Source organism: Ovis aries, chromosome 15 (assembly GCF_016772045.2).
Source record: "Ovis aries strain OAR_USU_Benz2616 breed Rambouillet chromosome 15, ARS-UI_Ramb_v3.0, whole genome shotgun sequence".
Taxonomy (NCBI): Eukaryota; Metazoa; Chordata; class Mammalia; order Artiodactyla; family Bovidae; genus Ovis; species Ovis aries.
In genome coordinates, this window is record NC_056068.1 from 74,875,893 (window position 1) to 75,109,941 (window position 234,049).

The window sequence follows — 234,049 nt, forward strand, 5'->3', positions numbered from 1 at the left end:
TGGGCCTCGGGTTTCCCCATCTGTAAAATGGTTAGAGGGCAGACGGGCTCTTTGAACTCGGGATCAATTTCACAGCGCTTTTTGGCCCTCCGGTGCATCTTCCAGCTCTCAGCTGCTTCCCAAGAAATGAGAACTTCTCCAGGGAATCTCTTCCCAAACAGGGTAGCCTCCCTGGAAGGAAGTGGCGGCGGGAGAGGAGCGGCCAGAGGTGGAGGGAACGGATGCGCGGAAGAGGCGGCCGCCGATTGGCTGTGGGCAAAGGGGCGGGGCAAGGCTGGGGCCCACGGGGCTGCGCTGTTGGGGACCAGGGCAGCAGGTTTATGGTACTCTGAGAATAGTACAGAATGGGAAAGACTAGAGATCTCTTCAAGGAAATTAGAGATACCAAGGGAACATTTCATGCAAAGATGGGCTCAATAAAGGACAGAAATCGTATGGAGCTAACAGAAGCAGAAGATATTAAGAAGAGGTGGCAAGAATACACAGAACTGTACAAAAAAGATCTTCACGACCCGGATAATCACGATGGTGTGATCACTCACCTAGAGCCAGACATCCTGGAATGTAAAGTCAAGTGGGCCTTAGAAAGCATCACTACGAACAAAGCTAGTGGAGGTGATGGAATTCCAGTTGAGCTCTTTCAAATCCTGAAAGATGATGCTGTGAAAGTGCTACACTCAATATGCCAGCAAATTTGGAAAACTCAGCAGTGGCCACAGGACTGGAAAAGGTCAGTCTTCATTCCAAGAAAGAAAAGGCAATGCCAAAGAATGCTCCAACTACCGCACAGTTGCACTCATCTCACATGCTCGTAAAGTAATGCTCAAAATTCTCCAAGCCAGGCTTCAGCAATACGTGAACTGTGAACTTCCTGATGTTCAAGCTGGTTTTAGAAAAGGCAGAGGAACCAGAGATCAAATTGCCAGCATCTGGTGGATTATGAAAAAGCAAGAGAATTCCAAAAAAACATCTCTTTCTGCTTTATTGACTATGCCAAAGCCTGTGATTGTGTGGATCACAATAAACTGTGGAAAATTCTGACAGAGATGGGAATACCAGACCACCTGACCTGCCTCTTGAGAAATGTGTATGAAGCAACAGTCAGAACTGGACATGGAACAACAGACTGGTTCCAAATAGGAAAAGGAGTATGTCAAGGCTGTATATTGTCAACGTGCTTATTTGACTTATATGCAGAGTACATCATGAGAAACGCTGGACTGGAACAAACACAAGCTGGAATCAAGATTGCTGGGAGAAGTATCAATCACCTCAGATATGCAGATGACACCACCCTTATGGCAGAGAGTGAAGAGGAACTAAAAAGCCTCTTGATGAAAGTGAAAGAGGAGAGTGAAAAGTTGACTTAAAGCTCAACATTCAGAAAACGAAGATCATGGCATCTGGTCCCATCACTTCATGGGAAATAGATGGGGAAACAGTGGAAACAGTGTCAGATTTTATTTTGGGGGGCTCCAAAATCACTGCAGATGGTGACTGCAGCCATGAAATTAAAAGACGCTTACTCCTTGGAAGAAAAGTTATGACCAACCTAGATAGCATATTCAAAAGCAGAGACATTACTTTGCAAACTAAGGTCCATCTAGTCAAGGCTATGGTTTTTCCAGTAGTCGTGTATGGATGTGAGAGTTGGACTGTGAAGAAAGCTGAGCGTTGAAGAACTGATGCTTTTGAACTGTGGTGTTGGAGAAGACTCTTGAGAGTCCCTTGGACTGCAAGGAGATCCAACCAGTCCATTCTGAAGGAGATCAGCCCTGGGATTTCTTTGGAAGGACTGATGCTAAAGCTGAAACTGCAGTACTTTGGCCACCTCATGGGAAGAGTTGACTCATTTGAAAAGACTGTGATGCTGGGAGGGATTGGGGGCAGGAGGAGAAGGGGATGACAGAGGATGAGATGTCTGGATGGCATCACTGACTCGATGGACGTGAATCTAAGTGAACTCCGGGAGTTGGTGATGGACAGGGAGGCCTGGCGTGCTGCGATTCATGGGGTCACAAAGAGTCAGACACGACTGAGCGACTGAACTGAACTGAACTGAGAATAGTACAGTATTTTACTTAATCCTCTCCACCAGATATTATCTCCACAAGAGCAAAGGATCCGCTTAAGAACGCCTCATCAAGATTGGAATCCTGGTCTAGTCTGACCACAGAATCAGGCATTGTAACACACCTCACCAAGAAACCACAACCCATCTTTGAGCTGCCTCCCTAAGTCTCCCCCCAGCTTAGTTTCCTTCTTTTTCAGACGGGGGATCTAACTTCCCGCTCTGCCCCTGCCAGGGAATGAAGACTCAGGGAGATGTGTCCAGGGCCTCAAGAGTGGCAAACCTCCTGGGGAACAGAGAGGTGGCCATGGGTATCATCTACATTATTTTTCACCACTTCCTGGGTGCCAGGCTCACTCATACTTAACTCCTCCTAGTAACTTGGCCAGATTGGTATGAATTCCATTTCACAGATGGGGAACAAGAGGCCCAAGGAGGAGAATGGACTTGTCTTAGGTCACACAGCATGGCACTGGTCAAAGAGACCACAGTGAGGGTCTCCTGTGACAGGGTCCTCTCTTCTTCTGCTCACAGCTCAGCCAGAGCAGTGACTGTTGAGGCCGCTTGGTCATGAATCAAGTTAGCAACTGGGATTAAGACTAGGGCTCAGGGCATTTGGCTGGGGCTCTTCCTTCCTTCCTTCCTACATCCCCTGCCATCTTAAAGAACTTGTTTGCCAAACCACATCAGCAGTACTCTCACCCCTGTATCTGAGGCTAGAGACGCAGAGTGAGGAAGGGGAAGTGTGGAAGGCAGAGTGAGAGAGTGAGGAAGGGGGCTGTGCAGGGTTTCTTTGGCATTCCCAGGGCTGGTGGTTCCAGTGCTTCTGGGGAGGGAGAGGGGCATGGGAGACAGAGGATCGCGCCTGCCACCCCCACCCTTGGACAGACTGTAAGGGACACTGGGGCTGGAGGCTGTTTCTCTTCCCTCCCTCAGGCCAGGGAAGGGATCAGGAGCTCAGCCAGGTTGGCAGCAGCACAGGGGCCTGAATTTCCTCTCCAGATCTTGTGCCTCATTAGGTCCCAGAGACAAAGAGGGTCGTGTGTACAGAAGGCACCCAGGGCAGCCCCGCCCTCCTGGGCCCCTGCCTGAATTTGGTCACCTGGGCTGGGCTTTGAAGGGCCTTTGGGCAAGTTGGACCTGATCCTGTCTCCTTCACTCTGGCCCGAACCACAGGGGAAGACAGCTAGACCAGTCCAACAGGTATACCGAGGTGGACACCGAGGCCCAGAGAAGGGGCCTGGGTGGTCTAAGGTCACGTAGAAAAGTCCTGGTAGAGCTAGGTCAAACGAGGCCTCTGGCCTAGAAGACCAGCATCCTTCACATGCCCATGCCTACCTCCCTTTCCCCGCTCCACACCCCAGAAGAACTTCTTGGAGGCCCAGCAAGGATCTCAGCACCTCAATATCCCCCTGAATGATAGTGAGGGGTAGGGCCAGTACCGTGAGTGACTACCGACATTCTGCAGACCCAGCTCCCTGCACAGACTCCCCGATCAGGCCCTCACAGGGTACCCTATCCACTCCCCCGCAGTCTCTGCTGAGGGGACTGGGGAGGGATTCACTCACACTCATCCCAGCTCTAGGCTAAAAATGAGGCTCAGGGGACTGAGGTTCGAAGCTCCAGACACATCAGCAGACTCTACCTCCCTTCATCGCTCAATTCCCAGATGTATGAGGAGCCACATCAGTCTCCATAGTAACCACTGCCCCTGGCCTCCAAAGGCCCAAAGCCAGCCCTTCTTTGCAGACCCCCATTTCCCAGAGAAAGGCATCCTGGCCTCACAGAGGGGGGAACTTGAGGCGAGGGGGGTGGTCTCAGGCTGGGCTGCTCTGCCACGACTTCTTCCCGGGCTGCGGCCTCTCAGACCCTCACTTGTTACAGCTGGAAGTTGGGCTGAAGGACACTGCCCGGAACCCTCCCTTTCCAGGTCACACTGCGGCCCATCCGTGTTCAGCACATACTCACAGGCCCTGGTTGGGTGCTAGAGGCCCAGTCCGATGAGCAGCTACCTTGTAGGGGAGACACAAACTATAAACAAGTCAGTGAGGTTTCCTTTCGAGAAAAACTAGGAAAACAACAAACCAAGGAATGTGGAAGGAGAGGCCCACCTTGTGAGAATCTGATAGAATCCAGGAGGAGGAACCTCAAGGGCAGGTGCTGGGACAGGAAGCCCTTAGGGAGGAGCAGTGCTCTGCAGGGTAGGGCCTCAGGAGGGTGTTCTAACTGGTCACTTCAGCTCTGCGTGGAGAACCCCGCCGGTGTCACAGGACTGACATGGTTGATCGCTGTGAGGCAGAGGAACCTCAGCACAGGGCCTAGGGCAGAGGACAGGCTTTCCAGCTCCATCAACTGTGATGGGTTGTTGGCGGCCCGGAGCGCCCCCCAATCCCTCCAGGGCAGGAGAAGACAGAGATCCAGGCTGGGGGGGGTGAGGGCCTGGCACAACGACCGTCTAGGCAAGGGCTGGGGATTCTCGGCGCTGCTCAGGAGGCTCCTGGCCAGCTCCTGGGCGGGAGGGGACCTTCACAAGGCGGGTTTCTGCCGCCAGGCCACCTGCACTGAGTGGGGGTGGAGCAGACCCGGAGGAAAGCTGGGACTCCAGGTGCTCCGCGGCTCCTGGGCGGGTCTTGGCCGCCGGCCCCGCCTCCGCCCCCAGAGCAGGTGTCCGGAGCCCCCCTCCACCAACCCCCACCCCGCCAGGCCCTTCCTTCCATCCCAGTCCCCTTTCCCTTATTCTGGCTATTCCTTTGATCCTGGGCCTGGGGACCCTGCCCCTCCCGCAGGGGAAGGTTCACGGGGCAGGGAAGAGGGGGATGGGCTCAAAGCAGGTAGTTTTGGACTGGTCCTTCACGGGTGGCTGCCCCAGAGCCCTCCGGCCACCCCGAGGGTTCCCGCATTTCCTTCCCCGGTGTAGGGGCTCCTGGTAGCGGGGGCAGGGCAGCCCTCCCCTCCTCCTCCCCTTGGTGGGGGGGTCTCCCCGCCCCTTCGGACTCAGCCAAGCGGAGGTGAAACCTGAACCCAGGTTGGGGGCGGGGCTGGCTCCTGCTCGGACGGGGCTGGCCTACCCTCCACCTCCCGTTTCCCTGCACCCCAGCCAGCTTCTGAGAGAGTAAGGTTGGGGACCCTACGCCCCTGGAGCAGGTGAGGTGGCGACTCAACGGCGGGAGAGAAGACCGGGTGGCCGTCGGGCCCCGCCGCCCAGGGCTGACCTCTCCTCTCCCTCCCTGGTCCACAGGGCCCGCGATGGAGCCCACAGCCCGGGGTCGCGCCCCGCCGTGAGGACCCCTGCCCGCAGTCATGCTACTCCGAGGGCGCCCCCGGGCGCTGGGGGCCGCAGCGTTGCTGCTGCTGCTGCTGATCGGCTTCTTCCTGTTCGGCGGGGACCCGGACTGTGAGCTCGGCGGCGAGCGGGAGGCGAGGCGGGGCGGGGGTGACCCGGGATCCATACCCGGCTCGCCAACGCCACGTGTACCTCCAGACGGGCGGCCGCGGTCACGGGGGACCGCTGCCTTCGGTGGAGACCCGCCGGCAGACCCCGGGGGCCACAACAGCTCGGACTGCCTCCCGCCGCCGCCGCCGCCGCCGCCGCCCAAGTGCGAGGTAGGTAGGTGCGCACGGCCCCTGGCGGCGGGAATGCCAGGGTCCCCCGCGCCCCCAAGCAGGGACCTGGACACCTGTGGGAATCCCAACACCTGGTGTCGGCTCTGACACTGACCAGCCAGCCGGGGGCGCCTCGGGTTCACACCTGCCCTTCTCCTGGCCCTGGCCTCCCTGTTTGGGAAATGAGGGGGGTGTACCCCGGCTCCGTGGAGCCCCTCTCCACACTCCGGCCTAGCTCCGATGCCAGGTGGGGCTCCACTGCCCTAGGCCGGGTGAACCCAACCCCAGGTCCTTCCCGTCTGGAGCCCGCTTACCTGCTGTCTCTTCCCCAGCTCTTGCAGGTGGCCATCGTCTGTGCGGGACATAACTCCAGCAGAGATGTCATCACCCTGGTGAAGTCCCTGCTGTTCTACAGGTATAGCCAGGAGTGTCCCTTTCCTCCCTGGAAGGAGGCTGTAAGAATACCCTGAGCTGGGCAGGGAGAAGCTCGTGATAGCAATCAGTGCTTCCACTTCTGAGCCCCTCAGGGCGGGGCTCTCCCTTGTAGTTCCTTCTGGGGCCCATCAGCTTTCCTCCCTTGTCCTTCCTGAAGGAAAAATCCACTGCACCTTCACCTGGTGACCGATGCTGTGGCCAGGAACATCCTGGAGACGCTCTTTCACACGTGGATGGTGCCTGCTGTCCAGATCAGCTTCTACGACGCTGACGAGCTCAAGGCAGGAGCCCCAGCCTTTCTGCCCCCTCGTTCCTCCCAGGGTTGTGGGTATCAGTGGGAGGGCAGGCTAGAGCTGCATGGGACCCCCAGTCCCATCACATCTACTGAAGCGCCAATCCTTCACCCTCCTGGGCACATCACCCCGAGTATGTCCCGACACTGGTAAGCCCTTCTCTTGCGGGCTCATGCCCTGTGCTTCCACCCACAGCCCCTGGTCTCCTGGATCCCCAACAAGCACTACTCTGGCCTCTATGGGCTAATGAAGCTAGTGCTGCCCAGTGCCCTGCCCCCCGACCTGGCCCGTGTCATTGTCCTGGACACAGATGTCACCTTTGCCTCCAACATTGCAGAACTCTGGGCACTCTTTGCTCACTTTTCTGGTGAGAGGTCTGGAACCCCACCCCAGTCAGCCCCCTTCCCTGGCCCATCCAGGCCTCCCTGTGGCCTAGCCCTGAGCTGAGGTCCAGTGGCAGCCTCAGACAGCTCTCTCGTGCCCTCCCTCCCAGACAAGCAAGCAATTGGTCTCGTGGAGAACCAGAGCGATTGGTACCTCGGCAACCTCTGGAAGAACCACAGGCCCTGGCCTGCCTTGGGCCGGGGATTTAACACAGGTGGGGACAGTGTTGGGGGTGGTGCAGGAGGGCAGCCACTGGTCCTTGGGCCCCTGGGGCTGGTTAGAGCATAGAATGCATGGGAGGCCCCCAATAACTGTTCTGTAGAAAGAACACTAGGAGAAGAGCCAGAAATCACAGTTCCAACCTGGGATGATGATGCTGGATGACTTTGGCCAAGTCACTTGATTCCGCTGAGCCTGTTTTCTCATCCATTAAATGGGGGTGATCTTCCCAGCCCTGGGACCACTGAATCTGAGAAGATGGTTGTGGGGGTGCTTTGTAAACTGTGCTTTGCCTCCCCTTCACCCCGAAGAGGGTTAGTTGTGGACCCAGCGAGTCCACCTCATGTCTGAGCAGTCAGAAAATATTAACACGGCACAAAAACAAGCATTCAGAAGACACCTTCAGGAGCCTCGGCCCCAGGAGCTGGTCATCCCAGGTGGGCATGACGGCCTCTCCCCCCGAGCAGGCGTGATACTCCTACGGCTGGACCGGCTTCGGCAGGCTGGCTGGGAGCAGATGTGGAAGCTGACGGCCAAGCGGGAGCTCCTCACCCTGCCTGCTACCTCACTGGCCGACCAGGTCTGGGGGCGCTGGAGGGCGGTGGGGGCGGGCTCTGGGCCGAGGTGTGACGGCGACGGTCTCTGCCCAGGACATCTTCAACGCCATCATCAAGGAGCACCCGTGGCTGGTGCAGCCCCTGCCCTGCATGTGGAACGTGCAGCTGTCAGACCACACACTGGCTGAGCGCTGCTACTCGGAGGCGTCTGACCTGAAGGTAAGCCGGGCGGGGGCGCTGAGCGGTGGCGATGGGCTCCCGTCCCCTCTCGCCACCCCCCGGCCCCTTTCCATGCCCTCCCTGATCCCAGGTGATCCACTGGAACTCACCAAAGAAGCTTCACGTGAAGAACAAGCACGTGGAATCCTTCCGCAACCTCTACCTGACCTTCCTGGAGTACAATGGCAACCTGCTGCGGAGAGAGCTCTTTGGGTGCCCCTGCCCGCCCCCTCCTGGGGCCGAGCAGGTGAGAGGGAGCCACCTTCCCTTCCCTCCCCTCGGGGAGGCTCTGCCCCACCCACCCCCTGCTCCCGTGGGACCTGGCCTTGTCCAGGGCTTGTCCGCCTGCCCCACCCAGCCCGCCTTCCTCTCCCTGACGACCTCCCAGCTGCAGCAGGCCCTGGCACAACTGGAGGAGCAGGACGCCTGCTTGGAGTTCCGGCAGCAGCAGCTCGCCGTGCACCGCGTGCATATCACCTTCCTGCCCCACAAGCCGCCACCCCCCCAGCCCCATGACGTCACCCTGGTGGCCCAGCTCTCCATGGAGCGGTGAGGAGCCGAGGGCAGCCACAGGGGGCACGGTGCGCGGTCTGGGAGTTTCAAGAGGAGGGTTCCACTTGGTGGAAGGGAGAGCTCTTACTGCCTGATGCTTGAGGAGTTCCAGGAGCTGGAGACACTGGAGAGACAGTAGAAGGAGCTCAGGCTGTGGGGATCACCCAGATGTCGGGAAACTGCCCTCTGTAGCTGTGGAACCATGAGCAAGGCTTAGTATCTCTGGCCCTCAGTTTTCTCATCTGTCAAATGAGAAAGTACCCACCTTGTGGGGTAGCTGCGAAGATGAAATAAGAACAGTTCAAAAAGTGCTTGGAAGGGGCTCAGCAAGCCACTGGAGGGGGCTGTCCGTGGCCGCAAGCACGGGAGGCAGCCTGGTCCTCCCCTGGGCTGACCAATCCCCTTACCCCAGGCTGCAGATGCTGGAAGCCCTGTGCAGGCACTGGCCGGGCCCCATGAGCCTGGCCTTGTACCTGACAGACGCAGAGGCCCAGCAGTTCCTGCGTTTTGTGGAGACCTCGGCGGTGCTCTCTGCCCGGCAGGACGTGGCCTACCACGTGGTGTACCGGGAAGGCTCCCTCTACCCCATCAACCAGCTCCGCAACGTGGCCCTGGCCCAGGCCCTCACGCCCTATGTCTTCCTCAGCGACATCGACTTCCTGCCCGCCTACTCCCTCTACAGCTACCTCAGGTGGGCCGGGCTGAGGGAGAGCCATGGCACATGGGTGGGTGTGGACAGGGTTGGGGGCACCCATGGGCCCTGGCAGGGGCGGCTCTGCTCCTTCCTGAACCCCAGTCCGCGCTTCAGGGTGCGCTGGCCCCAGAAGCTGGGTCCTACATCTAACAAAAAGAGAACCCCTGGGCCCAGCGCTGGAGGCAGAGCCCCGTCCGGTTCTCTCCGGTTCACGGGTGCTCCCTCCTCAGGGCCTCCATCGAGCAGCTGGAGCTGGGCGGCAAGCGGAAGGCGGCCCTGGTGGTGCCTGCGTTCGAGACCCTGCACTACCGCTTCAGCTTCCCCAGTTCTAAAGCCGAACTGCTGACCTTGCTGGACGCTGGCTCTCTCTATACTTTCAGGTGGGAGAGGCCACTGGCCTGCCCCTCCCTCCCAGCACTGCGGTTCCCCACTGACCCCCATCAGCCTCCAACTGGCTCCCCGTCCTACGCTGCCCCCACAGGTACCACGAGTGGCCCCAGGGCCATGCACCCACAGACTATGCCCGTTGGCGGGAGGCTCAGGCCCCGTACCGTGTGCAGTGGGCAGCTGACTATGAGCCCTACGTGGTGGTGCCGCGTGACTGTCCGCGCTACGATCCCCGCTTCGTGGGCTTTGGCTGGAACAAGGTGGCCCACATCATAGAGCTGGATGCACAGGTAAGGGGCACCCTGCTGTCTCCAGCCTTGCTCTGAGAATACCTCTAGGCCCAGAGAGGGCTGCCCCGTTCCCGGGTGGCTCAGGGGTAAAGAAACCCACCTGCCAATGCAGGAGACACAGGCTCGATCCCTGAGTTGGGAAGATTCCCCGAGACCTGGAGAGGGCAGCCCACTCCAGTGTTCTTGCCTGGGAAATCCTATGGACAGAAGAGCCCAGCGGGCTCATCTGTGGGTTCACAAAGAGTCAGACGTGACTTAGCGACTAAACAGCAGGCCCAAGGGGCTCACTAAACAGTGGCACACTATACCATGAAGGGCCCTCTGCAGAACTCAAGTCTCTGACTTTGGATGAATCTGCTCTCCCTGCCCCAGAGCTGCCACCCTCCCCCAGCCTACACAGTGACTGTCCCCCTGCTCTCCCCCGCGCCCCCAGGAATACGAGCTCCTGGTGCTGCCTGAGGCCTTCACCATCCACCTGCCGCACGCCCCAAGCCTTGACATCATCCGCTTCCGCTCCAACCCCACCTATCGTGACTGCGTCCAGGCCCTCAAGGACGACTTCCACCAGGACTTGTCCCGCCACTATGGGGCTGCTGCCCTCAAATACCTCACTGCCCTGCAGCAGCCCCGGGGCCCCGTCTGACCTCGCAGCTGCCCGCTGGTCTCCGTGGCTCTCACACACACTCCCTGCCGACCTCAGGAGCAACCCTGCCGCCACCCCGCCCTCCTGCTATTTAAATTATTTAAGGTCTCTGGGGAGGGGCTGTGGGGGGGGCATCTGTGGGGAGGCCTGGGGCCTCCGTCTGCTGCTGCTATTCAGGTGGGTCTAGCGTTCCTCGGCCCCAGCTGGTCTGGGGCTAGTTCCTACATCCTCTCAACCGTAACATCCCTTTTTCGTTAAGTTTTAACAGTTCCTTTTCTCGTTCCTCTTGGTTTGGGGCGTGAGGCAGTCAGTAAGCCTGGGGAGGCGCTGGATCTGGCGGGAGCCCAGCAACGGGGCCCCCCCTGGAGGCTGGGGCTGGAGTCTGTGTGTCCTGTCCACCCTCCCCTGCCGCAAACCCAACACCATGAGTCTGAGAGACTTTATTTGGCTTTATTTAGTAAAATGTTAAAATAAATAAATACAAATTGATCAGCTGCTCTGTATCCCCCCCACCCCCTCAAAACAAAACTCAAACAAACAAAAACAAAAACTTTGAAGCACGAAACTCCAAATACAAGTTCTACCAAGACTGAAATCACAAAGGGCTTGGACAAGAGACAGGTTGGGAGCTGGCTGGCACTTTTCTGCTCAGAGCTCACTGACCTCCGGCGGTCCTGCCTGACTGCAGCTTACCCTGGGCTGAGGACCCAGCAACCCCGGAGAGAGGGGCAGGGGTCAGAGGCTGCTGTGGGGCTGGTGGAGTCCTCAGGGGACAACAGCCTTTGCGAGCGGAGAATGCAGAGAAGTTGTGAGCCCTGCTCTTCAGGGGCTATTTTCAGGAGCTCCACTGGGGCTCTCTAAACAGGGAAACTCTCAGCTTCTTCCCCTGTACTCTGGTGGGAGGGTCACCCTTTGCCTCCTGGAAAGGAGCTGACACTGGGGACGGCTCTAAATCGGAGAAAGTGGGTCTCCTGTTTCCTGCCAAGGGTGCCCAGCTGAGAGGTGGGGGTGAGGTCCACGGTCTTCCTTTCTACATAGAGCAAGGTCACCTCCATCCAACAAAAGCCACCGAATCTGGAGAACCCAGGGACTGGAAGACGTACCCGGGCCCCCATTCTTCCTCCTACCAAAAAGCTTTCTTCTCCTGGGGTAAAAGTCTCCTAAATTAAGCCCTTTGGATAAATGAGAAAGACTAAGCCCTAAAAGGGAATGTAGAGAGGAAACTGCTATGAGTGTGCTGTGTGGGTCTTCGTGGTTCGGGATGAGAGCCCAAGAAGGCTCTGCTGGCCCCAGGAGTAGCTGGCAGAGATGGCTAGAGAGGCGACTCCACACGCAGAGACTGCCATGAGCTGGAAATGTGGCCGCCCTCACAGGAGAGGCGTGGGGCGAGGAGCTGCGGCCCACTCACACGCCCTGTTGAGCCTGAGCCAAGAAGCCACAGGGACACAGCAGGCCTGCAGGGACACTGGGCGCTGGGTGCGAGCCAGAGGCCGCCATGGCCAGGGTACAGGCCCCACAGGCCAAGGCCCGTGAGGGGCTGTCTTGAGGGGGGCCTCCCTGTCAGGCATGACCGACAGGCTTGCCCCAAAAGGGCCCAGTAAGGAAGGAAGCAAGCAGAACTCTGGATGAGCTCAGCAGAGGTGAGACAAGACCCAGCAGGCTCTCGAAGAAAAAGGGAGCTGCAGGCCGCACTGGCAAGAAGACGAGCAGGGAAGATGACAGCAACATGACCTCACTGCCTCCAGGGCACGTCACCTTGGCCCGGGACTGACAAGAGGCCCCTTGATCCAGCCCAAGCCGGCAGCTGGATCAGTCCCAGCCCCGACCAGTCACACCCCTGCCCTCAGAAGTTGTCAGTAGAGGGAAAGCAGCGGAGAGGAAGAGGGAGGTGGGGCAGTCATGAAGGTATGTCTCAGGTGGTCACAGGGACCCTCGGGTCTGGAGGGACAGGGAGGCTCTTCTCTTGGCAGACCATGAGGAGGAGGACACTGGTGACCAGGGCCTTTTCTCTGCAGTGAGGGGTGTCTGGGAATTTGAATCCAGAATGCAGGTTTGGGGGCAGGGCTGCAGTTGTTCACTCCGTCATCCTAGATGACTAGCGCAACAGCTTACATCTTAACTTGAGAAGAATCCGTACCCCCAACCCTCGGCAAGGTCAGAGTGTGACTGCTCACAGCAGCCTGCAAAACCCTGGTCAGTTAGTTCCTAGCCCGGCCACCCACCCCTGAGAATCCGCGGTGGCTCCTTCCTGAGCAAAAGCCTCTTCTTTCAAGAAGACAGGTATTAAGCGGCCACCTCCTGTTTCTGGGCCCAGACAAGTCTGATGGGAGGGCTCCAAGACAGGGCACACAGCCCACCTCTGGGCTCTGAAGCTCCGCCAACCATTCCTCCAACTAGTCCAGGCATCTCCCAAAGCTCCCTGACTAGACATAGCACCTTGGTTTTTGCATGAGCAACGGGAGCGCCTTTCTTTCCCACTCAGGCAACCTTGCAGCCAGGCCCTGACTCTCAAGAGGCCGGTGCAGCCCCCTTGTCATCCCCTCTTCTAACAAACATCCCAGGAAGAGGAACGGAAACTGTTGGTAGAGAAGAGACACGTTTTTACATGAAAAGGACTGCTCTGTGGCAGTCGCCTTCAGGGTCCATCTCTGTCTCTCTGGGCCTCACTAGGTGAGGGAGGGACGAATGGTCCCTTTCTGCCCCCTCCTAGACTCTGGCCCTTACTGGACACCGGGAAGGCTTGGGGGAGATGCTCTGGGAGTGTCCAGGCAGAGTCTCTGTTTCTCTCCTGGGGCCAGATGTGTGCCATGGGCAAAGGTCTCCAGCAGGAGGACACACGTGACAAAAATTATTTTCCCCACAAGGCAAAAATGATAGAAATGGTCCAAGCCTTTCAGAACCCTGGTTTTCTCAAGAAGGCGACAGGCCAAGCAAAGGCAAGCACAACGTTCTAGCCAAAGGTCACCCAGGAAGCTTGTGGGTGGGCAAAGTGGGGTAAGACTCCCATCTCCAGTGACCGGAGCCAGCAGGCAGAGAAAGCAGCTGGCGATGCAGCTCTCCAAAGGTGTGACGATACGAAGGCCGCCCAGGGATTCCCTCATCTCAGAGACACCCTGTCCCCTCAAGACATCTCACTCTCTCGTCCTCTCTAAGCACCAAGGGCTGATGCAGCCAGCCTGCTCCCTGCACCTGTCAAAGCCGGGGTGTGTGGGCACCAAAGGGCTTCACTGGCCATTTCCTTCAAAGCTGTCCCCCAGGCACTAGAAATGCTGGTGGCTGAAAGACCAAGAGCAGCACCAAAGGAAGGGATCTTATTTAGGCACCAGCCTTTTGCTCCAGCAAAACCCGAGGAGACAAGAAGCAGGGCCCTGACACCATCCGTGCTCCAAGTGGGCTCCAGAAACAGGAGCCCCGCTCCTTGCACCCAGCAGGGAGGACAGTCTTTTCCAAGGAGGGGAGGATGGTGGGAGAGCTCAGCCCCTGCCTATCAGGGCTGCAGCCATCTGGAGGACAGAAATCACGGAGACTAGCCCACCAGTCTTGAGACACAAACACAGCAAAATGTCATCATGATCAGCAGGTTCTGTGCTAAAAAATTATAACTACACAGCATTTTCTCCAGTTCTGACACCTTTTTAATAGAAATCACTGTTTTTAGGAAACAAATAGCACTTTTGTAATTTTTTTTTTTACAATGTTTCTTACCTTGATCTTAATTTAAGTAACACTAGGAAGACCTCAATATCTTTTATTTTCCTTTTTAATTAAAAAAAAAAAGTTGTTGTTGTTGTTTTTTTCCCCAGATACAAAGATTTTTGCCCTTGCATAAAAAAACAGTGCCCCGAACGATGACACAAGGACTCACACAGACTCACTGGACCTCACTGACACTATGATTCCTATTCTACCATGCAAGGTCTCGACTACCCTTAATTGGACTGTCAGCCTGAAAAACAGCTTTTCTATTCCTTATTTTAGTTTTTGTTACCAAAAATGTAAAATAAACAACAAAATAAAACTTTTTTTTTTAAAGAAAAGAGGAACAAAAACAAAAATAAAAAAAAAAAAAAGAGAGAAAAGAAACATCTCCATTCGATTCACACACACCTGGGTCGCGTGCTGCTTCACTCAGGATCTTCTCTTCTTATAAATATAGAAAAGGGATGGAGCTTGTTTTCAAGTAAAATCACTGATCCACCGTTTTTCCTTCCTCGACACACACACACACCCTTCTTCCCTGCCCCGGGCAAGGGCCACCTGAGGCCTGGTTCTGCTTGTTCTTGGAGAGGGAAGGTAACCGGCTCACCCATGGGGATGGCACCAATTTGCCAAAGCAGGGAAGGAACCTGGGGAGTATGGGGGCGCCCAAGGTTGGGAGCAGGGTGCTCGGGAGAAGAACCGGGCGGCTGGTTCTTGGTGTCCGTCTCTCCAGGCACGGTGCCCTCTCCAGACACTATGAAATACTGCTTATTCGGTACACTGTTCCCACCCCGGCTCCCTCCCCTCCCCTCCCCCACCCCTCCTCTGGGCACTGGGGTTGGTGAAATCTCCCTTTCCTCTTTTTGGTTTTATAGTAGTGAGAGTTTAGAAACAGAAAGCCCACGCACTCTTTGGACTTGTCTCTCCACCCAGACAGACGGCTCGGCAAACAAGGGTCTGAAACCTGCTCTCCCTCCGCCCGGCCCTGCTTCCCCACCCCGACCAAACAAAAACAAACCCATCGTGGCTGTGGAGGCTGCTGCAGGCACACACTGGTGTATAATAGAGAGAGTAAATATATTATTTCACTTGGCATGGTGCTGGCAAAGAACCTCCAGCTGGCACTATTTCATGTAACATGGTCCAATCTTTGCATGTACACACAGAATAAGAAGGATCAATTGGCAAACTCTGGTGCCACCTGGCACAAGCATCTTCTCTCTCTCTGGAACCAAAGAACCAAAAGAATTCTGTACTTTCCAGAAGAACTCCGGCTCGGCTCTGCTAGAGTCTTCAGTGTTTTGCTCTCCTTGCCGCCGGGATCTCGTGGCTTATCCTAGTGGGGCTCTGTTATTTAGTCTCTTCCCCCGGGTTACAGTTCGCTGTGCAGCTCTGGGAGGAGGAGGAGGGCGGGGAGGGGGCCGGCGTGGAGGTGCTGGCGTTGGCAGGGGGCGTGCAGTCCGGGCCGTTGGAGAGGGCCCCCACAGTGGCCTCAGAGTCTACAGGTTTGGAGAGGTCGATGCCGTGGATGAGGCGGATCAGCTGTTTCACCTTCTCCAGGGAGCTGTGCATCTCCTTCTGCCGGGCCAGGATGGTGTTCTTCATTTCCATGCATTTCTGCAGCCAATGAGAAGGGCAGCGGCACTGAGCCTCCGGCTGTCCTGACAGGCCCAGCAGCCCTCTCCCTGTGGGCTAGGGTGCAGCCCTACACCTCGCTTTGCTCCACCTCGAGCGGACAAGTGGGCGCTGCTACCCAAGGGAAGGAGGAGACCCGAGAAGCGAGAGAGAGGGAGCGAGTGAGTGGTTTCAAAGCCCACTACTTGACACTAGGACTTACAGCCAAACATGAATCACTGCTATAATACTGTAAAATGAAAGGCATTTTAAAAAAAAGGGCTCTCACAGCTGAGCCGAAGCTGCTTTGAGCAGGCCTGGGTACGCTTCTACCTTGCTGATATGCTCTGGACTGGGCTGAGCTTTCCAGGATAGACACAAGCCAGTGGTATCCGGATTCAGTTTAAGGGCCTACTGAAGACCACTGGGACAGTAGGAGTTCAGAGGCAGGGCCCTAAGGCGGGATATTCACTGATATTTAGGAGAGTCAGAGACTCCAGCCAAGAGAAGGCCTTCTGCTCGGTCATGGACAGGTAGCTGTTTGCTGTGTTGTGTGAGGGCAGGAGGAGAAGGGGACGACAGAAGATGAGATGGCTGGATGGCATCACCGACTCAGTGGACATGAGTTTGGGTAGACTCCGGTAGTTGGTGATGGACAGGGAGGCCTGGCGTGCTGTCATTCATGGGGTCAGAAAGAGTTGGACACGACTGAGTGACTGAACTGAGCTGAGCTGAACTGAACTGATGAGGCCTCCCACACCTGCTGGCTTCTGTTCTAGGCAGGGAAAGCGATGTGAAACCTGCCAGCCACAATGGGCAGTACAATGAAGAAGGACAGCAAGACTGCCACCTGGCATCCATGAGGGCTGGGGCCACATCACTGCAACAAGAGGACCTACTCAGTGGAAAAGGGACCTACTCAGTGAAAAAGAAAGCCTGCTCTGGTCAGGAGGAGCCTCTGAATCTCTGCGGCAAACACAGCTCTCCTTCCCACCTGGTCAGCCAGGCTGGGCGGTGTTTACTTCCAGTACTCATCTCCAGAAAGCACTCCTTCTCGAGCTGTGCAGGGGACCCTAGAGAGGCGATCAGCAGGGCGTGGGAGAGGGGACAGGAGGGAAGGCCCTGCGGATGGGCCCGCTAGCTAGCTAGAGCAACTGGGAAGAGTTACACATGCGGACCTGGTCTGCTCAGGTGGCTCCACACTCCTCCCAACACGCTCAGGAGCTCACTGGGGTGCTGGCTATGCTCCTATAGCTGCTACTTGACCTCTTCAAGTAACAGAGAAAATCTGGAGACTAAAAACCTCTTCAGATCAAAGCCAAGAGGATGTTCCAGAGCTTGGCTAAGGCACCATGTACCAACTGGCCCCCTGTACCTGAGGACCAACCTCTAACTGGAGGCAAACTGCAACCGCCTAAGGTAGCAGTGTCAGTAAGCTTGAGGAATGCATCAACCCTTGAGAGCCACACATCCTCTGACACACATGCAAAGTTCTGCATCTCTGTACCTGTCACTGAAGGCATGAGGTTGACTTACACTTATAGAACTGCTGAGCTGTTTCACCTTCTGCTCTAATTGTTCTCGTTCTTGTTTTAAATCTGAACTCCATTTAAGTAATTTCTGTTTCTCTTCTTCTTTTGCTGGGAAGGAAAAAAAAAAAACAAAAGGAACTTAGTCCCATGTGCCATCAGTACACAGAACCTGCTCACCTGGACTTTCTGTTCTACATGTAAAAGGACGCTAAGAAAACTGTCAGTGGCTTGGGCCTGGCATTATATATAAGATCTCACTTCAGTTTTCCTCCCCCAAAAGTACTATAACCAACTTTTTATTTCATTCAATAGAGCTTTTCATGTGTAATTTTAAAGTTCCCTTTGAAAACATAACAAATACTGTCACTACTTTTAAACAAAGGCAGGCTCACTCAGAAGGCAGTATGGATAATTCTTTACCTGCTTTGTAGGCGATATAGGAATGAACAATTGCTAAAGTTCCAGGCCATGGAATTGCTTCTTCCTTCTTCAGCATCTGAAAAGATTTTCAACTTTTATCCTCGAGAAAGAAGTATAAGCACACATCCCCTGGGTAGCAACTAGCAACAGCGTCTGTCGCTACTGGCAGACAAAATCCAGAAGGATTTATGGTGGCAGCATGGCAAGACCCATGGCGCCGTTTCTGGCCTACGAAGCTCCAGTTCACCAGCATGAGATAATAAAGTTCACCGGCAGGGAGAGCCAAGCCACCTGAGCCCCAGCATAGGCACAGGCGGGGACTCGGCTGGGCGTTCCCAACTTTTCAGACCTGCTGCATGACCCTCAGCTACGGCCTATGGCCAGAACCATCAGCACACAAGCTGCACATCTGCGTGATGGCAGCACCACAGGTAGGATCATCCCTGACCTGACACGGGCTGCCTATCTCAGTTTTAGCTTATATATCCCTCAAAGACAGCCTGATCGAGGAAATTAAATATCAACCCCAAACACTGACGTATAATCTAGAGCCTATGAAGAAAATTATCAGAGGGTCACAAAGCAGCATCAGTATGAGGACTGTCTCTACTACATCATGGAGACAGGAAGGACGAAGACTAGAGATTTAAAGGGGGAGACCAGAAGTCTCTCGAATCAGGATTCCAAAAAATCAAGCGGGGCTCCTAAAGCTTGCTGAGTACTGGGCTTATTTATTTACTATTTATATGCCTGCCTACTTTCAAAAAGGTCTCAGGACAGCTTATCATAAAAACATAAAGACATACATGAATCATTGAGAAAAAAAAAATCAGAAACTAAACAGAAAGGGGGGGAAGGAGCACTGTTTCTCTTCTTTCAAGTGCATTAAATATTAAGACAGTACTGTATAGTTAGTGCTCTGATCCTGATGAGAACACGGGTTAAAAGTAAAACTGTTCTTATTTGAACTAAATGATCAATTGCATATTCTCCTTTAAGGATTTTATTTCCAGAGTTTCAACCATGTGCTAAGTTTGGACCATTTTTAGAGAATGAGGCAGACAGTACTGTGGAGTTTTAAGGGTAACGGTAATAAAGAGATACATCATTTCAAATAGAGAGAAGCAGTTAGGGCTTCTCCGCCTTACATGAGTCACTGCCTCATGAACTGAGGACCTCGGAGAGGAGAAGCTATGCAGGTGAGGGCTTGTCCTGTAGGTATGGCAGACGTGGCCTGGAGAGCTACCGGAGCGGGAAGAGACTGTGCTGTTCCCCCAGATGACAGGGGAGGGGGGTCTTTCTCCTCCTCTGTCTCTCGTCCTCTCTGACCCACCCCACAGTACCTGGTCCTGACATCTGGGACAGATCCACATGCCCTTGGGAATCGTTTTCAGAGGAGGGTCTAAGCAGTCCAGATGATATACACGGGAACACGTGTCGCACATCAGCAACTGGCCACTTTTTCTGCAAACACTGCAAAAATCTTCATGGATATCACCCTATGACATTGTGAGGAAAGGTAAAGAAAGGACAAAAAGGTAAAAGCTGAATGTTAACATGCACGTCCTGAATACACATAATAAATGTTTTAGGACAATCAGCCGTGTCCCTCCAACTCATTACAAGAGTGCTCAGGAAAAGCAGGAATTACCAATGGTGCAAGCCCCCGACCTGGTCCATACAGTTGGGGCTCTCCAGGTGGGGCCGGTATTCTTAAGAGTTTACAGGAGACTGTAACTCTGTAGTCACCCAGGCCAAAATGAGCTTTAGAGGCAACAGCTCAGCATTTATGTTTTAGTACAGTCCAACCCACAAATCATAAAGTTGAAAGACCTTGAAATCCGTTCATCAAAGTGTTCCACAATACGATAGCAAAAATTCCAATTACCTATCGTTTTTCAGGGGAGTTTAGAAAAATTGGAAAAGACAGACAGACAAGAAATGGAGGCTTTTGTTAAATACTTTGGTTGTTCTGGGAGGAAAACTACAGTCAAAATTCACACGGGAAAGGATTAAGTCGGGAGCATGTTAAACTCCTATGAGCATTCTAACACGAAGAATTAAAAACGCCAAACACCTGACGGTGCTCTCTTAAAACCAGCACTTGGCATCTGCTGTGCAATGGCCCATTCTATTCCGGGAGACCTTTTTCCTCCCTGTAAGATGCTTCACCAGATGGAAGAAGAGGAGCAGCCTCAGTGCGCTCTGCTAGTCCCCCCTCCCCCCACCAGCGACAGTTCTGGTACTCAGGTGAGTCTGCGGGAGCCCTCACGACCAAAGGCACCATCAGGAAAAAGCAGATCTATTTAAAATCCGGAGAGAACACATTTTTTAAAAATGAGGTATTAAAGAAGTGGTCTCCAGCGAGTTAATCCCTGGCCCGTTCTCTGAACAGGATTAATGCTGCTGCTAAGGACACCAGGGAAGTGAAAACCGAGGGGTCATGCCAGAGGTTAGCTAAGAAGGCAGTGCCACAACTTGGGGCAGACTCCTTTTCACTTCCAGTGTGTTGTTTTTAGAATTCCAGGCTATTCTGCCAGAAGGCCTAATACAGAAACTTTGCACAGGAAGCAAAGACAGAGCAATGCTCAGTTCTTCCTTTCTATGATATAACCTTTCAGCCACCACTGCAGAAAGTGAAAGTGAAAGTCGCTCAGTCGTGTCCGACTCTTTGTGACCCCACGCACTACAGACTCTGTGGAACTCTCCAGGCCAGAATATTGGAGTGAGTCATCTTTCCCTTCTCCAGGGTATCTTCAGGAATGTTATCTTCTCAGACCTACGATTTCTCTCCAAAGGAAAGGAAAGGAGACTGGCAGTATCTACATATCTAGGGTGTCTCATGAAATAGAAAACTGGCTGCAAAAAGTTGCAAGATACATCAAAGTGTGGATGGATGCTAATCTTTTTTAGTAAAACAATGTTACCTTTGGACAATTAAAAAAAAGATACTTGGTACATGTGCAAAAATACTGCAGGAGAAGGCAGCCTAACAGTTTAATTTCAAAGGCACTGAAAGACATGAAGGTTTCTCTCCTAGATTAACTGTGACTTTCTTCTTTTGTTCTTAAGATCAGGCTGAGGGGAGTGCTCCTCTAGACAGCTCATCTTTCTTAAACCACAGCCACATGCTTTAAGTCTGTGACTTTAAGGAGTTTAGACAAATTTTAAGGTTTCTGAAACTCTTTTACATGAACCACAGGTAAAATTATCAGTGATGTAGTAAATGAGGCAAACTGGACATCTTATCCCAAATACCTATCTTATTTTTGGGGTAGAGTTCTTGTTCACTTCCCTTTGCTACTGAGTAAGGAGACCATCAGGAAGTGGAAGGTGGAGAGTACATAAAATAAAGGTTAAGTAATTTCTTTCCAGTTCCTAAAGCAAAGAAAACTCTTATCTTATTTACTGCTATCTTATCCTATAGCAGCAGTCCATAATCTTTTTAGTGTGAGGACCCCTTAGTAATTTTAAGAATTAATAAGCACTTCTATCTACCTCAAACTGCTTTTGTTTACTTCAAAGTGCTTTTTTTATGTGAGTTCTACCTATTGCTGTTTATTGTACTAAAACTTTTAAAGCTTTTTTATTTTGAAATAATAACAGAATCACAGAAAGTTACGAAAATCATGTACTGAAAAACGTTAAAACCCAAGAACACACAGGTACACCTTTGGTTAGCCCTCAGTGATGACGTTATTACTGATCAGGTCAGATGTGGAAAACGTCACTGTCCTACGCTTGAGAGAATGAGAATGAAGACGGCAAAGAACACTTTAGTGCTATCATGAGAACACTTCTGATTTTATATTTTGATTGATACTATATTTGAAAATACATATTCTGAACCCCTGAAAGAGTCTCAGGGACATGCAGACCACACATTGAGAACTACTGCCCATCAAAATGGAATATAAAATGCTAAAATATGTATTTCAGCCACACAAAATTGATTCTTTGCTTAAAGAAAGCAGAGGAAGTCCCACAGAGGTGCTGCCCCAGGCCCAAAAGCTTATTAGGCTTCGGTGACTGACCAAATTACTACCATAAACCAAACAGCAAGCTGAATGATGGCTGATCCAAGAGTCTGCTAGGAGCTAAGGGGTGTATGTTTTTGGGAAACACCCTGGCTATATCAATCACAACTTCATCATTTGCTAAAAGAATTTTCAACCATGTCAACGTATCTTTTCTTCTCACAAAAACGATGACAGTGGCAACAAGTATATTCTAAATATTAGTGACCGGCTGGGTCTTATATCACTAGCTCCTTCTGGATGATTATTGATCCCCAGGAAAGGCTTGCCTCTCGACCGTGATTGTTTAATTAACGTTGTTGGGGTTTACACTACCTGGAGGCAAACACAGATAGAGCCCTGTGTGCTGATTTTAATCACTGCCACTGTTGGGACACTGAAAAAGTGGAAGTCAATTATCTTTAAAGAAAACTCATTCCACTAGGGTTTTTATTTATTTGGTTTCTTTGGGTCTTAGTTGATGCATGTAGGATCTAGTTCCCTGACCAGGGCTTGAACCCGGGCTCCCTGCAATGGGAGCATGGAGTCTTAGCCACTGCACCACCAGGGAAGTCCCATCCATTCCACTAGGTGTAACCTAGAAGGTTCTCAAAATATTTAGTGGTTTTAGAAAAGCTTTATTTCACCTTTAGTTTCCTGGAAAGAACAAAGTTTGCATTTTAAGATGCAACTTGGCAGAAGCTTTTCAGTTTGTGATTTGATCTGAACGGATCCTTTGGGTTCAGTCAAATAAAATCATAAACGCTCTAAGTCAAAAGTCATAAACATAGCATTCTTTAGCAATGGTAACTCAACTGCAGATCCACAGTCGCCTGTTCACCACCATTTGTGCACCACCTCGCAAAGGATCCCTACCACGAAACTGTGAGCTGGCAACACCTTGGCAATGCTTCAACTGAGGAAAATGGAGACCATCCTTGGGGCCAACAAACAGGGCTTCTGCCAGTGTCCTGGTACTCGTTAACAGGACAGGCAGAAAATCTGTGTCAACCCCGTAATGCCAAAAGCCAATGCTGAATCTTGAGAGCAAGTCTAGGCCTGTAGCCTTGGTTTTGTCCAAGGAAGGAAACCTGCTCGAGAAGACGACTCCTCCATGACCCTGGTCCTCCAAAGACAACACTTACTTTGCTGCTTCTGAAACTGTAACTCATGCTCTGCATACGGTATTCTTTTGCTCTTTGGAGAGGAGCAGACCACTAATAGAGTAGGGCATGGCAACCCACTCCAGTATTCTTGCCTGGAGAATCCCATGGACAGAGGAGTCTGGTAGGCTACAGTCCACGGGGTCGTAAAGAGTCAGACGTGACTGAAATGACAGCATGCACGCGTGCAGGTCATTAATAAGTACAAAGAGAGACTTCAAGCTGAAAGGACATTTTACCTGAAGATGTAGCTTCAGGTAAAGACAAGCTCTGTAATCCACAAAAGAAACGGGTCATGTACAAGATTAACTCCTTGGTCTCTCTTCTCAAACCTGCTCTTGTCATTCCAGTAAACGGCAGCGTCATCCTTTCAGTTGTTTAGGCTAAAATCTTCGGCTATTCTCTTTTCTCTTACATCCCCTTATCTAATTCTGCTCATTCTTCAAAACAGACATCGACCCTATCAGTTTTCTCCACCTCTGCTTCTGACACTCTACTGGGCCAAGCCATCGTCAGCTCCTGCCAGGACGCCTACAGTGGCCTCCTACCTGGTCTCTCTGTGCTTCCACCCTGCCCTCCTCAGTCTCCTATAAAATCCAAGTAAATTCTGCAAATGCCTTAAAAATAATAAATGCAGGCAAGCACCATCAAAAGATGCTAAAATCACTGAGTAAGACTGCTGTCAAGGCTATGGTTTTTCCAGTGGTCATGCATGGATGTGAGAGTTGGACTGTGAAGGAAGCTGAGTGCCGAAGAATTAATGCTTTTGAACTGTGGTGTTGGAGAAGACTCTTGAGAGTCCCTTGGACTGCAAGGAGATCCAACCATCCATCCTAAAGAGATCAGTCCTGGGTGTTCATTGGAAGGACTGATGCTGAAGCTGAAACTCCAATACTTTGGCCACCTGATATGAAGAGCTGACTCATTTGAAAAAACCCTGATGCTGGGAAAGATTGAAGGCAGGAGGAGAAGGGGATGACAGAAGATGAGATGGTTGGATGGCGTCACTGACTTAATGGACATGGGTTTGGGTGAACTCCGGGAGTTGGTGATGGACAGGGAGGCCTGGTGAGCTGCAGTTCATGGGGTTGCAAAGAGTCAGACACGACTGAATGCCTGAACCGAACTGAAGACTGCTGGGGTATTTTTACAGACTCAAAGCTATCTGCACCTAAGGTAACAGGCACCTTTATGAGTAAAGACATCTGATGGAGTCTACCTTAGAGATGAAAGCTAACATCAACAATGAGATAGATGGACAACACATGCCTCTTGAGATGCACTGAGAAGGGCTCATCAGCATGTATTTAGTGCTCCTACAAAAATGCACACCTGGAATCTATTCTTGAGGAAACAATCAGATCATCCAAATGGAGGGACACTATACAGCACGTGGCTTATCTTTTAAAAAATGGTCATGTCATGAAAGACAAAGGCGGGCTGAAAAATGGTTCCAGAGTAAGGAGACTAAAGACAAAGCACCACCATAAAAATTAATGTCAAAAGTGATCTTGGATTGGATCCTGGAACAGAAAAAAACAAAGCGCCACTAAGGCATTTACTGAGACAACTGGAGAAATCTAAAGATGGGCTGTATATCATCATAATAATGTTTTATCATATTAAAGTTCCTCACTTTGATAAGTTTATTGTGGCTATGTCAGAGAATATCTTTGTTTTTAGGAGATATACACTGAAGTATTTCGGGTAAAGCTTCATGATGTTTGCAACTTCTTAACTAGGTCGGCAAAACAAGTGTGTGTGGAGGGGTGGGGAACAGCAAACGTGGCAAAATTGTACCAGTTGGTGAATCTAGGTGAAGGGTACACATTTGTTCTCTGTATTGTTATTGAAGCTTTTAGGTAGGTTTGACATTTTTTCAATATAAAAACTGGAAAGTAATGCCACTTTTCTACTTAAAACCCTCCAGCATCTCCCGTCTCATTCAGAGTTAAAGCTGCAAGGCCCTGCACGGCGGGCCCGGCCCTCTGAAGTCTCTTCTCCCACAAGCTCTCTTGCGTGCTCGCCAAGAGCCTCTCTATGCCACGCGCACGTCCTCCTGTGAGCAGGGCTTCTGCTCTGCTGTCCCCTGGCGTGGAATGCCTCCCCAAAGATGTTCCCACCTACCCCATTCCCATCAGAGACTCTCTCACTGCTCTCCATAAAACAGGACCTCCTGCCGTAACTCTGACTCTGTGCTTTTCTTCACTGCACGTTTCATTACCTGGCATTTAAATGTCCATCTGCTTAGCCGCTGCCTCTGGCCTTGCAATGTGGAGTTCCCTGAGGGCAGGGATTGGTTGTGTTCCCTGTTCTGTCCCCAGCCTCAAGAGCAGCACCTGCTCAGCAGAGGGTGTGCAGTATCTGTTAGGTGAGGGGTGGGGAGCATGCAATTTACACGCCTGCAGCCTCAGGGGCAGGCTGATGCTTTCTCAGAAACCTGTTTCTGATCAATTCTGCTGAATAAAGTTGCTCGAAGGGAAAGTTTTCCATGCCTTAAATTCTACTTGAAGCAAGAAACAAGGACTGCTGGGGGAAATGTGCACCTTTGTCCATTACCCCCACTCCCCCAAACTGATGACAAGACGCCTGCACACCTCTCAGTTACAGGAGCTGACTTCCCCACCCCATCCCTCTTCCTGAGAACTCCTTCACTGTGGATAAAATCCAGACTAGAGCCCTGACCAAGCTTCCTGACGTGTTATTTAACATGATTCTCAAGTTCATGGCAGGACCTGGGGCCCTAACAGAAAGCTGCCTCACATGGCACGTAGTGTCCTGGAGGGATGACTGCTATTCCAGGATTAGTCAAGGAGATGCAGCTGGTAAGGAGACAACATATGATAACGGTTTCCCCAATTTCACATCTGAGAAAGAGAGTGAGCTTTCCCCAAGTTACTTACGTCTGTGGAGGTGGGGCTGGGCAGGGACACAGGCTGAACAGATGCAGGGAAAGTGAATGTGGTCTCTGTCTTTTCATTTTCAGGGGAGTCAGGATGACTGGATGGGGGGGATGTTGGGGTAAGGGCTCCAAACCCCAGCACTGCATTGTATTTTGGAGGACGACCTATATACCGAGAGAAGGGAACAAAAGGGGAAAAAGGGGGGAGGGAAAGAAAGGGGGAAAAATGGTCTTACATACCTTTGGCCAGTGTTCCTCATTGGCTAGCATGGAAAAGGAAGTGAGGTAGCAGACAGAAAGTTAATACAAAGTCCCAAAGAGAGGAAGAGAAGCAAAGATTTAAATGTCATTAGAAACAAATGCATGAGTCTCAAAGGGAGGATAAGAGAGCCTCAGAGAATGGCAGGAGATTCTGGGTCATATGTTAAAGGTCTTCATCTTGGGCAGATTATAGAGACACTCCTCAACTATTACAATCTGAGATTTCTAATGGGAAAACAAGATATCAAAGCTCAATGGGAGTCAAGGCCAGGGATAAATATTTATTTTCCTGTGTCTTTTGCACGTTGTTCCCTAAGGTTTTTCTGCAATTGCTATCCATATAATAATATTAATGATTCTCAGTTCCCAGAGATATTCTTGAGGACTTCTGATTGTCCTTTTCTCTCCTATACACATTTTGGTCACTTCACTTTACGAGGATGGAGAAAGGCGAAGGGAAGAGGCAAAATTTAAGTTAACTACTCTGCCCCTTGCTGGCAGAGCTAGTAAGAGATATGTTCTGGGAGCAGCTGAAACCTAACACCTAAAAAGATGTTGTGGGCCTAACAACGACTTTAAGTATGCCTGGACTCAGACACCCTTCCCAGTTGATCAAGGAGTGCTCCCTGCTTCCATCACAAACATTCTGGTGAACTACCTGTCCTAGCGTCTCAGGTAAGGCCCTGTCATCAGTAACACTGCTCACTGAGAGAGCTGGTCTGAGCAGGAGCATGTTGCATCAAACTTCATGGCTACAGAGAATCTACAAATGAGTCCTAATGGGTGTCAGAAGTCCAGGCCAACCCCTCTTGCCTTATGATATATCAAGTCAGGGTCTTTGTCTTCCAGAGGCCAAGGTCATAGCTTCTAAGATGTCAAGTGATCAAAAGTGTACACTCAGCGTACCACAGGCAAAAAAAAAAAAAAAAAAAAAAAAAAATCAGGTACACAGCTGCCTACGAGTACTGGTGACTGGTACATGGCATCATGACTTTGCCAACAGTTATTATTTATATTAGAATTATGTACAGGAGTCATGATTCTGTCAGATGTCACACGAACATTACCTGTCTGTTAAACCAGCACTGTCTGCAGTACAGAGACAGATCACACTGGTTTGTCTTTTCTAAGGTATTTAGTGCTGCTAGAAGAGAAAGTGGAAGATGAATGCTCTTTGTTTACCCACAGAAGGCATGTCCTAGGCATTGCGAATGCAGGCTTTCATCCTCTGACCTTGGCAAGAGATGCCAAGGTCTTTCTGGCTCATTTAACCCCTATCCTCTTAGCAGATACTGCCCACTGGCAGGCCAATTAACTGTAGCTTCTGGCTGGGGGCTCCTCTCTGAGAATTATGTCAGAGGTCACTAAAAATTGCCAAAAACAAAACAAAACTACAGAAAATAACCCATGACACTGTGGCCTAGGGATTAATACGAAGCAATCCCAGTGACTCCGGACTCCCATCTAAGTGTGTTTTGGCTTCCAGAGGAGGGACTGATGAAACACTGGAATGGGTCACTAAGGCGGGTGTGCTATCTCTCTGAGGGGAAGAGGTGGGCATGGTATAGTTGGAGCCCTGCCTAAGGCAGACAAAGGGTCGGGGTGACCGCCTCAGCTTCCAGCAGCCCTGAGACAGCGTGTGCACGCACACAAATCAGCACGCTACTCCACCCGCTCTGCAACCTTTCTGGCCTAGAAGTGTATTCAGGGCCACATTAGCATGTGGAGAAAGGGACCTTGGGCTCTATTACTGCCATCAAAGAACAATTTCAGAGCCCTGTTTATGAGCTCAAACTCTGAGTCATTAAGACCTATTCAGGCCTACTTGTGCTGAGAGTGGAGACTGCCCTGAGGGTGAGGGGGGGAGGACAACTGGGGGATGGAGCTCTTCAGGAGTTTCTGCTTTGGGGAGCCTGTTTTGACAATGATCTTTTCTTCCTTAGTTGGAGATGCTCTCTTCTCTCATACATTCTAAATTCTCAGTGTGGCTACCCCTCTCCTTCCTAGGAAGCCTGCAGCTCACAGACGCTTAAGAGTGATGCTCGGTCCTCACTGTGTCAGGACCATTCAGACACTACTAAGAACACCTTGGCAACAGCAGCGTTCTGTTTGGCTCAATGATGCTAAAACGCTTCCTCTTACAGGGTGTTCTGTTCACTGTGCTATTCATCAACAGCCTGGTGGGCCTGGGGCAGAAATGCTGCATTAAGCCATTCCCCTGAGCCAGCTCTGCCAGAACTCCAGGAAGGCAGCTTTGATCCAGTCTACAGACCTCTAATAAGAAATCTCACTCTCTCTTCCCCCCATTCTCAGAGAACAGCAACAAGACTATTTTCAAGGGGTACAGGAATTAAGACAGGACAATGGGAGGAGGGAGGGGAAGGAAACACATACAGAAAGCAAAAGCAGCAGCCGGGGGAGACACAAAAAGGCACTCACCTCTCTTCCGGGTCCCGGGATGCATTGTACTGTTCAGGTACGTGACTGCACTCTTCTTGCGCTTTGGGGAATGAAGATGGAGAGGTGACTGGCTGGAGAGCATGGTTATTACTAAACTGGCACAAGCTAAAGACCAAGCACTGCAGGCCCACCAACTTGCCAGCCAGTTAGTGCTGGTCACCCTAAGATGCGGGGTTATTACATGTGCTTGGCTCTGAGAGAATACTCCAGAGAAGCCTGTCTCTGCTTCAGGAGACAGTCATACTCAGATGACAGGATGAGTTAAATTTTTAAGGTAGGTTTGTAGCTACTTGAACTTCGGGAAGAAATTAAGGGGGAAAACAGTGAGAAAAATGATATAATGGGATCGGCCAGAGAAAAATCCACCATTTTACAAAGCTGGCCAAGCACAATCTGGGTCCTGCTCTTAAGCAGGTTTTCAGAGGGGACGCACTGCACGAGTTGTGAATAAAACTGAACATGTGAAGGAAGGGCCGAGCGTTGACGAGAGTACCTCCGGCTCAAAGACCGCACCACTGTACACCGGATTCGCTGTTGTTCTTCTTTTCCGTTCTTGCCTCTTGCTTTGGATTTCTTGGGAAAGCAAAAGGTTTGGATTAGAAGAGAGGCACGGAGAACCCCACCAAGCTTGACTTCCCTGTCTACCTACTGGTCTTCCCATGACAAGTTAACAAATGAGAGCAAGTCTCTTGGTTCCCCTGCAGCCTCAGCCAAGGCCAGCACGCGGGTGGGAGCAAACACGTGGGACCGTTTCCTCTTGCCTCTTGGAGGGCAAGGCTGTGCTGTGCTGTCCTACAGGGTGGTTCTCTGTGGACTGAGAGCTTAACAGTAGACCACACTTGTCAACAGCTGTCCTGGTCTATTTTTAGGTCACTATAATACAGGTGTGGATGAACTTTATCCACAGACCTAGACTGAGTAATCATAGTTTACCATTCTTGAATTAAATAACTAAGAGAGGTACAGCTCTGCAACTATTCCTAAGATTCTGATAATCAAAAGGGACAGAAACTCCAAGACTTGTCAGAGGGCCATTTGCTACTTTGTGCTGCCAGGAGAAAAAAAAAAGTAGTTTCTCTAAGTGAACAGCAGTCCCCTTAATCCAGGCAAGTAGGGAATTTCCCCAGGACAATAGTGTGGATAAATAAAGACAGGAGAGAAGCTGAACATTAGCTAGAAGGAAGGTAAGTTTACTCCAAAAAAAAAAAGTCCACACTGGTTGAATCACACTGTGTTCCAATTTTCAAGTCTAACAATAAATTGAACACTGTTTTTGATAACAAAGCTCTAGGCCAGAAGCAAGGCAGCACCATGAATGTCTTCTCTTACCTTCTAGATGGTCATGTGTTACCAACCCTAGAGACACCATGAAGGCAAGTTTCTGTGCCAGAGAAACAAAAGAAGAATATACTTCAGTTTGGGTTCTCACAAAGCCAACTGCATGTTCCCAGTTAGACTCCTAGGGAAAGCCACCCAATGGCTGGTGGCAGGAAGAAAGCCAAGTTCAGGTGAGCAAGGAGCAGGCACCCTCTGCTCTGAGAAGCTATGAAGCTGCCTGGGAAGCTTTCTGATCTTACAGGAATCAAAAGAGAAGGACTGGGGCCTATATCTTCTACTTTCTCAATGGCAGAAATCACAATCTTGAAAGACCTAAGTTTTCTCAGAAAAATTCTCTAAGAGAAAAGAGGACTCCACACTGAAAAAAACAAACAAAAAAACACATGGAGAGTGTTCCACAGAGCTTCCCATACAACAAGCTCCAAACTCTAAGAACTTCATTTTTGATACCGGGTCAAGAGTTCTTGTATTTTTATTACCACTGACTGGACAATGAAAGTTCAGTTCAGTTTTCAGGACAATGAAAACTCAAAGCTAAGAGTTTTAGGAATGCTAGCAGGTGGTTGTGCTTAATACTGTGACTTTCCAATCAACCATGGACCTGTAAATTACAGAGTGATGATTTCTCTCTGACCACCACTCTCAATTCTCCATTGGAAGCTAGGCTGATGAGAACACTGGACTCCAAGTCTGGAACGTTCATTGCTTAAACATGGAGTGAGCAACAGATTGATTACTACTTTGGTGTTTGGTTGGATTTGAGTCTGGAAAGTATGCCTTCATTTTCTGCTATAGCACTGCATGCAGCTGCTAAATATGCCAAATGATAAATCATCAATTTCCCTAACTGATGAATAAGGAAACATCATTAGTTGACACTCCTGCAGAATTATTAATACCACAATTTGGCCTTTGAAAATCCAGACATTTCACTCTCAACATTAAACATCATGATATTCTGGCCTGAACTGACAGGTTCAGGCTACTCAAGTTACTGAGTATTTTATAAAGATAATCTTGAACAAGCCACTTGAGAACACAGAAATGTCCTTTACTGGTATTCTCAGCATCCTGAAGAAATGTTATTATTTTATTTCTTATTTCAAAAGCAGGTGGGCGCTTGTCCTCTCAACAGCCTGAGTGCTTCAGTTTAAGGAAAAGCCTTGGACTTGGTGCCCATTCTATACACTGCATACACTTTGCAGCTGCCAATTAGCTACATTCCTAATTTTCACTTATTCCTTCAAAACTTAAGATCAGAAGACTGTCTCCCAACTGTTCTGTTAATAAAGCAGTGTGTGAACTAACATTCTGATGCACCTTCTTTTAATCAAGTAACAGCACCCTTCTTGGCCACTCACATCCAACTCCTCTTTGCCAGTCTAGATCAAGCTCATAAAAGAATTACTACATGGGGAAAAAAATCTCCTCCATAGAGCTGATTTTTAGTGATAAATAGAATAAAAAGTCAAGAACTCTGGCCTTACCTATGTATCACATGTGTACCAATAACTAACTTATCCTCTTTATGAAAGTGATTCTGTCCAATTAGAAATACCTGTTATTATACAAGGGTACTTGTGTGTCTCCATGGTGCTACTGACATAAGATATCCTTCAGTTTCTTCTGATAAGGGAATTTTGCTAATAATCTGCTCTCTTTTTCACCCTTCAAGCCTAATACTTGACGCTAATTTTGCAGATGATTTTGTAAGTTTCTCAGCAACGTGCATGACTAGTACTTCTTTTTGGTTCAAGTTCTGGTCTCTTCTTTAAAAAGCAGATTAAAAATTAATTCATTTCATATCATAAAGAATTATAATTTTTACTTGTAGAAAAACCTGAACTAGCTTGATAAATCATTGCTCTAAAAAATGACATGAAGCTTTGATGGCTTCATGCCACTATCTGACATGGTTTCATTACAAAGAATGCACTGAGGACAGAAGGGAATGGACTGCTGGTCTAGTAACATCCAGCTATCAGACATTCGTCATCATATTACCTGTCCACATTTCTCTTTTAGAGCTGCTTGTACAAAAGCATCCACTATAATATTCTATTGTCCAAGGACACACAAATTCACAATCTGTGTTTGTACCAGAATTCTGTTTGCTATCTAAGTTTATAAGTCTATATTCAGTTGCAGCACAGATGTTACTGTTTTCATCCCTACTTTTGTGCTTCAATGATCTACTTTCGAGCTGCTGATTCATCTGGGATTTGGGGATCTAACAATGCAACAGTAATAACAAAAATGCACACGTAACAAGTGTAATCAACAACACAGACAGACGTTAACTGTGAATGGGACAGCTTATAGACGCTGGCTGAGACAAACGGAACAGAATGATCATTAGGAATGCAGGGGGTACCTGGGGAAATGGTCACGAGCCACACAATTCAAATCTGTGACACAGCTATGGAATCTCTGTCTGTCAGCTCGTGAACCCTACAGGCCACACTCTTAATCTGTCCCAGGCCGACCTGATTGGCAATAACATCACTGAAGAGTGAGAAAGCACAAGAAGAGGAAACCAAGTGATTCAGAAAGCAAGGGTCCCCCCTGATGTATGAGAGTAAGTCACATCTCAGAGCCTGAGCCACGCCCTGGAGGGCTGGGCCTACCTGAGGGTTCTCCTCCCGTTTTGGTTTGGGTGCAGCAGGCGGAGTGACGGTGCGGCTCTCCGTTTGTTTTTCATCTGTTTCTGTGTGGGATTTAACCGTCTAGAAGAGGAAAATTAAATGAAACTTCAGAATTCACTTTTTATTAGGAGAATAAAAGCAAACATACTTTGTTGCCAACAAGAAAGAAAAGAACATACTCAAACTGGAAACATTAATAAAGGAGGTAATATGGACTTTAGGTTAGAAGGAGGAGGGACTTCCCTGGTGGTCCAGAGGTTAAGACTCTGTGCTCCCAATGGAGGGGGTCTGGGTTCGATCCCTGGTAGGGAACTAGATCCCACATGCTGCAACTAAGACCCGGAGCAGCCAAAAAAAAAAGATTATAATAGTCTATTTCTATGTACTTTAGGATGCAGGAGTAGTTTTCCAGAAATAAGTCCATTCTTGTTACATATAGGTCAAGCTCTGGTTCACAGTGTGCTTAAGATCTGAATGATGTTAAAAAAAAAAAAAAAAGTCTTACATACACACTTTTCTATTTCAGAAGAATTCCAATCACAGCCTTAAGAGAGGCTGCAGAATTCCCCTTACTCGGGACACTTAAAATCTGCCTGTATCATCCATTAGAGGAGAGATACAATCACCGAGGAAAGACTATACTGTAAAAGGCTGACATCCTGATTGCAGCCAACCTCACCTTCCAGGTGCATTCATTCAAACAAAACACCACCAGTAGTATTACCATCTTCAGACACAAGAGGAAGCTAGCAAATTGGTAGACTGGGGGCTGGGTTGGCCTTTCTATTCTTATCATGACCCAGTGGCTAATTCATGTTATGAAACCCTCTGTAAATACTGAAATGATATTAGAACAGTGGATACAAAACTATAAACACAAACCTAATTTACTTTTTCAGAATTGAAAACAATGCAGATGCAAGTGGTCTTTTTGTATGGCGACAAGTAATTAAGGAAAAGTGAAACTCTCTGATTACTGATGAGAAGGAGCCAAACAAAAGCCCACTGTAGAAAAAGGTTCTACAAGCAGAGTATCAGAAGATCTCAGAAATCATTATGTTGTGAAATATTTTACTAGATCTGAAAAACAAACATCATAACAAAGACTTTTCACTTTACTTCCTGGCCACATCCATTATTTTCCTCTGCTCCTCACATTATTCCTTTAGGAAAGTTTAAGTATCTGCCTTATCAGAACTGTGGCAACCACTAGGGGCATAAATGCTACTTTGTTTTTTTTTTTTTTTAAATCACTGTAATATTTCCACCTCTGGACTATACAGAGGCCACTTGAGAGCAGGATTGTTCTACACACTTCAGCATCCCTCTGCACCCAATACAGGACCTCACCATAGACCAGGTATGCTGTAAAGAGGTGCTGATCTTCTGAGTGGGGAGTAGAACCTACCGGAAGAATCACTTGCTCTCCTCTCTCACACATTTTGTTTTAACCAAAAAGGACACATTTCCCCCATAAAACAAACCACCAAACACACCTACAAAGGAACACAATGGGAGAGTAGTTTCTAGCAGTAGTTTTAAGGTCCTGCATGCCCAGGAAGCTTATTTCATAGCTCTGTGGATCGGAACAACAGGAGTCTGATCGGGGAGGGAGAAGGGGTCAATTACAAGGGTTTGCTGCTCTACTCCAAGGCTGTGTGAAGTCTCTTGGGGTTTCTTATTTCCATCTCTAGGGCTGAATAAAGCAGGTAGTGGTAATGCCTCCAGGGAAGATCAAACCAATTCCTCTTCGCTAAGGAATTATCCAAGGTTCAAATTTTCTCTTGTGTAAGAAGAGTGCGGCTATCTCAAGGTTACATAAAGAATACCAAAATCATCCAAGAAAATAAAGATAAAGTAAACGAAACAACAGGAAGGGGGACTTTCCTGGTGGCTCAGTGGTAGAGAATCCGCCTGCCAATGTAGGACACACAGGTTCAATCCTTGGTCCAGGAAGATTCCACATGCCACAGGGCAACTTGAGCCTTGACATGACTGCAGTTCTGGCCAACTAATCTGAATGCAAATTTGTCAGGGATCTTGAGCCAGGACCACCAAGCTGAGAGGCAAACTGATTTCTGACCTCAAGAACCATGTGGGATAATAAATTTTTGTTGTTTAAAACTGCTTACAAGAAAAAAAAAAAAAACATTAGGGGAGGGGAGTGACATCACAGAAATGGCCGGACAGGGAGTTTTATAATCATTCCTTTCACTGAAACAAACATTAAGCTGGCAGAAACAGACAGAATCAACTTTTTAAAATGTTGGGATCTAACAAAAAACTGAGAACAACCAGTGAGACACATACTGAACAGAGAAGCTGCTAGATTTTGTTAATAAACGATTTTTCCCTCCGTGCCTACAAAGCCATCCGCTAGCTCAGCAGAGGCTCTGGAGATGGCAGCCTGTGCTCCTGGTCTGTTTTGCTGGACCTTGTTTTCAACGGGTGGCTCTGTATTCTGACCTGTCTGGTAATCCCCTGAGGACTGGTACAGAGGTTGACCTTTGTTTGCCCGCCTAAGGCTGGAATGGCTTTCCAAGTGCCATCTGATGAAAGCATCTAAAGACATAAGCTACTCGTAGTTATGTGTGCAAGGATGCTGGATGGAGTATGCAGCAGACAGACTCAACGGCCTAGGAAGAAGGAAGCTGAGGAGGAAGATTCTTAGAGGAGTAAAGGCTTTAAATGGCTATCCCATACACTGAGGAATCCAGAGTGCATAGAGCATTACCGGGACTAGATGCATCCTTAGAAAAGAGCTGAGAGAACCCTAAGCTTGCACCTCTGCTGATGTTCGAGCTCTATCCAAGAAGGAGGTGAAGTCTAAGACAGTTACAGGTGGCCTGTTTAGCACTGAAGGAATGCTCCTGCTCAAAGCCAATCAGCAAAGGCCAAGAGAGGATTTTCTGTTTTTGTTTTAATTTACTTATTATTACCTTTTTCTTCTTTTTGGCTCCAGTTGTTTAAGTAAATCTAATAGGACCAGAGATTTCAATAACCACAGATGACAAGAAATAGTATCTGTAAAAATAGTCTGGAAAAGGCACTACACAGAAAAACAACAGAGGCTCTCAACAATCAATAACAATAAACCCTGGGGTAGGAGGAGAATCTAATTTCCAGAGTTATCACGTTGTAATTTAAAAGTGAACGTTCTTCACAATTAGGAGGCACACAAATAAACAGGAAAGTATAGCTGTTTCACTGGGGAAACACAATAATAAGACACTGGCCTTCAGGAAGTCCAGACATCAGACTCCCACTGTCTTAAATATGCTCAAAGAGCTAAAGCAAACCATAGCAAAGAACGAAAAAATAACCCGGGAGAACAACAGCTTACCAAAAACAAAATATTAATACAGAGACAGAAATTATTTAAAAGCAGCAAATAGAAATCTGTGACTAAAAAATAGTTGAAATGAAATATTCACTAAAGGAGTTTAGGCAAAAGAAATAATCAGTGAACCTGAAGACAGGACAACTGAAATTAACCAGTCTCAGGAGCAGACACAAAAGCGAATGCAGAAAAATGTACCGAGCCTAAGAAGCCTGTGAGACACTACGAGCATACCAACACATGTGTCAGAATTCCCAGGGGAAAGGAGAGACAAAGACACAGGAACGGTCTTTATAGAAGCACCAGCTGCAAACTTCCCAAATTTCATGAAATACAGGATCTACAGGCAAACCTTGCTTTATTTGCTGCACTTCACGTTATGGGATTTTGCAGATGTTGCATTCTTTACAAACTGAAGGTCTGTGGCAATCCTGCCTCTATGTCACATCTTGGTAATTCTCACAATTTTTCAAACGTTTTTGTTATTATTATATCAATAATATAAATAAAGTGTTTTGCGATCAGTGATCTCTGATGCTACTACTATAGAAGATTATAACTTGCTAAAGGCTCAGATGATGGTCAACATTTTTACCAATAAAGCATTTTTAAATTAAGGTATATGCATTTTTTTTGGACATAATGCTACTGCACACTCAGTAGACCACAGTATAAACATAACTTTGATATGCATTGAAAAACCAAAAAATTCCCGTGACTACCTTTATCTGCTTTATTGTGGTGGTGTGGAACTGAACCCACGGTATCTCCGAGGTTCGCCTGTATACATCTAAGAAGCTCAATGACCTCCAAGGAGGATAAACTCAAAGAGGACTTATACTGAAACTGAAACACAACACAATCACACTGTCAAAAGCCAAAGAGAATCTTGAAAGCAGCAAGAGCAGAACGATGCATCACCCCTTAGTAAGGGGTCCTCACTAAGATTAACAGTCAGTTTCTCGTCAGAAACCAGAGACCAGAAGGCAATGGGATGACATGTCTAAAGTGCTGAAAGGACCTCCTTGGTGGTCAAGTGGTTAGACTCCACACTTCCACTGCAGGGCCATGGGTTCAATCTCTGGTCAGGGAATTAAGATCCCACAGGCCATGTGGCGTGGCCAATAATAAATGAATGAAGTGCTGAAAGAAAAAAGACTATCAACCAAGAACTCCATTTCCTGCAAAAGCCAATGGAGTTCATTGCGAGCAGGCCTATCCTAAAAGAACTCCCTTTAGATTATTCAGGATGAAATAAAAAAAAACCCTAGACAGTAAATTAAACCCCCTCCCCCAAAACAAAAACTTCAGTAAAGGTAACTATATAGATTAATGTAAAATCTAGTATTACTGTAGCTTTGGTTTGTAGCTTTCCTTTTTGCTTCCTATACGATTTAAAAGAGAAATGCATAAACAGAAATTCTAAATATGTATTCATGGCTACACAACACATAAAGATGTAATGTGAGACAATAACAACGTAACGGCTGTGGGGGGCAGTAAGCAGAGCTTTTGTGCACTACTGAAGCTAAGCCGAGATCAAATCAAATTAAATCACATTGGTCCAAAAAGATGTAAGACATGTAGGTAACACAAAGACACAAAAAGGTATCCATCAAAGAATGGAAAAAGACACTGCATGGAAACAGCAGTCAAAGAGTATAGGGACGGATATCCTAATATCAGACACTTGAACTCACTTTAAGTCCAAGATTGTTATAAGAGACAAAAAGGTCATTATATATTGACAAGAGTCAATTCATCAAGAAGATATGGCAATTTCAAATACATAGGCACCAAACAACAGAGTCTCAAAATATATGATGCATATACTGACAGAACAGAAGGGGAGAAATAAACAGTTGTATAATAATAACTGAAGACTTTAATACCTCACTTTAAATAAAGGAAAGACCATGTACAAAGAAGATCAGTAAGGAAATTGAGGACTTAACACTGTAAACCAGCTAGACCTAAGAGACATACAAACAACAACCTACTCAACAACAACAGAATACACATTCTTCTTAAGTACACATGAAACACTCTTCAGGACAGACCATATTTCAGGACACAAAACAAATCCTAATAAATTTTAAAAGACTGAAATCATATGAAGTATTTTTTCTGATAATAGAAGCCAGAACTTGATACAAAGCAATACTGAAAATTTTTAAGTAGGTAGAAATTAAACAACATACTCTTAAACAACCAGTGGAACAAATAAGAAATCACTGCGGAAATTTTCTATCTCCCTGAAGAATGAAAATGATAATCGTACACACCCAAATTGATGAAACACAGTGAAAGCACTGCTTAGAGGGAAATTCATGGCTGTAATGGTCTACATTAAAAAATAAAAAACATTCCAAATCAATAACCTAAATTTATAGCTTAAGGAACTAAAGAAGAACTAAACCCAAAGCTAGTGGAAGGAAGGAAATAGTAAAAATTATCTCCACATTAGAGTGGAGATAAATGAATTGGAGAATAGAAAAATAACAGAATTAATGAAACCAAAAGTCGATTCTTTGAAAACATCAACAAAATGACAAGTCTTTAGTTAAACAGGATAAGACAAAAAAAGACACAAATAATGAAAATTAGAAATAAAAACGGCGCCATTACTATGAATCTTATAGAAATAAAAAGGATTATAAGAGAATACACTGAACAACTGTACACCAATAGGCTGCCAAAGGGGAGGGCCTTGCAGAGGGGATGGTGAGAGGCTGGGGTAGCAGATATATATCCATCCTATATGTAGGATGGATAAACAACAAGTTCTTACGGTACAGCACAGAGAACTACATTCAATATCCTACGACGAACCATAATGGAAAAGAATATAAAGATGAATGGCCACTGAATCACTACACTGTAAATCAACTATACTTGAACTTAGAAAATTTTTAAAATTGTACGCCAAAAACAGATAATATAGATGAAATGGATAAATTCTTATGAAGATACAAATTACCAAAATGGACTCAAACAGATAATCTCGACAGAATATACAACTAAAGAGATTGAAACAGTAATCAAAATACTCTCAACAAAGTAAGTTCAGGACAGACAGTTTCTCTGGTGAATTCTACCAAACATTTAGAGAACTAACACCAATCTTCCTCAAACTTTCCCCCAAAATGGTTATCTATTATGAATATAGATGCAGAAATCCTCAATAAAACACTAGCACACCAAGTCCAGCAGTATATTAAAAGGATGATACACAATGATAAAGTAGAACTTATCTTAGGAATGGAAGTTATTTTTAAAAATCATTGTACTATACAATGTTAATAAACAAAGGCAAAGAAAAACAATATGATCATCTCAGTTAATGCAGAAAAAGCATCTGTGAAAACTCTATACCCATTCATGATATAAACACTCAGAAAACCAGGAAGAGATGGGAATTTTCTCAGCTTTATAAAGGACACTTATGTGAAACCACAGCTAGCACCATACTCACTGGTGAAATACTGAAAGCTTTCCCTCTGAGATGAGGAACAAGAGAAGTATGCCCACCTTCACCACTGCTATTGAATAATGTAGTGGAAACTCTAGCCAGAGCAATAAGGCAAGGAAAAGAAATGCAAGGCATCCAAACTGGAGAGGAAGATGTAAAACTCTATTTGCAGAAGACCTGATCTTACATACATAAAGTCCTGAAGATCCACAAAGCAACTACTGTAGTTAATAAATGAATTCAACAAAATTGCAAGATCCAAAATCATCGCAAAAATCAGCTGTATTTCTAACACACTGTAACTCATAATAGCAGCGAACAATCCTAAAAGGTAAGAAAGGAAACAACTCAATTTACAATATCATCCAAAAGAATAAAATATCTAGGAATAAATTTAACCTAGGAGGTAAAAGACTTGTATATGAAAACTAGACAATACTGCTAAGAAATAAAGAAAACCTAAATAAATGGAAAGACACCCATGTTCAAGTATAGGAAGACTGAATATTGTTATTAAGATAGCAATACTATACAATCTATAGATTTAACCCAATTCCTATCAAAAGTCCAACAGACCCTCCCTCTTTTTTTTTTTTTTTTTTTGCAGAAAGATTGGAAAAGATAAATTCTCAAATTCATGTACAAGGACTCCTGAAGAGCCAGAACAATACTGAAAACGAAAAATGTTGGACTCATCCTTCCCAATTTCAAAACTACAGCAATTAAGACAGTGTGGTTGATAACAGCAAAAGGACAGACATATAAGCCAACAGAAGAGGACTGATAGTCCAGAAATAAACCCATACATCCATGGCCAACAGATTTCCAATAATGATGTGATGATCATTCAAATAGGGAGAGAACAGTTTCTTCAAAAAATAGTGCTGGGAAAACTGGGTATCCACATGGACCCTTGTTTCACATTATATATGGAAAATTTAAGTCAAAATGGATTACTGACCTACGTATAAGAGCTGCTGCTGCTGCTGCTAAGTCGCTTCAGTCGTGTCCAACTCTTTGCGACCCCATGGACTGCAGCCTACCAGGGTCCTCCATCCATGGGGTTTTCCAGACAAGAGTACTGGAGTGGGTTGCCATTGCCTTCTCCGACATATAAGAGCTAAAACCATGTAACTCTTAGAAGAAAAATTAGGGTTAAATCTTTGTGACCTTAGATGTGACAATGGTTTCTTACCTATGACACCAAAAAGCACAAGGAACAAAAGTATATCTCAAAATCTCTCCAACTATCTGGATTTCTGGTTTTTATTTCTGGCTGCATTAAGTCTTCGTTGCTGCACAGGCTTCCCTCTGGCTGTGGCGAGCAGAGGCTCCTTTCTAATTGCAGTGTGCAGGCTTCTCACTGCAGTGGCTTTTCCTGTGCAGAGAACAGGCTCTAGAGCGCACCAACTTCTCCTGTGGCTCCCAGGCTCTACAGCGCAGGCCCCACAGTCGTGGCACATGGGCCTAGATGCTCGGCAGCGTGTGGGATCTTCCTAGATCAGGGAGCAAACCCATGTCTCCTGCACTGGCAGGCAGATTCTTTACCACTGAGCCACCAGAAAAGCCCTCTGGCTTTTCTTAGAGAAGTTTTCCATATGATAAAAATTGGCTACCGTCAAAAAGTAGCTGCCTCCTTGAGACGGAGTATATTACTCTGCAGTTTACCGCAGTCTTTTCTATTTTCTATTCTTGACACCAAGGCCAAAATGTCAATTTTGTCACACTGGTCCTACTAAGATAAATTAAGAATACAACTGGGATACCTCTTGTATTCATGTTCCCATTGAAAGTGGGGAGAAAAATCCATTTGTTTACTCCCAATCTGTGTTATTTATTTTTATTTCCTACTTGAACCTGTACGAATTTGCAAATCTTGTTCTTTTTTGGTTTTAAAAGATAGAAACCAAGAACTCTGAAAAATACTAGAACTAAATTAGCCACATATACCTCTTAATTACAAATTCACCTTCTGAGGCCATGATGCATGAATAATCAAAGTCAGACACCTGCAAAGGTTTTAAATGTCCAAACCGTTACACCAATCAAGGTTAAAATTCTGATTGAGAGCAAAGCAAAATCCATCTTTTGGTCACTTGGCTCTGTTTTCCCCACTGGAGGGCAAAGAGTCACTACCTCAAATTTCCTTAAAGGGAAGACTGGGATTTGAAGATAATGTATAGGATAATATTCTCAACTTGGAAGTACTTTTTTTTTTTTTTAAAGAGGATACTGTGTAGGTTTCTTTATAAAATAATAAATGGAAGTAGGGGAATGGGTAGCAATCTGACAAATTTTCCCATAGAACCTGGGATTTTTTTCAGCAGTCTAGCCTTGGGAAATACACAGAAGGCTTTGTTGCAGAGGATGGGATGGGATGGCATGGATAAAAAATGAACATTAATTCCTGGGAACTAACTGTGCCAGGCACAGTCTAACAGACTTTAAGTGCTTTATGACTTTCTAGCATCCACAGGCGTTTAGCCCCACTTCACAGAATGCTGGAGAGGACACAGACACGAAAGGAAGCAGAGTGGGGGCTCCAACTGGCCTTACCTACTTTTCTGCCTTAAATATGTTTCTGCCTCAAAGCTCTTCAAACTTTACCACTCAGTCTCTCACAGCCACAGAGTAATATGCTTCCAATAAGGGGTAAGACAGGGGCTCTTTCATCTGGGGTGGATAAGAAGTTGCAGATGCCTAATGGGGGCGGGGGGAGGAGAAGTGAGACAACTGCTGTTACAGCTGATGTCACCTCTTTCCTTTCCTACCCTACAGGGAAGCCTTTGCAACTACCCGACCTGCCCTGCTTCCTCCTATGAAGGCAGAGTTACAGCACCTCCCCAAATGCTCTAGAGACTGAGTTTTGCGATGGCACAGGCTTTAACTTACCAACTCTCATGTCCGTACACGTAACGTAACAGCTGGCATGGAATCAACACATTTTTATTAAGTGATTGCTATCATCCTAAACAAAAGAGCAGAAAGCAGAAAGGAACCTATCTAGCCTGGTCACATACAGAATGTTAGGATACAGGTTTGGGTATCTCTCTGAGTAGGCTGTAAGTGGTACTTCCGTGGCTACATATTGCCTATCTACGAGATCTCTTAAACAGCTCTAAATGAGATACTGGAAATGAAATATGAAGAGAAAGGGGGAGACTAGAAAGATCTGAAGATAATCCTGAGGATGGAGTCTAAAGAGAATCCTCGCTGACCGAGCTTGATAACCTCTAAGACTGCTATGCCAAGTGGTCTGCTAAACTAGAACAGCAATGACGGCCTTTGTTTATTAGATCAACAAGAAGGGAGCCCATGGAACTCACTGCTGGAAAAGTTTTTTTAATTTATGGAATTATAATTAACATGAAGAGCTCTATCAATATGTATGGCTGAGGAAAAGATATTCAAGATATTCAAGATCTAATACGGAAAAAACAAGTTACAAAGTAATATATAATCTGATTTTGCCTTTTGCTTTAAAAAGAAAATATGGAGGAATATGATGCGAAACTGCTAGTAACAACTTAGAAGGAAAAAATTATGGGAGAAGTTTACTCTCTTCACAGATCATAAGAAAATGCACTTTCTACCATACGTATCTCTGTAAATGTCTGGATTTTCTTTTACAATGAATATGTATCATCGTTGTAATCAGAAAAAAATAAGAAATGCAAACATGAAATGAAATGGAAAAGATTTTTGTCTCCTAAAAATATCTTGACCAAATAAGAGGTCAAAGAGAAATAACATTCTAAAATAATGTTTTGAAACCACATTCTTCTTAACTCTAAGGCTCCTCAGAGGTCTGAGAGCCAGCACAGGATATGACGGCAGATGGTCTACAAACATGACTCCACTCAAACTCCTAAGCTTGGGCATCTTACTTTCCTTATTTCATACTGAAGTTCGCTGATAATAAATTTGAAAACTTCTGATCTAAAATGCATGTTAAATCATTTATCTCTAAATGTTCCTCAAAGCATTTCCTAGGGTTTGAGTAGGCCCCCCAGGAATAGATACACGTTTTCACTTGTATTTCCTAATATAAGATTGTGGTACCCAGATTCTTAGTGCCAGATTAGCAGCACTTGTGAGCTGCCTGGGGAGAAAGCCGGTATTCCATGCATAAGGCTCCTCTGTTCAAGGCAGCCAAGGCAGCAGGAAGCCTTCTCATTTCCCACCATCTGGCCAGCCTCTCTGAATCATGGTCAGCCACCCAGAAGCAGAAGATTCAGGATCACCAGAGACTATTTTCAGATGAATGAGAACTCAAGCCTGAGCAATTAGAAATAGGTCAATGACTTTTTAAAGCAACCTTCTTAAAAGAGCTTTTCTTTGCAAAATTCTCTCTTGTCATTGGTTTTTCTTTAAATGGAGTATGGTGACTGCCTATAAATCCTTCTTCTTGGTTTCAGAAGTCTTTCTGTCATAGAACCCTTATGTATTCTTGGAGGTTTAGTTCTACAGACTTGCATTTCTAACAGAAAATCTGATTTTAGAAATATAAATGAAAGGCTTCACTATTTGAGCTAAAATGTCTGTAACCTCTAGAGTTAAAAGAACACATTTTAGAAATCTTAATTTTCCATTGGTTCCTCATTGTCTGTAAGAGACAGGGAAAATCTTTGTAATGAAATTCTTTTCCTTGCTTTGTTTATTCTTCCTGACTTTTATAGTGATATCCTCATCTGGATTCTCACTGGGCTGAAAGAAACACGGCATTTTCTGTTTACTCCTTATCTGTGCTTCCTGACTGAGGGCAGCAGAACTCATCTGTGAATTTCTGCTTCTGAACCAGCAGGGGGAGCTCACTCACACAAGAATAGAATCCACCCACAAGGAGATGGTGGGTAAAGCAACCCCAACTTTCTTCAGTAAGAATGGCCCTTTTGTACTGTGGATAAATTATCTCCTGATAAGCAACTAACAATGGTGCTGAGATAAAGAGCCTTTGAGAAGATCAAGACCCCTTACAGGCTGCCCAGCCTCAATGGCAAAGCTACTGCCCAAAGCAGGTGCATACTGTGCCTGTACCTGTTTTTCAAGGCTTGGCTTGCTAAGCTGTACAGTCTGAGGTCCAGCGAGTCTGGTCCCTGGAGTAGCTATCACAATGCTGGTGAGCTGGGCCATGGGGAACGTTTTGGCTATGGTTGCAGTCTGCCCATTGACGACACGGACGGGGTGGATAGAATTCTGGGAGGTAGGGAGGGTCGTGGGGGTGAACTTGGTCAACATGACGGGCCTCTGGATAAGCTGAGGAGCTGCAAGCATGGGAGGAGGTGCTGGGGCAATAGGAATGTTATTCTGGGCCACAGGCTTGGGTCGAACCTATGGAGAAAGAAAGAACAATTATCGTATTACTTAAACTTCTCAAGTCCTATAACCTTTAGACACTGCCAGACCTTCTACACTATATATGTGAAACGGTATTCAGTACAAATATTTATTGATAGCCACTTTAGAATTATCAATTCTATAGATCTCAGGATATGTAATATTACAGAGATGCATCAGCTCTTAAGAAGATCCAGATGCTATCCTAGAACGTAGATTTTCTGATTCCAAACCATAGCTCCCTCTCCTATACCATGCTACCTCTTCAGGCTAAGGTCAGATGCCTAATTCAGAGACTGGTCCCACCCAGAACTTGTGCCTAGCGATGGCAATCACACTGCCAGCGCCCTGAACTCGCATCCTAACCTTCTTCACGCCCACAGCTTCATCTCTGGTCCTCTAACTCCCCGTTCTCAGCCAGTCCTTCTCTAGGTCTCCCTTGGGGCTTCCTCTGCCTCTGCTCAATCCAAAATATAACTATTTATCAGGGTTTTGTCCTGGAACCCCTTTACTTCCCAATGTCCTCACTCCTGGGAATTCTCACGCATCCTATGGCTATAATTACTATCTACATACTGAAGACTTCCACACTTGGATCTTAGGACCAGGCATTTCCTGAACTTCAGAATCATTTGTTCATCTCTCTGTTATACATCTCTACTTGGAAATTTCACAAGAAGTTCAAAATCAACATGTCTAAAACTTTTCAACTTCTTCCAATCCTTTTTTCTTATAATCATTACCTCAGTAAATGTCCCTTTCTTACTAGGAAAAAAAAAAAAAAAAACCACTTCAGAATCATTCCTAATGCTTCCACTCTGCCTCTGCTTCCTAAATCCCTTCTCAAACATGTCCACTTTCCTATCCTCACTGCCACTACTCTAGCTGTGTCATTTTACTGAAACAGTGGCAGAAAACTGTGATTAAAAACATGGGATTATCCTTGCCTGGTTCTACCACTTACTAGTTAGCTGTGTAACCTAAGTAACATACCTGATCTCTCTAAGCCAGTATTTTTTAAACTTTCTAAATTGTGACCTGGAGGCAAAATCCTTTCTCCTTATACATAAGAATTTGACCTTCAGTTAACTCTAGCTGTATACCCTTGGAAGCCTGATAACAGAAGAATGCCAACTATGTTAGCTGGAACACTGCTTATGGTAAAAATGACCTCTTGTTGCTAAATCTAATCTACTATTTCCATTACTTGCAAAAAGCAAAGATAGAAATTTGCTATAAACACTTTTGAAAAAAAAGATCAGACACCATGCTTTGGGTTTCCTAAAATGGGGTGACTCTTGTAACTGGGCATGTCCACTGCGGGGACCTTGAAAGCCACACCTATGAATTGTTGCTGTTCAAGATACACTGGGCTCTTGAAAGGCATAAGGCTTCTGTGCCAGGCTCTCCCACTGTCCTGATGAAGACCTCATCTGCCTGTACCTGAGCAGTCCCTGGACAGCCAGAGACTGTTGTACGGACGCCTGTAGGGACTCCTACTGAAGAAAAATGTCTGATGCTATCTTGCTGGCAAGCGCTAGTTTCGGTCCTATATCATTTCAAGTGGACTGGTGCAGAGAGTGGCCTTTAATAGTCTTGTGAGTCTGAATACTTAGCTGCATTTAAGACAACCCTATAGCGTGTGCTGCAGATACATAACAGGAAATATGTTTTTCACTGTAAACATGGACATTTATCTATACCTAGACATTTACCTATACATCTATGTTTAAAAAAACCTCATGAAACAATACTTAGGTGCAACATACTCTTAACATTTCCTTTCTGTTTTCTTCATTTACTTAAAAACTCTGGTTACAGTCCACCAAATTGATTTCACAGTCTACTAAAAGGTCATGACCCACCCTTTGAAAAACAGACTAAACCTTAGATTCTTATCTAAAAAAAAAAAAAAACCACCACCTACTTTCACAGAGTTGTTGTGAGAATTAAAACAGATAACCCATGTAAAATGCCTACTACAATAAGTGGCATACAGTAAGATTCTCTAAATATTAGCTATTGTCATTGTTGACACTGTCCTAATGGTTTTTCCTGCCCCAGTCTAGACAATCACCAATCTATTCTCTACACAGTGTTAAGGGGGAATTTTCTAAAACAAAAATATAATCATGCCAAGCACTTGTTTGAGAATAATTTAATGGATCCTCACTGTTCCTGGGTAAGGCCCAATTCCTATACAGCATCCAAGGTTCCAAAGGCACTGGCCCATGGGCTTCTCCATCCCCACCTCTTACTCTAGCCTGAGTCAGCTGTGTGGGCCACACGCTCAGCCACATCAAATTTCCTTTGGTTCCTTAAGCCTACGAGTCTCTCGCCACTGTGAACTTGCATACATGTTCCTCTTTCTGCCCTTTTATTACTCCTCTATAACTATGTCAAATTAACATCATTAGGACTTTAGGTCTAAGATTGAATGTCAACTCTTCAAGAAAACTTCCTGGAATACTCCAAGGATGAGCTGGGTGTCCTTCTCATGTGTTCTCAGACTATATGGTACTTCCAACAATTGTACAGTAGCTAAGTTGTATCCAATTCTTTGCAACCCCATGGACTGCAGCACACCAGGCTTCCCATCTCCTGAAGCTTGCTCAGACTCATGTCCACTGAGTCAGTGATGCCATCCAACCATCTCATCTTCTGTCACCCTCTTCTCCTCCTGCCCTCAATATTTCCCAGCATCAGGGTCTTTTCCAGTAAGCTGGCTCTTCGTATCAGGTGACCAAAGTATGGGAGCTTCAGCTGTAGCATCAGTCCTTTCAATGAATATTCAGGGTTGATTTCCTTTAGGATTGGCTAACTTGATCTCCTTGCTGTCCAAGGGTCTCTCAGAAGTCTTCTCCAGCACCACAGTTTGAAAGCATCAGTGGACACAGTGACGGCCGTACATGTGTCGGAAGCTGCATGAGGCTGAGAACTATCTTGAAACCCTCATATCCATAGTTCTTAGGGCCCTTTTGATACCTATAGCATTAAGGATTTACCTGATAAATTACTGATTTATCTCATGTGAGCACTGCCCATCCCCCTCCCCAAGGCAATTCAGAAATCACTAATGGCTACTGACCACACACTTCCTTCCCCTTCTCTCTTTGTCTGAAAGCTGAGGCCTCAGATAAGAATACCCAGTCTTTCTACCACACAAGGCAACTCCCCGTCAAAACCCACACTGGGACAACCCTGGTAGTCTGTCATGAGAATGGTGAGCTCAGCCCAGTTGCTGAAAGAGTGCTCTCATGAGAATATGGGCAGAGCTGCTTGGGTCTGGGGTCCCTAGTAGCTCCCTAGTCTAAGTCTTGATTAGCGAGACTTTGGGTTTCAGTGTAATGCTCAGTGCCATCTCTTCCCAGGGAACAGAATGCTTTCTCCTAGTTGGGTTGCTACGGTCGCCTCCCTACTCTCCTCAGCATATGGGGTTCAGCAGCGGGGGAGAGAAGTGACAACTGCATTCCTTCCCCACTGACAGGCAGTTCTGGCTAAGTTCTTCCAGTAAGTCAATGTCATAAGGTTGAAAATGGTGCTATCTTATTTTAAACTTAGACTTAGGACAATTTCCCTTTCCATACATCCCTCTGCTACAGTCTTCTGTCATTGCTAAAAAAAAAAAAAAACGCCCTGATGACAACATAAGCTTCTTCTGAGGGACTTCCCTGGTGGTCCAGTGGTTAAGACTCCGAACTTCCACTGCAGTGGGCATGGGTTCGAATCCTGGTCAGGGAACTAAGATCCCACATGCCGTGCAGCCAAAAAGAGAGAGAGAGAGAGAAAAAAAAAAGGCTTCTTCATGGTATAGGGATCTGCAGCTAGAATCTCTTGCTAAGTGGGATCTGAATACAGTTGAATTGACAAGTACATTATAGGCTGCTTCGAAAGGGTCCACAAGGATTCTTGTCTCACCTAACCCATCACTGGGCTTGTCACTGATTTACTCACCTGCGGAAGAAAGTTTGGACGTGGAGTGAGTCTAGGAGGGGGGATAAACTGTGGTACTTTGATGGGCTGAGGAGGTGTTGCCTGAACCTGCTAAAAAACATGAGAAAGACAAATCAGAGAAGAAAATAATTATTTAATATAAAATAAAAGCTAGGCATCCTTTTCTTTTTTAAAGAGTATAATTGCTTTACAATGTGTGTTAGTTTCTGCTATACAACAAATTGAATCAGCTATAGATACACACATCCCCTCCCGAGTACCCCTCCCACCCCGCAAGGTCATCACCGAGCACCAAGCTGAGCCCCCTGTGCTGTGCGCAGCCTCCCACTGGCTCTCTGTCCTATACACGGTCGTGTATGCATGTCACTGCTACTCTTCCGAGTCGCCCCACCCTCCCCTTCCCACAGCCACATGTCCAGTCTCTGCATCTGTGTCTCATCCCTACCCTGTAAACACATTCACTTGTACTATTTCTCTAGATTCCAAATATATGTGTTAATATGTGATACTTTTCTCTTTCTGACTTACTTGGCCCATCCACGTCACTACAGATGACTCAATTTTGGTTCTTTTTATGGCTGAGTAACATTCTACTGCATACATGTACCACAACTTTATCCATTCAGATGTCGGTGGACATTTAGGCTGCTTCCGCCATCCTGGCTATTGTAAATAGTGCTAAAGCTCAGTATCCTTAAAGGATTTTCAGCGTCACTATTCTCTCGACCAGACAATATTTTCTACAAGCTTTCATTGGAGAATTAACCATCTGAATTAACATCACCTTAAGAAACTTTCTTACTCTCCTGCTTGCATGCTCTGCCCCATAAAGTGAACCAATCACATTTGTTCCCTTATACCTCTAATGTAGAACATAACAGACTCAGCAATCTTAGACGATTTCCTCTGACATTCAAGAACTCTTGCACTTATGTATTTTAAAAGTCAAAACTGATTCCAAAGTAAAATCAAATTTGCAGCCTGGACAGATGGGCTTTTTCCTAATATAAGAGTTTTACCTAACAGTGAATGGCTTTCTTCCTACAGAGAATTCTCTAACTCTCAGCATCTGGCTGAGTTATTTGGCTGCTTCCCTAAAGATTCCTGGGTAAGAAGCAGAGCTTCCCTTTAAGGCCCTCTAGCTTTACTCACCACTGGTCATTATTCGAAAGCCACCAATAGCCCTTAGTGTCCACTTTAAGAACAGACCTTTAAACTGCAATCTGGATATATTCTGAAAACACTGGTTTTTAGACGGTTTTTAGACTGGTTTTTAGACAATTTTTGTTCAAGAACTTCTTCCTTCCAGAGGTCGTTTTTTTCTGATGGACCTTGGAACGGACACTGTTATTTGTGTGTCTTAAACATTTTTAAAGTGCCCCAACTAACTCCAGCACTTCCTGGGTGCAATTTCAAGGAAGAGTGAACTAAAAAAATGGAGCAGGGCCTCTCCCCTGAATCAGCAGTGTAGCACCAGTGCACCCAAGTTTCACAGGGAGGACTGGACAGGACAGAGGGAGAGATACGTGAAGCCACGTAAATGCCTCTGTGAAGGGCATTTTGCCCCTTTAAGTCAAGTCATATTTTGGCCATCCTTGGTGTCAGGACACCTCTGCAGTTATTTAGATAGTATGTGTGTGTTAGTTGCTCAGTCATGTCTGACTCTTCACAACCCTACTAACTGTAGGCTGCCAGGCTCCTCAGTTCATGGGATTTTCCAGGCAAGAATACTAGAGTGGGTTTCCATTTCCTTCTCCACGGGATCTGCCCAACCCAGGGATTGAACCTGGGCTTCCCGCACTGCAGACTCTTTACTGTCTGAGCCACCAGGGAAGCCTCAAATACTAGAGTGGGTTGCCAGGCCCTCCTCAGGGCATCTTCCCAACCCAGGGACTGAACCCAGGTCTTCTGCATTGCAAGTATATTCTTTACTGTCTGAGCCACCAGGGAAGCCCCTATAGATAGTAGGAATGCCATTTTCCCTCGTCAGCCCCAAAGGGTGAGTTTGGTATGGCAGAAGACTGATGGAGACTGAAAAATCCAGCAGGAGCGTAACATGGATATAACTCAACAAATGCATATCCTGAACCCTCTCATGTGGGCACACATGAGTAGCAGCTGCTGGCTTACCAGAGTGACTGTGTTTTTTGCCACAATTTGGACAGCCTCTGCCCCAGGCCCAGTGACCTTACTAGACGTCTGGAGGTTGACTGGTGTGTTCTGCACATCAGTGCTGAGCACAGCCTTCTGACTGTTGATGGCGGTCACCATAGCAATGGTAGGTCTCTGGCCCACAACAGAGGCAGGCATGGTCGCAGTTGCTGCTTTCAAGACGAGAGGTAGTGTCTTTGTGGTAATCATAGAAGCTGTAGTTACAGTCTTCTAGGAGACATGGAGAACAGATATTAGGACACTGAAGTGTCATCCCACTAAACAAAATGCTAACCTCCAGAAGAAAACAAAGCAATGGTTCTCATCATCAGTCAAGCTTTTTGGTGTAACATTTATTTTCTGTACACAGAGCACAGTTCTTACTACAGGGCAAGATAATGTCAAGTTTGCCAGAGTTCTCAAATTTAGCTTCAAGTCTGTTTATAGTAAAAACTGCAAGATAATATGGCTGCAGGATTTTTAACAAGGAAATGAGTGGGTTTACAGATACAGAATATGAGTATAACTATTTCTTCTGTTTTTTTTTTAATTTTTGCTTGCTCTCAATTTAAACTTTGTAAAAGTTGCAAATCAGTGAGGTACACACCATCTCTTTAACTGTTACAACCTCATCAATATGAAGAAACTTATCATATAATTCTGGTTATCTGCCTTCTGTGACACAAAGGCTGGGATAAAAGGACAGTCAGTGTGTTTTAATTCTTTTGAGTGTCACCTTGAAGAGGAGGAAAGGAAACTCACATGAGAATTAGTACAATTTGTTGCCTCAAAGGCAGTAAATCCCCAATTCTAGATAATGAAAACTATTAACCAACTAGTTTAGTAAATACCAGCTCTTGATACCAAAGGGATATGAGTTACTACCAATCTTCTCTCTGGAGGACTGCTGCAGAAGTGATTAAAGACCCAGAAAAAGGCGATGGGGTGGAAACAAACACCTGAGTTTCAGAAAATCTGATAGATCAGAGTCTGAACTAAGATGAGAGGACTTCACTGATGCTCCACAAGCACTACTGCAGCTTTGGAGCTGTATTTTTCTAGATTTTTCTATTAGCATAATTAAAGGAGCAAGCTACAAAAGAAGAAAATATAAACAATCTCATGTCATGGGACATACATCTATCAAATGCTACTAGTCACTCAATATAGAGATGTTTCAGAAACATGAAAATATATTTGGTCTAACTTGTTGGTTCTCATTTTAATATTATCATATTTCATCTTTTTCTTCTTACTCTGTACTTGCCCTGTTCCATTTTGTAGCTAATAGCCACATGTAGCTATTCAAATTTAATTAAAACAAAATAAAAATATCAGTTCTTCAGTCACACTAGCCACTCTGAAAGTATTTATAGATACATGTGACTAGTGGCTACCAAACTGGCCAGTGGCGTTTTCAATACCACAGAAAGTTCTATTGGACAAGCACTGCCCTCAACCAGGGTGAAGGACCCCACTCTCCCTGAAATAGATTTGAACAAATTCCTTTGTGAATTTCTATTTCAGTGTTTATGCAAGTCCTTGTGTAGTAAGTCATTTGGTTCTAAGTAATTTTTCTGCCTTAAACACTCGCATGACAACACACTTGCATGTATTATCTAACTTTTTAACTCTTTTTTTTAACCAAAAAAAAGGTAATAAGCTGACCTCATCTATCCCATATTGAGAATAATTAGCGATCCTTATTGATGCCTACAATTAAAATCACCCAAATGTCTCCTCTTCCCTTAGTCAATGATACAAGATGGCTTATTTTCCTTGCCACTGTCCTCTCCGGTATGAAACGGGAGTAAAAGGGGAAACACTGATAATTATTATTTATCTTGGGAGGTAGCAGGCCATCCACTGCCTATCAGTGATGAAAACCAAATAAAAGCGAAATGCTATTTATCATCAGAAATGTTACAGTGGTATAGCAGCAAGGACTGACTTTATATTACCAGCTATCTTAATATCTGTTTTTAACCCAGTGTGATATTAGTCCTATCTTTCAATTTAAAATGTTTAAATACACAGAACTTTTGAAGTGGTGGGCAAGTCACACCAGATGGCATTCAATCCTGGTACCACCACAAGTTGTGGAAGGAAAGCTATAATCAGCAGAACTCACTGACATGGATTTTAAAAACGTTTGTGCATGCTGTACTCCTTTAAAAGAGGGTCAGTATACTTCTGTTTGAAATATGCTTAGTTCAGGTTAAGTCCTTATCAATTTTCTGAATAATTATTCTTAAAAAGTGAGTAAAACCTCAAACTAACCTGAATTACATACTTACCATTAACTGCAACACTAAAAAGCACTGAATTCCAACAAGTGTGTTCACACGTTAGCATTTTTATTCTACTTTAGAAATATTTAGTTGTAGCTAGTTTCACTCCATGTCTTCTAGCAGCTACATAACTCTCTTTGAATATAAAGGCACAAGACCTAGTACTGTATGTTCTGATGAAAAGCTTTTAATGAATATATCTGCTACCCATTTACTGACACCAGGTACTGCCACAGGTACTGGTTAGCGCTTTACTCCTGGCCTGGTGCTTATTCTGTTCTAAGTGCTAGGGAACATAAACCCATCCTGGAGTTCTGAGTTTAGATGACAAAGAGAATCTTAAAGTTTTGATATCCAAACCTAATGAAAATCTCTGAGTCGTTCTGGCAAGAGGAAGAGAAAGACACAGAGAGGAAAGGTGCCCCAAAACAAAGAAAGTTATTTTCATGGAAGCTGTGATTAGTCCTTGGCTGGTTGATGCAGTCCAAGTATGATCTCTTTCAAGAGATGACAGTAGTTTTCCCAGTTTCATAAAGGGGTTCTTTATGGACAAAACCCAAACTGCATGAACTAGAAGTTAATGCAGAAAATACATGGCAAGAAGTACTAACAGCAAAATCTTTGTATTTTTTTGCTAAGTTATTGGTTTTTTACAGTCACATGTGGCTAGTGGCTGCAAAGCATAAGGTACTGAATTTAAAAAGACTGGCTCCAATGTAGAAATCAGAACTTAAGAGGGATTATTACTATGGGCTCTAATTAACTTAAACATCTATTTCAGATTGTTGGTTTAGTTTTGAATGGAAGGTAACCATTGTACACTTGGACAGCTATCAGTAGAATTCCACTCTCTTTTTTCTGTAAGGGTTTCTGTTTGGTTTTATTAATTGCATGCTTCTTTATACCTGTATTCATTTAAAATGACAGAGTCGTGAATATAAGTTGAAGAGTACACCTGTGTTCAACTGTTCTTTCATTGTTTTCTATAGATTGGAAAATTTTCAAAATATACATACAAACATGAGCTGGAGTTAGCTAAGTAAAGGGAACTGGTTTCCTTCCCCGCTCCCTCCCTCTCGCCAGCCTTGGTACATGCTAATCACCCAACTTAAAATAAAATGCTTGCTCTTCCTAGCGTCTCCTCCTTGCTTACACAGATCGCTACATTTATAGTTAATCCTTTCTGGACTGAAACATTTAGTATATGCCATATATTAAACTTCCCATTTGTCCCTAACCTCATGAACCTTTAATGACTCCCTATGACTGCCAAAAACCCCCAAAGTTCTGCCACACTGGAGAGCCTCCACAAGCTAGTCTCTTCCTACTGGCTGGCTCTATCTCCCTCTCCACCACTTCCTGGAACCAAAGTTCCAGCCGCATCAGCCTCCTTGCTATTCCCAAGGCGTGCGTTTCCTTGCTGTCCATACTTCTGATCGCACTTCTCTCTGCACTGTGACACTCTCTCCCCTCTGCTCCATCACTGAACTCTCTTATCTGTCAAGGCCCTGATCAAAAGCTACCTTCTTTACGTAGCACTCTCTGATCCCTCTGGCCAATATTACTGTCCTCTGGCATTTTCACAGCTCCTCACTGGCGTTTTCGTTTTTTTCTTGTTAGCTGTTTACATCTTCCTCTCTTCTCAATTTTTTAAGTTCTTGAAGACAGAAACCCTGTCTTATTTGTGAATCTGTCCTCTCCAGTGCCCAGCACTGGGCCTGCATATAGCAGAGACTCAATAAATATTTACATAATTAATGAAAATAATTATCATAGTTTACCAGATTCTAGGCAGGGACATTGTTGTTGTTCAGTTGCCAAGATATTACTACCTCTCTGTATACTAAAAGCTAGCATATAAGGCTGCTGCTGCTGCTGCTGCTAAGTCACTTCAGTCGTGTCCGACTCTGTGCGACCCCACAGACAGCAGCCCACTGGGCTCTGCCATCCCTGAGATTCTTCAGGCAAGAACACTGGAGTGGGTTGCCATTTCCTTCTCCAATGCATGAAAGTGAAAAGTGAAAGTGAAGTCGCTCAGTCATGTCTGACTCTTAGCGACCCCATGGACTGCAGCCTGCCAGGCTCCTCAGTCCATGGGAGTTTCCAGGCAAGAGTACTAGAGTGGGATGCCATTGCCTTCTTCGAGCATATAAGAAGCACCCAATAAATAATGATGGACAGTTTACTATCAAAACAAAACCCCCAAACTTGAAGATCTTTTGGCTTTTATCATTAAAAAAAAAAAAAAGGCAATATAAATCAAGCTTAGCTAAATCAGTTAAATTATCAGACAGGCTACCAGATGGAGAGGCCACGGTTTTGGGAATAGCTCCAGGCCCCTTACTACTGCCATCCCAAACCAGTACAGAACTCAGATTACCAGGGAAGGGAATAGCTATTGTTTAAGTATTAGGTAAGTATTTTCTCTGATTTGTGCAATATGGAATGGTACTTGAAGAAACAGTTTCCATGGATTAATAGAGAAAACTCCTAGTACCAGGAAACAATGAATTCTAAAAAACTCCTTCCATGTAAACACTTTCTGATCAAACTGTACTTTGGAAAGATAACAACCAATCCAACTCTGTTAAAAACTCCAAAAGAAGTAAACTGATAGGCAACCTTTTGGAAGAAATGCAAGACCTGGTCAGGGGGGTTTTAAAGTCAGTTTGAATGCCTCATTTCCAAATAGTCTTAGAGATCAGGGTAAAAATGATGCAGGCCACTCTAGCTACCTGATTTACAATGGGGACTCTTCATTTTTCCTTCTTTGGCCTTTTATATAATGTCAGTATTTCTCTTTTGGACATTGTATAGCAGTTTAGAGTAGCAAATGGACAGGTTTTTCAGTCAGAATGTCTGGGTTCAAATCTTTGCTCCACCACGTAACATTCACACAATTTTCGGCAATTACTAAGTTCTCTGTGCCTTAGTTTTCTTCTCCACAAATCAGATATAATAATAATAATACTGTCCTAGGAGGGCTGGGGTGAGGACTGTGCACACTGTACATGTAAAGCCCTTAGGAGAGTGCCAGTATACTGTGACAACCTCTATCAATTGTATCTTCAGTATTCCTATAAGTATTTTTTTGCACTTGCAAAATATTGTATATGAACCAGTCCAATTGTACATAAACAGTGACTAACCAAGTAAACTATAATCTTTTGCTCTATATATAAAAATATGGTAGAGATGGTGTTGGTGGGTGAGCAGTGTCCATGCTTAGATTTCAGAAGATCCCTAATCCTTGAAACCATGTGCAAAAATGACTGTATTAGGTGTGAATGTGTATTTTTTCCGGGGAGGGAATCCATGGCTTTACAGAGTCTTAGAGGAGTCTGTGACCTCCAAAGACCAGGAGCCACTGTTGAAGAGTCTCATTTTTCAAGGTATGCCCACACTACATATAAGAGTGTGGAGATCAAGCTTGCTTACTTCTCTTAATTGAATCATTTCTAAATACATCCTTTTCTGTGTGTCTTGAATGCCTTAATATCCTTACATTATGTGGTAGTATAAATGCCCTTTTCAGTAAAATCATTTATTTGCACAGCTACACCAATTAGAATGTTCTTAAGCTTTCCACTCCTCAGCACTATTTTTGACTTGTAGCTTCCATTTCAGATTTCCTTCACTGTATGAGAACAAATACAAATTCTCATATGAGATGAATATGAACTTGGAAGTGAATATTTCATTTCTATGAAATAGATCACCTTCTAAATGCCTCTTTCTACTGGTCCCATGGGCATTGATCCTGGAATATTTCCACACCAACTGCTAAGCATTTCAGAAAAACCATTCCCGAGGATGTCAAGTCACAGAGACATTTAGAACAAGTGTAAATAAACACTTTCGGAAATTCAAAATAAGACTTGAATTCTGCCCTAATACAGAGACATGACTTTTCTTTGATTACCTTCTCCCCTTCTTTGGACACATGGGAAATCATTTTAACTTTTACTCCTTGGTAATGTTATTTCTTTCTGCCGATGAATTCCAAGTGATTGTTATCCCAGACACAGTATAAAAAAGTAAGCAAAAAAACTTTTGTTCAGCGCTAGTTCAGCTTGTTAGTACAGGCTGAAACAGGACCTCATTCTCCGTGCCAGTGACAATTCAGCCCACAGCACGAAGCGCGGGCTGCCCCGTGCACACGCTACCTGTGACGCAGTCAGGCTGGGGGAGGATGCGGCCGACTGCGCGTGGTGGTGGTGGTGCTGCTGCTGCTGCTGGAGCTGCTGTAGTGGTTGCTGCTGTGCTGTTTGTAGTTTGTTTTCAGATTGTGGCAATGGCTGTATTTGGAACTTGTCTGGTTGTTCTTGCTTTACTATCAGGTTCTTCCGTAGCTGTTCAACTACTCTTTTCTACCAAATGAGGACAAAAAAGAATAAAATCTATTAGAATATTGTTCTATCAGCTGTAGAGAAACAGGCAGCAATTATATGCCCCTGACAACTTTTCTGGAACCAGCTAAATCTAAGATTTGTTACATTTAAAATTTAGACAACAGATAAGACAACTGAGAAGAAACCTATGGCATAAGAAACACTTCATATATAAAGGGAAGCTGAGCCACAGATGAGAAGAAATGCTAAGGGAGGGCACACAGCAGAGCTGAGACTCCTTGACTATTATTACTTGGTGTGCCGGACTGAAGGACAGTTTAAAGTAGCAGTAAATACGTGATTCTGGAGACACACTGCCTCAATTCAAATTTCAATTCTGCTACTTACCAGTTATATGACATTGGTCAAGTCACATAACCTATCTGTGCTTCAATTTCCTGTTCTGTAAAATGAGGTAATTAACAATAACCTTAAGACTCTTACAAGTACCAAAATGCCTCATGTAAAGTACTCAGAATTATTAGTGGTGTACATTGTTGGTCATCTTTTTTCTTTTGCATCTGATAACATAGATATGGGTCATACTAATTTTTATTAATCAAACAAACATCATGTATGTACCCCAGTTTAAAACATTAAACAGACTTTAAGAAACCTCGATCCAAGCACTATATACACAAGAGACTTTACATTACTGAAACAGGTAACTCATGTAACAGGATTACAAAAACTTGGTTTAGGCAGAGTAGGGTTTTGAGTACATGGGATGAAATTTTCAAATAAATTTTTTTCCCTGACTTTATTGAAATCAAAGAAAATGGTGTGTTCAGAAACCTTCATTACTATAATACTACATTTCAACAAAGTTATGCTCCACGGAGGCGCAGACTTAACTTCATTTGCAACTAAACTTTGCATCTAGAACTACGTGGCTAAGTGAATGTCTCTTCACATGATGTCTGGAGCGGTGGAACTGAAGGCAAACGACTCAGAGAAAGTACACTAACCATTTGGGGCCTAACTTGGGCTCTGACTCTCTGGCCCTAATGGCTGGAAGAAAGTCTAAGCAGCACTCCTCATTTACACTTTTGAGGTGAGTTCACTAGCTGAGGTTTGTTACTTCTGACAAAAGCAGATAGCTATTTTCTAATATAGATTTTAAATAGAGAAGAAGAAGTAAATAAAGATCGCTAAATGAGGGGTTAAGTGAAACCATAAGGGCCAGGCTGATTTTCATATTCCTGCTTATGACGCTAACCAACTTCACTACACAACACTCTTTAAAGAAGCCAAACCTGCAGGTTATGTGCTTAACCTACTTGAACATTAAGATATTTACAAAATGGACTTTTTTTAAATGTTAAGACAATACAAAATACATTCTTGACGAAAAAAAATTTTTTTTTTTACTGATTCTTTTCAGGTAATGAAAATATCGTATAAAGGCCGGTGAAGGGGCAGGAGGCTGTACTTTACACTCTGCTAGCACTGCCTCTCTGAGAAGTTACATATTAAAAAGAAAAAAGAAAGATGCAGAGTTCAAAGTATTTCCAGAAACCCATCTGCAGAATACGAAAAATGCAAATTAATAAAAATATAAAATTCTTATAAAAATAACTTTCAAGTCTTCAAAATCCTATTTCTCAAATATAGAAGGCGGAGTAATGGGACGGATATAGTTTAAGAGAAGGGGAGTAATAGCGGTGGTGCTATGGATAATTCTGAGCATCACATGCAGATTTTATTATTTGGTGATTGCCACAACATTTAGACATTGAACAATTAAATAATTATTTAGAGCTGCTTTCAGTCCCCCTCCCCAACATATTAATCAGCATTAATTAAACATATTAACAAACTAGCTAAAGTGCAGCACTGGCAGCTAAAGAAAGGGACTAGAGAATCTTTACCAAAACAAAAACAAACCTCCCAGCTCAGATCAGCGGGAGGGGGAGAAACAATACAAACATAAGTGTGATATCTGCCAAAAAACAGACTTTGAACAAAATTAGCACCGGAAACTAAATCATTACTATACCAGGCACAAAAGGAAAGGGTGTTTTTCTCCTCTCCAGCCATCCTTGGGAAATACACTGCGCTCTTCCACTTACTGCCTAACCGGGTTAAACTAGAAGCAAGAGACAAAGCTCAGAACCCACTCCTCATGTTTTGTACAACAGAAGGGAACAGCAGGGGAAAGAACAAGAAAGGGACGCAGGCTAGAGTACTCTGAGCCATATGGCTAGAGCAAGGTGACGACCAATCAGAACCAGAATCAGGACCGTGGGAGTCAGTGAGTCACCATGCATTCACAACTGTTCCTCCCCCGGGGCCTGAAACAGAGAGAGGAGGGGAGGTGGGATCATAATACCTGCAAACTTACTAGTCTTTGAGAAGAGGGAAAGAAAGAAAAAACAGAGAGCTGTGCAGACTGGACACAGGTCAGATCGTATGAGCTGTGTAATGCTTCCTTTGAAAGAAGGCGCTAGCATATTTCAGAGAGCCGCTCAGAAATGCACTGCCCTGGCAGTCCTTGCTGTGTTCACCAGAAGATGAGACGAACATCCAGCATATAGTTGTGCACGTCTATGGATTTTTTTTTTTAATCAAGGTTCAGGTTGAGTCTTTACGTCTATTAGTTCTGGAGTGGAGGTGCTCCTTCTTTATGAGCACAGAGACTCTGCACACTCTTTTAAGGGCCAGCTAATAAGGGAGAGCTGCCCTGTGCAGTAGTTGGCTCTTCTAGGTTCCACATCCAGGCCTGTTCTAGTTCAGTCTTGTGAAAGTAAAAGTGAAGTTGCTCAGTCGTGTCCGACTCTTTGCGACCCCATGGACTGCAGCCTACCAGGCTCCTCTGTCCATGGGATTTTCCAGGCAATAGTAATACTGGAGTGGATTGCTGTTTCCTTCTCCAGGGGATCTTCCCGACCTAGGAATCGAACCTGGGTCTCCCGCACTGTAGACAGATGCTTAACCGTCTGAGCCACCAGGGAAGTGGCAAAGAACGATAATCACATTAACTCCAGTAAGACCCTGATCTAGGCGCGTACCAGTTCTGGGTGGCAGTGAGGGAACAGAGCTACAGTGTTTCATATGTCTTAGCCTGTGGTGTCAAACAAAGTTCTTAAGTAAGTAGTCTCTCATCTTCACAGGTAGTGAGCCTATATACTCTTGCTATTGTGTGTTTGTTAAACAAAGAAATCATGACTTCTGCTGGTTATAGATGAAGGTTATACTGGCATAAGCAACTAGGTATTTTCAATGTTATTCACATATATTCAACTTAAACATTGCTAATTATCTTAGAACATTATCCTGAAGCTTCAAGAAAAGGCAAAGTCTCACAAACTGGCTATTCGTCACTCACTAAATGCTGGAAAAGACTGAAGGCCAAAGAAGGGGACATCAGAGGATGAGATGGTTAGATAGCATCACCGACTCAGTGGACATGAATTTGAATAAACTCCAGGAGATAGTGAAGGACAGGGAAGTCTGTCATGCTGCAGTCTTGGGGCTGCAAAGAGTTGGACACAACTCAGCAACTGAACAGCAACAAAAAACAAGTTAATGAGAGCTAAAAAGGAGGGAGGAGAGGAAGGACAAAAGAACTGGAAAAGGAAAAGCTGGGAAGAATGAAGGCAGAAAGGAGAGAGAAAAAGCTAACAATTTGCTATCTTCTCTCCTTAATATATTTTCTATAAACAACAGGCCAGTGTGCCAGACATCCAGAATGGCTAGTACTGCCCCCTTCAATTCATCTGTCAAGAAGTGCTCCAGAAACCCACCACATGATTCCACACCTCTGATTCCCTTGACATTCACATCACTAGGTTTCACCAGGGCTTGTTCAGGCAGAAGGGTTCAGAGTCCCTGACACGTGAAGTCACAGTTTCTGAGACAGGTAGTCACTGTGATAAATATTGTGATGTTCAGCAATACTATCAACGTGCTCACACGACAGCAAGACAGACCCCAAAGAAAAACACAGAAGTTTATAGGCTCAATTCAACAGAAAATCAGGTTCATTTTCCTGCTATGTAAGTCAATCACTCCAAGTGCCATGACCTTTGTCAATACAGGAGGGAGATGGAATGGGGGAAGAACAGCCTCCTCTTCCACTCAATTCACCAATTTATTCCCATCAAACCCTCACACAAATTTCAGAAAGCTTCACTTGAGAGCCAACTCCAGGCACAAGCCCTGCCCTCCACAACTGGACACTGTGCTTCAAGGCTGTTTCCCCACACAGCCACTCAGCTCACTTGTGTCCACTCAGCATTACCAGTTCATGTAACAGTTATGAGAGGGCTATGCCCACTCGATCATCTTCTCACACAGCATTGCCTTAAAACTTCGTCTTTTTTCCTCTGTGATCAACCACACAATCAGAAAATATAATCCTGATTCTTCATACCAAAAACTGATAGAGGCACGTAACTTTTCACAAATCCAGAAAATCAAGAAAAAAACGTTACCCATCTTCATACCTAAAATGCAATGAAAAAACTTTGCAGGTCTTCAGACATACCAACTGCACAAATGAAAACAGGATACTAAATTTTTTGTGTGCAGAAAAACTAACGTGGAGAAATTTATATTTGTTAATAAAATGAGAATTTAGAAAGAGAAAAGAGGATTAAAAGAACCCTTTCTACTGTCCAACTGAGAATTAATCAACTGTATTTATAAGCAACACCAACACTCAATAACAATGAAAAGGTAAGAAAGATCAGATGAGTCTTCAGAATGCTGCCATGTAATTATTCTCTAAAGAACAGGGTATGTTACTGGCATAACATCAATGACAAAATTACAATCCAGAGTAAAAGCTACATGCTATTTAAAGGAAATAGAAAATTAAGTGACGACTCCACTATTTTATCAGCAACAACAACAACAAAAAAAAAAAAGGAAAAGAAGCCATAAACACAAATAAGTTCCTTCTTGATGTTAAAACTGAAATTTAATGGCAAGATACATACTGAAGTTATTAGAGGGAATGTTCAGGGGAGAGACACAGAACAGAATTCTGACAGAGGAACAGAAGGAGGAATATCGGGGGCAGCAAAGAATATTTTCCCTTGCAGAGATCTCGTATAGCCCAGATTCTTCTACCTCTGTTAGTGGTTCAGGGCCATATTCTGAATATACTTGGGGGAATTCCTTGGTTGTCCAGTGGTTAGGACTCAGGCCTTCACCACTGGGACCCAGGTTCAATCCCTGGTTGTGGAACCAAGATCCAGTAAACTGCAAAGAGCAGCCAAAGGAAAAATATAGATGGATAGATAAAATACACACATATATTTAAATATTCATATATACTCAGATAAAAATGATTCCATTTCATTCATTTTGTAAGGGACTAGGAGGTTCCCCCCAAACACTCCAACATTCAGTTACAGCATTAGAATTAGACAAATAGCATCTAACCTTACAAGCCTCTTTTAAAAGGAATATATTCTTGAGAAACACTACCTGTTTGGCCATATAGTATCTACCCCTCATCTAATACGTGAACTGTGTATACTGTCTACTAAAGAGGATTTGTTTGGTCTTAAGAGAGTTGGGAACACAGATATTTTACAGTTCTGCAAGGTGTCACAGAATTTGTATAGTACAATTTAGATGAATTAAGGAACAGCAGCAGTTGGAATTATCAGGGTTTTTTCCTGTAAAGTTTAAAATTCTCTACATGGATGCTTAACAGATGGTAGAGAATGCATGTGTCATGATAATGATTAGATTTTGGCTTTCTTAATTAAAAAAATATTCTTTGGGGTTTACTCTTCCTTCAACACACACACACACACACACACACACACTGATATTTAAATCAATAGATTTTACATTCATCCCTACAGGAGATTAGACCTTTTATTCATATCAATGGGATTTATATCCCATTTCCATTGGGGATTAGATCTTTTATTTGACAGCCTGATTGTAATGCAGTTTACTTTTTTCTTATAATAGTTCATTCACGCTCTAATAGTTAAACTCAACCCCACCTTCCCCCAACTCCTTATGCAGGACTATAAAAGACTGCCAAGACAGCTATAGTCAAACTTTGTCTAAATCTATGAACCCTTCTAATAAGAACCTGAGAACTTATCTTTAATTTGCATCAAACAAGAAAAAGTGTAGCTGTTTACTCAAGAGAGAATAGTCCCTGGAGAACTACAGTGTTTCAATATGTAACACACCCAGATGCTAGGACAAAACAGTATCAACAGAGACTAAAAAAGAGCACTGCATGCTGGGAATGGTAGTTATAATATATTTATCCATAATAAAAGAGGAAGGAAGCCAAAACCAGAACCCAGTTAGCTTGCATTTAGGTTCTCTATGTTTCTTTGATGTACTAAACTATACTGTCCTGCCTGCTCCAGAAAAATGCTGAGGATCAAATGAATAAATGCTGGGGAGTGCTTAGGAAATTGTCAAGGGCAATGTGAAAAGCAGAGATGATAACCAATGAATAATACAATTTCTCTCATATGAGTTTTAAGCTCAGAGCAACAGCTAATTAAATGTGGTTTTTCTTTTCAATGTCAATTATCTTTCAATCATTTTATTTTTAACATCTAGCCAAACCCTTTATGCTTGTTCAAACTATGTTATTTTCTTAAAAAATGAGAATCACCAAACAAAGTACAGGATTCAGAAAGAGAATGCTACCTGTTGCCCTTTTATCTCAGAAATCAAACACAGTAAAGAATTTTTTCCTGTGCAGAAATCTCGTACAGCCCAGATTCTTCTACCTGTGTTAGTGGTTCAGGGCCATATTCTGAATACATACAATAGATGTCCAATTTAAATGTAACCTGACCTAGCAAAGACCCTAGATACAGTAATGCAAAGAGTAGAAAAAAACTCGTAAGAACCATTTATAATCTGTACAATTTAGCTGCTTGCTAATATTAAAAAACTGCCTGAATCATTGTGTTTGTACCACAGTGAGATATGACACACAGGCTATTGATCTGTAAATTAAGCTCCAGTTCAGTACAACGCGTGGCCCTCTGTAACTATCTGTTACAAATCTGCACGTACCACCAGCCTGTCCTTCGTCGTTCCACGGCTCTACCCCACAACTTTAAAGGCAACACTGCCTTGTTAATGTCAGAGTTGTCCCATTCACCATAGAAATCCTCTCACTGCTCTGCCCTGAAGCTGCTATGGCTCTCCTCACAAAAGAAGTATGATTGGAAATGGCTGCACAGTAGCTGTCCCTGACAAGTTGGATATGAAAATACAATTTAAGCACAATAATGATCCTAAAATGGGGGGAGGGAAAAGGAAGAACAAAACCAAAAACCTCTATTATTTTACAGCATACTGCTCAGATAACAAGAGACTGTTTTGGTGACTCAAGCCCTGGGTACAATTTGAGATAATGCAGGAAGCCTTTTTTTTTTTTTTTCACAGAAACATATGACAAAATCAGATTCTAGGAGAGCAAACATAACAGACTATCTGACCAAATTCTGAGCAGAATACGCGCACTGAGTCACAGATCAATCAATCCCAAGGACGAGGATATCTTTTCACAATCCTCAGTTTTGCAGCTTTTTTCTTAAATGAAATAAAAAGAGAAGAGTATTAGAATACTATACTGTGTCAAGCAGGATGTATCAGGTGTAAAATATTTCTGATGAAATGTAATGCTTTCCTCACACTGAAACAAAAGTAGGGCATATAAACCACTAAACACTGATATTTCACATTGGTAAGTATTTAATGAAAGTACAACCTGAACAGCGTATTTTTTTATCATCTACCATAATAGCATACACACACAGATTAAAAGATTCCAAAGCTACTAAATGAATATCCCTTAATTTCAAAGTGTTCAGCTTCAGTATTTTATCACCAAGTATTTATTATAATCACTTAAAAAAAATGAACAGTTTATAAATATACTTTCTGACAAGACCCCGAATAAAACAACAGAGGAAGCAGTTCTATCACCTACGTAGGCTGCCAAGATGAGGGACAGTTAACTCCAAGGGATTGGATCTTACAAGACACGTGACACAGGATGATTTGCATTACTCTGTATTTAGGCTGAGTTTTCTGCAAGAGACAGAAGAAACCCGAACTCATCTTTCACAATTTCAGAGCAGGTGTGGTTTTTCTTTGTTTTAAACGGTCAGTACTAGAAATTTTAATTAGACAGAGAGAGATTTAGCAATACAGGAGAAAAGCATGAACAACGCACTTCGTTAAAAAACGTTAATTTGTATTAAATCTTAAGGATGAAGAAAAACATTTTTCACAAGCTATGAAAATGACTAAATCCAATCCACAAATCTCTACACAAGTATTTAAAGTTTTTACACACATACACGCACACGCACACACACACACACACACACACACACACACACGCAAGCACTTAATTCTAAGTTTTAGAAAAGATGGGATGGCCACAGCAGAAATGATTTGTTGTTTTATCTTCTGTTAGCATACTTTTCAGTCCTAAAGGTGTAGCTCACTCTTTGGCATACTGTTCTCCAGTTTCCACATCCAACAAAATAGTGAGGGTCAAAAGAGAAGAGGACACTTCACTAAACACGGGACACGTCTCTTGGTTTGTTTTTGCTGTTGTTGTTTGATTTTACTTTTTAATCTTTTTTGTTTGCACCATGCAGCATGTGGGATCTTAGTCCCCTGGTGAGGGATGGAACCCTCGCACCCAGCAGTAGAAGAGCTTGACAAGTTGGATATGAAAATACAATTTTTTAACCACTGGACTGCCAAGGAAGTCTCTCCTTGATTTTCTTTAAATAGACTTAATTTTTTGTTGTCGTCTCATTTATATTTTTTAATTTACTGAATTTTTTACTAAAGTATACTTGATACACAATATTATATAAGTTACAGGTGTATAATATAGTGGTTCACAATTTTTAGAGAGTATATTCCATTTATAGTTATTATAAAATATGTGCTATCTTCCCTGTGCTATACAATATATCCTTGCAGCTTATTTTATACCTAATAGCTTGTACCTCTTAATTCTCACCCCTATACTGCCCCTTCCTCTTCCCTCCTCCCACTGGTAACCACTAGTTTGCTCTCTGTATCTGTGATAGACCTAATTTTTTAAAGCAATTTTAACTTCACAGTAAAACTGAGTGGAAAATACAGAGAATCCCTATATATTACCTGCTCCTCCACCCATAGCCTCCTACATCAACAGTCCCATCAGAATGGTACATTTGTTAAAACTGATGAACCTATACTGATAAATCATTATCACCCCAAATCCACAGCTTATACCAGAGTTCTCTCTTTTTATTAAAATTGCAGTATAGCTGATTTACCATGCTGGGTTAGTTTCTGGTGTAAAGTCATTCAGTTATATACACATATTCTTCCCCATTACAGGTTACTGTAGAACACTGACTACAGTTACCTGTGCTCTGCAGTAGGACCTTGATGTTTATCTATTTTATACATAGTAGTCTGTATCTGCTAATCTCAAACTCGAACCGATCCCTGCCTCTTCCCCTTTGGGTAATCATAAATTTGTTCTCTATGTCTGTGAGTCTGCTTCTGTTTTTTAAATAAGTTCATCTGTACCATGTTTTAGATTCCACACATACATGAGTTCGTGTATTTGTCTCTGTCTGACTGACTTCACTTAGTGTGATAATTTCTAGGTCCATCCATGCTGCTGCAAATCATATCTTCATTCTTTTTTATGGCCATACATTCTTTTATATGTATGTATATATACACACACCACATCTTCTTTATCCATTCATCTGTCAATGGACATCTACACTGTTCCCATGCCTTTTTGGATATTGTAAATGGTGCTGCTATGGACATGGAGTACATGGATCTTTTCAAATCAGCGTTTTCTGCAGGTATCTGTCCAGGAGTGGGAGGCTGAATCATATGGTAGCTCTCATTCCAATCATGGGTAGTGTTCATTTCAATCCCAAAGAAGGGCTACACCAAAGAATATTCAAACTGCTGTACAACTGCACTCATTTCACATGCTAGCAAAGGAATGCTCAAAATTCTCCAAGCTAGGCTTCAACAGTACATGAATCATGAACTTCCAGATATTCAAGCTGGAATTAGAAAAGGCAGATGAAGCAGAGATCAAACTGCCAACATCCACTGGATCACAGGAAAAGCAAGAGAATTCCAGAAAAACATCTACTTCTGCTTCATTGACTAAGCTAAAGCCTTTGACTGTGTGGATCACAACAAACTGAGGAAAATTCTTACAGAAATGGGAATACTAAACCAACTTACCTGCCTCCTGAGAAACCTGTATGCAGGTCAAGAATCAGCAGTTAGAACCAGACATGGGACAACAAACTGGTTCTGAATTGGAAAAAAAAGTACATCAAGGCTGTATACTGTCACCCTGCTTATTTAATTATATGCAGAGTACATCATGCAAAATGTTGGGCTGCATGAAGCTCAAGATTGCTGGGAGAAATATAAAAAACCTCAGATATACAGATGACACCACCCTTATGGCGGAAATTGAAGAGGAACTACAGAGCTTCTTGATGAAGGTGAAAGAGGAGAGCGAAAAAGCTGGCTTAAAACTCAGCATTCAAAAAATGAAGATCACAGCTTTTCGGTCCCATCACTTCATGGCAAATAGATGGAGAAACAATGGAAACAGTGACAGACCTTATTTTCTTGGGATCTAAAATCACTGCAGATGGTGACTATAGCCATACAATTAAAAGACACTTGCTCCCTGGAAGAAAAGCTATGACAAACCTAGACAGCATATTAAAAAGCAGAGACATTAGTTTGCCAACAAAGGTCCACTTAGTCAAAGCTATGGTTTTTCCAGTAGTCATGTATGGATGTGAGAGTTAGACCATAAAGAAGGCTGAGTGCCAAAGAACTGATGCTTCTGAACTGTGGTGTTGGAGGAAACACTTGAAAAACCTCTGGACTGCAAGGAGATCAAACCAGTCAATCCTAAAGGAAATCAATCTTGAATATTCACTGGAAGGACTGATGCTACAGCTGAAGCTCCAACACTTTGGCCACCTAATGCGAAGAGCCGACTCATCAGAAAAGACACTGATGCTGGAAAAGACAGAAGGTAGGAGGAGGAAACAACAGAGAATGAGATGGTTGGATGGCATCACCAACTCGATACACATGAGTTTGAGCAAGCTCTGGAAGATGGTGAAGGACAGACAAGCCTGGTGTGCTGCAGTCAACGGTGTCGCAAAGTGTCAGACACCACTGAGCTACTGAACAATAAAGTGAAGTCGCTCAGTTGTGTCCGACTCTTTGAGACCCCATGGACTGTAGCCTATCAGGCCCCTCCGTCCATGGGATTTTCCAGGCAAGAGTGCTGGAGTGGATTGCCATTTCCTTCTCCAGGGGATCTTCCTGACCCAGGAATCGAACCCGGGTCTCCTGCACTGCGGGCAGACGCTTTACCATCTGAGCCACAAGGGAAGCCCTGAACAACAATGGCAGCTCTAGTTTTAGTTTTTTGAGAAACTACCATTCTGTTCACCATAGTGGCTGTACCATACACTCTCACCAACAGTGTAGGAGGGTTTAGCTTTCACTCAATGTTGTACAGGAGTTTTGACAAATATCTAACAACATGTATCCACTATTGTAATATCATATGGAATAGTTTCATTGCCCTAAACATCCTCTGTGCTCTAACTCTCCAGCACTCAACCCCTGGCATCCACTGATCATTTTACTGTCTCCATAATTTAGGCTTTTCCAGAATGTCATCTGTTGCAATCATACAGTAGGTAGCCTTTACAAACTGGCTTCTTTCACTTAATAATAAATATTGGTTTTCCATGTCTTTTTGTCCCCATATATAATATTCCATTGTCTGAATATACCACAGTCGTCTCTTGATTTTCAGATACAGTGTAATGTGAGTGATTACAATAAAAACAGCAACAATAGTATCAAATAGCTATTACCTGCCAAGTAAGACAGTAAGGCTCTGAGCATCTAAGGGACTGGACCTAGGTCTCAAGTTAGGGGAAGAGTCAGACTTAAAAGTTTTAGTTCCTGATACCTGATTTCTATCTTTCCTCTCTCTCTCACTGCATTATTTAACTTGCTGGTAAGGACCTGAAGTTCTCACATCTATTAATATACAATTTGTTTGTGATCTTGGGTAAGTTATTTACCTGATCTTGGTCTCAGTTTCTCCACTCAGTATTCAATATTTTCTTGTTTATAAATCTGTGAATCTCTAAATGGCAAGAATACAATCTCATTATCTTTACTTTTCATCTCTATAAGCACAGTACACAGAAAACTAGTAATGCTCACAATGATGATCTTGACACACTACAAAGAGGCTAAATCATTACAGAATAGTTTGATTCAAGGATTAAACATTCACATGAACAAGGGTCAAGCAGGTAATGCATGTGAATGAAGCAGGCCAGCTATGAGACAATAGAGAGTGTTGGGGACTACAGTCAACTGGAGAGGGAAGGACCTGTCCAAAAGCCCTAACGCAAGAATTGCTTTTACACTGTTAAAATACCTTTATTACTTAGATTAAGCCCATGGGTTACCAGTATTCAACTTTTAGACAGTAATTAGATCTTCCTGGTGGCTCAGAATTACATTCACTGAACTATAGTTACTAGGAAAGGGATCAGTCATTACTTAGGAAATTTTTCAACAGTAAAAGGATAGCAAAAAGAACTTCAGATAACCCCCAAATTCAAATGGCTTTCCTGTTAATCAAAATCTTATTTATCATTGTTAAATGGCTGGGTTGAGACTTCAGTGGGAAGAAGCGCAGATATAAAAGCAAGTGATAAATGGGAACTGAGAAAAATATCTTAAGAGAAACAGACAACAATACACAAAATATAAAAGAACAAAAAATTTAGTAATAATATGTTCCATAATTGTGGCAATTTTATCCAAATAGCTTCAAGTACTTTGTAGACAATTTACCCTCCCCCCCATCATGTAACACCAACCTAAGAATGAGCTGGAATCGGTTTCTCTACCACTGAACTGCAGCTGTCTCTAGGACTGAAGAAAGCAGCTGTTTAAACAGCCACACTGCAGAGGTCAGAAAAATGAAAACCACCTTGTTGAAGCTGCCCAGGGAATTACAGTAAGCAAAATGCAATCATCAGACTTGGAATCAACCACAACACCAGAAACATCTCCTATACTTAACTGGCTCTCATTTCTGAGTACTCCAGATTTTTTTTTACTAAATGATTTTCAGTTTACATGATTAAGAAAAAGGAATCCATGTTATAAACATGGATTATTAATGTATTCATTAATAATTTTTCAAGAATCTTACTTTCTGAGTGAACCATAAATGAAAAGTGATTCCATTTTCACAAATATTTCCCTAACGCTGTGCTTCTTTTAGCTCAAGCAATCATACGTTCATACAGCACTTTGTATTTGTAAATTCTCATACCCTCTTATCAAATAAGATTCTCACTACTGTGTGGGGTGAATTAAGACAACTGTCTTTGATTAGACAGGGACACTGAGGTGATTGATGGCTAGCCAAAAGTTATGCAGTTACTTCATAGTAAAAAGGGCACTAGAATATGGACTTCCTCTCCCCTAGAAAACTAGTCTGAATGAAGCTCTGTTCACTGAACAAAGAGCTGAAGCTCGTTTGTCTGAGCCAGTCCTTCTGGGGTTGACAGGAGGCTGGGTGACATCCAAGTGGACTGTCTAAAAGAGGAGTATCTTTGAGATACTGGACTGTCTAAAACTGGTGTGGGAAGATCAGCCAGGGGGAGAAACGTCCTCTGCTGGGCATCAGTCTCTAGATATAGTAACTGCCAGGAAACAAAGACAGGCCATTGAAAGCCAAGGAAGAAGAACAGCCTGCACAACAACCTGAAGGGGCCAAGCAGGAGAGGTACCCGAGGATACGGTCAAGGTGGGAAATGGGACAGTCAGAGATGAGGCATGGATGGTTCATAGATGGGTCTGGAGCAAATTGCACAGAGAGTGATCCTTCTTAGAAAAACTTCCTATAGGCTCTGAACATCAAAAGAGCTGGGAATGTTCTTAAAGGGATTGTGATGTCCTAGATAACTTGCTCCAAAAGGCCAGAAGACTGTAATTCTGTCAGCAAAGATATTCTCTCTGGCAGCTGAGAAGGGATACATGATGAACAACCCGACAAGAATGACATGCTTCCTTCACCTATGGAGTACGACAGACAATTCCAAGATACTGTTGCTAATCTTATACCTCAAGCCAAAAACTTTAATTCTGGAGCAATGACTTCAATTTAATAAGTGTAATGGGCTTCCCTTGTGGCTCAGCTGGTAAAGAATCCACCTGCAACGCAGGAGACCAGGGTTCGATTCCTGGGCTGGGAAGATCTCCTGGAGAAGGGAAAGGCTCCCCACTCCAGTATTCTGGCCTGGAGAATTCCATGGACTGTAAAGTCCATGAGATTGCAAAGAGTTAGACACGACTGAGTGACTTTTCACTAATGGATGTTGGAAACATGTATGTGCGTGCGTGCTAAGTTGCTTCAGTTGTGCCCAACTGTTTGCAACCCTATGAACCACAGCTCACCAGGCTCCTCTGTCCGTGGGTTTCTCCAGGCAAAAATACTGGAGTGGGCTGCTGTGCCTTCCGCCAGGGGATCTTCCAAACCCAGGGATTGAACCTGCGTCTCTTACATTTCCTGCATTGGCAGACGGGTTCTTTGACCACTAGTGCCACCTGTGAAGCTTGGCAGCATTTATACTGCCATATAAAACATTGGGTTCCAGAATTTAAGGCAGTAAATCACAGCAAACTTTACACACCAGACACTAATATCAAGCTAGGTTTAAAATTTTTATTCACTAACAGATTTATCCTACTGCCGTTTAAACTATACAACTACTTTGCCTTTAAAATAAAGCACAGATGATCAAAATCCATATGCAAAGGGGCTGGAGAAATAACACTACAAACCAAACAGAGAGGTTTTCAAATCAGCCTCCCTGCTTTCAGAGCTGCTTCGAGGAATCCTGGCTGCCCCTCCCCCACCCGCCATGCAAGACCAGGGCTCAGTCAGTAAGACGGCTGTGCAAGTGACAGAGCCATCACTTCTGCTTAGTCTCCACAGGCCTAATGTATGTGATGCTGAATTTACTTATCTCAGTAGGCAGCACAGCCACGCCAGGAGTGGTAATGTTTTAGACTCGGTAAGAACAAGATGTCAGGGGTTTTGTTGTTGTGGCATCATTCTGCAACACCTTATTTCAACTCTGTGCTGAGCTGGCAAAAACACTCAATCAACCCGGCTCTATAATCCAGCTCCGCTTACCCTTCAGATGTTCCAGTAGCAGGATGGATTCGCTATATTCACCGGCAATGTGACATACGAGTAACACAGATTTGTCCATTAATCACACCCTTTGAATGTCTCCTTGGTCCTTTTCTGTCCTTGTACCTCCCAGCTGTCATTTTCCTTTCTAAACATTTCCTGTGGTATTTTCATCCAAAGGACCTAAGGATCTAACTCCATGGCAAGCCCACAGAAATGTGCGTAACAGTCACTGCTATACGGACATCCCAGGAGAAAGACCCATCAGACGGCATCCGGGCTTCCTACAGCCTCCTCTATTCAGCCGAGAATGAGAGGAGACGGCCGTTTCCATCCCCTTTGGAAGGACGCAGCTGATTTAAGGACAGCGGTGAGGGCGAGCACGACAGACCTGCCCGGAGAAAGCAAGGATGTCTGTCGTCTGATGGATACAGTGGAATGAACCTACTCGTGTGCAGGCTGTCAGTCTTGCCACTAATCAGAAGGGGGAAAGCATCTTCAGGAAAAGAAAACGGAACAAACTGAGTGGAAAAGAAGAAGTGACATGAAAGTACAATGTTTAACAAGCAGCTTTTCTTGGTGGTTGAAGGTGCTCCTTTCCCGAGAATTCCTGTAACAGGAAGGAATCATTCCTACACAGGGGTACATACCTATACGTCACAGGGTGTTTGTGTGTGTGACAGTTATACTGTCATAATTTTAGATGGTTAAACCTCTGCTCCGGGGTTTATAAAAGATCAGAGCACTTGTCACCCTTGGTGCAGGTAGAGAGAGATAGAGTAGTTGAGCAGTTCATTTTTCTTTATAATTACACTCCATTAACCTTCCACATGAGAGCTCCCCTGTGCTTTCATACCAGCAGCACCAACTGGCGGCATTTGATAAGCCTCTACAGAGTCTGCAAGACCAGCACATGCAACAAAAGGAACACTTTAATACTGCAGACTTAAGCAGAAGCTGAACGCGGGTCTACAGCTCCTCTACTTATTGGCACACACATTCAGCTCAATTATACATGTGTAGCAAAAACAAACCAAAATCGTAAAGTCTTGGAACCAGCAAACAGATGATGGGAGCTCATTCAAACCAAAAGCGATTCAAAATCTTCTGATAATCTTTATAATATTAAAACCCCAAATTTATTACTATTTTTCTAATCTTGGATAATGTGGCACCCTATAAGAAATGTGCTCGATAAACTAAAGCTTGCAGGGTGACACAATTACTGGGTGATCTCTCTTAACAATTAGATCACACTGGTGACTACAAGCTGCCTGTTGTGACTGTAATTTACTCACGTAAGTGTTTCTCCTTAGGTATCTCTCAGTAACCCGTTAAAAAAATTCATTAAGAACTAGCACTAAGTCAGTCTTTATCCTTCTTGACAATGCACACATAAGTGATTTCCTTTTTCCCTTTTTTGAAGACAGACAGAAAGAGACGGAGACCTATCCCATTAATAATGCATTCTCCTGCAGTTTTTAATGCAGTGCCCTGGATGCTTCTTTCAATACGTACAAAGGTAGATTAGTGCTCTTCCTACCCTAGCAAAGACCAGGTATTACATGCTTGAGCCAGTCTGGGAAATAGAGGCTGGCACAGTTAATCATGAATCATCATTTAGTCACTCAATCATGTCCAACTCTTTGTGACCCTATGGATGGTAAGTAGCCTCTGTCCATGGAATTCTCCAGGCAAGAATACTGGAGTGGGTTGCCGTTTCCTTCTCCAGGGATTTTCCTGATGCAGGAATCGAACCCAGGTCTCCTGCATTGCAGGCAGATTCTTTACCGACTGAGCTATGAGGGAAGCTCCCAATTATTGGAAACAAAAGAAGCCAAAATTTGTACCTTTGCCCTAACCAATGGCATCCATAGCCCTCACAACATTTCAGAATAATGTTTCCATCATTGTAGCTTGTGTTTCTGGGTATATTCCCTAACCACAGTGATCTAAAGAAGGGTACAGGCACCCTGACAATGCTGCTCACTACTAACTCTCTTTCTTTGGCAAACTTATGCACTAAGGATATTGGTCTATGATAAGTGTAATCTGACAATCAGAAGATTAAAGTATAAGAATTCAGAGGTACAGCCACTTTGTTTAGAGGTATAAACTACAGCAAGACCTTGTTTTTGAAAATTAATGAGATTCTTAGTACTTCTCAAAGTATCTGGCAGAGAAATGATTGTTTGCGTTCATAGTCTGAAGACGGATGATTGGATCTGGGTGTTCCGCTACACTTTTTTTCTTCTATGCTTTATATTTGAAACTGAAAGATTTTTCCATTAATATTTTTCTTTTGCTTAATACCATTACAAACACATTACTTTTATATTTGCAGGCCCCTTACCACCATGGTATCCTTTTTTAAAAATGCTTTTCTTAGCCCAAATATCAGACTTGTGCTTGCAACTAAATAGTTCATAATTCTTTGAAACCCAGTATCAAAGACATAATTTTAAGATATTCTGGCTGCATATTAAATGCTGAAGTATTCAGCATACTGATGCTGAATGACCAAATGCCAAAAGATAAAGCCAGCCCATGCCTGTAGGAAGCAGCTCCAGAAAATGTTGGGTTTCAATGTCCAGATCCAGTGACAGTCAGGCTTCTCTTCTGCTTAATATGCACATTTTTCATTTCCTAATGAGTAGAATTTCTTCCCCCAAGTACTTATATTTCAGTTTTAAAAGTGGTAGACATTAACCACTGTCTATAACCACGCCAAGAATTAGGCAAAAGCCAATCTACCTGCTCAGACCGTGGCTCTGACTCATTGCTGGACCATCTGTTTATGTGTGCTGCTCGTCTCACGGTGCAAATCAACCTGCTGCTGGGCAGATCTGCCTCACGCTGCAAACTCATTCTGCAGTTTCAGCCTCCCACACCAGCAACTGGTCCTCTTATTGGAATCTAAAACTACCACTTCAATCAACTAGAGTCAGACCTTATTCTACTGCTCTTGTACCAAAAAATGATACACCACAGGCCCATGTGCAAACAGGTCATCTCTGAACACTGGGCTCATGAGGAAGGTGGCAGCACAGGTTTGCTCCTATCAAAACATTTTAGTACCATCAGCAGCAATCAGCCTGCTACCCAGAAATATACATGTACAGCTGTGGAGAAGCTAAAAAGATTACTGAATCCCAGTGGACAAGAGCATGAAATACAAATACAAACCATTCTGGGTCTCCTTTGTTTTAAAGATTGGCAACTTATCCAGAGATGGGTTTCTATCTGTGTGATTAATGCACAAATTTAAAGCAGCATTAGAAAAGGTTCTCAGAACATTCTCTGAAATCCACAACTACCAATTTGCTTGCTATTTTGCACACACTTTGCTAATCATTCTTTCATCTTAGATTTAAAAGGATGTTAGGGCTATAATAGGTAGTCAAGTTTTGATGACATTATTTATTGAATATACTTACAAAGTGTGTAGTACAGTATTAGATTTTGTGGCATAATATTAAAAAGCTAAATTCTTTAGGAAATTTATGTAGCTATTTTAGAAAATAGAAGATGTGTGTGTAAAACAGCTATAACATTTCTTATAGATTAACAAGCAAAATTATTGGAAGATTTTTAAAAATATGTGAACAAAGCAGAGAGAAAATAGAGTCAGTACAAGTAAGAAAGTCAAACCTGGGAGTGTACATTTTGACCAGCGACAATCTAAACGGCTTTCTTGAGACAAAAACAATTAAACATGGGGTATCAATAACAATTTAAAATTTTACTTTGGAGAAATACAGTACTACTGCAAGTTTAGATGCTAGTGTTTGATTTATGTAAAGAAGTTGAGAAGACTGTTCTTTGAGAATAAAATATAGAATTAATCTATCTTGTTTCTAACAAATACACTTAGAAATGCAGGTCTATTTTTAGAAAGGAAATTTTTTAAATGTATACGTAGAGGACTAAAACATGTGTAATTCTGAAGGAGCTGAAAAGTTACTAGATTGGTGGTTACAGGACATGAAATTATGTCAATGATGTGTAGAAACTGACCTGAAAACACAGACTTGAGAGAACCAAATATTGTGTTGCTTATTAGCAATAGATATCTGGGGATGACAAAGCACAGGAATGAGAGACACTGATACCTTCCTGAGAATTTCTGTGTCTTTAATGGGTGAGCAATTCATCATGTTTCATTTTGTTCAAGGTACTACTGTCTCCAATATACACAAACATCTTAACTTTTCTCCTAAGCATGAGTTACAGCAGTGGTGAAGAGAAATATCTGCCCCACCCCCCTGTGCAAAGTCACAGCTTCCTACAAGACTGGCAGCAATAGGACTTCTACTAAACAACTACCAACATTCTTAGTCTTTTTTTTTTTTTTTTTAAGACACTGATAAATAGAAACAATCTAGAGAGGATTCTGGAGAAGGCAATGGCAGCCCACTCCAGTACTCCTGCAAGAACACTGGAGTGGGCTGCCATTGCCTTCTCCAGAATTCTCTCTAGATTGTTTGATCCCATGGGTGGAGGAGCCTGGTGGGCTGCAGTCCATGGGGTCGCTAGGAGTCGGACATGACTGAGCGACTTCACTTTCACTTTTCACTTTCATGCACTGGAGAAGGAAATGGCAACCCACTCCAGTGTTCTTGCCTGGAGAATCCCAGGGACGGGGGAGCCTGGTGGGCTGCCATCTAAGGGGTCGCACAGAGTCGGACACGACTGAAGTGACTTAGCAGCAGCAGAGAGGATTCTAATTTTTACATTGACTGGAGTGTGGAGGCCAGTATGTCAACCCCTTCAACTGCATGATACTTGCAAAACCAAACAAAATAGTACCAGTCAAATTATAGGTGAAGACAGCAAACTAAAGAAGAGAGCAACATGTCCAGCATAAGGAACTGCTACATCTTTCCCTGCGTTATGCTATGAAAACAAACTATTCACTTCTGTAATATACACCAAGGAATTCAGTATTATTTGGAAACTATATCCTCCTACCTTTAGACTTAACAGCAGATAAATCCTACCTCTTACTTATACTCCACTGGGAGTTGCAGGGTCTTCCTTCACCAAGATATGAAAATACTCATAATCCTTCTGAACTCACTGCTGAAAATGACTACAGTTCAAATGTGGGACTAAAGAAAATACTCAATTACCTCAACTAGCTAACAGTCAAACTGTAGATGTTAAAGACTTAAATGTTTTCCTATTGAAAAACAGTAGATTTAAAACTGACCAAAAACTCAGCAACTATAACAGTCTAATGATTTTAAACTGTGTTCCAACCCGTTGGAACACTTCTATTAGAATATAAACTTACAGGTCAGTTTTTCATTATTTCTTTCATAGTCAGAGGTCACTATTTATGTCATTTTCTAAATTAAAAATCTATGTTAAAACAAGAATTTAAACTCTAAACTTTAAGTAGTGCCACATCAACAGTTCAACAAATCTTAACCATCAAACCCAGACATTTTGCTAACACACATGAAATAACACACTGGAACTTATTAATAACTTAGCTACTTTAAAAGCAGAAACTTCACAGAAGTCATGTATTGCTCTGGGAGGGAACCTGAGGGGGGATGTGGAAGCTGAAAAATCATCAAAGTCAAGGATTCTGTAACTACCAGGGTAGCAGGAATGGGGCAGTGTTTTAGAATTAAGATTTTAGAATCAGGTCTCTACAATGTTTTAGAATGCCTAATGATATGGCCGGAGAAGGCAATGGCACCCTACTCCAGTACTCTTGCCTGGAAAATCCTATGGACGGAGGAGCCTGGTAGGCTGCAGTCCATGGGGTTGCGAAGAGTCGGACACGACTGAGTGACTTCACTTTCATTTTTCACTTTCATGCACTGGAGAAGGGAATGGCAACCCACTCCAGTGTTCTTGCCTGGAGAATCCCACGGATGGGGGAGCCTGGTGGGCTGCTGTCTATGGGGGTCGCACAGAGTCGGACACGACTGACACGACGCAGCAGCAGCAGCAGCAGCAGCAGCAGCAATGATATGGCCATTCAAACTTCCATATCAATGAACTTCTATTCCAGTGAATTACTGCCATGTACTTAACCAATGGGCTTGTAGGTTTTAATGAGATAAAACCACATTCACCTGACCTGAGACCAAATAATGAAAGTCACAGTTGTGGTGACTAATCAGTGCTTCAGCCACGTGTCCCACAGCTTCAACAGAGCAGCTAATAACACAGGGAAGAAAACAAAAACACTGCTAGCTAACACTGCATTTCTGTATAAGAAAAGAGCAGGAAGGGGATTAGCGGTATTCTTTCTTTCCCCCTGATGCTTACATTTTTAAAATTCCATTAGTATCTTGCCAGATTTTCAAGAGAAAGACTGCATGCATCAGAGTTAACTGCTAAGATAGGCCATGGGAGAATAAAACCAATAAGAAACCTTTCTGTTCTGCACTTCACAGGGCTGTCACTCGTACTAGAAAAACGTCACTTTGAAGCCCTGTTTGCATTCCATTTTTAACTAGAGGGAAGAGGATGGAGGTCTTTGGTTTCTATGACAACCCAGATGGGCCACAATACAAGATACTTACAAATGTTCAATCGCAGGGATGCCAAATCAAATTAAGGCAGAGTTAGCACTACTTCATAAAAACTAGACGGGGGAGAAAACAAAATGCTTACGGCAAAATGATGCCATTTCTAGAGGTGGTTCTGCAAGATTTCATGCAGAAATACAAGAGAAAGAGGGGCTATTTTTAGTAAAAACAAATAAAGTGGCAAAACTATTATACAAAAATAAAGCTCCAATTTACATGAGTAAATGTTTTCATTAAATTTGACTACTGGAAAATTACTACCTCACTTAATGTTTAAAAAAAATTCCTCTCAAACAACATGAATTTCATTAGTGATTTAAATCATTACAGTCTGGCACACTGGCTGGGCTTTAATGGTAAGTTGAGCTCCTTGGAGCAACTTTTTCCCTTCCTTCATCCTCAAGATTTGTTTCTATATTTGGCTTTCATAACTAGGTTACTTAGACCTCAAAATAATTGTGGAATGGCTAATGTTTTTCAGAAAGGAACTAATCTGTAACTTGTACTTACTATAATCTGTGAAATTTAACTTTCCAGTAGAACGCAAGAGTAATCTATTGGATTCCTTTCTGTTTATAAATTATGACTTCTCAGCAAACACTTCTAGCTTTTAAAAGTACTGTTCTAAAAAAAAAGATATTTACATGTGGCCCTCTTCATTTCAGGAGAAAAAGGAAATGCTTTATATTCAATCTTAGTAAGTGATCTGCTTTAGATCATGTATCTCACCAGTGGGGCAACATTTTTAATACCCTTAATATCATAATGAAGAATTATGGTCCTCACCTCCAAAAATGTCATAAGTACAAGAATATATACACACATATTTTGCACCTATTTCAGGGTGTTGAGTCCCACCTCACTTCAGACAGCTTCCAAGGGCTAGTTAACATCCTTATTCAGGTACCTTCTTCCCCAAAGCCACAATCACACACTTGTAATAACAGAAGTCTCCCCTTAAAAAAACTTATTTTCAACAATAAGTAGACTGATGGTACATTTCTACCTAAAACACAGGTCAAATAAAGTGGATTTAAACAAAATTCATTAGTTTAGTAAATATGTACCTGCTGTAAACATTATGCAAGTTTGAAAACTATTGTTTCAACTCTTTTAGACTTGCAATATCAGGTAAGTTTGTCTCTGGGCTTTTTTCTTCTCCCCCAAATGGCACAGACCCATTTAAAATTATTTTTTAAAATTCTGAGGTAAAAGAAGGCTGTAAAACCAGAACCAGAAAAAGTCCCTCAGTAGAATCTTTTTAAAACTAAGATGCTCATTGTTTTGAAAAGAAAAATCTGTATGCGAAGAGCTCCATTTAAACAAAAACAGCCCTGAGAATGTTGTACCTGATGTACTGTACAAAGGAAGAGCTTGGGTTGAAGGCTAAAACACATTACCAGCCAGGATGCTGGCTTCCCTTTCATCCCATCTATATGACTCTGGTCAGTACTCCACTTTAATATTCAGTTCAGTTCAGTCACTCAGTCGTGTCTGACTCTTTGTGACCCCACGACCTGCAGCACACCAGGATTCCCTGTGCATCAACAATTCCTGGAGTTTACTCAAACTCATGTCCACTGAGTCGGTGATGCCATTCAACCAACTCATTCTCTGTCATCCCTTTTTCCTCCTTCAATTTTGCAGCAGGGTTTTTTCCAAAGAGTCCATTTTCTGCATCAGGTGGTCAAAGTATTGGAAAAAATCATCAGTCCTTCCAATGAATATTCAGGACTGATCTCCTTTAAGATGGATAGGTGGATCTCCTTTCAGTCCAAGGGACTCTCGAGAGTCTCCAACACCACAGTTCAAAAGCATCAATTCTTCGGCACTCAACTTTCTTTATAGTCCAACTCTCACATCCATACATGACTACTGGAAAAACCATAGCTTTGACTAGACGGGTATTTGTTGGCAAAGTAATGTCTCTGCTTTTTAATATGCTGTCTAGGATGATCATAGCTTTTCTTCCAAGGAGCAAGCATCTTTTAATTTCATGGCTGCAATCACCATCTGCAGTGATTTTGGAGCCCAAAAAGATAAAGTCTGTCACTATTTCCATTGTTTCCTCTTTTATTTGTTATGAAGTGATGGGACCGGATGCCAAGATCTTAGTTTTCTGAATGTTGAGTTTTAAGCCAACTTTTTCACTCTCCTCTTTCACTTTCATCAAGAGGCTCTTTAAGAGTGGTATCATCTGCATATCTGAGGTTACTGATATTTCTCCTGGCAATCTTGATTCCAGCTTGTGCTTCATCCAGCCCAGCATTTCTCATGATGTACTTCCACATATAAGTTAAACAAGCAGGGTGACAATATACAGCCTTAACGTACTCCTTTCCCGATGTGGAACCAATCTGTTGTTCCACGTCCAGTTCTAACTGTTGTTAAACTTTAATATTAGTTTTCTCTATAAAATTAGGATGATAACTATCTATAAAATTAGGATAACACCTATCTGTTCCCTACTTCACTCAAAGAAAAAAGAAAAAAACTTGCTTTTATAAAATTAAGAGTTATGAAATACTCAGAATTCCTAGTACTAATAATGACATTAAATAATGAACTGACAGTCTAAAAATGCTGATGAACTTGATTTTTGAAACACCATAAAGCTCCCCTACTGCCCATTATTATGATGACATTTTCACAAAGGGCAATGAGAAAAGGCTGCAATTCTCTCTAGGATGATGACTAATACTTACAGAAGATTAAAAATAAGAATGATGTATGGTGTATAACAGTAGCAAAGTGAAAATATAAGCATGGCTCAGTGCACTATGAAGAATACGGTATTTAATTTGAAAACTACTGACACAACATGTAAATCAACTATACCCCAATAACAGTTAAAGAAAAAGCAAGACAGTTACTGGCGAGACCTTGCACAGAGGTCCATACAAGTGCCTTCAAAAGTTGCATTAGACGCTGTGGATGTGTGCCCTTCATCAATTGCTTCCTAGGTTAGGATTTCCTTTTAGATTGTTGCAACCGAATAGTCTTCACCCAGGCAACAACAAGCCTGTTTGGAAAGGTTCCCTATTTCAGAAGCCTTAGTGCTATTTCCATTTGGAAAAACACATCTTTATGAAAATATGTATCATCCCCAGAACTAAAATGCTTAGATATATTAAGTTTCAGCTGTAAGTGATATTTTTAGAAAAGTGGTAATTTCAGAATCTCTACTTTAAAATTACAGAGTTGGTTTTTCTTTTTTTTTTTTAATGGAGTCACAAAGTAGAAAATTAAAAACATATATCAATGATTAAAGGCCTCTCCTCTCTTTTTAGTACCATTTTACTTAAAATTTAAAATTTTTATTTCCCTTAAATTTAAAAAAAAAATCACCAAATTATGCATACTACTAAAAAATTTAATCAGATATTCATCTTCATAAAACAAAATAACTCAATGAGAAAGAGCTCTTAACAACAGTGTTCTCAGAAATGATCTGAAATTATGGACAGTGTTGCTGTACAAAAGTGAGTCAACCTGAGATGCCTTGCTCTGCATAACGCAAAAAAAATTCTACCTCTAATCAAAGGAAAAGAATTTCACTTTTAATAAGAAATTAAAACACTAGGATCAGTTCAGTTCAGTTGCTCAGTGGTGTCCGACTCTTGCGATCCCATGGACTCCAGCCCACCAGACCTCCCTGGCCATCACCAACTCCCGGAGTTTACTCCCACTCATGTCCATTGAGTCGGTGATGCCATCCAACCATCTCATCCTCTGTCGTCCCCTTCTCCTGCCTTCAATCTTTCCCAGCATCAGGGTCTTTCCAATAAGTCAGTTGTTCACATCAGGTGGCCAAAGTATTGGAGTTTCAGCTTCAACATCAGTCCTTCCAATGAATATTCAGGACTGATTTCCTTTAGGATGGACAGGTTGGATCTCCTTGAAATCCAAGGGGCTCTCAAGAGTCTTCTCCAATACCACAGTTCAAACGCATCAATTCTTTGATGCTCAGCTTTCTTTACAGACCAACTCTCATCCATACATGACTACAAGAAAAACCATAGCCTTGACTAGATGGATATTTGTTGGGAAAGTAATGTCTCTGCTTTTTAATATGCTATCTAGATTGGTCATAACTTTCCTTCCAAGGAGTAAGTGTCTTTTGATTTCATGGCTGCAGTCACCATCTGCAGTGATTTTGGAGGCCCCCCCTATAAAATAGTCTGTCACTGTTTCCACTACTTCCCCATCTATTTCCCATGAAATGATGGGACTGGATGCCATGATCTTAGTTTTCTGAATGTTGAGTTTTAAGCCAACTTTTTCACTCTCCTCTTTCACTTTCATCAAGAGGCTCTTTAGTTCTTTGCTTTCACCACCTTATGGGTGGTGTCATCTGCATATCTGAGGTTATTGATATTTCTCTTGATTCCAGCTTGTACTTCACCCAGCCCAGCATTACTCACGATGTACTCTGCATGTAAGTTAAATAAGCAGAGTGACAATATACAGCCTTGACACACTCCTTTTCCGATCTGGAACCAGTCTGCTGTTCCATGTCCAGTTCTAACTGTTGCTTCCTGACTTGCATACAGATTTCTCAAGAGGCAGGTCAGGTGGTCCGGTATTCCTATCTCTTTCAGAATTTTCCACAGTTTGTGGTGATCCACACAGTCAAAGGCTTTGGCATAGTCAATGACACAGAAGTATATGTTTTTCTGGAACTCTCTTGCTTTTGCTATGATCCAGCAGATGTTGGCAATTTGATCATTGGTTCCTCTGCCTTTTCTAAATCCAGCTTGAACATCTAGAAATTCACAGTTCACATACTGTTGAAGCCTGGCTTGGAGAATTTTGAGCATTACTTTGCTAGCCTGTGCAATGAGTACAATTGTGTAGTACTTTGAGCATTCTTTGGTATTGCCTTTCTTTGATATTGGAATGAAAACTGACCTTTTCCAGTCCTGTGGCCACTGCTGAGTTTTCCAAATTGGCTGGCATATTGAGTGCAGCACTTTCACAGCATCATCTTTTAGGATTTGAAAATAGCTCAAACTGGAATTCCCTCACCTCCACTAGCTTTGTTCGTAGTGATGCTTCCCAAGGCCCACCTGACTTCGCATTCTAGGATGTCTGGCCCTAGGTGAGTGATCACACCACCGTGATTATCTGGGTCATGAAGATCTTTTTAGTATACTTCTTCTGTGTATTCTTGCCACCTTTTCTTAATATCTTCTGCTTCTGTTAGGTCCATACCATCTCTGTCCTTTATTGAGCCCATCTTTGCAGGAAATGTTCCCTTGGTATCTCTAATTTTCTTGAAGAGATCTCTAGTCGTCCCCATTCTATTGTTTTCCTCTGTTTCTTTGCACTGATCACTGAGGAAGACTTTCTTATCTCTCCTTGCTCTTCTTTGGAACTCTGCATTCAAATGGGCTATCTTCCTTTCTCTGCTTTGCTTTTCACTTCTCTTCTTTTCACAGCTATGTAAGGCCTCCCCAGACAGCCATTTGGCTTTTTGCATTTCTTTTTCTTGGGGATAGTCTTGATCCCTGTCTCCTGTACAATGTCACGAACCTCCATCCATAGTTCATCAGGCACTCTGTCAATTAGATCTACTCCCTTGAATCTACTTCTCACTTACATTGTATAATCAAAAGGGATTTGATTTAGATCATACCTGAATGGTCTAGTAGTTCCCTACTTTCCTCAATTTGTCTGAATTTGGCAATAAGGAGTTCATGATCTGAGCCACAGTCAGCTCCTGGTCTTGTTTTTGCTGACTGTATAGAGCTTCTTCATCTTTGACTGCAGAGAATATAACCAATCTGATTACAGTACTAACCATCTGGTGATGTCGATGTGTAGAGTCTTCTCTTGTGTTGTTGGAAGAGAGTGTTTGCTATGACCAGTGTGTTCTCTCGGCAAAACTCTATTACCTTTGGCCGTACTTCATTCTGTACTCCAAGGCCAAATTTGCTTGTTACTCCCAAATGTTTCTTGACTTCCTACTTTTGCATTCCAGTCCCCTTTAATGAAAAGGACATCTTTTTTCGGTGTTAATTCTAGAAGGTTTTGTAGGTCTTCATAGAACCATTCAACATCAGCTTCTTCAGCATTACTGGTTGGGGCATAGGCTTGGATACTATGATACTGAATGGTTTGCCTTGGAAATGAACACAGATCATTCTGTCGTTTTTGAGATTGCATCCAAGTACTGCATTTTGGACTCTTTTGTTGACTATGATGGCTACTCCATTTCTTCTAAGGGATTCCTGCCCACAGTAGTAGATATAATGGTCATCTGAGTTAAATTCACCCATTCCAGTCCACCTTAGTTCGCTGATTCCTAGAATGTCAACGTTCACTCTTGCCATCTTCTGTTTGACCACTTCCAATTTGCCTTGATTTATGGACCTGACATTCCAGGTCCCTATGCAATATTGCTCTTCACAGCATTGAACCTTGCTCCTATCACCAGTCCCATCCATTACTGGGTGTTGTTTTTGCTTTGGATCCATCCCTTCATTCTTTCTGGGGTTATTTCTCCACTGATTTCAGTAGCATATTGGGCACCTACCAACCTGGGGAGTTCATCTTTCAGTGTCCTATATTTTTGCCTTTTCATACTGCTCATGAGGTTCTCAAGGCATGAATACTGAAGTAGTTTGCCATTCCCTTCTCCAGTGGACCACATTTTGTCAGAACTCTCCACCATGACCCATCCATCTTGGGTGGCCCTATGTGGCATGGCTCATAGTTTCTTTGAGTTAGACAAGGCTGTGGTCCATGTGATCAGATTGGTTAGTTTGCTATGACTGTATATTACATGCCAATTACACTTTGATAAAAACTATACCAGTGCCAAATCATTATGTCATACACTTGAAATACTGTTATATATAAATTATATTTCAATGAAAATAAAAAAGAGAAAGAAAGAAGAGACATCAGGGTTGGGCGACAGAGAAGAGAGGGAAAATTCTTAAGAAGAAAACATAGGCAGAACACTAACATAAATCTCAGTAATATCTTCTTGGATGCACCTTCTAGAGCTAACGAAAAAAAAAGAACAAAAATAAATAAATGAGACCTAATCAAACTTAAAAGCTTTTGCACAGCAAAAGAAACTATAACAGAACAAAAAGAACTCACACAATGAGAGAAAATATTTGTAAATGATGCAACTGACAAGGGACTGATCTCCAAAATATACAAACAGCTCACACAGCTCAATATCAAAAAACAAACCCAATCAAAACAATGGGCAATGCTATATAGGCATTTCTCCAAAGAAGACATACAGATGGCCAAAAACACATGAAAAGATGCACAACCACAGAACCAGAACAAATAATTTTAAGATTTGTATGGAAATACAAAAACCTTGAATAGCCAAAGCAATCTTGAGAAAGAAGAATGGAACTGGAGGAATCAACTTGCCTGACTTCAGGCTCCACTACAAAGCCACAGTCATCAAGACAGTATGGTACTGGCACAAAGACAGAAATATAGATCAATGGAACAAAATAGAAAGCCCAGAGATAAATCCACACACCTATGGACACCTTATCTTCGACAAAGGAGGCAAGAATATACAATGGAGTAAAGACAATCTCTTTAACAAGTGGTGCTGGGAAAACTGGTCAACCACTTGTAAAAGAATGAAACTAGATCACTTTCTAACACCACACACAAAAATAAACTCAAAATCGATTAAAGATCTAAACGTAAGACCAGAAACTATAAAACTCCTAGAGGAGAACATAGGCAAAACACTCTCCGACATAAATCACAGCAGGATCCTCTATGATCCACCTCCCAGAATTCTGGAAATAAAAGCAAAAATAAACAAATGGGATCTAATTAAAATTAAAAGCTTCTGCACAACAAAGGAAACTATAAGTAAGGTGAAAAGACAGCCTTCTGAATGGGAGAAAACAATAGCAAATGAAGCAACTGACAAACAACTAATCTCAAAAATATACAAGCAACTTATGCAGCTCAACTCCAGAAAAATAAACGACCCAATCAAAAAATAGGCCAAAGAACTAAATAGGCATTTCTCCAAAGAAGACATACGGATGGCTAACAAACACATGAAAAGACGCTCAACATCACTCATTATCAGAGAAATGCAAATCAAGACCACAATGAGGTGCCATTTCACACCAGTCAGAATGGCTGCAATCCAAAAGTCTACAAGCAATAAGTGCTGGAGAGGATGTGGAGAAAAGGGAACCCTCTTACACTTTTGGTGGGAATGCAAACTAGCACAGCCACTATGGAAAACAGTGTGAAGATTCCTTAAAAAACTGCAAACAGAGCTGCCTTATGACCCAGCAATCCCGCTGCTGGGCATACACACCAAGGAAACCAGAACTGAAAGAGACACATGTACCCCAGTGTTCATTGCAGCACTGTTTATAATAGCCAGGACATGGAAACAACCTAGATGTCCATCAGCAGATGAATGGATAAGAAAGCTGTGGTACATATACACAATTGGAGTATTACTCAGCCATTAAAAAGAATACATTTGAATCAGTTCTAATAAGATGGATGAAACTCGAGCCGATTATACAGAGTGAAGTAAGCCAGAAAGAAAAACACCAATACAGTATACTGACACATATATACAGAATTTAGAAAAATGGTAATGATGACCCTGTATGCAAGACAGCGAAAGACACACAGATGTATAGAACAGACTTTTGGACTCTGAGGGAGAGGGAGAGGGTGGGATGATTTGGGAGAATGGCACTGAAACATGTATACTATCATGTAAGAAACAAAGTGCCAGTCTATGTTTGATACAGGATACAGGATGCTTGGGGCTGGTGCATAGGGATGATCCAGAGAGATGATATGGGGTGGGAGGTGGGAGGGGATTCAGGATTGGGAGCTTGTATACACCCGTGGTGGATTCATGTCAATGTATGGCAAAACCAGTACAGTATTGTAAAGTAAAATAAAGTAAAAATAAAATTAAAAAAAAAAAAAGAAAAGATGCACAACCTCACTAATTATTACAGAAAAGTGAAAGTGAAGTTGCTCAGTCATGTCTGACTCTTTGCGACCCCACCAGGCTCCTCAGTCCATAGAATTTTCCAGGCAACAGTACTGGAATGGGTTGTCATTTCCTTCTCCAGGGGATCTTCTCGACCCAGGGATTGAACCTGGGTCTCCCACATTGCAGGCAGGCACTTTACCATCTGAGCCACCAGGGAAGCTGAATTACTACAGAAATGCAGATCAAAACTATAATAACGTATCATCTCACACCAATCAGAACAGCCATTATCAAAAAGTCTACAAACAATAAATCTGGGGAGGGGGTGAGGGTGTGGAAAAAAGGGAACCCTCCTATGCTCTTGGTGGGAATGTAAACTGGTGCAATCATAATGGAGAAAACTATGGAAGTTCCTTAAAAAACTAAGAACAGAGCTACCATATGATCTAGCAACTCCACTCCTGGGCACATATCCAGAGAAAACCATACTTTGAAAAGATACCTGCACTCACGTTCATTGCAGCACTATTTATAATAGCCAAATGTCCATCAAAAGATGAATGAATAAAGAAGATGTGGTACATATATACAACGCAGTATTACTCAAAAGAATGAAATGAGGCCACGTGCAACAACATGAATGGACCTAGACATTATCATACTAAGCGAAGGAAGTCAGAGAAAGGCAAATATCATATGACATCACTTATATGTAGAATTTTAAAAATGACCTTGTTTACAAAACAGACACAGACGCACAGACTTAGAATGCAACTTACAGTTACCAAAGGGGAAAGGTGGTGGTGGGGGAATAAATTAGGAGGTTGAGGTTAACACATATACACTACTACATATAAAACAGATAATCAACAAGGACCTACCGCATAGTAAAGGGAACTCTACTCAATATTCTATAATAACCTATATGTGAAAAGAACCTAATTAACAAAGCTGTGGTTTTTCCAGTAGTCATGTATGGACGTGAGAGCTGGACCATAAAGAAGGCTGAGCACCAAAGAATCAATTCTTTCAAACTGTAGTGCTAGAGAAGACTCTTGAGAGTCCCTTGGACTGCAAGGAGATCAAACCAGTCAATCCTAAAGGAAATCAGCCCTGAATATTCATTGGAAGGCCTGATGCTGAAGCTGAAGCTCCAATACTTTGGCCACCTGATGCAACAGCCGACTCACTGGAAAAGACCCTGATGCTGGGGAAGACTGAAGGTAAAAGCAGAGGAGGGCAGCAGAGGATGAGATGATTATATAGCATAACCAACTCAATGGACATGAACTTGCACAAAATCCACGAAGCCATGCTGCAGTCCATGGCACTGCAAAAGGGCGGACATGACTTAGCGACTGAACAACAAAAACACAACTAGATGAATTTGCTGTGAAACTAACGCAACAGTGCATACTCCAATATAAACTAAAAACTTACAAAGAGGCAGTAATACACAGACAGTGGACTATTACTCAACCATAAAAAAGAAAGACGTAACGCCATCTGTGGCAACAGAAATGGGCCTCGAGATTATCATACTAGGCAAATTAAATCAGATTTTGAAAGACAAATATCATACGATATCACTTATATGTGGGATCTAAAATATGACACGAATGAACATATCTATGAACAGAAACAAATTCAGATACAGAGAACAGGGAAGGAGGGAGGAGAAGGGAAGAATTGGGAGTTTGGGATTAGCGGATGCAAACTATTATATACAGGACAGATAAACAGTAAGATCCTACTGTACAGCACAGGGAACTATGCTCACTATCCTGAGATAAACCGTAATGGAAAAGAATATGAAACAGAATATATATCTGTATAACCGAATCACTTTGCTGTAGAGAGAAATTAAAACAACACTGTAAATCAACTATATTCCAATAAAAAATTTAAAAACATTATTTTGACTCTACTGGCAAAAGTCTTTTTCTCTACTTTAAAAACTGTAACCAGTGAATAAAACTATTGGCAATCTTCTACCTTACACTGGAACAGTTAAACATTAAGGGACCCATCAGCACCAACCACTTACTCCCCATGAGCAATGAATAAAAGAATAATATTTGTAGCACAATTAAGCTTCTATGGCTCAAGATGGATCATCCCATCAATTCTGAAACAATTTTATTCTAGCTGCATGAATATGATCATAAAGAAAAAAATCACTTCTAATGAAATGTGGAAGGACTCCCCCCCCCCACTGCAACATATTCATCATCATTTCTTTAAAAAATTTAATGTCAGAACTCTTAAGAACAGAAAATAAAATATATATGGAAAATAGCTTAATTAATTATTTAGAGCCTACAAATGACTGTGGAAAAGCACAATTTTTAAACCTTGAAATGGACTAATCTGTAATATAAAATGGTCATTGTAGATAATAAGTACTTCACATTCACACAAGAGAGAATTAAAGAATTGTGATGTTTCTTTTATTTTACATTTATGACTAAAGAACCATAATAACCCACAACGGACCACTGTTGATCTCATCCTTACAAATAAGAACCAAATGATTTAAAATTAAATCTGTTATAAGCTATATGCTTTAAGAAGTATATTTCCCGTTTTTCGATCGTTTTCCAGCATTTCCAGAAGCACAAACAAGAATTACAATACAAGGGCAAAAATATGAGGAAATATTAAGTTCTGAATCTTTTAGCTGGATATACAATTAGGGCAAAGGCTAAGTCAAAAAATTAACTAGAATCTAACAAAATACTGTATTTTACTATAGTTTTTTAGTTTGAATAAATCTGCCCTTAGCCTTCTGATCTTCCTAGCATTTCCACAAATAACTTCCACAAATCACTATATAAATAGCAAGGAGTCTAAGAATATACTGCTACACTCAGCTTCTAAAGATACTCAAATCAGTTCAACTACATAGGAGGCTGTCTGTTTAAGTTAAGAGGATGAAGTTATCACTTAATGAATTGACGCCATCTAGTGGGATCAGTGAGATTTCAGCTGAATCTGGTTTGCTCCAGGTTACTGCAATCTATTCAACTGGTCAAATATCTTGTTTTAAAATACACATTTGTGGAACTTCCCTCGTGGTCCAGTGGCTAAGACTCCATGCTCCCAACACAGGGGGTGAGGGTTTGATACTTGATCAGGGAACTAAATCCCACATGCTGCAACTAAGATCCAAGGCAGTCAAAACAACAACAACAACAAAAAATATATATATATGTACACACACACACACACACACACACACACACAGTTGTACTAATAAGTGAACTATTCTGAATGTCTATCGTAAGAATGTGGCAAAGCTGCCTATGATAAAAATAGCACAAAAATATTTTAAGACCTGCAACCCTCACTTAGAAGGGAATAATTTTCTATTCTTTCCTTCAAAGGAACAAAATACAAATCAACATGTACTAACAATATGTATTTTCAAAGATCAGAAAAAAGTGAAGTCAAAATCAAAACAATATTTGGTCATAAAAATGTTTAAATAACAACAACAATTATTATGGAAACCGTGTCAGACTTTATTATTGGGGGGCTCCAAAATCACTGCAGATGGTGACTGCAGCCATGAAGTTAAAAGACGCTTACTCCTTGGAAGAAAAGTTATGACCAACCTAGAGAGCATATTCAAAAGCAGAGACATTACTTTGCCAACAAAGGTCCGTCTAGTCAAGGCTATGGTTTTTCCTGTGGTCATGTATGGATGTGAGAGTTGGACTGTGAAGAAAGCTGAGCCCCGAAGAACTGATGCTTTTGAACTGTGGTGTTGGAGAAGACTCTTGAGAGTCCCTTGGACTGCAAGGAGATCCAACCAGTCCATTCTGAAGGAGATCAACCCTGGGATTTCTTTGGAAGGAATGATGCTAAAGCTGAAACTCCAGTACTTTGGCCACCTCATGCGAAGAGTTGACTCACTGGAAAAGACTCTGATGCTGGGAGGGATTGGGGGCAGGAGGAGAAGGGGACGACAGAGGATGAGATGGCTGGATGGCATCACCGACTCAATGGACATGAGTTTGAGTGAACTCCGGGAGTTGGTGATGGACAGGGAGGCCTGGTGTGATGCAATTCATGGAGCTGCAAAGAGTTGGACATGACTGAGTGACTGAACTGAACTGAACTGAAGCATACACTTAGAATGCCACAAAGTTTTAATCTTTAAAGCTATCTTGCAATATAGTTCTAAAGCCAATTCCCTGTTATGAAAACACTTACACCTTCAGTGACTAATCAAAGTAAGTGATCCTTCTTCCCTCTAAACATGATGTGAATATCCCATCTACTGACATTACCTCACTGCATACCTACTATATGCCCAGAAACATGCCAAGAGATGAGGAGGTTCTAAAAGAGGAAAAAGAGTCCTGGTCTTTGAAGGAGCTCAGGCTTGGCTCTGATTCCAAAAATCAGTAGCACTTTACAGAAGACGCTTACAATTGCCTTTTATCATAGTTTTACTGTTAATTTTTTTCACATTGAAATAAACTATTAGTGTGAATGGGCTTCCCCAGTGGCTCAAGCAATAAAGAATCTGCCTGCAATGCTGGAGATGCAGGATCCATCGCTGGGTCGGGAAGATCCCCTGGAGGAGGAAATGGCAACCCACTCTAGTATTCTTGCCTGGAGAAGCCCATGGACTGAGAAGCCTGGTGGGCTACAGTCCACAGGGTTTCAGAGAGTCACACACCCCTGAAGCAACTGAGCATGTATGCACACACACACTAGCGTGAATATTAAATCCATCATTATTTTGACTCAGTGACATAGTTTAAACCAAAAATCATTGAGAAAAAGATGTGCATCCTTCAATTACCCAACAACAAAAATATCTGTACTTTCACTTCCAGAAATATGATTTATCATTAGAAAGTCTTACGATAATGCAAGACTTGCCCCTACGGTACAGGATCTATTGCAACAATCAGCATTGTTCAAGTTATTTGCATTCCTAACAGCATCTCTGCTTCTACTCTTTGCATTTCTTGGGATTACCACATTGCAGGTAAGAAGAGAAAAGAACTTCAAGGAAAATGTGTTCACTGTTTTTCTGCTCGCTGGTAGGTAGGAAATTACACAGAGTGAAGTTCATGTAAGTAATCTGCAAACTATCCCATTTTCTAAGTGGGAATGTTAATCTTAACATTTCACCATCTTCCCCTAAACTGTGTATCAGTCTACACACACACTCATTCCTACACTCTGCCATGTCAAACATTAGATTAATGTATAATAATGTCCAGATGATAATTCAATTTAATTTAGCAAGTTTTGTAAAATATTTAAGGGTATCAAAAATTTCCCATGTGTGTTTTCTTATTAAAGAAAGTACAGAGCAGAGTTCCATACTATAACGCATATCTGGGGCACCACGAACCATACATGGCCTCAGTTCTGAAAAGAACAGCTAAATTTAATCAAACTCCCTTTTTTTCCAGAAGAGTCAAGAATTGGGCGGCATATATCTCATCTTGACCCGATTTGCTTCACTAGAGAAGTACCAATGGCCTAAAGACCACTCCATGGGTCAAAGGTAGAAGAAAAGGGCCTACCTGACTGGCTGAGTTATTAAATCTACCTGTACCTCTAGCAGAGGTGGGGAACATCTAGCAAAGAGAAACAGCAAGGTAGGGAGGAACAGGGCTGGGTCTGGAATATTAAAACCTGATGCTGCTGGACAAGCTAAATGTAAATGTAAACTGCAAAATGCTATTTTCAGCCGAATAATCTTATCTACCCTATCCACTCTCATCCCACCACCTATCTGAGCAATATTTACCCTCCATATTATCCAGATCCTTTGATAAGACCAGTCTCTTCTCTGCTAAGTGAACTTAACAAATTTGGTCCCATTTTAAGGCTTTTGTTGATGACATTCCCTGGACCCAATTTACCTTTCTTTCTCTCCTCTGCCTTCGTCCATCTACCCTTGAAGGTCTGGTAAGTACCATCTCCTCTATAAAACTTTTCTTGACTCTACCTGCCTAGAATGATCTGTGAAACCCTATTACATCAAGTGTCTGAATCATACATAATATAACATCTAAACATATAATTACAGCAGCTGAAAACACAGAAGTCCTTACTATATGGCAGGCATTTCTAAGCGCATTAACCATGTATTGTGTTATTTAATCTTCAAAGCAATCCTATGAGATAAGTTCAGTTCAGTTCAGTTCAGTTCAGTTCAGTCTATTAGTATCCCATTTTACAGATGGGGAAAACACGTTTCCAAAGGTAGTAAGTGGCAAAGCCAGAGAGATTCTAACTCAGGCAGTCTGGTTCCAGAGCCCATGCTGCTCTCCATCATACAGTATGGGCTCGGCTTGCTCAATGTTTTACATGATTTTGTCTTTTGACTCAGAGCATATGATTCCTAAGGATAAGGGAATTTCATTTAGTGTAACCTTTCCATAACCCTGTATTTTTCTGGGCTGTACAATTACATGCTCAGTGTTACCTTGAAAGTCGAGATGGACTATCAGTCACTTTACATTCTGGGGAAGGGAGTTCAGCCTTACAACGAATCATTCCAAACTTCAGTGTTTTCACTAAATAAATATACTAATTTGTTAGGCTTTTGATAAAAGATTATTTCTGCTGCTAGCCCAGAACCAAAAAATTTAGGGATGTCTAAGGAAAATTAATTTAGTCACTTAACAATAAATGACTTTAAAATGGTGAAAAACATGCCAAGTGTGAGAGTCAGGAATAAGGATAATCTTCTAAAGGTAAAAACTAAAGCTCTCTCCTGATTTATACTCACAAAGCAGTCTCTTGAGCATTTGTAAAGAAAATTAATAATGGAGATTTAATAATTCAATGATTAAGTCACCTGAGATCAGGTATAGTACAAGTCTAAGATACACAACTATTTTTAAAATGTCAGCATTCTGTAACTGATATTATGGTTTTAAAAAGGCTTTTCTTTTAAATATATTGTTATTTATACCTCACAACAATCCTGTGAAGATACTTATTTTAAAGAAGAGTAAAGCAAAGCTCAAGGAGATTTAGTGATCCATCTATAAAATTACACAATTACAAGACAGAAGGGTGATGGGTGAAATCGCTCAGTCATGTCCGACTCTTTGCGACCCCATGGACTGTAGCCTACCATGCTTCTCTGACCATGGGATTCTCCAGGCAAGAATACTGGAGTGGGTTACCATTTCCTTCTCCAGGGGATCTTCCTGACCCAGGGATCGAAGCTGGGTCTCCCTCATTGGAGGCAGACGCTTTAACCTCTGAGCCACCAGGAAAGCCAGGATCCAAATCTATGCTTTCTGATTCTAATGCCTAAATTATTTTCTGCTTTACAAAGTTGTTGGGAAAAGTGGTGTGGATTAACTCAAAATTAAATCTGGAGTATGTTTTTTTGGGTCTCATCTTTTGGTAATTCATAATGCTGCAAGTCAACAACAATCATAAAGCAAAAATAAAAACAGTCTTGACTCTGGAAGAAACAGCAGGTTTCCTAAGCCACTGTGCAAAGCCCTGGCCCAGAGAAGTTAGAGAACAAGAGGTCAAAACATATATGTGTCTCAGAGGACAGACAGAATGAAAACCACAGTCACAGAAAACTAATCAAACTGACCACATGGAACACAACCTAGTCTAACTCAACGAAACTATGAGCCATGCCATGTGGGGCCCACCCAAGACAGAAGGGTCATGTGGAGAGTTCTGACAAAATGTGATCCACTGGAAAAGGAAACAGCAAACCACTTCCATATTCTTGCCTTTAGAACCCCATGAACAGTATCAAAAGGCAAAAAGATATGACCCTGAAAGATGAAATCCTCAGGTCAGTACGTGCCCAATATGCTACTGGAGGAGAGTAGAGAAATAGCTCCTGAAAGAATGAAGAGATGGAGCCAAGGGAAAAACAACACCCAGTTGTGGACGAGACTAGTGATGGAAGTGAAGTCCAATGCTGTAAACAATACTGCATAAGAACCTCGAATGTTAGATTCATGAATCAAGGTAAAATGCAAGTAGTCAAACAGGAGATGGCAAGCAAAAACATTGACATTTTAGGAATCAGTGAACTAAAATAGACTGGAATGGGTGAATTTAACTCAGATGACCATTTTTATCTACTACTGTGGGCAAGAATCCCTTAGAAGAAATGGAGTAGCCATCACAGTCAACAAAAGAGTCTGAAATGTAGTACTTGGATGCAATCTCAAAAATGACAGAATGATCTCTGTTCATTTCCAAGGCAAACCACTCAATATCACAAAATGCAAGTCTATTCCCCAATCAGTAGAAGTTGAATGGTTCTATGAAGACCTACAAGATCTTTTAGAACTAACACCCAAAAAAGATGTCCTTTCCATCATAAGGGACTGGAATGCAACAAGTACAAAGTCAAGAATCACCTAGACTGTTGGCAAATTTGGCTTTGGAGTACAGAATGAACAGGGCAAAGACTAACAGAGTTTTGCCAAGAGAAAAACTGCTGGTCATAGCAAACACCCTCTTTCAACAACACAAGAGAAGACTCTACACATGGACATCACCAGATGGTCAACACCAAAATCAGATTGATTATATTCTCTGCAGTCAAAGATGAAGAAGTCTATACAGTCAGCAAAAACAAGACCAGGAGCGACTGTGGCTCAGATCATGAACTCCTTATTGCCAAATTCAGACTTAAATTGAAAAGTAGAGAAAATCACTAGACCGTTCAGGTATGACCAAAACCCTTACAATTATACAGCAGAAGTGAAAAACAGATTCAAGGGATTCAATCTTATAGAGTGCCTGAAGAACAATTGGACAGAGGTTTGTGACACTGTATAGGAGGCAGTGATCAAGACCATCCCCAAGAAAAATGCAAAAAGGCCAAAATGGCTGTCTGAGGAGGGCTTACAAATAGCTGAGAAAAGAAGAGAAGGTAAACGCAAAGGAGAAAAATAAGATCTATCCATCTGAACGCAGAGTTCCAAAGAACAGCAAGGATAGATAAGAAAGACTTCCTAAAAAAAAAAGAAAAAGAAAAAGAAAGACTTCCTCAGTGATCAATGCAAAAAAAAAAAAAAAAAGAGAGAGAGAGAGAGAGAAAAGCAATAGAATGGAAAAGACTAGTGATCTCTTCAGGAAAATTAGAGATACCAAGGAACATTTCCTGCAAAGATGGGCACAATAAAGGACAGAAATGGTATGGACCTAACAGAAGCAGAAGATATTAAGAAGAGGTGGCAAGAATATACAGAAGAACTATACAAAAAAGATCTTCATAACCCAGATAACCATGATGGTGTGATCACTCACCTAGGGCCAGACATCCTGGAATGCAAGGTCAAGTGGGCCTTGGGAAGCATCACTACGAACAAAGCTAGTTGGAGGTGATGGAATTCCAGTTGAGCTCTTTCAAATCCTAAAAGATGATGCTGTGAAAGTGCTGCACTCAATATGCCAGCAAATTTGGAAAACTTAGCAGTGGCCACAGGACTGGAAAAGGTCAGTCTTCATTCTAATCCCAAAGAAAGGCAATGTCAAAGAATGCTTAAACTACTGCACAACTGCATTCATCTCACATGCTAGCAAAGTAATGCTCAAAATTCTCCAAGCCAGGCTTCAACAGTACACGAACCATGCATTTCTAGATGTTCAAGCTGGATTTAGAAAAGGCAGAGGAACCAATGATCAAATTGCCAACATCTGCTGGATCATAGCAAAGGCAGGAGAGTTCCAGAAGAACATCTACTTCTGCTTTATTGACTATGCCAAAACCTTTGACCGTGTGGATCACAACAAACTGGAAAATTCTTAAAGAGATGGCAATACCAGACTACTTGGCCTGCCTCTTGAGAAATCTGTATGCAGGTCAGGAAGCAACAGTTAGAACTGGACATGGAACAACAGACTGGTTCCAAATAGGAAAAGGAGTACGTCAAGGCTGTACATTGTCACCCTGCTTATTTAACTTATATGCAGAGTACATCATGAGTAATGCCGGGCTGGATGAAGCACAAGCTGGAATCAAGACTGCCAGAAGAAATATCAATAACCTCAGATATGCAGATAACACCACCCACAGCAGAAAGCGAAGAACTAAAGAGCCTCTTGATGAAAGTGAAAGAGGAGAGTGAAAAAGTTGGCTTAAAACTCAACATTCAGAAAACTAAGATCATGGCATCCAGTCCCATCATTTCACGGCAAATGATCTGGAAACAATGGAAACAGTGACAGGCTTTATTTTGGGAGGCTCCAAAATCACTGCAGATGGTGACTGCAGCCATGAAATTCAAAGACGCTTACTCCTTGGAAGGAAAGCTATGACCAACATAGACAGTACATTAACAAACAGAGACATTCCTTTGCCAACAAATACCCGTCTAGTCAAAGCTATGGATTTTCCAGTGGTCATGTATGGATGTGAGAGTTGGACTATAAAGAAAGCTGAGCGCCGAAGAATTAATGCTTTTGAACTGTGGTGCTGGAAAAGACTCTTGAGAGTCCCTTGGACAGCAAGGAGATCAAATCAATCCATCCTAAAGGAAATCAGTCCTGAATACTCATTGGAAGGACTGGTGCTGGAGCTGAAACTCCAGTACTTTGGCCACCTGATGCGAAGAACAGGCTCATTGCAAAATACCCTGCTGCTGGGAAAGACTGAGGAGAAGGAGAAGGGGACGACAGAGGATGAGATGGTTGAATGGCATCAGCAACTCGATGGTACCAGTTTGAGTAAGCTCTGGGAGCTGGTGATGGACAGGGAAGCCTGGCATGCTGCAGTCCATGGGGTCACAAAGAGTTGGACACAAATGAGTGCCTGAACTGAACTGACCTCTGTTTCACCTCTATTTTGGAAGTTTATGGTTCCCCTCCCCTAACAACCCCCACCCGCAACCCAGAGGACGGGGGTGATACAGTTGACCGGTTGATTCTTAAGACTGAGTTGCTAGATGCACTGGAGCAACAGACATAACCAGACAGTGAACAGTGTCTCCCTCTTCACTGGCTTCTTTCCCTCCAACTATCAACAAGCACGCTCTGGTCTCGTCTGTAAGAAAACAAACACACTCTCTCTCCCCAAGCTGCTGTTCTCTCCTCCTTTCCTGAGAGGTGACAATGAAATGTGTGACAAATAGGAGGCCCAAAAGAAAATGGGCATCCACTAAAGCATATCTCTCATTCCCCTTTATCACTAAACTCTTTGTTGCTGTTATTTTGAAATACTGATTATATTAGAAAAGCATTTGATAGTTGTATTGGATTATACTGATATAATCAGTCACTTAGTTTTAAAACTATGTGGCCTGAGGATATCTATTAAAATATGGGTTTTTTCATTCATTCAACAAATATTTGAGCATTTTTACTAAATTTCTTCATGGAGTTACTGGGGGTCTTTGACCTTCCCACTAGACTGTGAACTCCTTGAAGGCAAGAATAAACTGTTTCAACTGGTAACTTTACTTCTTAGCTGACCGGTAGTAGGGTGTTTAAGTCAATGAATCACCTACTGAAATAAAACTGCAATTCTTAAGACACTTCCTGGCTCTCGAAGACTAGGATTTCAAGACATCTCCCACTTGGTACTAAGCATTGCTTTTCATTTCTAAAGTCATGAAAGTTTTGGCTGAGATCCTTTTTATTTTCTGACTTCTATAGAATAGAGATGTTATTTCAGGCAATGTCTTCAGCTAACAAAGTTTTCCCAAAGCAAAAAATGTGGATGCCCATGAGTCTGGCATAGCAGAGTCTTAGAGCAGTTTTTATTCACTGATTGACTTTCAAAATGAAGGAATTACTATGAATTTTTTACTTCTTTTAATTTAAAAACCATATATGCAGCATACCAAAACAAAAAAGAAAGATTAAAGCTTCTTTAGTATAAAATTAATTTTAAAACCTTGTACATAAAAATTAGAAGCAAGCTAAACACTATAGGTCCTTCACTCTGTCTCCACTAGCAGACACTCAGTCATGGCGTCAGAAGTTCCCCTACATCCTGGGATCTACACTGAACTACTTCCACTACACTTTCCCTTGCACTATTTTTTTTTTTTTTTTTTTGAACTTGACAATCCTTATACCTGACCTGCTTATTACCACTGGAAAGAATCCTTAAACCAGGCCACAGGCTCTGCCTGAAGTTCATGCCATCTTTACCCTCACCTTCTGGTCACCCTTAGTGATCATCTATCAATTTCCCTCAAAAGCTATTCAAATCTTTGTCTTCCTTGACTTCTTCACACAAGTGCACTGTTGACCACACTCTTCCTGGGATCCTCTGTTCACCTGTCACTATTACTTGCAATTATTTAGTTGTTTCTCGTTCCCACAGCTCTGAAAGTTCCTTTAGGCTTAGATCTTTTTACAGTCATATACTTTTTAAAGTTCCTATCCTAGACCCTCTTTATCCCCCTCTCTACACTCATTTCCTTGGTTATCTTCATTCAAAATCAAATTCAAAATCTCCCTTATCAGACAATGGAAGACCATAGATAGAATTTTGGTCCTTACGACTAGCATACTGTATGGTCTCAGGCAAGTTAATTAACTTCAATCTGTTTACTCACCTCTTAAATGGGGATAGCAGTATCTATTACACCTTACAAGGCTACTATGAATATTAAGTGAGGTAACAGTATAAGGTACCTACCTAATAGTCATGGCCTCTCCTGAATCCCCACACACACATATCTAAATTATATGATAGATACCTTACTGCTTCACCAACACTGAAGAGTTGGCTAGCTTAAGACCAAATGCATCCCTGTCTTCCTGCCTTGCAGTTTCCTATCTTAATAACACCCTAATAGCTCAAGCTGGGAACCCTAACCACTCCTTCACTTTTATGCCTAATTAGCCCTTGCACTGTCTTGCACTTCTATGCCACTGCCGTGAGTCAGGCCACTTACTAGGACAATTTGTAACATTTTCCTAACTGGTATCTCTCCCATCTAGAGCACATAGGTCCCTTTGCTGATACAATACTTTCTCAAAAAGGGATCTCACCATGTCATTTCTCTGCTTAAAATTTCCCGTATCTTCTACCCAGTAACTATGGAATAAAGCCTAGACTCCTAGGTGAGGCATTAAAGGCTGTTAACAATTGTACTTCCTTCATTCCTTCAGCCACTCTGAATTGTCTGCTTGATAAATGAAATGCTTGAAATGCTTCTTCCTGCCTCTGTACCTTTGCTTAAATCAGTTCTTCCTTTCCCTCAAACACCTCTCCTACCTGTCTATACACCTCTCATTCCTGAAGACCTAAAACAAACACTGCTTTTTACACAAATCTTTTCCTAATTCCCTACTCGGGATTAATATCTCCTTCTCTATGTTTGCAGAACACCCTGTTTATAACTCTATAAAGGCACGTACCATAATCTACTTTGTATTTCAATTTATATGTTATACATCTCTCTCTTCTTCTATGCTACCAGTGACCTGAGAACAAGGAAACCAGGTCCTAAGCATTCAGTAGTCCATTGCCTGGAAGCTGGTAGTCCTCACAGATGTTTGTTAAACTGAATAGAATAATTGTATGATTCTATCATCTAGAATGCAGAACCGTAGCACTTAAAAAAAATAACAAAACAGAGACTACCTCAACCGATCGTCAAACTCAGCATCACTGATAATGGGGCAAATGGTCATGCTATGCCCTCCTGTGATGAAGGCATAAAGTAGTGTAAGAAGTATTCTTAAACCAAGAATGTTTAATGTGGATTTAATCATGAGGAGCTAAATCAGATAAATCAAGATCTCAGGACATTCAGTGCTGCAACCAGGCCACAGGCTCAGCCTGAAGATCATTCCATCTTTACCCTCACCTTCTGGTCACCCTTAGTGATCACATATCATTTTCCCCAAAACTGATTTTTCTTCAAAAATTTCAACAGTGTACCTCTCCCCTTTCCCCTCCATGCACCTCCCCCACAAAAGGCCATGAAACTGTTGTAGATTAGAAATCAAAGAAAAATGGCAACCAAATGCAATGTGTGATTCTTGACTGGATCTTAGATTAAAAATACAAAGCCTTCTAAAGAATACAGTGGTCACCTACTAGGGAAATGTGATTTTGAGATTAGTGCTACCCAAAAGTACAGTCCATGGGCCCATGCTGATCTGTAAACTATTAATGATAAGTAGTGAGATAAGTATAAAACTTGAGAATGTACATTTAGAAATGTTTAGAGAAATGGGACAGTAATTTTATGTCTGTTTAACAATAAAGCAATTGGGCCTGTGCTTTGTCCATATGATGTTTTTTGAAATTTCATTTTTTCTAGTAATCCATTTTGTCATATATCATAAAAACTTTATTGATGAATTGGAAGTTTAAAAACAGATGCTTTTCCACAGATAGTCTGAGAAATACGCTATTAGAAAAAATCATCAATCTTAAATTCCCTGAGTGTGATCCTTATGGCTATCTTGGAGATAAATGTCTATAAAAAGCAGCAAAAATCAATTTAAATAAACATGTGTACAAAGAAAGTATACAGCTATATAGAAAAAAGTTAACTAGACTTTTACATCCAAAACATGTACATCTGTTAATCTTTAAATGATACATTTGCTATCCTATAGCTCTAGTACAGTGACAAATGAGATTTTTATTAGCGCTAAGAATGAAGAAAGAGGCAGAAGATGTCAGAGTATACTGAAAGCTATCAAGACTACACCCCACTGCTTGCACAGAGTACTTGGATTTATTCCCTTCTTGCCCTGTGGGTGTGGACTGCAGATTCTCTATCTACTCTGTCTGCAGTGGTGGTGTTCTATGAAGCTGTTTCGCAAGATGAAATTCTTGACAATGAAAAGCTCCAGGTTTTTAAGTAACATGTCAAGATTTGCTCTATTGAAAAAACCCCAAAACTAAACTGGGAAAGAAATCATTAACCTTACTATACTATTTTATTTCTAATTTCTATGCAATTAACAAAGATTATACAGATCAAAATGCAAGTGGGTTTGTCCCTGAAAACTGTTCATTATAAACGTGTACTGGTTAGGAAAAACTAATCTTCTCCTTAAAAGTAACCAGGGTTCAAAAGAAAAGACTATCAAATAAAGAAGTATAAGGCTATCAACTGCCTGAATCGTATGCTGCTATACTTTTTCTCTATAACTTTCAAATCTCAATTAGTGCAAAAAAATTCTTTTTGCTATTTTGGCTAATTAAATTAATTACTCTAGCGAGCTGTAGGGGTTTTAGAAATATGTCCTATGCTTATTCTGTGCTGTGCTGTGATATCCAACTCTTTGCCACTCCATGGACTGTAGCCCACACCAGGCTCCTCTGTCCATGAAATGCTTTTTTTCAGGCAAGAATACTGAAGCGAGCTGCCATTTCCTATTCCAGAGGATCTTCTGGACCCAGGGATCAAACCTGTGTCCTATGGTTAAAGCTTCCTTACAAAGACATCAAAATATAACACCTAAGAATGCCCTCAAGACCTGTCAGTTGGGTATCCTGGAAGTCTGGACTCAAGAGCATTGTTATCTTCAGAAGAATGCACACTGCTGCTGCTGCTGCTGCTGCTAAGCCGCTTCAGTCGTGTCCGACTCTGTGCGACCCCAGAGACGGCAGCCCACCAGGCTCCCCCGTCCCTGGGATTCTCCAGGCAGGAACACTGGAGCGGGTTGCCATTTCCTTCTCCAATGCATGAAAGTGAAAAGTAAACGTGAAGTCGCTTAGTCATGTCCGACTCCTAGCGACCCCATGGACTGCAGCCTACCAGGCTCCTCTATCCATGGGATTTTCCAGGCAAGAGTACTAGAGTGGGGTGCCATTGCCTTCTCACACATTATTACCATTTAACTTTTTCTAATTGGGCAATCTATAGGGGAAAAATAAATGCATCTTCCTAAAATTGAAAGAAAATTGTCAGAAGACTTCATCTCTTGTCACTTCAGAGAAAAAACAGCTATGCTGAAATGGCCATCGGTGTATAATTTAATTTATGTGCCTTTAAAAATCTCACTAACATATTTGACTCAATTTCTCATGGAAGAGATTTCACAGAATTACAAGTATATATCACATGACTCCTAAAAAGACAATTTGACAAATTTGAACAAAATCCTGAAACAGACACCAAACCAAAAAAAAAAAAAAACCAACAGAAACTGAGACAGCAATTGATGCTTGTAGAAAAAATGATGATGCTGTGCTGAGAATGACTGCAGGTAGGAGCAGATGGCGATAACTGGCTTAATGGCACTGCTTACTGCATACCATGACACACTCTCACAGATGCACACCACCAATCTCTAAAATAACATCTCAGGGCAATGCAAACCAGTGCAAGACTTTTTATGACAAAATCAATGTATCATCACTGTAAGCAGCCGAACACACAAATCATGTAAGAAGCTAAAATTGTGTTTAAAGACAAACTCATTTGGTCAAAAATAAGGCAAGAAAAAGAAAGGGAGAATAAAATAAGACTTTCCCATTCTGGAAGCTTAGTCTACTTTGGGTTTTTTGCTCAAAAAAAAAAAAAAAAATTTTGGAGACTTTGAAACACATACTCCCATTTTCGAACTTTTGTGGATGCTAATTTCTCAGTTATTGGTTTCTGCTTTATTTTCTCTGAAGAGGCAAAGAAAGAACTGCTTTTTAATGTGTTCCAGGAGATGGGAGAAAAGACTGTCAGCTTTTAAACTTGGCAGGAAAGGTACTTTTTGATGACTGTAGGATCTAAGTTTCAAACAAAGTCATATCAAAATTAAGCATAACATCAAATCAATCTCAACTGTTTTCACTTGAGATTTAGACTAACCTAGAAGCTAACTTTTACTGATAAATATACATGCCTGTATACAGCCTTTAAAAACTAAGTAGGAATGAACTAGGCCCACACAGTACTTGGATATGACCAATTCTAGACAACTTCTGCTGAAAGTAGGTATCAGAGGAGTTTAAAAGACATTCTGCTGTACTCCCAAGTAAGTTCCTGAGTTGGTACTACAGAGTATCATGCTCTTATTGATGCTATAAATTGCACTTTATCCACCGAAACTAACTTTTTCAAGACCTAAACATTTCACTTTTGTATTAACTTAGGCAGTCAGACTACATTCCAATCCTGGTAATGAAATTGAGTCTTGTCGTCGATTTGGATTTGACTGGCTCCTTTGTTTTTATTTTTTGTATTTCAGCTTGAGACTTAAATAGCACTCTGCTCTGTAAATGCTAGCATGACACTGAAATATGGGTCACATTTCCTAGGTAGCAAAGGATAAATAACCAGAAAAAGCAGGAAAACCAGCATGCTCGACTTTCAGGGTTCCTGATAAACTTAACCATCACGTCACAGCATTTCAAATCTTTTTCCTTTAAGGACATATCATTAATCCCTACATTTTAACTGCCTTTTTGGGGCTATCATTTTGGAAGAGACTGCTTGACCTGAATGAGGGGAACTCAAGCAAACTCTGATAAGCAAAGCTACTCTAGTGAGAGCAAGTCTTCTCCAACTCCATTTTATTCATTCTGGTTAGTTACTACTACTAGCAAACAGGCAATTTTGCCATTCATAAATACTCTGACTGGAAATATGACTGCCTTTTCTGGGATCTGGTCCCTATTTTGTGGCATCAGTGATGTCATTTCCCAATGTCCTCTTGTGTTGTCTGTTGACATTCTTAGACATGGCATTTCATTCGCACATATTGCATCTGTAGAGTAAGATCCTGTGACATGTTTGGGGACGACACTAGAATTCCCTGAAGTGCCTACTGCTATCCTGCAGCAAACCAATTTTTCATTAGAACTGCCACAAGGAGCAAGAGAGCTGGCTTTGACACTGCTTGACTGGTCTGCATGCAGCGGCAGTGGGGAGCACCCATCTCTGCGCAGGAGGTAAGAGTCCTTTCTAGGCGTGGGTGCTGTGGCTGTGCCTTTAAAAGTAGGCCCTTGGCAGAGCTGGCTCCCACTTTCCCTTTTTTCCTGCTCTTCTTGTGTCTCAGACCATCTGATCATCTAGAATATAAAACACTATCCTCAGGACTTCCCTAGTAGTCCAGAGGCTCCCAATGTAGGGGACCTGGGTTCAATCCCTAGTCAGGGAACCAGATCCCACGTGTCACAACTAAGCCCCAGTGCTGACGAATAAATAAATGAATAGCTAAAAACAAAAACAAACAGCAAAAAACCATTATCCTCTTTGGTCCTATTTACCTCCAGAAGTTATGAAATTTCTCAAATATGAACATGACTCCTAGCTCCCTATGTCTTTACCTTATATCCAGGCAACTGCACCAACTGAAACTGCTTCCACATTCAAAAGTGTCTTGTTTTGAAGACATACGGATGGCTAACAAACACATGAAAAGATGCTCAACATCACTCATTATTAGAGAAATGCAAATCAAAACCACAATGAGGTACCACTTCACACCAGTCAGAATGTCTGCAATCCAAAAATCTGCAAGCAATAAATGCTGGAGAGGGTGTGGAGAAAAGGGAACCCTCTTCCACTGTTGGTGGGAATGCAAACTAGTACAACCAGTATGGAAAACAGTGTGGAGATTCCTTAAAAAATTGCAAATAGAACTACCTTATGACCCAGCAATCCCACTGCTGGGCATACACACCGAGGAAACCAAAATTGAAAGAGACACATGTACCCCAATGTTCATCGCAGCACTGTTTATAATAGCCAGGACATGGAAACAACCTAGATGTCCATCAGCAGATGAATGGATAAGAAAGCTGTGGTACATATACACAATGGAGTATTACTCAGCCGTTAAAAAGAATTCATTTGAATCAGTTCTGATGAGATGGATGAAACTGGAGCCGATTATACAGAGTGAAGTAAGCCAGAAAGAAAAACACCAATACAGTATACTAACACATATATATGGAATTTAGGAAGATGGCAATGACGACCCTGTATGCAAGACAGGAAAAAAGACACAGATGTGTATAATGGACTTTTGGACTCAGAGGGAGAGGGAGAGGATGGGATGATTTGGGAGAATGGCATTCTAACATGTATACTATCATGTAAGAATTGAATCGCCAGTCTATGTCTGATGCAGGATACAGCATGCTTGGGGCTGGTGCATGGGGATGACCCAGAGAGATGTTATGGGGAGGGAGGTGGAAGGGGGGTTCATGTTTGGGAACGCATGTAAGAATTAAAGATTTTAAAATTTAAAAAAAAATAAATAAATAAAAGTTTTTTTAAAAAAGTGTCTTGTTTTGAATGTTGATGTGCTGATAAGTGCATGACAGTTATAACTGGAAAAGATTACCCCAAATCTAAGCATACATGAAAGGGACCATTAGATTGGTAATAGTTAGATTACCAATGGTCCAATGATAGACTGGACCTAGGCATAAATCTACCTCCCATCAAATTATTATTTTCTCTGATTTTCCCAATTCTCCCACTGACTTGTCTAGGCTATCAAAACTTTCCTTTCTTTCCTCCCTTTTTTATCTTCACTTTCTTCTAACTTCCTTTTCTCGTTAGTAGTCCTCTTTCTTCCAAAAAAGTGCCTTCCTTTGCTTTCCATGGGTAATAAGCAGTATCATTTTTCTTTCACTGAAAAAAAAATGCAAGTCACTGCTCATCGCTTAATACTGTTTCACTTTGATGTTAACCATCTAGTTCTGCTGCTGCTACTGCTGCTGCTGCTAAGTCGCTTCAGTCGTGTCTGACTCTGTGCGACCCCAGAGATGGCAGCCCACCAGGCTCCCCCGTCCCTGGGATTCTCCAGGCAGGAACGCTGGAGTAGGTTGCCATGTCCTTCTCCAACGCATGAAAGTGAAATGTGAAAGTGAAGTCACTCAGTCGTGTCCGACTCTTAGCGACCCCATGGACTGTAGCCCACCAGGCTCCTCCGTCCATGGGATTTTCCAGGCAAGAGTACTGGAGTGGGGTGCCACTGTTTCACTTTGATGTTAACCATCTAGTTCTGCTATTCCTCTATTTTTCGTCTGTGATTTACTTATATAAGAGTTAAGGATTACTCTAAGATTTAACCTGCTGTTCTGATGATTCTCTAATCTCCACTGTCTCTACCATGACTCCCTATCTCCAGACTGGTCTATGAAGCCATTATCCCTTATTACTAAACATCCTTTCCTCATAGGAAGCTGTCCAAGATGAGCATTATGCTATGCTGTTCCATCATTAGATACTATTCATCAGTAATATAGTGGTGTTCTAGACACTTTATGAAAACAAGTACACACTGCTTACGCACAAGGAGTTTTCTCTGAAAGAGACAGCATTGAGGTGGATTTTCTCTCAGACACAAGTATAAAGTTTTATTTTTAAAATCTTTTCTCTATCTCCCAATTATGCCACAGATTTATTACACCCTCGATTTTAAAAAGGAAGGCATTTCCTTATGTCTTAACATCACTAGATTTCTTCTTCACCCAAATTTGTGTCCCTTTCACCCGGACACGACCAATCGGCAGGCAAACATTTCAATCATTTTTTTAGATAAAGGTCAAATTCTTACTGATAAAGTAGATGTCCCCCTCCTTCCTATTTTACCTTTAAAATTAGACCTTCCATGATAATAGATTAAGTTAGTAAAGATGCCATTCTCCTGGTAAGACAATAATAAAACCCCAATCACTTGTAGTTCTCGGCTACAGAAAATCATTTTATCTAAGGAGTCCTAATACCCTGAGAACATTCTGATTTGATGCATTACATTTTTCTTACAATCTCAATTTATTTTTTCTTTTAAACTTTTCATTCTGACATAATTTCTGACTTACAAATAAGTTTTAAGATGGCAGAGAGTTCCCATATAACTTTCACTCAGATTCCCCAAATGTTAACTCTGACACATTTTATTCTTTTTTCTTTTTTTCTCCCTCACACACACACATACATGCTTTCCCCCTGAACCATCTGAGAGTAAGCTGCAGGCATTATGTGCCTTTCCTATTTTGTAAATAAACACGATAGAAAAGATAGGTAAATAAGATGGATATATGAGCAAAGGTGATGAAGCAACTATGTACAGGTAACGGGCATAGTTAGACGTTCACTATAGAATCCTTCAACTTTTACTGTATGCTTGTATTTTTTCATAATAAAATGTTATGGGGAAAAAACTCAGAAAATAGAATACTATTTTCTTCAGATCTTATTGAAATAAATTTTGCCAATGTCCCAGTAATGTTTTAAGCAAAATAAAATCTTAATTTTATTTAATGTTTGCTTAATGTTTTAAGCAAAATAAGATCATGTCATGTAAGTTATTTAAATGTCTCCTATTTCTCTGTTTCTCTGATGGGCAACAGAGGAAGTCAGCTTTCTAATTATTCATAATTATGTGAGAGACCTGGGCTAAAGATAAACCAAAATGCTAGAATATCCAAAACTCTGTTACATTTGGTTCTTAAATTGTCAGGCTTTTAAATGGTCTTGTGGGGGTTAGATAAATCTATATAATTAGGTTTTGAGCTTTAAAATTAAAATTCCATTAGAATGTTCTAAAACACCCAAGCTCAGCGGCACAGGAAATGTTTTTGTAGTAAAGTATGCCTCGAGGAAAACTGCCTTTGGTGGAAAATGTAGTTGCAGACAGCTTATGACGTAGACAGCATGACCAAGGTGTGTGAAAGCTGACAAGACACGGACTCAAAGATGCCATTCCAATGTTTTACAATCCTTTGCAAGAACAGGTGTCGATGTTATTTTTATTAATATATCTCTTTTTTGGATCCTTAAAATAAACCTAAGGAAGGGTACTGAGGAGGATTTTTCCCCCTTCTCAGAATAAAAATGTGGGAAACCTTTAGCTACCTCTTCTATACCCTGTGTGCCACTCAAACAAGTTTATGTGGTAAACTGTCTCCATTCTGAATGGCTGACTGCTTTTTATAATCTGAATTTAAAAATGCAAAAAAAAAAAAAATCCTTTAAAGTCAAACAGTGGAATTAACGTATGAGCAGAGCTCCTGTGGGCATTTAAATCCATAATTAAAAAACCTGAGACACGTTGGCTTGGCAATCGTTATTGTCTAACGTGCACAGATAGCCAAAAGGTACTGAAATGCGACATTCTGTCCCACATGACTCACTCACTCAGCAGAGGCAGCCTCATGAAGAATGCCGAGGCCTTACATCTTTAAATGCCTGGCCCACCAAAGGTCTTTCCCCCAGCACTGAAAAATGCCCAGAGGTCCTAGGGAGAAGACTGCTGAGTGTTTAGAACTCAGAAAATTTGCTTCTGCTAGTATGTTCCATTTCTATGCAGGAAAGGAACCCTTTCCCGAAAAATTGGAAGTCTGAGAGTAGAAACACACGCACATACGCACGCAAATCATCATTCCTTTCTGATGTGTGAGAGCACAGCTCACAGCACAGCAATCTAGCTACAAGCCTCCTGGATTATAAACAGGCTGCCAATCCAAGCAGCAGCTGTGTCACATCGCTCTGCTTTTTCTCCCCTATTTTATTATATGTCAAAGATGAAGCACAGATTTCTACAAGTTTTCTCTGTGTTAACAGGTACAACATGTACAGGCCAAGGAAATTTGTTTTTAAAATTATTCACGTCAAACAATATTCCATGCTAATCTGCCATTGTTTACCTTATTTATACATGTAGAAGGGGTTTAACGGGTTTGCACTTCTGCATTTTCTGTTATAAATTAGGCCCTGAGTATTATAATTCTGCACTCAATCGCAGTCAACCAAGAAATTGCCTTTATAAAGGCAACTGAGCACCCTGCCCTTTCTGGACTTCGAAAACAGTACTACCTACACCTGAATGCAGACGCCTGCACAGAAAACACACAAAATACAATGCAATCTGATGAAGTCTCTAACGCATACAATTCTTTCAAGAACGAAGCAAACCAATCAGCTAAACGTACTGCTTAAGATCTTTATACCCAACTGCTGAAGCCATTTCCAGCTCACCTTTCACCAAAGCACTAACAGCCAAAGCTACTGAGAGAGGCCTTTTGTTCCCATAGGGAAAAGCTACGTTCTCAGGAATCAGTATTCAGAGGACCCCTTTCAAAGAACGACTGCTATCTTCTCCTTACACAGTTTTCACCATATAATTCACTTTGGGAAGATACTTAATAGGCAAGATGGCCATTATTTCACTTTCTTGTTTATGGTCAGTACATTAAGAATTTCTACTTGGCTGTCACAGAAATGTCACTCCCCACCCATGAGGGATCCTATATTACACTGAGGGAAAGTAGCCAGAAGTATCATTTTCTTTGTCAACAAGGAATTCACTTCAGCCTAACAACACAAACAGGGTAACATTTCACTATGGCTGGAATTAACAGGCTGGTAGTTAATTCTCTAAATGCTTGAACTGGGAATCTCTGAGGACAATGTTTTTTGAAGGGTAGGCTTTGGAGGAATATAACAAAAAATGATTTGAAAAAGCTGTCTTATCCAAAAACACTCTTATTGTTCATTATCCTGAAAACTTCAACTTTTCAGCATTTGATGTCAGAAAACAAAATTATTTCAGTTTTCAAGGACATGCACATACAGCTGTCATTCCTGAAATTTTAACTGGAAAATCTTGATTCCTTCAGAACAACCTCACATTCGTTTTTTAAAACATGAAAATACTAGGATTTCCCTGACAGTCTAGTGGAGTTAAGAATCTGTGCTTCCATTGAACGGGGAATGGGTTTGATCCTCGGTTGGGGAACACGTGCCATGTGACAAAAAAATCAAATAAAAAAAATTTTTTAATAGAGTACATCAAAATATTGGCAGTTGAGTGCAAACCTTGCAAGCAATATTTGCTTAGCAATTAATTAATTGCTCTGCTAACTGAATTAATGTATTAATTAATTGAATATATTATTTTCATAATTAGAATAATAATTATACTATCTACTATGTTTTAGGAAAGAAATGTTTTCCCCCCCTTGCACTTTAAGGCTTCCTAATTCAGTTGTAAGGCTCACATTAAAGTCTATATGTTAAAAAATACTTCCTTACACTTTAAAAGCTTGCCTTTTAAACGTGTTTTTTTCACTTGTTTTAAAGTGTGTTTTAATACATCCCTGAAGGACATGTGAACACAGGATGAATCCTATTGGAACCTCAAATTGAGTAGAAGTCCAATGTTGATGCAATCATGGTTTATTAATCTGAACTTCACCTTTCCAAAATAAAACAAAGCTCCTAAAAGAGTGATATCTGCCATGATGAAATAAACTTTGGGGATATCAAAGAATTATTTCAGGAAGTCAATGATAACTTCTTGTCCCATGATCATTTGCAAATTTTTTGCACTTAATGTTCTGAGATGCTTTTTACCAGGTAATTCTACTTGATACTGAGTTTCTCAAAGTCTAACAGCGACCTGGGTTGAATTTTTCCTCATATGAGAGATTCCCAAAACAATGTATTCTCTATTGTTTAGTATTGCCCAACAAAATATCTGTTTTGAAAACCAACTTTTTCTTCCCACTTAAGGTTCTCTTTTTAAAGTTCAAAAAACTCTTCACTGTCTTCATTGTTAAGCTATATTTCCTTAAATATAACTTAAAAACCCAGCAATAAATTCTGTGTCATTTCTAATAGTACACTTGAAATAAAAACAATAAATCATCACTGGAGTTCTTTTTGTTAAAAAGTATTTCAACTTTACTCAACCTTACCTATGCCGCAGTTACACAGCAAAAATAACAATAGAAGGAAATAAAAATGTGAACTTGTAAATTGTAAGAGGAGATGGGTAAAATATTCTATTTATGAAAATGCTTTAAAAGACTTATCCTTTGAATGGTATTTTACAACTTGATTTGATAATTATCCTTTTCACTGAAACTTATTCTTTTAATTGAAATGTAATACTACCTACTACAAGAAGAAACCCCTGACATACACAACTGATACAGTGAGTTGTTATTCATAACAGCCTTTGGACATAGAATCAACAAGAAACAATAGAGCAAACAGCTGGTTCTACCAGGTTTAGAATCCCAGCCTCCGTAAAGAACTATCCAGAGAATATGGCCAAACAACATTTTTGATTTCTATTCTCTGATTTCTTTAAGTGAGTGTCAAACAACAAAAAATTATTTATTCTTTCCAGAAGTTCTCCTACCCCAATCAAGAAAGCTTCTTTCACTAGAAGAAGACATTGAACAGTTTATTACTCTAATCATATTATTTGCCTAGACTTTTAACATTTGTCTAACATCATGTTCATGAGATTCTTCTTTGAATCAGTGGGGGATTAAAATCTGATTTCAAGAAGAGTCTTAAAACGTAATCTGAAAACAGATGATAGGAAAAGCATTCTTTTGTCAGCTGCAAATTATAAATAAGTTACTTTACATTAGTCTACTACTCTCTGAATGTTACTAAAATTTAACTTTGTAACAACCTTGAACACAAAACTCAAAAAGACCTTTAAACCCCACAACACTGTAAATCAACAATATAAAAATTAATTTTAAAAAATCTTTTAATGCTAAAATACAAATTCTTAGATTCAGAGAAACAACCTGCATCATAAACATAAAATTTTATTCAAATAATATTTTGTTTTCATTCAACCATTTTTGCTTCCATTTTTAAATGTGCAATTTTTAGAACTTGAACATCATTTCTTCTAAACTACATTTTGTGAGTGAGTGTGCATGTTTGTGTTTATGCAACCAATTTTTACTATTTTGGGGTGGGCTGGGACTGACTAGAAAAAGTGCTGATTTCAAAACAGTATCATCTATCCGTATTTGCTCACAAGTAAATAAATGTTTTAAATAGCAGAACCATAAGGAGCTAGACACTATATTAGTGAGTGGAGTTCTACAAGAAATTTTTCTAAGGGCACACTTAGTAAAGAAGGGCCCCTGTGGTGTACATTTTTAGCCTCCTTAGCTCAAAGTCTCAGAATCATCTCTCATTCTTTCTTTCTCTGCCTTGTGGCCCAGTTTCAACCAATTCCTAATCCTGTTCATTCTTGTTCTGCATCTGCAGTCCTATTCATTCCAAACCTCTCTTCCTCATACTTCTTGCCCCTTACCTGGGTCAGAAATAATTTCCTTATCCCTAAACTGCAATAATATGATTCTAACTGTGTGTCTGTACCCCATTTCTCCCTTTCTATACAGTGCTGCCAGATTAATTTCAAGAAAGCATAACTCAGATTGATTATGTCACTTCCTTGGCTAAAAAAAAATCCAACAGCAAAGAATCACAGACTATTACAGTTGGAAGGGGCCCTGGTGGTCCCTGAAACCATCTGCTGAGAGAGCGGGGGAAGGGAAGGTACGGAATTGAAGCCTGGAAACAGGAACCCGAAGACGAACAGTCCACAGGACACAAGGAGGTGGAGGCCTGGCAGGTTCCAACCTAATTGTTCATGCAGATTGCACAAACTCATTATCTTTCTAGAAAGTTTGTAAGAAACATTCGTAACAAGGCAGTATATACTTTAAAGTGTTTAGTTAGGTGATTCTTTTCTTTTTAGATTAATACGCACTCTGAGGCAGGTCAAATCAAAGGGGTTTGGCTGGGTCTCTTCCTCTGGTTTTGTCTGTAAAGCCCAACAGTGCCTGGCAAAGGATGAAACAATCTTGTTTCTTTCTGATACTTTATTAACACAATACTCAAAAGCTGGAATTATCTGCAGTTTTCAGGAGTGACACTTACCCACAGACTGTGAAAATGGGGTGAGATATAAATGCTTGATTGAAGTTAGCAGCACCATTGTGAGTCCAAGGTTCTGAACTGGACTGTGTCACATAATTACCCAACTTCTCCCAATGTGTGTCTTTTTCCTCCTTTTTCCCAAACCAAAACGAAAACCATAGCTCTATAAGCTGATTGCTTAAATCACAGTCAAAGCCAAAATCTGAAGTGCTGCTTTAAAAAGAAAACTGTCCTAATCTATAAATTCTCCAAGGAAAGATACTAGAGTTTTACTTAGACTAACTCCATTGCAACGTCCAGTGTCCCAAGGATCCTGCTAGACAAAATAACATCAATCTCACAAGAACAGAAAAGGCTGGGGGCAGGGGAATACCCTCATACTTTTCCTGTTTATAAACATAATACAACTTCATTTAAAATTTTTCAAAATAATAAAATATCAAATAATCACCTGTCTGCCTCAGAGATAAGCACTGTTACTTGATTTATCCTTTCTGATATTTTCCTAATTTTACATAACAGTATTAGAACTGTGTATCACACTGTTCTGCCCTTACTTTAACAAGTCATGGATGTGCTCCACATCAATATATATTACCTACTTCTTTTTAACAGCTGTACTTACAAATACACCATACTTCATTTAACCAATCTGCTACAATGAAGGTTGTTTTCAATCCCCCAATGTTACAAAAAATGAACATCTTTTTTCATTTACCTGAGTCTTTCCTGAGAATAAATTCTTAGAAGTTAGGTTGCTAGGTTAAAGGGTAAGCCAATTTAAAACTTGGATCCCTATTCCAAAACTGCTCTCCCTAGAGGCTGAATATTCTCATCAGTAGTACGTAAACTGCCTGTTGTCTATTCCTTACAAATACATGGACGTGACATCTTCACAATACTTTTACCAGTTTGATACACAAAAATATTTCATTATTGTTCTAACATAATTATTTGATTAGTGAAAATGAGTATCACTTTGTATTTACTGGCCATTAATGATTTTAATACAGCGAATGATTTATACAAGTGTGTGTGCACATATACGTATGAATGTATATGTGTGTGTATATTCTCTAACAAACAGGTCATCATCAATATCTTTGCATCCCTGAGCCCCTCTCCAACTGCATCCCTCTCCTTCTGCAAATAGTTATTATTATGTTTTTAAATATTCTTTTTCCTTTATAACTTTACCACTTATATAACTACCCACCAACAATCTTTTACCAGTTTTAATATATTTTTCTGCAACTCATATTTCTTTTTTTGCCCAATATTGTGAAATTCTCCAGGTTGATACATATGCATTTCATTCATTTTTTAAAAACATATCTTTTGTGGAAACTGTGTTGAAGCTGAAGCGCCAATACTTTGGCCACCTGATGTGGCTGACTCATTTGAAAAGACCCTGATGCTGGGAAAGACTGAAGGCGAGAGGAGAAGGGAACGACAGAGGATGAGATGGCTGAATAGCATCACCGGCTCAATGAACATGAGTTTGAGTAAACTCCGGGAGTTGGTGATGGACAGGGAGACCCGGCGTGCTGCAGTCCATAGGGTTGCAAAGAGTCAGACACGACTGAGCGACTGAACTGACTGACTGGCTGACCTATTGTGTCAAAGGACATCTAGACTGGTTCAATTTTCTGTTATTATTTTAAAAGTTCCTATGACTATTCTAGCCTAAGAGTGTCTCTAGAGCTGCACTGTCTAAACACAACATCCACTAGCCACATAGGGTTATTGGGCACTTGAAATGTGTGTTGTAAACAGCAAAATATAAACAACCAGATTTCAAAGGAAATATCTCACTGCCAATTCTTAATATTGATTATATGTTGCAATGAAAATATTTTAAGTATATTTGTATCTAAATAAAATTTAATAAAATGTAGAGTTAAAACCTAATTAAATAAAACATACATTTAATTAATCATTATATATAATCACAATTAATCATGTTTATTTCTTTGCAACGTGGCTACTAGAAAATTTTAAATTATATATGTGGCTTCTGTTCTAATAGACAGCGCTGCTCTAGATTTATCTAGGAGTACAACTGGTGGGTCACAACATCAACATATCTTCAAAGTCGGTAGAAAACACAAAATTGTTTTCCGAAGCGGCTGAACCATCTTACTTTTCATCCAGCAATGTACATGGCTTCCTGCTACTCTATCTTTGGCAACAGTTGTGGCTGTTGGATATATTTTAATTTTTGCCAATCTGGCAGAAGCAAAGTGGTATCTCACTGTGATTTTAAATCTCATTCCCTAACTACCAGTAAGTACATTTGTCCATTGATACTTCCTTCTCTGTACATTTATTAACATGTTTACTTCTTTTGTGATTTGCCTACGCATGTCCTTTGCCTAATTTCTCTTGGGATATACATCCTTTCCTTAGAGATTCATAAGAACTCTTTAAATGTAAGACTAATATCCTCATTGTAAGACGTGTTGAAAATATTTTTCTTAATTTTTTTATCGCTGTGCTCAAAAATTTTGTTTTTACTGTGTTTTTATAGGTTTTTCTTATTTTTCCCTTATTTTAGACTTATGTTACTAAGTCTTTCCCTGTATGGTTTCTGTTCCTATCATGAAACAAAATCTTCCTCACTCCCAAGACTTTTTTTAAAAAATGAAGAAAACTGTTTTCTTCTAGTATTTTTATACTTTCATATTTTATCTCTCAGTTCAGTTCAGTTCAGTCGATCAGTCATGTCCGACTCTTTGCGACCCCATGAATCGCAGCATGCCAGGCCTCCCTGTCCATCACCAACTCCCAGAGTTCACTCAAACTCATGTCCATCGAGTCAGTGATGCCATCCAGCCATCTCATCCTCGGTCGTCCCCTTCTCCTCCTGCCCCCAATCCTTCCCAGCATCAGGGTCTTTCCCAATGAGTCAACTCTTCGCATGAGGTGGCCAAAGTATTGGAGTTTCAGCTTTAGCATCAGTCCTTCCAATGAACACCCAGGACTGATCTCCTTTAGGATGGACTGGTTGGATCCCCTTGCAGTCCAAAGGACTCTCAAGAGTCATCTCCAGCACCACAGTTCAAAAGCACCAATTCTTCGGCGCTCAGCTTTCTTCACAGTCCAACTCTCATATCCATACATGACCACTGGAAAACCATAGCCTTGACTAGACAGACCTTAGTCGGCAAAGCAATGTCTCTGCTTTTGAATATGCTATCTAGGTTGGTCATAACTTTCCTTCCAAGGAGTAAGTGTCTTTTAATTTCATGGCTGCAGTCACCATCTGTAGTGATTTTGGAGCCCAAAAAAATGAAGTCTGACACTGTTTCCACTGTTTCCCCATCTATTTCCCATGAAGTGATGGGACCAGATGCCCTGATCTTCGTTTTCTAAATGTTGAGCTTTACGCCAACTTTTTCACTCTCCACTTTCACTTTCATCAAGAGGCTTTTTAGCTCCTCTTCACTTTCTGCCATAAGGGTGGTATCATCTGCATATCTGAGGTGATTGATATTTCTCCCGGCAATCTTGATTCTAGCTTGTGCTTCTTCCAGCCCAGTATTTCTCATGATGTACTCTGCATAGAAGTTAAATAAGCAGGGTGACAATATACAGCCTTGACGTACTCCTTTTCCTATTTGGAACCAGTCTGTTGTTCCATGTCCAGTTCTAACTGTTGCTTCCTGACCTGCATATAATCCAGTTTAAATCTATTTTTAAGTATAATGTGAAATAGAGGTAAGAGCAAACAAAAATTAGAGTGACCCTCAATTCATCACAAGTTCCTCAGTGGCTGCAGGTTTGCTATCCACTTCCTTTTTTTTTTTGAGGAGGTTTTCTTCTTACCATCACCCTCCTTCCAACAAACACAGATACCTCCACAGAAACCAATACCTACTCAGTGAAGGAGCTCACATTACCTAGACATAGCAATTGCCCAAAGCCTCAGATGGGGATGGTGGGCAAGCAATGGGATCCAAGCCATATAAATGAAAGTACTTCCTCAGGGATATTAAACAGGCAAATAAGACTAGAGAGCACTTTCCTCTGAAAGGTGACAAAAGTTTTGAGCCTGGAAACTGCTGAAGGCTACATTCCCTGCCACACAGTTAGTCTACCTTAGAAACTAAAGCTGAGAACATAAGATGTAAAAGATAGAATATCATAGCTTTCAAGTCAGTGAGGGTTGAAGAGGTTTGCTCCTTCTTGAATTCCTAAAGCTTAGTTGTTCAGCTACTCCTTCCTTTCAGAGGTATCTTTAAATTCTTCCAATAAATCCTTTTTGGCTTAAGCTAGTTTGAGTTGAGCTTGTAATTTGCAACCAGAACTGTCTGAAATAATGTAGGAGTCTCACTTGAAACTTATCCTTAAGTGGATACCCAACTGTTCTGCTATCATTTATTAAATAATCTATCTTTCCCTACTTCTGTGATATTTTAAATTTCAATTTATATTAAAGTTTTGTTTTTGAGTTTGTTTTGTTCTGATGATCTGTTTGTTCCTGCCAAAATATTACGATTTCACCAATTATAATTTCCTGTAATCGTAATAATATGATTTCACCTATTACGTTTTCGTTATTTATTTCACTGCACACATTTATTGAACACATTATGCTGTGCAAGGCACAGAAAATACCCCCTTGTATAAAAAGATGTCCTAACTCACGGAGTTGAAAAATCTAGAAGCAAGAAAAGATGGTTACAGTAAAATAAAATGAATACTAGAGTAAAGGGAATAATAGGCTGTACTAGGTTAACATCCAACAGTTGGGCCTAACCTGATCTAGAGGCGAGAGAAGGCTTCCAGGAGGAAGTGGTTTTTACACGGACACCTGAGGATGCGTATGAGTTTGCAAGGTGGGAAGAACAGTACCTCAGAAGGAAGAACGTTTAAATCCAAAGGCACAGAGGGATCAGGGTCCATAGTTAGCGAGAGAAGCCCCAGATGGCTGGCACTTGGAATGAAGGAAAGCGGAGAATGAAGAAAGGTTGGGAAAAGCAAGTGAGGATCAATATAGGTTTTTAAGTCGTTTTGGGATTTTGGACTTGGTCCTAGGAGAAAAGAGAAGACACTGAGGGGTTTTATGCCATGATTCAGATTTGTGTTTTTGAAGACTCAGTCTAGTTACAGCAACTGGAAGGGAGGAAGCCTGGAAGTAAGGGGATCCACAAAGAGGCACTTTCAATAAGCCAGGCAAGAGATGATGATGGCATGGACTAAAGCAGTGATTATGGAAAGAAGACAGACTTCCGAGAAGATGTGCAAGACCTAATGACTGAATTTTGAGATGAGTAAAAGGCAGCAATCAAGGATGGCTTTCAGGTTTCTGGTTTGATTATTACAGTAGATAGTGGTAATATTTACAGCAATAAGGAACATCAGGGGAAACAAACTAGAGAGAAGATAATGAGTTCAGCTTGGGACATCCTGGGTTGGAGGAATGTGTGGGACATTTAAGGGAAGTTGTTCACTAGCAGCTGGCATACAGGTGTGGACCAGAACTGAAGCATCCCTCATCATTCTTTTCCAAAGTTTCCTAGGTTACATATGGGTGAACTTCAGAATCAATCTGTCAAATTCCTCAAAATATCCACTGGAATTCTGAATGAAATACTATTAAATTTCTAGATTTCAGAAGAATTAACTTCTTTAAGATGCTGACTCCATTCAAACAGAAGGTATAGATCTTTCTTTATTCAAATCCTTTTATATTCCTAGGTAAAGATAAAGGTACACATATTATACATTTCCTATTAAGTTTACTTCTGTCTTTTAAAAGATTTCTTGCTTTAGTAACTAGAAAATTCCTTTCCATTATTATTTCCTCACAAAATACTGCTGATATAAAGGAAACTTCTTAGCTTTGACTTCGGCCTATATCTGGCCACCTTATGGGAAAGACTGAGGGCAGCAGGAGAAGGGGGTGACAGGGAATGAGATGGCAGGATGGCACCACCACATCAGGGGACATGAGTCTGACCAAACTTCAGGAGATAGTGAAGGACATGGAAGCCTGGAGGGCTGAGTCCAGGGGTCACAGAGAGCTGGACACAAGTGAGCAACAATAACAGTTGTAAGCAGCAGTAATGGTCACTGATTTTCCTGGTTTCTTTAGGTAGACCATCACATCGTCTGCAAAAATGAAACACACATCTATTGTTTCAACAGTATTTTTCATCTCCTTTTCCTATGTTAAGGAAATACTACCTAGAACTTCTAGAATAATCAACTCTTTTTTCCCCTTTGTCAGAATAGCTAATGATTTGTTAATTTTTGTTCGTAACTTCCAAGAATTTAACTTCTAGTTTTTGTTCTCTGATTCTTTAATTCTGACTAATCTCATTGAAGCACATACAATTGGTTTCTCAGACAAAAACTTTTTTCAAAAGGCTGTGTGAAAAGTATGGACGGAGAAACCTGGTAGGCTACAGTCCATGGGGTCACAAAGAGTTGGACACGACTGAGCGACATTTACTTTACTATGTGAAAAGTATGTTTTTTGAATCCAAAAAGGTCTTTCTTTAACCCACACACTTAAATTCCTTTCCTAAATACAAAGTTCTACTGTCACAATCTTGTATCTTTATGTCGATCAAAAATGTAATGTTTATCTGGTTCTTATCCCCTTATAAGTAACTTTTTTGGCTGTCATTATTACCTATTGAGAAGTCAATGGGATTTTTCTCCTTAAGTAATTAATATTTTTAGCAATAGGATGAGTCTGTTTTTAACCAAAACAATCTTGCCTGATGCTAAGAGCTTTACCTCAAGACCTGAAGTTTTTTTTTCAACTTAGGAATTTTTTTCTTCTGAAAGCTTTTTGATCAGTTTTTCTTTTGAAACTCCTGTTATATAGACAATATATAGTAGATCTAGTATCCATGTTTATTTTACACCTCTGACTCTTCCTATGTTATAGGAAAATTTAATTGGTGGCTTAGCGGTAAAGAATCCTCCTGCCAATGCAGGAGACGCAGATTCGATCCTGGGTTGGGAAGATTCCCTGGAGAAGAAAATGGCAACCCACTCCAGTATTCTTGTCTGGAAAATTTTATGGACAGAGGAGCCTGGCGGGCTATAGTTCACGAGGTTGCAAAGAGTTGGACACAACTTATCATCTAAACAACAACTTCTGACAGAGTCCACTGTGCTATCCACTCCCTCTGTTATGTTTACTTTTGAATACTCCTATCTATTTCAATTGATCAAAAGCCATTTACTGACTACCTACATGGGCCAGATGACACTCCAGTCTCTTGAGGGAGGTAAACGAGTGAGCTGTGTGTCTGTTTCAGAGCTTCCCAGGCAGAGAGAATGGCCATTATAAAGCCCAAGGGTGTGAACAGCCCAACAGGTACAAAACGGCAAGGAGCTCCCAGTGGCTTTGAAGGGAGTATGAAATGAGGACAGGTCAAGAGACCTTATGGGCCACGTAACTGAGGGTAACAGGGACAGCCTGTTTTGTTTTACTGATGAAATAATATCTTCTCAAACCTCAGTGAGAATACTAATGAAAAACTTAACAAGTCACCTCCTGTTTTCTTGAATTAGCTGTATCAGTAGAGGTGGGACGAGGGGTTTGGTTTGATTGCTCGGCTTCATTCTCCACTTTCAAGCTGTTTATTCTTTTCATATAATTAGCGATCTTTTCTTGTATGCTTATACTTAAAAATAAAGGCTGAGTTAATCGATGTATGCGTGGCCACGCAAGTCCAGAAGGCGGCTTTGTCCCGGGCACAGTGAGCGTTTGGGGAGTCTCAGAACACACATGTAAATACAGGGCCCATCTTGAAAGGAGGCAGTTCCCTGCAATTTTACTGTTATACGAATTCTCAGGAAGCACGTAATGGTCCACACCGGGAGCTCTAACTTAAAGTCAGAGACTGTACTCTAACTGTCATATGCTTCATGTGAAAGTGAAAATGAAAGGCGCTCAGTTGTGCCCAACTCTTTGTGACTATATACAGTCCATAGAATTCTCCAGGCCAGAATACTGGAATGGGTAGCCTTTCCCTTCTCCAGGGGATCTTCCCAACCCAAGGATCGAACCCAGGTCTCCCACATTGCAGGGGAATTCTTTACCAACTGAGCTATCAGGGAAGCCCTGCATATGCTTCTTATTAGTCAATAAAATCTTAAAAATCAAGATAGGTATGGGCTCACTTGTAGATTATAAAGGCTGAATTCAACTCTGTATCTTCTTAGCAGTAAAGACAAAAGGTCAATATTACAAAGAGCAAACTAAAATTACAGAACACTATCAGGATCTCAGTCAAAACTGCACAAACTGCAGCTTTCTAGAGTCCTTGACTAAAGTCAGGGAAAATAACTTAAAATTTTTCCTATGATTAAAAATATCTGCATGAATGAAAAATACTGAATGCTTATCAATCTGTTTCCTTTTCTGCATCTCCCTGACACTTTCAAGTAACACATCTACGAAAAGCCCTCAAATAAGTTTATTCTTACTTGATACGAACAGTATTTTCTGGGGAAAAAAGAGATTAGACCTTTTATAAGCCTAAAGCACATGTAACTGAAAATGTTCCAGTAGGAGAATTTAACCTTCCAAGTCTTTTTGTGCTGGCTCTGAGTATGAACTATGCCAGATACAACAGGGTTACTAGATGTGGTTTCTTCTGAACAACCTCTGGCAGTAATCTCAAGTGACTTTTCACTCTACTCTTGTATTTTAGTGGGTAGAACATAATACAAGTCACATAGGAAACAGAATTCTATTAAACCGAGTGGTCCGACCTCAGTGGTGAATGGAGTTGAGATGGAGGCACAGTTGGCTGGTAGTGGAAGAAAATACCCACACTACACTTATATGCAAAGAAGAACACTATATTACACAAACCATAATAAAGTCTTTATTTTTTAGGGTTCTTTTATTCTAAAATTATTTAGCAATATATGTAGAAGACATAATTTGTGGATAGTGATCTTAAAAAGGTAACACGGGAGAAGGCTTGGGATACCAGAGCCCTTGTACCATCTAAGATGATTTTGAGAGTAAAATAGTTAGAGTAATCATTGTAGTATATTTGGGCTTAGCAACTAATACGACTTCAGTTCAGTTGCTCAGTCGTGTTCAAATCTTTGCGATGCCACGGACCACAGTACGCCAGGCTTCCCTGTCCATCACCAACTCCTGGAGCTTATTCAAACTCATATCCACTGAGTCGGTAATACTTTCCAACCATCTCATCCTCTGTCATCCCCTTCTCCTCCCACCTTCGATCTTTCTCAGCATCAGGGTCTTTTTTAATGAGTCAGTTCTTCACATCAGGTGGCCAAAGTATTGGAGTTTCAGCTTCAACATTAGTCCTTCCAATGAATATTCATGGCTGATTTCCTTTAGAATGTACTGGTGGGATCTCCTTGCAATCCAAGGGACTCTCAAGAGTCTTCTCCAACACCACAGTTCAAAAGCATTAATTCTTCAGCACTCAGCTTTCTTTGTAGTCCAACCCTCACATCCATACATGACTACTTGAAAAACCAAAGCTTGGAAAATAAGGTATGTGCTAAAGGACCATATTAGGAGGCCCTGCTGGTAAACACTTGCTCACAATTCAATACTAAAGTATCTTATACAAAATTGCATATTATGGCAGGGAGTGGAAGAACCTACATATGTTCAAGTTTAAACACTACTGCAATTTTTTTTCTTATAGTTCTCATTCTCTTTCGATTAAACAGTTAAAAACCCAGGAAAAGCTCTCTTTTTCCTCTCTGACTAAATGTAAATCTATTTGCCCTTAGGACTACATTGTTTAGGGATCAAAGCAGGATACTACACACCCATACCTACCCACCTACCACACAAGGGTTAAGATTCTTGATTCATCAAGAGTAAGGATTTCCCAGGGTGGGTGGTAGCATCCTTTGTCAGTGTACCAGATTTAAACATGCCTGTATGGCTGATTTTTCATGGTGAAGATAATATAGTGAACACTAGATAAATGCATTCATTTTTCTCTCTCTTCTTTAAAACACATACAAAAATCCAACCTATTCTCCTTCCTTTTTCCATCATCTCTTCCCCACTGCCCCTAACACAATGTGAAACATAAAAGTGAATACACACAGATGCTTTTCTGAAAACACTGCAAACGTCACTAAAAAAGAAAAAAAAAGTCAGAAAGATGGAAAAGACAAGTTGTTAACAAATGAGATCTTAGAAACATTTGGGTTGTAGAAAGAAAAGTACTATGCTGACTATTAATTTGAGTGTTGTGGTTATTTCTTTTGAGCAACGACTTTTTCTGCTGCACACTACTAACCACTCTGAAAATTGATTATTTTTCAGCCATCTGGGTCAAATTTATCTTGGGAACATTAACCAAGGGGTTAATCTGAAATTTAGAGGTTTCTTTTCCTTGGTTTCAATTATAGGCAAGCCAAGATTACCTGCTTCTTTCACGGTGGGTGGGTGGGGGTTACGGCCTATTTGGTAAAGTATGCATGTCAGGATTCTGAAGATATGGGTGCTGCCCAATTTGTTGCTTTGTAAGTATACCTAACGTATGAAGACCCAGATTTAAAATAAATTAGGAAGCATTTCTTGTTCTTATTTGTATGACTTTTTACTTTGTAAAATTTCAAATATACAGGAAAGCTCAAGAATAATACAATGATCTCTTTTACAAACCAATTATCCATCTATCCTTCCACCCTTCTCCAAATCATGTATTTTTTTTCCCCATGAACTATCTGAAAGTAGACAACACGACACCTACTCCTTGACCACCTCGGTAACAAGCACTTCTATTATAGAAAGACTGCATTATAGTCAAGATACACTCCAGAAGATCCATGAGAACAGGATTCATCTAGTATGTTTTTTTAAATCTTGTACATCAGTTTAACTATTAAAATGGCCGTTTCCCCTATTATATTTAATATGGCTTTAGATTTACAGAACCATCCTTTGGAACACACAGTCTGAAGAAAGGTGAACAACTAACTCCTCAGAATTACCAACCCAATAATATTGTGGTTATTTTCCAAGGTGTCAGACAAATAGATACAGTGCTTATCATTTTTAAAAAGGCAAACACATCTTGGGTCTGTGGGAGAGCTACATGACCGACTATATTCCTCAACAGGGCAATTTCAAAATGTTAGGGATTTCTGAACCAAACTTTCAGATCACTGGACAAGTCTGAGGGCATTTTAAAGTGGGGGGACTAGAATTTGACAATGATCAAGAAGATCCTAGGTGAAGTCATATTAGCCTGTGAGATGAATGCAATTCTGGGAGAATCCACCACTCCGTGAGTTGGTCTAAGATAAGGCGTTAAGACAGGCCACGGACACATTATAAGACTGGACTGAAACCATCGGCTCATTTTTATAAATACTGGAGAACTGAAAGAAGAGACTGGTGAAATGGAGTAACAGTTCTCCTGGGCGAGTAATCTGAATTTTCTCCGTCTCCCTCATGTCCTATGACTAAGACATGGATCTCAGTCACAAGATCTCCAGAAGTTCTCTCTCCCTCTCTAGTACTTCCTATTATTCTAATACTCCCTTTCTCAGCCTACTGTCCTATCCCTCCTTTCCATAAAAAATATTTAAACTTTTTTATTTTGTGAGGATAATAATAAGACATTCATGGTTAAAATGCATTTTGGGTCCCTTTGATATAAGAAACTCAATCAATATAAAGTACATTCTATATAATCATAAAGCTTAAATAAATGATGTAGGAATAGGATTCACAGCCTAACAACGATCCCATTCTCTCCAACAACTTTCTTTTAAAAGTTATCATATTTGAATAGAGAAATAAAACAAATTTATGCAATTATGGAATTTATTCCAAAATATCATGCATCTGAAGATACAGGCTACTGCTGTTTATTTACACTGACACCTTTAACACTAATCTACATCCAAAAGTTTTTTTCTCAAATTAATCCCCTCTGGCTAACATGCTACATCTAGAAAAACATATACAAACGCAAATAAGCCCATATTATAGTCTTCTGGCTATTAATATCTGCAATGCTCTCTCTTTACACTGGCCTAGTGAAGTCTTGGCCCCCGAAGTGATAAAGATGAGCTCTGCCAAACTATTCCCCAGCTCTAAGGCAGTATTAACACATTGCAAAGTGCCAAAAGGGCCATTAAAAAAAAAAAAAAACTGACCCACTTTTAGAAGTCAGCAGCTTTTTCCTTCTGGTGAAGTATGAATATTTAAATCAGGCAGACAAGTCAAGGAGCAAACGTTCCATCCTGAATGCAATGTGTGCATCCCCGGCTCAGAGCCGAAAGGATCCCCGTCAGACACCAACATGGAGATGAATGCTCGCTTAGGACTCCAGAAGGGCAGTTTTCTAATCACTCTGCTGCCTTTCAGGCTCAAGGTTCCATATTTGGATGTGAAGGCAGAAAACAGTAAAAGATGGATCACAGCAACTGCTTTAAATTATATACTTAATGATTTAGATCAGGCATAATATAATTTAATTTGTAATAAATCAAGCAAACTGAGAAAAGGTTAGGTTTGTGGTTAACAACTGTAAATTTATTTTTACCTTCATGATATAGTAACAATGCATTAGAGGAATACTTGATTTGAGAAGATGGTAAACTCGTCATAATAAAATTGATTAGAATCAAGTTTCAACCTAAGCACTACTGTTTAAATGAGATAAATAATAGCAACTATCAACACAAGATACAGGAAAATAAACTGTAAAATACACTTCTATTCAAAAGCCTACGTACATTTACAGGTATAGGCTCCTTTTGGCTTTACCGAGAATATATTATTACATGAAAATGTACTTTAAACAAGTGGAAAAATAAATGCTGAAAATTTGCATTAAGATAAAAGATACTACTGGAAATTTTAGGGTCATCTGTTCCTATTCAAATCTAAAATACAATTTACAACAGAAATTCCCAACCTTGACACTGCCAGGGCACCCTGAACTACATTCCCCTCTCCTCTTACTACCCCCACTTGGATCTTGTATCTTATCTTTCAAACAAATCAGATTTCTATGTAACTTGTGCAATTTATCGTAAGAAAGATATCTCTTATTCCTTCAGGCAATCCCAGATCAGGAAGCAATGGTATAAGTCAATTTGCTTCTGCAACAGCTATCCAAACTCTTTTAAACCCATTCTTTCACTCACAATCTCATTTACAACCAAACAGGCTAAGATTTCACAACTAGGAAACAAAATTCCTTTCAAGGGGAAAAACCCTGCTCTCTTAACTTTCTTCTACAAGATGGGGAACTGATTTAGTTCTGTGAGAATGTTGTTTTGGCAAAACAAAGAAAACAAGTCAATGAAACCTTGTGTGTGTACTTAGCTGCTCAGTTGTATCTGACTCTGTGCGACCCTATGATCTCTAGCCTGCCAGGCTCCTCAGTTCATGAAACCTTAACTTCCTCCAAACTCATTCCACCCTTCAAATGCTAAAGCATTCCATTCAAAAGATAGATACTGACCAAAGTTCTCTGTGCAAGTCTAGTCCTAGGCTGGGGACAGGATAGTCAATTAAAGCCTTCAGATACCAGGCCCTATCACAGCCACTCAGTCTTCATTTTCATTGTTTCCCAACATATTTTATGAAAAAAAATCTCAGCAAACAGTAAAGGTCTCATTTGTTCTTGTGTATCACATTCCTTGCTACATGCCTGCATCTGCTCACGTGCTTCCTCTTAGAATGCCTCCACTCTTTCTGCCTTTCTGGATCCAGGTCTCATCTAGGTTCCCTGCCCTCTCACTACTCATTACCTATAACACGCTGTTGTTTTAATCACTCAGTCGTGTCCGAATCTTTCGCGACCCAATGGACTGCAGTCCATCAGGCCCCTCTGTCCGTGGGATTCTGCAAGCAAGAATACTGGAGTGGGTTGCCATTTCTTTTTCCAAGAGATCTTCCTGACCCAGGGATGGAACCCACGTCTCCTGGCACATACTAACTCTTTTTATGCAGTATCCTGTTCTGCTATTGATATGTATAGGGTTACTCCCGTCTCCCTACTAAAGATCATAAGCATTAGCACACATACTAGAAGTGAACAGAGGAGGGCTAAAAAAAAAAACCACTTCCTGGTTGATGGATTTCATACAGAAATACACAGTTAAAATCTGCTGAGTGGAGCTGGGATGGATGAGAAAGAACAGAGAGGCTGCCTGATTCAGCAACTACTATGTTTCTAAGACTCCACTGCTACCCCAACCTGATTAACTTGCCTATATTTTACCCAAGAGGAGGATTAGAAAAGATTCGTTATTTTCTTATATAACCTTTTTAGGTGCTAATAAATAGAGTCACAAGAAGGATTCAAAGCACGACAAAGTATTTTAAAGAAGAATAGTTGGAAATCAAGATTCTCTCTCTGTACATTTAGTTAATGAAAAAGAGTAGGGGCCTAGCTCCAAAGGAAATCACTATCTGTTCAAAATGTGTCAGTTACTAGACTTTTCCAAAGTCCTACTCTCACATTCTGTGAATTCTCTTTATGCTGCAATGAGCATATAGCACCCATATATCTTAGGGAGAAGACTCTGGACAAGGTTTACCTTCTTGGGAAGTGGTCACCAGAGAGAGGCAGAGAAACTCCACTTTGGGTTAGACCCAGTGGCCCGTAAGTGCACCACTGGCTTTGCTTTCTTGCTCAGAGAGATAAAGTACCATATTAAAACTCAATACATTTGGGGAAGAAAAGATAAAAACACAAAAAGGGCTTGTCTTATCTTCAGAAATGCAATTCTCAGCTTTGTGAGCTCTGGCATTCAGTTAGCCAGATTACCAAGCTTATTTAATAGCTGAAGGCTTTCCCCCAACTTCCTATTTTCCTATTTCCAGGGTTTGTTTCCACGAGTACGCCTGAGCTTGTGTACATGTGCTTCACTCAATTCACACACATCAGTGAACAGCGGCAGCAGAAACCCAGTCCACAGCAGGAGGTTTAATTAACTGTACAGAGGACAGTGCCCACAGCACTGGGGCCATCTCCCCTGGGGCAGCATGCCAACAAAGGCTAATATGAAGGGAAATCTGCTTCTGAGGGGAAAAGGTGCACCCCCATCAAGTAAGATGAAAGATCAATATGACAAAAAAGAGACTCCTCCAAAAAAAAACAAAAAACAAACAAACATACAAACTTGCCAGAACAACCTCAGTGAGAAACTAGAGCTTTTCTCTTAACTCAAGGAAAGAAAAAAAAAGCCAGAATTCAGTATTTGCCAATAGATGGGTCCAGCTTCACTCTGCTCTCTGGTGGGTTATTAGAAGCGACCCTAAGTCAATCTCTTGCCGGTCTTTCCAATCATCTGACACATTCCTCCCATATATATTCTCTGTCAAAGGGTTGGTAATGGGACTAAGCCGTAAAACCAAAATACTATTAAATGATGATGGCAATGGTGAAGGTCTCGGTTGTAATCCAGATGGTAAATGGGCTTGCTACATGTAAAGAGACCGTAGACCTCAACAACTTGGAAGTCTGTCTGTCTTCACTCTGTTAAGGGTGTCTGGACAAATGAGAGTCATTTCCAAAGACTCATCAGGCTTTCTCCTGTCTACACGGCAAGACACACAGTTGGTACCACAGCCCACAGTGAATAATAAAAAGTAGACATTCAGGAGTCTTGCACAGGTCTCTAGTCTAGATGAAGAATGACATAGGTCAAAGTAAACAGTTTTATACCCTCAAAAAAGTTAAAGCTGATCTAAAATGATTCCAGAGGGATATTCAAGCATTGTTTTCATGTTTAACAAGTGACAAGCTCACAGAGAACATACGTAATCAACCAAATAAATATCACTAGGGGGTGAATAAATGAGCAATTGGTATAATGTAGACCCAGACTGAAATAAAGGCTTCACGCAAGTTACTTCACCTCTCTGTACTCTAAGCTGCTCTGATACCAGCCCTCTCTGTAACGCACAGAGAAATAGGAAGGATTAATTTGATAATGTCTATAAAATGCTTTCAGCTCCTTAGAGAAAAGTGATATAAGTGGTTATTATAACATCTCACTGAGGCTGTCAGGTTGTACAACATAAAGGAAAGGAAAAAATAAGACTCTTTGATAGTTTATTATGAAGAATTTTTTATAGCTTGGCAAGATATTTCATAATTGGTTTTTTGTTAGTTTTTATTATATGCCCATGAGACAGGAAACATTCCCAGCTCCCTCCTCTAGATAAAGGAAGTTAAGTGACTTTTGAGATGGGAGACATTCTTATCTTTATCTTCCAGATAAGGAAAGCAAGACAGAGAAATGCAGTGACTTTTCTAGTCATATTCAAGAGGTGAAAGGTTAAGCATAATTAAGAAACTGGAAACCATCAAGGCTCACGCCATTACTTTCTTTACAGTTCTGACCGAAGTGCCCTGACTACGACAGGAACGCCTGAGACGAAACACTCATTCTACCATCTACTGGTGCTATAATCTTAGATACGTCAGTTTTTCTTTATGTGTGTCACTTTCATCTGCACGCTAGAGTTCAGTGGAGATCAAATTAAATGAAGTATGTGAAAACTAAGGGCAAACAAGTTATTACTTTTATTAGACCGGTGTTCTTATTGGGAATATGGGTTCTTCTAGCCTCTCCAACTTTAGAGAAGACAAACCAGTGCCCTCACACGCAATGAAATATATAGTAATACATTTTAAAATAGATTTATTGAGACACAATTCACATACCATACAATTCACCCATTTAAAGTATACAAATCAATGGCTTTAAGTATATTCACAGTTACACAACCACCATCAAAATCAATTTAAGAACATTTCATCAACCCCAAAAGAAAATTCTGAACACATTAGCAGTCACTCCCCATTTCCCCACCACACACACACACACACACACACACACACACACACACACACACCCCACCCCCACTGCCTTGGGCGGTCATTAATCTACTTTCTGTCTATATAAATTTGCATCTTCTAGACATTTAATGTAAGTGGAATCATATAATATGCGGCCTCTTGTGATTCGATTCTTTCACTTAGCATGTTTTCAGGACTCATTCATGTGGAAGCGTGCATCAGTACTTCGTTCCTTTTATTGCCAAATAACAGTCTATTGTATGGGTACACCACATTTTATTTAACCATCTGTCAATCGATGGGTTGTTTCCACTTTTTGGCTATCATGAATAATGCTGCCATGAACATTTTGTGTATAAGTTTTCTTTGGACATATGTTTTCATTTCTCTTCAGTATATACCTGGAGTAAAATTACTGAGTCACATGGTAGTTCTATGTTTAACACTTTGAGGAACTGCCAGATTGTTTTCTAAAGTAGCTGCACTATTTTACATTCCCATCAGCAATGCTTAAGGAGAAGGTAATTGAAGGGAGACCATTAACTGGGTGCCTGTTCAGGGAATAGCTAAACTATTCACTAAAATGATAATTTGTGTTGCTGACAACAAGGATGAAAATGCTTCGCATCAAGTTTTAGAAAAAAGGGATACTGGCTGGTGGTGTATCTTCCTCCTTTCCCCCGCTCTTGCCTAGGCCCAGGTTAAGACCAAGGAACATAAGCAGCTTTTCACACACAGATATGTGGTGCTCCCATCTCGAACAGAAAGAGACGCAGAACCTGCAGAGTCAGGCTTTGAACGGTGTTCTACCATTTCTCGGATTCAGGTAATAAGGTGTGTCGTCTTTTTTTGTTCAGCAAGTAGAACTGGTGTGTAAAATCTATGAAATTTTATATACCGGGCCCTCACCATTCCCTTCAGTTCGTCAGGCCGAGCCCCGCCCAAATACATACGTTTAGTACAGGTCAAGCATACGCTAGCTCCAACACAGTGTATTTCTGTATAGTGGCATCTGCAAGCCAAACAGAACTGGTAGAGGGAAACAGATGGCTTCTAAAAGGGGAAGAGAAGAGAAACAGAAGGTCAGGTAAAAGAGGGTGGGGAAAGAAGGGAACAGAAAGAGGATAAGAGAAAGGAGAAGCATATTTTCTGGTTTTGCTCTTCCCACCTGTCACAGCACTCCCCTTGCTGGTTGCCAGCATGCTCCCTTGCAAACACAGCTGCAAGTGACAAAGAGCAGCCACTGTCCTACGCAGGGGGTCCCTTCCATGTTCCATGTTGTAAACTGTACTGAAATGCCAGCTGCTTACAAGAAAGGGAATTATACACCCATTAGAGCCACGAGTAGCAAACTGCCAACCATATCCAACTAATTAGCATCGAGACCCATAGGTTCCCTACAAAATAACGTTTAAGACTATGTGGAAAAGAGTAAAAAGCAACAGAATCAAGAGATAAAATACTTTTTTTAAACGTGGCTCTTTTTAATTTTGTAGATTTGTCAGACCTGTTATGCAATCAATGTAAGACCATACTGTCATATATTTCCTGTAGTCACCACATGTTCAGTTTGCTGTGGGGCTCTGCTCTTTCACAATTAAAAGAAAATTACCAAGTCTTTCCCCAGCAGAGTTAGGGGTTGCCACTAGGGACTGCCGACAGAGGGAAATGCTCCACACCAAGTTTTACAATGGAGAGATACTGGTTGTCTGGGCACTTTCCTTTTTCCTCCCCCCTTGCCGAGGCCTAAGCCAAAACCAAAGCCAAGGCAAAGGGAATATAAGCAGCTTTTTACACACAGACTAATGTTGCCAGCAGCGTTCCAGTGGCCTTGCTCACGGCAGGAGAAGGCGTAGTGACTAATACCGCTGGGTCTTGTTGAAGAAAAGTGGCTGGCTTCCTTTGATCAACTGAGTGGTGTGCTGATCAGTGTGATTTCCCTGTTCTGCTGACTGTGAGCATGTTGGGGAGAGCAGGAGAGCTGGCTTCTGAGAGGCCCATGCAGGGAAGCAAATTCCATAGCTGCCGAATCACAGAAAGCAACAAGAAATGAAAGAGGGCTGAGCTGGAAGCAGACACCTTAATTCTGCCAGCATGTTCCTCACTGATATAAGGATCTCTGGGAAGGGAATGAAGTAGGTGCCTCTGTAACTCTAATTCATCAATGGCAGTACTACAGGTAACTGTTAAACACAAGGTTCAAGATCAGAGTCCAAGCTCCTGAGACTATAATTTAACAGAAGTTTTAATCAGTTCATTTTGATAGGTGAGGGGAAAATTGGGAATTACAATTTTTTAAAAATTAAAATGGATTAAAAAAAAAAAAAAAACAGGAACTCATCAGCATATGTGACTCTTGGCACAGTTTTTGAGACAAAGGAAGTACATCCAGCACCTGAACGTGTGTGCAGGACTACAGCTGTATACCCACTCTTCTATTTGCCAGAGAAGCAGCTGCTGGATTAACATGAGTTAATCTGCTTGCATGCTATACAGAATTTTCCCTCGTAAATTGCAAAATTTACCTAAAGATAAATATAGCATTCTTCTAGTTCTCTCCTCCATTCAGCTGCTGCTGAGAAACACTTCTGTGATCTCAAGTTTCATCAGCAGATTGTACTCCTTCCTGGGGAACAGCAGCAGAAAGTAGCTTTCTAAAAGCATAGTCAGTCTCTGAGGTAAAATACACCATATTTAAATGACTTCTTCCAAAAAGGGTAACTTCCCACCTTTAAAGTTTTAATTCTTGACAAAGTATGTGATTTCTTAAACTAGATCTAATCATTGCTGCTTTAAAGAGTAAATAGTCAATTGCAAATTGAACAAATTGCTTTGGCTATCCTAGTACCAGAAATGAAATGGATTAGGTCAGCAGGTGGCATGTCATTTCAGTGCTGCCTGGGGGCCCAAAATACAGTTAGGTCATTTTTATTCTAGTGACAAGCAGCAATGAAAACCAGAGCATCTAACAGTACCTCCTGCCTCCATTCTCATAGACATCTTGGACAGAAGAGTTTACAGAAGCCCCTGCATCTCCAGTACTTAGCTGCTTCTAAGGCCTCCGAGCTACCTGAGCTGAAGGTTCCCCAAGAAGCCTGGGACAAGATCCTCTGATTGTGGTCCTCAGAGTCACAAAGCTTCTTGTCCACACAAGGAAAATGAGTTATCCTTCACAAGTCTTAATCGTATCAGCATATACTCTCGTTCTGTGGTACTTTACTTAGAGGAGGAGACTAGTTAGTACGTCTCTACTCAGGGGGAAAGGAAATTGTCCAGCTTCCGCTCCCATGGCGGGAATGACTAGAGAAAGGAGTCAACTTAAGCCAACAAAAAGAAGGGTGATAGGGGGTGGAAAGACAGGCAGGAAAAGACAGGGTGAACTGGGAAGAAAGTTCTTCTGTCCAGAAGTCAGAAGCACCTTGCAATGTTGAAAAATTTAAACAATCCAACAACAGCTTTTATGTTAAGCCTCCTTTCCTCCATATGTATTTCAAACTATTAGTAAAATTCCAAAACTAGTAGCCTTCAAAGCTTGTTCCTCTGATAACAGTCAAAATGAGATCCGTTTATTCAGTAGTGTTTAGTCACTACACTGTTATGAGATGACAATATTCAACTTGCAAGGAAGAAGGAAAATGTTTTGATATTAAGCAATCTACAAATCTCAGATTTCGAGATTTTTATGTCCTTTAGACAATTTTATTTGTGATTGTACTTCTTTTGCTATTTTTAGTAGCAGAAAATGAAACTAACATCAGTTTTAGAATCAGAACTCCAGAACTCAGTAACTTATTGGGGACCTTATTTTTTTGCCTTCTCAGTATCTTTTTGGAGAACTACTCTTCCCCTATTCTCAGTATATGCAGTTCTTCCAGGGATGATGTCAATCTTGTTTCTAGGGTGGCATGTGACCCAGGGCTAGTCAGTGGGAAGGCTCCAGTGTCTTGGCCATGGTGAAGGATGACTGCTTTAAGAATGGACCTGAAAATCAAGTCTATGTTTTGTGCTGATATTTCTAGAAGGGAAAAAAAAAAATTTTTCTCTTTTCACTGGGGTTGATAAAATGGCAGGTTGTAAACTAAGAGCTGCCAGAACAACTGTTGAGTACAGGACAGCCTCTGCGCAAATAACGCCGAAAAGGAGAGAGCACCCTAAAACACAGCTTAAGCCCCAAAACAGCCATGTCTGAAACCAGCCACTTCTTTCAACTTACTAGCCCTTTAAGCCAATACATTCTCTCTCTCTTTTTTTTTTTTTTTTGCTTTAGCAACTTGAGTTGTTTCTATCACTTGAAACCAAGAATGTTCATTACTGCACCAGCCAAATAACCTTGGACAAGTCAATCTCATTGCATATCAGTTTTCTGAACTATAAGGAGGAGTGAAAAAACATGTTTGTTTACCTGACAGAATCAGAAACTGCTAAGCACTACATAGGAGGCATTGATATTTTAACTAACGCAGAAGGTAAGGATAGAAGGAATAAGATATTCATGGGGCTAAATTGCTCTTAGCTGCTACTGCTGATAAGATAACATTTTATTAGTTTTCTCATCATTTGCCCTGGTGGAGCCTATGAAATCTTTATCAAACCAGTTAATCACCTAGTAAGTCTATTCCCTTTCCTACTAAGTCTTTAAGTATTTTCCCATTTACTTTCAGTTGACAATATTTTTCCATCTTCCTAGACATCTTTGATCAAGCTACCTAAGTAGTTTACCATGATGGATAAGCAAAGGGATCACAGAAAGGGAAAACTAAGAGTTTCATCTTCAAGTGTGTGTGTGTGTGTGTGTGTGTGCGTGTGTGTGCGTGTGTGTGTGTGTGTTAAGTACATATACTGGGAGACGAGGTAGCGCAGCAATTCTGACACGAAGGCAAATCAAGGGTGAAAAGAAGCTACCCCTATACAAGATGAAAATCTGAGTGCTTCAACTAATGTGCCAGACCATCTCTTCCCCCCAAACATTAGTATTCTAAGAGTAGAAATAAACTATTAAGATTAAATTTTCAATTCACAATTCATAATCAAATGTGTATTTTGAAATTTGTTGTAATATCCTGATAAATGCTTGGTTTCAAACACCACCAGATCACATCTCTTATGGATACCAGAAAGAATAAGAAACTTTCTGTAAGAATATATCTGATCTATAAAACATCAGTATCAAAGGATTTTAGTGAAACAAATACCTGAAAGTACTAACCTTTGGTCCTCTTTTGAGTGATACAAGTGAGAAAATAAGCAAGAAGAGCACAACTACATTTTACAAGAGCAAGGATGAAAAATAATTAATGCACTACACTTTAATTTTCAAAGTTTCTGGGCCTAAAGATCAACTAAGACTGAAATCATTCTTAAGAGGAGGTTTTATTTTAAGATGTTTTCAATCCCTTTGACACCAATTAGTTTTTGTTCATCATATGTAAAATTATAACTACATGCTATGACTGGTTAAAAGAACCCCATGGCTCGGTATGTCCAAACCTTAATCAGTGTTTCATATAAATGTTCATATAAGCTGAATATTAATATTCTAAAGCAAATAAAAGATATGATGATTTTCTCAAGATTTCTCACCAAAATATTTCTGAAAGCTAAAATACACTGGTAAAAACTGCATACTTCAAACTACAGAGAAAAGTCAAAGAAGAATTCCAACCAATTCACTGTCTTTCTTAAAAATTTTTTTCTCTACAAGGAAAAGTTGAAAAGTCAGATTATTAACACGACAGTTTGTCTACAATGAGGTATCACACCTCACACTGGTCAAAATGGCCATCATCAAAAAATCTACAAGCAATAAATGCTGGAAAGGGTGTGGAAAAAAGGTAACCTTCTTGCACCTTTGGTGGGAATGCAAACTGATACAGCCACTACAGAGAACAGCATGGAGAGTCCTTTAAAAACTAGGAATAAAACTACCATATGACCCAACAATCCCACTACTGGGCATAAACCTTGAGGAAACCATAGCTTAAAAAGACACATGTACCCCAATGTTCATTGCAGCACTATTTACAATAGCTAGGACATGGAAGCAACCTAGATGCCCATCGACATGAATGGATGAATAAATAAAGAAGTGGTGGTACATATACACAGTGGAATGTTCAGTTCAGTTCAGTCGCTCAGTCGTGTCTGACTCTTTGCGACCCCATGAATCGCAGCACACCAGGCCTCCCTGTCCGTCACCAACTCCCAGAGTTCACCCAGACTCACACCCATCGAGTCCGTGATGCCATCCAGCCATCTCATCCTCGGTCGTCCCCTTCTTCTCCTGGCCCCAATCCCTCCCAGCATCAGGGTCTTTTCCAATGAGTCAACTCTTCACATGAGGTGGTCAAAGTACTGGAGTTTTCAGCTTTAGCATCATTCCTTCCAAAGAAATCCCAGGGTTGATCTCCTTCAGAATGGACTGGTTGGATCTCCTTGCAGTCCAAGGGACTCTCAAGAGTCTTCTCCAACACCACAGTTCAAAAGCATCAATTCCTCAGCGCTCAGCCTTCTTCATATTCCAACTCTCACATCCATACATGACCACTGGAAAAACCATAGCCTTGACTAGACGGACCTGAGTAGGCAAAGTAATGTCTCTGCTTTTGAATATGCTCTCTAGGTTGGTCAGAACTTTTCTTCCAAGGAGTAAGTGTCTTTTAATTTCATGGCTGCAGTCACCATCTGTAGTGATTTTGGAGCCCAAAAAAATAAAGTCTGACACTGTTTCCACTGTTTCCCCATCCATTTGCCATGAAGTGATGAGACCGTATGACATGATCTTCGTTTTCTGAATGTTGAGCTTTAAGCCAACTTTTTCACTCTCCACTTTCACTTTCATCAAGAGGCTTTTTAGCTCCTCTTCACTTTCTGCCATAAGGGTGGTGTCATCTGCATATCTGAGATGATTGATATTTCTCCCGGCAATCTTGATTCCAGCTTGTGTTTCTTCCAGTCCAGTGTTTCCCATGATGTACTCTGCATATAAGTTAAATAAGCAGGGTGACAATATACAGCCTTGATGTATTCCTTTTCCTATTTGGAACCAGTCTGTTGTTCCATGTCTAGTTCTAACTGTTGCTTCCTGACTTGCATACAGATTTCTCAAGAGGCAGGTCAGGTGGTCTGGTATTCCCATCTCTTTCAGCATCTTCCACAGTTTATTGTGATCCACACAGTCAAAGGCTTTTACTCAGCCATAAAAAGGGACATAATTGCCTCAGTTCTAATAAGATGGATGAACCCAGAGCCTATTATACACAGTGAAGTAAATCAGAAAGAGAAAAACAAACATCATATATTAATGCATATACATGGAATCTAGAAACAAAATATTGATGAACTTATCTGAATGGAGAGGCAGACACAGAGAACAGACTGGTAGACATGGTGAGGGTGGAAGGAGAGGGTGGAACAAACTAAGCGAGTGGCCCTGGAACATATACATTACCATATGTAAAATCAGATAGCCAGTAGGAATTTGCTGTATGACGCAGGGAGCTCAAATCCGGTGCTCTATGACAATCTCTAGGGGTGGGATGCGTGGGAGGCGGAAGGGAGGTTCAAGAGGGGGGGCGAACATATGAATACCAATGGCTGATTCACGTTGCTATATAGCAGAAACCAACACAATTTTGTAAAGCAATTAACTTCCAATTAAAGATAAATAAATTTTTTTTAAAATGTCAGTTTCTTCTCTAGGAAGATTCAAACAAATCATTAATTCTGACAAACCATATCATACAGATTTGTCCCCAGATGATTCAAGAATAAACATGCTCTACCAAACTGGCTTAGGGTTATCAGATCTAGTCTGGGCAATACTGAACTACTTTTAACTAAACTCAACTTGCCTTTCACACACATCTTTGTATGTATGGGCCCCACTCCCAGAGATTCTAACCTAACTGGTTTCTAAGATGGGGCCCTAGAGGCACCATTTTCAAAAGCTTCCCAGGTTACTCTAGAGTACAAATTAGGGTGGAGAACCACTAGTCTTCAGGTAGATGTGGCTTTGGCCTTCAATACAAAGACTAGATTCTATTTTGATAACTATTCTATAACTATTGAGAAAAAATTAGTATTCCAATCACTATACTTTCACTAAAATACCACTAGCCTATGACAAACCATAAAGGAAAAGAATATTTAAAAAAGAATGTGTATATATGTATAACTGAATTACTTAGCTGTACAGCATAATATTTTAAGTCAACTATACTGCAATTTAAAAAATGCTCAGCACAGTATTTTTCTTAATGTCTTTGTAGTAAAAGCCTCAAAAGGATACAGACAAGCAGAGTAGGTCTGTTTTGCTAATTCACAATCAGCTCCCATTTGGTAGGTGTCTCAAATGAGGACACTCTGGTAACAAAGAACTACTGCCACCAGGAGGCTCTGCAATGTACCTTTTACTGAAACCCTTGAAATTTAAAGTATTCTTGTTTCTTTACAGCTAATGTGATACCTTTTCAAATACACAATTTTCCATGGAAACTTTTTAAAAAATACAGTTATAGCATTCCCATGTACTACTCTCAGGAAACAGGACCTCAGATTTTGAATTTTATCATATAGGAAAAAAGAGAACTATTTAAAAATTTTTTTAACTCAGCAGCAATTTTGTTTTTATTTATGTTTTTCCCAACAAAGCTGGTAACTCCAACTTTATTCCATGGGAAACCTGGCAGAAGACTTTGAGAGCAAAACAGACTTTAGTAGTTTCGTTGGCTTGGGCTCTATGGGCCAGTATCTATGACAAATTAACACAAATTATATGTTAAATGTAAAGGTAATGAGAATGACAAAAAGGTAAATTTTCACATTAAAGATCTATAAACCTGGACTGTTTTCAAATTAGTCTCAGCTAGTGTATCAGTCTGGAGAAGGAAATGGCACCCCACTCCAGTACTCTCGCCTGGAAAACCCCATGGACGGAGGAGCCTCGTACACTACAGTCCATGGGGTCACTAAGAGTCGGACACAACTGAGCGACTTCACTTTCTCTTTTCACTTTCACGCTTTGGAGAAGGAAATGGCAACCCACTCCAGTATTCTTGCCTGGAGAATCCCAAGGACAGGGGAGCCTGGTGGGCCGCCGACTATGGGATTTCACAGAGTTGGACACGATTGAAGCAACTTAGCAGCAGCAGCAGCAATATCACACTCAAGATTTTAAAACAAGGACCTGGACTTTTTAAACAACAGGTCCTTATTAACGTTATTTTTGAAAAGTAGAGTGGATAAATTTGCTAATCTGTCAATTTCTGAGACTCTGAACTTGTTCAAGACAAACGTTATCATTTCATTTGTCCACAAAGCTTTTCTTAACCTGTGTGTTTACTTCACCAATAATGGCTCTCTCAACGAATCAGGATTTAGTTGCAAAAATACAATATGAATTTCATAGATGCTCCTGTTTAAAAGACCTTTAGACAGGGAAATGTTAAGGTTAGTTACAGAATCCTTGTGCTCTGTGTTAGTAAACAAGACAGGTGCTTGTCCTCCTCCCCAGGGCTCAGTTCCATAAAACAGTTACATTATTTACAAACAGAATAGTTTTTTGCCTTGTGCTGGGCTGATAGGCTTTTCACTTATCTATTTTAAAAACTAATCAAGTGCCACATCTTATCAAGACAACTGATTTTATTTGCTTTAAACAGTAAAAAAAAAATCAAGATAAAGTTCTGAAAAAGACTGAAATGTTAGCACACACAAAAAATGTTATTGTTATTAATGTTTTGATTTACATGAAAACTGTAATTGCATTTTATCACCTGCCCCCCAAGTTCATACTGTACTTGATTAAAGGAAACAGCAGAGTAGATATTTTCACTAGATCATGGTCAGCAGGCTATTAATGCTTGAGACTTTTTTGTTTCCCATCTTCAAATGACATAAGCAGTTACCATATCACTGCATACTCATACAGCTGTAATCTTTGGCTGTCTATGAGTTTTAAGGGAGAGGGCTTCTTATCATTACAGAACAGCCTTTTTCAACCAGGATTCCTCATTTGAACCACAGGACACAAACTTATTTTTATGACTATTTCCTCAATTACTACAAGATAGTACAAAAACTAGTACTATTCTAGACTCATAGGAAAGTTAATACATATAATGAATACCAAGAGCATTAGGGCTTAATTCTCTCACTTAACCCAGGTTGGTTTAGAAACTGCAAAACTGCATAAAATGTCTTGAATTACATATACCACCACACATATAGTTTATTATAATATAAATACATAAGAAAGCTTACACTTCTTGTTCTCCATATTGTACTTCTAAATAGAGAAAAGAGAAAACTTGCTGTCTCTTTAAAAATGTCATCTGTAACTACTGTAATCATTTTGCAATATACACAAATCAAATCATTATACTGCACACCTGAAACTAAATAATGTTATATGCCAATTATATGCCTCAATAAAAAGAAATATTATTTTTTGGAAAAAAGTGCCATCCATAATATGGCTCAGGTTGAAATCAACTAAAACTGTAAATCCAGCAGCAGCAAGGAGTCTCACAAGTGCAAACAGGCAGCAGCAGAGCTGTTCTAGAGTCTGCCCCCATTCACTGAAAAGGAAGTCTGCCCCATCCAAACTGAGATCAGGTCTCCCGAGAAGGCACTACCCACTAACCCTGGCTTAAATGCAACAGATTTTCCAGGTGAAAGCCAACTCGGAGCAAAAAAGTATAAAAATATGATTCTTAGGAGGAATTTTCCTCTAAAACACCAAGCCTGCACAGCACATTTTCAAGTTTGTCACTGGGTAACTTACCTCTTAACTTGACTGACAGGTACAAAACACAATCTGGAAAAAGTCTAATCAGTTTTTGATGTAAACTCAAAACATAACTCTTTCTCTATTTTGCAGAGGGTTTCTGTCAGGTAATTTTCCAACTTCGAGAACTCTAGTCCTCGAACATGTCACCTCTGAGAGAGTCTTGTTAAATGTGAAAGATCTCATTTAAACTTGCAGAAAACAGAAACTAGAGACACACAGCCTGAATACCACCACTGCCCTACCACAGAGGTAGGGGAAGGAGGAAGGATAAACTGTCAATATTCTAAGATGTCAAGCAGCACAACCTCACAACTTCCTATCACTCACTCAGAAAAAACTAAATAGATATCCCCAACAGAGGAAACATTAGGGGTGTTTCCTTTTCAGGCTCAAGTGTGCTTTAACATCAGTAAAATGAAATCTGATTCAGACTCTGATTGGCAGTTCAAAGTGTTTCAAACTTCTAATACAGGACTAAAAGAAAAGCTGCAACTTACAGGACTGATGGGGCTTCCCTGGTGGCTCAGTGGTAAAGAATCTGCCTCAATGCAGAAGCTGCAGGAGACCTGGGTTCGATCCCTGGGTCGGGAAGATCCCCTGGAGAAGGGAATGGCAATCCACTCCAGTATTCTTGCCTGGAGAATCCCAAGGACAGAGGAGCCTTGTGGGCTATAGTCCATACGGTCGCAAGGAGTCGGACACGATGGAAGCCACTTAGCACGCATGTACGCACAGGACTGATATACAGTTGACCCTTAAACAACGTGGGAGTTGATTCAACCAGTCGCAGATCATACAGCACTGAAGTACTTACTACCGAAAACAATCCACATGTAAGTGGACCTATGCAGTTCACACTCATATTGATCAAGGGTCAACTGTACTGTCAGCATCCAGAAGGGTGCCTGGCATATAGGAGGTCCTCAATAAATATTTGCCAAATGAATTGATCGTTAAAGCTTTTCATTACATTCAAGATAGAATTTCATCAAGCATGTTAAATACAATAGCCAGTATTTCCCTGGCTGTAAAACAAGTAAAAATCCCTGGTTTTCATGGAATTTATAGTTAGGGGGCTTTGAGTATATCACCTAAGGGCAAAAGAGACATTATATCCTATGGGGCTGAACTCATCAGTAGCAATATGCTTTTATTATGTTTCATTATTATATTATTATTACTTCATTATTAGAGCCTGAAACTATTAACCCATCCAGAAGAGAAGAGCAACCAACTCAAGGGCCAGTTTCTCTCTCCTATAGATTCCCAAGGAACACCTTAACCAAATTTTGGAGTCACGTTATGGCCTATACTAATAAAAATGAAAAGGAAGAATTTATGAGCCGAAGCACAGTCCCTAACTGTCTGGGATGGGATGGGTGGCAGGCCAAAGACTTAAGTCAAGAGATGACCTCCCTCAGGAGTCCAGGGTAATTCCACAAAAACTAACAAACATCCCATCTAAAAAGTCCAGACTTTCATTTTCCTGTTTTGCTTTTTAACTGAAGCAAAATATATATATAATATAATATACACAGCTTTAAAAAAAATACTACTATAAGACTTACAATAAAAACAGCAGTCCCTTGCACCGACCCTCTCCAACTCTCTAGCCCGATTCCTTTTAGGAAACCACTTTTAACTATCTTAGTGATTTAAGTGTTTATCTTATCTTTATATTATATATATATATTTTACAATTATTTATTATATGTTTTATATAGTCATTGTGATTTCTTGATTTTTCACTTTAATCATTACCTACTGAATTCCTACTACAGATAATTAAAATTTAATTTACTACTTTCCCCTTTCCCACTTCCTATTCCCACTGCAGTCATCTCACAATTTTTAGTTAAATCCCTATTTAAGGTTTATAATATTAGAATATACTATTAGAACCATGCAAGTAACATTAACTAGTAAGACAATGACTACTAGAGTTATACTTATTTTTTTGCACATTTTGTTATTCCCGAAACTAAAAATGCTCTTTGTCATTTGCTTAGTTTTCTATATTCCCATCATTAATTCCACCCCATACTCTCTAAAGAAGTTAGAAAACATCTCTAAATAATGGCTCCAAACACATCATATAATCTATCAGTCCATTTCTTTCTTGGCTACATCTTTCCTAGAGACCTCCATCCTTCTGTTCAACCTAAACTGGTTGCTCTCTAAACCTACTGTACAATAGTCATCTGTGTTTTTCCTTCATCAGATAGATTTTCTTCATCTCTCTTTTGTAGTGGATTCCCTGTTTCTGGATCCATGTTTTCATCTTTATTGATGTATTTTCTTGTTTTGATAGAGAACATCCTTCAATAGCTTCCTCAAAAGGGTGCATGGGAGGTAGGTTTGTAATCTTGCATGTCTACTGTGTCTATTCTACACCTCAGACTTATCATCAAGACTTGGGATGGGAAATAATTGTTTTTCACAAGCAACATTATACTGAATTTTAGCTTCCTGAACTGCTGCTGAGAAGGCTGATGCCGTTTGATTCCCAATCCTTGTGTTTTTTCCCCCTCCCTTTAAGGAAGCATTCAGGAGCTTTTATTCAAAGTATCTTTCAGAAGTTTCACAGTAATGTGCCCTGGTGCAGGGGTTGGGGAGGGGGGAGGGTTAGTCTTTTCTCACTCATAGTTTCAGGCAGTCAGTAAACTCTAGAATAGGAAATGGCAACCCACTCCAGTATTCATGGCTGGAAAATTCTATGGACAGGAAGAGCCTGGAGGGCTACAGTCCATAGTGTCGCCAGGAAAGAAAGAAAAGAAAGTGAAGTCACTCAGTTCTGTCCAACTCTTTGGGACCCAATGGACTGTAGCCTACCAGGCTCCTCTATCTATGGACAAGAATACTGGAGTGGGTTGCCATTTTCTTCTCCAGATCTTCCTGACCCAGGGTTTGAACCCGGATCTCCTGCATTGTAGGCAGATGCTTTACCATCTGAGCCACCAGGGAAGGATCACCAGGAGTCGGATACAATTGAGTGAGCACGCAGCACAAACTCTTATTAATCTGGAATGTATGCTCTCCAGTTCTGAGAATTTCCTTATATTCATTATTGGATGATTTCCCCTTCTCCATTTTCTGTCCTCTTGCATTATAATTGCTATTAGTCAGGCATTAGACCTCTTGGATTGATCCTTGAAAATTCCTCTTCTCCATCACTCATCCCTTTGTCTCTTCATCTATTTATTGAAAGATTACTCCTATTGCATCTTCTAAACATTTCACTTTTTATTATCAAGAATTCTTTTTGGTATACCTGAAACGAATACAACACTATAAATCATCTATACTTCAATTTTTTTAAAAAAAGAACTCGTTTTTGTTTTCTAATGGTTTTTTCCTAGCATCCTATTCCTGCTTCAGGGATACAATATCTTTCTCTTTCTGATCAGAGGATCTAAAGTTATAGTTATTTTTAATTGTCCCTTTCAGTTCTCTGGATCTGCTAGTAGCTTCCCTTAACTAGCTGAGATTCTTGGCTGTTATGTTTAAAGTGTTTAAGAATAAACGGCTAAGGATGCAGAGCAACTCAAATTCTCATACACTGCTGACAGGAATGTAAAATGGTACAACCACTTTAGAAACGTTTTGGCAGTTTCTTTAAAAAAGTTAAAAATACACATACTCTACCACTGAAGCCACACCTAGGTATTTACCGAGGATACATGAAAGCTATCTCTACACAAAGACTTGCATATGAATGCTCATCAGTTCAGTTCAGTTGCTCAGTCGTGTCCAACTCTTTGCAACCCCATGAATCGCAGCACGCCAGGCCTCCCTGTCCGTCACCATCTCCTGGAGGTCACTCAGACTCACGTCCATCGAGTCCGTGATGCCATCCAACCATCTCATCCTCGGTCGTCCCCTTCTCCTGCCCCCAATCTCTCCCAGCATCAGAGTCTTTTCCAATGAGTCAACTCTTCCCATGAGGTGGCCAAAGTACTGGAGCTTCACCTTTAGCATCATTCCTTCCAAAGAAATCCCAGGGTTGATCTCCTTCAGAATGGACTGGTTGGATCTCCTTGCAGTCCAAGGGACCCTCAAGAGTCTTCTCCAACACCACAGTTCAAACGCATCAATTCTTTGGCGCTCAGCCTTCTTCACAGTCCAACTCTCACATCCATACATGACCACTGGAAACACCATAGCCTTGACTAGACGGACCTTAGTCGGCAAAGTAATGTCTCTGCTTTTGAATATGCTCTCTAGGTTGGTCAGAACTTTTCTTCCAAGGAGTAAGTGTCTTTTAATTTCATGGCTGCAGTCACTATCTGTAGTGATTTTGGAGCCCAGAAAAATAAAGTCTGACACTGTTTCTACTGTTTATCCATCTATTTCCCATGAAGTGATGGGACCAGATGCCATGATCTTCGTTTTCTGAATGTTGAGCTTTAAGCCAACTTTTTCACTCTCCACTTTCACTTTCATCAAGAGGCTTTTTAGCTCCTCTTCACTTTCTGCCATAAGGGTGGTGTCATCTGCATATCTGAGGTGATTGATATTTCTCCCAGCAATCTTGATTCCAGCTTGTGTTTCTTCCAGTCCAGCGTTTCTCATGATGTACTCTGCATAGAAGTTAAATAAGCAGGGTGACAATATACAGCCTTGACGTACTCCTTTTCCTATTTGGAACCAGTCTGTTGTTCCATGTCCAGTTCTAACTGTTGCTTCCTGACCTGCATACAGATTTCTCAAGAGGCAGGTTAGGTGGTCTGGTATTCCCATCTCTTTGAGAATTTTCCACAGTTTATTGTGATCCACACAGTCAAAGGCTTTGGCATAGTCAATAAAGCAGAAATATATGTTTTTCTGGAATTCTCTTGCTTTTCCCATGATCCAGCAGATGTTGGCAATTTGATCTCTGGTTCCTCTGCCTTTTCTCAAACCAGCTTGAACACCAGGAAGTTCACAGTTCATGTATTGCTGAAGCCTGGCTTGGAGAATTTTGAGCATTACTTTACTAGCATGTGAGATGAGTGCAATTGTGTGGTAGTTGGAGCATTCTTTGGCATTGCCTTTCTTTGGAATTGGAATGAAAACTGACCTTTTCCAGTCCTGTGGCCACTGCTGAGTTTTTCAAACTTGCTGGCATACTGAGTGCAGCACTTTCATAGCATCATCTTTCAGGATTTGAAACAGCTCAACTGGAATTCCATCACCTCCACTAGCTTTGTTCGTAGTGATGCTTTCTAAGCCCACTTGACTTCACATTCCAAGATGTCTGGCTCTAGATTAGTGATCACATCATCCTGATTATCTGGGTCGTGAAGATCTTTTTTGTACAGTTCTTCCGTGTATTCTTGCCACCTCTTCTTAATATCTTCTGCTTCTGTTAGGTCCATACCATTTCTGTCCTTTATGTAGCCCATCTTTGCATGAAATGTTCCCTTGGTATCTCTAATTTTCTTGAAGCGATCTCTAGTCTTTCCCATAGTAGCTTTATTTCTAATAGCTAAAAACTGGGAGGGCTCCCCTGGTGGCTCAGTGGTAAAGAATCTGCCTGTCAATGCAAGAAAGGTGGGTTCAATCCCTGGGTCAGGAAGATCACTTGGAGGAGGAAATGGCAATCCACTCCAGTTTTCTTGCCTGGGAAATCTCACAGACAGAGCAGTCTGGTGGGCTACAGTCCATAGGGTCGCAAAAGAGTCAGACCCAGCTCAGCGACTAAACAACAACAAAAAGACTGGAAAAAAAATCCCCAAATGTACATACTGTATAAATATATACATTAAAATTCTAAAATGTATAAAACAATCTAGAGCGACAAAAAGCAGACCAATGCTTGCCTGGGGACAGGACTGGCAAAGTAAGGAAGGAAAAGAAGGGTTACCAGGAATACATGGAAACCTTTAGAGGTAATGGGTATGCTCATTATCTTGATGATGATGATGGTTTTACCTCATTAAAACTTACACTCTTTAAAAGAAAAACTACATAGTTTATTTTATATTAATTATGCCTCAATAAATCTATAAGAGAAAGGAGAGGGAGTAGAAGGGAGGGAGAAAAAAATCCAAACAAAGCAGCTTTTAAAAAATAAACTGAAAACTATGGGGCTGGAATGTATGCACATTAGAGGGCCTTTTCATTATTCGGTATACAAACTGTTTCCAGTGTGGCACTCACTGCTGATCTTCACTGTTATACTGTGCCTACTACCTCTCAGTCAAGTGCCTCTCTGGTTAAATTTCTCTCAAGTTGGCAAATCTTTTCTATAAATGGGCAGATCTCTGTTGCAGCTACTCAATTTTGCCACTGAAACCCCAAAGCAGCCAGGACCGTATGTAAATGAAAACTAGGTGGCTGTATTCCAACAACATCCCCCAAATGTTGGACAGATGTGCCCAGGTATAGGCCATAGTTTGCTGATCCCAGCTCCAGGGATTCATATCACTCTTTCCATCTTTGGAGAACTAATCAATTTCTCTTTAGAAGTCATGGCTATAAACTTCTTTGGAACCAAGGAAGACAAGCAAGTTGAAAGAGGAAAGGAAGTCACAAAGAGGGAATACTGGAAATTTTAAAAGTTGTAGATACAATCTTATCAGCTATTAGCAGAGGGTGCGGCTCAGGGGCAGTACTCTGATAACTTGCCAACAGTCTCATCTGATGAACTCACATCTGGGACAAACAGAAATCAGAGTAAACAGTTAAGTGTCTTCAGAAGTTAATGTAACAGATGTTTATAAATGACCTCTGTTACTTTTGTCTACCTTGACTTTAGTTGGGGATTTGGGGTATGAGTAATAGTCTGTAAGACTTCACTGCAGATGAAAAAAATCAAACAAACATTCTATGGAAAAGGTGAACTTCTGAATAATTTATGTTTAAAAAAAAGTAAGACTGCCACCTCATTCTTAATTAAATAGAAGTGATGGATTAACTCAAAATCTTCATAAATCTGTCTCAAATTCACAACCAACTTCTACAATCTGTAATAAATGAGGCACACTCAGAAAAACAAATTTCCATTCCTGTCGATTAATACACTCCCCAACTTCACTTCAGGAAATGCAACTTTTCATTGTAAGCTTATCTGTGCCTCTTGACTCCATAGGAAAAGGCAATGTTAACTTCTTCTCCAATCACTATATTAGATGACAGAAGCACTAGATAAAACAGGATTAGCAATAATCATTCACTGCTCATAGAAGTAAGCTCAGAACTGATCTCCACCTTTAGTGTTCTTCTTGGTCAAAATGATATAATTTGTTTTGGCAAAAGGAAGAGGTTTTTTAAAAGTGGAAGTGGGAGTAGGACAAAAGGTGACAAATTAAACACATTAGTTGAAGACTGCTAAGGCCTCATTTTTCAGAGCAAAGGAATATTTGGTGCTTAACTGACAGAAACTAATAATCACTCTGTTGTTTTCAGACGAAGCTAGTATGAGAGAGGTTAGCCGATCCCTGCTGATTCACACAAACATTTGCTTCCTGAACTTAGAGAAAAATCAACTTTGGGGAATGTGTCTTCTGTAAAGACAATCCTGGAGGGCAGCCTGTCATCTAACCAGCCGCCAAATGAAGACAAGAGCTCAAGAGCACACTTGTCTTCCTGTCTGGCTCTCCCGCCCTGTGCTCAGTTGCTTCAGTTGTGTCCAACTCTGCAAGCCCACCACCTGTAGCCCACCAGGCTTCTCTGCCCAGGAGATTCACCAGCAAATACTGGAGTGGGCTGCCATGCCCTCCTCCAGGGGATCTTTTCAACCCAGGGATCAAACCCATGTCTCCTGCATTGCAGGTGGATTCTTTACTGCTGAGCCACCAGGGAAGCCCCTCTCCTACCCTAATCGGTAAAAAATAAAAAACGAAATGAAGTAATCTGTTGATTTTGCCTGTCATTTATAGTGTTCAACCTTTTAAAAAACTGAAATCCATGAATACCATTGGGTTTGATAAAACTCTGGCTTTTCTGAAGAATGCAGGTGGGTAAAAGGAATTGTTAACCAAGAGACATCAGGCTGCCATGCTTCAAAGGCATAGACTATAATATTAGTAACAGTGATGATGATGATAGCTTATAGAAAATAAATTTTAAATACTGAAAAACTTCAAAATAATTTACAGTTCATATTTGAAATAAATTACACTGCTTTCTGTAAAAGATTTACCCTTACAATAATATACTATTGATACTCTGGCAAACAGCAAAATTATTTTTACATTCCTTGACCTAAAGCAGGTTGTTAGGTAAGCTGGCAAAGGGAGACCTTTCTAAAACAATCTATGAAACCAGTAACAAGCACTAAGGGCTCACATATTTTCAAATATATATTATATTTAACTTACAATAGTAGGGACAACTGTTATATAGATGGAGACAGACAGATACTGTTGATTGCCTTTTCAAATCTATTACTCTCTATCTCTTCTGTTTACTTGCTAACAAGAAACTAATTTTTATATCTAGTGTTCAAATGTTTGAGAGGCGAATCCTCAGTTCCAGGATATAAGTTAGTCTTGGACCCACTCTTTCTGCCAGTCACTACTTTAGACACTAGTATGTGGCAAAAGTGTGGTCAACAGGATGCAAAATCTGCTGAATAATTTCTAATTAAGTTCTTCTTCCCTCTTAAGAAGAGACATACCAGAAGAACTGGAAGGATGTAAAGCCTGGAGCAGCAGCAGCAGCAATATTGTGACAACAAGCAATGTTTGCTGACTCGCTAAGGGTGGCAGAGCAGAAAGATGACCAGAACATGTGTTCGCATGGTGTTGCTACGATGCTGAACTGGTCAACTCTAGCAACTTACTAGGTGAATCAATAAGTCCACTTACTGTTTCAGCCACTTTCAATTGCGTGCTCAGTTACGTGCAGCTAAAAGTATAGGACGGAGAAGGCGATGGCACCCCACTCCAGTACTCTTGCCTGGAAAATCCTATGGACAGAGGAGCCTGGCAGACTGCAGTTCATGAGGTTGCTAAGACCTCAGGACTGAGGGACTTCATTTTCACTTTCCACTTTCATGCTTTGGAGAAGGAAATGGCAACCCACTCCAGTGTTCTTGCCTGGAGAATCCCAGGGACGGGGGAGCCTGGTGGGCTGCCGTCTATGGGGTTACACAGAGTCAGACATGACTGAAGCGACTTAGCAGCAGCACCACCACCAAAAGTATAGGAGCTGATGCAATCATAATGACCATATTAGAGATGAGGAAATCAGTTCAGAGAAATTCAGTAGGCAAGGCCAGTAAATATACGGCGCAATCTAGAACACAGAGACTAGAATGTAAAGTACCCACTGTGTGTGAAACACTAAGTATATACTCGATTTTAAGGATGGAAAAAAAAAAACCCACACTACTCAGGGAATCACAATCTAGAAGGGAGATAAACATACAATTAATGAAATGTGATAAAAACAAGAGAGCAAGGAACTATCAATTCACAAGAGAACACATTTAACAATGCCAAGAGATTTTAGGGTGGGTATATCTAGGAGATGACAAACTTTTATTCTTCAGTGATATAAAATTTTAAAAGACAACTTACTGTGACTCTCTATATTTTAGTTTTTAAGAAAAACTTCCAACAGACACAATCTCATAAACATTATGTTGAACAAAGTAAGCCAGAAAGAAAACAGAATACCTTATTTGATTTCATACAGGCAAAATTAATCTAAGCTGTTAGAAGTCACAATAGTGGAGGTGGGTAGTGAACTGAAGAAAGCACATAACATTTTTTGTGGCTATGGTAATGTTCTGATACTGATATGGGCGCTAGTTACCTGGGTATTTCAATTTGTAAAAATACATTGGAGCCATATGCACATACATATAGAGTGTATATATATATATATATATACACACACACACACACACACATATATATATGGGGGTGTGTGTGTGTACAGTTTTTGTATTTATAGTATACTTTTATATTTTTAAAAATTAGAAAAGAATATACAAAAAAATAAATCATCATAAATACATGCATACAAACAAGATTTTTAACTATTTTTTATTTTAAATAATGAATCATATTGTACATCTGTTTTAGAATTTATTTTTTTCACCTTCCATTCATCTTTCTATCCAGTTAAGCACCTCATAATATGCATATATAGCTCCTGTATATTACTTGCTAATTGCACCCTGATTTATTTGTAGTTACTTTCAGTTTTTATTACTGAACTATTACTGAATTACAATGCCCTGAATATTAGCTTACTGGGTCAAAGGGCAGATGGTAACTCCAGGTTTGCACTAAGCAAAGAAGATGAGAAAGAACATTCGAGGTCAAATAAAAACAGAGCATATCCAAGAAAATTTAAGTATGCAGCGAGTCTGGAGGAAAAGGTATGTATAAGTTAGGTAGAGAGGCAGCCATGGGTGAGATTATGAGGGGTTTCTGAGCCATCATAATGCATTTGGACTTTCTCCTAGAGTACGAGAAAGTGAGCTACTGACTGAAGGATCTCAAGCAGGAAAGCAACATTCAAGGGTTTGACTTTAGATCAGCCTGAAAATAGTGAAAAGGCTGAATCAAAAAACATAGTAACTGGATGCAAGGTAATATCATGGAAAGGGCACTAGGAAGGTACTGAAAAGGGGGTGGGAATATTGAGGAGCCTGAATAAACAGGACTTTGTAATCATGGATATGACAGAGAAAGAACTTCATAATTATTTCCAAGTTTCTGCTTGGCTACTGGAGGAATAGGGTATCATTAACCACAAAGGGAAAGAAGGAGAAGTAGGATGAGATAGTTGGATGGCCTTACCAACGCAATGGACATAAGTCTGAGCAAACTGTGGGAGGTAGTAAAGGGCAGGGCAGCCTGGTGTGCTGCAGTCCACGGGGTGGCAAAGAGTCGGACATGACTTAGTGACTGGACAACAACAACAAGAAGTTGAAGAGGGGTGGATACCGAGATCTGTTTCGAGAATACAGAGCTTTGGGACATCCAGTAGGAAGAAGCTGAAAATACATATCTGTCCGGAGGTCAGGAAAGAGAGGAGAAGACAAATAAACATTTGGAGGTCAGTGGCATTCAGTAGTGGTTTAAGGCAGGATATCACCCACCAGGGGAAAAAATAAGAAAAGATGAAAAGGATAAAATACCATGGAATATTAGTTTTTAAAGGGCAGACTGAGGAAGAACTGTTTGAGAAGGAAACTGAGCAAGTTCATTCAAAGATGTAAAAGGAGACCAGGAAACGAAGCTTCTTGGTTCTCTGAAGAAGACTGACGAATGCCATCATTAGTATGAAATACTACTTACTTCAAGTAAGAAGAAGTGTGAAAAATTTCCTTTAGATTTGGCAATTATGTTAACAGAAGTTCCAGTGAGCTCAATAAAGTAGAATGAAAATGGAAACTGACTACAGTTAGGCTGACAAGGAACCACAAGGTTATAAAAAAGTAATATAAAAAGAGCCTGAGTTGAATAATATTTCATGGTTTAATAAGTTTAATAACAAAGGAATGGGAAGGAGAGAAAGACAAGGCAATAGCAGAAAGAAATTAAGCAACAAAGGAAGGAATTTTGTTGTTGTTTAAAAGAATATGAGACATGTAAGCATGTTTTATAAAATCGGGGGAAAAAACCAAAAGAGGACTTGGAGAAAGTACAAGACAAAGAGGTATGTGACGTAGCAACACTGCAGAAGAGACTGTTTCTAGATATACTGCATTCCTAGATAGCTGGACCCAGGCCCATTTACTAGTTTATGCTACTTCACCTCATAAAAGTTTTCCTTTCCTGCAACTAAGATAAAGCTGCTCTGAACTAGAACACAGGTTAATAATGTCAGTGTTCTTTTTTAAAATATATTGAGTGCTTTTAAAGAATTAAGTAGGAAATAATATTGAGAATGTTTTTCCCCCAAAAAGGGGGAATTGAACTATATGAATGGAAATCTCCTTTCAATGGTAAAACACCTTAGTATGGAAATCCACCTTACTAGACTACTAGCTTCTTGAAAGCATAATGAATTACTACATTAAAAAATGCTTGCTACAAATCTACCACGGTAGCCTTGAGGGGTATAAACATGACAAGACACACTCCCTGTCCTGGAGAAACTTACAAATATATAATTATAATACAACGTATAAGTACAAATAAGAGAAGCAGGCACAAACACCAAGGGTACACAGAAGATGGATATTTAACTCCTTCTGGAGAGTGGACAAAAGTCAAGGGAACCTTTTGAGGATCTTTGTTTAAACTGGGTCTTCAGAGGATAAGCAGGAATTTACCAGGCAAAGAGGAAAGAGAATTCCAGCTGTAGAAAACAGCATGTACAAATGCTGTTGGGAGACCAAAAGTATTGAGAGAACCCAGTGAATAAAGGTGAAAACCGAAAACTTACAGGGTATGTATGTACGGTAGGAAAGGATTAAAGAGAGGAGATCAAGAATGAGTTATCAAAGGTGTCAGGAAAAATGAGCTTGCATCTTTTTAGCTCATGACCAGTCACAGGTAAGGAACACTGTAAAGTTTTCATCCTCAGCATTTCCCATGGGCCTAGGACCATGCCTTTCACCACAGAAAACTTTCAGTAAATGGGTATGGAAGAAACAGATGAGTCAGAAACTTAGAATGACAAAGAAATTTGAAGGAAAAAAAAAAAAAAAACACCACAGATCCTAGGGAGAAGGGAATAAACTAGAAGGAGCTGATTATTTAACTTTACTGACATGCAACACCTGATGACAGGATTAAAATTTTCATCTGATTATTTTTAAGTCACTGCATTTACAAGTACCAAAAATAAACGATTAGGATGACCTGAGAAGAAGACAGCTCAGAAGCAGATGGTTGCACTCGGTACAAGTCACCAAACTTACCTGATATTCCTCCACCGTATTCAGGTAAAATGTCCTACAATAACATGGCACGGTATTATTAAAATACGAGTTCCTTCAATAAGCTTTTCTATCTCAAATGATCAAATCATTGACCGGCAGGTCGCAACTTCCAGCCAAAGAGACAGCTGAACTCTGAGAATAAAGATTAAAAAGAACCAGGAGACAATGCATCCCTGGGAACCAGAGCCACATCACACGCATACAGCTTCCCAGTCGTTAGAGACTTGATGTTCCTGTCCTGTATTTCTTAGCCCTTCACTCATCTCATCTTCGCTGAATACAAGGATTTCACCAGGAAAAATTTGAAATAATACACTTCCTATATTTGAAGCAAGGGAGAAAGAACCGATGTACACAAGAGGCAGTAAAACCAACAAATAGTTGGACTGATAGTTTCACATAAATATTTAACAGGAGGGATGAACTAATTAAGTTGTAGGAACTCCTAAACTTTGGATGAAGATGAGGTCAGATTCCCATCATAATTCAAGGATCTCTAAGAAAACGACCTTAAATTCTAACACGACATGCCAATCACATTAGTTTGGATATGGATGAGACGGGGTGACTTTCTATGGTTACTGGTATCAGAGGCTAGAGACAGTCATGTGTCAGGTTACCAATATGAGACTACAAGAGGCAATTTACTTACATGACTCCAAGGCAATGAAGCTTAAAGGCAATGTAATTATTGTGCCTAATGTCCTATTTCAAAAAATATTTGATAGATAAAGGTTCAGAGAATAATTTAAGAATATAATTTACTAAATAAAACTGAACAAATAGTACAGTGATCTGGATTCTAGTCTTGAATCTGATACAATTAATTATATAAGTCACAAATAGTTCATGTCCCAGTTTATGTATTATGATGATGTACTCATGACTGAGTTAAATGTGAAATGTTCTAAGCTCCTTTAAAAAGTAGTACTTTACTTATAAGATGAGGGAATTACATATGAGATGAAGTAGACCAGCATGACTGAAGCTAACAGTTTCCATTTAAACAGAACGTACCTTCAAAACTACTCAGTGCACTCAATAGATACATGTTCATTAACTCATAAAAGGCATTATTCAAACATTCCATAAATAATGAATTAGACATATTAAATTATTTGATAGATCAAAAATCTACCTACAAGTCTGTCACAGAGTAAGGAACAGAATCAAACTCTGCGCCCCCTTCTCGACTCCCCACCCAGCCCACTGTTCACGTCGCCCACTTAGCTTAAATTATGTTGTTCTATGCGTCAGAAACATAATTAGTTATGGCAGGACAGAGATTTCTCTCCCAAAGGCCTCAGAATTCACTTTACTACAATATGTTCAAATTTTAAATGAGAATAGTTCCATGAACAGCAACTATTTATTAAACCCTCAGAAAAATGTTTCATCTTGTATTAGGTTAAGTAATCTGTGAGGAAAAGAGACTATGATTTTTACACACAGATTCAGCAGCAAATACCAAAGATTATGAAGGACTCTACCTCTCTTAAAAGGATTAAGAAAAATAGTGGAAAGAGTGAAAGAAAAACCAAAAGGTAATTTTATGGAATACTATGTAATATGTGTACCAGGGACAAATGGCCTGAAAAATATATTTTCAGATAAGCATCAGATACATATTACTCCATCTTCAAAATCTGCACAGTGCTTCCCCTTACCCTGCCTCCTCTCAAGGTATCTCTTAGGGAGAACTTGGTACTCTCACTAATGCTGTTAATCTGATTAGCCTTTTCTGGAGGCTATTTAGAAATAAGTTGTTGTTGTTGAATATTTTAAAAGCTTTTTATACACTTTGACCAAGAGTGGTAGATGGATTATTGCTCTCAACTCTTCATACTTCGTCATAAAAGTATACATTCACACCCTTTGTCATATAATTTTGCAAGGTATGACCACACGATTTGTTTTGGTGATTTGCTTTGACAATGCCAGCAGAGGCTTAAAATGTGTTTTGGTAGCCTGGCTTGTGTCTTACACTCCAGTGATAAACCATGACATGGATATGCCCCAGGTAGCTGCTGTCCCCTCATGACTGGCCTCAGACCAAACAAACTTAGAGGAGTCTAACCCACCTGACAGCCTGAGGCAAGCCAACTAACCCACAGACTGAAGTAGATGTTCCTGGTCAAGCCAGCGTAGATCAGGAGGATCAACAGACCCAGTGTGAAACTTAGTGTTGTAATTTAATAGAAGACTGGTTTGTTATGCAGAACTGTTATGGCAATAGCTGACCAATACACCCAATAATCTCACACCTGAGAATGTATCCTGAGGCAATTAGAACAGATTCACATATAAGGGTATTTATCATAACAACATTTATAAATAACAAAAAAACAAAATATCATCAAATAATAGAGTGAATAGTTATGATCAAACCAGACTATTAAATATTCAAAGCTATTAAAAGTTTCATTCTTAAAGAACATTCAAAAATGTATGAAAATGTTCATAGTATTTTAAGCTTAAAAAAATATAAAAAGCAAGATGCACCATTTAAAAAAGTATCTACAAGTACAGAAAAAGATCAGGTATATAAAATAATTCACTTAAGAAATATAAATGCCTTTCTGTGCTAAATATTATTTTATGCTTAATATTATGCTAAATACTATACTTGGAATAAAGAGGTAAGTATGCTCCCTGACTTCTCGAAACAGTCTAGTGAGGACAACAGGTATTAAAAAACAATAGCCATATATATGTAATTATAAATTTTGATAAACTATTGTGGCAAAAATTGCTAATTATCCCCAGAATTTATTTCCCTCTTGCTCAGTACCAGAGTCCCTGAATTTTATCTGCCCATGGCCATCTGGAATAGACTATACTTCCCAGCCTTCCCTGCTTCTAGTGGGGGCCATGTGACCAAGTTCTGACCAATGGGATCTAACTGGAAGTGAGACATGAAACTTCCAGTAAAATCCTTAAAAATAAAGGGCTTGTTTTCCCCCTTTTTGCCAGATGGAGCAGCTATTTTGGACTATCATGTGGAAGCTTCACGCTGAGGATGGCAGTGCAAAGAATAGGAGGAGCTTGGGTTCCCTGGCACTGTGGAACCACTATGACCAGCCTTACTACCCCCACAGAGCTTTCACATGAGACCGACAAAATTCTACCTTGTTTACGCCATTTTCACTTTGGGTTTTCAATCATTCACAGCTGAACCCTAATCCTAAGTGGCATAGCTATGCAGGAAAAATGAAGGGTTGGATGAGAGATTATAACAGAAACTGTTGGTTTTGACAGGAAGAAGGGGTTTCAGAGATCGGTCCTCTGAGGAAGTAACTTTTAAGCTGCAACCTATCTGATGCCTGGCCAGGAGAGCACCAGGGGAGGGGAGGGGAGGTGGCAAAGCCCTCCAGCCAAGTAGTTTCAAAGATGAAAACCTCAACTGCAATCGGAATAAGCAACAAACTCTGGGATGCAAGACTGCTTCTATTGTAACAATGAATGAATTCGAATGAGAGCAGAGCGCTAAAGCAGCTAAGTGCATTGGCTCCACTATTAGAATCTCCACTATGACAAGTAAAAGACCACATATGCATGTCAAAAATGAAAGGGGAGGGGTGCAGAATGAAAACGAATCCTGTTAAAGAAATTAATAGCTGCTTCCACAATTCAGTATTTCTAGTGTTTAAAATAGTTGGATTCTCTGATTGGAGTGGTTCATATACCATAAGGAGAATGTCATTAGAGTTTTAAAGGCTAACTATCCTCAGAAAATATAAGACTTTGGTGTTAAAAAATTTTTTAATAGTATTTTCTTGTGTAGTTCTGATTTTATTTTTTTTTTAATTAATAAAATATTTTCTTCACTTCATCAGGAAGAATTATTAAAAATAGTGAGTAAAATATTTAATATCTCACTGAGTTCTCTGCTCTAATTGCTTTTTTTTTTTTTTAACTTTATTTTACTTTACAATACTGTATTGGTTTTGCCATACATTGACATGAATCCACCACGGGTGTACATGCGTTCCCAAACTTGAACCCCCTCCCACCTCCCTCCCTATAACATCTCTCTGGGTCATCACCGTGCACCAGCCCCAAGCATACTGTATCCTGCGTCAGACATAGACTGGCGATTCGATTCTTACATGATAGTATACCTGTTACAATGCCATTCTCCCAAATCATCCCACCCACTCCCTCTCCCTCTGAGTCCAAAAGTCCGTTATACACATCTGTGTCTCCTTTGCTGTCCTGCATACAGGGTCCTCATTGCCATCTTTCTAAATTCCATATATATGTGTTAGTATACTGTATTGGTGTTTTTCTTTCTGGTTTACTTCACTCTGTATAATTGGCTAGTTCTGAGTTTAAAAAAGAAACATTTATTGTGGAGAATGCAGCAAATATACATAAGAATATAAAGAAAAAATAAACTACTGGTAAATCATCACTTTCCAACAACATTTTATACTGACACTGTTTTTTATACACACTTACACACCTATATACATGTATATACACAATACACACAAATGGGATTGTTAACGCCTATGAAGTTCATGTGTTTTTCCACTTATTTATCATAAGTGCATCCCTATATCATTAAAATGTTTCTGAAACCATGATTTTAGCTACATTACATATAATTTACTTAGCCAATCAAGTCTGGGCTAAAACTGACTTTAAACTGTCGACCACAAATTAAAGTCCTGTGGGGCAAGAAGATGACTCCAAAAACGGCCATGGGGAGTTTCTATTCAGAAATCTCAAATCACAATTTGAAAGCACTGGTACCATCTAACTAAGAATTCACTGAAATTCACTGAATTTTAGCCATGAAGAGTGCTTAATAAAGACCATATTTTCCCAAATGGAGTGCATTATTTTGTAATTGGTCTTGAGAAAGAAATAAAATAAGTACCAAAGACTGAGGTAGCAATAACAAATAAGAACTAATAAGTGCCTACTGTATGAATTAGTGACTATCTGCAATGTTTTATTTTTTTAATAAAGCAAAATAAGAGAACATATGCATTTATTACTTCTATAATTAAATTTTCAAGTGGGTTTAAAAAATGAATATGGAAAAATGCATATAGAAAAAGAATGGAAACATACGACAAAGGGTTAATAACTTAATTTTGGAATATGACATTCTTTGAACTTTTGTTTTTAAATTTCACAACCAATAAATTAATATTAAATTAAAATATTAAGTCATGTGAGTGAGGTAATTCAGATTTCAGTTATAAAAGTGGAAGGAATATCAGTAAGTTTTGCCAGAGGCTAAGTGGATCTTTTGAGAAGGAAAAACGAAAAGTTGAGTACACAGCATTAGGAGTTTGCTCTAAAACAAAACTATTTTAAACAAAATATCATAAGTCTGAGGAAGGACTAGCTTTTTAATGTCATAGCTGTGCTTCCTTCAAGTACTATCCTACCTAAAAAATGACAGAGTTTCTGTTCTATCAAAAATGTTGTTCCAATAGTTAAGCAAATATTTTAGAAATGGCGAGATTGCATTTTAATTTCTTACACTGGTTTTCTTTACTTTGTAAACCCAAGGTTTTCCTGATGCTACACCCATTTTTAAACTTCTGGTTTCTAATACCAAAACTTAGTTCAGAAGACCGAGTCTGCCACTTGATGACCCATCTCACTAAACATAAATGGTTGCAATGTTCTATTAAGTGAGGTCTCTAGCAGAAAAAAAAAATTAGAAAGTTATAGAAATAAACCAAATGTTTACATCAGTTCTCACAATGGTTTCAAATAAATGTAAATTTTTTAGAATCATCCCATTTTCCCCAAATGTAGCCTTAGGTTATCTTAACTTTGTGACATCCCCTACTCCACAATCAGTTCTCACCTTCTTTCCCTGATAGAACACGTGAGTTTTTCAGCAAAAATGACTCATTCATTGGCATCTTGTCAAAAAAAACCCTGAAACTTTAAGGCTCAACGCTAAAAGAATTCTAAAACTAGAACATTTCACTAATACACATCATTTTAACTTCAGAGAACTGAATCACTTTCAGAGTCAAATACATCTAATGAACGCTGTTTATATTTTTCCTTACAAATTGGTCTCCACCACGCTAAGTACTCAAAATTTTAGTTTGGCAATTCCCTAATCTAAATCACCTCTTGTCTCTGAAGAAGACAAGACAGAGGAGTGTAGAAACATTCGAATAAAAGGTGGGGGAAGCAATTGTTCACGCAGCTTGGAAAAAGATTCTATTCTGAAACATTAATGACTCACATTTATTCCACACAGTTCTCAAAATGTATTTCTCCCATTAGTTAAATGAAAACACAATACAATACATAATATAAATGCAATCAGAAATCTCCAGGAATAAATTACTCTCATTGCTATTATTTCACTAAATAAAAGTTTAAAAAAATATAACACAAAAATCAATTATTGAGAACTATATAACTAAAAATCTTCAACAAGCATGAACTATCAATTGAAAGTCACCTTATCATTTTGGCTCACACATTCACCTACTCCAAAACCGCGCCTTTTAACCAGAGGGAGAATGGTGGGAAAGGAACAAGAAAACAAATGCTTTGTCAGATTAACTTCCCTGGTGGCTCAGATAGCTCTGTCAATTGTCACACTCCACCTGGTGGCAGGAGCTGCATGAATTGGTGAAGTGGAGGTCACTCTACAAGAAATTCCAAAGAACACTTGCTAGATGTACTTGGGGAAGAATGCAAGATGTTCTTTTTTTTTTGGTCCTACACAGAATATATCTAACAAGCCTCCACCAAAGTTTCTTTTCACATAATAGCAGGTCAATATCTAATAAAGATTAACATAAAGGAATGACAATAATCAGAATGGGAGAGCTACATTTACAGCAATCTACTTAAAACATTCTCTCCACGTTAAGTTAAATGTCATCTCAAGCCTTTAATACAGGTAGCGAGGCACATCCAGCAACTTTAAGATTCTCTGTCACACACTCTCACTAACATTCTTTGCCCCCGTCTTAACTATGGAGCTTAATTAACACAGTCAACAGCAGCTTTGCCACACGGCTGTTAGATATTTGCCACTAACATATACTCATGGGATACTCTAGAGACTGATTTCAACTGAAAATAAAAATAGATAAACAGAGCTCAAAAAAAATTAAAACTGAGTCTGGCTGCCCACACTTATTTTCACACATGAAGAAAAATAGCAGTTCTCCTAGAAGCCTCGAGCAGACATATCTTTAGAACACAATGTTAAAAATATGCACCCCCCCCTTTCTCCCCTACCTGTTTCTCACTCAAAGCTGTGATTTTGGCTTGGAGTTCATGAAGCTGTTTCTTTAAATCAGCATTCTGATTGGAAAGAAAAAATATCTGTGAGGAAGATATTTCATTTGTTAACAGGATAGTAGCAAGGAGACTTTATGCATACTGTATTACAAATGATGAAGCAACCTTAAAGCATTTAGCCAATCATATTTGTCATGCATTAACCTGCAGTCATGTTACCACCACCTAGTGCACAGATCCTATATGTAGGCTGCTAACACAAGGACAGGGGTAAATTCCTTTGTGATTATTTTAAATTAAAAGATATTTTATATTTTAGCACTTTGTAGTGTAATAGTACTCCTTTCTACTAAAAGAGCTATTCTTCATAAATAACAGCTGACAGAAACCCTAAAGTTCCACTCATCAGACAAAAGCAAAAAAATGGAATTTATAAGGATGAACAAACTGGATGCTTAATAGCATTAACAATAAAAAGAAGTTTTTCTCTGCTTGCCCTCTCCCTTATTTAGTAGAGTACATTTGTTATTTTAGCCTAGATTTGAAAAGCTGTCAGTGCTGCAACTGCCTTAACACTACATCATTCAAATTAACATACTGACTACCAGGGCAACTTCTCAGTTCTAAAATGTTAGGAATCAAAAAAGAATACTATTTTAAATGAGATACACTGAGCATGCTTGCCTTTTACTCACGTGGGAGAAAAATCCAAAATTAAAGTTTTCAAAAGCTTAATGTAACAAGATAGCCTACTTACTAGCAGACTGAATACCACCCCAAAGAGAGACTACTTTTCCTTTTTCATTTCTCATGAAATTCTTTCAATTCACTCTACCTGATCTTCTGACAGGGTCGCAGCATACATCCTCCCTTCATGTTTACTCCATGAGGTCTTTTTTGTGACAGTGTGTAATATAAGGCCTCTCTAATGAGATCACTCACAAGACTGTCCAGCAACTCACTGCCCCCTCAGATTCTCCACATTAAGATTGCTCTGTTATATAACTCTCAGCTATGTCAGAAATGCTACAGTTTTCTAATAATATTTCAGTTGCTGATAATACAGGTTACCATATTAAATATAAAAGAATCTATTGACTGATCTACTGCTACTTGGTTCCCTAAACCTAATTTAAACTATCGTATATTTTTAAAAATTAAAATGGAGAAACTTCTCAAAGAAGTTGGGCTGTCAAACAGGAGTTAAGTGGCTATCAATGCCAGCTCAGAATCAATGGATTGTGTTAAAAATACAATAGTTAAGCTGCTAGGGGCTAAATCTGTAGAAATGAATACTATGTCCCACTTCCAAAAATCAATCTGCCTCAGCACCATTCCTTAATCCAAGAATCTATTTTACGTAACTTTACAATGAGGCATGTATGGTGTGTTTAACAAGCTTAAAAAAAAAAATGTGTGTGAGTCTAGGTGTTCTGTGAACAGATTATGAGTAAACAAATGCAAGGGAGAAATCTTGAGAATGTCTGATACTTTGACCTCATTCTTATGGTCCACTATCTAACTGCTGCAAAAAAGACACTGCCTGAACAATAAATATATTAACAGTAATTAAAGACAAGGTAAGTTTTTAGGAAAATTTCTCTTCAGGGATAGGGAATAAAATACCTGAGCCAAAAATTCCTATGAGACATTAAAGAAAATGTAATACTTGATGGATTACTGTATTAACACAAGGTTCTTTAAAATCTTCCTTAAGGGCTCTTTCAAAAAGAATTTTTTTAATGCTTTCTAAAAATTATTCTAAAATTCTACTCTAAACAGTGAGATTAAGCATTTAAATGTTCTATACTATAAACTATAAGAAAGTAAAAAATGGTTCTGGGCTATGTTCAATAATTTTGAGAAAGCTTCACAAACTCTGATTTCAAGTAAGCGGGCTTGTGGAAACTAAATTTAAGCTAAGTATTTAATATACGTATTAACTCTCAATTTTTTCCCAAAATACTCAAAGCAATTAACTTAAAAGCAAAATAACAGTAACAAAGATGAAATAATAGCTATATTAGAACAGAATGACTGGATTTTTCTTAATTCTTAAAACATGAAGACAAATGTGCTAAAAAAAAACTGCTATAGAGATGAAGTAGTTTTTAAAACCTAAGAAACATCTATATTTTAGTATTTTACAGTAACTTTATCTTAAACTGTTTTAAAAATTAAATGAATAAAAGTAGTATTTTACCTGCGGATCCTGCTTCATTTGAGCAACCAGTTTCTGATAATAAAAAGAGAAAAAGAGCCATCAGTCTTACATATTAACTCAATGTCACTAAGCAGGCTTGGCCCCCAAAATCTAAAGTTTTAAATCCACACAGACATACACACACACACACAAAACAAGCAATACCATAATCAGAACAGACCAAAAGCTTCTGTGATCCATGTAAAAGATTAATGAAACACTCTCTTAATAATTTAAAAATAAAAAAAGTATTGCTTTATATTTGAAATAAAGAGCTTCCTGCTTTTAAACAAATCTGGAGATGGGATGGGGGAAAGGAGCTTTTAAAAGACAATTTAAACTAACAGAATGCTTCAAAAGTCAAATGTCCCTTGAAAATGTTGTCATTTTGTCTAGAGTCCCAAGTAAGGCCTGGGAAGAAGCTGCTCTCATACAAAAACAGACCTGTTTGTATACAGCAAACAGACTTGGCAAGTCAGTTGGTTTGGTTCACAGAAGGAGCCTAGTGTCAGATGTGACTCTGCCACTGTCCCCTCTGTCGGGGAGGGAAGGTACCCAGTGGAGCAATGCTAGTACTTGAGAACGAGGAAGTGAAGAACAGTAATGCAAAATTCGACCTACCTGGGGTTCCTGGGTGAAGAGAGTTCTACCAGAATACTGAATGGAAAGACCTTAACTAAGGAAAACATAAGTCCAAAAAATGAAAAAGGAAAATGGATCGACTGACCTACCCAACTTCTAAAAGCGTCACTGCCTAAAGGTAACAATAACCATAGAGAGAAGAAATTGAAGCATAAAGGAATATCAGAAGACTGATTCCTGAAAGTATCTGGGAATAAGCTGTTCTCCAAGTGATTTTTTTCATATAACTGAAAAATCTATGCCTCTCTTTGGGTGACAAGACACATTTGAAGTTTTTAAGTCATAAAATAAAAACTTTCTAAAATATATACTTATCCACCTTATTAAGTAAAAAAAAGTCAGCATTTAATGATATTTAATGATAGAGGCATGATTAATCAATACACTATTCTGCAAACAATACAATAAGGTCCTTAAACAAAGACCCCAAATTGCTATGTTCTAAAGAGTTCTTTCAGTTTTTTCATCTACTCCTTAAGGTCAAACAGGCAGCTACCAAATATTGCTACTATCACTATGCCTCCCTCTAAGAGCCCCTGAGCCATAATTCAAATTTGCTACTTCTGATCTGCTTTGTGATATGCTCAATGAACTAATTCTAAGATGAGCAAATATCCTAAGAAATCCCCCTTGAGTAAAACATACAATCTTTGGTGAGTGACTTTTGACATTTCTTCTAGCTTGTCAAAAGCCTTATATTAGGTGCTAAGACACAGTCGGGATAGCTGAGATTGCCAACCATGTGACCTTCAAATACACAAGGTATATTTTACTATACTCTACTTCAAATACGACAGTGGTTAACTCTTTTATATCCTGGTCTTAATCTACAAAATAGTAATAACATACATTTCAAAAGTTCAAGGATATAAAAATACAAAGTTTTACACATATACATTTTTACTAATGCAGCTTAAAGGCTAGTCACATTCTTCAATGAAAAAAAGCCCTTGGTCTTCCTTTCTTATTTGGTACCTGAGACTGGAGTACTACAGTAAAGCTGTCTTTTAAAGCTGAAAAAAGTTTTTCTCCATGACACTGGAATTTAAAAACTGACCAGCAAACTCAGTCTCCACCTCCGGAGGAAATAAATAAGCCAACTTTTCTACCTACAATCACTCAAGCTTCATTTTAGACCATTACAGGCAGGACAGAAAAGCTGGGCAATTCAAACATTCAAATCCCCAATGACTTTAAGGTGACATTGTGTGTTATCAAAATTGTTACTTTCTAATTCAAGAATGCAGCAGTTTTTCATGAAGATATAGTTTTTGCCAAAGGTTGGCAAACTACAACCCACAGGCAAATCTGGCTTACCACCTGTTCCTACTGGGACACAGCCACACCCATTCACTTATATACCGTCTATGACTGCTTTGTCTATACAGCATCAGAGAAAAGCAGTTGTGACAGAGACCATAAATGATTCCCAAAGTGTAAAATACTTTACCATCTGGCCCTTTGCACAAAGTTTGCTAATCTCTGCTTTATACTATTCTCTGTTACATGTAGAGTAAATACTCTAGAAGTTTAAATATAAGTTGCATCAAATCCACACAGGAATATTCAAAAAGGCAATTTCTCAAAGAAAGATGAGATGCCCATCACTCTTTAAACATTCATTCAACATCAACCATGTGCATGTCGCTACTTTTTAAATCATTTCCCTGTTCAATAAGAACAAAACTATACTTCTACCACAGCAGTACTAGGTAGCTTCATAAACACAGTTTCTATCCAGTAAGCTCCTTTTCAGCCCCAGTTTCATTCCCTAAGTGGAAATGATGAAGGGCTGGCTTCTGCCCCAAAATTTGGTTAAATGTACAATCTGGCTTTGGCCTTGGCCTAATAGCCAGTGCCTACTCTGACGTCATTTCTGGCATCCCTGAATTTCTCATGATCATGTAGGTTAACATGTACCCAATCAGAATAACAGCATCAGATTTACATCAAGGCATGTCATTTGTATTTCCTGTTAATACTTATTTTTTAGGGGAGGGCTGTATGTCACAGCATGTGGGATCTTAGTTCCCAGACCAGGGATCCAACCCATGTCCCCTGCATTGGAATGCAGAATCTTAACCACTGAACTGCCAGCAAAGTCCCTACTGTAAGTACTTAAATTTTTTTCTAATAGGAAAGGATTCTAAATGTAACTCTAATCAAATATATTACATTCTATATAAGTTAAAATACTACCAACCAATGTTGATAAACATAAATGTTTATTACCATACAAAGTGCTGCATTAACAGTTAAGGAAGAATATAAAAGCTATTAATTGTATGCTAAAAATAGTTAAATACACAGGAAAATAATGTGAATATTAAGTGATAACTTCAGAAGAATATTTTATTCCTTTTGAGTCAATAAATGTAATTTTAAAACATATTTTAAAACAATAAACATCCAATTTTTTCATAACTTTTATAAAACTGGTATGCTTGAATTAAAAATATGAAACTAAATAATATTTAAGAACTCTTTAAATTTTGTGATTCAGTTCAATTATTCATGAACCTTTCAAAAAAAGTCTTATTTGGACTTGTTCATATCTTGTGAGGATGAACCAAAAGCTGAATGTTAACTATGCCATCCCAAAATTTCCTGAGAGGAGGAATATGCCCAAAAATCACATGTGACAACTGAAACATGTCTTATTTTTTAAAATATGTAAGCAAACACAGGGAATTATATTCAGTATTTGGTGATAAACCATAATGGAAGAGAATATGAAAAAGAATGTATATATGTATAACTGAATCATCTTGCTGTACAGTAGAAATTAACATAATACTGTAAACCAACTATACTTGAATAAAATAAATTTTGAAAATTAAAAAATAAATAAAATATGCAAGTGAAAGTCACATGAACAAAGTCCCTCAGATTAACCAAAAAACAGGGGAAAAGGGTTTTGTTTTGTTTTTAACACACTCAGTATATGGAAAAAATATTTTTAGTTCTTTTGCTTAGAAGTCAGTGTTTTTAAAATTCTCAAAAATATTATCAATGAGTTTGTTGAGTAGTGTTATAAGGCAAATAACATGATTCTTGGACAACTGACTGAAAAAATGATTAAAAACTGTACTGAAAATCAGAGACAGCAGGTTGTTTACTAATTTAGCCGTTACTTAATAACATGATGCGGGAGAAGCCATGAATGAAACATACCTGGTGAACCTGAATTTCCACTTTAAGAGCCTCCTGTAGAGTCTGCAACTCCATCCTCTACCTTCTCCACTTTTTCTATGTCTGCTAATTCTACAGTTTCTTCAGCCTTTGTTTAAAATAACAAACTCCTCTTCTCACTGCAGCTGTAGAGATCATAAAATGTTTGGGATCATTATGCTGGTTATAAAGGAAACATACATGTTAGATAAAATAAATTACATTAGGCAAAAAATTAGCCAACTAAACAAACTATCCCCAAACAGATTTCTTTCCAAAATGAGTAGATTTGTAATGAATTGGTACCAAAACTTTCTGAGTTTTATTCTGTGAGCATTCCTCTACAAAACACTTCAAATAAGTAAGATATGAAAAAAAAAAAAAAAAAGTGTTTAATCTGGTCATGAAAACATCCAAGCACTTACTACGTGCTCAGCACCATGTAAGATACTACTTTCTGAGGACACAGAGCTGAACAAGACCACTTTTGTCCTAGATGGGTCGGGAGACAAGAGGTGGAGAGGACAGCCATCCAGGACACACTGTTCTTGGAAAGAGACACACAACAGCATGGTCATACATTTTTAACTATCACACAGAGTGAACTGGAGAGCTCAGGATCTCTCGGAAGTTAAAGAAGGCCAGAGCACTCTCACTTGGATGGACTTCCACAATATTTAAAAAAATAAACTCGTAATAGGGGAAATTCTGATACAAAGGTTTACATTTAACAAATTAATACTTAACCACATACAATGGAACTCTGCTTTCCACAAAGTTATGACAGAGATGTTAACAAATAAATCTATCGTGTACAACAGATGAGGTGGGTCTATACAACAGAAGAGACTCTTCACCTTTATACCACCACCTTCTTCTCCAGCTTTGGCTTTGGCCATGTATAACTACACATGGAGACAAAGCCAAAAGTCTAGATTTGTGAACGTGAACCTTCTGCTCTGCTCACCACTACTGCAACTTAAATTAACTCCATAGCTAACTTTTCTTTCTTTTCTTTTTTCTTGAATGTGGCCTTAGACATGATTTCAGGTACTCTCCCCAAAGTAAAAGTTCAATTGAATAAACATATATATATAACTTGTAGTTAGAGCAGCTTTTCAGCATTTTTACAAACTGAGAAAGGGGGCAATTAAGAAGTTAGAATAACTGCTACTCCTATGCTAATTCAATGAGACTCATAATCTTTAAACCTCTAAAAACTATTTGTCTATGGATAAAATTCAAAGTTAACTTGAAAGAGTTAGTCGCTCAGTCATGTCAACTCTTGAACTCTATGGACTATAACCCGCCAGGCTGTCCATGGGATTCTCCAGGCAAGAAAACTGGAGCGGACAGCCATGCCCTTCTTCAGGGGATCATCTCAACCCAGGGATCAAACCTGGGTCTCCTGCATTGTAGGCAAATTCTTTACCACCTGAGCCACCAGGGAAGCCCCACAGTCAACCTAAGGTTTCTTAAAACTTCTTTAAAACCTGATTTAACAAAGCTATAATGAAGTCATTAACTTCAGGCTGTATTCATGTGAGTATTAGTCTTCATTATATTTGTTTAATCTTACTAGGCTTAAAACATCACTGGCAATCTCTCCCCTAGGGCTTACATACTATGTTATGTAATATCAAAATACTCTAAGCTTTTTTTACGAAAACAGTACATTTCCAAAGTGTAAAATTCCTTCAAACTTACATTTGTGGAGGCTAGAAAACGATATTATTGTACAATGATATTGCCCACCAAAAATTTTCATAAAGGTAGTATGTTTAGGGGAGGTAATTTGGAAAAGATGATATTGATGAACAAACCCAGGTTTTCCAGATATTTATTAAATCTTTAAAATTGTTGGAACTACATAAATATCAGAATCATTAAGTTATTGGTTTTAGACCAAGGTTTTTGTTGTCATTTAGGTTTACATACTAAAGCAAATGTTAAAACTATGCACTCACTATAATTTTGAATGTTAAAATAATCTCCCTAATCAAATTCCTGACTTAAGTATTAGAGGTCTTCCTGAAAACAGTACTTAGTTTTAAGCCTATCAGAAAGCATGTCCAAAAATGATTCCCTACCATTTTCATTAAATTAAAATCACCTTGAAGGGTATTTTCAATGACAGAAAAGCCACACTTTATTTTACTAGTAGTTACATATAACATCATAGCTCAACTCAATTCATAAGCTCTAGAAATAAACAGGAACATAAAAACATGAAGAATTTACAATATACACAAACAAAGGGTTAACATAATTTGTACAGTTATAGAGTACAGATTAATTACAAATTTAATTTTTCAAAAGCTATGAAAAAGCAATTCACAGAAGAAGATAAGAATGATCAACACGAAAAAAAATCTATTTTCAGGAGAGTCATGTAAAGGTAAACTTAAGACACATTTTTGTCAAACTGACAAAGACGTGTAAAAATAATAATACTCTGAGCTGTCTAGAATTTGCATCAGGTGGCACTTTTATAATTTGCTATTAGTTATATCTGAGTGGTAGCACTGAGGGTTATTTACTTTCTTCTTTTCAAGGTATCAATAATCTCAAAATTTTCCATAGAAAATATGTACTTATTTTTATATAACAAAAAATTAACTTAGAATTGCTAGATAAAACATCAGAAAAATTTATACTGACGAAACACAACGTTCAGGAACAGAGTAAGTAAAGCCAGGGTTTAACCTGGAGGTTCTAAATGTCAAAGAGTGCCTCACAGGATAAGACGCCTGCAACTCAAGTTAATGAGGAGCTGACAGCTTTTACTTCCTTCATCAGACTGTTGTCTGCTTATTAGAAACACACAAAGGCAAGAAATTTTATTCGGCAAGGACTCTAAAGGCCAATTACTCATTTTATTTCAAGATAAAACTGAAGGGTTAAAAAAGGTAGTGACTTATTATAGAAAAATATATGAAGGATTAGAAGATTCATTTGATATTATTTCTTTTTCACAGAAGCCTCTTTCTGCATTTTTAAAAGACTGATTTCTGCCTAAAGAACAAGTTATATACATATATATTCATAGCCTACAAAACACAATGCAAGCACACGTTGAATACTTTTAAAAAATACTTTGGAGGCTTAGACGATGCATGCAGCCACCATGTGGTGGCCATTTGGGGGCAGTTTCTAGTATTCTAAAGTAATACAGAAGGTAATATAAAGCATTACAAAGAAGGCAAAACTTATAAAAAGATGAGTTATCATATTTTGACAAATTCTAATAAATTATAAATAACAAATCTACTTCTGCAAGGTAAATATAGAGAGACTTACAAAACAATTTACTGAGGTACAGAGCCTTTTGCCGCCCATCAGTTCTAAGTACTACCACCAGAGAAGGCAAGCGCTTAGCACAAAATACCAACATTCACTATATTCAAGACTGGATTTGTCAAACCACTGGGACACCTAATGGCCTCCCACATTCAAATTACAAAACACTTAAATAAAAACTCCACAAACCAAATGAACAAGCAAACAGACAAAATAACCAAATCTCACTAAAAGAAAAAACAAACAAACAAACAAGGGCAGATGTAGTGTCTGAAAAGAACATTCACTGTCTCAAAAAAAAACCCACACCTGATTCCATTTACTCACTGTGTAACCACTCTCAGCTTTAGGTTTGTTTGCTTATAAATCAGAAAAAGGGGAACAGAATCATCTGTTTCACAAAACTATTATGAGGTTTAAATTAGGTGAAGTTATATGAAAAGCCATTTGTAATCTGTAAAGTTCTATTCTTTTAACATACTTAACTCATACACACAAACTTTTGTATAAACTTCTCAACACAGTATATTTCTGAAAAGAGTATGTAAGCTTTCTTATTTCCAACTTCTCTAAGAAAGGGATTCTAACCATTTTCCTGGTTACAGTTCTGCTTGGAGATGTGTGACTGCTAGATCTTTCATAATGATTCTAATAAAGCATTAATGCTACAACTCTGAATTTATTACCAAAATTACTGCTCTGTTCTTGAACTGATATAAATCTTTTCCCAATCAAAATTCACTGCATCAACCAAGTTTACTTAACTACAGTAAGTCTGTAATACATTGTGCCCCCAGACTGAATTCCTTAAAAATGAACAGCTCAGGGTTCTCTGTACCATGTATCTACTTGGTGTAAGACTTCATTTTTGATCTATACTCTCAAAATAGTGTTTCAAGTATGCTTAATTAATTTTTTAAAATATGAAAAAGTAGAGTCTTGTAGATCTATGTATCCTTACTTGTCTCATGCTTATTACTAAAATACTACAATTAAATTACTACAATACGGAAATAGCTCCTCTGTCCACGGAATTCCCCAGGCAAGAATACTGGAGTGGGTAGCCATTCCCTTCTCCAGGGGATCTTCGCAACTCAGGGATAGAACCTGGATCTCCCACATTGCAGGCAGATTCTTTACCACTGAGGCACCAGGGAAGCGTTATTAAAATATCAGGTTTCAATTTGTACTGAATACTTACTGATTACTATGTATCTAATATGCTAATAGATAAAACGTATCTTTAACTTTTAACAGTGCTAAAAATGATCACAAATGTGAAAAATTTAATAACTTATGAAAACTAACATTTACTAACATGAATCAATAAGATGACATTAAAAAATATATATAATGTTTATTTTCTTATTTTCATCTGGTATTTCTTTGGTAACACTCCACAGGTCAATAGGAAATGCTACTTCACAAAGAACTTGATATTGGAGGCTACATTTTGAATCTGGCAAGGTTACTATGCTCAAGTACTGCTATTACAGGTGTTGACAAACCTGAGCTAGTTAAGACTGATGCTTCTTAACCACTGAATTTACACACACACACACACACACACACACACACAATTCGATTAATGATATCTGAAAGTATGAATGCCTTTGAGTAAAAAATATGTATCTTTCCTTTGGTTTCTTGGGTGGAAGGGGGCCAGATCCTTGTTAAAAAGAAGAAGAAGAAGAAAAAAGGAATACCTGCACAAGTCATACCATTCCAGCACAAGGGAGTGGTATTTTTGGTCGAGTCAGGGTTTCCCCACAGCCCCCTCTTCTGCACACATCTGCTGCAGTGAGTGTCCGGCCCCACTCCCTACCGCCAGTGTTCATTCTAAGACACAGTTTCTACCTCAGCTTCCTGGCTCCAGGCCTGGCAGACACACATACACTCTTCTATCTGCTACTTTTCTTTACAGAAATTAAGCATGTCTACTAAACTCTTCCCAACTATACCCAACAACAAGAACGCTGAAGCAAATTCAAAAATGCACAGAAATTCAAAATGAAGGAGGCTGAAGAGAAGAGTCGTATAAGAGCATAGTGACAATGAGGTCAAGATTTTAGAAATGGTTGCCATATTCACCAGAATGCTTTTTAATGATAAATATTTTACTACACAAAGGAGAACATAAGAGAAGACAGTGGTCTTGGTATAACTAATAAGTACTTAACAGAAGTGGAAGTTATGGGAGAGAGATTTCAGATCAATTTAAGGAAGAGCTAAGGATTAGAGCTGTACAAAAAAGGAATGGGTTACCTTATGAGGTAGTGGGCTCCCTGTCAATAGAAGTATTCAAGAATGCTGCATATCATATCCCCCTCTTGGAGATTCACAATGCACATTAGCATATTAAAGGTTCTGAGAAGTCCTGCAGTAAAGAAACCTGTTTAACTTTGTTTAAAGCAGCATTTTCCAAATTATTTGACCACAGAACATTTTCCCCACCACCCCACCTCAATAATATTTATTAATTTCTGTGGAAATTACAGTTCCTCAGAACACATTACAGAAATATGAGCTACATTCTTTAAAATGTAGAATTTAATACATCAGGGATATATCTGAATAACAGTATGTCAGGGATATAAGAGAAGAAACTGCCACACCTGGTAAACGGTTCAAAGAGAAGGCCCTTAACATTCCTTCTTCTTTAAGAAATGTATGATTCCATTGCATCTCAAACTAAATGGCTATGGGGTCTTGACTATTTATTTTTAATGGTTCCATGAGAAAGGCAAGTAGATAAAAAGGTAGTATAATCTAAGATTAACTGGTTCAAATGCTTCCCTTTCATGTTCAAAGCTCAATACCTAAAAGGTAAGAGATACCTCAATGACCATTAAGTTATGAAAGAAGCCTCAACTAAATATCTACTCCACCCACTAAATGAATTACCATTTGAGAGAAAGAATTAAAAAAAAAAAAAAGTACCTTGCAATAGGGGACTACCCTATTTCAGTTATCTTGTTTGAATTTAATTTTTTATCATTATACCTGCTGTCAATATATGGTTGATGTCTGTCTGGTCTTTAGACACTGGAATGCCCTGTGTAATCTGAATTATACACTCAAATAAATTATTAAGTGTGATGATTTATAAGCTGTTAAAGTAGACATTAAAACTGATACTATGGAAAAAATATGTTTGCCTATTCGACCCACACTGCTACATTTCTCTCATTTTAAAAACTTTTTCCTCTTCAAGAATTATACAAAACATACACTGAAAATGTAGGATCAGACATGAGGCCAATCCAACACTAAATTTAGTAATATAAATGCTAAGAGTCCCCAAATTTCAAAGTCAAGGTTCCCATAACTACATTAACTTAGCCTTTTTGCACATATACTGAGGCCATCAAATTAAACAGTGTATTAAGTAATACAAGACACAGTGGGAACCTTAACTTTTGAATTTCCTGGTTTCTGAATTTGCAGCCCTAACCCCTGCATTAAGGACATTTTCCGCAAAGGGGACCTTTACATTTTAAGAGGTTATCGAATATAGGAACATGCAAGCCTAGCAGTATTATTAGAAACACAAATGAATCTGAGGTATGGTTATGTGAAATTAGACAAAAATTCACGTTCACTCAGTACAAACAGCGAAGCCTTTCTCATTTCTGGGAGAGAGCTTTTTTGCAAAAAAAGAATATTTGAGTTATCATCCAACGAGCATCAGGCACAGTGTGCCTGCTTGAAAAAAGTACTTACCAATTTTGGGGAAACTGGCTCTCCTTCAGTTCTCTTGTTCCCTATGAGAGAAGAAGGGGAAAATGGAATTAGACTACAAACACAGACTTATGACAAGTCATCAAAAGCTGATAACGTAAAGATTTCTATCTCATTTCCATGAGGAAAAAACCAAAACACACAAGAATCTCCAAAGCTTTAAAACCCAAAAGAAAAAAATAAGGAAAGAGATAGGTAGTTTCATTTTTACAAGAGAAGAACTCAAGGGCAATTGAATATCTAATTTTCCAGTTTTTTTTTTTTTTTCACTTTTCCACAGCCTTTTCAAGGCAAGAAAAAGTAGTTGACAGTTTCCCTTTCCTAAGAGACACAGAAAAGCAGAAATACACCCACATCCCCAACAAATGACCTTCACTGTTTGCTGCTTTATTTTACAAATTAGGCTAACATCATTGGCCCTTAGGCTGATCTACTTAAAAGGCTTTTTTTTTTTTTTTCCAATTAATCTTGAAATGGACCTGTCTTATAAGGCTATAAAATTCAAGCATCTTATATGTATAGACATAATTTCAATTAAACTTTTCATTCTTAAAGTCCTACCAGTTTAAACTGTGAACCACGTAACACTAAAGTGACTTTCCCTATGCCATATCAGTGGTAGAGCCAGGGGAAAAAAGAAAAATCAAGGTTTTGGGATCCCAATCTATGCTCAGTGATGCTTTTATCAATTGTGGTTTTTTAAGATTATCTAAACTCCATTAAGTTGATTTCAAGGTCAGAAAACTCATGTCAAGCTATATTGTTTAACTGGTCCTTGCCCCAAACTTTTCTAGTTAAAAAAATTAGTGAACAAAAATTAAAACTTTGTCCTTAGTATTTTAGTATTAACTTATTTAAACTCAACATATCATGCTCTAAATCTATGTCATCCTATGCCTTAAACATAGTACATTTGTCCACTGAAGTCACTCCAATGGTGTGATGTAAATTCTAATTTCCTTAAGGGATATTTAAAAAAATCTTCATCCAAATCACAAATTTGTATTTAATCATGCACAGTCATACCCAACATATAGTAAAATAATTTTAAAGGGCCTCAATTCATGCAGTTAACACTCATTTCCAAAAGAAATTCAATTTGCTGTTTTATCCTGCCTTTCTTTTAGCAGCAGCACTTTTCTAGAGTTCTAAAGTCCATATAAATGGCAATTTTAATCACCGAGATTAGAATGATTACCAACCAAAAGAAAAATCTATAAAATGATCTGTAGAATGATGTGGTTATTAAAAAGTAGATTCTTGGGAATTCCCCAGTGGTCCAGTGGTTAGGACTCTGTGCTTCCACTGCAAGGATCATGGGTTCAGTCCCTGGTTGGAGAACGAAGATCCCACATGCCAAAAGGTACGGCCTCCCCCTACCAAAAAAAGTGGATTCTCACTAAGAAAGAAAAATATCTGACTATGCGTGATGTTCACAATACACACCCATATCAAACCATTATGGTGTACACCTAGAACTAATATGATGTTCTATGTCAATTTTAAAAAGTGGATTCTTAGTACAGATTCTGTACTACTCAAAGACTACCAGGCAAACAGTAAAGGCTCCTTAGAGAGAACTCCCTAGAAGTCCAGTGGTCATGACTGGGCACTTCAACTGCTGTGCTCAGGTTCAGTCCCTGGTCGGAGAACTAAGATTCCACAAGCCAAGTGGAGTGACCAAAAGCAAAGTAAATGGTAAATAGATATTTGTTAAATTAATTAATTGGCTGAGTGGAACCTTAACTTTCAGTTGCTGGCTTATTTTCCCTACTAGGCATTTCTTGTTAGCTCTTTCATGCTGGGGATAATCTCTTATGTATCAATCTCCCACAGCATTATTTGTTAAATGAGTGACTTTGGATAAAAACAGTTGATTGCCATTTTAAAATATAATGAAAAGGAAAAGATAGATATATTGGATCAAATAAAAATTAGGAACTTCTGTTCATCAAAAAAAAAACATTTAAGAGAATGAAAAAGCAATCCACAGAACTGGAGAATTAACTGCAATACATAACAATAGCTTATACTCAAAATGTATAAAATATGTTGAGACTCAAAGTGGTCAGGATCGGACTGGGATTTCAACTTTTTACACAAATGGCATTTGAGAAGTATAGTCAAATAAACTCTTCTGAAAATCATATTCAGTAAGAAAGGCAATGGATGCACCTTATCTCTGGGGCATTTTCTCCAAAAATAAATAGCAGAGTCAATCCCTAATTGACAAGGAATTTTACCATGATATCACAAAACTACCTGTAACATTGCTTGCAGGGACTGCAGAAATCACAACAGAAATCAAAGTCTGAGAGGTTAAGTGACTTCCCTGAAGGTCACACAGCTAGTTGGTATCAAGTGAGAGAGAAGTATACAGACCCTGAGATTCCTTTGACTAAGCTGGCCTTTCCACTAGATCACACTTTCTCTTATCCAGTTTCAGCAGTTACTCTCTTAAGAAACTAGGATAAATACTGACCAAATATTTTGGGGGAAATCTTCATATAAAATTTTAAAGAAAAATCACGTAAGTAAGCTCTCTAGGGCTGGTTTTAACACTTGAGCTCCTTTATGCCTAAGGGATCCCCATGAATAGGCTTCAGAGGGGTTTGCCAACTCCACAATACTATATGCTAAATTGTGAATGTAAGAGTATTCTGGGAAGAAGATCCACAACTTAAATAAGATTCACAGAGGTTCAGATACCCAAAAAGAGTAAATTATTTTTAGACTAGTGACTCTTTAAACACTGCATTAGAACTACCTGAAGTGTTCCTTCTGAAGACTGATGATTAACTGACTACCATTGGGATATTGATTTAAAAAGAAAAGCAAGTATTTCTGTAATTTAATAAAAATTAGTTAGCAGCAAAAATATTTACATGTAACTTGTACTTTTTACACTATACATATGCAAAATGGATGTAAGTCTGAAATGCAAGTTTGACTTCCTCAGGTTAGGTTGATTGGAAAGTCCACATAACTTCTCACATACATTTGACACTTGCAGCTAAAGTAGTTCAAAATTTTAGCCTTACTTGCTTAAATTTTTAAAATAGATTTGTTCCTGAAAAATACATTCAACACACATGAATCGGAGTAATTATTTTTACTTTTAGAGATGAATACTATCTTGTTAATATAACTTCACTTGATTTTTTGCAAACTAAAGATTGTTCCACCTCCTCTCTGGAACTTCACAGGTACTGTAGCTGCTTTAATTACAGCCAATAAAGAAATGAATCATTCAGATTTCTGATATGGTTATAAAATTTTTAAATATCATCAATAAATCTAAGGCGATTAATAACTACTTTGTAAATATCTTTTGTATATAAAACCTTCATGTATGAAGAATATAAATAAACCAAAAACAAATTTTGCAGAGGAAAAGTTCAACACTAGATTATGTCTTAAATTAGGCTAAAATCCACCCCATTACAAATTTTGAATGATTAAGTTTATAGTCTGTGCTCAATCATAAATTTTGATAAGGGACTAGAATAGCACAGATAATTGTCATTCAAAGACACTTTAAAATGTCACCTTACACAGAAGATTCAATCTCTTCTACTACACCAAGCTGATACACTAATTTCATATACAATAAGTTTTACTGCTTTTTATGTCTTTCCTAACTTCTAACAGAGAGCATAATAAGTTTGAAATAAATTTAAATGCAAATAAATGCTCAGATGAAAAAGCAGAATCCTGCTAAAGGAGATTTAGTCCTTTAGGTGCGGCCCAATATCATAATCATCCCTCTTGCCCCGAGCCCTCTTAATCTCACCCTCTCAAGGGCATCCCTCTCCCCTCTCTTTCCTGAAACATCAAATTTTCTTTCACTACTGGATCATTTTGCTTCTTTTATCTAAAAAAAATAGCCTTCCAAAACTCCATATTCTTCTGTAGTTATGGTCTTCTGTAATTATTATCTGCACTGCAACTTGTAGCAAAACTCCCTGAAAGAGTTAAGGAAAGTCACTGTCCCCAGTTCCTCTCCTTTCATTCTCTACTGAACCCACTCCATTAGGACTTTTGCCTCTTTCAGTCTTGTCTGGAACAGTGACCTCTCTGTTGCTAAATCCAACAGTTAAGTCTCAGCCCTCATTTCCCTGTTCACATAGTATTATCTGACCCTGCTGATCATCCCGTCCTTCATGAAATCCTTTCTTCTCTTGACTGCCAGGACACCAATCACACTTGACTTTCTTCCCAATCTCTTTCGGCACTCTTCTGGGTTTCTTCTGCTAGTTCTTTCTCATCTCTCAAGACCTGAAATGCTGAACTCCCCCAAGGCTCAGTTCCTGGAACTCTTCCCATTAGGTAAACTCATCTAGTCTCATAGCTATAAAAGGATCTGTACACTGGTGACTCCAAAATTTGTTTGTATCTCTGCCAAGACCTGCCCCTTGATTTCTAAACCTACATATCAAACTGCCCATTTGACACCTGTCAAATTGGCTTCTCAAGCTCAACAAATCTAAAACTAAACTCTTGACTACCTATCCCCCAACTTCCTCCCCAGAGTCATCCTCATTTCAGTAAATGGAAACTCCATCCTTTCAGGACAAAATCTTAAAGTCATCCCTGACTCTTCTTTCCCATATCCTACATCCAGTCCAATAACTGAACTTCTTGCCTCTGCCTTCAAAATACATGGGACTGTGACCACTTGTCTCAACTCTACTACCACCTCCTTAGTCCAAGTCACCATCATCTTTCACCTACACTATTGCAATAGCCTCCTAATTGGCCAGCCTCCCCACTTCCATCTTTGTCCTCCAAAGTCTAGTCTGTCAGTAGCCTTTTTAAAAGACAGATCTAGTCATGCCTCTGCTCAAAATCCTCCAATGGCTTCTCATCATGCTTAGAGAAAAAGCTGAATTCCTCTACAACGGCCACAAGGCCCTAGTGATGCGGACCTCAGTTACTCTTAGACCTCACCTTCTTCCCTCTCCCCATTCCTCAATTTATTCCAGCCACCCCAGCCTCTTTTCTGTATTTCAAAAACTCCTAACAAGTTCTCTTCTCAGGGCTCTTCTGGAACACTCTCTCCCATCAAATACCTTCAACAGTTCACTTCCTCAAATGTCAGGAAACCTACAGCAGCTGCAAGAGTAGAATACTAAAACAAAGATTAAAACATTCATCAGAACTGTCGCCCTCCCCAAACGTTCACTTTAGGGACATTCTTTCTTACACCAAGAATACCCTTTTTTTATCTTCTCTCTGCCTATCCAAGTCCTACTCAACCATTAGCACCCAGATGAAGACTCATTGATTAATAGCCTTTCCAACTCCCAGTTTTCCATTTTTTTAATTTGCGAAGTATTTATCATCTTTCTCATTCATCTTAGAATTTAACCATGTACTATTTCACACTGTAACTTACATGTCTCATTTCCCTAACTATACACACACACACCCCCCTCATTCATCTTAGAATATAACCATGTACTATCTCACACTGTAACTTACACGTCTCATTTCCCTAACTATACACACACACACACCCCACATGTGTAGAACAGAAATAATGTCCTGTACAAGCAGCTCTCAAACTTATATCAAGGTAACTTTAAAACTTCAAAAAATGTATAGATTCACATGCCCTACCCTTAGAAAGATTCTGAATTCATTATGTCTGATTTAGGGCCCAGATATCTGTAATTTTTTTAAGTTCCTCCAGAAGATTCTGACGCATAGCCAAGACTAGAAACCATTGCGTCATACATCTCTGCTACCTTCAGGACCTAGGAAAGTAGGCCTTCAAATAGCCTAAAGCTAGAATGGACACCCTAGAGCGCCAGATCCACACTTCCATTTCAAGGGGAACAGTGGGCCAAAATATCTAGATGTCTAGCCACACGCTATAAAGATTATAAGAGGCAAAGCCCAGTCTGAAACCCAGATTTACTGCTCTCCATCTAGGAATCCTTCCATTACACTGTGTATAAATAAAGTAATAAAAATCCACAATTCAGATAGGCATAGTAAACAGTGATTATCTAATACTTGACCAGTAATTGCAATGCCCACGCTCTAAGACAGCGCACATTATTAGCTTCTATATGCTTGAAGAATGTTAGCAACATTAGCTGACAAGAGTCTTAAAATGCTAGAGAGTAACTGTGTTAAGGCTTACAAATTTTTTAAAAAGTTACTTAAATTCTTAGAATACGTACAAAAACTTGTAAAAATCATTTATTTTGTAGTAATATATTACAAAAAAATCAATGGAAAGGAGAATTCTTGCTTCATCATGCTATAAAGTACAAAATTCCTTATTCACAAGCTTCCACAGTGCACAAAGGTGTAAATGTTTTCTGAGTCTAATCATCATAACATAACCTTCTTAATTACAGATCAGACTTAGTAAATCACCCCATATCCCAAGACAGCTCAAACTCTTATTTTGCTAATCAGTTAACCTCAGGACCAAAACTCTAGCCATCATCAACGAAAAACAACTGAGGTATCTATAAAGCATTACAGAAGAGCTTGTATTCATCTTGGTGTATAGGGATTTAAGCCAGTGCCTCCTGTTAACACTAATGGGAGTTCTGGGTGTCAAGTAAGGAGGAGGATCAACGCCCAGCACCGAATCTGTGAAAACCCTTTCTGCGGCACTAACTGCAACTACTGGGACTTGTTCTCTCAGAGATGGGATAATAGACCCAAATTCCTATGTCTCTAAAGAATAAAGATCATTCAAATAAAAGTAACTAAGGAAGGTCACTGGTAAACACTTGATTTTAAAAATATACAAGAAAAAGCTAAACTAAAAGAAAAATTACTGCATAAGGGAAATTTTATAAAATAGCACCAATATGCACAGGTGGGAAAAACAAAACAAAACTAGTGAATTGCTGGAGATAAAGTATCTCACACAAAAATTCAACAGGATTAAAACAACTAGAATTGTCTACATTAGAGCCCAGGAAGCCCAACTGTAGGAGAAGCTTGTCCAAAGAAACACACACACAAACAAAACAAAAACTCCTCCCCCGATGGAGCCCTAAGTGCACTGCAATCCTTGCCTTTAAAAAGCACAGAAGAAAACTCCTGCTGCACCAACAGCCTGGAATAATCACAAAGCACTTCCAGACAAACAGATAACAATCACAAGCTGCCAAAGACAACCAAAACTAAAATCAAAACTACAGCACCTTACTGTGTCTCATACTGCCTCACTTCTCACTTCACTGCTGTACTCACCAGGCTGGAAAATGAGCAGGTATGTTTCAGGCCACAGAAAAATTAGTGAGACACACACATGCACTCACACACACACCCCAGCCACAAACACACACACAAAGGGAGTGATATTCTTTCACATGAAAGGGCTTTAAAAAAAACCGCAAGGCTTTGCTGAAGGCCTACAAAAACTGAGAGTAGGCCTTACCGGAGCAGTAAGGAAAAAGCCAAGGTTTATTCCTAATCCACAGTTACTAAAAGAATTAACATTTATTTCAATTAGAAGGGCTTTGGCAACAATCCATTTTTTAAAGAAAGAGAAATTAAGATTTTCCCCATTTCTGTCCTCCAAAGAAAATTAAGATTTTCTTCTGATCTTAGCTCCGCAACACAAATGAAAAAGAACCCTGACTTAAGGCCTGAAAACTAAATGGTTCCATAACATTCACAGTTAAAAAAAAAAAAAAAACTATGTAGTCCAACATATTGATTCTTTATCATCACTGCTATCATTAATGAACATTTAGCTTTTTATCTGTACTTTGAAATGTCAATGAGAAATTGAAACAGCTATAATATGCTGGGGATTTTAACTTTTGAAACAAAAACCACAAAGAAACATGACTCTGAAGCATAAAGTCTCAATCATGCTGATAAGTAAGTGGTCCTAAAATTTCAAAGTGAAAGCAATACATACCAAAAAAGAAGTTTGCCTGATATTAAAGCTAGCCTTTAAAACCAAAAATATTTTCTGTTACAGAAGACTGAAATCAGGGCTTCCATTAACCCTGTTTAAAAAAAAAAATCCCATGAGCATGGATTTTTTTTCCTAAGTCTCTTCATCAGAGCAGCATGGGGTCCCATTAGGCACCCTATTTTACTTCTACCTTATAAATAACGTTAGCTATTCGCTATTTCCATGGAAACCAAGTACAGAGAAACCCACTTAAATGAATACCGGTTAAAGGAATAAGTTTTATTTTAGTAAGGTTTTGCGGCTCTAGATGAACTCTACTGGGGAATACTACAAAGTCTTCTTAAGTATAATTTTTTAAAAGACGTCTTTGGTGTAGTGGGAGCTTATTAAGAGTCCTGTTAAATAAATGCACTCCTTGCACTAAACTAAATATGCCAAACAGCATCATAACATTAAAAGCTATGTTTCCAACGTACTGTACATGGGTTTAGACGCACAACCACCCATGACTGCTTCCTCATGCACTGGGGTGGCATAATTACCCCTACGGGTCTAATTTAAACTAATAAAAGCAAGGAAATTTAGAAATAAGCCTACCATCACCTTGTAGTCGCTGCTAACGAACAGCACCCACAACTGCAGACACACGCACAACTTGCTACTCCTCCAAAGAGAAATGAACAGTAACTTAAGTTCTAAGTTCTTAAAAACTGTTACCGGGTCCAGGGATAGCAGGGAGTCAAACTTCCCTCCTCAATAAACTATTTCACAGTTACAGTGTATATTCCCTAATCAATCAACACATACATTTGGGTGAAGTACAAACAGAATATGCAAGAGAAAGTGCAGAACAAGACTTGGCGATTTTCCACCGTTAAGCTGACAAATATTGCCCAACATACACTAGAAATGGCCATTTGTGGTGGTCCACACAAAAGCTGCAGACAGGAAGTGCTCATAAAATTAAATGGCAACTCTTAAGAACAATAAATTCAAAACTAATCATCTTAAGTTTCAAAAGACAGAGAAGAAAACTAAAATCTTTCCAGTAGATATGGTTCTCTATTAAGCTGATGGTGGTTCAGACATCTTCAGTAAGTTAAAAAACAAATGAAAACAACATTATCCTAAAAGATGATTACCAGTATTAAATCTACAATGTATGTAAAGAGTTAACATTCCAGGACACATACTTTTCATTTGAGTATACCAACATATCTATTGTAACACATGTTCTAAAAACATAAAATTATTTTTCTTATATGTAAAGTTTGGCAAATGTTGATAATTGTTAAAGTTGGGTTAACAGGTATGTAGGGTTTGCTAATATTCACTCTACTTCTGTGTATGTTTTTAAGTTTCCATAAAAAGTTTTTAGAAATCCTATAAAGTTAAGGCTCTTGTCTCAAATATGTTTTTCTCTATGTGTAACTGAAAAAATGGATGAAATGCTTGGTATAGACCTTAGAAGCCACTGAATTTAAATCGAACATACCCGTTACATGTAACCACAACTAAAATTTCCAAGTTTTACTTTTCTTACCAAAACAATTCAGTTAACAGTTCAAAAATCACAGGAGAAATCTGAAAAGCAAAGGGTCTGCTATTGTGTAATTACCAACAATGAAATGAAAACAATCAATGCCTAATAACAAGGTATCTTTAGCCGTAGTTTGTATTTTACAAACTAAAGAAATTCTACTAGCCCTCTCTCTACTAATAAATCAAAATACTTCCAGAATAAGCAATACCAACTTCTCCATTTTCTTCTCCAATTAGGTCCACAGGACTACAGAGGGCAATCTAACAAATTAATGCTTCCTATTTCTTTTATCTTGGTTAAGTAACAAGGTTACCCCCTTCCTCTCTACGATCCCAGTTCACCTCCTATCAGAAAATAATAAAGCAACTTTTGAGGTTAAAAAGTCTTTTTCTATTCTCTCCCTTAGTCCAGATATGAAATGTTTCACAAATCTTCAGTTACTTTGGAAGTGATTTTAAGCTATTATCCAACTCCTGGCTGAGGGGCCAAAATGCAGAGGTTCCCAAGCTGTCAAGCTTTGAGGTCTATGATAACAAGTCTCTCTGTTTTAAAACTAATCATTGAAATAATGTTCTGTTTTTAAGAGAAATAGAATAAGATGATGGTTGCTTTGGAAGGAGTGATGAACAGCAGACAGGGAATGGCATAAGCACAGATGAAAGTTCAAAGATAATAAAGAAGGGGGAGAGCAAAAGAAAAGGAGGGGGGGACGGCAGCATCTCTCTGCAAAGTAGCTGACTTACCATGAACCAGACAGGCTCCTGCACAAGTGTGCTACTGCTAAGTTGCTTCAGTCATGTCCGACTCTGTGCAACCCCATAGATGGCAGCCCACTAGGCTCCTGTCTCTGGGATTCTCCAGGCAAGAATACTGGAGTGGGTTGCCATTTCCTTCTCCAGTGCATAAAAGTGAAAAGTAAAAGTGAAGTCGCTCAGTCATGCCCAACTCTTAGTGACCCCATGGACTGCAGCCTACCAGGCTCCTCCATCCATGGGATTTTCCAGGCAAGAGTACTAGAGTGGGGTGCCAATGCCTTCTCCGAACAGCAGTCAAAAGTAGCCCACCTTTTACAAATGAGGCAGGGACATGATTTTCAAAATTGTGTAACTCTTTAAATCAACCCCAAAGAGGCCATTTAGGGTCCACTTCTAACCCCCCTGTTTGTTAAAATAAAATACACTTCTAAACTTTTTACAATTCCATTCACCCAAGAGAAGCAACTTTTACAGACCCTGAATACAGACTGAAATGAAGAAAACACAGAACACACAATACACTTGCTATGCTAATTCTCAAAGTACAAAACTTGACTTCCCGAAACTCTGGCTATTGCCAAGTAGGACAAGTTTTTAATTGAAAAAAAAAAAAAAAAAACACAACTACACAACCTGCTATAAAATTGCTTAATTTTAAAAAATATTTGTCGAGCTAAAGTACAACATTTTATCAAAGCAACCTTGTTGGAGTTTCTGCTCAGAAAGCAGAAACAACGTTTTAGGAACACAGGCAAAATAAAATTGAATAAAGACTTCTATCCACCTACTAGGCCTTTATCAGTGGTGCAGTTGGTAAATGAGAAAAAAAAAAAGTTAATGAAAGCTACTATTCTATTTTTTAACTCAAATGCTCACTACTGGCAACATATACTATATTTAGGATGTTTGGTAAGCTATTACAAACACACTTGTTGATCCCAGGGAAAAAAACGGCACAGACGAAAGACGAAAAAGATTTCAGATCTAAACTGGCAATAAATGAATAAAATTAATCCTACTTCATACTGAATGATCATTCCCCTCAACTGGTTTCACTTAACAGATACATACATACCTATAGATATACTTATATGTACCTACATACTAATGAATATATTTAAAACTCAAAAGTACACTTAAAAACTCAAAAAACATTTAAAACTCAAATTCTTTTCCAAAAACTAAATTCTGAGATCACTGTAAGGCAGAGACAAAGTATGGCTTTTCTCACAATCAACTTGTTCTCAGGCCCAGTTTGTAGGCTCAGTATAGGAAACATATGATGATTAAATATAGAAAGAAAATAAAATAAATATAGAAAGAAAAAATCAGGCACCAAATGAGAGGAAATTTCACAAAGGAAAAATGCTCAAAATAAAAAGACAAATAAACTGTGTCCATCATTACTAGAAAGCATTCCTATGCCACTTTTATATCTTTGAGGTTCTACATTTGTTTCCATGAGTTATGATACCAAGCATGTGTTGTTCTCCAGTTGTCCTGGGCTGTAGACCCAATGGACTGACCAGCTGATTAGAATTCTGAACTTGTGAGTTGTAATACAATGCCTAATCTGCTACTGCCTTGATGCTAAGTGACCTACAGCAAACATCAATATCTTGGTGCAAAAAAAATCTTTCATCACTAAGAGTTTTAAAAATATAAAGTGCCCTGAAATACTTTTCAAAGTCTCTGTAATAACTGACATACTCCCATGTATTTCATACTTCTCTTGGCAGTTTCCACAAACAAGAACTCATTAGGTCACTTTTCCCATCCATATCTTTTCTCCTGACATTTCAGGGAAAAACTCTCGTTTCTAACTAAGTTGTTCCATATTTACCCTCTTCCCATAAACTTTTAGTGGGACTGTAACAATAATAGCGGGCTTCTCTGGTGGCTCAGTGGTAAAGAATCCGTCTGCAAATATAGGAGACCTGGATTCAATGCCTAGGTTGGGAAGATCCCCTGGAGAAGGAAATGGCAACCCACTCCAGTACTCTTGCCTGGAGAATCCCACAGACAGAGAAGCTGGCAGGCTATAGTCCACTGGGTCACAAAGAGTCGGACATGACTTGGCAACTAAACAACAATAACAGTAACAATGATAATCAAGCTTATGAAGTATCTTAAGACAGCCCCACTTTATCTTCATGTCAATCCAAAGAGATCAATATTATTGTACCTATGTCGTCAGTAAAGAAAGTGAAAAGTCCAAGTGAAAGCAGAATGCTTGGTACCCAAGTGCATATAGTACCCTTCCATCACCCTTTCTTCTTCCTCCTAAACACATAAAAAACACAGCAAAAGGAATGAATGAATGTACAGGAGACAAATTTGTTAAAAACAGATTAAATAATCAGTCCAAGGTCACACACTCTACTTGAAGGGTTGTACTGAGAGTCCAGGGGCTTCTCTGGTGGTTCAGATGGTAAGAATACACCTACAATACAGGAGACCTGGGTTTGATCCTAGGTTGAGCAGATCCCCTGAGGGAATGGCGGCTACCCACTCCAGTATTCTTGCCTGCAGAATTCTATGGACAGTAATTCCTGGTGGGAGAGGAGCCTGGTGGGCTACAAGTCCATGGGGTCACACAGAGTCAGCTATAACTGAGCAACTAACACACACACACACACTGAGATTCCAACCCATAGGTCAGACTTCCAAGCTTAGGCTCTTTGCCCATTATGCAACATTTGTCTCAAACCCTGAGAAGAGAACAAGTCTAGAATTAAGGTTCACTTCACTTCACTTCAATCACTCAGTCATGTCCAACTCTTTGCGACCCCATGCATCGCAGCACACTAGGCCTCCCTGTTCATCACCAACTCCCAGAGTTCACTCAGATTCACGTCCATCGAGTCAGTGATGCCATCCAGACATCTCATCCTCGGTCGTCCCCATCTCCTCCTGCCCCCAATCCCTCCCAGCATCAGAGTCTTTTCCAATGAGTCAACTCTTCTCATGAGGTGGCCAAAGTACTGCAGTTTCAGCTTCAGCATCATTCCCTCCAAAGAAATCCCAGGGCTGATCTCCTTTAGAATGGACTGGTTGGATCTCCTTGCAGTCCAAGGGACTCTCAAGTATTCTCCAACACCACAGTTCAAAAGCATCAATTCTTTGGCGCTCAGCTTTCTTCACAGTCCAACTCTCACATCCATACATGACCACAGGAAAAACCATAGTCTTGACTAATAGCTAAAAACAGCTACCATTTATTTAGTGCTTACTATGTTGTCAGGCACTTATTTATTCCAACAACCTCAGAAAGTACTCTTATTTATTCAAACTTTACAGATGAAGAAACTGAGGCAGAAGCACAGCAGATGAAGTGATCTGTCACAGAGCTAAGACAAATCAAGACTGCGCAGAGCACAGCCAGGATTTGAGCCTGTGCGACTGGCTCCAGCTCCCGCGCCCACACTCTTAACCACTGTGCTCTACTGCCATGCTAAAAAACTTCCCTTCGTTTCAACTGCCCGAAAACAAAACTTTTAACCTTTCCACAAAATTAGTCAATTGTAAGGCTTCATGCTTCAACTAATTCAGAGAAAACTAGTAGTGCTTTTCTAAGCATGCTCACCAGACTTCTTCACAGGCACAGAAGATATGCCCCTGGTGACTAGATCACTGCAGTGTTCAGGAAGTAGCACACTGTAAATCAGGTTAAAAGCCCCCCACCCATCTCCCTGCACACTCAGACCCACACTAACCACGCACTGCAAAACACAGGTGATTCAGAGATGTCCCAGTGAGATCCTCTATAAAATGAATGTCACTCTGGAAGTACCCAAGTACATATAGTACACTTCCATCACCCTATCTTCTTCTTTCCAAACACCATAAAAAACACAGCAAAAGGAATGAATGAATCTAAGCTACTTAAAAATCATAGCAAATGTCCAATGATAACTACAGATTTAAATGAGAAAAAAATGCAAAATTCTCATAGTTTTGTAACTTGTCCAAATTCTACATTCAAAAAGCAGTAGGCCTCTTTGAAAGCCTTAATTCTTAGACTACCTTATTATCATATTCGTGCCTTGAAGGGTGTCTAGAAAAGTCCATTTTTGCCTCAGATTCTACAAATCTTGATATGCATATTTAAAACAAGATTCATTACTGTTGGATTACAAGTTACTGGGCTTTTACCCTAATATCTATTAATATGACAATGTAGTTAATAATATAAACAAAAATATTAAGCATGGATTTAATATTTGCAATATTAACATGGAATATACACAGAAAATAAACAGAATAACAGGACTGGACCTGGAGGTACTGAGAACTTGACACAATAAGAACAGGAACTATTGCAGCTCCCTCCATTGACATCGTAAAGTTGCCACATTTTCTGGGCTCTCTTTTGAATTAATGTGGCATCTGTTCCAAGTACAGCATGCTAACATTTTACTAAAAGATATTTTCATTCTACATTTGTATCTGGTTTGCTTTTTATTTGAACTCCTGTTTTATTTCAGTGGTCATTATTTCCTTATACCAAGTTGTCAATTTGGCATTCCTGATCTATCTCCCTTGAGGACAAAAAGGGTGGGGAGGAACCATCAGCTTAAAACCCTCTAACAGCAATAATTACAATATGCTTTGCATATACATTAAATAAAGAGAATAAGCAGCAGAAAGATTTTTGTGGGCTTTTTAGTATCAGGTCCTGATAAGCTAACGGCATCTGTTCCTTTCAGAAAAAGAATTCTGCTCTGAGTTATGTGGGGGGAGGCGGGGGGGAGTAGAAAACAAATACTAAATAGAATAATTCAAGTTACAAAGTTTGGTCTTCGTGAAATGATGATTTCAATAATTTGCACATATCCAACCCTATCGAGTGATAATTGCTTTTTAAGACAGCCTCAAAACTGCTGCAGCAACAAGCCAAATACAACCACTTGTACTTAACATGCATGCTGCATACTCCACAATGTTACGTCATATCAGGCACAGAGAAGACGCTTACCAAGCTATCCTGCGTTCTATAAACTGCCTAACAACAACAGAAAAAGGCACTGCTATCTCCATAGTGGGAGTAAGAGCTGTCAGGGTAGGCCAGCCTTCTCCCTTTGGTCAACTCTGAAGAAAACAAATAAGGCCTATATTTCTGTCTTTTAAGCTAACCTCTCTCAAGGCCTTTACTCTCGATCATTCAGCCTTCACAGAAAGAAAGGCTGTTGCTTTAAAATTAAAAAGCTATAAAAGAGCCCCACACCTTGTACTAATGGTCCTCCAGGTGTCCCCCTGGCTACCTCTTCTACAGAAGAATGGCCTATCTAGGCCACCAGTCTCCAAGTGGGTGCACCCACTCTGGGGAAAGAAGAGGGCCATCGGAAGAAATTACTACAACTTATATTTTTAAATCTCATCCTTTTTAAAATTTCTAATTTCCTGTATGTTTTATAACATACATAAAATACTAGATTCAGGAAATTATATATAAATACACATTTATGGGGGCCATAATATTTAAGTTTGGGTACTACAGGTTAAGAAGACCAAAACTAGAATAAGAAAGCCAGGAAATTTAGTCTCTGCTATTAATATCAACTTACTCAAATTCTTGTCTCTGCCTCAGTTTTACCATCCATGACATATACTGAGTCCTTTGTGCACTTATCAAATTATGATGAGAAATAATAAAATACTCTCCAGAGCATAGTCTAAGCCACACAAAATGAAAAGCACCTAAGAAGCTACCAATGAGAGAGAACCTTCACTTGGCTTGTTAAAACTAGTTAACTGCTACACCCTATCAGCCCCAATTCTTAGAATTTTAAGGCCATGCTCTAGGACTTCACTAAATATGGATCTAAAGACCTACAAAGCACTTTAGATATGAGCACATTCTACAATTAGAAAGACACTTTTTAAACTTTTATAATGAAAAACTTATTATCCATGAAATAAAAATTTTCAACTTAAAAATTACAAAGGTGAATTATTAATATAACCTTATCAACAAGTCAAAACTCTCAAAGCTAGAATCAAAAGATATTTACTGCAGATTATAAGGTCTTCAGTATGCTTTTTACAATATAAATAACACCAGAAAAAATGAATTATTGGTACTCATTAAATTGTTGGCACTTCCAATTATTTACTTTTCTTTTCTTTTTTAACTGCTTTGAAAATTGCTGGGTTACCAGTATAGCATTCAAAGGTGACTGAGTAAGTAGGGTTAGGGATGAAGGTGAGGTCAACCAGCACTAATTCCTAGGCAGGATATCTGTATGCCCTATCTGTACGCCCATTAAGCAGTACTGGTTTGAGTTTCTATTTATTAAAACAGCACAAGTATTTTCTTGGTTTTAAAACTCTACTTTACTATATAAATGTTGAATGAACCCCTCCTAACAATCAGAAAGAGAGACTACAATTTTTTTTAAAAGTTATCTGAAACAACAACTGATCTCATTATAAATAACTACCAGAATAAACTAACGCAATTTATTTATTTATTTTTTTTTTTAATTTATTTTACTTTACAATGCTGTATTGGTTTTGCCATACATCAACATGAATCTGCCACGGGTGTACATGAATTCCCAATCCTGAACCCCCCTCCCACAAACTAATGGAATTTAATTCTGAAGTGGTATTTCGTAATTTACTTGTGCAGGACAGAAAACAATGTTGTCATTTTACTTAAGATGACATTTTAAATTTTTAAAAAATAACGACAACCATTTCTAATGGTGGCACCGTGGTCAAGAATCAGCCTGACAACGCAGGAGATGCAAAGAGACAAGGGTTCAATCCCGCTGTTCAGGAAAATCCCCTGGAGTAGGAAATGCCCACCCACTGCAATATTCTTGCCTGGGAAATCCCATGGACAGAGGAGCCTGGCAGGCTACAGTTCTTGGGTTCGCAAAGAGTCAGACACAACTGAGCACGCATGCAACTCAACTCAAACAAAAAGAACTTATAATGCTTTCTGCCCCACAGGTAATAATCAGTCTAGGGCATTAGAGGCTTACGTCTTAATATACAAATCTTACCTACCTCTCTACTTCCAACCTCACTACCATTTCCCATCTGAACCTTATATTCAAAAACAAGCCAAAGTTTTTAAAATAGCCACCTGAAAAAAATAAACTTTGAGTATGATGGTATAATTTTACTTATTTTTAAAATGTATATACGTTACACATGGGGTTTCTTTGGTGGCTCAGTGGTAAAGATTCCGCCTCACAGTGCAGGAGACATGGGTTCAGTTCCTGAGTCAAGATCCCCTGAAGAAGGAAATGGCAACCTGCTCCAGTATTCTTGCCTAGGAAATCCCATGGACAGAGGAGCCTGGCAGGCTACAGTCCACGATGGCGTTGTAAAAAAGTAAGACACAACTCAGCGACTAAACAACATTATACATAGTTAAATACACGGGAAAAATTCAAAGTAGATGAGAATGGGCTAACTTCTGTTTTCTACTTTACACATATCTGTATTGCAAGTATTACTTTTATAACTCCAATTCTCTGCCTTTTGATATTTTTAAAATATTACAATAAACTATTAAAAAAAGGACACTTACCATCCTACCCTCTAAAATGCTGACAATTCTAAGGACTGATTGACATAGCTAATGTAAACCATCTGCACCTACCAAGAAAATGGATAACCTACCATGCTACAGTGCCCAGACTGCAACCTTTAAGAAATGGGTACTAGACCCTACTCCATAACAGGCACTGTGCTTTGCAATGGACACTAGACCCTCCTCCATAGCAAGCACTGTGCTTCACAATGGGCACAAAGTGATGGACAGGACACAAGCAGTGTGTGCTCGGTCGTGTCTGACTCTTTGCAACGCCATGGACTGTAGCTCACCAGCCTCTTCTGTCTACGGAATTTTCTAGGCCAGAATATGGGAGTGTGTTGCCATTTCCTACTCCAGGGGATTTTCCTGATCCAGGGATCGAACCCACATCTTGTGTGTCTCCTGCATTGGCAGGTGGATTCTTTACCACTGCGCCATCTAAGACAGGAAATACACTATCCCAAATGCCTTCATTTCCATTCCATTCCACTGCTTACTATTTCCAAAACATTCAACCTAACCCAACAAAATCAAATGAAACATTCATTCTTAAAAGGATATGTCAAAGCTGTGGCCATTTCAGCGGATTGAAAACTCCTTTAGTAGCGCACTTGCTAAGCTTCTACAGGAATTACAGAGCTTCGTACAGCATTACAGACACTTAAAAGGAGGGGCTCTGGAATCAAACTCGGGCTTGAATTAACATTGTTATCACGGCTATGTATGCGATCCCAGGGAAGCCTTCATTTCCTCATCTGTAAAATGGGGATAGGTTAACAACAGCAAATCCTCAGAACATTGCTGTGAGGACTAAAATTAACTAAGATACTATATGTAAAAAGGCTAGTACTTAGCATACTCATAAACACACTAAACAGATAACAGATAACACAATAACAGATAACCCCAAAATAGAAACTGTTCACCACTTGCCAACCATTTAAAATCTTATATACATGCCCTTGTCTAAGAACAAATGTATGTATTTAAGTTTGAATATTAACACATAAGAACATTTTTCAACATAAAAGGCCATAATTGAAACTTTTCAATAATGTAACACACAGTACACTTAAGATATTTTTATATATATACACACAAACACAGCAGTGCATATTGTCAAGAACTACACTGCAAACACATTAAGAACTTGTCTGTCGGCCATGGTGGGGGAGGGTGATCCATATCACCAATTATGATTCTAACTCATATATTTAAATTTTGTAAATATTAACATTGTTAACATAATACAGACAAATATCTTAAAATCCAGCCATCTATTAGTGATTAAAAACTCAAATTTTTATGTACTTCTTTAGTCTATAAATTACATCCATGAGTATTATTTCATCCTTTTAGGAAAACAGTGAAGCAGGCTCTCACCATTATCCCGATTTTACTACAGTACTGGGAAAATTAAAGCTCAGCTAGGATGAATTTCCCAAGAGTGTACAGCCAGTGACAGGACTGGTCTTAAACCCAGGTCTTCTGACACTATCACAACTGTTTCATTTACAAGTGGTCTGGGACACTTCATTTAAAAAAAAGATAGAAAACTGTGCTCAATAATTTAGGTGTGTCAGAGGACTCTATAGATAATTACACATGGCTGCCCAGGTTCACTCCTCTTACATCCTCTCCTTATTTCCAACTTTAGAGTGTAACCATAAAATGTAGATAAGAATTCATCCAAACTTCCTGCACTGGCCAAGTAACACCAGAGACCATTTTCTCCCTTACACTTAGCCATTAGAATTTAACATCTTTGTAACCACTGGATTAATTTTGTTTTAATGTTAGGTCTTGAAAAGATGAGTTAATATAAAATAAATAAAACCATTCATAACGTAGAAGCATATCAGACCAGATTCCATAAATTTATGACATTATCTAAAAAATCTATCTACTGTCTAAGCTACAAATATTAACAAGTTTCAGTTCACCTTTATGAGGAAAAAAAAGATTAGTATTATTACGGTGGAATGGGTTGTTGTATAAATAAATACTTGAATAATTACTACTAAAGGCAGAGCTTTCTTAAATAAACATAGCAGCCCTCAGCAACAGCATTCGATGAACTCTATCTAATAGACAATGGTCAAGGAGGTAACAAAGACACTTCCCTGATTCTACACACACTCAGACTAAGGCACATACACCACAACAACAATTATGCCTACATTTTTCAATATTCCCAGGTGTCCCTTTGTTTTTTCAAAAAGCTAAAAGGCATGTAGATAAAAAATTATCCTCAAACAATTTCAAGAGCTGAAAAGAAGTTCATGTCCTAAAAGAGAAAAATAACGTAAAGACTTATGACTTCTTTGAACCTAACATTTTAAGTACATCCCACAGACCTGAAACTACATTTTCTTTTTGGGGCTGCTCACTGGCCTCCAGTACATCAATCCTGTAACACTGTGAACTGTGGTGATAGACTGTCTCATGCTTCTAAACACGACAGAATTTTTCCAAGGTTACATACACTGTGACACGAAGAAATGTTTACAGCATCTTATTTTCATTCATCAACTAGTTTGGATGTTCTAACAGTGCAAACATTATTAACAAAGAAATTTTCATTATCTTTTGAACTTTCTAAAATCAACCAAAGGCCATGGCACAGTGGCAAAGAGTTCTGAAAAGGCAAAGCTGAATCCCAGTGAAAATTCTGCTACTAGCTGGTTGTCTGACTTGGGGCATATGTCACTCAGGGAGAAACTGAGGTGTGAAGACATTTTATGGCAAAAAATCCTAAGGAACTGCCACATCACCACTATAGACCAAAACTCTCAAGGCCTGTTTAGAACATCCTGAGTTTCTGATCAAATAAATAATAATTCAAAAAAGAGAGGAAAAATGTAAATCATTATATTTTTAAAAATAACAATAAACACTACTACTAAACTTACTACTAACCATATACATTTATTGAGACTTTATTATGTGCCAAGCACTGTGCTAAGCACTTTCACAGATTTTAACATTTAATCCCTACAACAACACTGACTCTAGTTAAGAAAGTGGAAAGTATTAGAACCCTCAAAAGGACAGAATTTTTAAATTTACAAATGAAAATATAAACAAATTACACTTTGTTTTTATAACCTTACGTTTTTCTCTACCTTTCAGCCGTTAGCTTTGAGTATTAAACTTACACTAAAATAACAATTATTTTCAGGACTTCGTCTTTCATTTAAAGAATACTGAGACTCAAGACGTTGACAATCATTACAGAAGAATAAAAATTTCTACTTAAATTCTGGCACAAAAATAACCCTTCATCCAACTTAGCTGTCCTCATTCAAAGAAAGAACTGCATATATATCAGGCCCTACAATAACAGTCTTCTAATTCTAATGCCCACACTAGCAATCAATTAATGCTGTAATTATAAAGAAATCTGTATCATCACAAACAAAAAAAAGCTACAACTGCTAAGTCAAGTTTTGAGTATATATACATATGTAGGCTATTCTACATGTAAATCTTTTAGCAACTGATTTTTAAAAACAGCTAATGCATCTAAGGTAAAATCACACTAGGGTGTTCTGAAGACTCACTTTAGAATACTAGCAGCATAGTAATCATGACATTAGCAATCAAACTTTACTTAGCAGAAAGTTCTTAGAGGCTTTGGGAAGCTGTGTATAAAATGGAGTAGACAGGAGGGAAGGGTTCCCTGTGCTGTTAAAATCAACTACAGGTCCCAGCATGCAATGCTCTATTCTGGAGCTAGGCAAAAAACTGCACTGCATCTTGGGATTTGTAGTAAGTAAACCATTTCACCCTATCACAGTAAGTTTTAAGAAACTCTGAACTATCTAGCACAATCTGACTAGATCTTATTATCAGGGCCTAGTCAAATCTACATATAATTTGTTTGTTCTCTGCCCCAGCACAGATTCTTTACTATATACAGATAAAAAGTATCAATTAACATTTAGATCAACATTTTCACCTTAGAAAAACAGAATAACTTTATAAAATAAATCCTTAAAAAGCAAAAAGATATGACACAAATTTTAAATGATATTTAAAGATACAACTTTTAAAACAATTGCTTCAATTTTATCAGTTTCAGAGCTTTCTATCCCCTATACCCCAAAAAGTTTTAATTGTTTTATCAGGTTTTCTCTTAACAGTCTTTCAAGTTACATTTTATAAATAATTTTTCTGGAAGAAAATTATCACAAGAAAACATTTTCCATACTTTCATACTGCCCACTAGGCCCACTGAGAAATATATTCTTATAGTATACACATAAAACCACCACACACAACAACAACAATACTACTTAAGCCCCTCTTTCGTCCAGTCCTTAGTATTTACCCCCTCCACTTCTCACCCTTCATTTCACATACACATCTGTTTGTGAAAAGAACACTTAGAAAATACCAGGTACAGATCCATTTCTCTATACCACTGACTTTTTCCAAAAACACAAGGTTTTTTTTAATAAGCCATCAATGACATGTCCAAACCCAAGTGGATAACTTTGAGCTGTAATATATGTATACAATTTCTACACACACTCTCATTTTCTGCAACACTGAAGGAGGAGGCAGGGAAAGAACTAAGTGCAATCTGCATTAGGAGGCCTAACACAGGTGGTGGGTTATTTTCAGGCAACAGCACCTTCACAAACATGTTGTGGAATACAGTCCAAGAAATTCCAAACAAGGAAAGATAAGCTGGCGGCACACAAATTTAACACAATCCAGCTAAAAAGCACCTGCAACACAGGCTACTACCTTTCACCATGAAAGTGACAGGCTACTACAGGATCCGAAGCTCCATCAATACAACATACTGTCCATAAGGCCAGAGACAGCGGTTGCCATGGTTACTATCACCCACTTTTATCAGGAAATCATTGTCATTACTCTGAAGTTTTTGGTACTTACTTAAAATTTTAAAAAACAGTCTAGGGTTCTGACTGTTAATTGAGTCAGAGAATCAACTCCTGTTTGATTTGTAAGTATGCTGCTTTAGAGATCCACATGGTTAACAATACTTGGATCTGCAGCAGAAAAAAATCAATTCCTTTCTGCTGCTCCTTCTCCTCAAGTACTGACAGTTTGTATTCTCAATGCAGCCAAAACAATAAAACAAAACCCATCTTTTTGGCTTCTGTGTTTAAGTTATTTTTCTCCCCTAGGCCCACAAACAAAGTCAAAATATAACCTAGATCATCAGTCTGTTAGGCCCCATCCCTTTCCTATCTCCAAATTATCAGTTCACTTTTTTTGTCTACTTTAAAAAGCAGAAAAACATTTCCATAGATGATTCCAAAATATAGGAAAGAATAGTTTCCTCCAGCTGAGACCGGCTCACTATTTTTTCTTTAAAAAGGGGGCAGAGGTATGCAGTCTGCAGTGTGTTGGAGGGAGAGAAATGGAGGGGCATTCAAACTGCCTAACAAGTGCCTAGTGTAAGAAAGTTGCTTTAGAAAAACTCAAAGGACAACTGAAACGCAGATTATCTCTTAAGGGGAAGAGTTCACCACCTTCCCAGTTTAAGACTCAACTGATAGACAAGCAATATAAAAGTTATTCCTAACAGTCTATTTCAACATTCTCACCAAAGGTAACGGTTCAAAAATTCAATACACAAATAAGATGATATGAAAGCCCACAAAACAGTATGGCCACATGCACACACATGATACAAAGAAGGAAACATATGCTATTGAAGAAATAATTATCAGCAATAATTTTCATGCAGTATTAACATATTACTTTTAAAAAAACACCAATATACACCTGGTCAAGTTAGAAAGTGATCAAAACACATTGCTATGCTCCTAAAGAATATTTAGGGCCTACGAAAAAAAGCCCATGTACAATAAGTTCTGAGAAGTCAACATAAATCATTAATATTTCCCAGCACAAATTAATATGAAGATTCAAACATGTTTCAAGAAATCAGCTCTGAATATAGATTATAAATGATTTCTGTCAAAGGTTAGAGACCTAAAACTATAACCCCTTCCTTTTCTCCCTTTCAACAGTAATTAAATACAAAAGATTTCGGCAATAATATATTAAGGATCCAAAATTTAAAAACACATGACTAAAACCTTAATATCAGTATTTCCTAAAAAAAAAAAAAAAACAAACAAACTTTAGTGTTCACTGTCTAGGATGAAAACATTAATATTACCCTGAGAAGTTTCATTTTTATCTTAACAGTTAAATGTTTTTCTCACCCTTCACTGAAGCAAGTTTCTATATTTAATTTCTAGTTGCGGTTATTTCATAAAGACTAATTAATTCTAATATTTAGGATACTATACCTTTTGATATGCTCACAAAATAGGAACTCCCCATTATATACATGTTACTTTATTTCAGTCCAAATTTGAGTAGAGTCTAGTATGAAAGCCAGAACTCAAAGTTCTGAGTTTTAAACTTCTAAGTTGTTTTGACACCAAAAATATTTCAGTGCACTCCTGTGTGTGAGTAGTCATTTCCTCACGCATCCTTCTCAATTAGAAAAACAAAAATGATACACACAGGTACCTAATACTAACACATACATGTCTTTTTCACTCTGAATCAAGTTTGAATGGTTTAGTTAGCAAGAATTTTTCAGAAAGTTAGCAGGATCAGTCAAAACAATCAAAATATTAACCATGACATCTGTTACTCTGTGTGTTACTAAAAGTCTATAGAAAAATACAGGAACTTTAAAATAATCACTAAAATCAACTACTATCACATCAATGGAGAATGAAGAAAAACTTTAACAGGAGATACACATTTCACAGAGTCTACAAAAGGAAAAAATGATCTTTTTTTTTTTTTAATTAGGGGAAACTGCCTAGACAGCATTTTTAAACAAAGCTTCAATATTCTAACAAAGAGCTTTTTGGTAACCACAGCAGTATTAAAAAAAAAGTTCATAAAGTGTTCTGGATGCACTTTTAATGCACTCATTTCCCAAATCATATGAAGATAGTTAATATTTTAAAGCCAGGAGCTTCTGCCCATGTATTAATTAGCCACCTATCTCAACAACTTAACATCTGCATGGCTTCTGACAATTTACAAAGAACTTTCACATGTATTATATCATTTGATCTTACTGAGAAAAAAGTACACCATTATTTCCAAAAAACAAACAAAATTCAAAGCAAGTTCATCAAATTTTCTACACATTCTTAAGTTTTTAAAACTTTGATATAAAGCTTTACAAGCCACCACAGTACAATATTTCCAGTGATAAATCAATTCACCTAACACTAACAAGAGTTTCAAAGGACCATGTGCTACAAAAATACTTCCATCTTTATGCACTTATTGTTAAGTGTTACTAACAGCCATATCAGCAATGACCTATACCCACAGACAGAACTTTAATTCTAGTTCAAGAATCTCAGTCTTCGCAAGCCAACTCAAACACATTAACTGCATGTATTTATAAAGCTGAGGGCCTAAGAATTTATCTATTAGGATTACTGTCCACAGATGGGAAGAAAAAAACACAGAAAGTCTAAGAATTTTTCCATACAATATCTCCCTTTCCAATAATAGTTCAAGTACTCTATATCTCACTCAATATTATAAAGATGACCTCAAAGTCAAAAGTCCCAAGTCATATTAACTACTTTTGTTTATAGCCATCCACAGCACGTAATTTTTAAAAACGTGTTCTAACAGTACTCTGTACCTAAGGGCAGCATCCTTCAGCTGTCCACCATAAGCAATTTACTCTGTGTAATATTGTAAGCAGGTAAAAAGCAGTCACAAATTTCAGCTTCTAACAGCAAATGGAATTTTTCAATGGACTTATTCAAGATCTTTCTGGAACTTTAAGGTGTTAATCCTGTTGCTTAGCTGAAGCTAAGTAGAGCTGTAATAAGTAGCAAGACCCTTACAATTCAGAGGTTACCTTTATCTTGCTGCAGCACCTCCTGCTGGATAGCATTTAGAGTTCTTCATGTAAGCAGAAGAAGAGTATTTCTGAGGCAGCTCTTTCCAGATGACTGAATGGGAAAAAGGATGGGCCCTTCAAAGCTAAAAGAAACAGGGGCCACCCAACACTTACACCTCTTAAAAATAAAATCTGGCAGAGGCAGGGGGCTTTTTACTTTTCCAATTTCATAAAGACTCGACAGGGAGTTCTAAGTGCAATAAGCTTAAATAAAGCTTGCAAAATTATCTTAAAACTATGTTAAAAAGCCTTCTGAAGCATTCAAGCGAAAAGACTATTAAGACCATCCAAGCAACCTTAGTCATATTGCAAATACTATTACCTTAAGAAAAGCAAAAGTATGACATAAAGAAAAGCACCTGGAATATTTTTAATGTGTTAGCCAGAAACTTGTTTGAAGAATTTTCTGCACTATTACTATACTCTTCATTTAAGGATAGTTATACATCTACAAAAGTTTTAAGTACAGAATTTTTTCATAAACATGAGCATAACTGCAAACAAAAACTTCCTGTTTGCCATCAAAAGATGTGTCCTGAGATTTTAAAATGCATTCTTCAAACATTTTAAATGGACCTTAATAAGCCAGTTTTAAGCCCACAACGTAGATTCCATATATAAACATAAAGAGGAAAAAAACAAAAACAAAACAGAAAAGGACTTACCAAAATCAAAATGAATAATAGTATTTCCAGTAAAAATGTAGTAACAGTTTCCTACAATGCTGTGAAACCAAGTAAATTGTGAAACTTAGAAAAAAAAGGGGGCTGGGGGAGGGGGCTAGTCTTCAGAAAGCAAAAGAAAAGCTGACCTATTTATTTCTACTGCCCAAACGTGAGTAAACATCAGATGTAAACAAACAACATAAACGCTGAAAAGTACACTTCGATGTCTTAGCCCCCGTTTCAGTCCCTTTAGCAGGCCCTCAATGAAGCTACAGATGTTGGTAAGTATCCTCTCTAAAAGGAGATATTCAAGCTCTGCGCCCTAAAGAAACCCTTTAAAGTGTGCCTATGAAAAGGCTTCCTTCCTAGAGCGCATAACTGCTTTAAAAAAAAACTTTCATCAGTCCAATTAATCTGATTCTAATATTCAGCTATCAATTATTAATATATAAATGTTCTTCCTTCTCCAACGTCCCCAGCTCAAGCATCTACATTCCTGACACTAAAATCCACAGCCTGCACCCCAGCTATGGAGCAAATCTTTGAAAACCAAAACAGAGCCACAAAGTTCACTGTCAAGGCCAGTGCTGAGGCCCGCACACGCCCGGACCTTAACTCACACTTTAAATTCTAGAAAGCCATACTTGCAGAGACATCATTTAAAAACAACACAATGTGGACGTGCAGAGTAAGATCCTCTACTTCAAGACCTAAACAAAGAATATTTCAACATATGATCGGAATATGATGACACCAGATTCACCAATGAAAACAAAACCTGCCTACCATTAGCAGTCGTACCCTCATCTCGACAACTCAACTACTTAGAAATCACTCTCGGCACATCTGCACCCCACAACCGGCGTGTGGCCTTCTCCGGGGGTGCAAGCCACAAAGTTGAAAAGAGACATTCTTCCCCCCGGTGCCCAATCTCGACATCGACCCCTCCCCTGCCAGGACCACCTTGCTGCTACCCACCATCGCGAACGTGTTCAGGGAAAAAAAAAAAAAAGAAAGAAATCCTAGCAGCACCGCTCAGCAGAATAAAGAGACCAAAGAGAGGATGACGAGAAGTGTTGGGAACTGCGTGCACGACGGGGCTGGACCAAACGGAAAGAGTCCCACTCCGCGCGCCCCTCCCCCCGGCGGGGGCGCGGGCGGGGGAGGGGCGGCCGCGGCCCCTCTCTCGCTGGCCCCGGCCCGCTCGGGGTACCAGGGGCGCCCCGCGGCCGCGGGCGGCGGGGGCGAGTGCGGGAGGGCCGGCCCCGGGGTGAGGGGTGCAGGCAGACTCTCCGGAATAACAAGTTGCAGAAGAAGAAGAATAAGCGGAATTTCCCCAACGCTGCTCCGGCCACCCAAGACAAATGCACCAACACACACACACATACACACACACACACACACTCGGGCCCGGCAGCGTCAGCAGCCGCAGCTTTTTTTTTTTTTTTTCTTAAACCAGATCCCTCAGTCATCAAACAAGATGGTTTTCCAAAAAAAAAAAAAAAATTAAATAAATAACCATAATAAAAACTTCCCCCCGACAGCATCCCGAGGGGGTGGGGGGTGGGGTAGTGAAAGAGCCCCGGCGACCATCCCCGGGCCGAGGGGAGAGCGCCCAAGGGGGCGGACGAGGCTCCGCGCCCCCCGCCCCCGCCGGCCAGCCCCCCACTCCCCGGCCCCCCGCCGGGACAATGTGACACCCCCCCTCCCCGCCACCCCCGGCGCGCCGCCTCTGTCACCCGCTCCGGCCCAGCACTCAGCGCCCAGGCTCCCGAGGCTGCTCATAAACTTACTTCCAATTTATCCTGGGGAGGGGTGGAGGGCAGAAGGGAGGAAGGGGGAGACCAGGTTTTTCCATTGTCTTTTTTTGGGGGGGTTGGGGGGGATGGAATAGGAAGGGCACGCAGGGGGAGGGGGCGCCCCGAAGGGGAAGTTATTGCTCAAATCTCAAGTTGACTGAGGGGTCCTGGCGAGAACACCCCCCGTTTCCCTCCTCCCTCCCACACACCCCTCCCCTCCCCCTCCCTCCCCCCCACAACAAACTCCAAGCAAGCAGCCCCCTGTTCCTCCCAGAGACAAACACCAGAGACAAGACAGAGAGAGAGGAGAGAAGAGAGAGGGGGAAGGGGGGAGGGAGGGGAAACAGAGCTACTCCAGAAAAAAAAAAAAGAGAGAGAGAGAGAGAGGAGAGGAGAGTGAGGAGAAGAGAGAATGGAAAAGCTGGGATACTGCACCCTCCTGCTGCTGGCTGGCTGTCCCCCCTGGCAGCTGGAGGCAGGAACTCTGAGCAGGAGAAGCAAGGAGGAGGAGGAGGAGGGAACTCTTCTTCATGGGGAGGGAGGGAAGGCGCTGGAGCGGCTGCTGCTGCTTCTCTGCTGCTCTGGGCCTCTCGCACTTTTTAGATATTAGTGTGTTAAGATGGTAGGTTGTTCCCCTCTCCCTCCTCCTCCTCTCTCTCTCCCTCTCTCCCTCACTCACTCTCTCTCTCTCCCTCTCTCTCTCTCTCTCTCTCTGGGCTGTTTCTTTCCTCCTCTTCCCCAGGCAAGGGGGGGTGGGGGGGGGGGGGGGGGGGGGGGGAGGAACTGGATCCTCCTCCTCGTCCAGGAGAGACACACACACACACACACACAGGCCCCGGGCCGGAACGGGAGGGCAGAAATCAGAGCAGCAGGAGAGAAACTGTGGGAGACAAACAAGCCCAACTCTTCATCCTCCTCCTCCTCCTCCTCCTCAGCAGCGGCGGCGGCGGCGGCGGCGAGCACCACCAGCCCATTCACCACCCGGCCCCGGGCCGCAGCACCTCCGCCGCCTCAGCCCGGGGATCCCTCCGCCCAGGCCCAGACACACTCTCGCCCGCGCGGGAGCCCGCCGCGCGGCCCCGCCGGCCCGCCGCCGCCGCCGCCGTGCGCGCCCCCGCCGCTCCCGAGAGCCGGGCGAGAGGGACTGAGGCTGAGGAAAGCGGGGACGAGGGCGGAGTGGGGGGGGGGCCGAGGGGAAGAGAGGAGGTGCCGGGGTAGAGGGGCACGGTCGGGGGGGCGGGGGCCGCCGGGCGGAGTTGTACGGCGGCCGGCCCGGGCCGCCCCCCCGCCGCACCTCCCTCCCAGCGGCTCCCGGGGAAGCACGGGCCCCTCACCTCCCCCGGGGGGTTTGGGGGGGAACGGCGGGAGGGGCGGCGGGGGGCCCGCGGCGGCGCTCGGGCGGGCGGACTACTTGACGTGTCGGTGCGGCGAATTTATTTCACTTTGCCTAAGGAACGGGGTGTGCTGCGGCCCCCATTGCCTAGGGAAAAAACCCGGATGTAAAGTGAGTGAAACTAAACTAGAGTGAAGTAGGGCAGCGGCAGCCAAACTCCAGTGCAGCGGCGGCGGCGGCGGCGGCGGTGATGGGGCTGAGCACCGAGCGGCCAAACTCCGGGGCCGCCGCAATGATGGGCCCGTGCAGCGCTGCAGCTCGGCACCCAAGGAGCTGCAGCTGAGGCGAGGCCGGAGCCCGCTGCGGCCGCCACTCCCCCCGCAACCCCCGGCACCACCACCACCACCAACTCGGCGGCCCGAACCCAACTCCCCCCTCCCGTCGTCAGGAGCTGCAAAAGGGGCTCCGGAGCGGCCCCAACTCCCTCCAGTGCAACAGCAGTTTGGAAGGGGGTGGGGGGGGGGGGGAAGAAAGCCGTGGAGGGCAGGGACGGAGAGAAGCGAGGGGGGAAGCACTGCAATGGGGAAGCGTGGTCCAGGCAACAGGAGAAAGATGCCACCTCAAGTCGAATGCAACATGCAATCCCCGGCCGCCGCTCGCTCGCTCGCCTGCTCCCTCCCCTCGCCACCCCGCCCCCTTTCCAAATAACTACCCTTGAACCACTTTATTAGCCACACTCCGTCCCACACTCGCTTCGGGGAGGGGCGGGGGCCGGGGTCCTCGCTCACCTTTATTTATTGCCGCTTTCTCCCCCCCTCTCCATGTTTTTTATTCCTAAGTTCTTTTGTTCTAAGGGGGATGATGGCATTTACTTTTCTGCTTTGTGTAGCAGGGCAATCACTGGGAATCGGCCACGTATAATCCGGCGGTTTGTCATATTTTATTAGTGAAAGTATTTTATGCCTATTCTGCCTCCAAGGACTGTAACATGGAGAACTGCAGGGAGGAAAAAAAACATCAGAAGAATTCTTGTTTTGAGAGATTTCTTGGCGGGGCGGGGGAAGGCTTTTTTTTTTTCTTTTCCAGGGGGTTTATTTAGATTTTCAAATCGATAGTTTTCAACTTAGAGCTGAATGTTTTTGTATGGATATATTACTAGATTCTAAAATAACACGAAAAGGAAAAGATAAAAGTCCAAAAATCTTAGATTTTTTTCTAAAAAAAATCCTACTGGGCGGTGATTATTATCTCTTCTGTTCAGCACGCTGGACTTAACGTAGTGTTGGCCTTCGAATGTTAAATAACAATAAGCCCCAACCTCAACTGAATACAAATGGGGGGTGGGGGTGGTTTTGTTTTTAAGGCTCAGCACTTTTGTAGCATCTGCCACTACGCATTTTTCAGGCATTGATTAGCCATGCAACTCCCATAGGCATGAAGTCCAGTTTTTGCAGATAAAGAGCAACAGTGGTGAGACGATTTGCTCAAAGTCAAAGTGAGTCATTGACAAAACCAGAAATAGTCTTGGACTCTATTTGTTACTAGTCACATCTTTTATATTAAATACTACCTCCCTCAAGAAGTAAACAGTATTTAAAAATAAATAGACATGCTTTATCCTGTTTTGTATTTCCACCAGAGGTGCTTTGAGATCCCTGGACATGCAAGCTTTTTTTTTTTTTATTTCTGCAAAATTAAGTTTCATTTCTCAAGAAAAAGCAATTTTTTCAAACTCTGATTTCTTAACGCTAAAGGATAAATAAAATTATGGGCTCTATTTTACATGTGTAGCCCATTTAGTGCTCTGAGCTTTACATTAAAAAAAATTTTTCATAGCAGAGTGCAAGAGTTAGATCGAAAATGAAAGTCCCTATAAATGATTCACAAAGCTTGGATGAACTCATAATGTTGTGAAACTGAACCTGTAATGCAGTCAGTATAAATAAAGGAGGGGCTGGTTGGGTAGTAAGATGCAGCTTTACTGTCTAGAGATAACTCTGATGTCTCTTAAAGATGAGTGAAGGCAGAGGTCTTTCAAGAAGGACCTGGACCGTAGGTAGGCACTGGACCATAGTCTAATGGTGTCATTTCAAATCAGCCCAGGCTGTCAAAATTTTTTCAGAGCAAGACTGCTTTAGCGTTCTTTCTGGCAAAAAAAAAAAAAAAAAAAAGTTTAGAATGTTTCAGAATTTCATAGAAAAAATTCAGAAACTGGCTTTGTGCCTGAATGTGTAAATGCTGTAGAACAGGGGTCAGCAAATTTTTTTCTGTAGAATCCCAGATAGGAACTATCTTAGACTTTGCAGGCCACATAGTCTCTGTCTCAACTTCTCAACTCTATGCAGTTGTAACACAAAGTAGCCATAGAAAGTAGGTAAACAAATGAGCCTGGCTGTGTTGTAATAAAGCCTTTATTTGTGGGCCATGACATTTCAGTTTTATGTACTTTTCATGTGTCAGAAAATATTCCTATTTTTTTCATCCTTAAAAAAAATGTTAAAACATTCTTAGCTCATGGATCTCAAGAAACCAGTGGGTGCGCAGGATTGGGCTCATGGGCCGTCCTTTATCAACCCAATTTTTGAAGACTAAAGCCCCTGAACTTCTTGTATAAGTGCTTGGTTACTAACATGTTTGAATAGCAATCAAACTGTTGTCCCCCATGCTCCTCTGTCCATGGAATTCTCTAGGCAAGAATATTAGAGTGAGTTTCCATTCCCTTCTCCAGGGGATCTTCCCAGCCCAGGGATTGAACCTGGGTCTCCAGCGTTGCAGGCTGATTGTTTACTGTCTGAGCCACCAGGAAACTTCCCAAATATTTCTTACTAAATCCATAGCAATCAAAAATGAGTGTCATAAAATAGCTGCTGTATAACACAGGGAGCTCAGCTTGGTGCTCTCTGATGACCTAGAGGCTGGGTTGCGGGAGGTAGGGTGTGGGAGGAAGGCTCAAGAGGGAGGGGATACATGTATATATATAGCTGATTCACATTCTGCTGTTGTTGTACAGCAATTATACTCCAAAAAAAAAAAAAGTAAACTCATGTTTGATATTTACATTTTACTAAAGTATTTTAGCTAAATAATTGTCTAATAACATACATCAAACTCTATGAAAAAGAATTCTTTAGCTTGTGATTCATTATGCAACCATGTTTCCATTTATATACTCTTCCTCGCTCTAAGATGATGAAGAGGAGTGGAACCAATGACCTTGGATTCTCACACCTAAGACATATCACTGCTTCTCAACTAAGGCACCTTAGGCAAATAACAATCTTTCAGAGCCTTAGTTTTCCTATCTTGTAAAATGCAGCTCCTAATACCTACTTTTTAGGACTACTGAAAAAAATTGAATGAAATAATTCAGGAAGTGTGCTCAGCACAGTGCCTGGCGCACAAGGCCACATAAGACATCTTTTCCTGTGCCTTCAGATTCATTTTCTGAGCTAATGTAACTGGATAAGGTGAACACATGGACTTCCAATACCTCGTCAGTGCTAATGTGGCATATGGCATCCAGGAGTCTTGGGGTGACTCAAGGCTGTGCTATATTTCCGTGGGTCTTTCTCAAGCTCTATGTGTCCCTGACACAAGGCACTCAGTAGACCCTCACTAGCTATGTGGCCTGAGAAAAATACTTAGGCCTTCTGAACCCTGGTGTTTCTCGTAAAATATAATACTTTGCAGGATTTTTGAGAGGGCTAACCGGCGTAAGTGCTAAAGGAAAAAAATAGAGCAATTAGTGTAAGTTAGTGAAGATCCCAGAAATAAGCTGGAAACTGAAAGCTTACCACCAGAAGTTCCTTTGAGGTAAACAGTTCAGACACAAATGACCTAATAATAATGATGGTAGGTGCACAGCGACTTAGAGTTGCTCTCCTACCACCTAGTTAGCCTCCATTCTCATTTATTAGTCCTCAGAACCCTGCTGAGAAGAGGTAAAACTCAAGTGTTCGATGTTATTCAATATTGGAGCATAGTCTTTAACTTTTACTTATTTATTTGGCTGTGCTAGGTCTTCGTTGCAGCACGGGCTTTTCTCTAGTGGTGTCGAGTGGGCATCTACTCTGTAGTTGCGGTGCCGGGGTGTCTCTTGTGGAGTATAGGCTCTAGGGTGCAGTCTGGGTAGTTTTGCCACGTGGGCTTAGTTGCTCTGCAGCATGTGGGATCTTCCTGGACCAGGAATCAAACCCATGTCTCCTGCACTGGTAGGCAGGTTCTTTACCAGTAAGCCACCAGGGAAGCCCTTTAATTTTTATATAAGCAGTCAAATCTGTCCTTGTTTTTCCTATGTATTCCTGCCTTCCATCGCATTGCTTCAAGAGGTCACTCAAAGTCCATGATTAGAAAAATACCTACAGTTCTCTTCTCGTATTTTTATGATTTCTATTTTTCACACTTATCATATATGTATGTATAGGTTAGGAGGTAGGAATCTAAATAACTTTCATTGGACAGAAAATAATTAATATTGGGATTCTCTTAGAGAATGTAAAGTGAAAGTGAAGTCACTCAGTCGTGTCCGACTCTTTGAGACCCCATGGACTGTAGCCCACCAGGCTCCTCTGTCCTGGGGGTTTTCCAGGCAATAGTACTGGAGTGGATTGCTGGGTTCCAACTCAGGGATGGAACCCAGGTCTCCTGCAATTTAGACAGACGCTTTACCGCCTGAGCCACCAGGGAAGTCCATAGAGAATGTAAAATGTCATTCAAAATGATAAAACAGCTAGCTCCCTATAAAGGTGGTCAGTCTAATGCAGAGATACTGTAAATATAGGAAAAATATAAAGAGGCATTATATATTACAGTGTCATAGAGGAACATTATATATTAAAGAATAAAGAAGTGTCTTTGACATTTTCTTATTTTACAGTTTTATGGTAACAATACATGCCATACCCTAGATATTAAGGTTTTTATACCTATAACTGTATATGATTGTCTCTGATATTCTGGAATTTGACAGTATTTCAAATAACATAATGAACCTGCCCCACAAAGGGCTATTTGAATAGCTTTCTCATCCAATCTCCCTAACTCCTTCCCCTCCTTCACTCCAACTCTGTCCTTTTTTCTACTCCAGGTTGAAAAGTAACCCCATTTGTCTTTTAAAAGGTCACTCTAAAGAAGATTTTAACACTGGAAATCTCAAGGTCCTACCTCTTCACTGAGGCAGGGAAGTAACTGCCTGGCTTGTACCAACAAAATACTTAAATAAGTAGAGAAGATATATCAATGTGATTTTTAAAGAATTATGACAGAAAATCCCCAGTGACTAGCAGAAGCTGAATGTATGTTCTTTCTCCCCTCTGTCTCAATGGTTTCTGATCTTTTAAAAATCTCCGTAACTCTCTTGTGTGTGCTTTTATGGTAAGCTGAAATTATCATTGAAAGTGGGTCAGATATAACTGGTATATAAATAAATATTGGTGAATAAGCAGTCAACCTTCTCAAGAGTACTTTCAATTTCACTACCTTGTCATGATCACCAAATAAGCAGTTTAATCCTAAGCAACTTCAGGTATATGTGTTTAGTAGAATTGACTAGACTAGGGCTCTTCAACCTCACACCATTGACATTTGGAACCAGATAAGTTTGTGTTGGGGGGCGGGGGCAGATATTTAGCAGTGTCCTTGGTCTCTATCCACTAAATACCAGTAGCACCTTGGCCACGGTTTTGAAAACCAAAAATCTCCAGACATTGCCGAAAGTCCCCTACGTGTGTATCGGGCCAGAAGAAGGAGGGGTAAAATTGTACCAGGTTTGGGGGGGAAGGTAGAGGATGAGGGATTGCAGGTGGTCGGGGTTGAAAACCACTAAACACCATGGATAGATGTAGGTGTGTATTTGCATATGTGTGACTCTGCCCTCCACAGAAGCAGATCCCAATTCTTTTCCCAAAAAGTAACTGGGGTGGATCAGGGGGCTTAGGCTGGATCTGTGGTTAAAAATGAAAATGGTTGCAATTAAGAGCTGTAATGTCTGCATTAGAGCTGCTGAGCTGCTAAAAGTATCACAGGGAGATCCTCCAAGACTAGGAATGTGGAATGAATTTTATCATCTTGTTGTGTGCACCTTTAGTTTATCTATTATCAACATAAATAAATTGTATTGTGGGCCTTGAGCAAGGACATTATCTGGTGGAAGGCATTCCCAGATTCAGAGTGTGAGAACCTGAGCTTGGGTCTGGGCTCTGCAAATGTCTAGCTAATCACTTTATCTCTCTGGGCCTATTTCCTTGTCCAAAATGGGAGAAACAATAACACTTAATCCACTGGATTGTTGTGAAGGTCCAGGCTGTTAATGAGAAGTAGCAGGGCTTGTTCTTGAGGAATTAGGAACACTGAAATTGCACAGTCTTGGCTTGACCTTGGGTAAATCACTGTTGTAAGTCACAGTTTCCTTGTGTGAAAAATACAGAAATAATCACATGACTTCATTGTTAATGGAGGTTAAATGATATAAGATACACCATATGTACTGGATAAATATTATTATGTTATTGGTCTTTGGTAAACTGTATCACATTGCACAAATACATATCATTTTATTGTTATTTCTTTCCTGTGAACACTGAAACCTGGAAATCTGAAGAACCAATTAATATATCTATACAAGTGAAACCTTGTTATAAATATATGGCATTCCAAATTCCAAAACAAGGAAAGCAGCATCAAACTGTAGTATGTAACCTTTCATCTTTCAAGTTAAATCAGTGTACAAGTTTGTTGCAATAACATAAGGTTCTCCTCCCCTTATTGAAATAATGTTCTAATAAGTTTTTTACAACCTCTGTACCACATGAAACACATAGGGTCAGACCTAGTATGCCCAGCTAGCACAATGTATGTCCAATATAAATCTGACTTGGTGCTGTTGCAAAACTCACCTTCCCCCATAGCATTGGCAAATTGCATTGAAGTCCTAATAGGGTGCAGGGAGGTGTCTGAGGGTATCTTTTATATAAACTGTTTAATTAAATTATAACATACAGAGAAGCACACAGATCACAAATTGTACACAACAGTAAATTTTCACAAAATAAACACACCTATGTAATCACTGGGTGTTTCTAAAGGTTTGAGAATTCTGTCATAAACGTGTTTTATCACTAGACTATTAAAAAAAAAAAAGTTTATCATGAATTTGAAAAAAAAAACAGCGATTTCCCAGAGGACACAGTAATGCCTTTCCTGTCCAAATTTGATTTTAAATGATCACATGGCAGTTTTGCAAAAAGATCAATTGAAATCAGATAGTAAAAGTCCTGTCACCATTTACCACTTGCTATATGATTCTGGACAGTTAGTGTCTAGTCCCTCAGTCTTTTCATCTGTTAAATGGGGATAATGATAGAATTGTTGTTAGGATTAAATGGAATAACAGTTGTAAAGATTTGGATGAGTCTGGCACCTAAACTGTCAATAAATGTAAATTATTGCCTATTTAGAATGATGCCATGGGACAAACAGGAAAGAAGTTACAGACATCTCCATAATTCTTTTAGAAAAAAGGAAAATTTTGCACAGAAGAGAAGTTGGATCAAAATAGCTAAGAGGTGCTATCACTGAGCCTCAGGACCAGCAGGGAGGGTCAGTCTGTGGGAAAGGCTGCAGAATGAAACCTGAGACAAAGCAGGGGACCTGGAGGTGGCAGGCAGGGTGCTGAACCAAGGAGCTGCAAAGATAGTGCCGTTCTGAACAGAGAGCCACAGGGGTGTGCCTGGCATCCAAACAGGACATGACCTGATTTTTCGGAAACCAGAGTAAGGCCTAGGAGTGATAGTTTGTTTGATGTGGGCCTAGAGAGAGGAACAAGAAGAAGGAGCAGCCACAGGAATCATAATCCTGGGGGTCAGATCCTTGAAAGGCCTGGGCACTGAGGGAAGGGGACTCACTGAGGGCTTTCTCCACGGCGAGGAGACTGGAGCAACTCAGAGCTTGGAATGACCTCAGATGTATCTCTTCAGGCCTGGCGTTCCTTCACACTGAAATGCGATGGAGGGATGCACTTGAATCAACTTGGATGCTGAGTAGAGAAAGATACACTGCTAAGGAAAAAAAGAAAGGAGGCAGGCTGAGTTTCAGAACGCAGACATGGCAGAAAAATCTGCCCTCCTGGAAAACAGAGACAAGGAGTTACCCCCGATCCAGCCAGCAGCCCAGTCTCTCACAGCTGGACCATAGAGTGTCCTTATTTCTTCTTCATTATCTCTATCTTGCAAATGGCTTATTATCTCTCCAAGTGCCTTTCAAAGGAAGCAATTTGGTTTCTTTTTCCTTGATCAGTTGTAGGAGATGCGTCAGAGTACAGGATTCAGCAGGACAATTTTGGTGAGCAAATGTGACCTGGTGGGCTCACTTTGAGGAAACCTCGTCACTGATGGATAAAGAGGATGAAATACCCAAGTCAGGAATGGCAAATCTGTGGCCTGTGGGTTTCCAGAGCCTGAGCTCGGCCTCAGAATCCTTCTCAACTCAGAGCATCAGCCATCACCAAATATTTGGAGCTTGCTCAAGATGAAAATCCATGTTGTCAGAGATGGACTTACCCCTCCATCCCGTCTTATAATCAATGCACCTATCCTAAGCCACTTCTCCCTAAGCCCAACACTGAGAGAATCAGATACGCAATTTACTTGGCTTCAACCCTGCTTATTTAAATTAAACCCTGGATAGGTAACAATTGTCTCCCTATTTAGGGACCTGGGCTCATATTTCTGAGTTTATAACTGATTTATGACCTATAAATAGTCACATCAACCTCGTTGCTGAATAATTTACGTCCTGAGGTCATGATCTCTGGATGAACCTGACACCCATTCTTGTTAAACTCATCATCTGTGTGCATCCAAGCTAGAACAGAGAACCACACCCCAGAGTGGTGGCAGTGGGGAAGCAGAAGCCCTCGACTCTGTTCTCTGCTTTCAAGCCCAGTCAGCCTGCTTTCCTTTAAGCTTCATCTCTGAAATGGGAAAGTATTTCACACAGGTGGTAATGCTAAGAAAACTATTTGAATAATAACTGTTTTTAAGGCTCTCTGAACTCAAAGCATTATGTCTATAGATGTCTATTGATGAAAGCTGTATCACTCCTTCCCCAGGGCTAAACAGAGGTTGGTCATTTGTGTTTTATACTTCATTGGCATGAATAAGTCAAATCTCCTCCACATCATAATGTTGATGAATGGGAGAGAAGTTGTTCTCAGCTTTGATGTACAGTCCACTGTTATTCCCATCTGTAAAATGGACACGCCATATACTGCTCATGTCTCTCTCTTTGCCTGCAGAGAACTGATGAGATAGAAATTGCAAAAGACTGCGTTTACTGAAAACTAGTGCTGTTAGTGGAGAAGGCAACGACACCCCACTCCAGTACTCTTGCCTGGAAAATCCCATGGACAGAGGAGCCTGGTGAGCTACAGTCCACGGGGTCGCTAGGAGTCAGACACGACTGAGTGACTTCACCTTCACTTTTCACTTTCATGCATTGAAGAAGGAAATGGCAACCCACTCCAGTGTTCTTGCCCGGAGAATCCCAGGGACGGGGGAGCCTGGTGGGCTGCCATCTACGGGGTCGCAGAGTCGGACACGACTGAAGCAACTTAGCAGCAGCAGCAGTGCTGTAAGTGAAAGAAAGAGGAATTCATTAAAAATTTCATTTTAATTTAAAATAACACTACTTCTACCATCCCAACATCTGAATGGGGGAATGAAACTGGAGGCAGTAGTGGGTTACGGACTTTGGGCTAAGTACTGCACTGGTGGACAGGGAGATAACACAGAGAAGTAGGGACCAGAATCAGCAATACGTTCTCCTAACTTATTGAGAATGAGAATTAAAAAAAAAAGAAGCATTTTCCAACAGCCACTTGGGGACTTTTGACTCCCCGAAGGTACAGGGATTATGTGTCTCAGAGCCACAAACATTTTATTTTAATATTACTTCCTCAATTAGCATAAGCGCAAATTTCTTTCTTCCAAGTACATTGTGTTGTTGATGTTCACCTAATAGAAGAGAAAAACTCATTCCAATTCCAATCTGGGTGAAGACTACATTTCCTATGATAAACGTCAGTGGGTTGATGGGAACAGACTCATTCAAAGGTGAAATGCTCGAACCTAAGCTTCGTGACTAACTGCGCCTAAGGGCAGCTCATTTCATCCTGGAGCGTCCTTGTCTCCGCAGTCTAGGCAAAACCAAAAAGATCACAGAGCAGAACCAGCTGAGAGTCCAACAACGTTAGCATGGAGAGCTTAGTTTCAAAAGAATGTTGTTTTAAGGGAAAACGATTTAGCCTGAGTAATGGTGAAAAAGAAAAAGTAAACAAACAAAATATGGTAGTAGGTGATACAAGTGGGCCCTGCTTCTAGTCACATTTTAGACCTAACTTTTAAAATGAAAGTTTTTGCATTTTAAATCTCAGAGAAATTTTAATGATCCCTGCTGACTGGATTTCAACGGGAAAGAGCTCCCAAATTTTAAATCTGAATTTCTCTGCCTTCTCGGGTGCATTTAGCTATTTGACACCTCCGAGCGTCTTAACTTTCTGTGAACTTAGAATTGAAGTCCTTCTGCTATTTGATAGCTGTACATTGAAAGAGCCGCTGGCTTAACAGGTTTCTATTTCTTCATCTTCAACACAGAAATACCATGTCTTATCATACCAGGATAGTTGCTGCTGCTGAGTCACTTCAGTTGTGTCCGACTCTGTGCAACCCCATAGACGGCAGCCCACCAGCCTCCCCCGTCCCTGGGCTTCTCCAGGCAAGAACACTGGAGTGGGTTGCCATTTCCTTCTCCAATGCATGAAAGTGAAAAGTGAAAGTGAAGACGCTCAGTCCTATCCGACTCTTAGCAACCCCACAGACTGCAGCCTACCAGGCTCCTCCGTCCATGGGATTTTCCAGGCAAGAGTACTGGAGTGGGTTGCTATTGCCTTCTCCGACCAGGATAGTTGGGGGGATTTAAAACAGGGATCCCTAAAATTTTCTTGATAAGTTTTTTTTTTTTTTTCCTCCATGAAAACTTACTGTTAATCATTAACAGTGAAAAATAACAGCTGCCACTTACCAAGCATTCTGGGCCAGATGTTTTGTACATACTTAAAATTTTATAGATAAGAAAATTGAGGTACAGAGGGGTTAAGTAAATTGCCTAAAGTCACATAAATAGTAAATGGCAAAACTGGGATTCCTGCCCATGGCTACTTACATTCAGGTTCTGCTTTCTAATGGGAATTCCCATGAGCCGGGAGGAAGCAAATACAGGGTAGGGCTATGCTAAGAGATTAATCAGGCAAGGCTTTAGAAAGAATGAATTAATTCTGAGACAAAAGTCTCCAAAGAAAAGCAACTCACCCACTGCTGGGCAAAAAGAGAAGGAAGTCTCTATCCCAGAAAGACAGATGGTATAAAAGAAAATGTGGAGTTTGGAGTCAGAACAGCCTAGGTGAAGAGTCCTGGTTAAGTGACTATTAGCTGAAGGGCCTGGGGTAGGTTATTTAACCATTCTTAGCCTCACTTTTCTTATCAGTGAAATAGGGCTAATACTCCTTGTAGAGCTGTTTTGGTGATTAGAAATAGCCATGTAAAGTATCTTGCATATGGTAGGCATACACTGTATGGCAGGCAAAATATCAGATCCTATTATACGTACCTTGGCAGCATTTCCCAAAGTGTGTTAGTAGACATTAAGTAATATAAAGGGAAAAGACCAAAGAAATTTTGAAAGGACAGCTTGGAGTCAGGTAAACTCAGGAAATGCTGTTAAGCAAATTTATCCTGTTTTCTTAGTGCAGGGCTTCTTAGAAACTTTAAATTGCAAAGCCCCTATCAGAATCTCCAAGAGGAAGCACTTTCCTATTTTATTTGATTATATAGCCCAGGTTTTTATTTTATTTTTTAATCCAGCATCTTACAGGACTGATGTTGCTGTGAACTCATGATAGGAAACAGTGGTCTGGTGAGTTTTGGAAGAAAAAGCTGGGCTGTTCCTGTCCAGCCCTTATGATGCATTCACTATTTTGTAGCCATCTCGCTTCTCCATTTATTTCTCCCTAAAATAGGACTTCTCCTTTTTCACAAATGTCACAGAATGAAGCTCTAAAGAGTGATTTCCAGCATCCATTCAAGCGAAAAGTTCAGCTCCCAACAGGACCAGGCGACATCCACAAAGCAAACCAAGGCAGGCCCATGGGGCCAAGGCATTATTGGGCCTCTCAGGATGGCAGGATATGGCCGCTTCTTCCCGCCTGCCAGGGAAGCTTTCAAAGTGCAGGTTACTCCACAGACCACCAGAAGGCACTGGCATGGGACAAAGGAGAACCCATGTCAGCTACTCAGCACAAGGCCAGCCCATCCAGAGTGGCCCTGCTTAGGCACCTGTCAATGCAGTTGTCAAAGGCCAACCCAGCCTAAGGAGGGGGAAAGAATTAAACAGAGGATCAGCTTTTTATTTTCATGTAAAAGCACTTGCCCTCGGGTTATAAATGTTATTGCATTTGTGTGGCTCTTTACTGCTGCCGTCAGCGTGCAAGCATCACAGGACCCCAGTGGCAGTACTTTTATAACCCTTGATCAATAGCTTATTTCTATCGCCTTCAGTCCCAGCTGCCAATCCGTCCTGTATAATGTGGGAGGCAGACTTTGCTGCTCTCCAGCTGTACACGTTATGAATGTAAACTGTGAGGGTAACATATGTGTGGGCATTGGGTGAGGGACATGGGATTTTTTGAACAAGGGTTGACAAAAATGGACCCCTTGTTCTGGGAGACTACCGCAAAACTGAGAGTTTTCTCTCTGGCAAGACCTCTCTCTCTCACACAACACACTTGGTATTCTTTGGTGGGTCGAGAGAAAGGAAACATGATTCTTTTTGTGAGTGTTTTCATTTCATGTACATCGGAGGGTGGCAGTGAAAAGTTGTATGGAAAGACGTAAAATGTTCCGAGGGCCACGACTGTCTTGTTCATCACCCCTGTATTCCCAGCCCCTAGACAGAGCCTCGCACAAAGCAGGTGCTCAGGAAATATGTGCTGACTAAATGAATGCATTCCAGTTTGCAATGGGAAGGGAGGAGGTGAGTCCTAGAACATTCTCCAGGGGCTGCTTGAGCAAAGAACAAAGGTCAAAGCCCTTTTAAAAATTTATTTATTTATTTATTTATTTATGTGGCTGGGCTGGGTCTTATTTGCTGCACACAGGATCTTTAGTTGTGGCCTGTGGGATCTAGTTCCCTGAACAGGGATGGAACCAGGAGCTCCCTGCATTGGGAGCTCAGAGTCTTAGCCACCGGACCATCAGGGAAGTCCCTAAGACAAAGGCTTTGTGTGGCCGGCAGCACTGGGGACCACAGACAGCTACTGGCACAGCTGCTTGATTTAAGGGCTCACTGCTGGGCACTCTGGGAACCACGGAGAAACAAGATCTCTAAGGCTAAGCAGCTTCTACCGTTCTATTTTTCCACAGGGCAGAGTCAGCCAGGTGACCCCTGAAAGGACAGATACCTCACCTCACCGTCTTCACCCCACTTCAGAAACCAGTTTTAGGACCAATCCACTCTGCGAGAGGCGTTGAAGCAGGGCCCCGAGGTTCCCTACAGGAACACGACTCCGGCTCACAGTGAAAGGCAGCCAAGCCTGCCCTTGTCTGAACCTGCGTCCTTGAGACTCAGCCAAACCTCTCCCGGCTTGGCGGAGGGATGTTGAGGTGACATTCTTCTCCCTGCCACTCAGCATCTTTTAGACAGTCCTCCTCCACCTTGGGAGAATATGCATGAACTCAGTGCAGGCGAGGGCCTCAAAAGCTGAAAATTCCCTTTGTCCCTAGGAGGGGGGATTCATCGCAAGGGAAAAATAAGAACCTGGTTGTCTGCAAGTTGTCCTAAAGTTCTTCTGGTGGCCCATGGTAGAAAGATAGCCGCTTCAGGCGGAGTCAGTGAACAAGAGACCTCGTTGGAAGGATGAGTGTCTCAGGGGGCCCGACTGGTGGGCTTCAGAAGGACCTGGACTCAAGCCCTGGCAAGGCTGGGGAAGCGGGTGCAGCGACTCCCCATGTCTGCCTGCTGCCAGCTGCCCTCGGGTTTCCTCCTGCGCGCAGAGTTCACAGCCTGGGGGCACGTGGTGGGAGGGGAGCGGGAGGTTGGCACAAGCCCTCTTGGCTGTAGACCACACCGCCTGTAGTGCACCATGAATTAATATTTTGAATAAATCCTGTAATTATCTTGTGAACAGATCATTTTTGTGGCACTCTATTTTTTTTGGTGTTAAAAGCATTAATTTGTTCAATATAAACATTAAAAATATACCATCGTTTCTGTAGCATCATTTCTTTATTTCTTAAGGCACTGGGAGCCTCATGACATAGAAGTGAGCTCTAAGGCCCCCCAACCTAAGAGGTGTTCTCAGCCCTGTGCAGCCACCCCAGGAGGCCAGCCGGACTCTGGCCAGCTCTCAGGCCCTTTCTGAATGTCTAGGAGAGGCTGCTCTGCTCCAGCTGGGCCAGAGGTTCACGCTGGCACAGTCCACTGTGATACTGCCAGGGCCCCTTAAGGAGGCAGAAGAAAGGGAGTCCTTCTGGGCAGGACAGACACCCACAGTGTATCAGTGTCTGCTCTCCTCTTCGTGGGTTCACCCTGTGCAGGTCCCAGGATGTTGGAAGTCTCCAGCTGGGAGACAAAAAAAAAAAACCCTAAATTTAAATAAATCTCAGGAGCTGTATTGAAAGCCATCAAATCCGCCCATCTTGTAGGTTTCTCAGGATCCTAACTGTCCTCCAAGAGGGCTTGGATTAAGTTAAGTTTGGTTTGTGCATCCCTCCTTTCCCTCCCACCTTCCTTCTTTCTTTCTTTTGTTTTTTTAAGAGTAACATTTTTGTTTTTGGAAAGTTAACAAATATCTTTCAAAAATATTTTTAAACAGGGAAGTATCACCAATAAAATAAAAGTCATTCAAATTCACATCATACCTCCTCCCCACCATGCCCCTCTCAAGAGATAACTACTGTTAACATTTTGGTATACAACTTTCCAGGTAATTTTCAATAAAATTAGCTCCACTCTTAAAATAACCCTATGATAACATTGACTTGTATTCTGTTTTTAAACTTAGCAATACATCATATGCTTCTTTTCATATCATGGCATATTATTCTGGAAACACTTTATTTCCTAAACTGGAATCAATTTTGCTTTTTCTGATGTATAAAAATTCAATCAATACAGAAAAATAAATGTTCCCTCATAATCCCACTTCCTAAAGATGATCACTTATTAAGAAATAAATCCTTCAAGTTTTTATTTATATGTATGTATGTATATACATATATATGAACATACATTTACATAAATGGAATCATAACAGAGTGTTTTGTAACCTGTTTTTTCTTACTTATTGCTAGATCATGAATATCTTTCCGTATTAATATATATAGTAATGCATCATACTTCTTAATGGCTACATAGAATTCCATTCCATTGAATGAATGCTTGTAATTTATTTAACTCATCAGTTATTGTTGGAAACATCTGAGTTATTCCCCCCCATTTTTTTGCTATTTTAAGGAATGCTGCACTAAACATCATTGTAAACACATTTTTGCCACAAGTCTGATTATTCCCTTAGAGACAACTCCTAAAAGGAAAATTGCTGAAAAAAATAGAATACATGTTTTAAAATTTGATTCATAGTAATAAATGGCTCTGTAGAAAACTACCAATTTACATTTCACCTACACGTAGGAGATAGGATTATTCTCCACACCATCTCCAGCATTGGCCATTATTACTCTTTTTAATCTTTGCCAGTATGATGGCTAAAAATGATATTTTATTGTGGCTTCAACCTGTAAGTCTTTGATTATTGGTGAGGTTGAGCATATTTTCGTGTCTTTGTTTGTCAATTGAATTTAATTGATGAATTATGTGTCTACGGCTTTTGTACATTTTATGGTATTAAAGCATTTCCTTTTTTCTTTGTGGTAAGTAGAAGGGTTTTTTTATTAAATGATAGCCTCTATTAAGTTTGTTAACCTTGACATCAATGTTGAAATTGTATTTTTTCACTTAGTTCATTGTGTCTTATGCCATGGAAAGTTTTTATTTTTATATATCTGTATCAGTCCTAGGGAACAGATAACCAGGGTTAGGTAAGGTAACCAGGGTTTAAACCAGTTAAAATACTATTTAATTTACTGGAAATCTAGAGGTCGGTAGACTCAGAATTGGTGTGATGGCTCAGAGATGTCATTATTCCCTTTACATGTCTCAAATTTGCCATCTACAATGTGTTGACAGTGTCTCCCCTTGTGAAATGAGATGGCTACTACACCATCAAGTATTCCATCGTCATGTGCCAATTAGGAAGGAAGAGGATAAGGACAGATTTTTTTTTTTTTCATCTCACAGATCTGTTATCTCCTCAGGAAGAAAAATCTTTCCCAGTAGTCCCCAGCAGATTTTTAGTTACATCTCATTGGTAACCAGTAGTGTCTGCCAAAATAGTCAAAGCTGTCAATCATTTCCTCCATGACTTGTGGCTTAGTGCCATATTACCAAAGGCCCTTCTCACCCCCAAAATTCTTTTAAAATGTGCTCCAGTATTATCTTCTTGAACTTTTGATTTTTTATTTTCTTAATTTCCACATCTTTATCTGGAGTTTGTTTTGGGGTGTGGTTTGACATAAATTTATTTTTTCCCTAAAGATTTTTGATGATACCAATAACTTTGATTAAATAACCAATTCTTTCCCTCACCACATTGAAATACCATCTTTGTTATATATGCAATTCCCCTATATTATGGGCCTATCTCCACAAAGTTTTAATCACTATAGTTTTATAGGTCATTTTTCTATCAGGTAGAACAATTGTCCTTTTTCATTATTTTCTTGGCTAGTCTCCATTCGTTTATTCTACTAAATAATCTTTAGAATTAGTTTCACTAGCCCCCTCCCCTCTCCAACAAATGTTCTCTCTTGGCATTTTTATTGGAATTACATGAAAAGTACAGATTAATTTTAGAAGACTTCACACTTTTACCAGTATTTAGTCTTTCATTCCAGGACCATAGAGCGTTCCTCTCCACTTTTCCAGGCTTCTTTCGTGGCTTTTAGCAAGGTTTTACAGTTTTTTAATAAATATCCATTTTGTTAGGTTTATTCGAATTTATTTTCATGCCAATTGTGAATGGGATCTTTTATGCCAACAGGAAAGCTGAGTAAATAATGACCATTCTCGCATTCCTTAAATAAATCCTATTTAGTTATGATTATTCTAAAACATTGCTTGATTCAATTTGCTAATATTTTATTTAGCATTTACTTCCAAGAGTTCAGTTCAGTTCAGTCTCTCAGTCGTGTCCAACTCCAAGAGAGTCTGGGTTATAATATTTTTATGCCTTGAAGGATTTGTATAACAAAGTGTTCAAGGTTTAAAAATGAATTAGGGGGAATTCCGTGGTGGTCCAATGGCTAAGACTCCAAGATCCCAATGCAGGGGGCCCCAAATGCGATCCCTCATCAAGGAACTAGATCCCACATGCCACAGCTAAGGGCAACAAAAGATTCTGCACGCCACAACTAAGACCTGCCACAGCCAAATAAACAAACGAGTAATAAATATTTTTAAAATAAATAAAAAATGAATTTGGGAACCTGCAGTCCTTACCTTATTTTGTTGTTGTTAAGTCACTCAGTCGTGTCCAACTCTTTGCAACCCCGAGGACGGCAGGACCCAGGCTTCCCTGTCCTTCACCATCTCCCAGAGTTGGCTCAAACTCATGTCCTTTCTAGGACCACTTTATTCAATACAGTAGCTACTAACCATGTGGGCAACTGAGCACTTGAAAGGTGGTTACTTCAACTGAGGACCTAAATTTCTAATTTAATTTAAAATAATGTATATTGAAAGTTAAAACCTGATTCTCAATCCAGTTACTGGAAATTGCTTAAGTATGTTTGGAACAACATGGGTATTTGCCTCTACTTTTCAACTGTAAATTTCGTGGAACCTAAATCTTTAGAGATCAATATTTCTGATGAAAATTTAGCACCTGAATTGAGACTTGCAATAAGTGTAAAACACACACTAGAGTTAAAAAAATTCGTGTGAAAAAAATTTTTAATGTCCAATTAATAATTTTACATGTTGAAATGATAATTATGTTTGATATATTGAATTAAGTAAAATATATTATTAATTTTACCTGTTTCATTTTACTATTTTTGTGGTTACTAGAAAGTTTTTAATTATATATGAGGCTCATGTTATATTTCTATCAGTCACCACCGTTCTAAATTTTTAAATAATAGCAATTATCTGATCCTTAATATTTGATAGAACTACACTTTTTTCTTTTTATTTAATTGAACTATAGTTGGTTTACTAGGACTACAGTTTCTTTTAATACCTACCTATCTTATCCAATGGAAGAAATAAACGTTTAACCAAGCTGTTCTTGTTGCATATTTATTTCTTCCTTCCTCTCTTTCTTTTTTCTTTCTTTCTATAATTATATAAAAAAATTATGTTTAACAATTTGGTGACTGGAGCTTTCTGTAGGGGAATGACATGATCAGATTTGCTTTTCAAGAATCATTTTGGTTATATTGTTGAGAACAGGCTGGCCAAGGCCAAGTGTGATAATCTTCCAGCCAGTTAAGAAGCCACTGCGAAGTTCTGGGTAGGTGAGGCATGTGGAGATGGAAAGAAATGGACACCTTCCAGAGATATTTAGGACAAAGGGCCAATAGGACTTGGAATGAATTGAATACTGGAATCATGGCAAGGAGAGCATCAAGGATGAGTCCTTCAGGTTTTTATTGGGCAACCAGAAGTTGGTGAGATAGTCACCAAGTTGGGAATCCCAAAGGACTAGTTTGGGGGGATAAGCTCTTGAGTTCCGGTTAGGAATGGTGAGTATAACATGCCCTTGAGACATCCAAGTGGAGACGTGAAACAGACAGGTCTAGAGCAAGAGGAGAGGAGAGGATGGAGACAGAATTTGGGAGGATTGGTGTATAGATAAAATCTGAAGGCAGCGACGGCCTGAACAAGATTGTCTGTGGAGAGAATGTGGGTTAAGAGATCTGCATGTTTAGGGGAGCAGGTGAGAAGGACGAAGACCAAAACTTGAGGAACACCAGTATGTTTTAAATGTTATTTTTTAAACTTATTTAATTTTGGCTGTGCTGGGTCTTTGTTGCCACGTGGGTTTTTCTCCAGTTGCAGTGAGCGGGGGCCACCTTCTCACTGTGGTTCGAGAGTCTCTCGTTGCAGAGGCCTCCCGTGTTGGGGAGCACGGGCTCTGGAGTGTGCAGGCGTCAGCCAGCGCTGCACATGGGCTCAGCAGTCGCTGCTCCCAGGCCCAGCAGCTGTGGCGCCTGGGCTTAGGAGCTCAGCCACACGTCAAATCTTCATGGACCAGATAGCAAACTCATGTCTCCTGCATTGACGGGCCAGTTCTTTACCACTGAGCCATCAGGGAAGCCTCAGGAACATCAGTATTTAAACTCAAATAGAGAAGGAAGAAGTCAGGAACAGAGAATGAGAGTGTGTGACCAGCGGTGTGGAAGCAAAGCCAGGCGGGTGTGGCGGTGTGGACTGTCACAGGAGCCAGGGAAAGGGAGCATGGCAGGGAAGTCTGCTGGAGACAAAGTTAAGATTTTAAAGCGCTTATTGCTCACTCTCCCTAATCATCAGAAAATACAAATTAAAACAAGATATCACTGTTCAACCACCAGATGGTTCCGATTTTTAAGATTAATAATCTTCAGTACGGGCAAAGGTAGGGAGGGGGAAGGATTCCTCTCACATCTGCTTGGTAGAAATGTCATGGTACCAACTTTGGGGGTTGTCTTGACAGCATCTATAAAAATATAAACTATATACACTATTTCATCTGACAATTTCTCTTCTATGTATCTATACACAGGAAACGCTCCCTCATATACAAGAGGTGGTGATTACAATACTGTTCACTGCAACATTGTGTGTAAAACTGAAAAACTGCTGAAAACGTTAATGTCTTTTGGGAGAAAGAAAACAATGGGACGTATTATTGAATACTGGGAAGCGGGGTAAAAGAATAATGCACATTTATAGACACTTAAATAGAAAGCTCCCTAAGACAGAATGAAGCGCAAAAGTAAGTTGTACAAGAATATATATAGTAAAACCTTATTGGTATACATTTATAAACCTGTATGCTTGCATATGTAGATTTTTATGAGCATAAATGCATAGAAATATGTCTGGAAGTATATCAAGCAAACTGTTACCAATGATTAACCTAGAAAGTGGTTTAGAGTTGATATAATAAAGGAAGACTCACTTTTACTCCGTATACTTTGAAATGGTTTGCATTTTTCAAACAAAAATGCACCGGTGAATTGTTTAAGTTTTTGTGTTTTAATGCCCATGGAATGAAGGAACCTGGAGATTACTGGTGGTGAATTAGGCAGGTTGTCTCAGGGATGAGTGATGGGCGTGAAAGCCACATTGGAAAGCTTTTCCTCTTTACTTCGGTGCTATTTATTTGACTATTACCCCCGTTAGATCTGTGATAGCAGAGCCAGGCTCTGGCAGGGTTGTGGAAAGCATGTGAGCTCAGCGTTAGAAGATTCAGATGGAGATTCCGGTCCTGACCTGTACTAGCTGAGGCTTTTCTTTTCTGTTTGTTTTAAATTTATGTATTTTTAATTGGAGGATAATCTCTTTACAATGTTGTGTTGGTTTCTGCCATATAGCAACATGAATTAGCCGTGGGTAGCTGAACCTTTTCTTATCTGTTTAATGGGAGCATTCATTGAGTTTTGTGAGGATTATATGAGATATTATATCACAGACACCATTCAGGTGTTTGTGAATTATATTACTATTGCACCAACCCTGGGGCCACACAGCTCATACGTCATCCTGCACCTTGACCTCTTCAAGTGCTTCTCCCAGGCTTCTGGGAGTGCTTCTCCCAAGTTTGCCCAGGACCTGGTTTTACATCAGCGAGTCCATACGTTACCAGCCTGTCCCAGCCGACTGGTAGCGGCACCTTGGGAAACTATGTTGAGAATAATGTTCAAGGCCAGCAGGCGAGTGCATCACAGTCTATCAGCAATGTCCAAGGTGGATGCAGGATGGAGGAGTGGACACACAGACCCAGACAGGCAAACAGATGGACACACACACCTCCTATTTACACAAGGCAGTGAAAGAGATTTGGCCCCTTTTTCTTTCCACTTTTCAACCATTCTCTTACTATCAACTGGTTCCATCTAATCTTTTCTGAGGTTTAGCCTCTCTTTTGTCTCCCAGGGATATCTGTGTTCATGAAGGGCTTCTTGAAAACAGAAAACCCTTCAAAATCTCCCAAAATGAATCTTTAGCAGTGAACCACTAGCACAGTAAAAGGTAGTCATTGAAATCATTTTGAGCCCAGTTTTATCTCGAACTTTTAAATCACACCTCAAAGGAAGCCTCCTCTTCTGCTCCTTTTAAAGTCAAAAGGACACTCGAGCAGTGTGATGACTCCTATGACGGCATCCTCCCAGCCGGCCCGGGCTGGCCCCACACTTGCCTGGGTCCCAGGGCAAGTGTGACCTGAATACCACCTGGAAAAGCCCCATGGATGTCAGCCTTTGCCTTCTGGGACCGCTGGCTTCTCACTTTGTTTCTCTCAAACTCTAATCTCATCCCTATAGGCTCTTAACAAACAAGACAGCGTATGGGACATAAAAGGGTTTGTGTGCCTATTTAACGATGATGACAGTGATGGCAGCTTTTACAGGGGCCGCCTGGGACCAGGGTACGGCACCTGTGCAGGACTTGAGCCTTTTCTTTCCATCTTTCACCTAGAGCAGTCCCTTCTCACACATCCTCCTTTCAAAGATTTCTTAATTGTAACACTGACTTTCCCAGAAGGATATCCTTTCCTTTTGCCTCTAGTGTTAGATTTTTAAAATAATGATTATACATTATTTTTATAAAGAGGCTATTGAGGACTTTCCTGGTGGTACAGTGCTTAAGACTCTGAGCTTCCAAGGAAGGGAGTATGGGTTCGATACCTGGTCAGGAAACTAAGATCCCACATGCCCCACAGCGCAGCCAAAAAATAGGGAAAAAATAATTTAAATCAAAAAAATAAAAAGAGAATTTTTTCCATGGGGGGAGGGAGTAGGAGGAACAGATTTTCTAATAGCTGTCTCTGCCTTCATCCTTTACAGCTAAGTCATTTCCCACTTACTTGAGTTTACTGGATGACAGCTATCTGTGGTTTGAATATTTGTCCTCTTATCCACAGCACTTGGTATGATTAGTTCATTAGCATAACATACAAACAACTTTACCTACATTGTTTGAAAGGCTTTAAAGTGAGGAGGTAGGAACACTGAGTGGCAAAGTCCCAGTTCAGTTGAGTTCAGTCGCTCAGTCATGTCTGACTGTTTGCAACCCCGTGAATCGCAGCACACCAGGCCTCCCTGTCCATCACCAACTCCCAGAGTTCACTCAGACTCACGTCCATCGAGTCAGTGATGCCATCCAGCCATCTCATCCTCTGTCGTCCCCTTCTCCTCCTGCCCCCAATCCCTCCCAGCATCAGAGTCTTTTCCAATGAGTCAACTCTTTGCATGAGGTGGCCAAAGTACTGGAGTTTCAGCTTTAGCATCATTCCCTCCAAAGAAATCCCAGGGCTGATCTCCTTCAGAATGGACTGGTTGAATCTCCTTGCAGTCCAAGGGACTCTCAAGAGTCTTCTCCAACACCACAGTTCAAAAGCATCAATTTTTCGGCGCTCAGCCTTCTTCACAGTCCAACTCTCACATCCATACATGACTACTGGAAAAACCATAGCCTTGACTAGACGGACCTTAGTCAGCAAAGTAATGTCTCTGCTTTCCAATATGCTCTCTAGGTTGGTCAGAACTTTTCTTCCAAGGAGTAAGCGTCTTTTAATTTCATGGCTGCAGTCACCATCTGCAGTGATTTTGGAGCCTAAAAAAATAAAGTCCAGTTAAGAAACCCTAAAGCTGGATAAGACTGGCATTTTGCATTTGTTTGGAAATGAAGCTATTGCATTCTGTTTGTTTTAAGCTGCCTTTTCCTTTGTTTATTGCTGGGTTTTTTTTTTTTCCATCTCTATTAGTTCTATTAGTTGCTGCATGATAAATGATCACAAATTTAGTGATTTAAACAACATCAGTGTATGATCTCTAAGTCTCCCTAGCTGAGCATGGCTTGGCTGAGTCCTCTGCTTGGTGTCTCCTGGATTGCAGGGCAGGTGGTGGCCAGGGCAAGGGTCTCATCTGAGGCTCAGGATCCTCTTTGAAGCTTGTGTGCTGGTTGGTACAATTCACTTCCTTACAGCTTGCTTCTTCAAGACCAGCAGGATCTTCTGTGATCTCAGTCAGTTCAGTTCAGTCGCTCAGTCGTGTCTGACTCTTTGCGAACCCATGGACTACAACACTCCAGGCTTCCCTGTCCATCACCAGCTCCCAAAGCTTGCTCAAACACAGGTCCATCAAGTCGGTGATGCCATCCAACCATCTCATCCTCTGTCATCCCCTTCTCCTGCTTTCTATCTTTCCCAACATCAGGGTCTTTTCCAATGAGTCAGTTCTTCGCATCAGGTGGCCTAAGTATTCAGTTCCAATGAATATTCAGGACTGATTTCCTTTAGGATTGACTGGTTTGATCTCTATGCAGGGCAAGGGACTCTCAAGTCTCTGATCTCAGGGAAAGCCTAAGTCTTCTTTTAGAGGGCTCACCTGCATGTGTCAGTCCCACATAAGATCATCTCCCTTTTGATTAACTCAGAGTCAGCTGATTAGGAACTTGAATTACATCTGCAAAAATCCCCTCACCTCTGCCATATGTGTAACCTATTAAAGGAGTGGCAGCTGTCATATTCACATAGCCCACCTACACTCCAGGGGAAGGGATTATACAAGGGTCACTGGAGATCACTTTAGGATTCTGCCTATCACATCATATTTTTATACTGTGGCATCATAGATAAATGAGAAAATACAAGTAAGCAAAAAGAAAAATACATTAAACACTTGGAAATTCTACCACCTAGAGATAACCTCTCTTGGCTTATTGACTTAGCCCTCTACACGTTTTTCATATGAATATGTATTTGTGGCATACATACCATTCTGTTACTAACTTTTTCTCACTCTAACAATGTCTTCAAACTATCTTTCAATAGCCACACATAAATGTCTATTGCATCTACATGGAGTACATTCCATTTTGTGATGCAACTTTGATTTATTTAAGCAGTCCACAATTTGAGGGGGAAGTTAAATAAACTTTTCATATTTGAACAGTTATAGATTTACAGAAAAATTATGAACCTAATACGGACAGTTCCCATAACCTCACACCCAAGCAAATAATAATTGCCCTCATTATTAGCATCTTACATGAGTGTGGTACATTTGTTGAGATTAATGAATGTACATTGATACATTTGCTGTTGCGCAGTCGCTCAGTCGTGTCTAACTCTTTGCGATCCCGTGGACTGCAGCACGACAGGCTCCCCGGTCCTTCGCTATATCCCGGATGTCCATTGAGTCAGTGATGTTTATTGATACATTGTTATTAACTAAAATCCATATTTTATCCAAATTTCCTTGCTCTTTTTAACCTAATGTCCTTTTTCTGTTCCAGGATCCCATACAGGAACCCACATTACACGTAGTTGTCATGGCTACTTAGGCTCCCCTACAGTCTCTCAGATTTTCCCATGCTTTTGATGACCTTGACGGCCTTGAGGAATACTAGTCAGGTCTTTTGTAGAATGCTTCTCAATTGGGATAGTTTCCCTCATGATTAGATGGGGTAAGGTGTTGGGGAAGAAGGCCACAGAAGTAAATGGGCATTTTCAGCACATCATAATGTCAAGGGTACATACTATCAACACAACTGCTCACCACGGAAGTTGACCTTGATCATCTGGCTAGGCAATGTTTGTCAAGTTTCGTCACTGTAGAGTCACTCCCTTTCTTCCTTTTCCATATTGCACTTTTTGGAAGGAAGTCACTATGTGAAGCTCACACTTCTGAGGTGAGAAGTTAATCCCCCTCCTTGTGGACAGAATACCTACATCAACTGTTTGAAATCCCTTTGCAGGAAAGATGTGTCTCTTCTCCTCCACCTATTTATTTATTCAGTTATCAATATCAGTATGGACTCAGGGGTATTTATTTTATCCTTTGGGTTATAATTCAACACTATTTTGTTCCTCAAATTGTTTCGCTTACAGCCACTGGGAGCTCTTCCATCTGATTCCTGCATTTCTTTGACATTCCATCATGGTGGGTTTCGTCTTTGTTCTTGAGCACTTCCTTTCTTTCAGGCGCTACATGATGCTACAGGTTTATCTCTTATTTTTCTTGTCTCCGTTCTAGAATCAGCATCTACTATTTTTTGACACTTGGATCATTTCCAGGATTTTCAAAATTCCTAAACAATAACACAATGAATATCCTTGAGAACACATAAATAGGTGTATTTATCTGACGTTTCATTTGAGTTACAAAAGGGCAAAAGTTGGGACTCAAACAAGACGAGTGAAAGGATTTAGACCAAACTGTCCTCTGTACAGCCACTTTGAAAAATAGCTTGGCAGTTTCTATAAAAGTAAATACACACTTTCCGTATCACTGGCAGTTGCAGTCCTAGATATTTACCTAAGATAAATGAAAACATGTCCATCAAAACACTAGCACTAAACAGTCACAGCAACTTTATTTGTAAAAGCCAAAAAGTGAGAGTCTAAATGTCCATCAACAGGTCAATGTATAAACAAACTGAAGTTTCTCCAGACAATGGAATACAACTCAGCAGTGAAAATAAACTACTCCTCTGTGTAACAACATAGAAATATCTTAAACATATACTGAGTGGAAGAAGTCACAAAAGAGTATCTTCATTATGATTCCACCTATAGGGAATTCTGGAACAGATGAAGCTGATCTATAAGGATTAAAAAACAAACCAGTGCTTGGGGTGGTAGGGAATGGGTGGGGGAGATTAACTGCAAAGTACTCAAGGGAACTTTTTGGGGTGATGTGAATGTTGCATGTAGTAATGGTTATATGAGTATACAGTTGCTAAGTGCACTTAAAATGGGTACTTTTTTGGTATGTAAATTATACTGTGACAAAGGTGATTAAAAGAAAACAATAGCTAAACTGACCAGGTTGCAAAAAGAACCCAGAGAAGAGGAGGTTAGGCAGGGAGGCCTTCTCAGGAAAGGGGACAGGCCCTCTCCTGATCATCCTTCATTATCTGTGCTGCGCTTAGTGGCTCAGTTGTGTCCAATTCTTTGTGACCCCATGGACTGCATAACCCACCAGGCTCCTCTGTCCATGGGGATTCTCTAGGCAGGAATACTGGAGTGGGCTGCCATGCCCTCCTCCAGGGGATCTTCCCAATCCAGGGATTCTTTAGCATCTGAGCCACCAGTGAAGCCCAAGAATACTGGAGTGGGTAGCCTAATCCTTCTCCAGGGTATATTCCCAACCCAGGAATTGAACCAGACTCCCCTGTATTGCAGATGGATGAGATACCAGGGAAGCCCTGTTACCTAGAGATGCTCATTCTGCTTCTGAAATGGGCCCCTTCCCATATCTCAGGGATCCCTGACCTGAATCAGCCCGGCAGCAGAGTCTGGGCTTGGAGAGAATGCACAGACATAGAGTGGATCCTCCGTACCCAGCAGCCCTAAGACTGGAGGTGCTTTGTGTCTTGTCTGCTTGCTGGGGTGCAGGGGAAGGGCTAGACTATGTTGACGTTCAGGCAACTTTCCTGCAGGACACTCCCAGATAGAACTAGATGAAAGTCAGGGTGCCTCACTGCCTGTGCAAACGGGCGGAGGGCTGCGGGCCTGAAATTACCTCAGCAGCAGGGTGATACCCCCAAGTGGAGGCAGCATTTGGGGCCAGGGAGGAACAGATGGTGCAGGTGACACTGCAGGGACAGCTCCTTGGAGGCGGTCAGGGAGGCCAGGGTTTGTGGCCTCTGGTCTCAAGAGACATGCCTGGGTGTCCTCCTCCACCCACTGAGAGGGGTGGTGAGTGAGGACCAGGACTTCTGGAGACTTCAAGGAGAACTTCAGCTGCATGGGAGAGTGAGACATTGGTCCCACTGCCAGTCAAGCAGAGTTTGAGATCTGAGATATTTTTGTAACGTAAGTTCATTCATTCCCTCACGAATCTTTGTTTCGGGCCTTCAATGAGTCAGATACTGATTAGTCCCGGGGTGGGCAGGGCGAGGGGCGGCAAATCAGAAAAATGCCTGCTATCATGGGAGTCACCTTCTCTGACAGTTCCATCCTGTCATTTCAGCTGGAAGTAGTGCTTTGAAGAAGACAAGGAAGGGTGAGAGGGAGGGGGAGCCACTTGAGAACAGCCCTATGGACCTAGGGGCTGGAGAATCCTGGAACAGACTGGTTACCAGATATATTCCTACCAGGGCAATCTCTGGGCCAGAGAACATGAACATTCTAAGGCTTTTGATAAACTGTTGCTGTGTAGTCGCTAAGTCGTGTCTGACTCTACAACCCCGTGGACTGTACCCCACCAGGCTCCTCTGTCTGTGAGACTTCCCAAGCAAGACTACTGGAGTGGGTTGCCATTTCCTTCTCCAGGGGAATCTTCCTGACCTAGGGATGGAACCCACATCTCCTGCATTGGCAGGCAGATTCTTTACCACTGAACAACCTGGGAAGCCGCCTTTTGATAAAAAGGTACTGCTAAATTACTCTCCAGAAAGTTTCCAAGGTTGTCTTTTTCAAGAGAGGAGGAAACGCTATGGGTTTTAGGAGTGCTCAGAGAGTTTTAAAATGTGCGTATATATGTGTGTGTGTGTGTGTACAATGTCACCTTTTCCAGATGCCACCCCAGAAGGTATGGTTCCAGTCAGTTCAAGTCTGTTTCCCACTCATGTCAGACCTAAGTTAGTTTTTTTTTTTTTAATATTTATTTATTTGGCTGCCCAGGGTCTTGACTGCAGCACACGGGATCTTTGGTGGCAGCACACAAACTCTTAGTTGCAGTGTGGGATCTAGCTCTCTGACCAGGGATCAAACCTCGGCCCCCTGTATTGGGAGTGCACAGTCTTAGCCACAGAACCACCAGGGAAGACCTGGACCTAAGACTTTAGAAGCTAAACATATGAGTAGTTGAAATGCGGTCAGAAAGACCTGCATGAGTATCCCAGCCTTAGCACTCACCAGCTCTGGCATGGCTTTGGACAACTATTGCTGAAAGTTACGTAAGCATTGGTTTTTTCATCTGTAAAATGGTCCTTCTGATAAACTTAGCTCTAAGGGTTATGCCAGTGTCAGACAACGTAAGTGAGGTGCTTTGCAGAGTACCCCGCACACAATAGGTGGTCATGATTCTTTTCTCTGCAAGGTCAGCAGAGCCTCCTGGCCCAGGGTTCAGTGCTCGCACAGGACACCAACACACCACAGGCCTGCTCTGTGCTTGCTTGCAGACACCAAATCAATGGTTGTCCTATAAGATTTCCTATCTAGACAAAGTTCCCCACCCAGGTATCCGTTAACCTGACTTTAAAAGACCCAAGATGATATGTGTGTTTGTGTGTGTGTGTGTGTGTGTATTGTGTGATTTGTTTTTTCTCCCAGAAAAGAATAAGGATTTTTCCACACTCTCCTAAGTGAAACCAGATGAGCAGAGTTAGGTCAAACTTCTCAGAAACAATTCACCTCTGCACTTGGACCAGATATGGAATGCTTCAACCCCAAAGTATACTTGTGTGTGTGTGTGTGTGTGTGTGTGTCTGAGAAACCACAAGTGGCTCGGAACAGGGTCAGAGTGAAATCATGGTGAGCCCAAATACCCTTCAGCTACAGACGTATAGACGTGATGAGTTTTAATGTTTGCTAGTGTTTTAAAACATAACACAACAAAGTCAACTGCAGATACAGCCATTATTTTACCTGGAACTCAGACAGGGCAGTTCTGCCTCCTCTTGAAACTTAACACAGAAAAATGCACAGCTCCTCACCCTCCACCTACTCCTCCCCACCTCAGGGCAAGGTGTCCACAGCAGGAAAGGAGCAGCTGGGAAGCCCTT

At 40.7% G+C, this 234,049-nt stretch overlaps 2 protein-coding genes across 54 annotated transcripts; one reads left to right on the top strand and one right to left on the bottom strand.

Annotated features, from left to right (window-relative positions):
• The first annotated feature begins 5,159 nt into the window (after positions 1-5,159).
• On the top strand, positions 5,160-10,836 carry LARGE2 (LARGE xylosyl- and glucuronyltransferase 2). Of its 4 annotated transcripts, XM_042233414.1 has the most exons (15): positions 5,160-5,215; positions 5,310-5,465; positions 5,553-5,674; positions 6,007-6,089; positions 6,267-6,390; positions 6,598-6,769; positions 6,896-7,000; positions 7,473-7,585; positions 7,656-7,781; positions 7,873-8,028; positions 8,170-8,330; positions 8,746-9,024; positions 9,258-9,407; positions 9,509-9,704; positions 10,138-10,836. In XM_042233414.1, exons 2-15 carry the CDS (start codon positions 5,372-5,374, stop codon positions 10,345-10,347), a joined length of 2,091 nt encoding a protein of 696 aa, XP_042089348.1. In that variant the 5' UTR covers positions 5,160-5,215; positions 5,310-5,371; the 3' UTR covers positions 10,348-10,836. The 4 variants fall into 4 exon arrangements, with proteins under 4 accessions (XP_042089348.1, XP_027835459.1, XP_060255521.1 ...); XM_027979658.2 differs by having other exon boundaries at positions 5,310-5,674; XM_060399538.1 differs by having other exon boundaries at positions 5,310-5,674; positions 6,267-6,384; positions 6,592-6,769.
• PHF21A (PHD finger protein 21A) lies at positions 10,784-204,628 on the bottom strand. 50 transcript variants are annotated; one of them, XM_042233423.1, is made up of 21 exons: positions 204,046-204,628; positions 201,812-201,870; positions 201,105-201,198; positions 175,440-175,480; positions 173,982-174,093; positions 168,420-168,562; positions 164,604-164,636; positions 162,398-162,484; positions 57,109-57,312; positions 50,631-50,882; positions 48,501-48,590; positions 44,247-44,540; positions 32,380-32,478; positions 29,744-29,795; positions 28,908-28,987; positions 28,394-28,454; positions 25,695-25,858; positions 18,956-19,111; positions 17,613-17,688; positions 17,197-17,300; positions 10,784-15,663 (listed from the first exon to the last, which is right to left on the bottom strand). In XM_042233423.1, the coding sequence occupies exons 6-21, from the start codon at positions 168,471-168,473 to the stop codon at positions 15,397-15,399; spliced, it is 2,073 nt and encodes a 690-aa protein (XP_042089357.1). In that variant the 5' UTR covers positions 168,474-168,562; positions 173,982-174,093; positions 175,440-175,480; positions 201,105-201,198; positions 201,812-201,870; positions 204,046-204,628; the 3' UTR covers positions 10,784-15,396. The 50 variants fall into 50 exon arrangements, with proteins under 50 accessions (XP_042089357.1, XP_042089353.1, XP_042089356.1 ...); XM_042233419.1 differs by having other exon boundaries at positions 201,105-201,229; XM_042233422.1 differs by lacking the exon at positions 204,046-204,628 and adding an exon at positions 202,790-202,898 and having other exon boundaries at positions 201,105-201,229.
• Positions 204,629-234,049: the final 29,421 nt, after the last annotated feature.

What these genes read in the sequence shown, in the direction of transcription:
- LARGE2 (XM_027979658.2), top strand. Translation starts at nt 5,372, where the DNA reads ATGCTACTCCGAGGGCGCCCCCGGGCGCTGGGGGCCGCAGCGTTGCTG. An exon ending in GGGCCGGGGATTTAACACAG is followed by an intron (nt 7,001 to 7,472) that starts GTGGGGACAGTG and finishes CCCCCCGAGCAG; the next exon opens with GCGTGATACTCCTACGGCTG. An exon ending in TCATAGAGCTGGATGCACAG is followed by an intron (nt 9,705 to 10,137) that starts GTAAGGGGCACC and finishes CCGCGCCCCCAG; the next exon opens with GAATACGAGCTCCTGGTGCT.
- PHF21A (XM_042233416.1), bottom strand. Translation starts at nt 168,473, where the DNA reads ATGGAGTTGCAGACTCTACAGGAGGCTCTTAAAGTGGAAATTCAGGTT. An exon ending in AGCCAAGCCTTGAAAAACAG is followed by an intron (nt 32,479 to 44,246) that starts GTACAGGCACAG and finishes TTCCTCTTCTAG; the next exon opens with ACGGTTAAATCCCACACAGA. An exon ending in AGCTCAGCAGTTCTATAAGT is followed by an intron (nt 15,664 to 17,196) that starts GTAAGTCAACCT and finishes CATTGGCTGCAG; the next exon opens with AAATGCATGGAAATGAAGAA.